General features: G+C 36.8%; 2 protein-coding genes across 2 annotated transcripts; one reads left to right on the top strand and one right to left on the bottom strand.

Annotated features, from left to right (window-relative positions):
* Positions 1 to 1,431: 1,431 nt before the first annotated feature.
* Positions 1,432 to 197,209, bottom strand: LOC140152429 (1-phosphatidylinositol 4,5-bisphosphate phosphodiesterase beta-1-like). The gene is given in 43 exon segments (XM_072174737.1): positions 1,432 to 8,697; positions 9,437 to 9,523; positions 9,994 to 10,051; positions 10,446 to 10,541; positions 11,619 to 11,794; positions 13,790 to 13,864; positions 15,422 to 15,491; positions 16,980 to 17,176; positions 18,078 to 18,121; positions 26,005 to 26,133; positions 28,107 to 28,395; positions 39,157 to 39,362; positions 42,198 to 42,297; positions 48,283 to 48,450; positions 49,064 to 49,218; positions 49,833 to 49,884; positions 51,008 to 51,080; positions 52,044 to 52,128; positions 52,860 to 52,956; positions 59,059 to 59,145; positions 60,905 to 61,086; positions 62,665 to 62,739; positions 69,460 to 69,609; positions 76,369 to 76,404; positions 79,574 to 79,801; positions 80,414 to 80,599; positions 89,100 to 89,153; positions 92,006 to 92,105; positions 92,596 to 92,680; positions 93,185 to 93,264; positions 96,794 to 96,951; positions 102,592 to 102,738; positions 104,778 to 104,944; positions 108,904 to 109,004; positions 122,008 to 122,092; positions 140,673 to 140,726; positions 141,562 to 141,641; positions 145,135 to 145,178; positions 145,181 to 145,274; positions 154,195 to 154,209; positions 164,732 to 164,800; positions 171,789 to 171,866; positions 196,345 to 197,209. Coding segments are annotated over 43 exon segments (4,878 nt in total). The 5' UTR covers positions 196,444 to 197,209; the 3' UTR covers positions 1,432 to 8,430.
* Positions 128,323 to 130,274, top strand: LOC140152420 (zinc finger CCHC domain-containing protein 12-like). The gene has a single exon (XM_072174726.1). It carries the CDS (start codon positions 128,440 to 128,442, stop codon positions 129,832 to 129,834), a length of 1,395 nt encoding a protein of 464 aa, XP_072030827.1. The 5' UTR covers positions 128,323 to 128,439; the 3' UTR covers positions 129,835 to 130,274.
* Positions 197,210 to 203,407: the final 6,198 nt, after the last annotated feature.

The raw sequence follows: 203,407 nt of genomic DNA, 5'->3' as shown, positions 1-203,407 counted from the left end.
ATGTTGAGAGTAGGAATTACCTTGTAAAATGTCTCAAAAAATACAAGATGCCAGTTATATTCCGGTCTGAAACTATCAGACAATATTTTAAACATTAATAACACCACAAATTCGCAACAAACCCAAATTGTGAAAAAATCACACACGGGCAGATATTTGGCTATTTCTCCATTTACGATCCTGCCCAAAAGTGTCTCTTTTTGACATGACACGTCACATATATTTTCAAGTCAACAGTGAACTTCCCTGCACCAGTTGGAAATAGGATATTATACATCAGTCGTCCAGAGTATTGAACGCAACAAAACTTTACAACCAAAATCAAGAAGATTCATGTTTATATGAAGAACATTGTCCAATAATACTATACTTTTCATTGACAATTCACATTAAGTTAACTTTTATTTATTTGGTGTTCTTGGCCTTTGGTCGATCCACAACAATAACCATATTTATTAAAAAAGATCATACATTGTAGCTCTATGTTGGTTGCTTGACAAAGTAGGCATGTTGTGTATAATTTATGGCCAAGGATTAGAACATGAGCAGATACCTCAAAGCAGTTATTGCTTTTGTAGCTATTTTGGTAGTTTTATGTTAAATTTCATTTGAATTGTGCACAATTTGGCCTAAATTAATTATTCAATTTTGATTGGAATTCCAAAATCCTGCACATTTTTCTTATTTGTATGGATGATAATGGTTGGTCTGCAATAATATGTTGTTGAATTGATTGCAAATCTTCCTAAAAGAGGGGGACAAATGGAATAACCAACAAAGCAGACACACACACACACACCCCCACACACAGATACTTTATTCAATGAAGGGGTTTTATTGTGAACAATATAGATTATGTGATACATCAAGTCATACACACAGTAATAGCATTATAATACAACTTAACAATGGAGTACTAATGGCTCTAATATACCAAACAAGTACTTTTGTATTAAACATCATGGTTATAGGCACATATTGTATTACATTTATTATTAATAAGAAAATAAGAATTTCATACGCAATTTGTATCAAAATTGGTATTCCTGGGTATTTTGTTAGTATTATTTCTGATGCAGAACATAAATATATTTTGAATGAACTTAGTAATGAGAAAGCATAATGGCACTAAACCTATAAGTAGTGTATTTAAGCTTTAAATTGTTAAGGTTTAACGAACAGCGTTCGAAATAGGGCCGGTCAGCCGGCCATTGGCCTGTAACTTTTCGGCCTGGCCGGTAACTTTTCTGACTGGCATCTAGTTGCCGACCCGGCTGGCCGGTAACTTTTTAAGGTCAAGCCCGGATGGCCTGTAACTTTTTGAGGCATATTTCGAACACTGTTAACGAAGGGGGCAAAAGAAATATCCCAAGGTTAGGTAGGGTCTGCCGGTCAGTCAGTCATTCACACTTGTTTCAAACTTGTTTTAGAAGTTGGAAAAAGTCAACTTTTCTGGAATTTGAGAACATTTTGAAACTTTTCCCCTGGTTTTTAAAATTGGATTGGTCAGTTGATAACAACCAAACACTTGTTACCCCAATCTGATGAAAGGCCTGGGTATATTGAAGGAACAGGGTAACATACATTGCTAGGTGACACTGATAACCTATTGTCAAAGGTTGCTCTAAGACTATATATTTGTCTATGTTGCACCTTTATTGAAACAAAAGACCTTAACAACAATGATTCCTCTAAAATATCACTAACTACTATTGCATTCAGCAGGTCTATAATAGGGGCACCCCCTCCTGATTGGAGGGGATGTAGCAGGTCTCTTTGATAAGGGCCTGGTAAAGAGCTGTTAACTAGCTTCCTGCCTAAATACACTACTACCAAAAGGCAAATTACCACATCCCTAATAAAGTTGCATCAAAGAATAATAATGTTCAAACACAAGGCCTAATGTACAAAGAGTCCAGATGCAAAGTGATAAAAGTCAATTGGGATATTAGTGGTTATTGTGTTCTGCATGCAATTGATACTCCTGTATTCACTGTGCATGGGATATACAACAGGATAAGTTTGTACTCAGTCAGTGCTGTCAAGTTTGTACAGCAGGTAGCTAGTCACAGGATAATGGCATTATATCATTTTGCATCGCAACTCTTTCATTCTTTAAGGCAATTGGTTAAACAGAGAATGTATAAGCATCAAATTTGTATTTAAGAGTAATCTAGTATTACTTGACTAAAAAAACATCCAACAATGACATGTAACATATTGATTGAACAAGCACCCTCACACATATCCACACTCTAGTCTCATACCTACCTACACCCACCCATTGCTTTAATATAGTAATTATACATGATAATCATTGTAAAACTATGACATACAAAAATAGGAGTATATAATATTCTGGAGTGATGCTACAGTTTTCATGTGTAGAAGACAAGGAAGATACTATGGGATATGAAATCCACACTCCCCTTGTGGACAATTTAGCTAAGTCTTCTCCTGTGGGAGATTTAGCTAAATTGTCCACAGAGGAAGTATGGGTTTCAAATAGAAAACACATTAGGTAACTTCCATTTGAAAAACTCACTCAAGTTGTGGAAGATATAGGTAAATCCAATTACAGGGGAGTATGGGTTTCAAATTAATTAACCCTAGCCAATTCCATTAGAAAAACATACTCCCTCTGTGGAAGATATTTCCAAAATATTCTACCGGGGTAGTGTGAATTTTAAATGGAATGACCCAATGTTTTAAAAGACAAAAACAAGTCCGTTTACAACTAGTTGCTTCCAAAAACAACCATCCAGTTCCTTTAAAAAACAATTTTCATAAAATCCTTTTTAAAATAATTATCATAAAATTTGATTTGTCTTTTTATGTATACATACATTTACAAAACATTAACAAAATAAACTCTTACCACCGTTTTCCACTTCAATTATATACATTTTATCTCATCAAATCTCAGCAAGTTTAAGGTTCAGTTTCTTTATTTGATATTAAATACAAATATATTAACAATATGGCTCTTCAAGGAACCGTTATCAACATGGTAACCTTGAGGTTACTGTAATTTAACGTGTATAATACATTGCAATGCGATATGTGACATTACAGTGCGATGTTGTAGATGAAAACAGACCTCAAGATTTCTTGATGTCCATTTTCAGGTCTACAACCTCATAATCCAATTCATAAGGTTTGTTTCACTAATAAAAAAAAGTAAATTTGACAATAAGCAAGCGAAAACTGTTTGTGCCTAGTTACATCAGTGATCCACTGCTGGAAACTGCAACTAATTCTGACATCACAACCAGAAGTGACATCACTTCTTGCCATTACTGTGTTGTCATAACTTTGAAAAAGTCTGGTACACTGATGAAACAAAACTGTCAGCAGAAAGTTTTTCGCTTGGTTTTGTCACATTAATCTCTTTATAACCTGTCATATTAGAATATGCGACATATAATTGACTACCAAACCTATTATCATGTGACACGATCCAACCAATACAAAGGAGGCTGTTATGGAAATTGAGTTTATTATAATGAACAATTTGCATAGTAATCAAGCGTGCTATTGCTGACATCCTAACATATATAGCATAATTAGTAGTCAAGTATCAGCTTTTATAACATTCCATTTTCTTATGTATTTCATTGTTTTTTGCTCCTATTTTTGTCTGTATTTCAATTTCATAATTGCCACCTTTGATCCGACAGGATCAGTTTAATTTACAGAGATGGAAGTGCAAAGTGGTGTCAAATTTGGTTTTATGCATCATTTGTAAAAGTACTGCATTTTCTCAACTTGTGAAGCAAGCTTCCATTTCTAAAAACCATGAATGTTCTCTAAAAGATTAAAATCACCAAAATCAGCCCCTTGCTGAGGGAGATGTCAAGAAAGAACAAACAAAGATTAAATTAAAATTGAATTGAATTGAACTGAATTTAAAAAGATTAAAATTACAAAGAAACCCTTTAATGTATTGTACAAAGGATAATCAATTAATTTTTCGCCAAGGCCAGGGTTATAGTCTGTGATGTTAATAATTGGGTCATGGTTGTGGTTAGGGAATTGGTATGAAAAGGATAAGGTTAGGACTGAGTTTTACAGTTAGGGGGGTTAAGATGACTAGAATAGTCTGAATTAAGATATGCTATGTACCAAATACAGGTATTTTGCTGATGGTTGTCTTTGAAAATGTTTCTGTCATTTGATAAACCTCACTGTCAACAGCCTTTGAAACTGTCCTCTCTTGAAAATAATCAGATGCATAGCAACTAAGCATCATCATAAAATTTACTGAAAAACAAATATACATTAGTAATATGTACAATAATAGTTGCATTGAAACAATAAAATAAGCTTTTCAAAATCCATTTTAAGTACCATAAAACAGAAACCTAACTACCCAAAGACCCCACACTTCTATATTTGTATCTGAATGAAGCTAGTGTCAGAAAACCAAATTCAAAGACATGTTAATCTATACATCAATGACAAAAATGTACCATGTGTGGAGCTGCAGCATGTTATCATAACATATATAATGTGATAAGCCATGTGACTGAAGTAGGAATTTCCCTTTCAATTCAACACATACTTTATTTTAAACATTGAAATATGCTATGCTCAATCAAGGTAAGACATTTGAAACTAATGCACACAATATGTTTTGATATGTATCACCAAGTACGCAGATTGAACATTATTTGTAGCAAATACCCTATTCAAAACATATCAACAAGATAAAATCTATTAGAAATGTTCTAAATTTAACACTGTCACTTTCGGGTCACTATATTAATATAAAATATCTTCTGTAAAATATCTTGTGTGCTTGGAGCTGTGCGTATCGCGTACACGAGCGTAAACACACAGGTTGGCTGATCAACAGTCTTGACAACAAGAAAGTATTGGTAGTCGATACGTATAAGGGGAGGAGGCCTCACCACTTCTACTCGATCGCCGATCACCAGTGCGTACCTCAACCACGGATGTAATAAAAAATTAACTTTAATTGAAAAGGATCCTAATAATCCATGTCATATAATGTTATTTGATCTCAACAAAAACTTAATGGCACTTATTTGAAGGGTTAATTTACAAATATGTTGGTACCATTTTTTTGTTCATACAAATATCATAAGGCACAAAAGGATCTTGATAAACCCTTCAGTCCGCTACACTACAATGGACTATTCCAGTTGAAATCCATATACCCCTATGGAAGACATAACCATAATCTCTCCCACACTTTGTGTGGAAGATTCAGGTCATGTCTTCCATAGGGGGTATATGGACTTCATCTGGAATAGCCTAATTTAACCAAGGAATTAATCAAACAATTCAAATCTAAAGTGCTCTGCTAAATCTTTTCAAAAAGTTGAAAAACAAATTAATAAAAAATATGATGATATCATATACAAGAGTTCCCAACATCAATTTATTTCTGACAAATTCATATAATTCCCACATTTCAAAAGTATGCAAGGTGTATTTGTAATGTGATATGGGCACATATATATCACACACTCATAGTGCCTTCATCTAGTACATTAGAACACAATATTATAGGATCAGAATAATTACTGAATTGTTGAAACACAAAGAGTAGTTCTGTCATGGAAAAAATTTTGCATTTTGCAGATTACAAATTTTGCCCAAAAGGTAAGAAATAGAGTGCAGGTAGTTAGACAGAGTTGGCATTTCTCTATGGATTAACTGTTAGGGCTAGCGTTGGTTTATTCTAGTTGAAATCTATACACTCCCTATGGAAGACACGACCTTAATCTCCCACACAAGGGTGTAGATTTCAAATGGGGTCATCCATTCAGTAGTCACATTTGAAATATACACAATTTAGGTCATGTCTTCCATAGGGGGTGTATGGATTTCAACTGGAATATTCCATTGTAGCTAAGTGAAGTGGCAGGTGCCTACTCATCTCTTGTTTGCTACCAAAGAGTACAATCAATAGAACATGCATCCTCCTGACTGAGTGTGTCATTAATACACCAATTAATGGCAAAATCTAACAGTTTCTCACATACGCATCGGCAAATAAATATTTTCTAGCAAGCCAAGCAGCTAGAGTGGTAACTTGGTAACACAAAATTTCTGGTAACAAAAGATGTTTTTCAAGTCCCAAGGCCAAGCATATATACATTATAATGACCCGATAACACATATTCCTGTTAACACCAACTAAGGCCTTGGTAATAAAGTTTGAACAAGGTATCACTGTATAATAAACCCTGACAGAGATATCAATCCATGTGGTCAAAAGTCCTAGAATGCTTGAGAAAAAAACAAACCTGATTTTTGTACGGGATAAACCAAGTGGAATTGCCTGAAATTTAGAAATATCTTGCAAACTGGCATTCAGGACTGGAAAAATATAAGCAAAATTTCACTCCCAGAAGCAAAATTTTGCATAAGCTACTGGGTTTATGGCAGGTATTTTAGCATTAAGACTTCAAATATGTAACATAGTTATTGACATCCCTTTCGTAAATAAAACACCAAAGACCAATTACTTTGAGCTTCTATCTCTTCACCACACATACAAGGTATTATCAACTATTATTTCTGATGAACCAGTCAACTCCCCATACTTAATGTTAACACATTCTTCTTTCAGTATATAATATACACAAACAACTCTTAGTTTCTTAAAAAGTTGGCGAAAGATTATGTTAAAAATGAGTCCAATCAGTACTACTAAAATTATAAAGAAAGATTCAAATATCAAGTTATCTAAAAATCAATATGAAATGTGGAATGTATATTTAAAACATTTATGGAAATTTTGTAAAACATATTTTTAGTAATCCCACAAGCAGTACAAAAATGTGTTTTCATAATAATCTAGTACTGTTCTGTTCTTAGTCACACATGGAATTGTGAATGCTTGGTGTATCCTTCATGGCTTTAGCCATACTACATTGTGCACACAAAGGTATTTTTACTAAAGAGTCCAACAGATGGAAAAATTAGCGACACCCCCATTTCTTCGAAACAGGCTTATTTCAGCTGAAACTTTCAGATACTTTATTTTGTATTCAGTACTGTGTTTGAAGAAAAGGTCAATAGACATTTTGTAGTTTTGGAATTCAAGTTGTAATAAAAATAAACTAAAGAATTAATTCTGTCACTGTATCAAGTATGTCACCTGATATGTCCATCTCTACAACTTGTTCATATACTTATAACTGCTTCCCATTTTGCAGTAAGCAGTGACATGAAGGATATACCATTAGCTGATTACATAATGATCACAGTGATTGGAGCCACAGGATATTAAAAGCTATTCCAGTTGAAATCAATATACCCCCTATGGAAGCCATGGGCTCCCACACAGGGGGTGTAGATCTGAAAAGGAGTCACCCATTAAGGTAACCCCATTTGAAATTCACACACCTGTTTGGAAGATTCAGATCATGTCTTCCATAGGGGGTGTATGGGTTTAATTTAAAATAGCCTATTTTACAATCCACACCTGTTAAACGTATTCTAAAGTCGTCATAAAATCTATTACCATTTCATTCAGAGGAATGTGTCTTTAAAAAAATTAAAATATAAACTCACACACTTCTTAGGCAACATGATCTCCCCCAACAGCTCCTGTTGGAACATATCCAACCTCCAGAGAATGAACACTAGACTATTCCAGTTGAAATCCATACACCCTCTATAGAAGACATGATCTTAATCTTACACACAGGGAGTGTGAATTTTAAATGGGGTTACCTGAACAGGCAACTCCATTTGAAATCTACACCCCCTGTGTGGGAGAGTAACATCATGTCTTCCATTGGGGATGAATGGATTTCAACTGAAATAGCCCATTTGGCGATTTTGAAGTGTTAGGAATTCTGATTTAGGATTTGTTAAAACCTATGTATGAACATTAATAAAAAATTCAATGACACATATCTCATTAATATACAAATACTGATTAAGGCAGTGCGTGATACATGTCAAACTATCTATATACAATGATATAAAGTCATACATAAGTGCCCTTTGTTAAAAAACTATTTCTGACATCAAACATTTTTTTTCTCTAATTATATAGGCCTAAATAGATAATATTTGTCCCTTTCTTGAAAAACATAACAATTTCAATGCTGTGGACTATATTTGTATGTTTTCATCATTTCAATCTTGTATATACCTCATGCACCTGCTACACTGAGACCACAGTGCATCACTGTCTTGTCTCCATTAGCTGCCCTGGGTAATATTATTCATGAGCATTTATACACAACATTACCCAAGGGAAGTCCTGGAGATGAGGCAGTGTGGCACTGAGCCCTCTGAGATGCAAGTTTGCAGAGCCCCAAAGCTGTCAAATCCTACAGTCACCATACATTGAAAGCCAGCTTCTTGTAACCATCCTCATTATTTACAAGTTCAGTATCTTACAATAGAATGTCAAATAAGCATGGTTGCCATGGTTTCTGCTTATTCATTAACTTCAACCTCTACATGTTTACCGTTACCATTCTGTTTAGAGATCCCATTTTTGCCATTTTTAGAATGGCCACTTTTTCCATTTTTAGCAGGACTGCCTCCATCTTCTTCCGCTAGTGTTTCAAGTTGCCTTCGTTCTGTTGCAGGTTCACGAGTTGGTCCATTCTTGGATAATTGACCGTTGGTTTTGCTAAATTTTCTCTCCTTCATGAGTTGGTCACATTTTTCACCATATTCATCATCAAGTTTTCCAATTTCCTTAAAACAAAACAAAAATTAACAATTAGCTGATTTGTTTCTAGCAAAATCAACACAAACCAACTGTAGTCTGTGTCATCTCGATTTTACAGCGGCAGATATGAATCGCATACGCTAACCTAATCCTGCAGGGCATATACACACATGTAAAAGGGCAATATGTCTGTACGCTGGCAACACAACCGCATGAATGCACTGATTCAAAACTGCCACAGCGAAATCCAACATGGAGTTACTCTCAACTTGAGACGAGACAAACTATAATACACAAAATGGAGTTATTTCTTAGATCCATTTAAAGGGCATTTCATGATCACAGCCCCATCCCCCACTTTTTTCAAAAAAGTTGAGATTTTTATACCACCGGAAGCCTCTAGCTACATAATGTTCATGTGTAAGAAATTTATTTCCGATTCATTAGTTTGGCAAAAAAGCATTAAATTTGTATTTATTGTTCTGTTAACAGAACAAAATTACAATACAGTGGACTATGGAGCAGTGTAATACACATAATCATACATAATTCGCAAACCTCAAAATCAGAATCAACTGAAATTTTGACAATTAGCTTTTTGTGTGGATATCTACTGAGACGTGTCATAAAAGGAGATGCTAGAATCACAAAATATTACTCCTTTAATCCTTAATATTAAGGTTATTACAAAAACGGATATTTGATGATTTTTTTGATTTCCTGATTTTGAAAATGGCTGATATTGCCTTTAACCAAGAGACTTACATCTTCTTCTTCATTTGTTACCACTTCCTGTAATTCCCGCATCTTTGTTTCCAACTCCTCCCTCTTCTTCTGTTGAACCTCTTCAAGCTGCAAAACAACATCAAATATAGTTAATTCCAATACTTGTGTAACAACATATGTAATGATGGCACTGTAGCTATACTTTGTTTCAACTCCTGTTTATGATGTAGGTTCATATTTCACTGGCTTGATTCTAATTGACCCATTCACACTCCCTGGGTGCAAAAAAGGTCATGTCTTTCATAGGGGTATAAGGATTTCAACTGCAATAGGCTATGTAAACCATTTGTCACTCGGCTGAGGCAGTGACATCAACATGCTGAGGCACTGGTTTCACACACACACCCATGTGGCATCTTTAAGCGTGTGTGTGTATGCCAGCGATTTGAAGCTTTGTCCAAAGAAATATGCACTGACATCACTGCCACATCAGTGTGGAAAATGGTATAGGATTGTTTTTGAAGTTTCCACTAAATATGAAGGATTTTGATAAAACAAATTGAAGTGTTTAGTTAATTGGTAGCAAATTCACTTACCCCTTTGCGTGCTTCAACAGATCTTTCAATGTGTTTCTTTTGTGCTTCTCTCTTTAATCTGCAATAAATCACACATTTCTTTACTTAGTACCTTACACAACCAGATTCTTATTACTGCTGCCCTCAAGGTACACGGATGCACAGCTACTTCACTGATACTCAAGAGTACCTCTGTGGGTACTCTAGAGTACCTATGTACCTCCAGGTTGGCAAGAGTAGAAATCTGGTAGTGTACATTCATAGACAACAAATATGCAAATATTTATGAAAGTTCATCTGTCTTGGTAATTTATGATTTAAATTTAACTTGCGATACGAAACACAAGAAATAAATTACTACCTCAGAATTTTTAAATGGTTCATTATTGCTGATGAAAAATGGGGTGCCATCTGAGAATTCAGAGGTAGAAATACATCTTTGTTTACACATGGATCATCCCACTGGAGCTTACCTGGCTATTTCATTCTTATCTGCTTTCCTCTTGTTTAGATTCTTGAGTTCATCTAAGTTCTGCTGGTCGAGGTCCTTCTTCATCTGCATCTCTTGCCTAGTAAATGAACAGGCATTATTATTTTAGACTTAGCAAAGTTTATATACAGTGTGTGTTTATAATCCATACACTTAGGCTAAAAAAGGTTTGTTTCCTGCATGATGCACACATTTTATCTTGGAGCAATTTTTATTACATTTTGCTCTGTTTTTATTTGCGAAATCCAGAAAATTAATCTGTTGCCTGCAATTTGTAATTTTGCCAGAATAGTGGAACTTTCAGTGATTTATGGCTCTGACTGGAGGTAACAAAGGGGCATCTACACTTTTTGGGGGGGTGCCTCACACTCCCCCACCCTCCTACTGGCATCACCTCAATAATGTTCTTGATGATGCAAACAGCAATCAAATTTGTTGGAACACACATGTTGTTTTTCTTCCATTATTTCCACTACATGCCTTATTCAAAATAACCATATTAATTTGCTGTGGGAAACTTGATCAAAATTAATTGGGATGCAAAGATGAATTGTGTTTGCTAGAATTAATTTGTTGATTTTGATTCATTAGAGTGGTCTTATATCTTGCATCATGGTAAGCGACAGGTGTGTGCTCTTTTGCCGCATGTAAACATGGCAGCATTGGTCTACTACATTATTCATAGGAAAACAGGGCAAATCTTTGTATATATATGTTGTTTTTCAACCGTATCGTTACCCTGTGGAATCAACTTCCTCTCACAATTAGATCTACTGTCAACATGTCCTCTTTTAAGAGCCAGCTCTCTGAGTGGTACAACAACAAACTAGAGGAGAGTTTTGATCCTTACAACACATGCTCTTGGGTTACATGTTGCCAGTGTTCTGGTTGTAGGCTTGTGTAGGGGTTTTTTTTCCACATTTTTTGGGAGGGGGAGGGGTGTCCTCATTGTTTTGATCTTTGGTGGGACTGTCCTAGAGGTGCTGTTAGTCCTTGTCATTCACTGGTGCAAAATTGTATCTATACTTCCTTTTTTTTGTATGAACTTTTGAATATTCATGTTGCACATGTTATATTATAATTATTGTATATACCAGTGATAAAGTGTAATAAATAAACAAATAAAATATTTAAATATCACAGATATGCTTCTTACTTCTTGTGTTGAACATCAAGTTTCTTAAGTTGTTTATCATGAACGGCCTCCATTAATTCCATAAGTTGTGCATACAGTAGTTCCATGTGTTCCTTCTTCATTTCTTTCTCCTCTTCATAGTGTCGTTTATACATCTCAATTAATGCATCTTCTTGCGACTTCTGTTTTTCTTCAATCTACAAAAGATTACAAATAACATCACATGAAATGCACCATCACATAAATTTAAGCTTACCTTCTGCAATATTCAGCAATCTGTGATATATAAGGAAGCTTTGAGGCTCAGAGCCACATGCTGTACCCAATGAATCCTCATGTATTATTATTATTGTCATCATTACTATTTTTCTGCAGTTATATGTATTTGCATAACTGAAAAGTTAATTTTGATTTGTTATTTTTCATGCTGAATATTAATCAAATTAATATTCATGCATTACAATGATCAAGTAATGGTCTTGCATATAGGTATTTAGTTCATGATAAATTCAGTTTAATAATGCTAATAATTGATTTGTTATGTACTGGTTGTTTTTATAATAGCATATTTTAAGCTTTTGCACTGCAAGCACTTCTAGAGTAGGTTGGGCAATTCCAGTTGAAATCCATACACCCCTATGGAAGACATGCCCTTAATCTCTCACACTACGGGTGTAGATTTCAAACAGAGACACCCATTCAGGTAACCCCATTTGAAATTCCTGTATGTTAGATTAAGGTCATGTCTTCCATACGAGGTGTATGGATTTCAACTGAATTAGCCCATTTCCACATGCATTCTACTTGTGAGGGTCACAAGACATAAGTTGGCATATCAAGTAAATTCCAAGTTTTTAATCAAAACAATTGACAGAGGAAAATTCTGATACTGCTTGTATACAACTTGATCAGATGATATCTCGACCAAATATTTGTAACATATCCTTCACTGTTATCACCTATTCTTAAACACTTGAGAACGTTCCTGCAATCTTATTGGTTCTTACCCAGCTTTACCTGTGTGATATGACACGATATCACACGGGTCAGCGCGTGCGAGTCGACGCGATACGTGTACTCGCTATTTGGACCAATTGGAGGCGCACAGCAACAACGGGACTGATTGATTTTAAGCCCTAGGTAATTCCTTGAAAAATGTAGGATTTAATTTGATTAAAATTTGTATGATATTTTTATTTGAATTGAAGTGTTTAAGAATGAGAATAAAGGTATTGTTTTTAGTCAGCTGTCGTGCATCTATCGTCTCATATAACACGGGCGACATCATTATTTTTGGCGTAAAACATTTCGGCTTCGCCTCGTTGTTTTACTTAAAATAATGATGTCGCCTGTGTTATATGAGACGATAGATGCACTCCAGCAGCTAAAAACAATACCTTTATTCTCTAATAAGACTACATGTATATTACACAAGTCTTAATTTTGAAACTATACTGCATTTTCAAACATGGTTTTCCTTGCAGGCAAATAGGTGTTGTGATCAAGCAAGATCAGTCGCAAGTTGGATATATTGATATTCAGATATAGCCAAACAAAGACAATTATGCGCCACAAGCATTTGTTGCGGATCTGCACGCTTTACAAGTGTACATATTATTATAATTTCTTTTGTTGCATATTGGATTGGAAACACTTCAACTGTTCATTATCACTGTGGTATTAACCTCCAGATCATGTGATCTGACTCCGGCAAAAAAGTCAAGTGCCCGCAACCTGTGAGTGCTGAAGAAATGAAAATTCCACAATAAGTGAAATTACTTTGCTTTTATGAAACAGTTAAATTAACACAAATGTTATGTTAAAATTAAGATATACACCACAAGAGGTTAAGAGACTGTTGGTACAAATACCCATAAAAATGTAAGTACCACAAAGAATTTTTAAATATTCACTTCTGGGGAACATGCTCCCTGCAACACTATACCACAATAGAAGTGATTGAAGAATACATTCCTTTTTAACAAGTCAAAAACAACATTTTAAAATGAATACTTTGCTGAAACTTAATTTATTTCATAATTATGTGAACACAAATATGTTTAATCAACTATATTGTAACAATAGTCTCTTCTGCAAGTCAGTTTCAACAAGCAAACCCAAGTAAGTAAGTAAGTAAGTAATAGGCATGTGCAAGCATGCAACAGAGGTTAGCAAGAATAAGCATGCATTACCTGCTCTGGTGTCAGATTAGCAAGGTCAGCTTCATCCCCACAATCTTTGGTGTCTTCACTACTAGACGATGACGTCTTTATACATCAACACATGCAGACATACAGGTGGGCAAAACAAAGGTGCATAATGTACAATAACATGCATGCAAAAAAGAACAACAGAATGTAAAAGAAAAATAGCTTCCCCTTGCATGGAGAAATATTACGACTGAAAACACATTCAGTGCAACATATTTAGATACCTGAGAGCATGAACATTAAGAATATAGCAGAAACAAAGAAGTGATGTGGAAGGACCTGTGCGGCATTTTATATTAATGAAGTTTGTGTCAATTGTAGAATATATATATATATATATATATATTCCTATTTGCCATGGGTTTAAAGCTCAATTATATGCCATACCTGAGAAAAGGAACCTGGAGAGTGAAATTTCTAGTGTATAAAGAGAAAAGATACATCCCAAGAAATATATGACAATGGCTGCAAGATGGATAAGGCAACCTGCTATGTTGCTGGATACATACACTATTCATAAAATGATAAATAAAAAAGAAAATAGAAATAGCAGAAACAGGTTGATTTTGAGAGAATTTCAAAAAAACAATATAGTTAAGTTTTCAGGGTTAATTCAACACTTTTTTTTTTTTTTTAGGCCTCATAAACCCAAACCATTTACTGTGTTAAAACCGATGTAAGTCGTTCACTATACTACAATCACAAGATTTAGTGTGCAAGGTAAGGAAAGTGGGGGTATTTATTATTAAAACTATTTCATAGATATCATATACAATATGTCACTAGTTAGAGCCATATGAAGGTCTCATTTATTGCACCTTTGCATATGATTTCTATTATAAACAGCAAGGTACAAAATGTACATATTATATGATTGAGGGATCACTACTATCTAAACACTAATGCACAAAAACAGTCATTATTCACAAAGGCTTATTCAGTCATGGACTCAAATGGGGATTAGTATGTTTTTCTTTCAATCAACTTCATGATAATATAGAGATTCAATAGTTACAAGGAAACAAATGGTTTTGTCCCGTATTTTGGTCCACAACTAAGATTATACCTCTTTACATGATTACTGCTCAAAATAACCCACTGTAGTAATTACAAATACCATATGCATCCATGCTTTATAAACCGCTTAAACTGAGCTATTCCCATTCAGGTAGCCACACTCCCTGTGTGGAAGATTAAGGTCATGTCTTCCATAGAGGGTGTATGGATTTTAACTGGAATGGCATAATGGTAGAATACACTTTGCAACTGTACTTTCCCATACAACTAACTTGGGAATTTCTCCTGTTTTGGTGTAGTCAACTTATCCTGAAAAGTATTTGGTCAGTTATGATGTTTTTCCTCCCACAGGTAAAACATCTAACAGAATTGAGTATTCAAATTACATGGCTCAGATTAGAAAGTATGCAAGAAATCATCTTTTGTTTGTCGTGCCTTTTTCTTCACACTGAATGTAATTTCAACCAAATATATATGAACATTATTCCTGACTTCCCATCAAGTAAAGTTACATACCATGTATTCTACATTACCCACATGGAAATAACTCATAACATGAACACTAAATGCTGAAATCTTTTGTAGTGATATACATACCTCACTTTCATGCTCTTTGCTCAGTGATTCTAATTCTTCGGCATTAAGTCTTTTCAATTCTTCAGCATTCCTGTCAGATATAAAAAACATAAAACATTAGTTGTTGCCATAGTTTGGAAGTCAGAACCCAATAAGATATCTAATTTATCAGACCAATAATTTGGTATTTTTGTATCTTGCTGCCCTTGTTTTATAATTTTTACCATTGACTTGTTAGCAAATTCAATCTTTAAATTGGTCGTAACTTGATTTTTGTATTTGGTTTAGCAGTGCGCAAGAAATTTTAATTACTCAATTCGTCGGACGCATCACATACTGGTCTATCTCAAAAAACACGCATTTCGAGAAAATCGCAATTGAAAATCTTCATATTAAGTTTACTTTTCTATTATTTAATAAGACTATGGATTTTCATGATAGTGGTCTTAAATTAAATCATATACTTAAAAGATTTATTTAAGTGGAATCTTGAATTATATTTACGTATGCAATATTGGTTAAAACTACACTAAAGTTGTAGTTCTGTATGTGAAATAGTTAATTTCCCTATATCGTATTAAAGTGCATCACATACTGGTCTATCTTGTGGGCTATCTCGAGTTCGCGAACGGTGACGTGACTTTAGACGCATCACATACTGGTCTATGTATGTAATGCACTTTAAATACGATATCGGGAAATTAACTATTTCACATACAGAACTACAACTTACGTGTAGTTTTAAGCAATATTGCATACGTAAATATAATTAAAGATTCCACTTAAATAAATCTGTTAAGTATATGCTTTAATTTAAAACCACATTCATGAAAATCCATAATCTAATTAAATTATAGAAAGGTAAACTTAATACGCAGATTTTCAATTGAGATTTTCTATAAATGCGTGTTTTTTCAAGATAGATCAGTATGTGAAAACCGTATTTTGTAAAAATCATACATAGTTCAAATTTAATATTTTATAACTAATTATTTAGGAAAAATTGAGGTCTGTAATTTGTTGAATTAGAAGAGCTTCGTAAAAAAGAACTATATACCAATTTTCTCAGAAAAGTCAAAAATTCAAGATAGACCAGTATGTGATGCACCCGACGAATTACTCAATTACTGATAAAGAAAAAAGTTGAGTATGGTATCAAATGTTGTTGGTGTTAATGTTCCTTGATTCATGTAGAATAAGATGATAATAAAATCTTTGCTAACATCAGCCTGATTTACTTGTGTTGGGTCACCATCATGTTGCCGCTGTCAAGTGAGGGCGTGTAAAAGACATATGCTAGTTGAAATCCATACACCCCTTGTGGCATTAATCCTCCACAGAGGGAGTGTGAATTTCAAATGGCATCACTCATTCAGATAACCCCATTTCAAATTCACACTCCCTGTGAATGGAAGTTTAAGGGTATCTCTTCCATGATGGTGTATGGATTTCAACTGGAATTTCCCAATTCCTATGCCTGTACTCACATGTTCTTTGATTTGCCTGCTTTCTTCTCTAGTTTGACATGTTTCTTGGTGACCTCTTTCTTAGCTTTATTCTACCCTATCCCTGTACTCACATGTTCTTTGATTTGCCTGCTTTCTTCTCTAGTTTGACATGTTTCTTGGTGACCTCTTTCTTGGCCTTATTCTGCTGGGATTGGTATTTACTGCATTCCTTTTCATGGGTCTTCTTTAATTTACTTTGTTTCTTCTCTTGTTTCTTGATTAGCTTCTCCAGCTCCCCATCTAATCGTTTCTTCAGCTTGATATATTTCTGTGATATAAAATTGATTCATTACGTTTTAATGGTTGCATCATGTACTCTATGGCTCTTATTACTTTATCTTGATTTGAAGCATTATTTTCCATTTGACTATCATGAAATAAAAAGTGTTACTCAGTAGACGATATTATGTATTGAGCCAATTAGACATATGGGAAGAATAGTCAGTAGGGCTGAAGGTGATTAAGTTGAAAGGTCTACACATTCTCTTTAGTTGTATTCAAGGAAGTACGCTTGATCTAGAATCAGGTTGCATTAAGCATACTCTCACATGTTCAAAGACAAAGGCAAAAAATCCTTTAACCCTAACACTACCAGGTACTACTTGCTCTATGCACTGGGCGTGTGTGCATCCCACATGATGTGATAACACAATCACCCTAAGTGATATATAGACACACTTTCATTGGCCATGCCAGCGGAATACCAGTGGCTAAGTATCACCGACCTACTGCTTGGCATGCGAGGGGTCTCCGGTTCAAATCCCACCCAGAGCAAATAACTTCTTTATTTTCTCTCTTTATTCCTTCCTTCCTTTCCCTTCCAGTCGCCAAAAAGCACTTGGGGCGTTAGGGTTAATTGACCACTATTGAAACTCATTATAGGCTTAATTAACCGTAACATTACCAGGTTCTTCAAAATAATATTTGATATATGCACTGGGCGTACGTGCATCCCATGTGATGTGATAACACAATCATGCTTAGTGATATATAGGCACACTTTTATTGGCCACGCCAGTGGAATACCAGTAGCTAAATATCGCCGACCTAGTGCTTGGCATGCGAGGGGTCTCCGGTTCGAATCCCACCCAGAGCAAACAACCTTGGGGCAATTAGGGTTAAGACATTTACCACATCTAAGCAGGCAAAAAAGCAAAAGACAGCAATACCTTTTGTTGTTTGACTTCTTCCAACTCTGCTGGCTCAATGTCCTCTGTAATAAGACACACATTTACAAAAAATAATGAAAACAAATGAGAAAATTTGCAGGTAAAATATATCTGTGTATCAGTGGTATCTGACATGCTAAGAGTGATGTGCATAATTAAGGTAGTAGTCTATATAGATAACTGTGTGGAATTAAGTATTTAATACTTTTCCCCCTATAGAAAAATGTTGTGCAGTATGCAAGTAAGATGCTATTTTATACATTCCTATCAACATCACATAATATGCCATGCATGTGTGCAAAAAGTACACTCAAGAATTATGAGTTACACATAATTACAAGAGACTGCATGGTGCAATTGAGTAAAACGATTATTTTGCGGGGCCACAAAATTAATGTGTACATTTCAATTTATTATTCTAGTACATTTACTAGGGGACAATTTTGTAAATAAAATCTAGTCAAAATTGGAGCCTACATTCCTAAGATAGTATCTTATATTACTGAAAACAATGAAATAACAACAACAACAAATGAGTAAAATATGATAACTTTTAGTTTAACTAAAACTCAATTTGTTTAAATACTACTCATTTTACTTGATTGCATTACAGAAGGAATTGTATTCACTCTTCTGACATGATTATTGTCCAGTATATGTATACCTGACTTGAAATGTGTCGCTGTGATTCCTGAAGTGATGAGCATACACCAGATAATCATCCCTTTGTATTATAACTAGCCTAGAGGGCAACATTATCTAAGCCATTTTTTGCCATCATAGCTACTTGGGTATCAATTCTTGAGCAGTAGCCAGCAAATTAGATCCTTCAAGAAGTATCCAATTTGCTGGCCACTGCTGAAGAAATGAAGAGTTGGTATCCAAGCTACTTCACTGAAAAAAGAAGCTGAGGAGACCTGTCCTGACCTATCTTAATGTTCTCAAAGTTAAGACATTAATGCAGGACAGAAAGAGGTGGGACTCTATCATAGTTTAGAGGACATGCCTTGTTTTAAGTAAGCAATCTACTTGCCCTCGTCGAATTTACACAGCCCTTCACAGCTTATTGGGATGCTTTATAGTTATCTGATATTCATCACATTCTCATTCCAAAGGGCAAAGGTCTATAACCTCCAATTAACAAGCCCAATTAACAAGCAAAGCTCAAAATTTCACCTCATGTTGCAGAGTATGAGTTTTGTACCCAACCAAAGGTCATTTTATGAGTGTAGAAGTATATTGGCGTGAAGGAACTTTGTCTTTGAGATTGTCATGTTTGAGATCCTGGTGCAATATGCAAGTTCCAAGCTTCTTAATGTATTCTATCGAGGGTTCAGGGTGAGAATGACCCATTTGTAGTAGCTGCCAGGTGTTAAATTAGGCATGCTATGCACTTGATAAGCATGATAAGAACCCAAGTAACAAAGGGCAGCTATTTCAATATGATAGCTGCCACAATGTTAAATTAGGCATATTGAGCACTTGATAAGAACCCAAGTAACAAAGGGCAGCTATTTCAATATGATAGCTGCCACAATGTTAAATTAGGCATATTGAGCACTTGATAAGAACCCAAGTAACAAAGGGCAGCTATTTCAATATGATAGCTGCCACAATGTTAAATTAGGCATATTGAGCACTTGATAAGAAAACAAGTAACAAAGGGCAGCTATTTCAATATGATAGCTGCCACAATGTTAAATTAGGCATGTTGAGCACTTGATAAGAACCCAAGTAACAAAGGGCAGCTATTTCAATATGATAGCTGCCACAATGTTAAATTAGGCATATTGAGCACTTGATAAGAACCCAAGTAACAAAGGGCAGCTATTTCAATATGATAGCTGCCACAATGTTAAATTAGGCATATTGAGCACTTGATAAGAACCCAAGTAACAAAGGGCAGCTATTTCAATATGATAGCTGCCACAATGTTAAATTAGGCATATTGAGCACTTGATAAGAACCCAAGTAACAAAGGGCAGCTATTTCAATATGATAGCTGCCACAATGTTAAATTAGGCATATTGAGCACTTGATAAGAACAAAGGGCAGCTATTTCAATAATAGCTGCCAAGGGCAGCTATTGAGCACTTGATAATAACAAAGGGCAGCTATTTCAATATGATAGCTGCCACAATGTTAAATTAGGCATATTGAGCACTTGATAAGAGTAACAAAAAGGCAGCTATTTCAATATGATAGCTGCCACAATGTTAAATTAGGCATATTGAGCACTTGATAAGAACCCAAGTAACAAAGGGCAGCTATTTCAATATGATAGCTGCCACAATGTTAAATTAGGCATATTGAGCACTTGATAAGAACCCAAGTAACAAAGGGCAGCTATTTCAATATGATAGCTGCCACAATGTTAAATTAGGCATATTGAGCACTTGATAAGAACCCAAGTAACAAAGGGCAGCTATTTCAATATGATAGCTGCCACAATGTTAAATTAGGCATATTGAGCACTTGATAAGAACCCAAGTAACAAAGGGCAGCTATTTCAATATGATAGCTGCCACAATGTTAAATTAGGCATATTGAGCACTTGATAAGAACCCAAGTAACAAAGGGCAGCTATTTCAATATGATAGCTGCCACAATGTTAAATTAGGCATATTGAGCACTTGATAAGAACCCAAGTAACAAAGGGCAGCTATTTCAATATGATAGCTGCCACAATGTTAAATTAGGCATATTGAGCACTTGATAAGAACCCAAGTAACAAAGGGCAGCTATTTCAATATGATAGCTGCCACAATGTTAAATTAGGCATATTGAGCACTTGATAAGAACCCAAGTAACAAAGGGCAGCTATTTCAATATGATAGCTGCCACAATGTTAAATTAGGCATATTGAGCACTTGATAAGAACCCAAGTAACAAAGGGCAGCTATTTCAATATGATAGCTGCCACAATGTTAAATTAGGCATATTGAGCACTTGATAAGAACCCAAGTAACAAAGGGCAGCTATTTCAATATGATAGCTGCCACAATGTTAAATTAGGCATATTGAGCACTTGATAAGAACCCAAGTAACAAAGGGCAGCTATTTCAATATGATAGCTGCCACAATGTTAAATTAGGCATGTTGAGCACTTGATAAGAACCCAAGTAACAAAGGGCAGCTATTTCAATATGATAGCTGCCACAATGTTAAATTAGGCATATTGAACACTTGATAAGAACCCAAGTAACAAAGGGCAGCTATTTCAATATGATAGCTGCCACAATGTTAAATTAGGCATATTGAGCACTTGATAAGAACACAAGTAACAAAGGGCAGCTATTTCAATATGATAGCTGCCACAATGTTAAATTAGGCATATTGAGCACTTGATAAGAACCCAAGTAACAAAGGGCAGCTATTTCAATATGATAGCTGCCACAATGTTAAATTAGGCATATTGAACACTTGATAAGAACCCAAGTAACAAAGGGCAGCTATTTCAATATGATAGCTGCCACAATGTTAAATTAGGCATATTGAGCACTTGATAAGAACACAAGTAACAAAGGGCAGCTATTTCAATATGATAGCTGCCACAATGTTAAATTACGCATATTGAGCACTTGATAAGACACCTGGCAGCTATTACAGATGGAGCTTTCTTGTCATGAACCCCGATATGAACATTTCAATCTGATATCTAACAAACATAACGTATATAGCTGTAAATATAACTGATGCATGTGAATATAATGAGTGAAAAACAAAAACTTCTGTATAAAATTCAAATCAAGCATTAATGGAAAACAGTACATTATGTGTCTAGGTCATGACATAAAACAGTAATAAGTTGAACAATTGAAGGATAACACACACAGTAATTACAGGCACATGAGAGCTTTTGAAAATGTAACAGGTTTCTGTATCTGCCACAACATAATCAGAGGGTGTATGACAGAGTGGCAGACCAGATTCAAAAGATGCGCCGATTTACACTGTAACAAACATGAGTAGATATGACAATGCCTTATTTCAATATGAACATCATAGTGAGAAAAATGTTTGCATGCAATTTTCATAATTGATTCCGTGCATGGAAAATTGTTGACCAATGAGGTAGACCCAAAGAGTACCAACTACACCATGTCTGCAGGTCACTTGGAGGGCAAAATAGTGTATCACCAGTGTTGCCAAAACTTTTCAGCGTCAAGGCGTGGCGCATTGACTCGCCAGGCCGCGGTAAAGGATTCTCAAGTAGCCCAATTTTGTAAGCTTCCAAAAAGGCCCAATATATTTGGGCGGATTTACCCGAATTTAGAACGCAAAACACCCAATTGGGCGGAAAAACACTTGACTTTAAAACTTCTAGTACTTACTGGGAAGTTACTGACCGATCAATAAATGGTCACAAAATCCATTGTAATTTCAATTTGGAGCTTCAAAGACTCAAAACCTTTAGAAATCGGCTAAATTGAAAGGAAAATACATCAAATTACTGCCGCGGCCTGAGACTGGCAAAAGTAGCCCAATTTTAGACAAGTAGCGGCATGCTTTGTTGAGTAGCGGCAAGTGATCGCCAAGTAGCCCAATTGTGCGCCTAAGGCATCACTGTGTATCACCGGATTATTGCACTATACACATGGCAAAACTGGATTAAAAGTGTGTGGTCGTTTGTCTATTCTGTGTAAAGTGTTTGCCAAAAATGAGCGCTAAGCACTGCAAGAGCAAACAAAGACACAAATTGTTGTTGCTTCCTGATGAGTAACAAACCAATATGGAGGATTTAACATAGCATTACAATCTTAAGTTGGTACTCTTTGATTCTAATCTCCTTGGTTGTGACACATCAAATCACTCAGGATATTCTTAAAATATCACCATGCACAAACACATTTATTATTTAAAGGAATCACTGTGAGTTGCTTTTACAAAGCGCCTCGTTTTTGGCCTTTGCTTCCCCCTTTCATTCCTTCACATGTTTATGTTTGCAATATTTAGTCTTAATAAATTAGTACATCACAGCAAATTCTACAATACCAATCTCTGTTACACTCTGGTATCATCATTTTGCGATGAAATAAGCTGGGATAGCTAGGATAGGGAAGGGGAAAACTAATTTTTATTTCTAAAAGACGGTGACATGCCATGGCTGGATGACTCAAAATATTGGACCTGCCTGTCGTCTATCACATGGTAGAGGATAATAAAAACAAAAACAAAAAATTAGTATCATTTTTTATTGTTTTCTGGCAATTTTTTTAAACCTTTTGCAAATGTTTTTGAAAATGTTTTGTGTTTGCTGGGATGATCGGGTGTAGGCAATTCGGTCATACTTGCTGCTACTGCCCAATACTTAGGATGGGCGGAGATGGGTTGAGCGCTTTGATCCCGGGAACGCTTTCTCTCCATTCTGCCTTACACCTTTGCCTTACTACTTACACCTTCTCCAGTAGAAAATACTCAATCTTTTCCCAACTAGAAACTGTTTGAAATTCACTAGTTGAGATAAAATCAATACGATCTGAACTCTCCTTAAAAGCTTGGTTGTTCTTACAGGCATCTAATATATGATATTCCAGTTAAAATCCATACATCCCCTATGCAATACATGACCTTAATCTCCTGTACAGGGGGTGTAGATTTCAAATGGAGTCACTTATTCAGGCAACCCCATATGAAATTCACACTCCCTGTGTGGAAGATTAAGTTCATGTCTTCTATAGGGGGAATATGGATTTCAACTGGAATAGCCCAATATTAACACTTGGAATCAATCACCTCACCAATGCACTTTTTGTGTGAAGCTAAATATAACTCACAGTGACCTAGGAATATGTATGAAATAGCTGATGTGAGGATCTCAACCAGGGTCTAATCATTAACCAATCTCACAAGATTCTGTGAAATTTGAACTTATAGTTTAATTTTCTTATGGAATGCAATTTGATTTATCAAGTAATTCACATTTTTGGGCCAAATATTATAGCTTTCTAACTTGGTTTCTGCTCTACTGAAGAAAAAAAAAACGATATTTGATCAGTCACCCTAGTAAATATATCACTGTCTATAAGCCTTTTTATATGATTTGGTATAATTGTTCCGAAAACTGCACAATTAATTCCATGCAAATTTATACCATTTATAACTAATCACTGCCAAACTTCAGATCATGACCAGTTATGATACTGCATTGAATCTCTAGCCTGCAAACCTGTATGGCACACTGGTAGTTATTGTCCCTATTGGTTGTCAGCTCTCTTTTTCTTGTTCTAAATTACATGTAAAACAAATTGACAGAGCTGGGGTAGATTCTAATAACATTTACAATGCATTATAAGTCATTCAATGCATCTTATGGTTGGTCTTAACCCTGGAATTATGCAAACTTTTTGGCCTCATAACTGCTAAATTGTTGATCTAAAGTGTATAAAATTATACATATTTTGAATTGTAAACACTTGACGAATCCACCTGAAGTCGCTAGCAGGCCCCTGCATCAAATCGCAATAGGTTGACTTAAAGTAACCTTTCTAGCAACAGTCACTAGCTACGATTGATGACTAGCAATTACTCTGTCCCTTGCACCCACTGCTAGTATGGGTCGACGAGCTTATTATTGAGGATGCTAGTTCTAAAAGAGGTAAAGTCATGAAAATCAACTTTCTTGGCCATTTATCTTTTATCTTCTTTGCCATTTATCAATTATTTATCATTTATCTCAAAATGTACTCAATGTGACTTAACACCCTTCTAGAGCTAGCATCCTCAATTTGAAAAACAAACATGATACACAAAGTCACATACATGTGAAAGCATGCATTTTATTTGCTTGGGAAGTAACAGCTGGTGTTGGAGAACTTGTGCGTGCTACTTGATGTAAAGATGTCCAATATATTTTCTCCTTTTTATAAATTTGCATCTTTTAAGTGCAGCTACAAGTAAATTGGACTATTCCATTTGAAATCCATACTTTTAACGGGGTGTATGGAATTCAACTGGAATAGCCCACTGTGACATATGTGACATAATTCAAGCATTCAAAGAAATACAGTAGTCAATAGCAGGCATGTTAACATAACAAATCATCTACAAATGTGACCGTCCACCACAAATAGGATGTAATGTTGGCATTGTCACTTTTCCTTAGAATAAACCTTACATTAATATATTACATGTATCTGTTGTTTGTTTGCAAGGTAGTAAAAATCAGTTGGGAAATCCTTTGTTTTCTGTTGTTTTTTGAGAGGTTCAAAATTTCAAAACATGCTCTGCTGACATTACAGCCAATTTTGTGGTGGATGGTTATAAATGAGAAATGATTACATCACAGATTTTCATTTGATGAGATCACTAATTTGTTTGTTGTTTTATTTTTTCTTCTTTAATGGATTTATATTTCCATCTGTAATTAGTCTTTAAAATAAGTTTTGCATAACATAAGTTAGACTTGGCACCAGGTGATCTGTGGAAGAAGCTGAAGTTGCTACCAAGGACTGAAATGTGGACGTTTTTCCTACGTCAAGCAGCAGGTGCAGAAATGCACAATGCTGACTGGTAGGCAGGTAGATATAACATAGTTATGGGCACTTATAGGGGCATGGGCGGGTAATGGAACAAATATGGAATCCTCCGTTCTTCCATGAGCCTTGTTTCCATCCTCTTACTCATAAGGAGGGGGATTGGAGGTATTTGAATAAAAAAGTATAGTAAAATCAATTGAGCAATTTATATTAGTGTGAAATTTATCACTGCTTTGAAAAGGTTAATTGTGACTTGAAATGCAGTCAGGATACTAATTTGGTTGGATACTGTAATAGGATACAAACAGTATGATATCTCTTTGGTTAAATCAGTGATATTAATTGACAATACAGACACGATATAGCACATTCATTTATGTCATGCAGTATTCTACTAACAAATTCCACACATCGAACACAGTAATTGACTCATTCAACCACAAATCTACCTGACTGGCCCAGATTGGGGGCGCTCGCACTACGGTTGTTCTGATTCAGCTGGTTGTTGGCGAGCGCATCCGACTGAAACTGGGACGCCCCCAGTGACATTGAGCGAGGCAATGTGGTATTATCCTTGCCTATATGTATAACACACAGCCCAGTGAAGAGTTTCATTTGGAAAAAGATGGGTTAAGATAGAGGTTAACATATAAGAAGAAGTTGTTAAAAGCACCAATAGTCAAGATACTATATAAATATATATATATACAAGTATATAATAGTATTAGTTTTCACATGACAAATAAACATTTGCATCTTTTCTGTTCTGTTCTGTTCAATTAAACGCTGACTACATTTACACATACTGACTACTGCATATAAAATGTATTCCAGTTAGTGAAATACAATAATATGCACATCTGATCCATAGTTTCTAACTTTTCAATTGGTGTGATTATACCACATGACATCACATCATCTATTTTGATGGTAAACACTGGTTGGATTCAAATCTTTCATATTGATATATTCCAGGTGAATTCCATACACCTCCTATTGAAGACACAACCTTAACCTCCCACACAGGCAAATGTGACTCCATTTAAAATATACACCCCCTATGTGGGAGAGTAGGATGTCTTTCATATGGGGTGTATGGATTTCAACTGGAATAGTCCAATACATAACAACATGTTTTGTATTTCCCTATTGTAAAGGTTGCAGGCTTGCTATACCCCCACCCTGCTATCTAAACCGAGCCCATTAAAGTGTTTGGACATGTGAAACATCTCAACTGTGAAAAACAGGATACATTATGCCTAAGCTTAACATATTTTGTTTTTGTAAATATTTTGTTAAATTTCCAAATTTGATTGACAACCCTCTAATGAGGAATCGGATTTGCTCGATTTTGCAAAAAACAAGAATAAATTATAGAAAGATGATGTAAATTACCAAAGACTGGAATCGAGCCACTGTCATTTCATCTTGTTAATAAACACTTCATGAGCAGGATTTATTTCATCATATGCATCTGATGGAAGGTTTTATTTTAAAGACACATTTGTCATTCACATACACTAAAAATAAATCATTTACAACAAATAACCAGTAGGTGTATATATAGATGAGTAAATAATGTACCAATCCCTAATTGAAAGAGGCAGTATTCCATTTTATTCACCCTGGAATGATCCAGCTTTCAATTAGGGAATACTATTTTTATCACCATACTCAGATGTGGTTAATATTACTACATAATATAGACTAACATAATGGGACTATCTTAACAATCATATTGCTTTTGGATGAACCTGAATATCAGTTGTGAAATTATGATCACTATAGCAGACTTGCCAACCTGAATGGATGCAATGATGACATACATCCATATGGAATAACATAACAGTTGTGATCACTATAGCAGATCTGCCAACCTGAATGGATGCAATGGTAATATATGTCCAAATGGAATAACAGTTGTGATCACTGTAACACACCTGCCAGCTTTTCGCATCTTAGACCATACTCCTATACCTCATGATTTGTGTTTGACACAGATTTGCACTGCTACAATTTTCGGTAGCTTCATACCAAATATATTTTTCATAAAAACTAATTGCATAACTTAAATCTAAGTTAAACTTGGATACAGGTTTGACTTATATTTGTCGATGACTTGGAAAAACTTGTCATCCATTATTTTGAGGTTAAACAATTTGTCAACACACCTAAAACCATCTATCTTATGTTAGTTATATAAGAAAGAAGAGAAATCACTATTTTTATAGTTGCTGCTTTCTAACTTCATTCCTCACTAAAGCAACATTGCTAATATCAAGAGCACAACAAAGTTGATAAGTCCATTCAATTCAAATATAATACCTACATGTACATAAACAGTTCCCGATAAAAATAGCAACATACTAAATATATGCATACACCCACACACCCCACCAGACCCCCATACGTAACAACCCCTCACACACATACGCATGCACCTCCCATCTATTGCTTACCAGCTGGCGAGATTGCTTACACACCCCAACAGACCCCCACACATAACAACCCCCACCCCTGTCGCACACATACGCATACATCCATTGCTTACCTGCTTGCGAGATTGCCATTGTTGAGATACTGTTTTGTTTCTCAATAGGTGGTTTCTGTACTACAGGAGTAGCAGTACTAGAGGTACTTGATACAGGTGTCAATGGAGTCTTTGTGGCGCCATTAGTGGTCTCCCCTGCCACTTGCCCTGACCCTGAGGCAGGGATATTTTTCTTTTGATATCCTGGTGTGCCTATAGTAGATGAGCTAGCAGACGATGGAGTCGCTTCAACTTCTTTCTTCATGATTTGTTCTATTGCTTGTACACCATCAATTGCTGTCACAGTAGCCTGTGTTGAATTAGGGAGCAAAGGTCCTTTCCATATTAAGTATGTTATAAATGATACATACATAAGGACCACAGCTATCAAGGGCAAGGATACCTGACAGTGGGGGCTAACCGTAATGTGTATAAGGGGTAAAGATACCTGTGGGAAGTAATCCTGAATGTGGAGATAGAATGAAACGTATACTAACCAATTTCTACTGCTTGCACCTTTTTAGGAGGAGGAGGTACAACTAGTGGTTCAGTCAAACGACGTGGACGTTGCTGTGGTGGCTGTAGCTGCTGCTGTTGCTGCTGCTGAACCTGCTGTTGCTGTTGTTTCAGTTGCTGTTTCTCCTGAAGACGTTTCTGCAATAGTTTTTGACTCTCTTCCAACTTTGACTGCTCTTGGCTAAGACGTTTCATTTCTTGTGGGCTACATCCCTTTGATTGTAAACTGATGAATTCTACCATAACCTGATTTTTTAACGTTTCAGCCTCCAACTGTTATCAGAAACACAGAACTTAAAAGTCGGGTGCCAAAATAGGCTATTCCTGTTGAAATCCATACACCCAAATGGAAGACATGACCTTAATATCCCACACAGGGGTATAGATTTCAAATGAAGTGATCCATTTATGTAACCCCATTTCAAATTCACACTCTCTGTGTGGAAGATTAAGGTTGTGTCTTCCATAGGATTTCAACTGATGAATTCTACCATAACTTTTCAAATGTTTCAGCCTCCAATTGATATCAGAAACACAAAACTGAACTTAACATTTACCATTATAACAGTTGACTTTACCAATTCTTTTATTACAGCCCTATCATTCTATACTTCTTATCAATCCACTGTGTTATGAGTCCTGCCTATTATAAGTTGAATAAGTACATTTAATTGATGATAATTTTAATAAAATAGAAGTTCCTGATGTACAAAAGTTAAAATTAGCATCCCGTATGTTATTTGCACCACATTGTCCATGTTATGCTGCTTTTTAAAGGGCTACCTCTGAACACCAACTACACTGCTTATCACCTTGATATTCATAGTGACGTTACTGCACATTTGTGTAGCCTTGAAGCATCCCCCCCCTTTTCGGCATCACAGCATAATACACTTTTGAGTAAAGCTGGCTAATTATAACGCATACAGATTTGCATTTTGACAACACTACCAATCTGGAGGTGACAAGCAGGAAAGGGATTAATATTATATTACATTAAACTCAATAAATGAATACAACCCAGAAACTCTGGGGTGCGCAGTGGCAAGAATAGCCTCACAATAGACTAGTACTGCATGGCTTAGGCGTGTGCATGTGCCGTATGTGGATCCCTGACCAGCATCCCACAGGGGGTAAGAGAGATGAGTGTGCCAGGGGGTAGCTGACCCTCTTGGCTGTGCCACCGTTCCCACGCAATCACAGCATTCCACAGGGGGTAAGAGAGATGAGTGTGCCAGGGGGTAGCTAACCCTCTTGGCTGTGCCACGGTTCCCACTCAATCATGACTGTCTATGAGAATATTTTTCAGCATATGAATTATATCCTGTGAGCTGCAATGGCATTGATTTTCCTCTCTTTAATTGCTGTGTGACCTTGCCAATCACAGAGTCTCCTTGTGATCATGTCACATTGGGCTATTCCTGTTGAAATCTATACACCCTTATGGAAGACATTACCTTAATCACCCACACAGGGGTGTAGACTTTTGAGGACAATTTTGTGTTATTTTGTAATGTGAAAGGATCAAAGTGATGGTTATGAATGAGGTTAATATAAACTTTGCATTGGTAATGTTGGGCATTGTAAAAAATCTAAAAATTTTGCTTAGGACCTCGGAATATTCCTCGGCTCCAAAGGCAAAATGTGCAGTTGTTAACCTCGAATTACAACTTTCAAATTGCACCCATTTTCACAATGTCATTACTATCTGGATGATTTGAAATTCGTTTTACACAATCAAGTTATTAAACAGCCGGGGGTATGATTTGATAGAAATCTGGTCCCGCTACTTAAACTAGTCCTGGTAGGGGTAGTAGTCCTGGTAGGGGTAACCTCCAGGAACCCCGGATCTAGCATGGGTAACCAGAAAATCCTTGAGATACCCCTAAACTGTAGTGTGAATTTCATTTGGGGTTACCTGAACGTGTAAAGCCATTTAAAATCTACACCCCCTGCATAGGAGATTAAGTTCATGTCTTCCATAGGGGTGCATGAATACACTCGAATAGCCATATCCAAACAATGTATCAACTACCTATCACAAAGCTCCCATGACCAAGTGGTTAAGGCACTTGTAAACCTGAGGTCCGGCGTTCGATTCCCAGGTGGGATCACTTTTTCTGCTTGTCTCCTTTATTATTTTCTGATGGTGAACCTGGTAAATAATTACGTTATTATACCTATTGCTTTGTTGAAAATATGAGACTTTCATCATTGCTATTATATTGGAGAATACTCTCAATATGAGAGTACGTGTATGACCTGTAATAAACTCTTATACCTTCAAATTATTTTTCAAAGGTTATTTTGACTAGGGGGAATGTTCAGTTGATCTTTCCTTGACTTTTGCAAGTGGTTATTACCTTAAGAAACCAACTGTAATATAACAAAGACAAGATGAGGCAGGCATAAGGTCAAACTCCTTGCATGTGAAAATGTTATTGGGCTCTTCCAGTTCAAATCCATATACCCCTATGGAAGACATGACCTTAATCAACCTCACAGGGGGTGTAGACTGCAAATAGGTCATATTTTCGATATAGTTTGGCTGCCAAACTCAATTTTGCCACAGAAGCTTGTTTTGGTGTCCATAGTTTTGTTTTGATGGATATTGCTTCTCAAAACCACCAACTTCAAAAATAAGTTAACTGGACCTCTGTCAGCATTGAGCATTGTGATATATGGTGGGTCAAAGATCACACAGAGGTCAAAATTCAAAGTGCTCAAATGCTGTTTTGAAAAGGTCCCCAAATTATTCCTCTTGTCATGGCAATCCAGAAAAAGTATACTTTTACTTATCGGTCACATACCCTACTGGAGTTATAAACAAAAAGGTCAAAGGTCACGATCTGACCTCCACAGGGGTCAAAACCTTACGGGTCAAAACGTCAAAACATCATTGAGGAGCAACAAGCGTGCATTGCCGTTGCGTGGCGCTAGCCTGACTAATATCACTATCAACTATTGTGAGATATTATACACCAGAAAACCAACCAAATTACGTGAATTCTTTACAAGACGCACCCATTGAATAAGAATGTATTATCACTTTTGATTGTTTATCTATGCTTATCTATTATAACAGAACACGCAATAACAACATGTAAACTCTCTTATTACAATACCTTATGTTTCATAGCAACATGTAAAGAAGTAAAATGCATCTTGCTTCCACAAATTGGTGGATATATATCACTGCATATCCTACAATTTTGTTCAGTACTAAACAGGCAAAAATTATTTCAATTTTTGTAAGCAAGTTCATCAATTAAGTCCTAACTTGAGTTTGCGTAAATGCACAAAAACATGTGTGAGTTACGAAATACCCACTTTTTGTGCTTCCCCCAACTGCGTATACACCGTTCTATATCAATCCACAATGTTATAAGTCTTGCCTAAGTAGTAGTGAACAAAGTTTAGGTACATCTATTTTAAGACTTGTTTTACTCAACAAAGGGGAAGCAATAAATGGATTGTAAGCCCAGGGCTGCCTGCCGCCACTATATATAGAAACTAATAAGAAATAGAAAACAAAAAGCTCACAGCTTAATTTGTCTTTTGCCTACTAACTTCAAAGCCATAATGTATGATTGCCATCAAATGTTAATTTTGTTATTCTTTTATCAAACTGCTGAAACAATATTAGAAAGAACTATCAGGAAAGGTTTCTGTCCATTTCAAACCAAAATAACAAAGTAAAGTGAAAGAAACCCTACTAGCTATTTTGGCCGTTTAAGGGCAGAGTAATGGGAGAGAACATGGACCTTTTCGAGCTTCATTATTTCTGAATTGTATGTCCAAAGTATATAAAACTATACATTTTAGAAAGGAAATGAGTCAAGGAATCCCATGGTGACGTCAGATTTGTTCAAAAATCTCAAGTTTTTGAAAAAATCACAAAAATTCACTTTTTTACCCCAATTTGTTTGTGACAACTTAGAAAAAAATCCCTTCGGAGTAAAAAAAATTCAGTTAGCTTTTCATGAAGAAGAGACATGAACCTAGGGAAGCTTTTTTCATTTTTTCAAAATATTTGGTTTAAAAACAAAAATATACAAAAGCCATTTTATCACTCTATTAAGCTAAAAATTGCACATAATGGTGTATATTTTTGTTTAAAACAAATATTTTGAAAATATGAAAAAACCTTCCCTAGACTTTGATGTACTCTAAAGGATAGTGCAAAAGTTTACCCTTTGCTTGCATATTTTTCGAGTTATCTTGTCACAAAAATCGCAAGCAAATATTGTCAAAAGTGAACTCTGAGAAATCGACGCTTTAGTAAAAAATGTCCAAATTATGCACAAAACGCCCTTAAATTTTAAAACGGTAAGACTTTCACACTTGTAAAAGCTGTATCTGGTGCATGGTCTAAATATGCATCTTTTTGCACCAATGAATCTATAATGTCTGCTTTCAGTGCGCCAAAATTCAAAATAATTAAAAAATCTAAGTGGCATTTTGACTGCAAATTTTTGTTTTGTTTACACCACATTTGCTGGCGTTAACAACATACCGAATGCGCCTTGACTGCGTTGGACATACGCCAGAGAGTTGCGCCACGTCACGCGACGCGATTCGCTGCAGTAATCACAATATTTCTCGCATTCACGCATTTCTGACTCATTATTTCCGCCAATTTACTAAGCTGTCTTGAGCCATGTGACTTTTTAGAGTTGAAAAGAGTGAAATAAATCAAGCAACAATACTTGAATAAATATTAGCAAGTTGTATTTGATCAGTTTCAAGTGAAAGAATACATCTTAGTGTTGATAAATATCAAAAAATCTCAAATTCGGTCGTGGACGAATGTGTCTTCCATTACTCTGGCCTTAATGTAGAGATCTGGGGGGGGGGGGTGTGGGGGGGTTAATGTCTGAATATGACATTATGTCAAAACTGCTGTGTTGACTTGACCAGCACAACAAATTTGGCAGATATCATTTAGGTGTATGCTGAAACATGTGTAAATATTACATTTATGCTAAAAAAATCAGGTTTGATTTTTTTTCATTCTACTAGATAACACATTATGGCTTTAAGTCACAAGCAATTCCAGATAATTTCAGAAATGGGCTATTCCATGTAAAATCCACACTACTCATGTAGAAGATCTTCCACAGAGGGATTATGAATTTCAAATGGAATGAACACATGAAGTAGCTTCAGTTGAACTCTAACTCTAATAATAATTCAACCTGAATCTTAGAGAGGGAGGGAGAGCATCAAATGAGTTGTATAGTACACTAATTCCATACTCCCCGTGGAAGATATTTCCCAAAGCTCCAACAGGGGGAGTGTGGATATAAAATGGATTAACCCAATGTATTAGTGATCTACCTAGGAGAAACATTTTTTGTTCTCCTTAATTTGACAAATGTTAAATGAAAGAGAATCTCTAATCAGGGTTGCCAAAATTGGGCTATTCCAGTTGAACTCCATACACCCCCTATGGAAGACATGACCTTAGTCTTCCACACAGATGTGTACATTTCAAATGGAGGCACCCATTCAGGTAACCCCATTTGAAATTCACACTCCCTGTGTGGAAGATCTTCCATAGGGGGGTGTGTGGATATCAACTGGAACAGACCAATAGTGGGTCAAATCATCTTAAAGTTATCAACTTTTCCAACAATTGGTTTCTATTGAAGTAAAAAACTGCAAGTTGCACAGACCAATGTTGAAAAGTCACCCAATTTTTATTAACCATATAGGGCTAGAAACGTTCGAAAATTGCAGGCAGTCACCAATCATAGGTTTTGTAACTTGGTCTCTAATATTAAGTTATTACTTATTTATGAGACCATGGGGGTATCCAGGACTCAGTACCCTGGGGTAGCTATTAATGATACTATCTAAATGCACTAAAGAGATATATATATATACATGGAATTGTTAAAGCTCCCTTTTGTACCATGCTCATTACAATACACTTTGATATTACAGTGTATCATCTGTGATGAGATCAAGCAATGCATATTTTGACATTCACATAAGATAAAACAAAATAAAATTGACAAAATAAGAATCTATTTTCTTTGTAGTCCACTATTATTGCCTCTGGTATAAGATTTAAATCTAGGACCACCATCTTAATGATTTTAAATTTAAATTTTAATGTGCTACCCACCAGTGGTAGTGCCACAAGTTATGGGGTGGGGGGGGGCAAACTATGGGAGCAATTGTATTAACATAGGGGATACTCTTGAAAAATACAAATAACTAAAATAATTGTAGACCAAGAAGCACTTTTTTCCTGCATCTTTGGTGGTGGAAAGGGAAAGGCAGAAAGTAGGAGGGACAAAACTTAATTCTATGGATGCGGTAAATGTGCCTCTAATGCCTCTATTTACTACCTGCAGATATAATTCAATGGTAACTCTTTACCATCTTATTACACTAAACACTTGGAATTAGAAACAGGTCAACTTGAAAATTATTTATAAAGTTGTAAATTTATAAGAAATTAAAAATTTAAGAATCACAGGCTAATTATGAAGGTATTTTGGGTGAATGCAGTGGATATGCTAATTAGTCAGTGGTAATATCTTACTCTTGTTAAAACTGACAGTGAATTACATGCACTGGTACAGCTATATATTTGCCACTTGCACGGTTCCGCCATTATGCACTATGTGCGGGAGAGCCTCGAACTGGCAGCATACATGAATGGGAATTGAACCAGTCATATAACATTCTGTGTAAGGTTACGTAATTCTTCCTTTCATGTATGCTGCCAGTTCGAGGCTCTCCCCATATAGTGCATAATGGCGAACCGCAAGTGGCTAATTACTTACACAGCTTGATCACATCACAGACAGGGTTGCCAAACCCACCATTTGGTAGCCCAATTGGGCGACTTTTGAAGATTTTACCCACGACTTTTGACAATGTCCAGTCCCATAGAAACCAATGGGTAAGAAACAATTAGGTCACTTTCCAACATTGGCTCTTGTGACTTCCAGTAGTTGCCTGTCCCATAGAAACCAATGTTTAGAAGAAAAATTGGGAAAGCTTAACATTTTTGGCAACCTTGATCACAGAAAGTAGTTTTGTGGGCACTACTGCCTTTCTTACAGTGCCTTTGATTGGTAAATTACATTGTATAATGATCTGAGTAACCAATCAAATTAGAGCTTTTAGATCTCTCAGCAATTTTCAACTTAATCCTGTTCAGCTCTATTGCCTATTCTTATCATATCTCAACACATACAAACTTCTTATACATAGCTTACCAAGTATTTATTTACAGTCTATTTATTGTATAATTCTGAATTATTATACCATCACCCTACAATACCAGCAAGCTGATGTGTCATAAATAGCAGCAACAGCAGAATAGTCAGCAGAAGCAGCAGCAGCAACAGCAAGATGTAATCTAGTAGTTCAAGGATGTCAAACTTTGAAATGGACTTAATACACAATGGGATCAATATTTGTGGTTATCAAATACATTTTATTCACAGGGTATGATTTGGAAATATAATGGGCTATTCCAGTTAAATTCCATACACCCTATGAAAGACATGACTTGAATCTCCCACAGAGGGGGTGTGGATTTCAAATGGAGTCACCTATTATGGTAACCCCATTTAAAATTCACACTCCCTGTGTATGTACTTAACTAGAATATCCCATGAATTGAACTCCACAAGACTTGAAAATCCACTTGATGGATGATAGTTGCATGTTAATATTCCCAATATTTAGTAATTTATTTCAATACTAGTTGGATAGACAATACTTTATTATTGTTTTGTTATTGGCCTTATATTCACCATTTGTGAAAATAAATGCAGAAATGCGATGAAGAATTAAGGCGAGGATTTAAAAATAGCCAGCTACAATCATGGAAAAAATTGTTGGCACATCTTGCCTGTCTTTTGGTATAGTCTTCCCCTGCTCCCCCAATTCAATGTTGAACAAAGTCATGTTGTCTGCAGGTCTGTGAGACCCTCCAACATTGAGAGATGGTGGTAGAGAAGGGTGAGATACAAGGGGGGAGTCTGTGCTTCACATACATTAAATGAATGTTTCACTCACCTCTCCAATTTTGATAGAGCATGCTTTTCAACTGTTTAGTACATGTGTGCCAACTATTTTTTTCAGGATTGTAGTAACTTGTAACTAATTATATATATATATATAATTTACCATCTTCTTATAAGTTAAACACACTTATTCCAATTTGTGACCCGGCAGCACAAACGAGCCGTAAATTCCCTAAATTGTATTCTGAGTTATGGTGTAAAATGTGTACGAAGGTCGTATTCATCGGTCACTTAAGCTGGCGCGACATCTGTCTTATTTGGATAGTCACAACACCAATCAATAACCCTATTATTGAAGTGGATAATAAGCTTCTACCTTAGATGGCTATAGAACTTTTAATAGCTCTGGTCTTTGTTTGCTTTTGCTAAATCCTTTTCAAGTGGTGGGTTATTTGTATAGGTATGCATAACCAACAATTAACAATGAGAGAACCTTCTTAAACCTCGTTGACTTGGGGATGATTTGAAATGACCGCCAATTATGACTGTTTGATATTTATTGCCAGCAATGTGGAAAAAGAGACACACATAGAAACGAAAAAAGCCATAATTTTGTTGAAGGAGCAAAGTTTAACTGACCATAACTCCGCTTCTGGATATCGTTTGAAGTCAAATGATATACCATTTTAAGTTTATGATGTTTATTTTTAAACACGAAATAAAACAAAATTGACCGGGAAGGAATTTACGGCTCATTCGCCGTGGACGGTCACATTTAATAAAGGAAAATCACTTTTTCAGAAATTCTGTCAAGAATATGTTTGGTAAAATATCATCACATCAAGATAAAAGAAACAAATATCAAAGGTTGTTCTTTGGAATAGTGTGAAGTGATGTTCAATCACACATAAATGATGAGACTGTTATAGAATTAAATTATTCCACAATAGTTTGATGGGCAATAATAGACACTACTTGTCATTGTGAGTTGATTTTAGCATGATACAGTGTATAGGTGTAGTCTATGCGTGCATCCTATGATTTGGGCTATTGAAGTTGAATTAATAACATAGCCAAATCATCCTGATACAACATAGGTGTAGTCTATGCGTGCATCCTATGATTTGGGCTATTGAAGTTGAATTGATAACATAGCCAAATCATCCTGATAAAACATAGGTGTAGTCTATGCGTGCATCCTATGATTTGGGCTATTGAAGTTGAATTAATAACATAGCCAAATCATCCTGATAAAACATAGGTGTAGTCTATGCGTGCATCCTATGATTTGGGCTATTGAAGTTGAATTGATAACATAGCAAAATCATCCTGATACAGTGTATAGGTGTAGTCTATGTGTGCATCCTATGATTTGGGCTATTGAAGTTGAATTGATAACATAGCAAAATCATGATGATACAGTGTATAGGTGTAGTCTATGTGTGCATCCTATGATTAGGGCTATTTAAGTTGAATTGATAACATAGCCAAATCATCCTGATACAGTGTATAGGTGTAGTCTATGCATGCATCCTATGATTAGGGCTATTGAAGTTGAATTGATAACATAGCCAAATCATCCTGATACAGTGTATAGGTGTAGTCTATCCGTGCATCCTATGATTTGGGCTATTGAAGTTGAATTGATAACACAGCCAAATCATCCTGATACAGTGTATAGGTGTAGTCTATGCATTGATCCTATGATTTGGGCTATTGAAGTTGAATTGATAACATAGCCAAATCATCCTGATACAGTGTATAGGTGTAGTCTATGTGTGCATCCTATGATTTGGGCTATTGAAGTTGAATTGATAACATAGCCAAATCATCCTGATACAGTGTATAGGTGTAGTCTATGTGTGCATCCTATGATTTGGGCTATTGAAGTTGAATTGATAACATAGCAAAATCATCATGATACAGTGTATAGGTGTAGTCTATGCGTGCATCCTATGATTTGGGCTTTTGAAGTTGAATTGATAACATAGCCAAATCATCCTGATACAGTGTATAGGTGTAGTCTATGTGTGCATCCTATGATTAGGGCTATTTAAGTTGAATTAATAACATAGCCAAATCATCCTGATACAGTGTATAGGTGTAGTCTATGTGTGCATCCTATGATTAGGGCTATTGAAGTTGAATTAATAACATAGCCAAATTATCCTGATAAAACAAAAGTAGCAAATCGTGTGAAAATACTGAATTTTGGTAATGGCCTAGAAAACTGTGCTATGAATTCCTGCAATGCAGGTGAGTAGAATTTACAAATAATTAACAGATATTAACACAAATAAAAATTCTCCAGTCTTTGAATACTAATGACCTCATGAAGGTTATTTTTACTTGACCTAGTATTATATCTTACTTGTAAGATCAAAAGGACAAGCGGCTACTGTTAAATAGGGTGTAAAATGAAAAATTAATAAAATAATAAATTAAATGATAATGACCTGTTTATATGAGATATATCATTGATAATTATAATGAAAGAAAGCCCAACTAGCTAAAACCCTGACAGTTTTCCTCATTTAGCATAACAACCTGTGCCTAGTTACCTCATCAATTTCTGCATCATCTTCCAATGCTTTGAGTTGGTCCTCTCTCTTATCAATCTCTGACTGGTATGCTATTGGGTTAGCAAGTGCATCGGCAAAGTCTGAGAAGCCTTCTGGTACATAGTCCTTCACCTTCACATGTACGAATAATGATGGCAACATAAGAGGCTGATTGAACTCATTGCGAAGGCAGATGTGACGATAACCTGCACATAAACAAACATAAAATCAAACATGTGAAAGTGTGAAATTGTCATTTTTTCAACTCCCGTAAATAGAGTAAATCAAATTTTAACAAGTTTTGCTCTACTGTTATGCAAAAAAATATACTGCAAGACTTGAATTTTCACCAGGGTATAGTCAAACAAAGTATAGTCAAACCAACAGCTCCCTAACGTGTTAGATATTGGGGCTGACGACGTCCAAGAGTAAACTGGATGAAAGCTTCTCCTCTCAGTAAGCAATAAAATGTTGTGAGAAATAAGAATTGTAAAACATATAGTGAAACCAATATACCTTCTGTACTTCCATCGCCAACACATTGACATGTCCTGTTATGACTATGATGAGTACTTTTGTATATAGCTGAATCATAATCTTCTTCTAAGCTAGACTTATTCCCCATAATCAACTATCATCACCAATATGAGAGGAGCAAAGTTTACACCACAGATTGATGTACGCCACATAGGGCAGGCAGGTAGGTAAGTCATTCACACTACATAGGGAAGGAAACTCCTCATCATCCGTTCACCATACATATAGTTTGATATCAATGGTAGTAAAGAAACGTTGCACTACACAAAGCATGTGACTCATAGCAACAATCAGGGATTAGAATGGATGATTGATTGGCTCACACTTGCCTGGTGTTGGTTTTTTTACTGATTTTTCCCAGGAAAGCCAAGTTATTTTAAGATCTTCCTGAGGTCTCTAATGCAAGAGCTATATAAAATATAGTCAAGTGATGCGGAAGATGGTGATAACAATAAGATTTACTCCCTTGCTACAATAAAATATTGAAATGATGACAAATAATGGCATTTACAATCTGATAACATAGTACTTAGGAAGTTTACGTTTTGGGAAAATTACAAAAAATGTGGGTTTTTCACCCCTATAAAAAACCCACCAAATATTATAAACATGTAGTTTTGTGGTATTAATTTTGGACATTCTTATGAAAAAGCGGTTATTGGCTTATTGCACTGAAAACTGGTGGACCGAGCTAAGTGCACACTTCACTTTTAGGAGTTGGACCCCTGGTTTTCATTTAATTATATTCTTTTTAATTATTAATTTAAAATTGAACTAATAAGTATTAATTAATTAACAGAATTAATAATTAATATAAATGTTTTAGCCTTTTCCTAATATTATTCATCAGACCATAGACTGCAAAAAAGAAATGTTTAAACTAACAGTAACCATGGTAACAGCAACTCCTAGCATTGAATTATATTGCCAACCAGAGTTGGGTGTCAAATATCGCAGTATCCATAAGGATTGTGGCTGTGAGATTCAAAGACTGATCAACAACAAATACAGGCCAGTATACAATGTGTAAGCTTGTGTAGTTGGCACAAGTTCAAATACATATAGACCAGAAGGACTTAACTACCCCCAGAAATGAATCATTTACATCTTTTGGCATGGGAGGGGACAGAACTTTTAGTATTAGGAGTAGAACCCGGGTGTTTTAGTATTAGGAGTAGAACCCTAACCCTATATCAAGGAACCATGTTTTATATTTTTGAAATTTGACCAACTTGGAGAGAGCTGCACCAAAAATGGTCAAAAAATGCTCAATTAAAAAAAAATCACAAAAATGCCTGATTTTTGCCCAAATTTCAAATATTTTTGGGTAAGTTGGTCAAAATTAAAAAGAAAAGAAAAATGGTTCCTAGATAGTTTTAAGAAAAAAATTTTGGCCCAATATTTTTTTTGTTACATTGAAACGAAAAAAAAAACACCTTGTTTTTTTGGATTTTGCCATCCGTAATATGTATTTTTTTGCCCAAATTTCAAATATTTTTGGGTAAGTTGGTCAAAATTTAAAAAAAAAGAAAAATGGTTCCTAGATAGTTTTAAGAAAAAATTTTGGCCCAAATATTTTTGGGTAAGTTGGTCAAAATTAAAAAAAAAGAAAAATGGTTCCTAGATAGTTTTAAGAAAAAAATTTAGGCCCAATATTTTTTTTTGTTACATTGAACAAAAAAAAAACACCTTGTTTTTTTGGATTTTGCCATCCGTAATATGTATACTTTTATATACTTTAGACCAACAATTTAGCAGTTATGAGGTCCAAAAGTTTCCGTAATTCCAGGGTTAAGACCAACATTAAGCTGGGATTATGTGGTTGGAGCGCTCCAGCGTTTTGTAACATTTGTTACCACCAGAGCCTGCAACTTGGGGGACTGGATGATAAAAACAAAGGGATAGTGGAAACATGTAATGCCTTCAGAGATCCCCAGTGGTACGGGAATGTAATTAAACTAAAAGGGTTTAGTTCAACAAGGTAACATCCGCAATAAATAAATATCAGGTGTCATATGTGTACAGTATAGAATGCAGAAATTGCCAAATGTCTACAGGGCAGCTATTTATAACAGCCAAGAGGCACCTTAACCCTAACCCTACCCGTGGTTTTTTGCTATCGGAAGGGAAGAAGAAACAAAAAGGAGACTTGGCACCCCGGATTCGAGCCTGGGACCCCTCGCATGCCACGCAGAAGATCCCCAGCATGTAGCCACACAGGTGACGTTGGCCCGGTCAACGATTCCCTGGCTATATATGACTTGGGCTGATTGCGTCATCAAGTGACGTGGAATGCATGCACGCAGAGTGGTTTTAATAGTGAGCTTTAGAGAGACATAGTTGGGTTAGGGTTAATGTGTGTAACAGATAACAAGTGGACCACCCAATCTGGATAAAATGTGTAATCCAAGAAGCTCATTCTAGGAATGAATGAAGAATGAATTGAAAGGAAATTACTGGATTTGGGAAATGCACATTTTTTCAACTTTGGCTGTCATACTTACCTGGTCTAAGACCTTGGACAGGTATAATCTTGTGTCCGATTAGCTTGCCACTGTCCTCATACACGGCTACTCTCAACATAGCAAGCTGGGGCATGATGATCTGCAAAAACATAATAACAAAATAGTGCCATATTTCTTTCCCAAGACTGTGCTTTGGACTATCCATATGAAATCCATACACCCACTATGGAAGACATAATCTTAATCTCCCACGCAGGGAGTGTGAATTTCAAATAGAGTCACCTATTCAGTGCCATCTAATATAAAATGGGCTATTCCATATGAAATCCATACACCCCTATGGAAGACATGACATTAAGATCTCATTCAGGGAGTGTGAATTTCAAGTGAAATTACCCATTACAGTGGTGCAAACTTCTTTGAGGAATGGTAATTTGGGATACAATTGATTAAATATATAGTAAAATTGGTAGGACGTGTGAATAATCTACATATTGATACATCACTTGTGTCAAAAGAATTTTTTAATACAATTTTGTTCTGTAAACTTATGACCACATTTAAATTAAAAAAAAAACACAACCTAACTAGTTTTTTGAGAAAAAGTCCAAAAGACAAAAAGGTTATAGCAGGCTGCAAAATAGCTGTCTTCTTAATAATTTGTTCAACGACAAATACTCAAAGTTATGAACATAATAATATAACTCTTTCCACGCAGGTGTCTACTGTAGACAAATTTTGTTTTAAAACTCAAATATTTCAGAAATGTTAATTTTCATGATCTTATTTGCAATCAGCATGAAAAAATTCATGAAAATGAGTACAAACAAGCCTAGTACTGGTTCAGTGGTTCTTGAGATTGCTCTTGATATTTTGTATAATTTTGTAAAATTTACCTAACATTTTACAATTTGAATTAAAAGAAAGCAAATATGGGAGAAAAAGTAATTATTAACAGTTAAAAAGCTTCCAAATCTGTTGACATGACAACAAAGCATAGAATCCAATGACCCATGATTAAATTCTTAGGTTACCAAGGCAACCACAGACTTCAAAGAACAACTCTGTGTTGATCCTAAAATTGTTCTTTTTTTAGGAAATTCATCTGAAGGTGTGTGAAAAGAAGAAATAAATATTAAAAGGTTGAATTCAAATGCTATTGTGTTTATGTTCAATTAATGCAATATTCAACATTTCCAGCTTACTGGTGTATTGGGCCATTCCAGTTGAAATCCATACACCCCTTATATAAGACATGACCTTAAATCTCCCACACAGGGAGTATGAGTTACCTAAATAGGCAATTCCATTTGAAATCTACACTCCCTGTGTGGGAGATTAGTTCATGTCTTCAATAGGGGGTGTATGGATTTCAACTGGAACAGCCCATTTTATGGAGAAAATGTCTAGTCATAAGTACAAAAGTTAAGGTCTTTCTGAATACGAAGGAATCTAATTATAGCCTTGTTTAAATTAATGGTGCGGCATCAAAGTGAAGAATTTGACTTGATGACAATAAGAGGATTTGTAAATTTTTCATATTCTTTACAACTGAATCAATGGAAAATAGCTACAAAATTGCTACCATTAAAATGTGTTGACTAAGTCATTGTTCCAAAAGGCAAAATTCTATAGGTGACCCTGGAGTGACGTCACAAGCCGTTGACCTCCGTTGACAACAAATCCGATTCAGAAGTCAAATTTGTAGTTTTCTGTGGTTTGTCCCTTTTCAAATCGGCCAACATACTACCATTTCTATAACTTCTCGACATGGGGCCTCCAGCCAACAACAAAAATAAAGACTCTCCTCTACATGTTCATGTGTTCAGCTTCACATAAAATGCAATTTTCGCCAAGTATTTAACCTTTATTTTACCGAAATCGGCCGAGAAATTTGCTCGATTCGAGGTCAAAACAGAACGTAAACAACCGAATGAGCTCTGCTACAAGTCTTCAAGTAGTCGCTCAGCTGCACGATCTATTGTGGGTTGAAAAGCGTAAGTGTAGCCGACTGTAGCGTCATGTAAAATAAGTACCCGGATGACCGGGGTGACCTATAATTGACTTAACATTATAGATATCTCTTGAGACAAGAGGACAAAATTCCAAAATGTGACATGATCAAGAGGAATGAGTCGGATGTCACCAATAGTGTTTTTGAGATATTGGCAAAAACAGTGTTCAAATTCCTTTGTTTTATATTGTTTTCAGCCATTGATAAATTGCTCATAACTTGGTAACCAGATGTTTGATTTTGATGGGGTTTGTATCAAAATGTAGCATTCATAAACTGCCAGAAAATGATGTAAAAAACTTCTAATTGAAAATTGATGACATGCGACTCATCCCCCTTGATCATGTCACAAATATTCATGGTTTCTGGGATAATAATTTGCCCAGCAAATACAATTTTTATAAACACTATAAAAGTGTCAATAAACACGTTTTGGTTTTGCACAAAATGTAAAGAAAAAAAATCAGATTAAAAAAAATTTAAATAATTTTTAAAAATAAAATTATTTCAATTGAATTTTAAACATGTTTTCCTCCCCAAGCACACAACATCCAGTGAAGTCAACCAAAGTGGCTGGACATAATGCCAAAGAGTTAAAAAATAAAATAAAATAAATAAAAATAAAACTATTGTCATTCAAATGCACAATATAAATATGTACAATCTGATAACAAACCTACAAAGGTTTCTTGAAGTTATTTAAAATCATAAAGAACAAGTAAGTCCATGCACACAATGATTATTGAAAAATTAAAAAATTAAAAAAAAAAAAAAAAAAGATTAATATCAGTGATTTAAAAAAATCATGTGATTTAAATTGCGCAACCCTAGTTATTGATGCATAGATATAGGAGACTGATCCTTAGCTTGCTAAGCAACTAGGTACTTTTGGCATGCAAGCAACAAAAAATGTCCACCAGCTTTGGATGCGATAACTGTAAATTTAACTGTACACTAAAAATAGAGATGGATTTTGTCTGTTGTTAATACATTTAATTAACACGAAGATTTTTGCACAAAAGTTATGCACATTGTGCAATTGAAGGGTGAATAACAGTTATTGTTAAGACTGGTTTGAAATTTACTCATTGAAATCTTAGTTATATACATGTTTAGTCATTATTTAGTATGAACTGACATAAGTGTTTTTGCTATGATTTATGTATAGATAAGCCATTCATTATACCGCACATCACACGATGAGATAACTTTATCGCTGAATGTTAAAACCAGCATTACCAAATGTAACAAAATCATTGTGTCTAGCATTGTCTTATGCCCTGCCAGGGTGAAGCACATATGTCCTTTCTTCAAATGATAAATAGAATAATATCACCTTTCAATTACAGTACAGTCCATACCACAATTCACAAGTACCACATACACAAACAACTACACTACCATCACCAACAGTAACAACAAAAACATAGATATTCATTGCCAAACTTTCTCATTGCTTTTGATTTTGTGTCTAGTTGCAAAATATAACTATGAACAAGAAAATTATATCTTTCCATCAATCAAATGCAAATACATATATCATATTGGTGCAGTGGTACAGAGACCGTCTAATAATTGGAAGATTGCTGGTTCAAACCCCTGTGGTGCCTGTTGTGTTGTGCAGTTGGGCAAGGACCTTCACCTCACTTGGACTCTCTCCATCCAGGTATAATGGGAAGCTGCTAGGGAATAATTACAATCAAAATGCTGAGAGGTGGTCCACTTTTGTTACACCTTATAGAAGAGAAATAATTCTGATGTATCTCAGTGGTACAAGGGGATAATTACAATCAAAATATTGAGAGGTGGTGCGCTTTTGTTACACCTTATAGAAGAGAAATGATTCTGATGTATCTCAATGGTACAAGGGGATAATTACAATCAAAATACTGAGAGGTGGTGCGCTTTTGTTACACCTTATAGAAGAGAAATGATTCTGATGTATCTCAGTGGTACAAGGGGATAATTACAATCAAAATGCTAAGAGGTGGTGCACTTTTGTTACACCTTATAGAAGAGAAATGATTCTGATGTATCTCAGTGGTACAAGGGGATAATTACAATCAAAATACTAAGAGGTGGTGCGCTTTTGTTACACCTTATAGAAGAGAAATGATTCTGATGTATCTCAATGGTACAAGGGGATAATTACAATCAAAATACTGAGAGGTGGTGCGCTTTTGTTACACCTTATAGAAGAGAAATGATTCTGATGTATCTCAGTGGTACAAGGGGATAATTACAATCAAAATGCTAAGAGGTGGTGCGCTTTTGTTACACCTTATAGAAGAGAAATGATTCTGATGTATCTCAGTGGTACAAGGGGATAATTACAATCAAAATGCTAAGAGGTGGTGCGCTTTTGTTACACCTTATAGAAGAGAAATGATTCTGATGTATCTCAATGGTACAAGGGGATAATTCAATCAAAATGCTAAGAGGTGGTGCGCTTTTGTTACACCTTATAGAAGAGAAATGATTCTGATGTATCTCAATGGTACAAGGGGATAATTACAATCAAAATGCTAAGAGGTGGTGCGCTTTTGTTACACCTTATAGAAGAGAAATGATTCTGATGTATCTCAGTGGTACAAGCGGATAATTACAATCAAAATGCTAAGAGGTGGTGCGCTTTTGTTACACCTTATAGAAGAGAAATGATTCTGATGTATCTCAATGGTACAAGGGGATAATTACAATCAAAATACTGAGAGGTGGTGCGCTTTTGTTACACCTTATAGAAGAGAAATGATTCTGGTGTATAGACGAATCCAATTTCACGCATTCCTACACACCTCAATGCCAGCCAGAACTGGGTGCCCCCTTAGTCTATTCCACCTAAAATGTGAAATGATGCAGCCTTGGCGGGGATATTAAACTGCATTCAATCACATGTGTTACACGTAGACAAAAGAATGATGAAAGTTTACAACACAATACAATTCAACATCGATTTTTAAGCGGATTTAATTCACCCAATTGGGCAGAAACAACACCAGTTTGGTGCAGACAGAACCCAGTAAATTCGACCATCACTTGGCTCGATGGATTCATCTGTAGTATCTCAGTGGTACTAAGGGATAAATACAATCAAAATGCTGAGCAGAGCACATCCAGAGCCTGCAAATTATGACTATTTCTTGGCTATCAACTATTCTCAACATGAAACAAAGGTAACCTGTACAAAGAACTATGAGTGTCATTTGATGTAATGAGGTGATTATCATGTTGCAATGGATTCTGGGAAGGGTAAGATATTTTCTCTGGAAAGGTGCTATCATAATAAATGTAGGCATGTGCCGACATTTATTTTTACTTATACCAGCAACATTTACTTAATAATAATTATTACACTTGTTCTTGACACATATTATAATTGGAATTCTTTTTTACTTATTACGGAGACGCCATATAATAATGATTGAAACAGCAACTCAATTTTGTAGAATTTAAGAAGTACAATAATTCACAACAAGAGCTTTGATTAAATGATGCTGTTTTCTCATTAAAAGGTGAAGATCATGCAATAGTCAGGGTCACATATGTGACATGATCAAGGGGAATGAGTCACATGTCGACCATGGTCGAAAACGAGTTTTACATAGGTTTCTAAAGATGATATTTAGAGCTTTCAGAAACTGAAAACCTAATGTTGATACAACTTTTCTTCGCAAAGTTACATCAATTTATCAATTGCTCAAAACAGTAAAAAACAAAAGAATTTTAACACTTTCTTTGCCAATATCTCAAAATCAATATTAGCGACATCCGACTCATTTCCCTTGATCGTGTCACATATCATAATATCCATCTCATTTCCTTTGATAACTAGATTGAAAAGTAGAAACTTGATATTCTGTGGGAAGGGGTTGAAAGTCCTATATAAAGTATATTTATTACCTCCCTGGCAGCAGCATATCAACCAGATATGATTTTTTTATACCTGGCATATCTGGGTGAAGAGAGATATTGCAGGTGAAGGGTCTTGCCTATCTGCACTTCACAATGAACCTACCTGCTGGGGTTTTAACCCAAAGTCATGTGATCATAGTTTAAAATTATATGTCATAAAATATGTAGCTTGAAAGTATCAAAATGAAAGATAAATACCTTTTTGAATATGAATGGTTTTGAGTCATAGACCGGATTGATGGCACTTCCAGACACTGTTTATGCGTTTTGTGTTTTCTGCGTCACGGTATCAGCAGGTAAGCCAAACATGTCAACTTCAACATAGCTTCCAACTCGCTTGTCACTCAAGAAATGACCAGCAATGACCTGTCAGTAAACACATCAATTATTATTATTATTATATCATTCATGTAGAAATGCTAGACAGTTTAATCAGTCTTTATATTACCAGTCAATATTTTTACCATTAACCAACGGCATTTGATAATTATACCATCGGCTTAACCATGCAATTATGTCATAGCCCTTGGTGCCTTAGTCAGATGTACAGTCTGTCTACATAGAAATACAAAGTAAACAGACCTCCGAAACTGGAGGTATTAGAATAATTATTTCAGTGCAATGCGTGTGTAAATGCTTCTTTGGCACGTCAACTGCTGCGCGATATGTACTTGCCGAACGATCCACGCTTTTTACGTGTGACTTTTTTTAACACGCAGTGCGTGTGACGCAAAGCATCAACCCCCGATGCCACAGATTTGGTTTGTACTTCAATGTGCACAGACTGTAGTATGTGTAGCGTGACATGGAGGGAAGAGACTGCATCTTAGCATGACTTTGTACGCACTGCCTCATAGAATCAACATAGAATTTAGTTGTGCTATTCTTAGGGGGCAGCATACATCTATATCTATAATGCTTAAATATTTGGGTAAGAAATCTGTAAATCTGGTCTAATTAGTGCCATTTTGACACCTACTTTGAGTTCAACTGTTGCAGCAACTATGCCATCCATTGTAGATTCGGCAAATGGGTCAAAGTAGCGATCCTTCCTTCTCATGAAATCAGGCTTGAGGATATACCCACATCTGTGATTATGCTCAAACACTCCCATGTTGAGTTGCATAGGTAAATCTGAAACAATATTATAATTATATATCATGTTACCGTATTATATGTAATAAACATGCCTTTTTCCAGGGGGGGGCATTTATTAGAAGTGAAAAAAGCTTCAAAATTGGCGCTGAATTGTGTAAGAATCACTCACTTGTGGCTTCAAATATTAAGATGGCAGCGCCCATGGAACCGTATGGAACATGATATTTTCGCGGTAAGTAAAACAAAATTAAATCCGTAAGTGCATCATCAAACAAGAATACAATGACATTAGTAAAATTTAAGCAAAGTTTCAGTCGATGAACTCATAATGACCACCTCCAATGACCCCATTGTGTTACACAAATGTATAAAATTCAACATGAATTCCATTCCAAATATCTATCAAATTATCATAGGGATTAGAACATGAAAATCTGCATGATACAGTAATTGAACCTAAACAACCTTTGAAGTTTTCCACCATCAGGAATGCATGATGAATGTGTTCCATCACAAAATGGCCATTGTCCTTTTTGTCTTCTCTATTTGTAACTTTAATATGCCTTATATGAGGTTGGTATGGAAAGAGTGATGGTAGATTTTGATTTCGTCCCTTACTGAATCCCAACACATGCTAATAAAATACCTACCAAGTGACTGGTAGTTCAGTGCTACCATCTGACAACCAACATTCCAGAAAATCTGTCACGAAAACAATAATAATAGATTATTAATTGTAGGCTGGACTTGTGATGTGACCGGAGGGTATTCTCCACCAGTGTTGTCATTCTCAAGGCAATTACTTGACTCAGAGTCTGGCTCAAGTCACACTATCTGTGTGGGCAAATGACTTAACTTGTTACAAAGCCCAAAGTTTTGTAGTGTTCTGACTCGCGTTGTGCAAATCTGATGAAAATAAACAATATTCCACTTTTTATACTTCCCACCATGCTATTCATCCACTCAGTTTTATTAATGTTATTTTGATCTGACATGCTGCTTCATACCTATCAGAATATAAGGTCTTCCCAATGAGCCATACCATAAACAAACCTCATAACAAGACTAGTTCATACTACTTTTAGTCTCATGTGTAGCCAATTTTATATAGTCCAGGCCTACTTTGCACTAACTGAATGTGTGAGACTGGGATATTATTGCTATGAACATTGTCTCCCACAGGCTCAGAAATCCAATGTGAATCTGTGAATCAATTTGTGCAAAGATTCTCGTAAACCATCAACCGGGCAAATTCATATTGGCAGTTTACAGAAAGACAAAATATATACCAAGATTGACTCCGGTTTGATTATTCATGTATTTAAGCAAATGAAACCCCAAAATGGCAAATTATCGGTTGCGTGCAGAGCTTTTGCGTTTGCCAAAGTCGCTATCTTGAATGACTAAATCAGACTGTATGATGGCAGTATTTTTTTCAATCATTGTGCAGCACGAGCTAGATTTGTGAAAATCAAGGAATGATCCAAATGGATTCGTCTGCACTGCCACAGATTTCTAGGCCTGCCCCCAGTTTCCCTTGCATAAAGCACAGGTAACAAAATATTAAAGGTGTAAGAATGGTCCCTTTTCTGAAAGATGAAAATACAATGAAACTCATCATGTTTATTAACAGGCAATGTCTAACTCACTCCTTAAATTCATAGTTTATCCAAAGTTGTGACGGGTTTGTATTAGTCTTGATGACATTGACCTATAAACTACATTGTATATGTATACACCTATTTGTAATACACTTTTGTTTTCTGGTGGTTATCAGGTGGTTTGCAGGTTATGACGTCTTAATGAGCTATGAAAACTGCTGTACCTGTGGCATGTAGTTGCTAGAGTCTACACGAGTACCTCTGGGATAGATTCTTGACAGTTGGCGCTTGTTATAGCTGAAAGGTTAAAGGTTAAGGAATCAAATTTGCTAGGCTAGATGAAATAAAAACAAATCTGTAAAATCAGTTCAATTCCATACAATCAGTTCAAAAAGCCAGTCTGCATGGCCCTGTTGTGAACCTGGCTAGTCTTTTAATGCAATGATCAGGGCATGCAAGTCGGCAAGTGCAACAGCCCTCTGTCTAGGACTGTAGGAGTATCATTGATCCCTCTAACGTACATGCCAACTAAGGCTATTAGTACATGTAGAAACTGAACAGTAAATGTACTGACATCTTCTCACACCTAATACTAATTTGCTAACTTAGGGGACTTATGTAGCGGTATTATTAGGGATTCAATCATGTTTCACCATTGTTCATCACCGATTAACAACGATGCGTCCACGTCGTCTGAGTGGTTTACTTCAAGCTGCCCGAGCAAAGTAAACCATGCAGACGCACCGGACGCAAGTTGTTAATCGGTGATGAACAACGGTGAAACATGATTGAATCCTTTCAACAATGAAACAAGCTAAAGATGTCTAATTCACATGATTCTTTCATTCGGAATGTCTGTTTGTCATTGCCACTCAACCTAACAAAAAGATCGCGGCGTTTCTCTGTTGATATCGTCAATAAAACTAAAGAATAAAGTGGTAATATTCAGCTGCTACAGCCAACATAAGAGATTTCATGTTTACGCATACGTCCCAGGCATGACGAATTTTACGCGCTCATACGTAACCTTGCATTCGCGTATACGCTACTGGACTGTGGATTCATCACGGATTAACAATGGTTGGCTCCTGTACAAAGGTATAGGAAGAGCTGTTGAATGCAAGATCATTGCGTTTCACAAAAGGAAAACAAACAAGCAGACAAACTTTAATCAACTGGATACAAATACAAACAGAAAAGCACAAGATATGATTGTAGTGCACACTTTAAAAATCTCATACAAATTCAAGTAAAGGATACTTGACAAATTCTACTGGCTTTTCTTTGAGTCTGTTCATGGCAGATGTTTCAACCCATGATGAGATCTCGTAACTGTGGTTTCTCTCTGCAAGACAAAAAACAAAAAGAAGTATTAATAATATCAAAACTTTCAAATTTCTTCAGTTGATACACTTAAGATTGACACCATGAATAGAGAAGAAGGGGCATCTTTTCTTAGTCATGAATATCATTATCTTTTAGGAGCTAGTGGGCCCTCATCATCCAAGATAGCTGAAACTTTTGGGTTAGGAATTACACATTTTGTGTGGGCATTGTAAACCTCATAGAAACCTGACACCTCAGGATACAAACATAGATTGAAAATTGCACTGATAATCCTGGCTTGAAAACCAGAACCTAAGTTTTACTTGTCTGATAGTCTACAAACTATGCTAAGATAAAGTAGGGAAGAGCCTTCTTTTGGCAAGGCACAAGAATTATTTTAACAAAGTTGTCCAATGTGCAATTTGATTGTTTCTGTGCAATTGATTCCTTTTAATTCAAAATTGTGCACAAGTACTGTTACTTTGCATTAGCAGCCCTGGCCTTTGTACACGCTGTAGCAAACCCCACAAAATTTGCTATTTTTAATGCCAGTTACTTTTTACCTCAGTTGACATAATTTTCTACACAATTTCATATTTTCACCAGCAATGTGCTATTTCCACATCAACCTCAGTTCTTGAGCATATGAAATTTAAATAATTACATCATCTCTTTCATTGATAATATAATACACAATCCAAAAAATGCTTCTGACATATTCATTAGACTATGAGATGACATCATACTTACTTTCTGATGATTCAAATGTGTGGAAATGTACTGGTTGCACATAGTTGACGAGGGCTGACATCTCAGCTCCAGCCTCTGCTTCTTGTCCGGCAGTACCCTGGAGGGATCAACATATGGAATAATCATGTTAGTTGATATTATATAACCCATAAAAATATTCCTGTTATTTCATTGGTGGATACTACATCACATGACATAAAATATTCAAACTATTTCCCTGATGGCAGGGAAAAAACGTTGCTATAAAAAGTGATGATGTACCGCAGGAGAAGTCACTTTTTGTAGCAACCTTTTCCCTGCATCGGCACATTGTTGATATCATGCCCTTGGTCATGTCGGCGACACTCTTGCACTCATTTGCAAATATTGCCTGCTTGTAAATTGTTAGCCTGATTAGTATGGCACAGAATATAACACTGAACAAAACAAATATTGGCTACTCTTAATGCAGGAAATGGTGCATTCTATTCCCCTCATGGTAACTATAAAGAGTGTAAGGTAGGGCTACTACAAATACGCAATTGAGGGTCAAATCACATACTTTGGCTCCAAATTTTTGACATTTGAGGAAAAATCTACAAATTTGGAAAATCGTGGTGCATATTTTAACCTCCAAAATTGCATATTCCTAGCAGCCATAGTGTAAGGCCTACAATTTTCCTTAACCTTCAGTCTTGGGGTAAATAGTAATCTTTCTTATAATATTGAGGGTAAAACAGCTCGAGTAATAAGCACTGCAAAATAAAAGGCCTACACTCTCCAGATCAACTCATTGAAAGCAGCATTTCTCTCATGAGCAGTCAATATTAAATGAAGTTATATGGTTAGTAGTTCGCAAAAATGACTGTGATGATCATGGTAAATTCTTATACACTTGAGAATGTTCCTACAATCTTATTGGCTCTTAGCCATGTGATATGACACGAAATAACATGGTTCAGCATGCATGAGTCGAAGCAATACCCATATTCGTTATGTAAACCAATCAGAGGCGCATAGCAACAACAGGACTGATCGATTCTAAGCCGTAGGTAACTTCTTGTAAAATGTAGGATTTAATTTAATTAATTTTGGTATACTTGTGATAATTTTTATTTGAATTGAAGTGTTTAAGAATGAGAATAAAGGTATTGTTTTTAGATGCTGTCGTGCGTGCATCTATCATCTCATATAACACAGGGACATCATTATTTTTGGTGTAAAACAACGAGGCGAAAATGATGATGTTGCTCATGTCATATGAGATGATAGATGCACGACAGTGTCTAAAACAATACCTTTAAAATGACAAAAATATAATATTCAATCAAGAAACCGATACTTTGATTTAGAGGTAATGATTAAATTTAATTCTGTTGTAATTCATGACAAATATTGATACACATGCTGTAATATTGTTTTTACATGAACATTACACTTTGATGAAAAACAACAACCTGCAAGTGCATAGATATTTGCCATTTGGAAGTCAACAAAATCTAAATCCAGTCATTTAAAAAAATAACATTCCCCAGTTTAAATACATGTACATGAATAATGATTAAAATGTAAGCATTATTTGATGCATACAAATAGCTGATAAATGATGTGAGTGAGCGGTGACTAGGTTTACTGGCTGGTAGGTATAAACTGCAAAGTAAAATATTAGCAAGGTAAGTATTAGTTAAGGGGGTTTAAAGAAGGTCATCAAAATGGCACGTTTGGCTTCAGATCCAGGTAGAACTGCACATCTTCCTTCATGATCCACCTTAGCCTTTATTGTTGATAGATGGAAGCAACCACAGCATGTATGTCAAAAGTGTGTCACATGTATGTTACATGTTTTTACATGTATGCAGGGAAGAACAGATTGGGAAGTGTCACTCTATGATAAAAGTAATAAAACTATGGAAGCCGCCATTACCCTGTCATCGCGTAGGCCTGGAACACTACCGCGACTTCTACCGGCTGCATCGCGCCTATGCTTCGCGTTCAAGTAATAAATTTTGCCGTAAATATCACGGCTTGCTGCATCCAAGGTTAGACTTTTCCAAGCCTGCTACAGTGTATTTTTTATCAAATGTTGAACAGCTGTTTTTAATACTTTTAATAATATTTTTAGCGCATCCATGAACTTAATTTAATCAATACATCAAATCGACCAACAATCCCTCTATCCAGGCCAATATTTATACAAGAAAAATACTGTTTCAATCATGAAAATTATCCTTAATTTCGCGGCCTACACGTAAGACTTGCCGATAGTCTATTCAGATATCGTTGTCAAGCTTGAGGTGATTGACCCCGATGATTAACAGTCGGGAACGTGTGCTGTTACGCGTAGTCATGGTGCTGGGCGCGTTCGGGGGTGCTGGCGATGCCAGCACCCCTTTTTCCAAGATGGTGGCCTCCATGCGTGTACCGGGGGTGCTGGCGTGGAACCAGAACAACAGCGGGAATTGCTGGTTAGATTGACCTGGGATGGAAAAGAACGTGGGGATCAGCGAAATTTACTGTCAGGGGCCTGATGTATGTTACATGCATATCACATGTCACTCTTGGAGGGCAAAATAGTGCATCTTAAGATTATTTCACGATGCACACGGCAAACTTCAATTCAAAGTGTGCAGTTAGTTGCATTCGGCGTGTAAAGTGTTGTGCCAAAATGTGTGTTAAGCACTGCATGTACAAACCTTTGTAACACTTCAACATAGAGATGCACAATTATATTCCATTTCTGGCTTAAATGCCGGAAGTACACTTTGCCGTCCATGAGCGACAAACCATAATTGTGGATTTCCCATTGCATTACACACAGGGCAATTTTGAGTTGGTACACTTTGGTTTCATTTTCTAATCCAACAATAGATAGTCATTGAATATATTATAACTTTGTACACACACTTCATCACAGGAGGGGAAAGTTATGTACCATGAACCAATGATATATGAAATCCTATTCACCCACATAAATTGTTTCATTTTCTAATTATATTTCAATCCAACAATAGATAGTCATTGAATATATAACTTTGCACACACACTTCACCACATGAGGGGAAAGTTATGTACCATGAACCAATGCAATTCGTTATAATATATGAAATCCTATTCACCCACATAAATGCAATAGCGTCAGATTGATCTCATAATTACACTGTATCCTCCTTTTCAGAAAAAATTCCAAAAAATTAACAGAAATCTTATTCAGGCTTGCACAATGTTTAGCTGGTTCTTAGCAATCATATTGTTTTGTAAGTCATCAACATCAATTTGGTTTAACCCACAGTAGATATCCACAAAAAAAGCTTATTCCCAAAATTTCAGTTGATTCCGATTCTGCATTTGTGAGTTATGCATGATTATGTATATTACACTGCTTCATAGACAATGTGTTGTTATTTCATTCTGGTGTTCCAAAACGTAATTCAAATTTCACAATATTGTTGCTAAACGAATTAATCGGCAAGAAATGTTTTGTACAAAATATATAATATTATATAGCCAGGTTTCCAGTGGTATAAAAATCTCAATTTTTTTAGAAAACTGGGGGGATGATGCTATGGCTCACAAAATAGCCTTTGAATTTGCTTATATTCTTCCTGGACATGCAGCCTTTAATAAAAGGATCTAAACTTTATTTGGCAGAATGTGTGGAAATGCACAGCAAAAGAGTTAGTAATATTAAAAACAACAAATATATAACATTCAGTTATCAAATGGCATCAATACAATAAATATGCCTAGAACTTTAAAACTATTAATCGTATTTGGCATTTGAAAACACCAGGAGATGAAAATGTTTTTTAATTACGATAACACCTCATACAATTAACCAAGTACTGGAATCTCAGTGTAAGTTTGAAGGTGACAATTTTCATTTTTGCAGTGCACTGTATTGATTTGAATTCAGCGCAAAGATGATGGTTGGTTTTACATGCCACAATGCATGTGTTTGATTAAAAACCATTGATTGCTGTAAATGTTAACATTTTTTTCTTCTTTGAAAATACTGCTGTTTTGTTAATATTGAACAAAATTGGCTGAACAGGTTATCAAAATGCACAAAATTTTACGATCTTTTTTTTGTGTGTAAAATATTGTGAATACAATTAATAGTTCGGAAGCTATTGGCATATTTATAAAGGCCAAGTTACTTTTTGGGAGGGCTTAAAGTATTTAGCAGGTGCTAATAGTTTGGGCTGTTAAAGGCAATGGTCTAGTCCATTTTACATTCACACTCCCCCAGTAGAAGATTTTATAAATATCTTCCACATGGGGAGTATGAATTTCAAATGGAATAATCATGTTTACCATATTTGATACTTTCCCTCCCTATTAAAGATTCAGGTTGAGACATTTTCAGAGGGTGTATGAAATTCAAATGAAGCATCCCAATGCATTCATTCCATTTTAAATTCATACTTCCCCTGCATAGGGATATTATGAATTTTAAATGGAATAGCCAAATGCTTTGAGTTTGAAAGACACGCTAAGCATTTCCACTGCTTTGAAGTTAAAAACAAATTGGGGTTTTTCAGGTAAAATGGGCATCAAATTTGAAGCAGTATGTACCAGAGTTTGATTTTTTAAAATAAATTATTTCTTGTAAAGTCATTAAATGGGCTATTCCAGTTGAAATCAATATACCTCCTATGAAAGACATGACCTTAATCTTCTACACAGGGAGTGTGAATTTCAAATGGAATTACCTGAATGGGTAATAAAATAAAATATGTAAAATAAACACCCCCTGTGTGGGAGATTAAGGTCATGTCTTCCATAGGGGGTATATGGATTTCAAGTGGAATATATAGAGGTTAATAACTGTGCATCGGTTATTTGGAGGGCATTGTGAAAAATCTAAACATTTTGCCTTAGGAATCGAGGAATATCCTACGGGGCTACCCTCAGGATATTTCAAGGTCCTAAGCAAAATATTTAAGATTTTTCGCAATGCCCGACATATTACTGATGCAAAGTTATTAACCTCATTCATAACTGTCACTTTACAAAATAACACAAAATGTTCTTCAAAAGTTTGCAAAAATAAACAATTTTTACATCTTCCTTTCCAAAAATCGAACAGGGCGACCAATAACAAAAGTGTGTATCACAATGTGTGCAAATATGGTAGCGCTCAATCCAAATTTATTAGGAACATACAGTATTCTTATTCTGATCACAATGAAAAACCAGGATCATTAATTTGGTAGTAGTCTGTCATGTGTGACAAACTAACACGAATGCATGTTACTCCATTATTACTCCTACACTCCTCAAAAGAATTAAGGGGGTACTACACCCCTCGATAAATTGTGTCTATTTTTGCATTTTTCTCAAGAACTAATGACACACTGGTAACAAAAGTTATGTATATTATTGGGGCAAGGAATCCAATTACTACACTGGAATTTCAGTGACCTAAGACATGCGGTTCGTTTTTTATGATAAGAAATAAGGTACCGCAAGGATGTACCTCATTTTCTATCATATATACTGAACCGCTTGTCTTGAGTCGCTGAAATTTCAGTGTAGTAATTGGATTCCTTGCCCCAATAATATATATAACTTTTGTTACCAGTGTGTTATTAGTTTTTGAGAAAAATGCAAAAATAGTCACAAATTTACCACAGGGGTGTAGTACCCCCTAAAAGGATCAGTTGAATAGAATCAGCATTTGTACGGTTACATTAATGACTTTCCCCACCCCCGGGGATACATTAAGGGCATCTTATACCCACTAATGTGACGTATAGACCCAAACACACATCACATACACAAACCCATCTCAATATGTGACTTGCCCTTGACCTTGGTGATGTTTGAAAAATGGCTTCAAAATCGAAATTTTGGCCTCCATTTTCCTCCCTCCCCTCACGATGTGGGTGATGGCGGATATTTGTAATGAGTGAATTTTGTCTGCAGCTTAGTGAACAAGTGATGTAATGAAAGATCAAGCACAATTATCAATAATATTATCATCATATCCAATGTTTTCAAAAATGCTGATTCTATTCAACTGATCCTTTAATTCTTTTGAGGTGTGTATATGTAACAATTCTAATTTGAATTTGTAGTTTATTTTGGATAAATGGTTCATACTGTCAAGAATTTTACACCCATTTTATTCCTGCATGTGTTAGATCTGTTAGTCAACAAGCAAAACCAAATAAATATGAAGGTCAGGGGTCAGCTGATACAAAATAATGGAACAAACTTCAATGTCATCTCTTTTGCCATCAGAATCAGGAGCACGGAAACTTCTTGCGCTTCCGGAATCAGAATCCGATCCATTCTCATCCGCCTGCGGGCCACAAATAGATATAACACCACAGAAACATTCAATTTACAAATTTCAATTCTATATGAATGCCGTAAGAATGAATTTCTTTCTCAAATTCTTGGGAACTCCATTCGTATGCGAGTTCATATCCCAAGATATTTTTATAATGTAACTGTAAGTGTTTATTTGTTTGCCTAAGTTGGTCTGTAAAGGGCATACACAATGTCAATGGAAAATCCTTAGTCTAGACTTATGTAAAATGCACAGATCAGGGTAGCTTAGCCTATAAAAAGCATGCTGGCCCTTAATATAGTTAAAAGGAAACAAATATTAAGAAAGCCAAGAAGGCCACTCCCAACAATCAATATAACAATTTTGGTCTTAGCCCTTGGCTTGATAGATAACAAACTGGAAGTTGGGATCAAATAATGGGAAAGTCATGATATCTTCATTTTCCATGAAGCACACACACAAGAATGATACACCCATTCTGCACCTCATATTTTTTCAACGTACATTCTTGACACCTTTTACGTAAATGTACACATACCCTGATCAGCTTGTAATAGGCGGGACTCATAACATAGTGGATTGATATAAAATGGAGTACACACAGTTGGGCGCAGCACCTATGCCAACTGCGTTTTGCGTATTGCGTGAATGTTTGGAGTTTATTGACTCGCACAGTAACAAAAAACTAATAATTCCTGCCTATTACGGGTTGATCATCATAGTATTCGCACTATAGATCTGATAATAAATCCACTTCAATGACAGTCACAAACGGCATGTGTGTGATTTGTTAGACACAGGTCTTTGAACAGTCAGCCCTCAGCCCTGAGAATTCTCAGCATACAAAGTATGGGGACTTTGCCTCTTGGTGAATGGTCTGTATGTTTTTTGTCTATGGTATTATGTTTATTCATGAAGATGATAATCTAACAGCATGTATGTTGAGGAACTAGTTCCAGACGACCCTCTCTGCAATAGCTCCCAGGTGACATTTTTTTAGATGTGTACAGTATAAGATGCAGAAACTGTGTCAAATGTCTACAAGGCAGCCATTACAGAAAGGGTCTTCTTGCACTAACGCCTTGATATCGAGGGTTAATGGAAGAATGCCCAAACTGCAATAGCTGCCCTATAGACATTTGACAATTTCTGCATTTTACATGACACGTGGCAGCTATTGCAGAAAGGGCCTTCTTGTGCTAGCCCTTTAATGTTTGGCATGGATTCTATCATCAGGCATATCACACTACAGTGAAATGTTATAACACTGCAATCAATGGCACAATGATTACAAACATTTATGGCATGAGTGGCTAGATGATAAGTTACACAAAGCTTGGGGACTTGGTCTTATTACATCAGGGGACGATTGCACTAATTGATGCCACACGTCATAGCCTTGAACCAATCGCAATATATAAACTCTATGGATGAGTTACGATGAGATTGGACCTACAGATTTCCTTCCTTTGGTTATCGGCAACTGTTTCTTTAATTCTCAACCAATCAAGAGATATTTTGACATATTTGTCTTTGTTTAGGATATATATGGTATGCCGCAAGAGGGGTGCCTAGTATTGGTTCAGTGGTTCTTAAGATAGTTATTGATATTTTGAGAAATATCTCTTATTAATGGACTTTTTGTTGAAGCCTATGGCCAGCATGCAAAACATTAACAAATCAGAAAATGCTCCGAAATGCTCAGAAAATTGATAGTAATTTCCTGAGCAGATTCGCGGTCTTGGAATGTCTATTGTCAAGATCTCACCTTTTCTTTCCTCTCTTGCTGATGGCGTAATGCTTCCTCCCTACTCATTGTTTCCTCATCATCACTATCACTTTCTTCATCAACATCATCAAGTCCATCTGTAGGTTTAGTGCTGGTGCTGTCTGCGCTAAGTGCACTTTTCTCACTGTCGATAGATAGTGTCTTGGAGACTTGATTTGTGGCTGTGAAGTATAGCACAAAATTTCTCTATTGGTTAGTAGCAATTTTACACTCTACATGTAACATACAAATAACCTCGATCAGAGAATGAGATCTAGATTTTTGAAATAGGCAGGTTATACTTTGGCAGTAACTAGACATGGCTCAATTTGTGTCAACTCTGAACCTCTTACCATCATCAAAGTGTAAACACATTCTTTATGCCATGTACTTTGGATTTAAATACTCTCCACGACTGCAGACGACGAGTTCCAAATGTTCTTTAAAAATTCACAAATTGTACACTTGCAATTTTGCAAATTTGGAATCAGCTTGCCAAATGAATTAAAATGAAACCCTTTGAAAATGGATCTTTATCACAAGATGTGTGTTATATTAATAAATCTACAACCCAACAAAATGACATGATAGAGAAAAGGCAAGAAATAAAGAGATTCCTCATGTTAGCATGAAAGTTGTATGATATTCTTACCGGTTCCAACTATTTGTATGCGAAGGTTTATATGTAGCCAAAGATGGCTAGTTAATCCATACATGTAGGTTGGATAGCCGTATATGGCTAGTGAACCTGGGAGGGTTTATGTAGCCGGACAGTAAAACATAACCATATAGTTATTATGTATAATATTTCTGTAATGCTTATGTGTGATTGGATTTGCAGTCCCAGGATCAATTCCTACATGTAGTGCATTCTCTTTTTGAAAATTCTTCTAACTTTTAGGGTGGTGAAAATCTTTATTCTCAAGATATCAGTTTAAGGGGAATATATAAAGGTATACCTATCGACATAATAGTCACGCTTCACTATGTCCAGCTACATAAAAAGACCCATTTTTATGATGATTATCTACCACAACAGCTATACTTAATATGTATTATGTAGGCTATATTCAATTGCATTGCCACAATGATCATATGTGACTAACAACCAAAACATTGACATAAGATTAACAGAAGCCCTTTTACCATGGCACCCATGTTGATGTATCCCATGACAAATAATAACAATTAATTAAACATTTAAAACAAAAATAAAACAAATCAGTAAGAACATGGCGACAAAGACAAAACATAAGACAAGACACATGGTATTACACAGACAGACTATTCTAGGTGTCACACACAGGCAATGACAACTGCCTATAGGGCACCTATAAGCAACCACTGTGTATCACTTGAGAGTGCCTATGGTATCTCTGCAGAGCACTATTGTATATCATTGCCATACTTTGTACATGACATACATAGTTTAGTAACCAGTGGGTGACTTCCTAATTGGAGGAATCTGTCTGTGTAATTAGACTATTCCAGTTGAAATCCATACACCTCCTATGGAAGACATTACCTTAATCTCCCACACAGTGAGTGTATATTTCAAATAGAAACACACATTTTAGGTAATCCCATTTGAAATTCACATCCCCTGTGTGGGAGATAACGGTCATGTCTTCTATAGGGGGTGTATGGATTCCAACTGGAATAGCCCATTGGAGGAATATGAATGGATCTCATTATTTTTCCATTATGAGAGTGAGTTGATGATGGTCCCGCAGATGAATGCATGATGACTACTGAGTTACCTTCGCTATTAGTACTCTGCTCAGCTATTGGTATCTGAGCTGGACTGTTAATATCACCACTCACTTTCCTCTTGGCTACATAGAATTAATAATATAAAATATAAAACAGACATTAGACACACACAAACAGTAACAACATCTGTAAATCATTTCATCTGACAAAACTTCTAGGGTACATTTTCCCCAAAAATATAAGTGTTAGGTTGAATATCCGAGTTGTAGTGAGTCATGACTTGTGTTGAGGTAATATGGGGTGGCAGACTTAAGTATCTTGACTTGAGACAAAATGAGTCCAAATGACTTGACTCTACATTTGTACCTTAATGTTTGGTGACTTGTTTCCACATGCTAGCCCATCATTGTAAAACAGCCATGTTTTAGTTATTAGTTATGTAAACTGGTCCCAAAAGTAACTTACCAGGTAAGAATTGTCTGTCAAGTTCAAGCGACAAATCGTATTATACTGAATAGCATATGAGTGGAAGCGGTGTACATTTACTGCGAGTTTGACACCTCATTTGTCGCAAACAGATCAAAACTTTTGAAGTTATGCTCATTTGAACAAGCCTACTATCAAATTTGAAAGTTGCAGGTCCGCCCCAATGAATTCACACAATAAACAGACACATGAAAGTTAGTCATGCAAAGAAGAAGAGGAGAGCACTGATTACACCTGTATACTGCCAACCATCTCAAGTGGTATGAGTGCAACTTTCATTCCAGTGGATAGGTTCGGTTAAATAAGCATAACTTCAAAAATACTCATCCGTTTGCAACAAATGAGGTGTAAAAATTCGCGTCAATTAACACTGCTTCCACTCATATCCCATTTAGTGTAACACAATTTGTCGTTTGAATTTGACAGACAAATTTCTTACCTGGTAAGTTTCTTTTTTGGAGCAGTTTACATACAAGCAATTTAACAGTAAAGTGAACTTATATGTCATTGTCTTAGCTAGAAATGGTATATTCCATTTGAAATCTACACTCCACCTGTGGAACACATTGGATATATCTTCCACAGGGGGAGTATAAATTTCAAATGGAATGAAAACATTAGGCAGCTCCACTTCATACACCCTGAGAAAGATTAAACTGAATCTTCAAGAGGGAGGATGAGTTTCAAATAGAATTGGTTAATGTGCTAATTCCATTTGAAATCAATGCCCCTTTAGAATATATTCTGACATATTCCACAGCGGGTGTGTGGACTTTATGGATTAGTCCAATTGAAATTGCTTTAAAAAAAATCAAAGTGCACAGCAGTAGCCTACTATTGCAAGGGAATGACCAAGTTCAAATGTGTTGCTATGGATTGGATCCATTTCCAAGTTCAGAACGCAGACACAGCATTTGTCAAATCTCTGGAGCATACACCTAGCTAGTCAAGACTCTGACTTACATATCTGATATTTTACTTTACACAATGATTCATGGTTAGTTATAATGAAAGACAAAGATAAAGAGAATTTATTGTGTCTGACGTCATCTGTCACGGTTTGTTTACAAGTGTCGTGATGATGACTTGCTGAACGCGGATTTATAACCGGGCGCCTTATTGTTAATTTTGCACCTTTCGACATGCAAACCATCTCAAAAGTTAGGTCTTTATAGTAGTAGGGATGCCCACTCTCAATACAGTTTCCACTAGAACGATTTTTCATTTACTGTGTGCGTGCACTCACACACGTATTGTCAATGGAGAAATTGATCGATACAAGAAATCCCAGGCCTGTTAAATGGCGTACATACTTGTTTTGATCCAAATGTAGGCCTATATCAGGGTGTTTCAAGAAATTCCTGATTCCACCAGAAAACATTAACCAAACTTTTCCCTGTTTGGTCAGTAAATAGAGAGGACCTTTCTTCATAAAGAGATCAACTTTTTTAATGAAAAATTTAATGAGATGAGAACTACAACAGGTTGAAGTGACACCATTCCGTGCATCAGGTGTTCAAACGCAATTATCTCCGAATTTGGAGTGAATCAGACAAGCAAACTTACATACTCATAAAATTTAACTATTTTTGAAGACAAAATGTGCAGGATGTTAAGAAATTTAAGAATGTTTAAGCCTACATGGCCCATCTCAAATCATGCACTTCCCGTGTACTTCTCACTACCATGTCCATTTCATATGCTATCCATCATGGCTTCCATGTACACACAGTGTATTGCTCAATGTAGTAAAGATAACCTTTGAGTTGGAGCAAATTTCTCAAAATTGGTAGTGATTAATGTTATCAAACTTATGCCATGATGAAATATAATAATTTTTGAAGATAAAATGTGCTGACCTTAAAAGATTGAACAATGTTTAAGACTACCGCTATTCATTTGAAATAATGCACTTTTTGTTCATCTCCTCTATGGAGATATTTTCCATGGCGGCCATTTATGATCATGCTTGAGGTTTCACCAAACAAACCATGGGTTTTGAGGTCTTATATTTTTTGTTTTATGTCAACAAAATCGATTAAATTTTCAGGATGATCTTATTTTCATGTTGTTATAAGCAAATATAATGTTCCAGATAACGCTAGTTAATAAATAAATTAAGAAAAAGTACCTTAAAGTTGCACTTTCTGTTAGTATTCCTTTTTGGACTTTAACTTTTTAACATGTTCTAGCAGCCCTATATAAAACTGTGACACTCGAAAGGCCATATCTCTGGAATGAAACGTCCGATTAAGATTATTTAAACGCCAAAATGTTTCTTTCATCAATTCCCAGCCAATAAGTTAGGTCTGAATCAATTTAAAAGTACTTCAATTTATAGTGGACATGCCTAATAGTAGTAGGAAACTTTCATAACCGAAGGCACCATGTCCACAATGCCTAGAAAAGCTGCTTTTTGCCTTGTAAAAGTACATAATTTTTCGCCATTTGCTGTTATTCCTTTTCTCTGATCAGCACCAGATAGATCGGTCTTCCCTTTACGCGCTGATTAACCTGTGTAAACCAATCAAGGATCGTAATTGACAGTGACATCAGACGCGATAAATTCTTTTTATCTCTGTCTTTAATTATATGAACAGCTAGGATTAGAGATATATGGGATGATATGGGTTTAACAAAAGGTTAGGATTAGGGTTAGGATGAGGGTTATCTAGATTACTAGCTATCTTCTTTGGACCATGGTCCAATGTCATCACATAATATATATAGTTTTCACTTTGATATAACATTGATCCCCACTCCCTACAAGTGGAGTCTTTAAGTTAATTAATGATTTCTCTTTTGATACTAATATTTTGAGATAATCATTTGCATTAAGCTGGCGAAATGATGTAATGATCAGATTAACTACCATAGCAATAGGTGAAAAACAATTTTTGAATATACTGCGCTGCACTGGTACGTTCATGCATTACCTCTGCATTGAACCAGATCATGTTGATCACTTGCACCTGTATCTTTGAACAGACCAGTATTTTATTCAATCTATGCTTGCATACATACACAGGTGATGAGTGCAACCTGCTTGTAGTGCAGCGTGTTGTATTCAAAAAATTTTTTCACCTATTGCTATGGTAGTTAATCCGATATTACATCACTTCACCAGCATATAGAATGTACTGTGCAATATAGTAACAGCTCTGAGTTTATATTTTGTTCGGCTTATAATAGGCAAAGACTTAAAACATCAATTTGTATAGAATCATTAGAATAGTGTGTATGCAGTTGGGTTGAACACTGATACTAGTTGCACTTTACGTCATGCATGCCTGGTGCATGCTTACATGGATTCACACGATCATAAGTTTTGACCTTATAGATGCGCACAGTAAAAAAAACCTTGATAATTTGTGCCAATTATAAGCCAAACAAAACATAGTCCCACCACTTGAAAGTGCAATATGATTGGAATTCATGGTGGGATTATAACAATATCTCCAACCAATCCAATCCAAATGACAATGAATGTAAAAATGCATACCTGTCAACAATTGGGCTACTCCACACACTGTTATGAAAGACATGATCATAATTTCACACACACATACAAGGATGTATGGATTTCAACAGGAATAGTCCAATGAAACCATGTGCATGACTAAGTATTCTTTTTTTCAATTTCATCCATTGTTAAAAAATATGACAAAAAAACAACTTGGTCAACCTGGTTACAATGGGCAATTCCATTTAAAATCCACACTACCCCTGTGGAAGATTTTTGAAATATCTACCACAGAAGGAGTATGAATAAGGCCCGGCAAAAAACGAGATCTCGCTTTTCACGCCGCGAATCTCGCTATTAACCAATTATCTCGCTTTTTAAGAAAGTTCCCAAGCAGTATACTTACTATAAAAATGTTACTTTATGCCATAAAAGTTCACCGAATTCCACGAAATTAACTTCTCCATTGGGAAAAGTGTGCAGAATTCAACAGCATTGCAACCACATTGCAAGTGCAAAAGCCAATGCTTTACTTAATAAAAAATGACATTTCATTGCAAATGAGTTCAAGTTTAGGCCAAATATCATTATATTTATTGAATTACTGGAATATTTTGACTATAAAACATAATTGAAGGTCAAATTTTTGTCACTTTTTCTTCGACTCACGCCGGCATCGGCAGTTCTGTTTACATTGACCTAATCTGAACAATAGAGGGCAGGCAACATTTTTTTATTTATTTATTTTATTTTTTTGATTTTCGTATTTTCGTATTTTCTGGCGTTTTTAAAGCTTCTTGTGCCATTTTTCGGGGGAAAATCTCGCTTTTCTCGCTTTTTAAAATTTTGGATCTCGTTTTTTACTTCCAAAAATTGCGTTTTTTGCCGGGGCCTAAGTATGAATTTCAAATGGAATGAGCACATTTAGGCAGCTCCATTTGAATTCCATTAACACACTTGAGAAAGATTCAACCTGAATCTGCCACAGAGGGAGGATATGTTTCAAAAAGAGTTTGTTAATGTGCTAATTCCATTTGAAATCTGTACCCACTCTGTGGAAGATATTTCCAAAATCTTTGACAGGGGTAGTGTGAATTTTGAGTGGAATAGCTAAATTTACCAGTACAAATGCACACTGCAAGTTACACTATTTTTGCCCATAATCATTTGGTACAGAACACAAGACACTCAGCAGTTTTTGATTGAATTTGGCCTGTTAATTTGAACCATGGAAACTTGCCTCCCTTCCCCCAGATGACAAGTTGTTTGTAGGCTGAGATGGTACCCTGCACCATGTTGGAAACAAACCATGTTACCATGGTATATATCGTTGACAAATCCCACATGACTGTTGTTGAAGAGAAATTGTGCGATGAAGTTTTATTATAAAGTTCTACTGATTAACATCCTTTTACTCCAGCGACAAGGTTATTTCCAGCTAGAAAAAATAATAGTCGGATGACTAGTAGAGATGTTGCACAACTTAATACGCAAGATGGTTCCATGATGCTTCAATCAAACAGATGATGGAATATAAAATTGTAGATTGATGACATGTTTGATTTGTAATCATATCACTTGCAGAGCATATGGGTGGAGCTGATGTTATGAGCTGAGATGGAAGTAGAGAGAAATGTCTAACCCAAACTTCTGTTTCTTATTTACAACTATAAGCACCTATTATAAATGAACTCAACTTCAACTTCAAGTATTCCAAACCACTTGAATTAGCCAAAACCATCTCTACCACTCATTTTTACACTTCACTGACCAAGCCTTTGCATGATCACCAAGCCTTGTCTAATTTGAGGAAGAGACTGCACTAAATCTATATTGTCAAACAATAGTCCTTAATTTAACAATACATACTTGACTAAGCACCCTAAGAACAGTAAAAGAATGTATAACAATAAAAAGGACTTAAAAGCATCACTCTGACCAGTGATGCCAATGCCACACAACTGGGCTACTTGGTGATCACTTGCCGCTACTCAAAAATGTGCCGCTACTTGCCTGGAGTCAGGTCGCAGCAGTAATTTGACTTATTTTAATTTAAATTTAGCTAAATTCTAATGGTTTTAAGTCTCTGATGCTCCAAATTGCAATAACAATGGGTTTTGTGACCATATATTGATCGGTCAGTACTTCCATTAAGGACCGAAAGTTTTTTAAGTCGGGTGCTTTCCACCAGTTCTAGATTTGCATAAAACGGCTCAAATATCTGGTATTGGGCGCTTTTTTGAAGTGGGCTACTTGAGAGTCATGCACCGTGACCTGGTAAGCCAATTCGATGTGCCTTGCGACTGAAAAGTTTGCCTCTGACAAAATGAAAAAAAGGTTATGTATTTTTATCATTTGCTACAAAAGTACTGTATTACTATTAAAAAGCACACTGAAGTTTTTAATTTAAATGGCTGAATTTACTTGATAAAAATTGCAACTTTCTCAACTCTTAATAAATGCTTTATTGCCCACATGATAGGTCCTATACATATCTCGGATACATATGCTGACTTGTCAATGTACACTAAGTGACTTCAGGGGTGTGAGTGACCTCTATTGAAAAAAGAGGAATTTTGTTCAAAAAAGAGGAAAAGCACTGAAATATGCTCAAAATGGACTGAAAATGAAAGAAAAAGCTAACATTTTGCCTCAAAGAAATTTCCAAAAAAAGAGGAATTCAGCTTAAAAGGGGAAATTTCACACCTCTGTGACTTGTTGCCTCCACAATGAATACTGTAAATGAAAAAATGTATTAGTAATATTACTTTAATGAGCATAAGTAGTCTATTGCTGTGACACATGGTGATGAAACTGAACTGAAACTGAACTGATCATACCAATGTTAGACATCCCATTATGTTAGTGATCACTATGGTGATATCATAATTACCAGGTGATGTCTCTTCCACTACCGCTTGTAGTGGTTTAGATGCACTAGTTGGTTGTTGATCCTCTGATGCAGTTTTGGCATCAGATCCAATACGTGTGGCAGAGTTTGTTTCATGTATTTGTTGCAAGCGCTTACTGGATTTTCTGGAAGCTATATGGACACACAGACAGACAGACAGACAAACACAAGGGATACATGACAAACATGGGTTAGGCTCACTGCAAACTGACATAATGGGCTATTCTATTAGAAATCCATACACCCCTGAAAGACACAACCTTAATCTCCCATACAGGGGGTGTAGATTTCAAATGGAGTTCATTCATTCAGGTAACCCAATATGAAATTCACACTCCCTACGTGAAAGATTAAGTTCATGTCCCTGGGTTCATGTCTTCCACAGGGGGTGTATGAATTTTAACTGGAATAGCTCAACTGACAAACAGACAAACACACAACTTTGCTACATTGATTAAACACATTGCACACAATTGCTAAGCTGCAATATGGACATGACAAGCATCCATTTTGTTTACACATTTTACCCAATTTATTTTAACATTGGAAAAATGACTGCTGCTAGTGCATACCAATATATTGTGTTTAATGTGAAAAAATCTCAGCATTTCAGGAAAATCTACAAAATACTTCCACTGAAGTTACCAAATAAATATATTTTAATCCCAAAATGGAAAAAATGACTCTTGATATAGGCCTCAGCCAACACAAACATGGAGAGTAAAATCACCTCAAATGGCTCCAAGTAAGGGACACGGTTGAGTAACTCCACCACAATTTAGTGCGATTAGACTAAAATCAAACTTAAGAAGTGGATGCCTATGTTCATCAATGACATTGGACCAGTTATGAGTAAATTGAAGGAGATGAGTACACAAGGGCGTGCAGTCACCTGTCACACTCAACTGACCCATATTCTATAAGTTTGTAAAGTCTAACATTAAACATCTGAAACTGAGGTAAAAGCTAAAGAAGTAAATGGAATAAAATTAATACACTGTTAACTTCACACTTGTCTTTTGCAAAAGACTTCACTGAGCTCAGGGAGTTTACAACAAATTAAAGTATATTAGTATATTCTTATTATAATTACAGTGGAACATTATGATAATTAAAAACATGTGAAATAAAATATTGATCCCTGGTGTAAAATAATATATTTCTCCTGGAAGGTATTATGAATGAGATTTAACTGTGAGGAAGGTAAAATAAGTTTGTCATTCACACTTCTCACAAGACCATATGCATAGTTTATTTTTAATAATAATTTAAAAAAATTAAAAAAGTGGGTCATAAACACAATAAAAAAAAAGACATTGGTTTTACATCACATTTTACAAAAAATAATGTTTCCATTTCACACAATGTTATAATCAAGCCAGCAATGATTTACCTCAATCATGCAAATTGGGCTATTCCAGTTGAAATCCATACACACCCTATGGAAGACATCAGACTTGTAACCGAGACCACCTCATCCGAGTCAGAGCCAAGCCGGGTCCACTTGTATCCAAGTCTGAGCCATGTCCGAGTCCTTTTGTGTCATAGAGTCTGGACTTGATTCCAAGTCCAGGGTGCCAAGTCCGAGTCCGACAAAAAGTGGACTCAAGTCCAGTTATATCTTCCACAGCGGGGTACGGATTTCAACTGGAATAGCCCAACCACAGCCAATACTTAAGCTGTCAGTTGAAGCACTTAAAATGTGTAGGTTTACATTTTTCAGCAAAGTAACTTATTAGGGATCATGCTGCAGTTTATGGCTTGTAGCTTCATTTTCTTTTTGTCAATGAATTGAAAATGGGAGAAAATGGATTCCCTTGTTAAGATGAAACTATATTTTAACCATGTTATGCTGGTCCCATCCAAGAGACACAAGAATCAAGTACCTCTTGATTTGTTTCCCATGAAACCTGACAGACATAATTTTAATTGATTTCAGCCTTTGCCAAAACATGATGAGGTACACTGTTTTAATACCCATCCATGACAATTCAAAATGGTGGATTTCCCATGGTGCTATGCATGGGGCAAAATGGAGTCCATCCTCTCATCTTTTAATTCTTTGATTTTGGTTATGACACCATGATTACAGGGTTGCCACATGATGATTTACTGCCTTAGGCGAAGCGTCCATACAAATCCCTTTTGTGAAAAGGAAATCCCTTTTCGAATCCCTTTGGAGAAATCCCTTATATTTTTCGAGGAATCCTCAAAATTTGTGTTTGTTGATATGGGTATGGGTAGTGGCTGGAAGGCCTCGAATCCCTTAGCTTCACATCGAGTTCATGTTATACGACATAATAGCTACTTGAGATGGTCAGATACCCCAATTACAGCTATTGTTATGAAGTGGCTGTAAAACCAGCTCCCGGGGAGCAGTGCTATTGATCGTGACCACGAGGGCATATCTGTGTTTGCAATCGATAATGGGCTATTTTCAGTGCGTGTATGAAATAGTTAAACAAACTAACCAAAAATATGGAATTTTGCATGTTTTCATTATCATAATCGAAATCTACATGAAAAATAGCTACAAAAAGAGCCCAAACATGCTTATGTGTTGTAAATAATAGGCCTACATCAAATTAAATTTCCTGTTCTGTATTCTGATATGTTGTACCGAGCACACTGTGAAATGTAGTGCTACTTCTAATATTGATCGCTCAGTGGGAATTACGTTGCCAGTGGATATTTTCAAAAGTAACAAATTATATTTAAAATGTTTTTTTTTTATTTCCTCTATTTTATTCGCAATCTACGTTTAAAAGAGCCAAAAACAAGTCCAAACGTGTTTATTTGTAATAAATATTATTAACTAAAACAAACTAAAACAGTACCAACTGACCAGCAGCAGGATGGATCTTGAGATGGTCAGACACCCCAATTAGAGCTATTGTTATCAAGTGGATCCCGGGGAGCAGTGCTATTGATTGTGAATACGATGATGATTATTAACTAAAAACAAACTAAAACAGTACCAACTGACCAGCAGCGGGATGGATCTTGAGATTGTCAGACACCCCAATTAGAGCTATTGTTATCAAGTGGATCCCGGGGAGCAGTGCTATTGATTGTGACCACGATGATGATTGCGATCTATGTTCGCAGTCGACAATGGGTTATTTTCGGTGGGTGTATGAAATAGTTAAAACAAACTAACCAAAAATATGGAATTTTGTGCAAGATCATGCTATTTAATAGTCGAAAGGTTAAATGTTTACATTAATAAAAAAAAATTAATACGTACAGATTATTAATTTTTGGTCACTGGGTAAAAATTCGGAGTGAAACTTGTGGCAAAACAGTGATATCGATCTTCGTCATGCATTGTGATCTCTCAAGTGGCACTTGATGGTCGTAAATAATCATTTCCCGACATGAAAGAAAATCTCAAGTGGTCATAATTGGTTCGATAACGGATTTCTCGGTCGAATCCTCAAAGGTGGTGAGGATTCGTATCAAGTCGTACAGCAAAAACTTCTTCTCGAATCCGGTAGATTTTTTTTTATGTCTGTTACGCCAAAAGGATTTGACAAAGGGATTAGCCTTTCACAAAAGGGATTTGTTTGGCCGCTTCGCCTTAGTTATGCTATCAATGATGTAAATAAGAGAACACATATCCTACCATGTTTTAAAGACATTGTTTTGCCATGTACCTGGTTATCTTCTTTTTAATAATGCACTAACACAAGCTCTATGAAAATTATTATGTGCAAATCTTTTTAACAACATGCTTTCTAAGTTGGCAAATGCTGTTAAATTTTGATCTGTTTTGATTCCTTGAAATACAATCATTATTAATTTATAGTGCATCTATGGTTAATTTACATCTTTCAAAGTACACAATATTAAGCTGCTTAATACTTTTAGATATTGTATTATAATTTATATCAAATCAATACAAGAGCTGTTAATGACTAAGTACACTGATTTTATGGAATATCCTCAACCAAATTGGGCCATGCATTGTAGGTCTACATAAAGAACTCAAAATGTAGGTAGTGTATGGAGACTTTTTCTTTAATTCTCATCACTATTAAAAAATAACATCAGATATTCAAATGGTTTCTTGCTTTAGCATATCTCTCATGATACCTTCAGTCAATGGTCCAACTTGGCTGCTTGAGACCATGTCTCCCATACTCTGCATGCATTTGGAATGCCCTATCAGCACATGCAGCTTTAAACCAAGATTATCTGAGCTTCAAGCGCGATTGTATCAACATGTCAGCGTTATTAATGCCTAGATTAGCCTTGTGGCAACCCTGAGCAATGGGCTGTTCCAGTTGAAATCCATATACCCTCTATGGGAAACATGACTTAATCTCCCACACAGGGAGTGTAGATTTCAAATAGAACTACTCATTCAGGTAACCTCATTTGAAATTCACACTCCCTATGTGGGAGATGAAGGTTATGTCTTCCATAGGGGGTATATGGATTTCAAATGGAATAGCCCAACATGTGGAAGTGAATTGACTTGGTTGCTTTGAGGGAATGAAATGATGATGATAGTAATTCCTTGTTTTTTTACCTCCTCGTATGTGCTTAGGTGTGCCTTGCTCAGTGCCACCGGTGGACTCTGTACTTTCAACGGAAGACTGCGAGAGGCAACACTGCCAAGTCTTCGACCTGTGGGTTGTAGGTCAAAGGTCATAATAGATCATAGGTTAACACTGAGTCAATCCAACCTTGATAAAAATAATTATAATTGTATTTCTGAAGTTGCACAATTTAAATGGCATATAAGGGTTGTAATTAGTAAGCTTTCAGTGGGTTCGGAACTGTTTTGACAGTTCCAAACTTGTCCAACGACGAACCCACTAAAAATTTAATAAATGTGATGAACTCCCGTCATAAATGCCTATCCCTTGATTAACATTATTACACTCAAAGAACAATATGGAAGTTGATCCTATGCATTCATATCTGACATTAGAACTGGTGAAACAAAGACAAACTGCGCTATTCCAGTTGAAATCCACACACCCCATATGGAAGACATCATCTTAATCTCCCACACAGCGGGCATAGATTTCAAATGGAGTCACCAATTCAGGTAACTCTGTTTGAAATTCTAACTCCATTTGTGGAATATCAATGTCTTCTATAGGGGTGTATGGATTTCATCTGGAATAGCCCAATATTATTATTTTATCGTTCTTCCCCACAACATTAACAATTAGAAGTATTCTCCATCGATTGTCAAAATATATGTATTTATTCTTCCTCTTCCATAAGGAGCATATGTGATATGATCAAGCTACAGATCTTTTACTCTCATTATAATATTTATGTAAAATATGTAATATTGGCTATACATGGTACCATTACATCCAGATCGATCTGCATCCATATGATCTTGATCCATGTGACCCAGATCCATGTTACCCAAATCCATGTGACCCAGATCCATGTTATCCAGATTCATATGATCCAGATCTAGGTAATCCAGGTCCATATTTTCTGGAGCCATATGATCTAAATATATGTGAAGCTGCATGATAACAACATAGCCTAAGCCTTATGTAAATTGCTCATTTTTTTATACATGATAATGGAGCTATCTATATGGGACATCAATGTGGTATATCCTTCTACTTTCATCAAATTCCACCAACCCATAGAAATTTATATCAATTTGGATTTCAATAGATGTACATCATTGTACATCATATCCTATGTAGAAAGCCTTTATCAACAGATACCCTAGTCAAGACTCAACACCAAACATGACCAATGTAACAACATGATCGTGGCATATGATTTGAATCTGGACCAGGACATTGTCAACATCTTTATGCTCAAGAATTATACAGGGTAAAGAACGCTGACCCTTAATTGTTGCTCTAATGTTATGGTTCTATAGCAGTTGGTCCTTGTATGGTTCATGAGCTTGAAATATTGACAATATCACAAATAAGAAATCTCTATATAGAATGTACACACTGTGTGGTAAACATAGCTATGAAATATACTGCTGGACAGGCTTAATGAATACAAGTATTGGTCAGCTAATGCTGCATATTGCATGAAATCAACATTGAAATATCGAAGATAGCAATCACACATTTAAGCATTTGTTTAAATGATCCCTTATTAGCGTAAACTAAAACTGACTCTTTGAGCAACAGATGCATACATGTACCCACACAAACACCCCCATGTGTACACACTCATTCACTTGCAAATTGCTGTTGAAAAGTGACATTTTCAATGCTAGATACACATGAAATTTTTGAATACCATTTTCAATGCTAGACACACATGAAATTTTGGAACACCCTGTAATATACCACTACAATATTTGCCCCCTTCAAAAATTCAATGTCTGCACACTTATAGTCTATGAAGTTTGACACAAATTTGAGTTAGTGATTTTTTACATTATCTCTTCATACTTATGGAACAATTATTAGTATCCAGAAAACATGTAGCATCAATGGGCTATTCCAATTGAAATACATATACCCCCTGTGGAAAGCATGACCTTAATCTCCCGATACAGGGGTATAGATTTCAAATGGAGTCACCCATTTAGGTAGCCTCATTTGAGATTCACACTCCCTGTGTGGGAGATTAAGGTCATATCTTCCATATGGGTTTATGGATTTCAACTGGAATGGCCCAATGTTTGTTTCACACAAATAAAGACAACTTCTTAAAGTGATAGATCTGAATGAGTAATGAGACAAATATCTCGATGGGTTAATGATACCATTTTCACCTGAAATGTTATTAAGAACAAAACATTCACAATTCATATTAGTAAAAAGACACAATAAGATATGTTAATTTCAAAACAAGTGAAGAAAGTTATTTTTCCATGATATTCAAAGGAGTTGAAGAGGAAAATTGTTGAATTTGAGATTTGTGCAGAGGAATTATTACCTTCTGGTTTGTCAGGATTTGAATCCTTTTTTCCTCCTAAAAATACAAGCCATAATACAACATTTTGGTCAATATGATATTTCTACTTGAAGCAACCATTTAAATAGTGCGTCTTGTCTCAAATTGAGAGTAATGCCATGTTGGATTTTGCAGTAGCAATTTCATATTGTGCACACTAACCTAATCCCGCAGGGCCTATACACATGCGTAGAAGGGCAATTTAGCCCTAGTTGGCCACACAATCACATACACGCACTGATAGCATGCCTAGCACATCTCAACAGCTCTCAACTTGAGACAAGACACAGTTTAGACCCAAACACCTGCTGGAAGGATGGTTACTGAAAGCCCAACATGTATGATTACCAAAGATATTAGATAGACCCAAAGAGTCTGGATTCAGGATTGACAGATGTGGTAATCCACCATATTGGTTTGTCAAGCACGGATACCAAATTAGAGGACTTCTGGCATTTATCGGCAAAGCCTAAACTTGAACAATAATTTGCATCTTTAAAATTGACCATTGCAAATATTTGTGTGCATATTAGCACCACGCAATAGACATAAAACCCACACACTTCAAATCAAAGCTTACCAGGCAAATGGTGAAATAATCCAGAGGTACTCTATAATGCCCTCCATGAGCAACATAATGGAGTCAAGACTCTTCATCATGTCCAGTCACTTTGATCACTGCACACTTGGCTACTTCCATTGCGCCAAAACCAGAGTTGTAAAGAGTCATGACTTGTGACTTGAGGCAAAATGAAGTGACTGACTCAAGTGATATTCAGCTGATTCGACCCCATTGACTTTGTACAGTGATTCGACGTGACTTGACTTAAAAATCTGCCAAATGATGTGACTCTAGCCAATTTTTGGTGACTTCATACAACCCTAGCCGAAAGCCCCAAAGTTGTTGCAATGGCGACCCCTTGGCCTTTGAATGACAAAAATGCAGATTCCAAAGTTGCACTTACACCCATTCAGACCATTGACATTGTTGCTGTTTTTGTTACAGTACCTTGTCAAGCATAACCATTATCCACATTTTTTCAAGAATCTACATCTTCATAATTTAAAGGGTTAGTAGGGCAACAATTCTAATCATTGTATTCTCTCTAACTGATGCTCCTCTAATACATGCCCCCCCCCCCCCCCATTTTTTTAAATGAAAAAGTTACCAAAATGCAAAATGTCCTTACCATAGTATGTAAGCATGGTAAGTAAACTTAAAAATTGCATGGAACTAGTATTTCCAGATAATATTTGGGCACCGCCATGTTGTATTTTAAACTGGGAAGTCATATTTTGTAAGTTTTCAAATTGAAAATTCACTGCTAATAAACAACCCCACTCCCTTTCAAAATGTTATGCCCCCTTAGGCATTAATTAGAGAGAACACAGAATATATATTTTAAAATATTGATCATATACTTCATATATATTACTTTCCCATTGTTAATAATGCCTTTATTATCAACCAGTTTGATTAAATGTAGGTTCTGTGGGAAAATTACATAATGGGCTAGTCCAGTTGAAATCTATATACCCCTGTGGAAGACATGACCTTAATCTCCAACACATCTCAAATGGAGCCACCATTTATGTAACCCGATTTAAATTCACGCTCCCGTGTGGAAGATTAAGGTCATTTCTTCCAGGGTGTAATGTAATAGCCAAATGTAGGTTCTGTGGGGAAGAAGCAACAAGGAAGAATAATTGGTAATTGTAATTTGTATTACAACATGTGTAGTTGTGCAATGCGATAATACACATCATAGTTGTGCAGAAAAGTGTTAGTAGAATAAAAATATAATGATAAAATAATAATACAATTATCCTTTATATTTTCCCTGTAAACATAAAAAATTTGTTAGTTTGCAACCACCACTGTTTTCGCAATGATTTAAAGATAATTTTTAAAAGTCCGATGTCAAAAAATAATATTCTGATTACAATAAAGGGAAAAACAGCACACTTTAGGGCACTTAAGCCTGCAATAACATATTGCCAGATAGTAATTATTTGGGAAAGCAAGTACAGGATTGATAAATTACCAAGCTTATTTAACAGCTTTGTTTTACTGTGTTATAATACTCACAATTACCAAACAAAAAACACTAATAACTATCTGTAACTTAACTAATAATAACAAAGCAATTGCGGAACCACTGATCGAATTTTATGGAACTCATTGCAGAAATCTTTACTTCTGTGAAACATTTCTGAAATGTGCACAAAAACATGTTAAACTGCCGAGTATTATAGGTTTGTTTATTTCTTGTGTGGTAAATTTTTTTAAATTTAGGGGTACAGCTACCTCTGGCCCTATTGGCCTTTCGGCCATTTCCTCCATGATTTGTTTAAATTATGGAAATAAAAACTGCAATGGGAACCACATTGAAATTGTAGAGCAGTTAAGAGAAATTTCAATATATTGCCAAGTGTGCAAACTGTTTTTCCCTTTACTGTTGCTTATAGCAGCTGTTACTAAACATATTACACCTGTATATATATATATATATATATATATAAATGAAAACAATAAAACAAAAGCATATAGAAATATATACATCCCTGTTAAAGAAAATAAATTGTTGTTATAGAAAATATTAATAACAGCTTCCAATAATTAACCACCCAGTTTATAGCATTAATCCAGCAGCATCAGGGTGATAATTCAAAGAGAACCATCAATATACCCATGTTTATTGCAAAAAGCTCAATGTATTTTGTTTTGCTAACAGACCTTTTTCCAATTACATCACCATAAATATATGCCAATATTATAATATTTTGCAGTAAACCTTTGACGAGCCCGTACTACCATGATGTTGCAAAGTCGGCGCTAACAACGATTACTGAGCCAAAGTTCATTCATAAATTTCCCTCCACTCAGCAAAAGCAAATCGCCTCAGCAGCCAATCAGAGAAGTGCTTTGCAACGTAGTTGACAGCGATATACACTTAAAATACGCTCTCGTCAAAGGTTTACTGCAAAATATTATAATCACTATTTGGACGATGACATGCGTATGCACGTGTTAATCTAAATTAATTTGGTTGGTAATCCCTTGGAAATAGGTCTGTTAAGAACCAAGTGATTACCTTAAAGTCAGCGTCAGCCTACTTTGTAACTTTACAAAGCTGTCCCTATGTGAGTAAGCCAATAACCAACACCCTGCCCGACTCAAATTTACCCGATTTTCTTTTCTCCAGTGTATCCCCACCATCCTTAGACTTCCTTTTCATGTCAAAAGTGATCTCTCCATTCATATTAGCATCTGTTGACCGGCGCCTAGTGTTGCTAGCTTTAGCAGCAGCGGCTCTCAGCTCATTGGCAAAGCCTGCTCCTGAGTGAGTAGCACTAAGAAGCATACCCGGGGCAGCCTTTTTACCTTCCACTGTAAGTTCTGGAACTTTGTTTACTGGAAAGTAATATAATATGATTAGTACAAGAGTAATTTATTTGCAGTCCTGAAATAAAATTTGAAAGAGAACTTGTATGTACATGTATGAAATGCAAGCATTAATCAGGCCACTACATACTATTCTATAGCAAAGGAAACAATAGCCTATTCTATATCCACAATCCCCCTGTGGAATATTTTGGAAATATTTTCCACAGGGAGAATATGAATTTCAAATGAAATAAATACATCAGGCTGCTCCATTTCAATGCCATATACCTTCTGAGAGAGATTCAACCTGAATCTTCCACAGAGGGAGAGTGTCAAATAGATTTGGTTAATGTGCTAATTCCATTTCATATTCAAACATTCATACTCCCCCTGATATTTCCCCAAACCTTCCACAAAGGGGAGTATGGATTTTAAATCAAATAGCCCAGTTACATGTTGTGGTTATATATTTCAAGATGTGTAGAAAAACACCTACAAATAATGTAAATTATAAAGGAGAAATAATGCTTCAGTATGTACAATATTATGTAAACTATGATGCAGAGATCCTGTTTCTTGCTTTTCCTCTAATCATAAAATTGAAATTCTGTGCATTGCCAATTCCAAGTTATATCATACCTTTGTGATGTCCAGCTTTAAGGCTCCCTCTTGGGCTCGGCCTTGGACTGCCTCTGGGACTTGGTTTTGGACTGCCTCTGGGACTTGGTTTTGGACTGCTTTTTGGGCTCGGTTTTGGGCTGCTACTTGGACTTATGTCAGCAATGGCCAGTTTACCACCAACCAAGAAAAGGCCACCAGTCACACCTACCAAGGAAAGTATGATTGACCTTCTCCAAATTATTCACTAAAGATAATAGCACTATGTGTGCTACAGTTGTGAAACCTTTACCACAAAGTGCTCAAAAGACACCACCAAAATTGTCCTGTTTACACCAACCATGCAATCACCAAATAAAAGCAAAGCACAATTGACCCAATTCTCCAATATTAATCTCAAAATAGCACTATATGTGTGCTATATTTGATCAAGCTGCACCGACAGTATAAGTGTATGATGTCCATACCAATAAGATTGCTTTAGTACAACACAATTGGCCAGTTTACCACCAACCATGGAAAGGTTACCAGATGCACCTGCCAAGGAAAGCACAATTGACCTGATACCTAAACCCAAATATTAATATCATAATAGCACTACGTGTGCTAAATTTTTACACGCTAAACCAACAGTGTAAGTGTTCAATACCCATACCAATAAGATTGCTTTAGCACAACACAATTGGCCAGTTTACCACCAATCATGAAAAGGTACAGGATGCACTACCAAGCAAAGCACAATTGACCTGATTCTTCAAATTATTCACTTAAAACTAAATATTAATCTCATAAAAGCATTATATGTGTGCTATATTTGATCAAGCTATCCCAATAATGTAAGTGCCCATACCAATAAGATATACAGAAATGTACATACTGCTTTAGTACACCAAGAATAACATAATACAGATTTGCTGCAAGCAATATTTGTTGGCAAGTAATAATTCAATGTGTTTATCTGAAATCTTCTGCAATTTTGCAGATTTAATTGTTTAACCTAAAGGGAAATCACTGCACAGCAACAACTTAAACCGAATTGCCAAATGACAAAGTCTCAGTTCATTTAAATCAACAACAAAAATGGACGAGACATGCTCAAATGACCATTTAGCCAAGAAACCGCATTTAGTCAAGTTGGATCCATCACCCTTCCCTATGTTAGGGAGTCTTGAAAGGACTTCACAGAATTCTGTGCAAATGCGGTATCTTGGTACATTTGAAACCAAGAAATACTCTTTGGCAATTCCTGGTGTCACCAAAGGACAAAATCAACAAGAATGAGAAGTGCCATTCTGTGTATAACATCCACTGCCAGAACTGCAATGCCGCTAATATTGGCGAAACCAGACACCCCCTAGGAATCAGAGCTTCAGAACATAGGAGGCATAGGAGAGAGCCCTGACCAGGAGCAGAACAAGCTAAGAACACTGTACAATCTATCCCTACTGCAAATGCCAAAATCTTGGATATGGACCCTTCATGGGTTGGCAGAGTCATCTGGGAAGCAGGCAAGCAGCACACATCAGACAAAGCAGGAGTAGTCTGAACAGGGACAGCAGCCAGTACCACCTACCAGCAGTTTACAACTCGCTATTAATACGTCATGCACCATCTGACGGTGCTGCGTCTCAATAGCCCATCCAACAACCCCCATGTGTGTAGTAGGGGCTGAAGAAAGTCTAGCGAATTGCAGACAGAATGCTACCAAAAGGTGAGCTATTTTAGCTGTTTTAAGAAACAAGATTTGTTCAATATGGATATTCTTCTTGCATAGCAACATTGTAACTCATTATGATCTATTGTAGAACAAGCATCACAGCCATTGTACTAATGCTTAGATGATTGACTGTGATTTACTTTCCATTTCCCGAATTTCAAGCTAATTAAATAGTTTGATGAAAGTGAGCCCACTTTTGTAAGCTTGGAAAGACAGCAGGGACCCTAATTCATGAACAGATAAAGAAATAGATTGCTAAGATTACAATTTGCCGAAGTGGTTACATAGCACCCTGTTCAAGCCATAATATGCGATTTGCTTCACAGCAACACCCTCAATTTTTCTTGAATTTCTACTTTTTGCATGATTGTAATGCCCAATGGTGTACTAAAATACCATGTGAAAGACTACGCCTGAAGTGCTTAAATTACAGTAAAATAAGTTTTTATATTAAATATGGAATCTATTCTTCATGCAAATCGCATATTATTGCTTTAACTGGATGAGACCACCATTTGGAATGATAGTACATGTGGTAGACATTGTGAGGCGATCATTTTGATAGTGACTCGAAAGTGGAGGATCTAGTTGACAAATTTATAATCAGATTACAGGTGAATATTATTTGTAAGTAACAGGTGCGGTTGAGCCAAGGTGGCCGTCAAGCTGACGGTAGATTCCACATCAGTAAAGTCTGAAGCTTTGTCTGAAAATGAGGACCAAAGTGTGCAAGAAACCACTCAATGCATCTGTCATTGTATAACTTTTTAAGAACAGTTTTTGTATAAAGGAAGTTGCATATAACACCGCATAGTTTGTTAATCATGTGCAAAGGAAAATTGGCCTTTATAATTAATGAGCAAGAAAAACATTCAATTGGTTATTCTAGTTGAAATCCATACACCCCTTATAGTCCACCCAATATAAGCAAAACAGGATGTAATAATGAAATTGATTGAAAGCTGTATGAAAAACATGTGTCTATATGCTATATTAGGGTATATTATGTAGGGAGGCCCATATAAGAATATGGTGATATTGTGAAAATGTGCTTTTTCAGGTGGTTATAATTTTTTAACGACTTGGATATGATGTCCCAATTTTCAATAAAGTGAAGCTTCACAATACACACTTCAAGGAAAAATTCATTCGAATGAGTGAAATTTTGTATTTAAGCCAGAATATTGGGTCAAAATCACTGTTTTTTGTGAATATTGGCTATAAAACATCTGAAGGTCAAGACAGGTTTTTGAAAGAAAACATTTTTGAACTTAAATTTGTCTCAAAAGTGTGTCATACAATGCCATTTAACGATAAAAAAAGAAAAAAATCCAAAATTTTCATATTTGGTGAAATTATGCCAATTTTATGATTTTTGATAAAAACAGTGGATTTCTAAAACATCCAATTTCAGAGGCCAAGACTTTTTACTGTTTGTATTATTTTTCACACTTTTTCTTATAAATTGGTAGTATACCATGCATATAAGAAATTCCAATCCAGACAACATTGATTCAAGACTTAAAAATGATAAAATTGGCTTAATTAAAGGCCTTTTATGACTGTTTTAAGCATAAAATGCATTTTTTCCCAAAAATCCCATTTCTAAAATGCATTTATCTCAAAGATGAAAGCAACTATGACCCTTATTTTTCCTACAGGAGCAGTTTCTAATAGATTCAACAAGACAAAAGAAAAAGATTTATCACAAATACACACAGTTAGCCGAAATTTAATGTAAAAATAGCACTTTTAATTAAAAATAATGATATTTCAGTTTTTACAGAGAAACAATGTACAACATTTGAATTAATCTATTACAGCAAAGATATGTAAACAGATCCTGTAATTATACTTTTCAGAGTTTTCATATTACTATTAATCAATATATATCAATTACAGGGTTCATTTATTTGGCAAAATGGTACAAAATTGAGGCTAAACATGACATTTTCCTCATTTTGCCCTATATTTCTGATTTTTACCCAAAAATGTGTTTTTTAAAATGTCGAAAACCATTGTTCATATATTTTTTTTAACACTTGATGTGATCATATCTACTCTTTCTGATGTTGTAAACATTATCAGTAGGAAAAATTTAAGCAAGGTGACCCTCAAATGCTGAAAATTATGGGCTAAAATCACTAATTATTACAAAAATGGCATTTTTACCCAAACATTTTTTGCAATGGCTGTATATAATTGTTCCAATTTCATTTGAGCTTTAATTTTTACCATATGTATTCACTATAGTATATAACATATAATCATTAACAAATTAAAACCATATTTTCCCATTAAATGTGAGTATTTAATGGTCAAAAATGCACTTTTCCTTAAAATTGCATTTTTACCCAAAATGTGATTTTTTGCAATGGCTTTTATAATTGTTCCAATTTCATTTGAGCTTTAATTTTTACCATATGTATTCACTATAGTATATAACATATAATCATTAACAAATTAAAACCATAATTTCCCATTAAATGTGAGTATTTAATGGTCAAAATGCACTTTTCCTTAAAAATTGCATTTTTACCCAAAATGTGATTTTTGCAATGGCTTTTATAATTGTTCCAATTTCATTTGAGCTTTAATTTTTACCATATGTATTCACTATAGTATATAACATATAATCATTAACAAATTAAAACCATAATTTCCCATTAAATGTGAGTATTTAATGGTCAAAAATGCACTTTTCCTAAAAATTGCATTTTTACCCAAAAATGTGATTTTTTGCAATGGCTTTTATAATTGTTCCAATTTCATTTGAGCATTAATTTTTACCATATGTATTCACTATAGTATATAAAATATAATAATTAACAAATTAAAACCACAATTTCCCATTAAATGTGAATATTTAATGGTCAAAAATTTGCACTTTTCCTTAAAAAATTGTATTTTTACCCAAAAATGCAATTTTTTTTGCAACGGCTTTATGTAATTGTTCCAATTTCATTTAAGCTTAATTTAAGCAATTTTGCCCAAATGTTTAGGCGATGAAAAAAAAACCTGTTCTACGGGGGGACGGACCTTTCAAGTAGGGTCGCTTGGTCTGGCTGTTTTTTGTTACAAAATCTGGGTCGGCATTCATTTATACAGGAAAAATTTGTTTCCCAATTCTTGTAAAATCTGGGTCGGTCGGGCCTGTAGAACAGGGTTTTCTTTTTTTGTCTTTGTCACTGGAAGAAGAACATGCCGGGATCAATTCCATCATGAATATCTAATAACGGATTTGCAACAATCAATTCTTGAAGGAGCTCCAGCAAAAGAGATTTTAGTTTTCAAGTGCCTTGGCTTGGTTTGTGCCGTTCCGTTTAGCCCATGCGTTGTAATTTTTTACCAATCGACGATACCGAGTCATTGCAATGGAGATGATCAGGAGATCTTCAACTGTAGCTGTCGTAGGGTCCTCCCACTTGAGTTTGCCAATTGAAACAGTTGGAGCCACTGTATAACTCTGCACTGGTGGAATCATCGTGAGCTGACGTGTAGGTTTCTGATGACAAGTTCAATTCAAGGAAGTCACAACGAAGGAGAGGCACTGTTGTACATGTTTCAACGTTGTCAAGAGAAAATTTGCTGTTGATTAAAATGATAATAAAAAACAAAATAAGTAAAGTAAAACATCTACAAAATATGATAGCCATCTTTACCATTAGGCCTAAAAAAATTGTTTGATTGGCGTAACCTGACCGATCCTAAAAATAGGCCCGACCCTAGACTTTAAAAAAAAATTTTACAAAGAAATAATACAAAAAACGTTCCAAGGCCTTTATCATTCATGAATTTATAGCTTAAAACGCATGTGTAAAAAAATAATATAGAAAAAAATTGCCAACCTACCTACCCTGATTTTCTTTTATGTTACGCCAATCAAACAATTTTTTTAGGCCTTAATAAAAAGAAAATGAGAAGAAAAAAAAACAGAACCTGAGTGAGTGTACGATCTAAATAAAATCAGATGTACATGTAGGCCTTAAGGAAAATAGGACAACATTAAAATAAATATTAATTTTATTTAATCATCTTACCAACGATTTTTTCAAAGCATTTTATACAAAGTAAAAAAAAGAGCAGATTTGAAAATGTTTGAAAGAAGTACAGGATAAAGCCAAAAAAAAAGGTTTGTCTCAAAGCTCGCGCACGCGTTTGTAAAATCGCGTGATTTGGAAAAAAAGAAATGCGGAAATTTTTTTTATTAAAAAAATTTTTTATAGTTTTTTCCAGAAAAATTCGGCGAAAAATCAGATTTCTTTCCTCAAAATACCATAAAAATACCAAGTCGGCAACTAAAAAAAAAAATCGCATTTCGCATTTGTTTTCAAACAACTCGTGAGCTTTGAGACAAACCTTTTTTTTTTTTGGCCTAATAACTAGTCTTTATAAATAGGCCTACCTTAACAGCAGAAATTTAATTTTAACCTTAAGATTTTAATCCGACTTTGGTTTGATTAGAAAAAATTTTTGACTTGTTTAAAATCTAATCTCTGTTATTATCATATAAATTTAGGCGTATTTATCACATCAGTCTATTTTAAAAACATTTTCAAAACTTTCTTCTTTTTATTTTCTTTTTTTTTTTTTGACCAAAAAATATGACCAAACACATTTAAAAGGCAGTTTAAAATTAAAAAGTATCATAGTATGTGTTTCCATAACTTTATAAAGACATACAATGCACATTTAAATATTTGAATAATTATTCAGTAATAAAATGTTATGACCTGCAACCCCTGGCCCAACCACTTCCACACCCGTATTTACCACCCTCTGACCCAATCGTGTTATTGTACCATAATTTACTAAGCTAGGAGTCATTAATGATGTCACTGTATCTCCGTGACGTGTACCACGAATCAAAACAAACCCCCGTGCACTGTGGAAATTAACCATTGTTTACGGCGACTATACACAGGAAAATAAGGCTCTACTCAGCCGGTAAACCCCAGAATTTATGCTTTTTCTATGAATTATGTTTCATTTAAACGCTAAATATTATCATAATAAGTATCAGTATCAACTAAACTCAATATTTTGAATGGTAAATTTCACATTTAGAGTGTCGAAATCGGAAGAAATGAGATTGATCAGCTTACCCTGCCGTCTCGACGCAACCAAAGGCGACATGATGGATTCTTCGATTTCTCATGGAAAAATTTCTCTCCCATCCTGACTTCTAATGGCTGGCGCACAAACATTTCTACTGCTATCGTAGCGAAAATCCACAAGACATATCTAGAATATGTCAGCATTTGCATGGTATAACCTTCATATCGAAGGCACAATTGAAAACTGGAAAAATATTGAGATTTATTTTTCAATTTTTGATAACTTTTTTCCGGCGTGTTTCTCAGGCTGTAACTTCGGATCGGAGTGACCTACGACCTTCCAGGTTTTTGTGAATGAATTGGCGTCGCCATAATTTCTAGTACGCCAAATATGATTGGCCTAAATAATATAACTTTTTTGCGCCGACCAATAGAAAACGTGGTTATATTTGGGATTTTAACCAGGCATTAATTGACCGATACTTTGTGTGAGGAGCAACGGGGGAATTACGGGGAGATAATTGACCGCTCTAGTGGTCACACTGGTGCTGACAGAATTATTAGCAATGTTTATAATAATAATTAAAATACTTCCCGGCCATCAATGAAGCTAAAATTTGGCGAGTATACAGAAATAATATTTATTTACACAGAAAAAAAAAATTACAGCAATGTGATTTTTTGTTACGATTTTACGGCGATTCAAAACAGGCAAGTTTTTCAGTGAAAGATGCAGTGGTGAATGGGCCTCCCTATATTATGCTCCAAATATGGACAAAAGCGGCTATTTTGGATTTATGCAAATTAGCATGCTTTCCACCACTTCCTTTTTCCTACCTTTTTGATATGTTGTTCAGGAGGGTTTTTTGAGATAGTTACAGCAAAAATACCTTGTGTTGCAATTTTGTCTAGGTGAAGCCATTATTTTGCTTAGATTGGGTGGACTACTATGGAAGATATGACCTTAATCATCCACACAAGGAGTGTGAATTATAAATGGGGTTACCCCACCTGTGGGAAGTGTATGAATTGCCCATTTATCTCATGTCACACTGACATCAAGCAATAATTACCTCAACCTGATATTAAAAAAAAGCATTTTTCACAAATCAATTTTCTATGTGGCAGCTCAGTAATTTGCTGTGAAACTTCAATTCTGTGGTTTGTAGCTCACACTATCAGAAAGGCAATCAACTTCAGTAATCTCCAAACATGGATACAAAATGCCTCAAATGACAAAATAAAGGAAAATCTTTTACTGAAGCAAGCAAAAGGCTGACAAATCACATTGTTTAGAGGCTTGGCAAATTCAACAGCAAAAATGGTCATTAATGATTGCATTGTTATACAAACCGATGCTACAGATAAAATTAAGTAATTCTTGGCTAAGCTTGAACATGCGCAATGTGTTCATGTAGCGTATTAAGCGTGTACACAATGTAAGGTGCGTGTATGCTTTCTTATCTACCACGCCTATCTACGTGTATGTTTATCGCGGATCCACAAGCGTTCATAATGGTCGAGCTTGGTGAAGAATTACTTAATTTACCTGTAATCAGAGCAGTGTTTCAGTAAAGCTGTTTGATGACAGTACGTTTTAAAAACTCTTCTCTCAACTCAAAGAATAGATCCAATTTTAAAACATACTGCTCAAAAATGTGGCAACTATGATAATATGATTTATCCTTTATTTACTTGCTTCAATAAATAATCGTTCCAATCTAAAGATACACTACACAATATAAAGTGCTTAACATCAACAGTAAGCAGCTGAAACTACAGTAGCTTTGCCAGTAGAAGCTCTCATCTCTGTTCATCATGTAGGCAACCTAAAATATAGAGTAAGAATAGCTTTAGTGATGTCATGTTAGTAAGTGGCACCCATCACCGTGTGTGTGTAGTTGTGAGTTATCCACCACATAATGTGCCTTACCCTTGGAGGAGTCGGTTTGGTCATTATTTTTACTGTCACGCTTCTGTTTGGGGCCTGGAAGAGAAGTGATATGGTAATTTCACTAATTGATTCAATGTATGGTCCATCACATATAAAGTAAATATGACATGAAATAAATCAATGTGTGGCTCCTATTAGTACATGATTTGTTACTCAACTAAATCAATTTTGCATTGGTTATATTATGTTAACTAATAATATCTTATTCTTTTATTAGCACATGGGATTTAAAGCACATGAATTGCTGGACTATTCCATTATACATGGTTTTATAATTATCTAGTTCTAGCAAGAGAAAAATCATTTTCAAGATAAACAAAAGCCAAACAGATCACAATGGTTTCTATTCAATATATACCTTTCTCGAGTCAGTAATTTTATTGTATCTCTAATTCTATTACCTCCATGACCCATTATTCAAAATCGCGCACTGTGATTTGTTGAAACGCGTCACGTGAGAGCCCATTATTCTGCAATAATGGGTCGAGCGCCGTATCACATTCTACGCACAGCATCACGCTTGGTTACGCGTGCAATATTTCCGCGATACGCACTGTCACTTACGCGTACGCACTCCACCTTGAAGTAAACAACTTAAAATATTTGTGCCAAAAAATGATATTTTCTCTTTAAATCGCACTATTTTCTGGTAATAGAATAGAAATAAAGGGTGCAGCATTATCCTTTATACGCAAATAATGTGTCCTCGGCAGTGAAAACGTTTAAATAATGGGTTCGGCTGCGCCTCACCCATTATTTACGTTTTTACTGCCTCGGACACATTATTTGGGTGTAAAGGATAAAGCATTACCCTTTATTTCTTAAATATATTGCTGGGAAGTATATAAATGTTTACATTTTCAGAAAGAAAATGATGCAAGGAATTTAACTATTTAACTCATGATCATTTTGTTACATGCAAGAGAAATAAATGATGCAAACCCAAGAAATCAAATTAACTGGTTTTTACCAATTATACTTTTTGACTTTCGTAGCTTTCAGCTAAGTCAAGATAACATATTGTCCAAAAGACTGATTTATCGTCAAACATAAAATTAGACTTAACTGTGCCCTGCACATCATTATACGAATACTTCACTAATAGTCCACTAATAGGACCCCTTTCATAATCAAATCCATGAGCATCTCTCTTTCCTAATTCTAACATTTCATATACAATCTTGTGCAAAATTGGTTAGGACACTTTTTAAGGCCAGCTGCATATGAATAGTAGGCAAAATCTAAAATAATACTATGTTTCTATAGTTAAAAGAGCTTCAACCTCCCTTCCAAGCAATGTTGCACAGTCATCTGCCACTACATTCAACACACAACATTGTGGAAGGGGCACTGGGATGTCTGCATGAAGTGTCTCAATAGTTTCACACCTATTATATCCGCATTACTGCCACTTGAATATATACTTCAGCTTTAACACTTACGTTATAATAATAATGAATTTTGCCAATTTTAACTGAATATATATGATGTAATACATGAGAATGAGGTAATACAGGAAGGAATGGGCGAGGTCTAGTCCTGGTCTGAATGCCATAGTAATCTGTACAAATCTTTTAACAGACTGGCTACAATACAAGGTTCAGATAATGAGATTGGATAACCATAGCTAATCTTGCCCATTCCTAAACTATACATGAAACAATACTTTCACAGCTAGATTCCTCTATTATGTGGTGCACCATATGTTCAAGTTCTCTGAGATATACCTGTGGGATATACCTGCTCAACTGTGCAATATCTAGTAGAGTATCCAAACAGAAGGAATCTGGCTTTGTATGTATAATGGTATCAATAGCTTATCTAATTGGTCTCTGTTGTTTCTGAGAAAGCGCAGGTACACACTCAGTGTGTTTACATTACATGAATACATTTATGGTTATGATAACAATGATAATTCTATGCAGGATATGTATATGTAGCTACAATGCAATACAATGGGCCATTAACAGCAAGCTTGTATTAAAAATTATTTACATTAAAATATGTCAAATGTGTCAGAAGTTTACACATGACTTAACATTTTCAGTCATAAAACTAATTTCATTAGTTGAAAGCTTCAACTGCGTAATGACCCATGTAAGCTATACATCCTGAGTAGGCATGTCACATGACAGCATGGTTGGCATGGCAACAGCATGGTGGCAAGGTTGGTTCCAAGGATTATTTTATTCTCACTAGTTCTGCTTGTTGCTGGTGATGCAGTCTGTGCTGTGATTTCAATGTGTCCATCCTCTTCAAGTATTAATTTCTCTCCGCCTGAAAAACTGGGCGCTGTTTGCGCAGTGGTGCATGCTTTATAGGCAGCACACCCTCTACAGTAAAGCTGCGTTGCTTGACTAGATGACGTGATGAGGGCGCTGGTTTTGTTGGTGTCTCGTCTCCTGTTGCTGCCGCTTGTGTTACTAGAGCATCTGACGATACACGTCTACGTAATGCCATTTTCTTTAAAGATGAAGTAGCTGTTTACCACACAAAAGCTTTTATTGATATCTTACATTATTCAAAACTTGTAGTAACAAACAATTACATGAAATCTTTACACAAAAATAATGTGACACAAATCCCATTAACATATGATTTGGATACATTGTCATAAACAAAGATGTGAATAAAATATGCCAAATTTAATTAAATTTGTGAAAAACATTGACATTTACAGTTATTCTACATAACAAAACTTGCAATCAACCACAACAAATCTTACATACTCACAAGAATATCAATGCTCACAAATATATTACTACACTGGAGAAATAATAAAGTAATATTTAAAAATTAATCCTAAAATTGAACTTGATAAGCTGTAATCAATAACCATCAAATAATCCAACCATTTTTGATGATTATTATCCATAATACATTACCTGATCTTTTCTTTGCTTCGGATGCTTTTCTTTTCTTATTTTTCACCAATATTTTCCTCACAAGGTTTGCTGGGCTTGGTAATGGCTTCCCAGGTTCAATCTAGAGGTCAAAGGTCACAACAACCACCATTAACATAAAGACAATGGATTGAACCAGTAGCATTATAATAATCATGAACTGTTTGATTGGACAAATCAAACCCCTCATTTCACATGAAAAATGACAGGCTGTTCATTTATGCAAATAAATATATATATATTTGCAAACATGGTTTCAATTCAAGTTACTATGTTTTTTTTACACAAGATTCATCATTTGTGTATACTTCACTGCACATTTTTCATCACTCAAGAAAAATGGAAACATAATTCAATAATATTAGATTCAATCAGCATTGGGCTATTTCAGTTGAAATCAATACACCCTCTGTGGAAGACAGGATCTTAATATCAAACACTAAGTGAGTGTAGATTTCAAAGGAGGTCACACATTCAGGTAACCCCACTTGAAAATCACACTCCCTGTGTGGAAGATTAAGATCATGTTTTCCATAGAAGGTATATGGATTTCAACTGGAATAGTGCATTACCGGATGTTCTTCCAGAGGATCAATCAGGACCTTCTCCCCAAATATGTTCCTGCAATAGGCGGCCATCTTTGCCTGTTGTTTGGGACTGTAGTGGAGAAATCATTTTTAAATCAATAAATATTATTATTATTATTATTTGATATGTGTACATCGAATCTGTTTTTGTACTTTGTACGCTAATTTAGTAAACTTGGCAACATGCTAGAGTGACTCCCTGTAGAAACTCAATGGGATTTTAGAATAATGAACAGTTTGATCAGCTTGTAATCAGCTAAATTAGATCCACATTAATGAGTGATATAGTTGACTTATCTGGTCTATATTGTGTGTATTAAAGAAATTAGACAATGTATAGGTCTTCAATGAAAAATTTGTGATGCTTCTAACGATATGTCACACGACAATTCTCAAAATAAAATATATAGATATTAATCCGTGATTTGTTAAGGCCTGTTGATTACAAGCTGATCCGACTATAGCCATAGAAGAAATCTCAAAGCATAATAAACTGGCCAACTTTTATTTACAATATCTGAACAATTATGATACCAAATGGAGTTATGCATTACACGGCTTTTGTATCACTTACGAGCAATGGTTCTCAAAGGATAATATGACCGGGAAATCAGATGTCTTAAATGCACACTCATTTATTGCTTCAACCACATCCTGTCAAAAAAGAACAAAAAACAACAACATTACAGGTAAATTAAGTAATTCTTGGCCAAGCTGGAACATGTGTATTGCTTCCATGTAGTGTACTAAGCATGTGCGCAATGTAAGGCCCATGTATGCTTTCTTCTGTACCATGGTATCTGTGTGTGTGTTTATCGCGGAGCCACTAGCGTTCCTAATGTTCGAGCTTGAGGGTACCAAATTTAAGTGAAACATTTGTGTAGGACCTCAAGATTAAAAATCTGCTCAAAAAATGACAGGCTGTTGGAATAATATCAAGGCTGGAACTGTTGAGGCAGAGGCACAATTGTCGGTTGAAATTCTTGAGGGCGCTGTTAAGGTGCCTGTATCTCAAAATGTAGAAATCTAAAAAAAATAATCAAATTTTTTATTAAATTTCATAGTTTATACTTAAAGAAAATCCATTCAAAACTTTAACAACATTGTTACCAAGGGTTTGAAAAACACTTTCTTATACTTTCACATGTATTTCAAATTTCAATGTATAGGACATTTATTTAGTGATGTGCCCCTGAAAACCAAGCTGTAACATCACACCAACCAACAGAATAACATGAATTAATCAGGTATAAATCTATATTTGGTCCCATTTGACTTTTATATGTATTTATTGTGCTGAATCATTGTTAATGTATCCATTACTTATCACAAATTATTAAAATACTTTTTTATTTGACATTTAAAACAGTAAAGTGCTTCTTTACATACAAATCGTTTTTATATTTTTTCATCCTTTCTCATTTTCTTTGACTTTGAACCAATAAAAGTACACACCAGAGTAAGGACTGATGCTGTCAATAAATCTAAAATAGCCTTGCACATCCATTATGTTTAGTAGTAGAGACCAAGGTCCCTCATGTATGTTTTGTTAAATGTCACACACTTAATGTAGGTAAATACTGACTGAATTCTCACAGACTCAAGTAAAATAAATTTTGCGAGCATTTTAAATTTGTAAATTTTACAGCTTTTTGTGTAAATTTTGAGATTCTTCCAATTGTGAATTGCACAAACTACATTTTAGTAACAACACTATGACACTATATTCATTTGAATGAACACAGCTGCCAAAAGTGTGATGAATCTCTGTGCACACTATATGATGATTGCCTGCATGTGGGTATCACAGAAGTGAATCTAACCATGCCAACTCAATCATGATTGGTTAGTATCCAAAGTTGGGCAATTACATTCAAATGTCATTTTTACCAATAAGCTAAAATAAGCAATAAATCCTTGCCATTGAGCATTTTCAAATTTGTGCCAGACATCAGTTGTCATGGCAATGAAGCATTTCATCATGATATTGTAAGAATGCTATATTTCCAATGGCTGCTTTCTGTTAAACCCATTTGTCCAGGGTTCCCCATAGCTTTCAAGTATGATTTGGGTTGCCTACAATGAGGGCTGTATCATGCATTGAGCCAATCAGATTTATGGTAAGAACATTTAGGAGGGCTGAAGGAAGTTAAGCTTAAAATCGCTAAGAGATGTTAAAGCTCTATTTTGATTGGTTACTCATATGATTGTATCATGCAATTATCCAATAAGAGCACTGAAAGAAAGGTAATAGTGTTCAAATTGATTAGCCAATGACTGAAAAAAAGGGGAAAAAATGAAAAAAATGGTCACCTTGTCATCATCACCATGCTTTTAATTAGAGAGCAGATTGATTCAAAACCAATCAAATATTTAACATCTAAGTAAACACACAGTATGTTTTATGTTATTTACTTGTAATTATGCCTTTATAGTTTGGGAAACAGATAATGCTATGCAGTGCACAATTAATAAACAAGTTACCAAATATATATGTAGCAATTATTAAATTTTAACATAGTATGGCACTGTAGAAACATTCACATCTTTGTATCTCATGTGATGCATGGCTTTCGTCTGAAGCTTAATTTGATTTCTCAGTTAATTTAAGGTAGCAGCCATGACAATGTAAGGAGTATCGATTGAAGACTATTTCCAATTCTAGGGAACTATGGGTCTTTTGGGGATAACAAAACATTGCCAAATGAAACAGCTCAATGCTAATCCTTTAATTGGAACTAACTGGCATTTTTAATTCAAATTTTAATTTATCAATATTTGGAAATAAATTCCAAAAACATACATTTTTGGAGTATTTTAGTTTATATATGGAGTGACAATCAAGCCTAAAGACTTGTACAGTAATATCAGTCTATGCCCTCTAGAATATTTAGCAAACATATTTTCTATTATTTTATAACCAATTTTTAAAGATTACAGAGTAATACCTTTGTCTATACTTGGTTTGCTAGAATCAGTCTGCCCTACCCAAAATCTGAATGCTTAAGACTTGCATCAAATATTTTAATTTTGTGACTGCAATTGCAAGAAAACATGCAAAATTGTGTTTTTACACTTTATAATTAATTAGCTTGTCTATGACTTTTTATGAATGTTCAATTTTGCCACCCTGTATATTTTGCTTGTCATTCAATGACTATAATTAGACAATGTTAACACCCTGTACAATGCGGCTGTCCATGATTGACTATGATGGACTTTGTAATCAATTTGTCATTATGGTTACAAAAGCAGCTACTTTGAAATGGGCTATTATATTTGAAATACACACTTCCCATGTGGAAGATTTAGCTCAAGTATTCCACAGAGGGAGCAGGAGTTTCAAATAGAATAGTCAATTGGGTTAACATCCATTTTAAATACCAGTTGTGGAAGATACAGGTAAAGCCAATATTTACCAGAGGAGTATGGGTTTCAAAAATAATAAACACTAGCCAGTTCCATTTAAAAGACATACTCCCTCTGGGCATGGCAAATGGAATGGAACTGGAAAGTGACAATGCAAATATTTGGAAATTTCCTTGGTGTTGCAATAGAAAGAACATTCTATGAATCGATTTTGTATAAATTGGAAGACTTAAATGACAATATTATAGAGCAAGCACATATTATATGATGGTTTTATCTTTGTTGTACATAATTCCCTATTGATTACCCATACATTTATTGTTTGTTTCCCAATTTCCCCTGGAGAGTTAATAATTTTCACAAATATTTCATTAGAGCCATAATATATCATCTTTTTAAAATAAAATTAATTAATACATCTTTTAAAAATTTAATTAAAATGATTTTTTTTCAGAACCTAATTTTATACATATTTGGTTTTGTTTTCGATTATACTTCAATGTTGGGAATATTATTTTCACCATTGCAATTATGTACAAGCTGTATCAAAATGATTAGAAACCACCAGATTTTGGTGTTTATTAACAAGCCTGCTTCATATGCAACATTGGATCCTTTTTAAATGCCAAGGATTTATAGTTTTATGAATGTGTATAACATTTATCTATAAATAGGGCCCCTATGTTGCATTTTAATGTGGCAGTCTTGTCCATAATCACTGGAAGCTGATGATTACCAATCATTTTGATACAGGCTGTAAACCTGTATAAGAAAGTTATCAATACCATTGCAGCATAGAGTCAAAACCCCTTACCTTGAATAGTACTTCTGTACACATGGTGAATCCATGAGTAATGATAGGTTCTTCTTCTGCCGTCTTGCCATCCCAGCAATCCAACTCTACACATCGGCATCCTGCCAGCAACACTTGACGATAAATCTCTACAGATGATTTGCCTGTCAACTGATGACCTGCAAGATCAAGCAAAATTGATTGGGCTATTCCACTTGATACCCATACACCCCCTATGGAAGACATGATCTTAATCTCTCTCACAGGGGGTGTAGATTTCAAACAAGAATCACCCATCAGGTTAGCCCATTTGAAATTCACAGAATTAAGAACTTGGTCAAAATGTATTATTTTCCATCGCTATGACAAAATAAATGGCAAATTGGGCTAATCCATTTGCAATTACACCCCACCCCCAGTTACAAATGTATGTTCAATCCAGCTGGAAATGCTTGCAAGTTTTATGTTAAATTCCTGTTATAAACGTGAAAATAACATTTTTGCACAATTTTGCACAATTTTCCAAATAATTTGTGATCGATCTTTTTTATTAGGACACACTGTATATCATTTGTACCATACAAATTGTCTTTCATATATTCCTTTGTTGTTGCTATTATGTTTTCTTTCAAAATTCCCTTGAACAAAACATTCTTTGATGTATTTACAATCTATTTTTACACTTGCAACCTAGCAACAAAATAATGCATTATCTTTATACAAATCATTCTTCAAATTAATGCAATTTTTGTCACATAAATAAACCAGCGAAATGATCAATAATTTAAGAAATCAAAATGGTCATAAAATTTCAATCACATACTGAATATGTAGGTATGTGTTGAGGTTTCATAACCCAAAATTTGTACATGGTTATATATTTTCAGAATATATGCCTATAATTAGGGATGACCAATGAACCATCAACATGATTAGAACGCTCCCATAGACATGCAGGGAGCTCAACTGTGCACTGCTTGCACAGACATTTCTAAATTGATCTCATTCTTTTATTTTTCAATATTTTTCTGTACAAATTGGGGAAGTGAATACCAATTATATTTTGTAACTATCTTGCAAATTACAGCAACACAACTTATTTCATTTTCCTGTAAGTGCGAGTCAAAATTGTTCCATCGCCATACAGTGCGTTTAATTGCCAGTGGCTAAGTTCAGCACTGCTCAAGAATGGCACAAAATATTCATGTCAATAATTTCAGGTGAAAAACGTGGCCTACTGAGCTGTAATTTGGCAGAGTTGCCAGTAATACCTCTATCATACCCTCTGTAAAAAGGAAAAAAAAATGAACAAGTAGATCTCGAGTTACAAATTAAATCACCAGCTTCCTTTGGAATTTCCATACTCCTTTCGAATCATGCTAAGAAGACACCTTTTTGGGTGGGTGCGGCGTGCCGCACCCACCCTGTATTCTCTGACTATTGACCTACTTTTTCACATGCCGCAGTGTTGAGAAAATATTCGTGCGGTTATATCCCAAACACCCACAGAGGTGATAGTTTACTGGCGAGTTTTGTAATTATTACTTAATTTTGATATGTAAGTAATACGATAAAGTCGTCATAGGCAGTAATGTGTTTGTATTAAAAGAAATAACAAAAATAATTATTTAAGTAATAGAAATACTATTTGGAAATTGCAGCAAGATTTGCAAATGTTTTTATTTGAACAGTACCAGTTCACCAGTTTTGCTAGTTTTCCTAATCTTTGGGCTAAATTAATAGCATCGTGAAAACCAAACAGTCAATTAATTTATGTCAACATTTCCTTGTTTGACATCGCATGCAAACATTATCTTATTTACATAATGGTTTTGACCTCGAGTCATGAGTGGTGATTCATTGTTCAGGCCAAGTAAAATAAATAACGTGTATATCGTCCCCGCCCTCTCCGATTTTTGGAGATTTTCAAATATTTTAGTTATTTTTCCTATTTGCTTCCTTACTTTGTTTATAAAATTGTTGTGATGAAATGACATGTTTAGAAGTTCTTGGTTATCATTTATAAACACATTGCAAACACTGTCTTCAAGCTAGGGGTAGGGCTTTGGGGAAATAACAAAAATATTAGGGGCCTCCCCGATTTTATGATGTGTTGACAAACATTTGCCATTGCAATTTTACACAGAAATGAATGGTAAAACAATAACACGATAACAAATAATAAGGACCTCCCTCACCAATTTTTGAAAAAGTCCGGACATATACATTTTTTTTTACTTGGCCTTAATTGGCATACTCTTCTAAATATTTTACCGCAAAGTCCTATGGTGGAGGGCTATTTTGTTGTGTAGTCCTACAAAGGTGGGTGACTAAAAAGTAGCCTGTTGGTACATGTTTTACCGTACAGTCCTATGGTGTGGGTTTTTTTTAATTTTGTTGTCCTAATTGATTGCTCTTAGTTCGTTATTTATATAACTTCAAACACAAACCTTCTTAGGGATGCACCATTAGATTCTCAGGGTGGGGTAGGAAGTTTAAAAAAAAAAAAAAAATTCACCCACTTCATGAGCAAAAAAAAAACTTTCCCCACCAACTATAAAAAATAAAAAACTTTCCCCGACCCCAACTTCCTACCCCCCCTCTCAGTATCAAATGGTGCGTCCCTTAGTTTAATTCTTTCAATCCAAATTTCACTCCTCTGCTAATGATGACAAGTGATAATCGAAGTAATACTGCATTAGGCCAAATACAAAAATAAACATGTTTCACGTCCCCTCCCTCCTTTTTGGAAGTTTCTTCAATTATATTTTTATATTTTGCAATTCAGTTATAACTTTTTAAAAATTATGTCTAGGGAGTTGAGATGCTTTCTATAGCCTTCTCAATATACAAGAAACAATTTGGAAGGTTTCGAGATCATTAGAGGGGGCCTACCCCTCAGAACAACAAATAAAAAGAGGCCTCCTCCTTTTTGCAGGCATTATTGTGCACGCTAAAATAGCTCTAAATATGGGTATTTACATCGATTCTGCGATACAAAATAAAAAGGCCCCTCCTACTTCTTTTTTTCAAAAACCTGGACGTGAAACATGTTTTTTATTTTACTTGGACTTATCAATATGGAACTACACCTTTATCTTGACAATTCATTTGCTCGCCCTATTCCTTTTAAAGGAATTTTTATTTATTGTGAACTTGACTTACTCATTCTTTCATTTCTCTTGACAATTTTTCATTTGCCCACCCTATTCCTTTTAAAGGAATTTTTATTGAACATAAATGTGAAGTTTCGTGCTCATTCGATGTATTTTTCACCTGATTTCAACCCTAAACGTTTTCTTATATTTAGACCTATACCATCTACAACTTGCTGCTGGCTATACCTTGTTTAGAACTTTCAAAAGAAGTACCTGAATGTGCAACCATAACTGTTTCAAAATAGCCCGCGAAAGTCATGCAGGTGACTCGAGGTCATGCATTGAATTGGTTTGAATGAAGAATACTACGGGAACCAGCACCTTTTGTTAGAAGTCACACATGAGCATGATGAGAGAAGTGGATAACCTCTATTGTTATGAATGAGTCAATGACCTTCAATGACACTTAAAATTTTGTTTGCATACACCTACTAATTGGTCATATTAAACCCAATAACATTGACATTTTTGGTTGTGAAAAAAAAACCGTTCACCTGGACTTAGTGCAATTTTGATTTTGTGCCATATCGGCCATCTTGGATGATTTTTGGCAAATGTTCTCTAAATGCATGATTTCAATGCCTCGGTTTGAAAAAATAATTTATGCCATTGACTAGTAAAGTGCCATTTCATAAGAAACCCTTTGATACTTTCACAATATGCTTGTTTCATGTTTGCATATATGTTAAAATAAAGAAATATATAAAGGTAAATATATGCTTATGCCAATTTTGCTCCCAATTGCTATTTTTGGACCTTGTCATTTTATTTTGTTCCAATGACCGGTCAGAATGGGAAACTTTGAAAATTCATAATTCGAAAAGTTTTTGACCGATTTTGACCATTTAACCACCAAAATACTTCTGTTGATGAGTTCTATCCAGCAAACAATCTTTTGTAGCAATAGGGGCAACATGAAATTTTGATGGTTATCCCTACTATAATTCCTGGTCACCCTTACTTGATTTTTGAAGGAAAACAAAATACCTAGTTTTTTTTATAAATGCACAACAGAAAATTCCCACTCTTTGCTGATTGCATCAATAGCACAAGCCTATTGAGGCTATCTTGGATATGCGAGCACAGGAACACATATATTACAATTACTTCATAAACATTTCAAATGATTATTCCTCATTCTTCATAACCAGTTTTTCAGTTCACCTTTTACTGCATATTTAAGATGGCTGTTTAAGCCATTGTGGATACTTAGGGAAAAGAATAATGCCATTTGTGGGTTGTGTGCAAGAAGTGGTAAGGAAAGAATGTCTGTAAATGTTTGTAACTTCAGCATGTAATCATCAAATTGAAATATTATTCCTTCATTTTGCAACTTAGTAGCAGTAGCAATCTATTTAGGTTCTACCTACAGTTTTTGTCAGAGAAGAACTGCACTTGTTTACATTTTGAGAGTGTGCAGAGCGTAAACACGGAAGTGGGGTTCTGATTGGCTGAATCAATCATCTGACAATCATAGCAACAGACCGATAATCTGATTGGCCGATTATGCGTCAAATCATTGGTCGGCGCAGATCGACACCCTTGAAGTGAACACAAAGCTCCGCGTATGTCGCTCATTAACAGGGTGCTCACGTCAATCTGAGCAAGGGACTGCCGTTCTTCTCTGAAACCCAGTGTAGTAGATAATTATGTGATGAATTGACAAAGTAATGTGCTACAGGCTGTTCCATATCTCGAGTTAAGGCATACATCTCTGGACCAACTACTGTGTTTTCTTATGTCTTACTTAGTAGATAAGAATTATGTGATTAATTGATGTGTAATTAAAGTAATGTGTTACAGGCTGTTCCATATCCTGAGTTAGACATACATCTCTGGACCTACTACTGTGTTTTCTTATATCTTACCTAGTAGATATGTATTATGTGATGAATTGACAAAGTAATGTGCTACAGGCTGTTCCATATCCTGAGTTAGACATACATCTCTGGACCTACTACTGTGTTTTCTTATGTCTTACCTAGTAGATATGTATTATGTGATGAATTGACAAAGTAATGTGCTACAGGCTGTTCCATATCCTGAGTTAGACATACATCTCTGGACCTACTACTGTGTTTTCTTATGTCTTACCTAGTAGATATGTATTATGTGATGAATTGACAAAGTAATGTGCTACAGGCTGTTCCATATCCTGAGTTAGACATACATCTCTGGACCTACTACTGTGTTTTCTTATGTCTTACCTAGTAGATATGTATTATGTGATGAATTGACAAAGTAATGTGCTACAGGCTGTTCCATATCCTGAGTTAGACATACATCTCTGGACCTACTACTGTGTTTTCTTATGACTTACCTAGTAGATATGTATTATGTGATGAATTGACAAAGTAATGTGCTACAGGCTGTTCCATATCCTGAGTTAGACATACATCTCTGGACCTACTACTGTGTTTTCTTATGTCTTACCTAGTAGATAAGTATTATGTGATTAATTGATGGAAGTAATGTGCTACAGGCTGTTCCATATCCTGAGTTAAGGCATACATCTCTGGACCTACTACTGTGTTTTCTTATGTCTTACCTAGTAGATATGTATTATGTGATGAATTGACAAAGTAATGTGCTACAGGCTGTTCCATATCCTGAGTTAGACATACATCTCTGGACCTACTACTGTGTTTTCTTATGTCTTACCTAGTAGATATGTATTATGTGATGAATTGACAAAGTAATGTGCTACAGGCTGTTCCATATCCTGAGTTAAGGCATACATCTCTGGACCTACTACTGTGTTCTCTTCACTCAGGAGGTAGCGGACTAGTCCTTCCACAGATAATTGACCTACACATTGAGAACAAAAGATAAAATCAAAGCATGCTAGGTATCATATTTCCCTTGTGATCTGTAGACATTCAATAAATTGATAACTATACCTGTGATGTCGCCTACTTAAATCTAATTCTTAAGGACAATATCATATCTGTTAAAAGTGGAACAATGTTTGAAAATATATTGAATTATGTACTTTTGCATATATAAACAGTACGGAAAGTTCTAAAAACAAACATGATATGATATGATATGATATGATATGATATGAGTACTTGCATGTACAGGGTGAGTCAAAAAAAGTGCAATAGAGAGAAGAATCCATTTTTATTTAAGAACCGAGTTGAACCTTTTAGGTTTTTAAACATTTTACAAATAACATATCCATTAGTGATCTTGTGTGAAAAAATCAAGGACTTACCATTTACCGTTTTGTGTTTATGACACATTTTATATCGATACCCAAATTTAATGTTTGTCCAAAAGACACCTAAAATTTGAATGTCAGCCCACTCTGTGTAAGGTAGATTTGGAACAACTGCCAGTTTCTTAACCTCTCTGGCATTGAAATAAAATGGAACATCCAAAGTGTTATTGCCCTTGGTCTTGGAAGAAACATTATTTGTTGTTATTTTCATTTTCCTTTTATTTTAAAGATGTTTATTCTGTATTAAAACCATATAAATTTGTAGTCGGGTTTTTCAAAAGTCGAAATGAAATGCGCGCAAATGGGCGTGGAGTGAATTACAAAACATCCAGTAAGTTGGACATATTGGTATTAAATAAATTGGAGTACGAGTCGAGTGAGGTATGAAGGACTTAAAGTAATGTTAGAAAGTTTGTTTGAACAGAAAAAAAGAAATAAAATTCAACCTTATTTAAGTTAAAGTCAGTTTCAGAGCTGGTGCATTTATCGTGCATTGTGTGCTCCCATTCAAAATACATGGTACCTCGTGGACAAATAATGAAATTGGGTATCGCAGCAAAAGGACTTTTAAGTTTGTTGTGCGCATAGCAAAATTTGCCTAATTGGTTAATATTCACAGATTTTGAGTTGAAAGCATAATAATTATCATTATACTAATCTTGCTACTAGCAGAGCTAATTTTGTCCAGAAATTGTTTAATAGATAATTCCATTAAATCTTCCATATCAAACCGCAATCTACTTAAAAACATGGTCATAAATCATTTTATGTTATAGGCCATTACAGAATAACTAATCAATAATATACAATATAACAAACTGGAAAATATATTAAAACAAATACTGATGTATTTTTGGAATACACACACAACATCATTGCTTGCATGCTGGTAAGGTACCATTAGAGCTGCAATCATAATGAAGCCTAACTGGCAATTAATTGTGACACTAATTTATCAAAGTACTTTCATTGTTAATCACTGGTGTTTACCTAATGGGTTTTCCCTTGAAAGCCACTACAAATTACACAGCAAACTTTGCTGTATCCTGTCTACAGAAAATAATGCTTTTAAGATGTAGAATTGAAAATTGGCATGGTAAATTTGAAAATTGGATCAAAATTTCATGTTTATTTTGGCTAAAATAGTGTCAACTTGAAACTTTTGTGCGCAATTGTCGCAGTAACACAGGAGCAAAATGATGTCTTCTGAAATGTTTTGTTTTATATTAGTCCCCTGAGAACTAACCCTGATACACCACTGAGAGTGTTAAATATTTGAACCCTACCCCAAGCACTTTCATAAAGACCACACCGAGCAAGACCCTAAAATACAAGTGAAGTGTTCTACACTGTCTTAGGGTATACTTACCTGCAAATTAAGATCAGGGGCACTACTACTTTTCTCCCTACAGACTCCCTGATTGGTTAATTACATCATGTAATCAATCAAGTAACCAATCAAGATAGAGCTTTTAAAATTTCTTAGCAATTTAAAGCTTAATCCCCTTCAGCCCTATGGACTGATCTTGCCTTACCTCTGATTGGCTCAATATATGATATTACCCTCTTAGCAACCAATTAAAATGGCTGGTAGTGTCCATGCGGTGAAGACCGGTATACTTACCTTTCTTTGCAAATGCTTTGTTGGGCTCAAATTGATCCACTAGTTCCTTGGCTTTCTTGGGGTCAGCAAATGGATATAGAATCTCATTGAGTCTAGGATCCCTCTGTTCATCATTGAAGAAAGTAACTAATTGCTGTGTGTTTAAGTATGGCTTGTTTTTAGCTCCTCTGTAATTACAATTAAAAAATAAATTACATGCCAGTGTCATTCAATTTAAGCTTAGGATCCACTCATCCAAGTAACCCCATTTGAAATTCACACTCATAGGATGTTTATGGATTTTAACTGGAATAGCCCAATTTGCCAAAAGAATCACCAAATAGGCAAGAATTACTAGGATTCTGTTACTATGCCTGAGACGAAGACCTTTATTATCGGAAAAATTGTTCTATTCGTTTAAATTTGTGTGTATGGAACAAAGCAACAGAACACTAAAGGCCATGAACCCATTGTCCTCAATTTTACAGGTGTAATATCACCACACCGCAATACTTACTTTTAAGGAACATTGATATCATGCTACAATATGATATAACAACTACAGACTATTAACCAACAGCCAAAGTCCCTGTATGTTGTATGCTGTGAATTTTTGCATATTCATGAGGATCAAATTGTTCTATCATGCGCGATAGAGCATGTGTGTCTTTGAGTTTACGCGAGAGACACTAAAAATATGCGGTATTTGCATTCTCTCGGTCGGGGTTGTGCCATCCAGTGCACTTACCCATATTTCACGTCTGACAAAGGGGACACCCTCGAGAAATCCCTATTAGTTTGCACAGGGCCTTTCAATTCCAGTCAATTTTCTCCGCATAGAAAACACCAATTTCCTTTTGCAATTATTGGGAGTTTATTCCCCTAATAAAAAATCAAACTTTTTTGAATTGTTTCACCAAGAGGTATTTATTTTATGACATGTTTTGTGATTTCCCCATTGAGTACAATGGTAAGTGTCCCCTTTGTGTCCGAGGGCGCAAGATGGAACAGCTGAATCTCAGCAAAAAACAACCAATGAGATGAAGCGATCCATCGTGAGTGACGTCATGCCGACCGAAAGCATAGCAGTTTCGTCTGTCACACTTCATGGAACAATCAACCCTAATTAACTTTACCTGTTGGCAAATAGCTTGGGGCAAATAGTCTGTAGTAGTCTGTGTTTCTAATGCATTGTGGGGGGGGGGGGCAAATTTTATTACAGGTGATCCCTGACCTATCAGGAAAATTGCTTTTTAGGCTTTAAAATATAATGTTTGAAATGTTTTATTAAAATTTGAAAAAATAAATAAATGTTATCTCACAAATTTATACTTTTCCCAAGAAGTCAGGAGTTCAACTGTACATGTATCAAAACTATAATGCATTGCAAATTTAATGGTGATATTTCTTACTGGTACTGATCACAGTATATTATGGTAAGTCCTTGACAACATCATAAAATAAGGGAATAAGAAGATCAACCTGGTATTCACTGAAATCTTATTTAAAACCTGGACCTTGATTGCAACGGGCAATTCCCACTTGGTCCAATCCCATTTGGTCCAATCCCACTTAGTCCAATCCCATTTGGTCCAAATCCCACTTTGTCCAGACCCAGTTAGTCCAATCTCACTTAGTCCATGTCCCACTTGGGCCATGTCCCACTTAGTCCATGTCCCACTTAGCCATGTCCCACTTAGGTCATTCCCACTAGGGCCATGTCCCACTTGGTCCATGTCTCACTAGGGCCATGTCCCACTTAGGCCATGTCCCACTAGGTCCATGTCCCACTAGGTCCATGTCCCACTAGGTCCATGTCCCACTAGGGCCATGTCCCACTTGGGCCATGTCCCACTAGGGCCATGTCCCACTTGGGCCATGTCCCACTAGGGCCATGTCCCACTAGGTCCATGTCCCACTTGTCCCACTTGGGCCATGTCCCACTAGGGCCATGTCCCACTTGGTCCATATCCCACTAGGGCCATGTCCCACTATGGTTATAATATTTGTGTTTGGTCATTTTCAATACTTGTTTTAGTTTTCATAGTAGGGCCTATTGTTGTAACGGGGGGGGGGGGCTGATGCAAAAAGTGGGTCCTAAATATTTTAATCCGTCTGTAGAGGCTCATTAAAAAACACCAAAATATTTTCTCGCAGAACATGAGTTTACACTATATTTTCTATGGGGTTGACATACATTTTTCATGGCCAAAAGGGGCTCTGAAAATAATTTTAGGTCCCCTAACAAGTGTTTGTGAACGGAAAGATAGTCAATGTCTGTCTTAAGTTCTTCGGTATAGGATCACAGTCGTCTAAGTATATCCAGTAATTGAGAATGTTTAAGTTGGTATATAATGTAAAAATGTTATTAACCTGGAGTTTCCATATGCTTTGCATGCTATACCGTACCTATTGCATCAGATTAATGTTTCAGTATACAGCTGTGACAACTATTATTTCTAGTGAGATATTAGGGTGAGACTGGTTTGTTAGCCTCTAGTTTGTTTATAATGTCAGAAGCATCGTTCACATATAGATTGTTTTGAGGGTATAAGTTTTAAGAAATAGTCATAACATGTGGAGATTTTGGATGTAGGTCCATTATGACTAATAATTAGTATATAATAGGATGTGGGATCATGTGCATGGAAGAGTAAGTTATCTGGAGGTGGTTTATGGACTTCTGGTAAAAAGCATGTGTAGTTTGTTCTAATATCATGGGTCAAGAAAGGCCCCATCTTCGTTGATATATTTGTTGTACATATCTACGAGTGTGTTTATGTACATGTTGAGCTTTATCGTGCATTGGGGGGGTTGATGACTATATCGTGGATGTTATAGAGTTTATTGTAAAAGAGCATTTCTTTCTTTTGTTGCAAGATTTGGCTGTGGTCACGTGAATTTTAGATGACAAATTTCATTTTTGGTTTGTTTTCAGAGTCTAATGGTACCCATTTTGATTTGAGTCTGAAAGGAGCCATTTTGTTTTTGTTTTTAGGCAACAAAAAAAGAAAACCCTGTTCTACAGGCCCGACCGACCCAGAGTTTGAACAAATTGGGAAAATTTTTTATCTGTACTAATGAATGTCGACCCAAATTTCGGAAATTTCAGGAACAAAAGTTTTTATTTGTATTTTCTCAAATTGCAAATTATTTACAAATTTTGGTGATTTTTTGGGTCATTTAAAAAGAAAAGAAAAAAAGGCCGACCGACCATAGAACAGGGTATCTTTTTTTCGTCACCTTATCGTGCATGATAGAAGATACTCTCATTTTTCTTGCAAAATTGGTGTGTGACGATGTGCGTTCGCACAATTTGCAATAATGCGAGCTATGCAAATTACATAGGTCTATGATAAAATGCCACTTTCGTATGATTATACACATAATTATTATACAAGCCAAAGATCATCATTTATGTGTCATTTCTGTTCATAGTCTCCTGCATTATGTTGGCAAACAGTCCCTTCTTCTCCTTCAGTCTCCATCTCCTTCCTTTGTCCTACTGATTCCTTCTCTTTTCCTTCCTCTGTATATTCTTCTCCCTTTTCATCCACCTTATTCTTCTACATCATCTCATTTTTTTTCCTTTCTGTTCTTCTAAACCTTTTCATCTTTTTATGTACATCTAGGCCTATGTACGGGTCCAAATGGGATATGGCCTAAGTGGGACATGGCCTAAGTGGGACATGGCCCTAGTGGGACATGGCCTAAGTGGGACATGGACCTAGTGGGACATGGCCCTAGTGGGACATGGACCTAGTGGGACATGGCCCTAATGGGACATGGACCTAGTGGGACATGGCCCTAGTGGGACATGGACCTAGTGGGACATGGCCCTAGTGGGACATGGCCCTAGTGGGACATGGCCCTAGTGGGACATGGACCTAGTGGGACATGGACTAAGTGGGACATGGCCCTAGTGGGACATGGACCAAGTGGGACATGGCCCTAGTGGGACATGGACCAACTGGGACATGGCCCTAGTGGGAGTGGCCGAAGTGGGAGTGGACCAAATGGGATTGGACTAAGTGGGAACTGGACCAAGTGGGAATGGACCAAGTGGGATTGGACCAAATGGGATTGGACGAAGTGGGATTGGACCAAATGGGATTGGACCAAGTGGGAATAATCCATTGCAACTTACATGTTCTGAAAGACTTTGTCTATTTCTTTCTGGTTGATTAATCTCATGTAGAATGTAAAGAAATCTTCAAAGGTGAATTTATTAGGGTTGATGCCTTCATCCTGGAAGAAAATAAAAATAAAATAAATTTGATTACAATGTTAGTATTGTATCCTTCTCTTTGCCACATCAAAATGTACAAATTATAGCATTCTAAAAACAAGTTGTTTATATTAGTGTAGATCTGGCATAAAATGTGTTAGTTATATTTAGACAGTCCCTAATACAATCCTAATTATCACAAAACAGAAGATGATGGACATCAAAGAAATCAATCCATATTTATCAAATTTGAGATTTTTGCAAAACCATTATAAAACTGGACAAATACAAAGAAAATGATTTAAAAAAATGTGTACTACTTTTGACCATATTATCACAATTTTACCTTGGAATTTGTGTGACACGTTCGCAAATCCAAGGTTAGTTGAATTTATTGCGCTGAAAGTCAGTTTAAACTGTTGGAAATTGTTTGTTACTAGCATGTATCGCTCATTCTACAAGATCCGGTGCCAATAGCCTTTTTTCCATTCTTTGGTCCACAAACACTTTGTCGAGCATTTAGGGCATCAAATATGTTGTTTTTAATGGTAGGCGACCACCGAGATCTACACGAACATATATAGTTTTCCATACTTTAAATGCTTTCTTCAGCCTGATTAACCCTTGCAAAGGCTCAAAAATCGCTAAAAATGCGTTTCCACTGCTCAAGTGTCACATCTAACCCTGAATATTTTCTTTGAATAAATTACATATTTGTTGTTTTTTAATTAGATAACGCACCATCATATTGTTTATCAACATTATTTTTTAGTGATTAAAACGTCTTTGTGTAATTCTAAAATAAATTGCACTTTCCACCAAAACGCTGTGAGCTACGTTACCCCATTTTAACACACGTTATTGGAAAGAAGTAAAACAGAGGTATCAATGTAATTTGCTGTTTTTGAAAAGAAACACTCATAGGTTTTAAAAATCACAGTAAAATTGTGATGCTGTAGCATTTTGGCATAGAAATGTTGTAAACATTGTAATTTCGACCGACCATGTTAAGATTGGTGAGCTACGTTACCAGGATTCTATAGTATGCACTTGTATTACATGTACTTCCTAATAATATGTGAAAGCTACCAGTGGTCGAACCCCATTTATATTATTATTAACCGACATAACATTCTAACGTTCGCAAATCACAATAAAAACATTAAAAACCAGTGAACTACGTTACACACTCATTTACGCATCTTCAAAACTTCTATGAAATGGTGAAATCTGTTTAACATTTTACTCAAGTGATCTTTAGTTTGCTTTTTATGACCTTGGATTGAGTAAAACCAGCCCATTTTGTAGTCGGTAACATAGCTCACATTACATTGAGTTTTAGTGTTAAAAAACATCATGACTTCCTGAAAGAAAAATATGCAAGTGGTGTTGGCAATTTTTTATATCTGAAAGTAGTGATACATTTACTCTTTAAAAAACACAAAAAGCAGGTCTTTTTGAACAACTTTTATTTTTTCAATTTTTATAGTGGATTGGCACCGGATTTTGTAGAATGAGCAGTATGAACGTTCGTGAATGTATAAATGGTTATAACAAAATAAATTGCGAATTGTAAATTGTTTTTTGCTTTATTGCTCATGAATATAATATAATTACATCATATTTTCAATACTAACATTGCTTGATTTTTGTTTCACTTAAAAAAAAGCGCAGTGATTTATAGTGCGCTACGCACAGACACAACGCCTATATTCGTCCATACTTGCCATATTCTGCTGTACATACATGCACACACAGCACATACTATTATCAAAGGTTACTGCTATATGTCTGCAATCCAAGTCATCATAATAGATTTCAAACTTTAAATTCACTCAAAAGAGCTTTTACATAACAACAAAATACAATAATGGTAATGTCTTTGACATTCTCAGCAAGGAAAGGACAAGGGGGAAATTTATTTTTAACACATGGTAGTAGGCGTGGTATCTAACATTAGCATTATCAATTATAAACTATTGGTATTTAAAGGTTGAATATATGGTAAAAATATGAATCCAGGAAGCTCATTCCAGGGATATTTTGAGATTTAGAGGAATACCGTATTGTTTGTAATAAACGCCCCCTCTAATAACGCTTCTCCAATTTTTCTGTGAAAAATTGACAAAATGCAAACATTTCCATGCCATATCGTGTAGGTAAGCTTAAAACTTGCATCAGTCATGTCAGTCACGATCGCTATATTGAATGGACAAAACATATTATGACTCCCATCCATTTCATTGCCTAATTATGGTAGAATTTCACTAATTCCATGCACTTACAGGAGTAATTTTGTTGTATTTCCCACGAAAATATCATTTTCCGTGGGCGCCATCATGTATAGTCGTGAATCCTCCTTTTAATAGGAGCACCATCGGAAATTGAACCCGATTTTTAAGCTTTTTTCACTGACAATTCACTTCCAATAAACGCCCCCCTTTTGTCGGGTCGATTTATTACAAACAATACGGTATTTGGCTTCCAAAATTAAAACTACGTACAAAATCATTTAATGTATTGCTATATAGGGGGAAGTGCACTTCTATGCCCACAATGAACCCAATACTTTGATTAGATAGTGTAGCATGAGCAGCAGAAAGGTATGTGTATACATGTATTGTGCATTACACATTGCATACAAATAAACATGCTGTATGCCATGATATATGCTATGTTCACAAGTTATTTGGTTGGAATGTTTAAGGCAAACCAGAAAAGTAAAAATCAACAAAAAAGTGATATTTTTGTATTCTTGTGAGGTATAATACTAAGGGATTTTTTTCAGTTGAACCAAATACAATTACTAGTACACAACAAATACAATCAATAAATGACCTTTTACAAATAAATATGAAAACACTTACGACCTTCGCAAATAAAACAATGCCATGAAACTGAATTATTCAATACAATGAAACAATCACAATAAGATGACAAATACAATTTTGCTTCGTGAAAAAAAATCTGCCTTATTTTCAACATAAACTTCACAGCCATATTTTATGCCATAAACTACAAATACCATTTTTGTATTTTCAGGATTTGCCTGTTCTTGCAACCATTATTTACAGTGTTCACAAACATTTTCAGCTAAGTATTAAATCATCCACCACTAATTGCAACAGAATCCATTTCATAAAGGCCCTTATCTGAAAGTTCACACAAAAACATATCAAAAGTCCTGGAAAATCCAAGAAGAGGAACAGTGCCTAATTTGTGTATATCCCAAAATGGGTTCTTAAGCAGGGGTGAAATTTCAAAGTTGGTCAAATCTTTTAAAAACCATATCACTGAATTCCTCTTGTCATAAGGATTCAGAACAAGTATAGTTTGAGATCTATCTTCAATGTACAGTTCTTGATTTATGGGGCAAAATGTCAAATGTGAAAATTTGGGTTCCACAGTGGACAAAAATTGAAAAATTCTCTGATTTTGATAAAAAATGGTCTCAGATTGCTCGCTTGCAAAACCATTAAGAAAAAAAGAATACTTTGCCATATCTCAGGTGGTTTGTTACCTTCGTAACATGGCAACAAAAATCAAAATCGACCAAAACATTGGACATTTTCTCATTCTGATTTAAATTTGCCAATGAAACAATTTGAGATCAGTTAGATTAAAATTGGAGCATTTTTCAATTGTAGATGCATGTGGATCCTAAAATTTGACCATTGACCTTTTTGTCTATAACACAAGAACTGTATGTTGAAAACAGGTCAAACTCTACTTTTTCTGAATCCTTATGATGAGAGCAATACTTGGTATGTTTTTTTTCACCCCTTGCATAAGCAACCATTTTGGATTGATGCAAATTAGGTACTGTTCCACTTGCATTTTCAGGGAGTGGGGACTTCTATTTAACCTCTTGGGGGGGGGGGGGTGTCCCGGAATTTGTGATAGGGATTGGGCTGATCCAGAATGACTGACCAAAAGTCTGCCTTAGCAATCTCTTTGAAGGCCGAACTCATCATCATTCTCTTCATATGCGATCATATCACTAATTATAGAATAGTCACACCATACAATCATATTATTTAGGGAGTGGTCACACTAAATACTGGGCGACACAGGTTGAACAAATTTGATTTAATTCTCACTCAAACTTGACATAGCATAATAATTGGTTAATTATTTAGGTACTGCACATATGCCAATAGCTACCAGTCTACAATGTTGTCATGGCAACTGGTGATCATAAACATTTATGGAAGGTGAATAATAACATTCACACATGTAGCTATAACTGGTGTGAAATGTGTGACACTATAAATCAATAAACTATGCTGTAATTCAAATGGTTTCATGTCTTTTCTGTTTGACGGGATTGATGATATATAATACACAACGGTGTAACACATTTATTGTGATAGGAATTGGGCTGATCCATTTAAGGGATCTGGAATGAGCGTTTTGACAGTATTTTTTGTGGGACATGAGAACACATCAGACATATCGAATTGCATTCTGAATACGAAGAATGTCTTTCTGGTATCAAATAATTTTCATTTTTTGAAATTCACAATATAATACAAATTTTATGACAAATTATTAAAATTGATATTTTTCACATTTTTGATATATAACAGTCCTCAAGTAAATTTTATAAATCTTATGACATATTTTGAAAGTGTATGTAGGTGGGAGGAAAAGCCGACGATCAATTGACAATTTTGACCTTTCATATTGAAGATATGGATTTTTTTTCCCAAAAAGACCTAATTTTTTTGGGTGTTATGGGGAAAAAATCCATATCTTCAATACTGAAAGGTCAAAATTTTCAATTGATCGTCGGCTTTTCATCCCACCTACATACACTTTAAGTATAAATCATCAGTTTACTTCGAGTACTGTTAAATATCAAAAATATCAATTTTTAATCATTTGCCATAAAATGTGTATTACATTGCAAATTTTAAAAAATCAAAATTATTTGATATCAGAAGAACATTCTTCGTATTCAGAATGCAATTCGATATGTGTGATGTGCTCTAAATGTCCCACAATAAATACCGTCCAAACGTTCATGCCCCACTCCTTAAAGTCTGCACTCCCATGGAAGATATTGGAAATATCTTTGAAACACTATCTCCTTGAGAAAGATGTAACCTGAATCTTCCAAAGAGGAAAGGTGAGTTTCAAATAGAATTGGTTAATGTGCTAATTCCATTCCATTTGAAATCCACACTCCCCATGTGGAAGATATTTCCAAAATCCTCAGGGGAGGGGCACACTTTAAATTGATTAGCCCATAGTGTTAAAATTGAAATGTAACAAATAATTTAGAAACGTTGTTTGGACCAAAAACCAAAATAATGCCCAAGCACCTCACATCAAGATTAATTCATTCTTACATTATTGTTCTTCACGGAACTGTAGAAGAAAGGACACTTTTGCCCTCTTTGAAGCAATTTTGTAAAATTTGTACAACTGTAATGTACTTTTAATGAACTAAAATACCCTGCAAAAATGCCATATTTGTGACAAAATCAAGATTTTTAATAACATAACTGAATAAGTCATGTAATTTATACAATTGAAATATTAGTGTGATGAACTTTCATATGTTTGTAGGTAGTCCTATATGGTTTACAATGATATTGACTGACTGATAAACCCAATCATCCATTGGCAACAAACGCTGGAATTAAATAGTGAATTTCTTTGTTTGACCCAACTTGTTAAACTGCAACTTAAAATGGGGACATATGTTAAAGTGAAAACTACCATTTTGTAAAAAAAAATCTATTTTGCTTTAAAAGACCTATCCAATCATGTAAGGTGACATTTGCAAGGTGGTTTACATTTCTGCACTTTCAGTTTACATACTTAACTTTCTTGAAAACTGCTGGAGAATGTTGTGAACTGGTTGATGGTTTTAAAGCATTAGAGCACAAACTAATGCCGATGCAGGATGCCGAGTAAACACACACTGATAGCTACATGTAACAACTACACCTAAGGACATACTGTATGAAGTATTACATATGGACTGACACCAAACCTCACAATCCTGAGATTAAGGCTTTTTGTACAAAGGAGCCGGGCAAAGGAGTGTCCTGTGTCAGTGTTGGTTACAAAGGTTCATTTCAATCATCCTTCCAAGGCACAAAAATTAATTTTTCCCATCTGAAAGGCATACCTATATAATAATAATAACAAGGAAATCATCTAGGCTTGGAGCATATTCTAGAAATTCAAACTAATCCAGAGTAAATCAAGTGAGAAGTCGTCTTCTGTCAATGTTGGGTTGCAGGAGTTTAAACCAATCCCCACTGACAAACAGGTAATACAAACCGTGTGTAATTTAACTAAGTGCTGGCACTAACAATAAATCTATGGCACTCTACCTTCTGTTCTATCTTTGATTGCAGTGTTCCTTGTGATCTGCATGCATGATATCGAGGGTTAAGTGCAAGAAAGGCCTATCTGCAATAGCTGCCCTGTACACAATTTGACTATTTCTGCATTCTATATTGTACACATCTTACACCTGGCAGCTATTGCAGATAAGCCTTTTTTGCCTTACACCCCCATCTACCATTGTTGAACCTCACAAATCTTGCAACCGTACATGAGGTGTCAGTTTACAGCTCTGATTACACTGCTAAATCCTAGAATGGTGTGACAGTGTGAAGGCAGGGAAATAGCAGTCTTCACCTGTAAACCATAGTGCACTGATTATGGGTCTGTTATTTGCTTTTTTGGTGAATTTCTTTTTATTTGGTCAAATTTAATATTTTCTAACCTTTTCTTAATTGCTCTAATCATACTGCACTGATTATGAGTCTTGTCATTTTATTGTTTTGGTCAAATTTTTCATTTTCCAAGCTTTTTAAAATTGGCCTTTTCATGCTTAATACTGGAGCAAATGTAATTAAATTACTACTGTAATTTCCCTAGTTTCAGAATTGTTAATTGCCATGCAATATTTGGAATCAACATGAAAAATGCATTAACATGAATACAAACAAGCCTGAATACAGACATCACAACATCATCAATCAGATGCCTGACGAAGTCCGATGTTTTCGGATGCAACATAGCAAAGTGAGTTGCAAATTTTAGTTCAAGTATTAGATCTAATTTACAAAATAAAGTCTAGTATTGGTTCAGTGGTTCATAACGAAGCTCTTGAGAAAACATCTCAAAACTTTTGCCTTTTTTTAAGTTGAAGTCAGTAGTTGAAGGATCACAAATCACATAAATTGTATTGCCCTTAGAGCTCCAAAGTCAGGGTTGGTCGGTCGGTTTCATCTTTTTTTCTTTTTTTTTGGTGACATACAATTTCAAAATATGCAAGCTCACCATAAAAACCATGGTAAACAATCATTTATAGGGGTTCTTAGGCTTGTTTATTAATATATCAGAATTGTGCAGTACAATTTACAAACAGGCAAAACATTTTTGCAACATTTTTATGTATTTTATATCAAATATGAAAATTCAAATATGAAAAAAAAATTTAGGGTCAGTCAAAAAGGGCAATACCAATACCAATTTTTAGGCCTAAAAATAGGTGCCATATTATTATGTGTTGTGTTCTGGTGTGTTGTGTTGCTAATGTATTTCAAAGAATGTTATGCATCAACATTTTTGCAATAGTATAATGATTTTTACCCCTTCGGACACGAAGGAAGATGGCTCGATCAAAAAAATATTTTTTATGCTTATTATAACTATTTTGGATAGTAATTTGTGAAAAACTGAAAAAAAAAAAATTACCTCATCAATTATGCAAATTAGGGCATGTGTACAATTGTACACATTGTGACTAAGTGACGACGCTTTACAATGATTTTTGGATACAATTGTACACATTATGACTAAGTAAGGGCAGTAAAACTTGGTAACATATGTGAAGCAACAAACTTGAACCCTTTGTTTCTTTTTTCTGTTGCCTTCATACGTCCATATCTGTAGGCTCTTAACTCTCATTAATGTGGTATAAAATGCTAATAAACAGTTCTTGTCTTTGGAGAGACCGAAAAAGACATCACACTTAATAAACTTGAATTCTGAGACTAATTTTGTTACTCCACTCTACACAATCCATTTTCGGGCCCATCAACGACCAGTTACTCCTAACTATCTCTGTAATAATAGGCCTACATGGTGGTTTTTCCAAAAAATGCATCCAGAGCAAATTATAAACTGAATGGAAGTATTGACAAAAGAGTTAAAAATAACTTACAATGATGTACAAAGTATACTAAATAACTCCTATATATTGATAAGATTAGTCACACTGTGTACAACTGAACACAATATATTAGTCTTATATTTACAAGGTGAGACACACTGTGTACAATTGTACACACCATTTAAAAAAAATTCTACACCACATATGTTTAAAGCATTTGATCAAAAATAGTGTTCCATGTTTTCTACAGGTCTTACACTAACCCCCTGACTAGAATTGAGCTTGTCCACAATGATATTTCATATAAAATTAAAAGGGGAAAGTACATGTCTTCTGGCAACGTGCTGTAGTGGGTGATGCCCTCTTAGATTATGAGAAGTGACATTCAGTTAGGCGAGGGCGCTCTGCACTGGAGGATAGCATATGAATGCACAATTGTGCACATGGTGTTTCTTTGCAGTAATAAGCTTCCCCTGGTATACAGGGAGCAATAGAAGTCCATGTGTACAATTGTACACAGTATGTACGAAGGGGATAATTAATAGCAACTCCAATAGCAACATAAAGCATTGTATGGTGCAGATATGCTGCTATCTAAATTTTATTTTACCTCTAAAACATTTTATTCATCGAGCTTTAGTGCAAAAATGTAAATATCCATGATGCATTAATTACGGCATTTTAGAGCAGCTAGTACATGTTATTGATTTTCAATTATGTAGGTCTGGTGAAAAATATGGCACAAAAATGGATTTATTATTCATTTTCATGCACTAAAAAACGGATATGATATGAAACTAAATTCAATGTTTTCGTGACAACAACACATGTTTATGACCATTTCGTGTTGATAAGCTTTCTGCATACAACAATAGATTTGACACATGCATACAAAATACTGTAATCAACCTAATCAGTGCTCCTGGATGCTTTATGTAGTGACTTATTTGATGGGGTGTTCTTCTTATTTCCGGATAAGTAGCTTGAAATGGATTTTTAAATGGAAAACAGTGATGCACTTTCTTCCTTCCTTCCTTATAAGTACAAACTCACATAATAGAAATACCTTACAAAGCAAGCTTAAACAGCTCACATTGCACTGTAAGACCCAAGCTGGAATATTCATCCATTTAGGATCCTTACCAGTCTAACTTAAAACAAAATAGAATAGGTCCAAAGAAGAGCAGTTTGCTCCACTAAAATGATTACAACAGAAACTCCTGTGTTTTTTTTATGCTCAAAAACCTAATTTGGACTCCTTTAAAGACAGGATAACTGTCAACTGGCTCACAATCTTCTACAAAGCATGACAGTCTCCTGACCATTCTATAGTCCATTTGGCTTCCTCCAGGCATTGACATCAATGCTTTGTCACAGTTACTTCACACATGTACAGATGCAATGCCAAATGGACTATAGTGGAAATCCTACTCCAACAGATCCAGTGTTAATCATATCACAATCACCCCTGCATATCAAATAATTACCTATCAAAAGTCTGCTATAAGCTTTCTTATTTTCCAAAACTGTCATTGACTGGAACAATTTACCCTACTCAATAATAAAAGGACTAATTCTACAAGTTTTAAGTCCAGCAACAACAATCGGGAAAAAAATCAAGTGCACACCACTTTACCTGGGTCGCTTGGCTCCACCTGAGAGGGTTGTCCAGTATCTAAACCAGGCCCACGGCATTCTGTACTAACTGCCTATACTGATTTGCCGGACTTTGAATCACCAAATGGTCACTCGTTAGTCGTACACTGGTCAGGTTTGCAATGAGAAGGCTCCAATACCAATGGTACCAACTTTTTAACCATGCTTGAGTCACAAAATGGCCGATCAAGTTTAAATTTTTGTTTTTTTCCCGATTTTTTTGGAAAAGTGGTGCGATTTTGATCTCCAAAATTGTGCTTTTCTCCTGTGCTTACCTACAGCACAGTTTACCGTAACAATGAATGAAAGAGATATGTAATTAGATCATAGAGAAGATGAGAAAAGCTGTTTTTGTGTCGTCTGCTTTATTTACGTCATGTATGTTGTCAGCATCAGGCCTGGCAGACAGGCCCTTGTCAGAAATAGCCTCATATGGTTGATTGGGCAGTTGATATACCTTTACTTTATGCAAAGTATGATGATTATCAACACTGCTTAATTCAATGAGAGACCTGCTTGCTTGCCACTACTAAACTACACTTTGTTTGACCTCAAGTGACATCAGTGGTTTATGCCGATAAGTGTGCGAACCAACTGCTCCCGTATGTGCATGTAAATGCTCAGTGGGATAAGGTTTACATACGTAATTTGATACTGCGAACAGTGAAATACACAACTATTCTTTGGTTCACCTCAAGTTCAGTATTGACGTCAATGTCTTTTTGCGGCTGTGCTGCAAGCGTGCCAACAAACTGCCCTTGTAAACGTGCATGTATGCGCTGCGAGATTAACTTTACACTCCTCCCGAAATATGCACTTACGTCACTACCGAACTTGAAGCGAACCATTGTATACATCATTCCTAACTTTAAATACGAGACTCCTATCCACACATGTCCCTCTAGTTCATTAACCCCATTAGATGCTGCATTTTAATTGGTCACTCAGATGAATGTATATCACAATTAACCAATCAGAAATGCTGTAGGAATGACAATAGTTCTCATGGGAATCCATTTTGTTTCCTTGAAGCCGGGCCGGTTAATAACATATCATCCATTTCAATCTCGATTATACAGAGATTGACTGCTGCTATATATATACGTATCAACATTTTCTGTTTTGCATTAACATGCTAAACAAGATAACTGTGAGCACTGTGTATGCACTAATGGAAACAGTCACTTTTTGTGGAATGATTTTGATCTGCTGGTGTACTCCCACAAAAGATATCTTACCCTTCCCAGAATCCTCTGCAACATGATGCATCCGCATTAAATTAAATGACACTCCTATTACTTAGTACAGGTTCACTTTGTTTTCATGATGACTGTGGCTAAACAAAGGTCGATAGTTAAGAAATAAACATTTTGCAAGATCTGTATATATCCTCTGTTCATCGAGGTACTTTTTGTGTCTATCCCATGTTGCACTGGATAGCAAATCAGTACAGAAATTTGAAATGAAAGAAATGCATTGTGGGAAGAATGAGATATCTTCTCTGATGTACTCCTTGGAGTACCGTGAAAGTGGACATGATTATTTGTGCTACATTTATTTTCACACATCTCAATGTTCCAAGCAGCTACCATGAAAATAACAACCCACAAATATATTCCTTTTGTGTTTACTTCAATATGGAAGCTTAGAATCAAGAATTTATAAACAAGTGAACCAGCTGGAAATTGGCGAAGAGCAAAAAGTGACTTCTGTGGAAATTTGGACCTTGACAGTATTCCATGGAAAGAGAAATGTATATCATTGGAGCTGATATAACCTGGTTTCAATGACCCTAGATTTCCTTAGAAAATAAGTTTTCTGGCATCACTTTTGGTTACTTATCACAAGGTTTTTGAGTTTATCTGGAGTTTTTTTTTTAATTTGCAATTATCATTTTTGGGAACAGGTCTGATTTTTTTAATACTTGATTGTTGTATTATAGTATCACTGAAACACATTCAATTCCTTTTGGAAGGCTTGCAGTCATCCGGCAAAATGAATGTCTAACCACTATCTTGCAGAAACAACATTTAACGAGTTTGTAACAAATATTGCACTTAAATAAGAGAGAAAAAAAACCCTATCTATTCAACGTAAAGGAGGATTTTGTGATCCTAGCATCCTCTTTTTATGACATTTTTCAGTAGATATCCACGAAAAAAGCTTATTTCCAAAATTTCAATTGATTCCGATTTTGCGTTTGCGAGTTATGCATGATTATGTGTATTACACTGCTCCATAGACAATGTGTTGTAGGCGATATTTTTGCTAAACAAATTAATCTGCAAGAAATATTTGGTACATAAACATTATGTAGCCAGAGGTATCCAGTGGTGTAAAAATCTCAACTTTTTTTTGGGTAAAGTGGGGGATGAGGCTGTGGATCACGAAATGCCCTTTAATTTGACAAAATCTAATCCAGGAGTTGGACTTGAGGTGATTTTTTATAATATACAGTAAGCAAAATTATTAAGGTAGCAGTTGTGTTCACCCCTGTATTATCCTAAATAAAGACAAATGTGTCAAAATTAAAAAAGCAGTCGATGCCTGTACTCTTTAGCTCGGATTTAAGACCTTATTTGTTGAAATTGGTTGAGAATTTAAGTAACGGTGATCCAAAACCTAATAAAGATACAAAATAAAATGTTGCACTTTTGTGTTCTAATCAATGAAAGCATGACGCTAGTTTTTCGTGTTAATCAATGAAAGTACGGCGCTAGTTCTCTTGTTCACGAACGCTTTGCGTACAAGTCAATAGGATATGCAATGTGGTAAACTGCAACTTTTAAATTTGCATCTTCCTTGGGATTTTGGATCGTCGTGTCTTTATTTCTTGAACAATGTCAACGTATGAGGGGGTGAACGTGGGCTTACTGTATACTGCATGTCTTTATTAGAGCAGAGCCCACATGGGGAAATATATTACTTCCAAGTTCTGTATTTCACACTTGAAGTGCAATATCAACATCAGATGTTGAAACATAGAATGGTATAGAATTGGTGATTATATACAAGAAATCCTTGGTTGGACACTGTTCATATGCGTGATCAAAAACACAAGTGAACAGGGTGGTTTTGGGCAACCAGAGAAGTTATATGTGTGAAGTGTTTAAGGTGTACATCTTAAATCTAAAAACTTGATTAAGGCACTAATGTTTCCTTGTTTAAGGAGTCTTTTTGCTGGTAGAGTGAAACTGGTGGTATATGTAGTTTTGATGGTTTACCTTGGTTGCATTAATGCCTGCAGCAGCAAGGGCATTCTCTACTTTCTTCTTGTCTTCTCTTGATGATGCAAACATCTTCTTGATGCTAAAAGAGGAAAGCAACAGAGATAGAGATGAGTTATATCATAAATATGATCCCATAATGGCTGTTGAAACACAAGGGCAGTGTTTGTTCAGGCCATTTGATGAGTGAAATGTAAACAGAATACCTGCTGTAAAAGCATATCGAGTAATGTTTAAAGTTCTCTTCACACTGGGAACATAATTGTGACCCATTTCTTGCATTGGCAGAGCTAGGAGGCAGGAGGGGGCTAATTGACTCCCCTCACAGAAATTTTCAGGGGATAAAATGTGGACGGTAAAAATTAAGAAGTTTCATTAAATTGACTAAAAATGGGACGAAAGTTGAACAATTGGATGAAAATGTGACAAACGGGGATAGAAATTTGAACGATCAGGACGAAAAATGGACAAATGGGTTCAAAAATTTGGCTTAGCCCACACAAAAAGGCTGGCTACGCTGCTGATGTATTGTTATGTTACAAAAAATGCAGGTCAAAAAAGCTAAACAAATTGACCACATTGTGCTTTCATTTGCAATCTGCAAGTAAAAATGTTAATAGGCTATTCCAGTTGAAATCCATATACCCCTATGGAGGACATGATCTTAATCTTCTATACAGGGGGTACAGATTTCAAATGGAATCACCCATTCAGGTACCACACTTGAATTTCACACTTCCTATGTGGAAGATTAATAAAGCTTAAAAAAATAATGCTATGTCTCATTCAAAGCTCATGGCAGTTTCAAAAACAAATGCGGAATGATATATTTTTTTAAGATTTTTTTTTTAAAGATTTTTTTAAAACTTAATTTTGAATTAAGATGTCATTTTCGAGTGTTCAAAAGTACACTGCATAAAATTGTGGTTGATTTACGCAATTGAAGTACAAATATCAGTTGTTTTATACCTAAACAATGCGAGTATCAAATTAAGTAACTTTTCTTCCAAATTTGTCACAGAATTTCATGATTTTATGGCAAAAAACTGAAAAAAAAAAAACTGAGATAAAAATGAATTTGCTGTTTCAGCTAACATGGACGCGCTAAGAAAAATGAACGCGCGTGGCGGCTTTGAGACATAACAAATTTTGTTAGCCTAAGGTCATGTCTTCCATAGGGAGTGTAAGGATTTCAACTGGAACAGCTGAATACAAAGACCGGTACTTGTAAAATGGCAAATGTAATAACAATCAAAGCAATGGTCAATAAAATCAAATGTTATGATGCAATCTCACACAGATTAATTAAACCCTACTTACAAATTTCAAGGGCATATTAACAGACAAAATCAATATTTTATACCACATCAAAAAAATATGCAGAAGTGCCCTAATTAAAGCGAACCAACCTGACCTTTACACAAGAGCAACTGAATTTTTGTTGTTAGATTGACTAAATACAGCTACACACTATTAGCTATGAAGACAAAACGGAGTTGCATTATCATGATAATGAACTGTCCACTGACAATCAGTATTCAAGTGACATGCTATAACTACGGTCTGCTCTTGGATGATTTTCCCTTGCGTCATTCTCTGATTGGAAATCCTCCACTAACCCCCTCCAGGGGCCACTCAACATGTATACTGTACATATCTGACTGCTATTACATGCTGCAGGTTTAAATACACTGATTTCAAAGAAATGATGTTGGGGGGATTTTTTTATAATTTGTAAATGAAGTAAAGGGTGTCCATTTTGCTGGAAACTTGTTTTGAGAGCAATCTTTGTTTGTGAACATTTTTTATATTATTGGCCGACAGGGAAAACTTGTTATATGGTATCATATACAGGGTGTCCCCCAAAAAAGAGGCCCCTCATTGCACCCTCTTTTTCTCCTATTACTGAAAAGTTGATCAAATATATTTTGGTATGTAAAGAAACCTTGAGTCATTAGCTTTCATAAACCAAAACAATTATTTCAATCGGCTCACAACTTTTGAAGATATGCCCTTTTGCATAAAAGTACCCTTTTTTCACTCTGTCCACGGATAGCGAACAGAGTGGTTGGGATGGCTGATGCTGCGGACTTCACACCACTTGATTTGTTTCCTTTGTGGCAAAATCCAAGATCTTCGCAAACATATTACTGAATGCTATCGCAAGTATCCGGCGCACAAGGATGGTACGCAGCGCAATTGATGCAATGAGGACCAGGGGTGAAACCTGTATTCGCCAAGGAGGCAACCAAGTAGAGGGCAGAGCAGCACAGTAAACTCACTTCAGAAGAACCTAAGACAAACCAAACAGCCTTTTAGGGCTACCTTTTATCCTAAAAAGAGAAATGACTCATGTTGTAAATAAAAAAAGAAAGCAAGAAACAACAAAGTAAGAAAGTAAGAAACATAATAAAACTAAAAGGCATAAATAACCAAGAAAAAATAAGTAATTGCTTGCAATTGAAAGCAAAAGAAGTCCCATTCGGCATCAATTTTACTCACAAATTAGTGACACTATTAACAAAATCCATTGCCCATAAACCCACCGGTAAAGCCCATTCCATAAATAAAGTTATTTTATAAAGTTATCATTGAGGAATGTTTGATATTCGTGCATGGTATGAGTACTCCTTTAGCCAAACCTTCTCCGTGGACAGAGTGAAAAACGGGTACATTTCTTTAAAAGAGCATATCTTCAAAAGTTGTGAGCCGATTGATATAATTGTTTTGGTTTATGAAACTAACGACTCAAGGTGTATTTACGTACCAAAATATATTTGATCAACTTTTCAAAAATAGGAGAAAAAGAGGGCGCAATGAGTGGCCTCTTTTTTTTGGGACACCCTGTATGTGGTCATGCATGTGTACACTATCACACTTGAGTGACCCCTTACAATATAAGCTTGCTCTATGCAGTAATCTAACACAGTAGAGTTACCATTAAGTTTGATATTGTCATGATAATATTTTGATAAGGCAAAATAAAAAAATAAACATGTTTCACGTCCCCTCCCGCTTCCTTTTTTGAGGTTTCTTCAAATATATTTTTATTTTTTGAAATTCAGTTATAACTTTTCAAAAAATATGTCTAGGAAGTTGGAATGCTTTCTATAGCCTTGTTAAGATACAAGAAACATTTTAGGAAGGTTGTGTGATCATTGGAGGGGGTGTAACTCTCAGAACAAGAAATAAAAAAGGGCCTCCTTCTTTTTCCAGGCATTATTGTATACGCTAAAACAGCTCTAAGTATGGGTATTTACACCAATTTTGCGATAAAAAATAGAAAATAAAAAGCCCCCTCCTCCTCCTTTTTTTCGAAAACCCGGACGTGAAACATGTTTTATTTTTTACTTTGCCTAACTATAGTTTGTGATCAGCCATAATAGGAGGGAAATGTTAGGCTTTTCCCACTACGCCGAAAAGTAGATCCACGTTAAAAGAGTGCTATTAGTTGACTCGTCTTGTCTATATTTTGTGTGTTAAAGAAAGTAGACAAAGTATAGGACTTAAATTAATCATTTGTGATGCTTCTGGTGAGATGTCACAAGACAATTCTCAAAATAAAATACTTTGTTATTAATCCGCGATGTTAAAGGCCCGCCAATTACGATCTGATCAAAGTAAATAATATTCTTTCATATAAAATACAAATATGCCTTTGGTTTTGAGCTGCTGCATAAATAAGACCATGCAATGTTCTGACTAATCTTGAAATTTGATGAGTTTCATGCAATGGAAATCTGATAACAATGTTAATGTTTATTCAGGATATGCATGAAAATAACTGTAACCCATACCTCAGGGAGGTAGGCCTACAAGAACATACTGCCCTCTATAGGGATACCCCAAAATCCCATCTACCTCTCTACCACACCCTTCAGTCTGGATATACATCTCAACATGAACAGACTCATCCAACCATCATACCAGCAACTATAACTCATCCCCAGCTATAAAATCTCTAACTTGGACATGGATTCTGTTGATTACCACCAAGGATACCAATGATTTTGCATTTTCTAAGTTTTCTTCAACTAGCTGGACCATATTCTCATCCCAATTCTAATCTTCAATTAGGAGGACCATATTACCCTGCTCTTTAATTTCTACTGGCTCTTTCAGGTGAGTTTTGTTCAATGACATTACTATTTTCTAAATTAAGGTTAATCATGCAAATTGTTTTAAGTTATTAGCAAATAAATATCATTATTTCATAGAAAGAAGAACTAATTAGGCAGTTGTCAAATCAACAATCACATTGAAGAAATTATGGAATATAATTTATTACTTGATGAATATTCGGTCATGAACTTTTTCTTTAATAAACGCTATTTGTTTATCAAACTTTTACGATCAACAATGCAACCATTACATGTACTTTAGATGTTTACCATAATAATCCATGAGTAATTACATTCTCAAGTATCACATTTTTGCATATATATTTTATATACTATTTTGCATTGACTCCGATTTCTACGAATAAGTGTTAAGCAAGTGTAGTTTCCTCATTTAATATATTTTTTGCTTTTATAAATAAGGAAATCTAAGTATGTTCTTTCAAGCTCATTTATGATTCCAAAGATCCATTTTTCTAAATTCAGTATACACAAGTTAATTTGCACCATCCTTTAACTGTATTATTTTGATAACTTCCTAGAAGTTAGTTTCACATTTTAAAAGCATAAAATTGTGACTATGCATTGAGTTATACAGTGCCTAATATGCAAATCCTTTTTCTTAAGTTAAGAAAAGTCTTTTTAAACTATCTGGCCAATGTTTTGATAAAAAACAAAAAAATTGAAAAGGAGGTATTCCTGCTTTATGCCTCTAACAATGGAATGGCCTTGTGTGTATATGCTAAGAAGTTTGGGTGCGTGCAAGTAACTTTTGGGTGTACAAAAGCACCTTATCTCTCCACCTCAATAGTTTTCAATGATTAAAGTTCTAAAGGAAATCATTCAAATACACCTAGATTGGGTGCTAAAATACACCTTATTTATCAAGCACTGCTATGACTGATGATGTTATGGTATCAGCCACTCCCCAGTTTCTAAATTGGCACATTCCTTAAAACTTTATCGAAACTAATTTTGATCATGCTCACAAACCTTAAATATTATTGGACTTTTATACAAAAGAGGTGTAGGCCTATAGTTTAAATTTTTACTATCTTGATTGATTTTGAGCATTTGATTATATATTTTGAAGTGCCACAATTTAATTAATGAGTAATGCTATGCTACATAATTCAATGTGCAATGAGTTATGCTTAGGCATTCATGTTTGTTATTTTCAAACTATTTTTATTGTGAATCAAGATATTATTATTTTACTAAGTTATCTTGATTTCTATTTTTATATACTAACCATGTGTGACTGATGTTCAACTTTCATAGTATGTGAACTCCTTTTGTAACTCATACCAGATAATCCTGTTGATTTTATAGCTCGCTTTAAAGTTTCTTAAACTTTTCAAATTATGGTACTGCTCAAGACAAACTGACAATTTAGCTCAATTGCCAGAAGGTAGCAGTATCTTTAGAGCTGAGTTCACAACTTATCCTATGAATATTGTACAGATGTCACAATTGTCTACTAAACCTTTGATATGTAAATATTGGAAATAAACATGATTTCCAAGTGTTCACTTTAACATAATGTGAAGATGAACAGTATATTCCTTAGTCATGGGAATAATTATTTTTGACAAACACTAGCATTTCTGTCTATGTACTTGAACTCATAGACCTCAGCGTTAAGTGCTGTGTTATTATTTTGGATACATGGACTTGAACTGTGATCTGAAAGACAAATTTGTTGTATTTGGCTCTTTCAGACCCCCGCCGAACTCTTCCACTGTCTTACAGAAGTCAGGACCAGAGCGACGGATGTGGAGCTGATCTCCTGTGAAATTATATGAACTTTTGCTAAAAGAAACCGGTTACGCGTATTATTTTTTTTGGGCCCAGTTACTAACAATATTTTTGTAGATTAAGATTCTTATACGATATATATGAAATACCAATATATTAACTAATACCAACAATGGCTTCCACTTTTGTTTATTTATTTATTCACATTAATTTAGTGGTTATTACCTATAACCTGGGTTACAAATTGGGGGCTCGTCCGGGAATCTATTGTTGGTTGTTTTAAACAATTGAAAGCATCTAAATAATTTTGCAAAGTAAACGCCCAAAAGTAATTCACACTCTCTAATTAAAATCAATTTTAACCTGTTCAATTCCTAAAAATCAAATCCAATTTAATTAAGCTTATAATAAGAATTTCTCCCATTGAACATTTTATATTAAAATTTCATTAAATTAAACATTTAAAACAAATCATTTTTAATTGAACAAAGTTTTAACTTGAAGAGCCAGTACAGATTAAAGAGAATCACAACCCGTCAACAACAACAGCAACATGTCGTCTTCTGCAAAGCTAGTTGTTTACGGCCTGGATTGGTGTAAATCCCAGAAACTTCTTTCATCACATTGCATCCTACTCATCGGCAGGAAAACCACTATATCCACTGGGGATATATATAAGAAGCTCTGCTACTTTTTCCCAGTGGAAAACGTGAACAGATGCGAAGAGGAGGATTCCTACGGCTGGATGAAGACTCTTGTCCTTGTTGAGATGCCAGTCCCTACCAAAGAGGCTACTCTGCCAAAGACAGTACAGATGGAAGTGGAGGGAGTGAAAGCAGAATTTCAAATTGTAGAATTAAACCATCTACCTAGCCATGCATCTACACCTAAGTCCAGTGCATCCACAGCTAAGCCACACCCTCCCAGCCAGACAACACCCAATAAAGATCTGGCAACCACGCTGTCAAGCCTCTCGCTGGGGATCAACTATAGGAAGTTGAGGGTCTTCTCAGGGGACCCAGAGCGTGTGAAAGATGAAGACGTCTTCACCCTCTGGATGACGCAAGCCAGAGCTCTGGTGGAGGAAGGAGAATCTGCCGTCTCTGAGGCTGAGAAGAAAAGGCGCATAAGGGAAGCACTTCGGACACCAGCTCTGGATATCATAGAGGATCTGAGGCAGGAAAACCCAAAGGCTACAGCTAAGGACTACTTGACCGCCCTAGAAGTTGCTTTTGGGACCACCCTCTCAGGAGAAGAGCTCTACCACCAGTTCCTAAACCTCGACCAGAACTCCGGAGAAAAACCATCGGCGTATCTCTGTAGACTACAGGCATCTTTGAGACAAGTGATACAGAAGGATGGAGTCGACACCGACCAGTCAAACCGAGTTCTCCTGCGGCAGTTCATCAAAGGTACTCTCTTTGACCAGATGATGCTTGTGGACCTACATCTAAGAGATAAGATGGACAGCCCACCAACCTACCTGAATCTGCTCAGCCTTGTGCGTCGGCAGGAGGAGGAATATTTTGGGAGGTCGAAGAAGGTCAAGGCTACCAAGACCAGTAAAAGTGTTCTATTGGCTCGTCAAGAGGCCGACAAGTCCCCCTCCACCAGTCATGATGACGATTCATTGGCCAATAGAATTGCCAGACTTGAAGGCATGTTCAAGTCTTATGCTTCAGCTCAGCAGGCAAACATGTACCAACATCAAGCTGCTGATGAGTCAACTGGAAGCCACACTTTCCAGCCTGATTGGGAAGCAAGGAATGGAGGTCGTCCCAACTTCTGTTACCGGTGTGGTGAAGATGGCCATATGTCACGAAAGTGTGACCAAACAGCCGATCCAGAAAAGGTCAACAAACGCCTTATCAAATTCCTGCATCAAGGGCAGTCGGGAAACTACAGAAGGCATCAGACAAGGAGCGCTCCGATGCCCAAGAACCACTAAAAATACCAGCTCCAAATAATGACTGCGATGTTCCCCAGGGCTTGGTGGGAGAGAGCATAACAGATATATGTTTTGTAGATGGGACAGCCTTCCCATGTCTTCTGGACAGTGGGTCACAAGTTACTGTCATCAGCCTGTCCATCTTCAATTCCTTGGAAAAGGAAATGTTCCCTCTCTCCGACCTTGTCCTGTGGCATGGAGGTGGCGGTAAACTACCATACCTGGGCTGGACAACCATAAGACTAGGATTGAAACACAACTCCGTAGGAACCAAGCGGCAGTTCGACACCCTGGTTCTGATCGTTCCTGATAACCCACAGAATCATCACCAGATCATCATCGGCACAAACACAGGCCTCTTCGATCACCTCAGGATGGCGTGCAGAGAAGCTGCTGGTGCCAGGTACCTGCAAAAACTGCCCATTCATCAGTGGTGTGCTTCCGTCTATAGGAAAGCAGAGAAGAAGGGACGATTAGGAGCCGATGGCTTACTCGGAGTAGTGAGGTCAAAAGGTTCAGTAACAATACCTGCTGGAACGACTAAACACCTCCGTGGATCCTTCAGAAACCCACTCCGTAGTCAACACATAGTGATGGTGGATGCGCCAAGAAGGCAACAACATGGCCTTTTGCAGACATCCTATGTCACAGAGATTGGCAAGACTGCCATATGTAAAGTTTCAGTGGAAGTCACAAACATCACTGATTCTGACATATGCATTCCTGCTAATGTGGCATTGGCTGAAGTCACGGTTCCGGATAATGTCAATGGCATTGATACCAGACTGAATGCCACCTGTGCAACCACCAATGCTACTTCGAGTAAGACCATTGATCCTCCAGCCTCTACCGTGCATGACCTACCCTTTGTCTGGGGTCCAGACATTTCCCCTGAACAGAAGCAAGACATCCTGAGGAAGCTGAATGAGAGATCCGAAGTCTTTGCCAGACATGAGTGGGATCTTGGGTCTACTACACGAGCACAGCATGAGATCAACCTCGATGACGAAACCCCATTCAGGGAACGGACTCGGAGAGTGTCGCCATCAGATCTTCGTGATCTTCAGGCTCACATCCAAGAATTGTTGGATCACAACATCATCCGTGAATCAAAGAGTCGCTACGCTTCTCCCATCGTGTTGGTGCGGAAGAAAAATGGAACTCTGCGAATGTGCGTTGATTACCGAACTCTGAATTCTAGAAGCGTTCCGGATCAATACACAGTCCCTTTGATCAGAGATGCTGTGGACTGTTTAAGTGGATCCAGTTGGTTTTCCGTCATAGATCTCAAGTCTGGGTTTTATCAGATACCCATGAGGGAAGAAGATAAGGAAAAGACAGCATTCACTTGCCCCATAGGATTCTACGAGTTTCAGCGCATGCCTCAAGGTATAAATGGTGCTCCTGCCACGTTCCAACGACTGATGGAGTCCTGCATGTCAGGGCTGAACTTCTTGGAGGTCCTTGTGTATATGGACGATATCATTGTCTTCGCAAAATCACGAGAAGAGATGGAGGTTAGACTTTTAAAAGTCCTTGACAGACTGCAGGAGTGTGGACTGAAAGTATCACCTGAAAAGTGTCAATTCTTCTGTAAGTCTGTAAAATACCTTGGCCACATTGTGAGTGAATCTGGAATACAAACAGATCCAGAGAAGGTGTCTGCTGTTGCGAATTGGCCTCGACCTACTAATGCTAAGGAGTTACGGAGCTTCCTCGGTCTAACCGGCTACTACCGGCGTTTCATCGAAGGCTACTCTAAGATAGCTGGCCCTTTACATGCATTAACCAGTCAGTTTGGATACACTCCCAAGCGTGGCAAGCAATACAAGAAGATGCAAAACACCCTGAAGAAAGCCACCGAACCATTCCATAAGCTCTGGACAGATGAATGTGAGAACGCTTTTGTCACTCTTAAGCAAAAGATGACCACTGCCCCAGTCCTGGCGTATGCTGATGTAATCAAACCATTTGTACTGCATGTGGATGCATGCCGAGAAGGCTTAGGAGCTGTCCTCTGCCAAGAACACCAAGGAAAAATGCGCCCTGTAGCCTACGCTAGCAAGACCCTACAGCAGAGTGCTAAGAACTACCCTGCCCACAAGTTGGAGTTTCTTGCACTAAAGTGGGCCATCACAGAGCAGTTCAAGGATTACCTGTATCTCGCCAAAGGAACCAAAGTTCTCACCGACAACAACCCACTAACTTACGTCCTCACCACTGCTAAATTAGATGCAACTGGACATCGCTGGCTAGCAGCTCTGGCAAACTTTGACTTCACCATCCACTATAAACCAGGCACAACCAATCAAGATGCTGATGCATTATCTCGACGTCCCATTACTGGTATTAATGGAGATCTTCAAGACCAGAAGGCCTTGAAAAGCAAACTGAAGGCCAAGTTAGTAGATCATGATTCGCCACATGAGACTTGCACCCGAGAAGTCCTAGAAGCAATATTTGCAAAACATCACGTTTCTATGTTGCCACATGTGTCAAGCAACAGTGACGAAGATACCTCAGACAATGATGATTTTACTCCATACGCATACTCTGTCGGCATGGCACCGACTGGTATCCCTGAAGAATATGATGCTTCCTCCCTCGACCTATATGACAACTCTATAGATTGGGAAAAGGAACAACTGGAAGATGACGTCATCAGACAAGTAAGGGAAGCTGTTAAGTCCAAACAGAAACCAAAATTAACAGCGGAACACTCCCAGGAGTTCAAACGAGTACTACGAGAATTTCCGAAGTTTCGAATTCATGATGGTGTACTTTACAGATGTGTGAATCAATCTAATAGTGAACTCCATCGACAACTTGTCCTTCCATCTAAGTTCAGAGAGCATGCGATGACCTCACTGCACAATGATCTCGGTCATCTTGGCATCGAACGCACCGTGGCATTGGCAAGGGATCGCTTTTATTGGCCGCGGATGGCTTTTGACATAGAAGAGTGGGTCAAACACTGCAGAAGATGTCTAGCAAGAAAATCCCTTCCAAAGAGAGCAGCACCGTTACAGCATATTAAGACTAATGGTCCAATGGAATTAGTCTGTATGGACTTTTTATCACTTGAGCCTGACAAATCTAACACCAAGTCTATCTTAGTGGTCACGGATCACTTCACAAGGTACGCTCAAGCCTTCCCTACAAAAGACCAAACGGCCAGTACTGTCGCCAAAGTTCTGTGGGAGAAGTATTTCCAACACTATGGACTGCCAAAACGTCTTCACTCTGACCAAGGTCCAGAGTTTGAGAGTAAAGTCATTCGACAACTTACCACAATGCTTGGAATCAAGAAGTCACATACTACACCCTACCACCCACAAGGAGACCCGCAGCCAGAGAGATTCAACCGAACTCTTCTCAATATGTTGGGAACGCTGGAGAGTGATCAGAAGGCTACATGGAGCCGACAAGTTGGAGCACTTGTACATGCTTATAATTGTACTAAGCATGACAGCACAGGTTACTCGCCTACTTCTTGATGTTTGGCCGTGAAGCCAGATTGCCCATAGACTTGTGTTTCGGCATCAGCCCAGACAACTACTCTAGCAGTGACCATAGTAAATATGTCACTGGACTCCGACAAAACTTGAGAGAAGCATATGAAATAGCTACCAAAGAAGCACAGAAGCACGCAGCTGCAAACAAACGGAGATATGACCAACGTGTGAAGGACTCTGAGTTGCAACCAGGCGATAGAGTGTTAGTGAGGATGGTAGGCTTGAAGGGCAAACATAAGCTGGCAGACAGATGGGACCAACACCCTTACACGGTTCTGGAGAAGTACTCTGATCTTCCAGTTTATGTTGTCCAACAAGAAAATGGTGATGGCATTCGCAAAACCCTACACAGAAACCTGTTAATGCCGATTGGTTATCTGAATCCAACTGATCCAACACCTAAGCAAATACCAGCCAAACCCATCGCTCAGAGAACCCGATCCAAGATCTCCAGACCTAATCAGCCAGTGGACTCAGACGAATCGGAGGAGGAAGATGATACCATTACGATATCCCTGCTCCCAGCTCCATCTGTAACACTGCCAAATCCTCCAGCATCAGCATGTCTTCCAGACATACCAATTTTATCTGACTGTGTAATTTCTGATAACATTGATGACTCCACATCAACAGATAGTGGGAGTAATCTCCGTGCAGATGCAGACATCTTCAGGCCAAAGCAATTTACACCAAACATAATACCAGCTGATGTGCCAGACACCCCCAGGTCATTAATCCAAAAGTTGACGGGACAACAACCTCTGCTGGAGAATGAAGAACCTGCTTTGGTTAACGACCACATCCCAGAAGAAGAAGACATGGAAATGGGAAGCGATTCAGAGGAGTTGGCTGTAACCGCTGACACAGAACCACCGCTAGACCAGGCAGCAGCACCACATGAGTTACCTCTTGATAATTCTGTAGTCAGAGCACCAGCCTCTTTGGAAAGTGACACCCAAGATGATGTGATACCAGATAATCCCCATCAAAGCCCATCAAACCTGTCACCTGTTGGAATCCCTCTTTCAACTGAGGAAAATCTGATCGGTACACCTCAAGAACAAGAGATAGATCGAAACATTGAACAGCTTACTCCAACTCTTCCGCCGTCGGAATCTGACGACATTTCAACGCCAACAGCATCCTTGGAGAGCGACCCCCAACCAAGCGATTTGAGAGGGGAGATCTCAAGACCAATACGACAGCGTCAACCCCCAAGGAGGTTGAACTATGATACTCTTGGCATCCCATCTCTTTACTCAATACTGGCTGAGCTAGGAAAGAGTGTAGCTTCGTTGGGACAACTCAGCGTTAGAGAGGGGAGAGTGTAACCCATACCTCAGGGAGGTAGGCCTACAAGAACATACTGCCCTCTATAGGGATACCCCAAAATCCCATCTACCTCTCTACCACACCCTTCAGTCTGGATATACATCTCAACATGAACAGACTCATCCAACCATCATACCAGCAACTATAACTCATCCCCAGCTATAAAATCTCTAACTTGGACATGGATTCTGTTGATTACCACCAAGGATACCAATGATTTTGCATTTTCTAAGTTTTCTTCAACTAGCTGGACCATATTCTCATCCCAATTCTAATCTTCAATTAGGAGGACCATATTACCCTGCTCTTTAATTTCTACTGGCTCTTTCAGGTGAGTTTTGTTCAATGACATTACTATTTTCTAAATTAAGGTTAATCATGCAAATTGTTTTAAGTTATTAGCAAATAAATATCATTATTTCATAGAAAGAAGAACTAATTAGGCAGTTGTCAAATCAACAATCACATTGAAGAAATTATGGAATATAATTTATTACTTGATGAATATTCGGTCATGAACTTTTTCTTTAATAAACGCTATTTGTTTATCAAACTTTTACGATCAACAATGCAACCATTACATGTACTTTAGATGTTTACCATAATAATCCATGAGTAATTACATTCTCAAGTATCACATTTTTGCATATATATTTTATATACTATTTTGCATTGACTCCGATTTCTCTGAATAAGTGTTAAGCAAGTGTAGTTTCCTCATTTAATATATTTTTTGCTTTTATAAATAAGGAAATCTAAGTATGTTCTTTCAAGCTCATTTATGATTCCAAAGATCCATTTTTCTAAATTCAGTATACACAAGTTAATTTGCACCATCCTTTAACTGTATTATTTTGATAACTTCCTAGAAGTTAGTTTCACATTTTAAAAGCATAAAATTGTGACTATGCATTGAGTTATACAGTGCCTAATATGCAAATCCTTTTTCTTAAGTTAAGAAAAGTCTTTTTAAACTATCTGGCCAATGTTTTGATAAAAACCATCCAAATTGAAAGGGAGGTATTCCTGCTTTATGCCTCTAACAATGGAATGGCCTTGTGTGTATATGCTAAGAAGTTTGGGTGCGTGCAAGTAACTTTTGGGTGTACAAAAGCACCTTATCTCTCCACCTCAATAGTTTTCAATGATTAAAGTTCTAAAGGAAATCATTCAAATACACCTAGATTGGGTGCTAAAATACACCTTATTTATCAAGCACTGCTATGACTGATGATGTTATGGTATCAGCCACTCCCCAGTTTCTAAATTGGCACATTCCTTAAAACTTTATCGAAACTAATTTTGATCATGCTCACAAACCTTAAATATTATTGGACTTTTATACAAAAGAGGTGTAGGCCTATAGTTTAAATTTTTACTATCTTGATTGATTTTGAGCATTTGATTATATATTTTGAAGTGCCACAATTTAATTAATGAGTAATGCTATGCTACATAATTCAATGTGCAATGAGTTATGCTTAGGCATTCATGTTTGTTATTTTCAAACTATTTTTATTGTGAATCAAGATATTATTATTTTACTAAGTTATCTTGATTTCTATTTTTATATACTAACCATGTGTGACTGATGTTCAACTTTCATAGTATGTGAACTCCTTTTGTAACTCATACCAGATAATCCTGTTGATTTTATAGCTCGCTTTAAAGTTTCTTAAACTTTTCAAATTATGGTACTGCCCAAGACAAACTGACAATTTAGCTCAATTGCCAGAAGGTAGCAGTATCTTTAGAGCTGAGTTCACAACTTATCCTATGAATATTGTACAGATGTCACAATTGTCTACTAAACCTTTGATATGTAAATATTGGAAATAAACATGATTTCCAAGTGTTCACTTTAACATAATGTGAAGATGAACAGTATATTCCTTAGTCATGGGAATAATTATTTTTGACAAACACTAGCATTTCTGTCTATGTACTTGAACTCATAGACCTCAGCGTTAAGTGCTGTGTTATTATTTTGGATACATGGACTTGAACTGTGATCTGAAAGACAAATTTGTTGTATTTGGCTCTTTCAGACCCCCGCCGAACTCTTCCACTGTCTTACAGAAGTCAGGACCAGAGCGACGGATGTGGAGCTGATCTCCTGTGAAATTATATGAACTTTTGCTAAAAGAAACCGGTTACGCCAGCATTATTTTTTTTGGGCCCAGTTACTAACAATATTTTTGTAGATTAAGATTCTTATAATGATATATATGAAATACCAATATATTAACTAATACCAACAATGGCTTCCACTTTTGTTTATTTATTTATTCACATTAATTTAGTGGTTATTACCTATAACCTGGGTTACATAACCCTAGCAATCAACTGAGGCTGATACTAGCAAAAGACACACAATTTGATAGAGACAAGTCAAAATAAATTCAACTAAATGATGCTCCTTAGCAACACTGGTAGCAACTTTTGAAATCACAAATGAATAGTCACCACTTTTTTCAACCAAGCAGTGGCATAGCGATGGGGGGACCAGAGGGGGCACGCCACTGAATTCACCAATTCAGCATCGATTCTGCGCCCCCTCCTAGCGATGAAAGTCACTTGTTTCAAGAATTGGGGAGGGGGGACTTAGTTCTGGGTGCCACAACCCCTAGCTACGCCATTACAACCAAGTACCCTCAATGAGCACTCTTTCCATGTAACCCCTGATGTAAATACCCTTTTTACAAAATTACCCCCAAATTTAAAACAAGCATTTGTTTTTCATAAAAACTACACATTATGTGATTGATGTATGTCATGTCATGCAGTAGTTCACTCCTGCAACCTTGTCCTCGGCATCAACCATGGGTGTGATATAAGTGAAGAAGGGATTCACTCCTGTAACCTTGTCCCCCAGTCAACCATGGGTGTGACATAAGTGAAGGGATTCACTCCTGCAACCTTGTCCTCCCCATCAACCATGGGTGTGACATAGGTGAAGAAGGGATTCACTCCTGCAACCTTGTCCCCAGTCAACCATGAGTGTGACATAGCTCCTGCAACCTTGTCCCCCCCCCCCATCAACCATGGGTGTGACATAGGTGAAGGGATTCACTCCTGCAACCTTGTCCTCCCCATCAACCATGGATGTGACATATGTGAAGAAGGGATTCACTCCTGCAACCTTGTCCCCCAGTCAACCATGAGTGTGACATAGCTCCTGCAACCTTGTCCCCCCCATCAACCATGGGTGTGACATAGGTGAAGGGATTCACTCCTGTAACCTTGTCCTCCCCATCAACCATGGGTGTGACATAGGTGAAGAAGGGATTCACTCCTGCAACCTTGTCCCCCAGTCAACCATGAGTGTGACATAGCTCCTGCAACCTTGTCCCCCCATCAACCATGGGTGTGACATAGGTGAAGGGATTCACTCCTGCAACCTTGTCCTCCCCATCAACCATGGATGTGACATATGTGAAGAAGGGGTTCACTCCTGCAACCTTGTCCCCCCAGTCAACCATGGGTGTGACAGAGGTGAAGAAGGGATTCACCCCTGCAACCTTGTCCTTCCAGTCAACCATAGGTGAAGAAGGGACAACATCGTTCATGGTATGACAAACGTGACCTGAATAGATAAGTGACTATTCTACTCTCTGCTACTGGACTGGACAAGTGATATTTGGGATGGATAAAATAAGGGCTTTTCCATTTGAAATCCATACACCCTCTATGTCAGACATGACCTTAATCTCCCACACAGGGAGTGTAGATTTCAAATGGAATCACCCATTCAGGTAAACCCATTTGAAATTCACACTCCCTGTGTGGAAGATTAAGGTCATGTCTTCCATAGGGGGTGTATGGATTTCAACTGAATAGCCCTGATGATGCTGAGAGTGAGTTATACTCAGATCAGTATCAAATAGACACAATGACTCAAGATATATGCACACAAGTGACTATATTCTATAGCTTTAATCTTTTTCTGCAGTCTACATTTTGTGAATTCAACAACAAAACCTCCCTGCTATATGGGCATTATTTCCAAAATAACGGTTTTGGGAAATATATTTTCAAGTGAGTTTTATATTCAAAATATGTGTGTCTATTTTTTAATTTAAAATGTAGTGGTTTGTCAACATTTATTTCTCTGTGGTTTTATATTCACATTAAACATTTCAATTACACAAAGTGCAAAAGTATTTTTCATATTTCCTTTTATTTTTTATTTAGTTTTAAGTCTTACCTGACCATTAAATTATTTAAAAAAGAAGAAAACAAATCCGGACCCTTGCTGCATACACTAGCATACATAGTTTGAATGAACTGAACTTTTCTTGTTAGAATTACAATCAATTCTGAACATTCTGCTCCCATCAATTGACAATGCTACAGTTATGTGCTTGTTTAGTACCGATCCAACTATAGTCAAGTGATTTAAGTAGGGACAGCAAGGATGAATCTAGTCACTGTGATATGATCCTGTGTCTTATACTGGGATACCCAAAAAGGTGGCTTTGTTACATTTTGATGTGCAGTTTGGACTTCAAAACAGTGTCGCCTGAGTATTCCTTCACTTAGAAGATTCAATTAGGTCTTAAATCGAGGCTAATTTATTCTATATTACTCATGTTTTTATCCTTTTAAAAATAATGTTTAATTATTTTCTTATGACGTTGCCATGAAATGTGCCAAGGGTGGCTGAGGATTAGGGGAGGAGGATTAGGGGAGGGATTCAGATCGTAAATTTGATCTAAAACCCCATTAAAAATTTGAATCTAGTAAAAAAATGTCTAAATGAACTCCCAGACATCTAAACCAAGTAAATAAATACAGAAGGTCATGTAAAAGACTAATACTTGCTCAGAATGATTGTAAATGTGGAAAAAAGAGGTGGGGTTAAATCCCACCTACTTTGTGATTGTTTTTGCTCGCACTCTCTCATTTTTTAACCGATTTCCATAAAAAAAGTGTCAAAATGCTCAGGAGGATGAACCACTTCAAATGAGATGTGTAGGTAAAATGTTTGAAGCATTTTATTTTTTCACTATGTAACACAAAGGTACCCCAGGTTGTGACACACGACCATATACATTGAGGGTTTAGGGCAAGATGACCCAATCTGTAATAGCTGCCAGGTGTCATATTTTCAGATTGTATATACAATATAGAATATGTTCATTGTTAAATGCCTATAGGGCAGCTATTGCAGATAGGACCTTCTGGATATATGTAGTATGGACAGCAGTCAAGAGTGGCTATGCTCCATTAGATAGAGGTAGTATATTGGACAAAATCTACACTGTACATAATGTGGATTTGATTACACATAATGATGTGTGCCATCATGTTCAACTGACTCTGGTTGGTTCAGTCCTGATTTCACCATTTTGTGAATTGTAAACAGATCAAACTTGAAGTGTACATCTTAGGCTCTTGTAAGTTGATTGTGAGTTTCCCAATACATAATTAATGGCCAGTGATGAGGTGACTATTTCATTATTCTTTGAACATTAATCATTTAACACATATTAGTTTTTTTTAAATGGCAACCAACAAAACACGAAGGATATAAAATGACTGGTCAATACTGCAGCTTATTTAATTAAGTGCATTGAACTCTATGCACTGTTTGCTGGAGGTATTTGTTTACACAATAAACACAAATGTAGACAAAACACTGAAATATTTTAAGTTTAAATAGCATAATGATGATTTTTTTCCCTGCAAAATGACTTTCTGACATGGCATAAAAAAGGCTAAACAGGTTGGCAACAGGAAATTCAATGAACTTTCAAAATGCATAAGAAATAATGCAAACAGCAAGAATTATTGCAGGAATTGCAGTACAGTCAATGTGTGTTGTTGGCAAATAAAAAGTCTTGTTGAAGAAAGTTATTGAACACTCGATTAGAAGAACCTCCCAGATACATTCACAACAATAGAAATTGTGAAATATTACCTCCCTCAAAATATTCTACTTATGCTCCACTACTGCTATTTCAGAATTTGGTCATTCATGTTACTTACTTCTTCACTGGAATTTTATTTTCACGGTTAACCATAATTGTTAGCTTCATGTATCTGTGTAAAAAGGAATATTATAGAATCTATGTAAGTTGATTACAAAATAACAAAATGACATTAAAATGACTAAATGATCATATAATTCTTAGGCCCAAAAAACTTGCTGCATTGGCGTAACCGGGCAGACCCAAAAATATGCTCGGCCCTAAGCATTTTTTTCACATGTGGAAAACCCTGTGGAAAAATACTGGGAAAAAACCTAGTACTCCTGGCAAAAAAATTGGGATTTCTCACACATCGGATCACAATGGCTGCTGGTACCAGCGTGACATTTTCAGTGTCAATTTTCGGAAAATGCAGCGGTAAAATGTGGTGTATGGATTTCACCTGAAATAGTCCAAAATATTTAAAGATGAAAATGATTCCCACTCTTTGTTAACACTTTTCATTCACATTCATCATTACCATGGGTGTATTGCACTAATATGTTCACTGCATTGCAAGTTGTAAACCCATCGCTATAGAATTCAGCAAGGTCCTTCAGCGATGTCTGACTGCTCTTCATGATTATTGTTTAAAAAGAACTAGGTCATGTGTTGCTAGGCCGCTTGATCAGCGAATGAGGTACCGATGTGATAGGACATGATTCAATAATCCAATCAGAACCCCACTTCCGTGTTGAAGCTGTAAACAGAGCCAAATCGGCAGACCGCTGAAGAACCTTGCCCGAAATAGTCGCAAACCATCATAACTCTTCCATAGGCTTTACATGTTAGAATTACAATGAGATTGGACTTAGGATGTGTCGTAAATTTGTCATAAATGAAATGCACTGATATGTGCAGAACTTTGATGCTGTTGATGTGAATCTTAGATGTGACCATATACTTACGCTTTCTCTAAATTCTTGATAGGAGATGGATTCTGTGCAGCAGGTGCATATGCTAATTTCAACAACACATCTGCCCATTCCTATAGAGTTAACAGAGATAAGAGAACAATAGATACATGATAACATTGTCATGTCATGAGAAAATGAATTATTTGTCATGTAAAATCTATTTGTATAATTTCAATTTATATCTTTAGCCATGTAACAAGCTACATTATGTAGAATATTGTCTCAAACTGGAATTCACTCTGTGTTACAGAATGTTACAGAACTTAACAATATACCAGACTTGTAAGTATCCATAATCGTTTCCCAGTTTCCATACATGTACCAATAAAGAGCATGCAATATTTACAATATACAGTTTCATCCATTAATATTAATTTTGATCAGTTGTTTTGTCAGTTTGCATTTTGAAAGATAGATGAACATACAAACAAATAAACAAAAAATGCTGATGAATTTCGAAGTGAATAGAAAGAAACAGACATGTGTTTAATCCTACACAATATTTCTATTGTTTCCTTTTGATTGAAGTGGATTTGCAATCATTGTGTCTTCCTCATGTATTAGGTGAATTTCTTTTCATTGCTACAAATCATTGAGCTATTCCAGTTGAAATCCATACACCCTATGGAAGACATGACCTTAATTCCAAACAGGGAGCATGAATTTCAAAGGAGTCTCCCATCCAGGTAACCCCTGTGCAGAAGATAAAGTTAATGTCTTCCATAGAGGGTGTATGTATTTCAGCTGGAATAGCCCATTATGCCTGCCCTTGGAAACCATTGAAAATGTGTCTTTGACAGGAGCAATCTTTTAACAAAAATGCAACTACTTCCTTGTCTATTCACTGTCTTTATTTAGCATTATATAATGTAGTGCAATAGCGATTTGGACATTCTGCATCAAGCTATTGTTCTGTGTACTAAATCAAATTTTACTTGCAAACAATAAAGTAATGACTAAACATTGGCAAATTGTGATTGTCTCTTTCGCTTCTTTTCTCTCCTAATAATTCTCTTCTGCGCTCTCTCCATCTCCCTCTCTCTCATCATTTCTGCATCTCTCTCACTTCATCACCTGTACTGTCTCATCTCTCCCTCTCTACATTTCTCTTTAATAAACCTTTCAAGGCCAGTTTTCTGCTTACAAACACAATCACTATTAAGGTAGCACATAATAAACAACACAGTTTCATTTCCACTGACATTTACACCAGACAGCCAATATTCTAAAACACCTTGAAAAGGAACAAATGCCAACAATAGCTATTAGTAAGCTAATTACACCAAAAACAACTCCTGATGACATTATCAGGTTTACAAAATTGATAAATGGTATGATGAAGGATGGGCAAGTCTAAGCATATTTTGCTGTTTTAAATTGTTTCCATCATTTTATATGTACTTTAAAACATGGCAGAGATACATTGGACCATGGTAGACTGCTGCCCTCAGTCGTCAACCGTCTGGGTTGACGACTGAGAAAACTATGTGAAAAAAAAGTGACAGATTTTGCAACAGGATTCCTGCGGCATAGAGTATGCACAGTTGTGTCCAAATTGACCTTTTGTCCGAGTTTGTTGTTTTTAGAAGTTCAGAGCGCGATCTTGTCAAAGCGGCGCGTACAGCAACGCTGTACACGGAGCCGCTAGTCAGTCGCAAGACGGTGCACAACCAAAGTCGCATTGAACAATTTTCAGAAGTCTGTCATCAGTCATCACTACTAAGCATACACAGTACATGCGAAGTGTAGACGGCTGATTGGAATTAGTCTAGGACCATGGGCTATTCCAAATTAATTCTGCACCTACTAATTGATATCAGCTAGTTTCCTGTATGAAATATTTTGTCTAACTGCACCAACAATTTTATACAAGCCAATTTGATCATGTATATATCATGTCTATTGCATATGTAAATAACCTGCTCCAAAAGTGTAAATTGCTATCCTTGATGTCTACTGCCAGCGCCATATCATACTTTTATATCTAAAAAATTCCGAGTGTGTTTGGATCAGAAGTTTTGAATCATATTTCTATGTGTTATCTATTCTATCTTCATTTTGATGTCTGATTTTATCTTTAATCAATATCACAATACTTTCATGTTTGCCATTTAACTGCTTCATCAATGTTTGTTCCAAAAATCCCAATTTTTATGAATTTTAGGCTGTTCTGGTTCAGGAAATCATTGATAGGCCTTCAATTAATTGGTCACGGAGAAGATATCTTACCCTTTCCATAGTCCATTGCAACATGATACATCCCCTCATTTCAGCAAATGATACTCCTATTACTTTGTACAGGTTTTCCTTGTTTACATTTTGAGAATAAACTGGTTAAACATGGGTCGACGGTCGATAGTCAAGAAATAACATATTTGCAAGATCTGGATATGCTCTGTTCATTGAGGTACATTCTTTTTCACTATCGACCCATGTTGCACTACAGTTGAAATTTCAATTGAATGAACACAGCCAGACATAGCGTGATGATTTTACGCCGGGGTGTGTGACTGTGGGTGTGTAACGTGGAAGTGAATCCAACCATGCCAACTCACTTGTGATTGGTTGGTATTTTATCCAAGGTTGTGCGTTTGTGTTGTAGTTTGAAATTGCGCTTTGTATCCTCTGGCATTAGGCGCATTATAAATGCCATGTTACTTACTTACTTACTTGGATCGAGTACAGCTGTTGAAAGCTGTGTTCATTCAATTGAAATTCCTACTGCAGATAGCAAATCAGTACATGAAATTAGAATGAGAGAAATGCATTGTGGGAAGTGTAAGATATCTTCCCTGCTCACAAATAGCTGTGAGCAAATTGCAGCGCACAGTGGATTCCAAATTGGTGAGTCCTGTAATTGAAAAAAACATCTGACAAAATCTTAATATCTTATTCATTCATTTTGCTTAGTTCAATGGAGAGATCACAAAAAAGACTAACATTCCCTAGTGCTTCCAGGTCTCTACTACTGAACCCTGCCAGGGCTTCTGTGCCCCTTGATCCATCAAAGGTCCTGAAGGAAGGGTCTCCATGGATCTGCTTGCACCGCTGAACCCCTGCCAGGGCTTCTGTGCCCCTTGATCCATCAAAGGTCCTGAAGGAAGGGTCTCCATGGATCTGCTTGCACCGCTGAACCCTGCCAGGGCTTCTGTGCACCTTGATCCATCAAAGGTCCTGAAGGAAGGGTCCCCATGGATCTGCTTGCACCGCTGAACCCCTGCAAGGGCTTCTGTGCCCCTTGATCCATCAAAGATCCTGAAGGAAGGGTCTCCATGGATCTGCTTGCACCGCTGAACCCTGCCAGGGCTTCTGTGCACCTTGATCCATCAAAGGTCCTGAAGGAAGGGTCCCCATGGATCTACTTGCTTAGACTCCATCAAAGACCCTGAAGGGTCTCCATGGATCTGCTTGCTTTGCTTGGTACTCTTTCCCGGAGACTAGTGAAGCAATTGTGCATCAAAAATCTAATTGAGATGAACATTGTATTTCTCAAATGATACATCTCAAATAAACAATTAACAAATATCAATAAACTCTCATCTGAAATTTAAAAAAAAATCTCACCTGAACTATTGCGTCACTGTTGGAGCAGAAATTGATAAAAGACGGTTGATCATCTCTGTGGCATGGACCACTGTCAGGGTCTTCTCTTCCAAGCTGAGTTCTGGTGCACCCATATTGCATGTTGATTGCAGTTTGATATCCTATAAAACCATACACAAAAATAAAACAACAAAACATCCAGTCAGAACAGTTTCAGAGCAATATAATTATACAGAATATGCAAAAAAGGCAAATATAAGAGGAAAAGAAAGAGTGAGGAAAAAGTGAAAGCTTAAAAGAATGAATATATTACAATCAATACATTGGGTGATACTAAACAAACAGAGAAACTTTTTTCAAGGGAGAAATCTAATCATTTACCTAAAATGAATGGGTATTTTTGCCCAAAATAGTGAATTTTCAGTGATGTTTGTTCCAACTGGGAAGCAACTTGGGAAGAGTGTAGGCTAAGCCTAACTTTAGGACCAAATGCCCCCATGGAATTGCACCAGAAAGGAATTATAACATTAAGATAGCTATTTGGAGTCAAAATACAACATTTTTATTGAAACACCATAGCACTGGTGTAGTACATTGTTATGACACCTGTAATGCTGCAGTCAACCTGTAATAACACAACACCATATCACTTCAAAGAATTAACACAAGCTGATGATATGCAGGTGAATTTCATGTGCTATTTGATAGTCTTCATGTTGAAGTCTACAAACAAAAATCACATACTTGTTAATAATAATATGTATGAATAGCTCATGTAAATCTGTTGGGAAAAAAGTGAAATTAAGTAATATGATCCAGGAAGCTTGTGGCACTTAAGGGACTAAGATTCTTAACCATGTTAACCATACTTTACTTTAATATCATGAACAGTGGCATAGCCAGTGGGGCTGGTGCACCTTATGTACATCACAGTTATCAGCAAACATTAGTCCAGGGGGATCGGAACAACCATCTATTAAATAAAACAAGATTGGCCAAAATCTGAGATGCGCTTCTTCCCTTTCACCTGTTTCATACAACAATTACAAAAGTTTGGCACATTTAAGCATGATATTGTCAGTAGCGTAACTTTGGTTTTGGGTGCCCGCGGGCATTAATAGCTGGGTGCCCCACTGATTAGCTGGAACCAATGGGCACCCAAGCTGAGGGGGCACCCTTTGGGTGCCCCTAGCTCGGGTGCCCGCGGGTTTGCACACCCTGAGCCCATAGGAGTTACGCCACTGGATATTGCAAATTTGTCCCGGAAAAAAACATTCTTAAGTTGATGTGACAAGATTGATAAAAAGAGTATTTAGTCTGGGATATTATGTTTTTTGTTGGGACATTCAAAAGTTTGTGCCCCCCCCTGCTTCTGAAAACCTGGCTATGCACTGATAATCAATACCTTAAATCAACAGTTTTCTCAAATTAATTCACTAGAATGAAGTATTGCCGTTGTATGTATGTATGTATGTTTCTCCTACTATGATTGTCATTGGAGAATTTAGAATATATAATTAATGATCTTGGCCTAGTGTAAATTTATGTTTTGTTGCAATGCTGCAAGCTTCCTTCATAGGTTGGTAAGAATGCTCTTACAGAGTCCTAAAAGTATCAGACTCAGATCTCCTGATCAGCCAATGATGATTTTAGTATTCCTCATGGAACATCATAATTTGTAATCAAACATGAAATTAAAAGATTAAGAGAGACAGAGAAAAAAAACCACATATGTGATGTGATCAATCAAAATGAGTCAAATGATGTTGATTTTGATGTTTATATCATATATGGCTAATGAAATATTATAACATTTCCTGCAATAGCTGCCCCATAGTCATTTTCATAATTTCTGCATTCTATACTCAGTGTAAAATATGATACCTGGCAGCTATTGTGGATAGCGCTTCCTTGCCCTAAACCCTCAATTTATTGTGTAGAAACATGAATTTGATTTGAAGTAGGGAATTGTTTGATTAAATCATATATTGACAGGTGTGAAAGAGTAGCACTTGCAATGATACCAAATAAAATCATTTTCATAAGTCAGGTAACATGAAAAGGAAGCCTGGAAAATATTTTATTATTTTGAAGAAGGATAAAAGATTGAAAATGAATTCATATTTTCACTTTTTACTGTATAATTAAATATGTTTTCCCTGTAAGTTTCATTGATCATAGCAGTTAGATAATTTATTTAATCAAATAAAATAATACAAAATATAAAGAAATTGAATAACATAACCAAAGTTTGCATATTATTTTTGCAAAAAGAACAAAAAATAAAAAATTCTAAAGTAGTATTGATTACCATATGTTGTGTTATTCTGCAGGATGAAACTATGAATTCCAAAAATTCTACTTCAATACCATCTTGTAATGGGAACATTTGATTGTTTTTGTGGTGAGGGGTTGCAAGTAAGCACAAATATTATAACCAACAAACAAATATATATTTTTATCCAAATTGGATGAAAAATTAACACCTTTTAAGAACTGAGGAAATACAAATTAAATAAAAAGTCCGTCAACAAAAATATGCCACTGTACACGAGAAGTGATTGTGAGTAGGTTAAATTTTTGATATACCCGACTGGTTTAAATGTCATGCATAAAACTAGCCAGTTTACACACAATGATAGCCATTGTCAAATTGAAGCAAGAATAATGGTCATAAAATAAAATGAAACAGGACAAATATAATACAATTTTAACATCAAAGAAAACGTGTACAGTATTAGCATGATTACTGCTAGAGAAAGTTAAATACAACAATTAGGCCTATGTGGATCAGAATACAGAATTGTTGCATGACATTTAGGTATTAGTTTAACTATTTTGTAAACATTCCCACTACATTTCTCTTCAAACTTGCAAACATCCTGGTTTCACAAACAATTGAAATGGCAACACCTCTGGATAGTATACTAAAGCAACAGTGCGCAGATGTACAGAGCTGTGTAACTGAAAGTGATTGGGTATTTGGTTACATTGCAATTTTCATCAAATATTCTAACATTCTGAGTAAAAGATACAAATTGTTAAGACATGAAACATTTTGACCAACTGTTATTTTGACCTAGGCAGTTTGAGAATTGTTTTTCTGCAAGAGAACTTTGAAGCTACCCCACACACACACCCACACCAACTAGATTGGCTTATGTATCTGGCCTTGACAGATCTAGTGGTAAATAAATTGAAGGCAAAAACCTGAAGCATCAATAAGTGTTCTCACGAACACTTCATTAAAAATGCAAACTTCATTAGCGGAGTTGTCCCAAAATCAGCTCCCAGAAGACCATGTTGACATTAGGAGATGGATGCAGTCACACACAAATCTCCCAATGTACATGAGCAAATGGATTTTAAAATATTGAATGCAATGCATAAATTGTAATGTAAAGTTGCAAAGGAAAGAACTATACTTGCAATAATTATCCAATATGTAATTAAAGTACAGACAGCACTCATATCCTGTATCAGGTTTCTAATATATTGACAAAACCAAAAGGAAATCATTCTAAGCAGGTTTACTGGCCAATATCAAAAGGGCTACATGGCCGGCCTACATGTCATCATAAAGTAGAAGTTGGTTACTTAGAGAGTCATTCTGCAACATATCTATAGATGAGTTGATGTGTTTACATTTGATATGCCCTGTTGATTTGAGATCACAATTGCCAGTAGATGCCCTAGTTTACATGGAAGATGTTGATTTTTTTGCATTAACTTGGTGGTTTCAAAGCATATACCAAATACTTTATCACATCTTGCTTACTGGCGCTACAAGCTACATAGCACACAATTAAAACAACAAAGTTTTTACAATTTTTTTAAAGATTTAATATGTGTCGTACCATGATATTTGACTTTGAAACAAAAGAGGATGTTCTGAATGTAAACATGTGATATCATACATCAACTCATCTATTAATATGAATTAAAAAGACAGACAACAGAAGATAACACAATAATTGACACACTTGGAAGAAAATAATCATAATATCACCTTAACTTTAATAGTGACCCAAAGAAATGACTTCTCTGAAATCCACTTCCTTACATTATAGAATTAGATAAAATTGCATTACACCAGTATATACAAAGAGCTAAGGCAAATTACAGTCCACTGGAGAAAGGCCACATGAAAGAATTTCTACAACTTATTAACTATCTAACAACTGACATTTGAAATACATTAGTACACTTCTGGAAACATTTTGGTTGAATCATACTGCAACAAATAGCATGTTTTATTTACAAAAAGGGTTGAAAAACACTTGACATTCATGCTGAAAAGAGAATGCATAATACAAAAGAAGAATGACAAACTAAGTTTGCTGCCAAACATCAAGTAAGAAAGTAACTTCTTCAAATAGCACAATTTGGTTGAAGTATACTGCAACAAATAAGTTATTTGACAAAGGAGAGAATACTGCAGAGAGATAAACATTAAAGCATCTAAATAAACACAATTTACTACCCATCAATTCAACAAAAGAACATGGAAAGGAAAACGCAATTTATAAAGTACAACTTTTAACAGTAGAGGTTAATATTTAGAAGCGGTTCAGTTCAAAAGGTTTTCATGGTTTATTTGTCTGAGGAATTGTGATGGCATGTGTAGTATGGGATGGATGGATATGTGATACCATTAAAACATGCAATTAAGATATCAGACATCCATGCACCACATTTAACACAAGCTATCACAACCTGTAAGGTAGAATCCAATTGTATAAATTGGATCATATTTTTTTATACCAAATATTGAGCAAACTTTGGTTCTGAACAGGTTTCAGAGACAGGGATTATTACACATTAATATCATCAGGTTTAAGGCTGACATACTTTGTACAATACAGGACTGGAAATAAAGTTGAGTTCTCACACTGAATTTTTTTTCTACTGCTGAAACATTGCTTTATAGTTAGTAAAAGCAATGAATGACTTTTGACCAATGCGTACATTTGCTTATACCAATTACCACATAGATTAAACTTTATTTCTCCGAATTGAGAAGTCAATTTTAAAACTATTTTTGTCCATTAAAAGAAAATCTCAAATTGTAAAATGTTGTAGCAGTGGTTATTTTCATGCTTTTACATTCCTTCACTGATAGTAACCAATTATAAAATCAGCGTATTTTTTATGATGAACATCAATTTGTACCCAGTTGGTTACCATGGTAATCATACAATATCTTCAGTCCTGATAATGATACAATAGGTATGATAGGAGAGGGGTTATACAATGTACAGTGAGCATTTGGATTATCAATACCAGCATGTCTCATAATACATGTAAATATAACACACTGGCCATTTCCATACTTTTATAATGTGACCAAATTTTATTAAAAAAACCCAATGTCGATAAACAATGGTTTATTATAGATTCATCCCTATCATGCCTCTAGGTAATTCATAGTCCTATCTTCATTTATTATAAAATTTTGATGAAAATTTGCATCATTTTGTAATACTGAAATGAGATTCTGAATCAAGATAATACCTGATATTCTGCAGAATATATATTCTCAAAACTTTGACTTTTTAGGTTTACGCCTATGGCCAGCACACAGACCGTTAATTTCATTTTCAGCATCTTTTATTATTCTAAACCGATGAAAACATTTTATATCAAAAATATTTTACAAAATACAAGTTTGTAAAATAAGTTGCTACATCAACTATAACTAATCAGACTGAACTAATCAGACTGAAACAATGAAAACTAAGAGATTCTAACTCTAAATTAAACCCTTGATTTGTCTATAATGGCTGGTAATCTATGTGCATCTATAATCAATGACTTGGATTAGGTATTACAAATTAATGCCAATTTATTGGCAAGAACTGTGACAATTCATCCTAGTGAATAACTAATGACTATGAAGGAGAATATTTCCAAGCAGGGGAATATTCTCTGAAATAAATTGTGTATGATAAACTCTAATCTTAACTAAATTTGGTGTGAATGTCCTGTGTGTGTCCTGTCTAGCCAGCCAGCTAGGGATGTCACTTCTCTTGAAACCAAAAAGGCTACCCGGTGATGCAACCACTAATTTTGTAAAATAAATCAATAATAAATGTACACCCCATAGGCCTAGGCATAGTGTTCCGTATGGGATATGTATTCGCTGTAGGAATAGTGATGTAACAGGATTAAGTACCATAGCAATAGATGAAAACAATTTTAAATGTATTGCCCTGCACTACATAATGATGTAACTCTGCATTGCACCATTGATTATCAAAGAATTAAAGTGATTATCAAAGAATTAAAGGCATAAAGACCTGGGTCGTAATTCTATGGAAATTTCATGTACATTTCACTCGCACATGAACGATTGTGTCTTTGAAAAGATTGGTATTGTATTCAATCTATAATACGCGGATTTAGGGTTTCTCTACCGGAAGTCAATTTGTGCCGAAATTCCTTCCCACAATGCAATATGCGTTGCATAACAAAGAATATTGATTAACCTCCGAACTGTATCTATTGTTATGCAAAACGCTTATTGCATTGTGGGAAGGAATTTCGGCACAAATTGACTTCCGGTAGAGAAACCCTAAATCCGTGTATTGCACAAATACCAGACATGACAGGTAATGAGTGCAGCCTACTTATAGTGCAGGGCAATACATTCAAAATTGTTTTCACCTATCGCTATGATAATTAATCCCGTTACATCACTATTTCTACAGCAAATACATATTACATGCGAATAGGCATGCTATAGGTGAATAGGGCATAGAAAGAGAGGATTTGATAGTTTTTGTTAAAGACCCTCATGATACATGCCGAGGGGTGAGTGGGGGGGGGAGAGAAAACACACGCAACACATCATAAAGGCATTCAAATTTTCATATATACTCTACATATATGATTTATGCTAAGATGATTTAAAATCTGTGACATTTTGCAGCAAAAAGCTTGGGAAAAGTCAAAGCAAAATGAATAGTTTAATTAAGCTGATCATATATTATTGCTATACACTTCACACTGCATTTACTACATAGGCTGTAAATTTATGCCGGATGTATCAGCCATCATGCATGAAAATCAAAAGTTAAAATTGATTGTTATTACTAGCAAAAGGTGCAATCAAATAGCTTCAAAAAACAACAAAATGATGCCCCCTCCCACTCCCTGGTCACACCTACACATGTGTTGTTACCACTGAAGCTTAAATAGAGTTACACCTTGTGACATCCCTGCAATGGACCAATATGCTATTTTCTTTGATGAAAAGGGTGATTCAGAAAAACATGAAAGAGTGATTATTTGAAAATGAAAAAAATACAACCTAATTACCAAAATGGATCAAATCAAGCCATTCAAAAGCTAGCCAATGGTCCCAAGAAAAATGTTTAACACAAAATCATCAAAACATCAATGATAGTGGGCAGTGAAGATATGACAAATATCCCTCAACAAATTCATCATCCCATTTTTATCCTCTCTCCCGCCTCTCTCCTCGTCTATTTACCAACAGCTACTGGACATAATGTAACAATGGTTAGGTTAAACAGAAACAACCTGTTACTACACTATAAAGTCAGTCTAAGACTTTGATTTACACTTCACCTTTGGCATCAGTCTTTGCAAAGAACTGAAAAGGCAGTTACCTTTCTCGCTAGTAAAGATACAAAGCTTCACTCACCATATTCCACTTCCACTAATCACATAGATTGGGTTTACATAGAAAGGGTAAAATGGGGGAGGGGTAAATCTATATCTAACATACCAAGGTAGAATGGGGAGGGGGGCTGACAATGTTAAATTTCATGCTAGCTGTAGAACACAATTAACCAGGGGAGGGCACTGATTCCAGCAGCCATATAGCCAGCCAGCCAAGCTAGGATACAGCATCATAACCACCGCAATAAAGCGATGTCGGAGGAGGAAGACAACAAAATTTGGATTATTCCATTTGAAATTCACACTCCCCCTTGTGGATAATTTAGCTAACATCTCCCACAGACGGAGTATTGGTTTCAAATAGAATAGACAATTTGGTAACTCAATTTGAAATACTCACTCCAGTTGTGGAAGATATAGGTAAAGCTATAGCCTATAGACCATTTGACATCAATGTTTATCAACAAAGGCGAGGGATTGGTCTTTCGATATGCTCTAACGAACCGCTTCACTGTTCAATGGTTTTCTTGTACAATATGAAATGTGGTGGGAGATTTAAAATACACATGCCCTAAGCAAACTACGATGCGCACACACACTGCAGGGCAAAGAACAATGGAAAGTGCCATAATGCGTGCGCATACTGCCGGGCAATGACGTCACATGTCAAGTGGTCTATACAGTGGGAGTATGGGTTTCAAAATAATTAACCCTAGCTAAATTCATTTGACAAACATACTCCCGCTGTGGAAAATATGTCTTAAATCTTCCACAGGGCAAAGCAAATTTCAAATGGAATAACACAAAGCAAGAGAAAATGTCCTCACTGAAGACATAAACTGTTATGAAGCCAATGATGGTCTCCATGCATCAAAGCTAACCTACAAAATGAAATGCATTGACCAAATCCAATACCAAATGCATTAATTAATACTTTCATATGTTCTTGAAATTCTCTAGTTAGCAATGACATCACAGCATATTTTAAGAAGGCTAAAGCATACACACAATTTGACTACAAATTGCAAAATATGCACTAATGTCATTAATAACTGGAGAGAAAAAACAAAATTTTCAAAACTTCTAAAAAATTAAGGTCATTATACCAATAACGGTTAATGGATATGTGGTGCTTCAGAATTCAATTAGTATAGTGTGTGGTTCAAACATGGTCATAATAATTTGAAGCTGTAATTTGCAAGTGTTGACCTAATTGATGAAGGGTTTATGAACTGTATGCAAAGTATACAACATTTACAAGTTCAAAGATCAGGGGGAGAGATTTCTACAAGATCTACGTCTGAAAGAAAGTTTGAACACTAGCAGATACATGTAGAACATTCAAGATGATAGGAGGGAAAAAGCTAGCTGATGAATGTACCTAGACAAACATGGATGTACCTAGACAAAGTATTGTCATGGCAACACACTTACCTTTTCCATAGATTTCTGAGAGAAAATAGTAAAAACCCACAAAATAAAAATTTCAGTAAACATGGTATATTTCAAGCAATATAATGTACAAGTCTTATGGGCTTGTAGGTCAAGATAAATAAATCCTGTAAATATGAATCACATCTCGCATAATGTTATTGTTACACACTATAATTCATATAATTCAGTCTTGATACACACTACAACTACTGAGCCATATAAGCTCATATAAACCGAGTCATGATAATTACGACAGATCATTTTACATTAATAAAAGGTTGTAACATAACATTTGTCTTCTTGAAACTTAAAAAAAGGATGAATACAACATCTGCAGAGATTTCACAGAATATGGAATGCATACTTGCACCATACTTGTCTTAGTGTATCCCTTATTGGTTAATTACATGATATAATCCTCTGCATAACTAATCAAAAGAGAGCTTTTAGATCTCATAGAAACTTTAAGCTTACTCCCTTACTGACTATTCTTACCATATCTCTGATTGGCTCAATACATTATATAATATATATCCCTCTTTGTAACCAATCAAAATAGCTTATAGGCGATAATTCAGCCAGTACATGTAGTACCCCAGGCGTTAAGCAACTATGGGCTTCAACTCTTGGTTTCCACTGCTTTCTGTCCTGCACAGCCATCTTCAAGTCTGCTGCCTCCAGACCAGTGTCTTATCATTGATGATGTTGATGAATGTCCGTTTGTTATTTTTTCCCCAAATCCAGACACTAGTTACAGATGTTCTGCTTGCTTTAAGCTTATATTTGTCTTGTACATCAATGAAGTCCTGGCTGTTAAAACCTGTGCAGAATCTCTTCATGTCATAACCACATCATAATTCTGAAGGCGACAGGAAAAACCCATGTTCTATGGGCACAACTGACACAGATTTTGCAATTTAGGTATTTTTTAGCTGTATGAAATTAAAAACAGTTGTTTTTTGGCTGAAGCGGATTGATTTTGACCAAATTTTTTTGGGGAAAAAAAAGGTGATTTCCCCGATTTTCTAAGCTTTCTATTTAGAGGTGCCCATCTAACAAAATGCTATAATTTTTTTTAAATATTATTATTTTTTATAAATATTACTCTAATTGAAGACCCCAGTGGAAGAAGACTCCATATGTCAAAACATTTGCTCTCAGATGAAATGGTTCCGGTTTTTAAATACTTCAGTAGCTTGCACAGTATAAAGTAAAACATTTACACAATTTTTCAAACAAATTAAGTCCCAAAAGGACTAAATTTTTGCACTTGAGTACTTCTTCCACTACACTCTTTAATTACAGTAAAGCATAATTATTGGGTGAAGAAAATCTTCTCAGATAAAATGCTATTAAAGAATATTTCCTTTATCTATCACATCCTCTTCTTTGAGCATGTTTTTGTGAATATAATTGACTTGATTAAAAACAAAACAAGAAAAAATGGGGTTGTAATTTTATCAATTATTTTATCTTATTTGTGGCAATATTACACTTGGTGCAAAACTGATGCTGCAAATGAAGAATTACAAACCTTTTTATTTAATATTGCCACAAACAGGATTCAATGTTTCACAAAATCCTTGAACTTGAATATTGATTCATGCCTGTGTAGCTTGAATAGATAAGGTTCCCTTGACTTGACACAACACATTTGTTAAAGAATTGACAGGAAATGTACAAAATCAATGCCAAATAATATTTACAAAACAGAAATCATTGTATAAATGATTTTGTATATTGTGTAAGTGGTACTTTTTACGAAGGTTTATTTTTTTGCAAATTTTGTGAAGGGGTTTGGTTGCAAATTTAACAATAACATTGTTCAAGCATAAATTCCCATGTAAATGTTAGTTTTTACTGATAACATTGCCCCCTTTTAATTTGAGCCAAACAAACAAGGTTATACAAAGAAAACTATTTCATTCCAGCGCCTACCATGAGTGTATTAGCTCACCGATCGTACTTCATGTATTATTGCGTGGAGCATCACGCAACTGGGACATAATATATAAGACATACGGCGAATAGTGATATGCACACATTTTATACGTCAATGAGTCAACGATACATCAGAGATCTGTAATTAAAGCACTTCAGGCTTAGTCTTTCATGTGGTATTTTTAGTACACCACTGGGCATTACAATCATGCAAAAGGTAGAAATTCAAGAAAAATCAAGGGCATCGCTGTGGAGCAAATCACATTAAGGCTTTAATAATTCTGTATGTGAAAATAAACACTTCCAGAGTATTTAAATTTTGAATGTTTATATGTTCTCCATTATATTTGAGTAGTGGATGCTGACGCAGTCTATCCTGTAATAATCCATTATGACACAATATTGGGCAAATCCTATCTTTTTGTTCTTTGAGTAGTAGTGGATGCTGAGGCAGCCCATCCATTATGACATAATATTGGGCAAATCCTTTCTTTTTGATCTTTGAGTAGTAGTGGATGCTGAGGCAGCCCATCCATTATGACATAATATTGGGCAAATCCTTTCTTTTTGATCTTTGAGTAGTAGTGGATGCTGAGGCAGCCCATCCATTATGACATAATATTGGGCAAATCCTTTCTTTTTGATCTTTGAGTAGTAGTGGATGCTGAGGCAGCCCATCCATTATGACATAATATTGGGCAAATCCTATCTTTTTGTTCTTTGAGTAGTAGTGGATGCTGATGCAGTCCATCCATTATGACATAATATTGGGCAAATCCTATCTTTTTGTTCTTTGAGTAGTAGTGGATGCTGAGGCAGCCCATCCATTATGACATAATATCGGGCAAATCCTATCTTTTTGTTCTTTGAGTAGTAGTGGATGCTGAGGCAGCCCATCCATTATGACATAATATTGGGCAAATCCTTTCTTTTTGATCTTTGAGTAGTAGTGGATGCTGAGGCAGCCCATCCATTATGACATAATATTGGGCAAATCCTATCTTTTTGTTCTTTGAGTAGTAGTGGATGCTGAGGCAGCCCATCCATTATGACATAATATTGGGCAAATCCTTTCTTTTTGATCTTTGAGTAGTAGTGGATGCTGAGGCAGCCCATCCATTATGACATAATATTGGGCAAATCCTATCTTTTTGTTCTTTGAGTAGTAGTGGATGCTGAGGCAGCCCATCCATTATGACATAATATTGGGCAAATCCTTTCTTTTTGATCTTTGAGTAGTAGTGGATGCTGAGGCAGCCCATCCATTATGACATAATATTGGGCAAATCCTATCTTTTTGTTCTTTGAGTAGTAGTGGATGCTGATGCAGTCCATCCATTATGACATAATATTGGGCAAATCCTATCTTTTTGTTCTATGAGTAGTAGTGGATGCTGAGGCAGCCCATCCATTATGACATAATATTGGGCAAATCCTATCTTTTTGTTCTTTGAGTAGTAGTGGATGCTGATGCAGTCCATCCATTATGACATAATATTGGGCAAATCCTATCTTTTTGTTCTTTGAGTAGTAGTGGATGCTGAGGCAGCCCATCCATTATGACATAATATTGGGCAAATATTATTGGGATGCTGAGGCAGCCCATCCTATCTATTTTAAAATATTAAAATATTTTGATACCTTTTGTTTTCCAAAATGTTTCAATTTTTATAATGAAGAATCTTGTCCAAGATTTTGCAGTCTACTCTTACATATGTGCACACTGTAGCAAGTAATAATTTTGTATAAAATGCAATCTTTGAGAGAATTCAATTAATTCTAGATGTGATTGGTGGAAAGCAATATTAGATCATATGGTCACTGAGAAATCAATATATAAACACTCCATTACTTGCTCTGTCAGTTTGTACATGCATATTATTCTTGGGGCGATGCTGAACTGGTTGACCTATTGATGCATACAAATGCGTTTTTGCATTAAATTCCCCCTCTGTATTATTATTAGATAATATATGGGTTGGTCAGTATGTTTTTCAAGTTGATCTTTTACACCTTGTATAGATTATTTTGATTAAATTTGCATCACATGTATAAATTATGCTGGTCACTACTTGATTACATAACAGCATTAGCATAACATCAATACGCCCGTAGAAGTGACGTCATAATCGGATTAACTACCATAGCAATAGATGAATACAATTTTTGAATATACTACGCTGCACTGCAGTAGGTTGCACTCATCACCTGTCTTCAATCATATAATAGATTGAATACAATACCGCTCTTTTCAAAGAGACTAATCTTACAACTGCAAGTGATTAGCATTTCTTTGACATCTATGGTTCAATGCATCGGTACTGTATGAACGTTGAAGTGCGGGGCAATATAGCCAAAATTGTATTCATCTATTGCTATGGTATAGTTAATCCGATTAACTACGTCACTTCTACGGCGTATAGGCTACAGACATATTACAATCAAGTACATGATGTGGAGTCATTTATACATGTGCAGTTTGAATGACAAAGGTGTAGTCTTACTTTCTTACTTAGCATAGGTACATACTCTTCATGAGCAAATTTCCTGGGAAAATGATTTTTGGAATTGCAAAATTACAGGTATTAGAGTATGTTAATAATGCATTTTAAAACAACACAAGTAAAAAGATATTTGGATTGTTCAATGAAACAGCAATCAACAATAGTATTATTATTAAATAATAACTTGAAAATGTGGAATTTGAAATTGCGTCATGTATCATGATAGCCCAATTAATTTGCAGAAAGTAATTCTGTTCCACCCAACACGAGTAAATTCAATTCACGTACTGCCTCCCTGCTACAATTAATTTCATCTTATTGTAGTTAGCCGTCACACCCATTGCATACTTCATTGATACCAAAATCCTTGTTTGGTTGACATTTGTGTTATCAAATCTAGCATTCAGGAAAGAGGCAGATTTCTGAAAGTATAGGTATATTCAGAGTCTGTTTATTATGTATTTCTGATCAGTAATATTGTAATTGGATTTCATGACCTTGTAGTAACTCAATATTGCATTCTAAAAGATGCTTGCCCCACCCTATATCTCTCTATCTCTGAATTGAACTGATAAAGACAAATTAAATAGGTATGAATAACTTGAAAGTGCCAAAATGTGGGTTCAATTGATTTCTCCTGAACCCATAGTTTCAGACCCTGCCTAAATCTATGACCATCTTGTCACAAATTTCTGCTCCCTCCACTGATACAAAAGACACTTCATTTTTTGGTGCAACTTTAGAATCTGGTACACCACGCCCTCTGATTATGTTGAACAGTGCATACTCACAGAATAAAGCACAGCTCATGGGTAGCCTACCTTATTGTAAGACCTAGCCTTTTTTTTTCATTTGAGTCATTCAAACCTTGCTCCTCATGTAAAATGAAACAATGATTCAAAGGTATTTCTATCTAAAAATTCAACTCCGGTATTCAAATGCGCTTGTAGCATATTGTTACCTTGCTACGATTATTGCCTAAGTCATTTTTTGTAATTTTGAGAACAAAGTACAAATTATGGTTCAAACATGCATCAGTTACATAATCACCTTAATTATTTCTGGTTATTTCCTTTAATTTGTATCATTATAATTTGTTCTTGGGCAAAGTGGTGAATAAATATGTTTAAATGCATGCTTGAACCATATTTTGTACTTTGATCTCAAAATTACAAAACATGACTTGCTTATCGTAGCAGGCTGATGATTTGCGACAAAGCATCAGATGACGCACATCTCATGATGTCCTCCAATGTGAAGGACAAAATAGTCTAGTGAGTAAAAATTCACTTTTGTTAAGCATTTATAATAAAATACATGTTAGATGATTAATGTTAAAATGTGTGTCTTGCTCACTACTCATCCTTTTCATGTATGAACTCAACTCAATGCCATTGTATGCTTTATGTGCAACCATCTTTGATATTTAATTTGCATAACCTATTTCCAGGGACTGCCGTTTGAGAGGAGCTAGAGCAATCACTCCTCTACAGCTCTTCTTAAGGTAGAAACATCGGCTACGGTGTCATGCACAGATTTGGTTTAAAATGATACAGGATGTGTAGTTGGGTGAGAAAAACTTGCCTGCCAAGTTTTAATTTTTGCCAACAAAGTGTTTTTGAGTTATGCCATTTTTTATCATTAGAAAGCCCCATTGACTTTGCACATAAAGTGGTTTTGACACTAAGCCTCGTTCACTAAAATTGGTAAAAGTTTGAAAATGGATACTATGTTTAAATATTATTTTTCTCCTTTCTATCCCATTTATAGAACTGCTTTTTGGATCTTTTTATTACAAAAATGTTACCAAATAATATTAGTGACTTTTTTCCAATATATTGGTCAGTAATATAGGGGATATTTGAAGGTAATGTTAGTACTTGCTCAAATTTTCTTGATTGGATCTAGAAACACTGAATGACCCAATTTCATAATTATTGTCTGAGCTAACCATAGGGCCAATTCTAACAAACAAGGTGTCATATGAAAGGTTATTAAATTTAGAAACTTTTCTCGCCAGCTTTTTTTAATAAAGTGTTTCTATTTTAAGTTATGGGTGTTTCTAGATTTCCCTAATTTAAAATAAAAAAAAATGATTTTTCTCAAAAATAAACTTTTTATCCAAAAAATCTGGCGAGAGAATTTAGATATTAGGCTTATTAACCACCCCACAAACTATTGAGACCATATCACATTCCCTCTAGGCTAGCAATAATTATTAGTTGAAAAAATTAGGGAATTTTCAAAAAATAAACAAAAACATAAGAATTGTTTAAATTTTCATGAAACATTCAAAATCAGTGGAGTAAAGACTTATCTGCAATTGGTTATATATTTGAAATGGATACATAATTCTGATTTGAAATAGTGGCCATTTTCCTGCATGGGTCTATTATCCGATGCTCCTACCTTAAGTTGCATTTGCAAGAGCGATTTATAGCTCCTCTAGATGGCTCTTTAAATTCTTTATGCTTTAATGGCCACAGGTGCAAACAGCTCTTCTAAAGCTCTTCTTGAAGAGACCAGAAGAGCATTCTACAGCTCTTTTCTCATTTTCAAATGGCAGTCCCTGATTTCATTATCTTCATCTGTTGCCTATCATCAGTAGAAAGCAACCTTAAATATCAAGCTCCAAATTCTAGTGCACAAGCATAGATGATGAATATGATATTACAAAAAGGTCTGTCTTGCTCAAATCCTTTTTTATGTACTATAAAATGTTAAATCAACTCTTCAATGACATTGAGTTCTGACTGTGAATAAAAACCATCTTTTAATATTAAATTTGACATTTATTTTGCATAACCTATTGAATGGCCTTCACCTGATGCTATCTTCAGTAGAAAGCAAGATAAGCATCACTTATAAAACATTGGGGCATTAACAAAATACTGTGTGGATTTACACTTAAATGACTAGCACTCCCTGCAGTCAAATTGCTATGAAATAGGCTATTCTATTTGAAATCCATACACCCCCTGTGGAAGGCATGATCTTAATCTTCCAGAGGGAATTTAGATTTCAAATGGGGTTACCTGCATGGGTGACTCCATTTGAAATCTATACTCCATGTGTGGAGCTGGGGGGTGGAGAAGAACGTCACGTCTTCCATAGGGGGTGTATGATTTCAACTACCATAGCCAAATGTAGCAGCTATCAGGACACTTTAACATGACTCTGTTGCCATGGCAAGCTTGTTGAATCGCATATATTTGAAATGTCAAACCACATTTGAATTCTAACAAAATTTCCAATTGGTCAATTTGTTTTTAGTACATTATGTGTTATGTATTTTTTATCAATGTTAGGTGAAATATATACGTTTACAACCTTTTCATCTTTTGACGTATGTTAACAACATCTTCAAGAGTACGTACCTTGCCCTGTACATGACATGCTATTTGGATATTTGGATAATTAGCTTTTTTATTTTACTTATAATATTGCAAATAAATGGTTTTAGAAGTCAGGTCAAATTGGCAAGTTGTTGAATTTTCATCCTTTTTCAAACCATCAGTGCAGAGCCATAAGCAGTCTGTTGTCAGCTTAAACATAGTGGGTGTACTGGGTGATATCATTCGCTTGTATTCTGTGCAATGAGCCACTTACGGTTGCTAAACAAATTACCAGCTTGCTTGAATGCACCTCAAATGATGGTTTAATAATGTGAAATGCTTGATTTGATCAAGGTTTTTCTGCTTCCAAAAATGTGTGTGTCCTCTCTTGATGTTCTGTCAGTCAAAAGATAATCCTTTCCAAAATCAAGTTATTAATTGATATTAATTATAAAACCCTTGGCGAATCTAGATATGATACTCCAAGCCAATTAAAGCTCTTTAGTAAACAGAGACATCTTATATTAAACTACTAAGATTCTCAATTAATATTGGGCTATTCCAGTTGAAATCCATACACCCCCTATATGGAAGACAGGACCTTAATATCCAACACATGGGGTGTAGACTTAGGGATTCAATCATGTTTCACCGTTGTTCATCACCGATTAACAACGATGCGTCCGCGTCGTCTGAGTGGTTTACTTCGCGAGGGCAGCTTTAGCTGCCCGAGCCGGCAGTAAACTGCACGCAGACGCCGCTGACGCAGTTGTTAATCGGTGATGAACAACGATGAAACATGATTGAATCCCTTTCAACAACGAAAAGAAGCTAAAGATCGTATAATTCACGATTATTTTACGAGGAATGTCAGTCAATCATTGCCACTCAGCCTTACAAAAACTTTGATGATTTCTCTTTTGATATCAGCAATAAAACTACAGAATAAAACGGCAATGATTAGCCGCTACCTGAAAAATACTGAATTCAACTTGTAAGCTGGCATACGCACAAAGGTTCCAGGCATGACGAATTTTACGCGCTCTCGCGTAACGCGTAGTCTCGCTAGCGTTCGCGTATACGCTACAGTACTAAAGTGTGGGTTCATCACGGATTAACAACGGTTGGCTCCTGTACAAAGGTATAGGAAGAGTTGTTGAATTCAAATAGAATCACCCCTTCAGGTAACCCCATTTTAAAAGTCACACTCCGTTTGTGGAAGATTACGTTATGTCCTCAACAGAGGGTTTATGGATTTCAACTGGAATAGCCCATTTTGCTATGGCATCTTTAAATATTAAAATCTTTACAAATAGCTAAATTAAAATGTGTACAAATGGAGCTATAGATGACAGAGGTAATAATAATAATAATACAAGGAAGGAATTTATAAGAGATTTTTTAAATACATGTAAGAGCTTACAGCATACATGTAGATCTTGAAATATAAATGCCCAGAGGCCAGATATCTAATTTTAACAACAAAACATTCTTACAAGTGCCGGCTTTCTCCCGAGACACAATTTTCAAATTAGGTCTTACAATGCTATTTCATTTCACCCACCTATTAAAGGCTGCAAAAGCAATGTGCCACTATGTAAACAATTAATTGACAATTACAATAATGATAACAGTACTAATTAAACAATATAATCATAATTAACATAATCATCATAATAACACAGCAACAAAATTGATGTCTCAGAGGTTGCTAAGATTTAAAATCCAATGCGGAATGATTGTTTTCCTGCACTGATTTAAACTTCGCTCACAATACTGATTGAGATGCTCAAATATTTTTCACTAATTTAAGGTGTTCACACACAATTCTTTCAACAAATGTTTTTCAAACATATTTTTTACTAATATTTTTGTAAATAAAATAAAAATAAAATTTAAATTGGGCACCACAAAATGAATGTGTGGGGCAACTCTTGAGACACACTAATTTTTGCTGGCCTTATCATAATCATAACCTTACCTATCATCATAATAATAATACACCAGAATCATCGCAAGGGAAAACAAACTATTCATACAAATATGTTAATTAATAATTAATCAGCAGATCATTTTTTGATGTTTTCCAATGAGATGGACGAACATCAAATAATGAGTGAATAATTAAATTTACAAATTTATGAAAATATCCTCTTGCTAAAGATATTTAATATTATCCAAATTGTGTATAAATTTGCATACCGGTAATTAATTTACGTAACATATAATATTTACAGAATAATTTACAATATTAACCGTATTAATAGTAAAGAAATATGTTTCGGCAAAAAAGGATTTTTGCAATGGGCAAGGCAAAAAGAAAAAAAAACCACCCTGTTTTTGTGATAAAACAACCCAGAATTTACATTTTGAGGATTTTTTAGCTGCGTATAAGTAAAAAACTGCTGTTTTTTGCCGAAGTGGATTGATTTTGACTGAAAATGTTTGAAAAAATGTTTGCACATTTATTTCTTCAAATTTTTCAAGCTTTCTGTAATTTTCAGGGTCATTTATCTTAGAGCATCAAGAATTTGATTTTGTAAATCCCACCCAACTGACCCTACTTGGAAAGTACATCCACCCATAGAACAGGGCATTTTTTGTCAAAAAATTATATAAAAAACTAATTTTGCTGTAACATACATTCTAAGTTAATAATAATAATATAAGTAACCCTATGTACAAGTGTGTAACAACAACATTATAGAATTAATCAAAATTGTAAGTAAATAAATGTGTATAGATGTAGTTCCTTACCTTTGGAATTTGAGCATATTTGCCTGTTCTGGTGTCTCTTAGGCTGGTTAAATCAAGGCATTCAACATCCTGAAACAATCACACAAAATAAATCATTAATATGAATGGTAACCTCACAGACTAAACAAATTATACACCTACAGGTGTGAAACCACCCACAACAGGAATGTTGTTTAGGATTTGTGATTTTACCCTTTCGTTGTTAACTAAACATATCTCAAGATTAAAACAAGCAAATTGAACAGAACAAACGGCATTTGAGAGCTAAGACTGCGCCCTTGACGTTGATGTAGACATCATGTCACAACGGTATTTTCTAATTGCCATAGAGGGCGCTTTTCACTTGCACAATTTTTTTTGAGATGGGCTGTACATGTATGTGTTTATTTAATATTTACAACATGATACTTATAGACCATAATAATGGATTTTTTGTTGATGACTTTTATTTCTTCTTCTTTGTTACAAATTAGGACAGATAATGTGATTGACTTATATCCAGGCCTACATACTCATTACCGGTACTATACAGTACCACACAATTTAATGGCAATGGTAATAGTATGCACAAAATTAACTACCAGTACTCCAACCCTGGTTACTAATGGAGCAGAACCTAATTTGCTATATTTTAATCTATAAAATACTTCCTGCCTTTCATGATGGATGAATATATTATAGCCCAATTACTATGATCATTAATAAGAAATGTATATGGAAATGGTGAGTACCTTTAAAATAGGTAAGTTTATTTCAGCAGCAGCAGCAGCAATGTCAGCTGTGCATCACATGTGAGGAGATACAGGTAACAGGGCTGAGGGCCATTTTACTTTCTCATTGAGAAATACATAATTGTGGGAAATATTGTTATCTTTGGGGGTAATTTGTCTCATCTTCCTAAGAAATGAAAATTATTTTACAAACCTGGTTAGAATCAATTTTCATAAATAGCCTTTTATTTTTAAGGGGGGTACTACACCCCTGGCCAATTTTGTGCCTATTTTTGCATTTTTCTCAACTACTGCACTAATTTTTTTTATTTCAGCACAGACAACAGTTGTGGAGTTACAGTCAATAATGAGGGAAAACCAGTATTTGATCAACAAATCAATAACTACTTGCCTTGAGTTGCTGAATTTTCAGTGCAGTAGTTGTAGTCCTTGCCCCAATAATATACATATCTTAATTGTCACCAATGCGCTATAATTTTTGAGAAAAATTAAAAAATAGGCACAAAATTGGGCAGGGGTGTAGTACCCCCTTAACAATATTTGTTGCCCATTTTAGCATGTACAGCCTGGCCTGATATAGTGTAAACACAAAATGGGGTTCTGATTGGCTAATTCAATCACATCATGAAATATCAGCACAAATATCAGAACAAATGGCGTAGCATCACATGACCAATGTGTAAACTTTAAAAGCGATAATTGGGACAAGCATGTTGGTCAGTCAATGCCAGGACATTGCCAAAAACTATAAACAAATACCAACATGATATAGTATAGAAAACTAAATCAGAAGAGATACATAAATTTTTTTTTCTGATACAGCAAAAACAACCTTGCACCATCTATTGTTATTTTATCGAATGTTTATAAGGTAAAGCATTGTACACTTTATAGGTATTAACTGGCTATAGACTGAGACCAAAGCAAAGATTTGATTTTTACTTGGCAAAAATTACTACTGGGCTTATACACGAGTACACCCTTGTTTCCAGAATGTTTTGAAAAATAGGGGATGGGCTTATAGCAGAAGGTGAGCTTATACCTACCTGTGTAGGTGTAGTTACATGTACTTATGGTACATATGATTTCATAGGGCAAAAATTTTGATTTCCAATACAAGATGAAAACATAAATATTTGGTGAGGAGAGTCAAAGTGTACAATAACAAAGGGACCACCACAGAGCATTTAACACAATGGAATTATATGTCACCTGAATGTATCCTGCACAATGGGATATTCCATATCAAATCCCCCAATGTGACATTTGTCTCCCCTTAAAGGAGTATTTTCTTATTCTATCATCCACTTCTTATATTTGAGTACATCCAACAAAAATAGATTATTCCCTAAATTAACAGAACATACATAAACAGATTTGCTGATAGTTTTGCTAAGTGAAGGATTCGGCAAGAAATTGTTTGCAGAAGTTTCCGATGGTATAATAAAATTAAGGAGGGGATGAAGTTATGGATCACAAAATACCCCTTTTACTTGTTGGTTATTTTTGAGCCGTATTCTTCTTATATTAGAATTCCTGTTTTGAAACTTTAAATATCTTTTACCCCCTTCTCAAACCTCTCTATATAGACCATTGTATCAAGTGTGTAAACTGGCTGTGCCACTCCTCTCACATGTCCTCCAGCCAGATTAAAAAAATTGTGAAACTTCCACTTTCTTTAGGCCATAAAAAAACAAACTTAGGTGAACTTTTCAAGCAGGGTCGGTCTGGAATTTTTTTTCTGGAGGATAAATATGATGACTTTGAAAATGTTTTGAATTTTTCTCAAAAAAATTCAGTTAAAATCAATACATTTTGGCCCAAAAATGTTTGATTTTACATGATTTTAGCAAAAAGTAAACAAAAAATCCTCCCAAAATGCCACATCTGGGTTGGTAGGGCCCGTAAAACAGGGTGTTTTTTTTGTGGCCTTAATTTTAATATGGGCAAGAATTGCCAAGTGTAGGCAACTTTCCCCATATATTTACCCCTGCAATCTAATTCCCAATGCTACTGGGTGATGCAGTCAAGCACAGCACATCATTTGTCAAGCAACATCAATTTTCATCTTTGGCTACTGAGTATTTAGGCCTAATGAGTGGAGTATAGTTAGTTAGTAAATAAACAATATCATTAAAGCCATAATGTGTGATTTGCTCCACAGCAACACCCTCAATTTTTCTTGAATTTCTAATTTTTGCATGACTGTAATACCAGTGTTGCAATAAAATGCCAAATGAAAGACTAAACCTGAAGTGCTTTAATTACAGTAAAATGTAAGTTAAAAAAGAACCCCCGGATATCTCCCGTTATTATTCAGAGTTCACCGATCGAGTGCTTGCTAACACGTCTCGTGAATGTTTCGTAAAAATTTCCACTTTTAAATTTGTGAGAAAATTTGAGAAATTGAAAAATCAATGAAACTGAAAGTGTATGTTGTTTTCAAAAGAAATTTTTGATTTGACCATAAAAACTTATTTTACATCAATCCAAACAGAATATTAAAATAAACAAAAAAATTGGTGGTTGCTTGTTTGTATCTTTTGTTTGCTTTTCAATTTTACCTACAGCTGCAGATGAAGCTGCAGTGTAAAAAAATTTGATCCTATCCCCAGGATCCAATCACTGATCCAATTCACCATAGAAGTATTGATGTAACAGGGATTAATTATCATAGCGATAGGTGAAAACAATTTTGAATGGATTGCCCTGCACTATAAGTAGGCTGCCCTCATCATCTGTCATGTCTGTGCATGTGTGCAATCATACATGTAGATTGAATACAGAGTACCGCTCTTTTCAAAGACATTCATACAGGTGTGAATGAAACGTACATGGACTCTGCATTTAAAATGTGAACTTTATGCCTATCATTTGATAATCAATGGTGCAAAGCAGAGTTACAGCTATCTAGTGCAGGGCAATACATTCGAAAACAATTTTCATAATAATTATTTATTTATTTCTTCTCAAACAAGTCAGTAGGGCATAGAAAAGGGCTGAAATTATGTGAATGAAATCTTGAGAAGTGGCAGACAATGTAAATTGGGATGATAATTCTATTGCAAATAATTTGTTACAAAAATTATTAGTCTGTATTAGTTATTTTATTGTTTGAAGCAGAAATATAGTAACCCCAAAGGCTATATTATTTTAAGTAAGAAAACCTGTAACTTTCCAAAACATTTTCTGCTTAGATTTGTGTATTAGTTCCAAAAAGGCAAAATAATTTCTATCACATGCTACAGTCAAAATTTCATTTGAATGAACACAGCATGGTGAACGCTCGCAAGACTTGCATACTCTGCATGATACTGAATTCAACTCTTTCTTGATTGGCTGGTATTTCTGATTCTGATGTCTTTTCATTGGTCAGTATGTTTATCCCAACCACATTTTGTTTTTTGACATACAATTGCATACAGTACTGATGTTTTGATTCAAATGAAATTCTTACTGTAGCCAATGTCATCTTAACAAATTCAATCAAATGTGTTGAAATCCATTGTATGTGATTTGGTCATTGTTCATTTTGTTTGCTAGCCTGAAAGCTCTTCAATCCCACACACTCTAAAAGTCTGTTTACTTGCTACATAATAAATAATTGCTGAAAGAAAATGAATTTTAGTTGTGTTCAAGCAAATAATTGTCACTGTTTATTTTGTGTTTTAATAAAATCATAATTTTATATTCTTTTCAATATTGACTGGTTTCTTTATTATCTCTAATTAATTCTCTTGCATTTGTGACCTGATCAACACATGTGTTCAATGCCATCATTTTTCCCTTCTGTTTTCAAAATTTATATTAGGTTTACACGGTTACACCGATGTTATGTCACCTTTTCATCATAATAGTACATCCAAAACATATGTAGCTGGTAATTTCAATTCTCATTCTACCAATACAAATTCTCAAATTGTTCTTTTGTCAGAATTGCATGATCTTGACACATCTTCAAATGTTACCATGGTTACAGTACTGACCTATCATAACTTCTTGTTCTATCCCATCTCTTTTCTCGCTGCCAACCCTTACGCTTTTCTTTTTCATTCCTATTGATTGTAATCATGTTAAATTGCTTTATGACATCATTGCAACCACTCTGACATCACTGTCATTGTACATTTATGTTTGGGAAATAAAAATGGATGACAAAAACCTCGTGTATCTGGCCTTAATATGATTATGAGTAGAAAACAACATTATTATTTTGTCTGGTGTATCACATAGTGATGGACGTGATCATCGGAGTGTTGTGTATATTTAGTGACCGTATGAGATCATAAACTTATCAAGAAATGAACATCGGGAAAATGTTGAGTAGGTGAATTGTATTGGGTATAGATTATAAACTTGCTATTGAGAATAAAGGTATTGTTTCTTTCATAAGGGTTTTGCTCGCCACTCTTTTTCAAATGGCCTGCGACTCCCAAAAGGCATGCACGGATTTAGAGGGGGGCACAGCCGGCCCGTGCCCCCCCTTTTGGCGGATCCCAAAAATAAAAAAAAGAAGAAAAGAAAGAGAAGAGAAGGAGGGAAAGAAAAGAAGAAAAGAAAAGAAAGGGAAGAAAAGAAAGGGAAAAAAAAAAAAGAAAAGAAAAGAAAGAAAAAAAAAACGGCACAACGTAAAAGAAAGAAAAAAAAAAATCTTGGGCCTATAGCCTAATAAATCTGTAGTGAGTATCATACACCGGGGTGGCACTCTCTAGGCGCGGATTCAGGGGAGCAGCGCCCCCTTCCTCCCCCCTCCCCCCAAAAAAGAGGAAAAGAGAGAAGAGAAGAGAAAGAGGAAAAAAGGAGAAAAAGAGAAGAGAAAAGGAGAAGGGGAAAAGTTAAATTGCACGTATAATTAGTAGGCCCATGCCAAATAAACCGCACAGTAGCTCACAGTCTGGTATATCAAAAGTAGGCCCTATATAGGCCTAATATAGGCCGGATTCTTTTAGGCAGTACTTGTTGATTTCTGATGGCCCGTCGATGATGCAGGGCCCGTCACATTTTGTCACCAAAGTCAGTATTAATCCGGACTCCATGCTGACTTCGATCCATGCCGAATCTCCAAGTCTTATAGGCCTATTAAAGTGTCAGTGTAACATTTTACAAATTGAGTTCGGGCCCTGTTTTGTTTTAAAAAGCAATGATATACTCTCGTATAGTGTAAAACAGATGCACCAAATGGCTTCAATTGGACCTTCATTTCACAAAATTTCCAAATTTCGGAGGCGGAACATCAGACACCCCCTGCCTGTATAAACAACTGCCCGTTTTAAACTTCTGTATTTCACACCCAGCACTCTGAATTTATACAATAACAGTGAAAAAAGGTGGCTTCAATTGGCCTGTCATTTCGCAAAGGTTATATTTTCGGCTTTTTCAAACTCAAATTTTACACCATAATAGTGCCAAAATGGTCCACCAAATGGCTTCAATTAGGTTTTTATTTTGCAAATGTTTCTCATTTCTGAGGGGCATCCCCTCAGACACCCCCCATGTCGCTAAACGTTACATATAAAGCAAATTTTACAAAAGAGGTCAAAACTTGTCCACGAATGGCTTCAATTGGGCCGTCTTTTTGCAAATTTTAGGCTTTTTCAAACTAAAATTTTACACCATAATGTTGACAAAATGGTCCACCAAATGGCTTCACTTGGGTCTTCATTTTCCAAAAGTTTCTCACTTCTGAGGGGGGCACATCCCCCCTCAGACACCCCCCTGCGTCGCGCAAGCGCTCCGGGATGACCGCTTCACGGCCATTTATTACATTTTTTTATTTTCAGGAGTGTGCCCCCCCTTTCTCGAAATCCTGTATCCGCCCCTGCCAAAAGGGTTGCAACCTACAGTTTGGGAACTGCTAATGTAATAGATCCCAAAAGTTATTCATCACTATGTGATTTTTCAAGAAACCTCACCATCCCTCACTATGGATTTAGGTGATTGTTCATCCATCACTCTGTGCAGCACCCTTGCCTCATACTCTATGTGAGACATAAAATGTGCAAATAGGGAATCATATTTCATAATACTGATTACTGCTACATATCAGAATCCCGGATCTAAATGTTTTAACCTTTAATACCACAGCGATTGATCACGGGGATATATGTTCATCTAAATCGCTATTTGAGGATATTTGTTGTTTTCAGTTAACCCATTCACATAACATATATTTGTGTAAATGGTCACAAAATGAACCCTGTTTTTCTGATCGCATTTCCTGCTTTACCACACTTCCAGTCAGTCATGTGTGTCTTTTTGCTGAACCATGAAATGGTATCAGCCTATAATAATGAATGTTACTAGCATTCATTAGATTTATGACATACCTTATTTAGATCCTTCCAGTAGAGGAAATACCCACATGGGTCTACTTTTAGTGTCACTGGGGTTGCAGTTGGGTTCTCCTGTAAAACAAAAGAAATTAAAATATATGTGACATGAAATGTTACATGAAATATGGTACATAATAAAATTTATAATCTATTCACATATGAGCACTTAAAGAACAACACTCAATTTACAATTCTTCAAGAAATGCGAAGCAGTGCCCAAAAATCAATTATGATATGTTGTACTTCGGTGTCAATAGTCTGTTCATCAATTTACTAAGTAGAGGATCATTGGTGAGGATATGGTTTAATATCAAAATGAGGTTTCAGTTTAGCTTCAGTTTTATTTATGAGAAAAAACATGATCGATAAAGTAAGTAATACATCGGTACCGTAGGTTATAGGCAAGTTTTGTCCAGCCTAAAAGAAAAAAGCTTATACTATGTGCAAGACGACAGACTACAATGTGCAGAAACAAGACTGGACAAGACAAGTTGACAGACAGGTATGTTGGCAAGCTTTACACCAGGCATCAATCCTATTTGAAAATTGGGAGGGCAGAGAGAATTTTATAATTTAAATAATGGCAGTGAAATGGCAATCGTATTGAAATGTCACTAGCTTTTGGTCCGAGGACCCACCTTCAAGCATTGCCTAACATAATCACAGGCCTACTTAGGCTTACTATTGACATGGGCCTATTCCAATACGTGCAATTTAACCTCATCTCTTCTCTTTTTCTTCCTTTCTCTTCTTGTTTCTCTCCTTTTACCCTTTCTTGTTTTTTCTTTCTGGTCAGTCACTAAAACTGGGGAATCACTAAAAGCGGGGGGGGAGGAGTTAATATTGCATCCCCACCGTTCAGAAAGTAGGAGGTGTCCACCTGTCCCCCTCCCCATGATCGACACCCCTGTTCACAAGTAATGCACCCGTTGCCAGCACCAGCAACCCCCCCTCTGTGGCAGACTTTAGCTAAATCTTCCACAGAGGTAGTGTGGATTTTAAATGGAATAGCCCAATATACGGGTGAAGCCCTATGGTTCAGCTTCAGCTATGGGGGCAACCGCTTTAGTTACACTCACTTGAACATCATAAATAATAATAGCATTGTTATGATGTTATCTTTTCTACTATCATACTTCTGATGTTATACAAATCATCACGTGCACTGCCTGTGCTTAATGCATGATAATATGCTAAAAAGGCTTCATCATGCAAATTTTCATTTCACTTATATTATATCATTTCCACTGCACTATCATTGCTAATCAATTAGTGAGTTTAATTATTATCTAATGACTTTTTAACTTACTTCTATTTTTAGACAAAATTAAAAATTGGAATATAATCTATATTTTCTGCTCATTTTGTTTAAAAAATTTCAAATTTCAACAGCCTCCAAGAACTTGCCTAAGACTGGGGTAAATTTTGCTTTACAATTTGCCTGCAAGACATAAAGCAACCATGTTTTGTGAGGGCGCTGATCACGAACTGACGCATATTAAATCGTCTCTGCTAAATTCTTGTTCTTTCGACGTGAAATCGGTTTCTAAGCTATTTTTGAACTTTGTACATCTACTCGTAAGTACCTAAGGAACATTTTGATCATCTTTTGCAATTGAACATTTTCGCGATTTTCAAGATATTTGTTGGACTTTCAGATCGCTATTTTGGATGTCATCATGTACGACTATTTGCTGTGTTAACCGTGTATCATATACGATCGTTTCATCGCATTGATTATCGATGTTTTGACTGAACTTTGTTTATAAATGACTGTTGATCATGCGTCCCTTCCTATTCAAGTCCTGTTCGCCACGGCGAAAGGTGTGACAAACAATATTCATTCAACATGGTCAAACTGCAAAAGACCAAGAGGAGCTCGAGGAGGCAAACATAAGAAACGTGTTATCTCGACTTGTAACAGAATCCCATCATGCAGTTCCAATACTTCCTCAAGAGGTGTAAACACTGACAATTTGATCACCGTTTGTGAGAGCCCTAGTGTTATCACAACTTGTAACAGACTCCCATCATGCAGTTCCAATACCCCCGCAAGAGCTGTCAACTAGTCCCAAACAAAAATGTTTGGTAGACTCATAACCGGTGCGATCTTACCTTTCCGATGTTGATTAAGATACTTCTTGCATCGATCCCGAGATGCGGAAAAAACCAATAGTCATTTTGTCCCACATAAATGAATAAATAACAAAAACCCCGATCCCCGGTGGACTCACCCAAAAGGTGGCGTCACACCATATGATCGCCCTTATCCGACTTGGGATCCCCTACTCGGACCAAACTTGTAGGGGTGGCGGGGTCGGGATAATCAACATCGGAAAGGTAAGATCGCACCGGTTATGAGTCTACCAAACATTTTTGTTTGGGACTAGACTCAGTACACCGGTCGATCTTACCGCTTCCGATGTTGATTAAGATACTTCTTGCATGAACATCTGAAAGATCGATCTAGCAAGTAACCGGCGGATGGAGGTACAAGATTGGTCAGCATCTGATCAGGGATCGGGGCGGGTATGCGATGGTTTTCGCGAGGTCAGAAAATATTTTCCCCCAACGGTCGGGAAACAAAAAGACCACGCGATCACAGACATAAACCTCCTTACTTAATAAGTTTGGTGGTTAAGAATAGCGACACTGGTTCTTACCATGCTGAGTATTCTGTATAGTCTGAAAACCTGGTACCCGTACACCACCGTATTATGATCGCCAACAATGTCCCGGTAAACCTCCCGCCCGTCTCTGATTACTAACGTAAGCGGAAGTATCGTAGAGAAGGGCGAAGGTGGCTTCGGGACACCGCCTGCTAGATCTCCTCAAGGGACAACCGAGCGGTATACCCAAGATGATGAGATAGCTTCGTGTCGAGTGGGTCGTGGGACGCGAAACCTTCGCGATCCCCGGACCCCACCAACACCTGGACCAGCCATTGCGACAGCGGCTGGACCGAAAACTCTGTAAGGGTGATGAATGCGGTCGTGAGTCCTCGCAAGGCTTGTGTTCGGAAGAAATAGTGCTGCAGCGCCTTATCGGACCCCCCAGCCTATCTTTGGCTTCAGCCGAACCTTGCCCAACCCTGGGGATTGGAGGGGGACGAATGTCGGTATGCACCGCGCCCGTTCGGAGTCACGAGAACAGAGCGCGGAAACAGTGTCGCTCCAGTGTTTGTGAACACGGAAGCTAACCTCGAGACCGTGTGCAACTCAGCACCGCCGTCCGAAGCCAACGCCAAACCGGAAAGCCATCTTGAGAGTTACGTATTTAAGCGTCGCTTTTGACGGAAGGTCAAAAGGGTGACCCTTAAGGTAATCTAAGACTGTGTTGGGATCCCTTAGGAGGATCACTTTCCTTTTTAGTAGACACTCGTTGAACATACCGTCGAGCGTAGACTAATAAGGTAACCATCGGCTATGATAGTCGACCGTCTCAAGCCTCGGTGAATGGAGAGGACAGCTGACTTATAGCTGGCCCCAGTGGCCCGCTGAAGTCTTGCTTGGAACTTTTCTGTCAGAAACTCCGGAACTAGCAGCACAGAGGCTCTAGCGGGAGAGCTATTTGTCTCATTGCACCAAGCGTAGTATGGAGCCAGACTCTGGCTATACGTGCGGAGGGTAGACTTCCGTCTAGCCCGGCGATGAGAAAAACAGCTTCTGATGAAAAGTATCCCTCCGCTGCGTGTTCCTGGTAAGGGCCATGCAGCTAACTGCAGGTGCTCTAGTGATAGACTGGGTACCTCCGCTCCGGGCATCCGGAGTAGATCTGGTACCTCGGGGTGTGCCAGCGGCCTTGCCGCTAGCAGAATGACAATGCAGTCTTCCCACCCGATCTTGGCCACCACCCTCATGAGTAGTGAGATCGGAGGGACTGCATAAGCTGTCATCCTCCCCAGTCTATGGACAGAGCGTCCACGGTGAATGCTTGGGGTCCGCGACCCTTGAGCAGTACACCGGCAGTGGATGATTGCGATGAGATGCGAACAGATCTTTCGAGGGTGGTACATCCCCTTGAAGATCGTCTGAGCGACCTGCGAGCAAGGGACCATTCTGCTGGTCCCGACACCCTTCCTCGTGACAGATTGTGCGCGAGGATGCTGGTGACGCCAGCGATGTGTATCGCTCTCATCGTAATCTGCCTGAACTTGCACCACCCTATCAGGTGTCATGCATGCAGGCTCAATCGTGGTGGCCCGGAGTCCCCTTGTCTGTTGGGGTAGGCTACCACGGTTGTGCTATCCGTCAGGACAACGGTATGTGATTCCACGATCACCTCCTCGTAGCGAGGGAGGTTGATGTGAAACTCTGTCTCTATGGCCCCCATAGGCCCGAGACGGAGTCTCCGTGGATGTGGACCCCCAGCCCCGTTTTGGCGCTATGGTTGTCACTACGTGACATACCGGGGTGCAGGAAACCTGACACCCTGGGTCAAATTGGGCTGATGGGTCCACCACCAGAGTTCTCTCGCGCGATCTCCGACAACGGAACCGCGAGGGATATTGGTGACGACTGGGCCTGCAAGCAGGCTAGAAGGTGTAGTTGGGTAAGCCTAACGTAGAAACGGCAGTACAGTACGAGGTCTACCATACTGGCCATTAGGCCTACCACCTTCATCCATGCCACAGCGGGTTTTGCCCGAGACTCGGCCAAGAGTCAGGCACACCGCACCATGTTCGTCACCCGCTCGGGTGAGAGCACCGCGAACCCCTCCGTGAGGGTGATCCGGGCCCCTACAAATAGTGGTGTCTGCGTCGGGACCACGCTGGACTTTTTTGAGCTGATCAAAAAATCCAGGGTCCCGCACCCTACGGACTATCAACCCCATGAGACCCGTAGTCTTCAGTGGAGTGCGTCCGTATATGAGCCAAACGTCCAGGTAGCAACTGATGTTGACACCCTGTGCTTCAGGTGCGCTGCCACCGCTCTGACCAAGAGTGTTAAACACCCTGGGAGAGATGGACAGGCGGATGGCGGTATCAAAACTGGTAATTTTGATCCTGTACCTAGAAGCGCAGATGCCTCCGATCTTGAGAGGCGATTGGCATATGCAGATAGGCGTCCGAGAGATCTAGCGATGCTGTTCCCATGCCCCTGATGGGGCAGGCTAGCACCGGCGAGAGTCCCCATTCTGAACCTTTTGGGCCTGAAGCGTGTTCAACAGCCTGCGGTTCCGGATGGGGCTCCCGTCGCCGCCGTCTTCCTTGGAGCCAATGGCTCCAAGATCACCCGAGAACGGGGGTAGACCGGGACAATCGCCCGCTTCGTGAGAAGCTGTGTGATCCCTGTCAGTAGTGCCCGGCGCTGGGGCCGTCTGACGGTACTACTGTGGACCTCTGAAATGTGCAGGCGAATGTGGGGAGACTGGGTTGCCAGTCTGTAACCCCCACTCACCACTGACCATACCCAGGCGCTCAGAGAGATGGTTTCCCACCTCTGGGTGAAAGCCATAAGCGGTCGTCCACTGGGAGATCCCCTGTGGAAAAACCGCTGAGCCCCCAGGAATGCTCTGCCTAGCTTCCCTTGGAAGAGCGCTTGCTCTTCTTCGGGCTTGCCAGCTGATCCTGTGCTACCCTTGCGCCTCCCAGAAATGGGTGCTGCAGAGGTAGTGGGCTCGGGTACTGTTGGTGGTGCACGGCCTGCTGAAGTCGGAGCTCCTACCCATGGTAAGGGCAGTTTCCGACCTCTTCAGAGTGCTCCCGTTGGTAGCTTAATTGCACGGTCCTCCACCGTAGCGCAGAAGCATCCAAAGAGAAAAAGGACCCTGCCTTTCCATCGCGTTGAGCGATTGGAGTGGCAGGCCCCTCCCCCCCGGCGCTGAGTGGACACCCTATGGGCTAGGCCCATGGAGCTCTCGTTGAGGCTAGCTGTTAGCACCGCTAATAGGCTCACCTCATGGAAGAGCTCAGATGTTGTCTGGCGTGATACGCTTGACGACATCTGGGTCCCTCTCGGATCCCCTCAGGTAGGTCCCGTGGTCCTCCCGCGTTACACGCAGAGGAGGCGTGCAAGCACGCGGCGTCATAGCTCTACTGAGCTCGACAGCCCTCACGATATCTACCCGTGAGGTTTGCCGGGAATGAGAGTGCAGGCGTCCCCAGTGAGGAAGCAGCAGCTGAGCATCCTACTGAAAGGATCCCTGGTCCTCCTCCATGGACTCCCCCTTAGGGGGCGTCCGGAGGAAGATCAGTGCTGTTGCTCCCCTTGCGGGGCAGCGGGGGCAGGAGACTGTAGTGATGTCACTACCGGACTCAGCTTCCGACTCCTTTCCCTCGCCCACAGTCTCCGTATCATGCTCCGATGATGACGGTAACTGAGGACGGGCATCTGAAAGCGGGTAAGAAGGCATAACCACTGTGTGGCTCGCCGACTACCTGCCAGCAGAAGAGGGAGTACTCCCGCAAGACCCTGAGGTATCCGCCATGGCACCACTGGGTCCGCATGCTCGCAACCCGTCGTCCCTAGCGCTAGCAGCACGGGCCCTACCCTGATCAAGATCTGGGTTAGCTCCATGCCGGCTGGCCTGGTCAACAGCTGATGTTGGTACTGCGTGGCCATCGCTAGGCGACACTTGCCACGGTGCTAGGCCGTGGAAGAAACACCCTGCGGCGGGTACCACGGGGCATACCCAGCCGGCAGCTGACCCTGAAAGGATCCGCCACCAGGGTAACCCCATGGTACTGCAGTACCAGCACCGCCTCCCCCCCCTTGTTGCCACAGAGACTGTGGCGACTAAAGCGAGTGCTGCGGTACCGGTCGCGGTATCAGCGTGGGTACCGTGAGGGTTCCCAACTGTGGACCGCTGTACCCTCGCCACACTGCGTTCCCTGTTTGGGGATCAAGCTGTGTGCTGGCGTGGTACCGGCGCGGTACTAGCGTAGGTGCCCGTGAGGGCTCCGGCTGTGTACCACTGTACCCATGCCTCACTGCGTTCCCCGCAAGGATCAAGCCGTGTGTATGGGTACCCGCTTCTACCGGCTGTCCCTTGGCTAGAGGGAGCTTGCCTAGTACCACGGGTAGCTGAGCGTGCATACCCCGATCAATCACCTCGCCACCTGAATAGGCAGCGTCAATCAATGGAGCTATGCCCTGTTGATTTGACAGTGATCGATCAAGAGAGGGTAATTGACCCATTGACGGTAATGGATCACCCACGCTCCGCTGGCTCTCGAGGACATAAGTGGGTTGTTGATCAGCTAGGCTGTTCAAGCTACTTACTGTACCCTCTAGAGCTTCGCCCAAGGTCGCTGTGTGTGGCGGACCACTCACGGCAGCTATGGGCGGGTGCATAGCGGCTACCACTGAAGGCAAGCCGTAGCTCGTCTTTGTAGCTGCCACCGAATGCACCTGGGTCGCTGTCCCGTGAGAGACTGCGAGCCCAACCCCTGAATAATCGCCAGCCAGTCCCTGTGGACAGCCAGCAGCTATTCTAGGGCCCAGGGTATCACTTTCGGCGGTCCCGCCATGGAACGCTGCCGTGTGACAACCCCAGTTGGTTCTGCTAAGACTACACCCACAGCGTTAGCAGCGCGTATCGTCTCTGCTGAACCCATGCATGCTAGGGTTCAACCCAGGCAAGCCCGGGTACCCTTGCATGCTGCCCGTCGCTGGCTACTACTGTGGCTGTTTGAGCCTGTAGATATGCCTGCAACAGGCGGGTGTCCTCCTGCTAAAAACCCGTGAGGATTTTCGCTGAGGACTGGTATCCTCCTGCTACAAACCCGCTTAGGGTTTTCGCTGGTGGTTACCGCTCTGCTGCCTGCTACTTTGCTCCGACGTATAGTCAGTGCTTTCGCTGGCTGCTGAGCCTTTGGACGCCGCTTAGCAGTCCCGAAGGAACCGCCTGCTTGTCCGGGGACCGGAGCCCCTTAAGCAGACCTGCCATGACCCATAGGGGCTGTCACAGCAGAATCTACCGTGTCGACTGGTATCCTCCTGCTGCAAAACCCGCTAGGGTTTTCGCTGGTGATTACCGCTCTGCTGCCTGCTACTTTGCTCCGACGTATAGTCAGTGCTTTCGCTGGCTGCTGAGCCTTTGGGCGCTTCTTAGCAGTCCCGAAGGAACCGCCTGCTTGTCCGGGGACCGGAGCCCCTTAAGCAGACCTGCCATGACCCATAGGGGCTGTCACAGCAGAATCCACCGTGTCGACCTTACCAGTGCCCTTGGTAGATTTCTTCTTCGTCTTATGGCGATGGCGACCCTATCCAAATCGTCAAGCTGGAACTCGGAGAGTCCTAAGCAAAAGAAAGACATCTAGAAGATCGTGAGCACTCCCTGTGGGTGAAACAGAGCGGGTGTGGGTCCCGCTCCGTCACCAGGGAAGGGCAAGCCCGACAGGGCCGAGGCGAAGCGAGGAGAAAGGGAGGGGGCACTACCCCCCAACACGCGACTCAAGCCCAGTAAGCAAACCTGAGCACGGAGGCTGGTCGCTAACGTTAGTGGTAAAGTAAGGACTGGCTAACTTTATTACTAAAATGTCAGACGGGTCCCTACCAATCCCCACCGTATGAATATCTGATTAACTTCGTCTTTATTGGACGGTAATGAAGACATAACGATAGAGTAATCACCCTAACATAGCAACAATAACCTACCGTACATGAAATACAATGTGTATGTACAAACATCTATTGTAACTTACAGGCTGCAATGGTTGTTTACGTGGGAAACAAAATGAATGGCGTCAACGAGCGGCCATTTTGAATTGCTCGTGTGTCCCGTATACAAACGGAGGCACGATATGCAGCTAAGTTTTGGATCGTTTTTTGTCACTTTTTCGTCAGAAAATGCCGTCAAAACTATCCTCAGCCGAACAATACCGGTTTGGTTTTACCTAAGGTGTGAAACTACAACCGTATATCTCGCCTTGGTCGAGAAATTGATACACAGTGCTATGAACAATCGATAGGCACGTCTGTGTCAGTCGGAGACCAAGGAGGATAAGGCGATCATATGGTGTGGCGTCACCTTTTGGGTGAGTCCACCGGGGATCGGGGTTTTGTTATTTATTCATTTATGTGGGACAAAATGACTATTGGTTTTTCCGCATCTCGGGATCGATGCAAGAAGTATCTTAATCAACATCGGAAGCGGTAAGATCGACCGGTGTACTGAGTCTCAGACAATTTGATCACCGTTTGTGAAGAACCTAGTGTTATCTCAACTTGTCAAGGAATCCCATCATGCAGTTCCACTGCAACAGGTTCAAATTCGAACAATTTGATTTGTATTCCTAGAAACCCCCAGAATACACCTCGCGTATGCTTCGCGACATGGAATTCTCGCTCTGTTAAAGCAAAGAACAAAAGAGAAATAAGACTGCTTCTCTGTGTGATTTCGTTATAAACCACCATATAGATGTTATGACCGTGGCGGAGACGTGGTACCATGGGGATCATCGCGATGATCGCTCGATTGCCGACATCAAGAAAACGCTGCCTAATTATGATTTTTATCATGTTCCTCGCCCGAAAGGTGCAAGGCGGCGGTATCGCCATACTTGCTAGGCATGGACTGAACCTGAAGCGAAATAATATCACTGGAAGCTACAAATCGTTTGAACACATGGATGTACAGATCTCCTCTGAGTCGACCTCGTTACGTCTTATTGTGATATACAGACCACCGCCAAACAAGAAAAACAAACTCACTATCTCTGGTTTTCATGACGAATTTTCGTGTCTGTTAGATTCTGCAATGCCAAGCTCAACGCCTTTTGTAATCGCGGGTGACCTTAATATACATGTGGACGACCCAGAGGACACCATCGCGGCATCGTTCTGGACACGCTAAATGACTACGATCTTAAGCAACACGTTAACGTTGCCACTCATGTCGGTGGGCATACCCTCGATTTGTTGGTGACCAGAAAGACGGACAACCTCGTTTCTTCCATCAGTGTCCACGACGATTTGCCATCCGACCATGTTGCTGTCAAGTCACTCCTTGACATTGCCCGTCCTGCTGTTTCGCGAAAATCCGTTACCAGCAGAAAGCTTCGCGAAGTCAACATCGAGCTATTTCGGAAAGATGTTCAAACTTCGTCGCTGAACTCTTCGGAACCTACGGACACTGCGGATGGATTGTCTGGCAAGTTCTTCACTGTACTTCGCAAGATCATGGATAATCATGCCCCTGTGACTGCCCGAGCGTCGACTCTGCCCTCACGCACCTTGGTACTGTGATTCTTTACGCGATGCAAAAGCGTGAAAACGGCGCTACGAAAGGCAGTTCAAGGCAACAGATCTCACCGTGCATAAGGAAATATACAAAGAACAGTGCAAAAATACAATGAGCAGCTTGCTTCGCCAAATCCAAGTTCCATCAAAAGCAAATCGCCGACGCTGAAGACAGTAACCTTTTTTCAAGCGTGGTAGATAGCCTTACAAAACCAAAGTCGGAAAATACTCTTCCTTCGCATGAAGACCGAAAGAACTCGCTGACCGCTTCGCGGCTACTTTAGTGATAAAGTGAATGGTCTCCGTGCAAGCCTGGACGAACAAGCTACCACATCTGCTTATTCATCGACATATCAAGTAGACGCGTGCGCCAGTGTTCTTAATTGCTTCCGCACAGTTTCTGAGGACGAGGTCCTGAAAGAAATCAAGAAGTCTAACATTACGTCATGTGAGCTTGATCCGCTACCTGGTTCCATTTTTAAGGACTGCCTACCTGACATTCTACCTGCTTTGACGGAGATTGTTAACAAGTCACTGTCTTCTGGTTGCTTTCCTACCAACTTAAAGCATGCCATCGTCAGACCTTTGCTAAAGAAAGCAAACCTTGATGCCGACGCTCTTTCCAATTATCGTCCAATCTCAAATTTGAGCTACCTGAGTAAGCTGATTGAAAGAATTGCCAGCGGTCAAATTCAAGATTACCTCAGTAGAAATGGACTTGTGTCTCAAGTACAGTCTGCTTATCGACCTCAACATAGTGTTGAAACCGCGCTCCTCCGAATTCAAAATGATCTGCTCCAAGCTCTGGATCGCGGTAAGGAAGCCATTGTCGTGTTGTTGGACTTTTCGGCCGCATTTGATCTGATCGATCACGAGCTTCTTTCACGCCGCCTGGAGGACAGATATGGAATATCTGGTTCTGTTCTGAAATGGATCAACTCCTATCTAACTGGAAGAACACAATCCGACGCGGTAAAAGATGTGCTCTCTGATGGAACTCCCCTTACGTGTGGGGTTCCACAGGGTTACGAGTTGGGCCCACTCTTATTCACTCTGTATAGTGAGCCGTTGCAAGACCCGATTGCATCATATGGAATCCAGGTAATGGTCTCACGAGATGACACACAACTCTACCTATGCTTTGATCCTGCCGACCGAGCCAAGGTCATTGCCGTCATCGAGAAATGTATCGCAAATGTGAGAATGTGGGCTATAAATAACAAACTGGCTCTGAATGACAGTAAGACTGAAGTTATTCATCTGAGATCTAAGTTCCGTCAAGCTCCGGACCCAGTTACATTGGTTGTAGGAGATTCTGTTATTCATGCATCCGACAGTGCCCGAAACCTAGGCGTCATCATCGATTCCAATCTGACCATGAAACCGCACATAGACCGTGTTTGTAGATCTGCCACAATTGGAATACATCGCATCGGTCAGATTCGCGATCACCTTGACAAGGCTACAACTGAGAGACTTGTTCATGCATTTGTGACTTCGGTTCTGGACTCGTGCAACTTCGCTCCTATATGGCCTGCGGATTGTTACATAAAGCGACTGCAACGCATTCAGAACACTGCCGCTTTCGACTTGTCGCTAGAGTTCCTCGTATTAATCACATGACTCGGTTCTTCGCTCACTCCATTGGCTTCCTATGAAACAACGCTCCATCTACAAGATTCTGCTGCTTACATACAAGACTCAAAACAATCTCGCTCCTCAATATCTCATCGACACCATAACTTCTCCATTCAAGCTCCAACTCAATCTCCGCTCTCTTTCACAAGGACTCCTCTTCATACCGTATCGTCCGGCAACCAAGTATTATGGTGACAGATCTTTCGCCTACGCTGCTACAACTCTATGGAACCAACTCCCACTGAATGTTCGTCACGCCAAATCTGTTAGTGTTTTTAAAAGACGGCTGAAAACCGCTCTGTTTTAACTTTATGTACTTTATATCGCGATGTAGGTGCCGGTCACCTTTAGTATCCTCGCTTGTTATTTGACTGTATATGCTTTTATCACGGGCATTTTAATTTTTTTATCATGGTCTTTAATGTGTTTTCTCATGGACATGGATATTTGCTTGTCTTTATATAATTTTGCCTAGTATATCATGATGTATTTTGTTGTAGTGTTTAAGATGGTATAGTGTTTCTACCTTATATATTTTTGTCTCACTGAATTTTGGTGTAGTTTTTAAGATTGTATACAAAATGGTGTTTAAATGATTGTTTTTATTGTACAGCGCTTAGAGACGTATGTATTAGGCGCTTTAAAATCCCCTTTTATTATTATTATTATTATAAAAACATGGAACAAAGCATCTCAATTGCATAATTTTTTTTGCATTGTGGTAATAATGCAGACTGCAAGAGGTATTCCTATATATCTACTCCATATTGTGGCACAGGCTTTGGATGTCCTAATTATGCTCAAAATAGTAACAAAATATTTATCAACTCTACTAATCAGTCACCTAAAACCTAGAAAGTACAATTAGCGTTTATCATCATCACCTAAAAACAACAGATAGGCCTTCAAATCTGTGACAGTGAGCACACACATATTTTTCTTTCTGTAAACTTTTGAAGTTTACGCGAATCCATATGGATTCGCCATGTTGTGTTTTAATGTTTGCTCAAATGGATTTGTGGCTGGATTTCTAGGCCTGAAAAAGTGCGCACACTGGTCCATCAGCAAGATTCACCTTCATTTTGGGCTAAAATAGTCTGAAATAGTCATTTTTCACACGCAAATATCCAAATATCCCAGTAAAAACTATGCTAGTCTCCCTCCAAATTGTACATAATGCTCCCACCGCCACTGTCAATCTTATGCCTAGAAATTAAAACTTGGCCACTTGAGTGCACAAGCCTTCCTCACAGTCACAGTGATTTTGTGGCCTCCAAATTTAGCCTTAATTCTAGCCTTAATCCAGTGCGCAAAAATTTTGAGTTACCAGCCCTTAATCATTCTATAACCCCCCTATTTTGGGTGACATTAACAAATTATATAAAAATCTATGACCCCCAGTATATTCATGACCCCCCATTCCGAACAAAATGACAGCTCCCTTATTTCTAACAATGGATGCTTACATGCATAATGCATTTATAAGCTGAAAACAGGAAGTAGTCGGTACATGTACTAGAAAGCATGACCAACTTCAGTTCCACAGAACTATATACACTGATCAGCTATTATAGGCGGGACTCATAACATTGTGGATTGATATGGTGTACACACCCAGTTGGGTGCAGTAACTACAGGAACTGCGCTTTGCGTATTGTGTGACTGACACCTGCTTTTGTGCATTTATGTGGGCATAAGATGGGATTTTATTGAATCGGGCAGTAACAAAAAACCAAATAATTCTAGCCTATTACGAGCTAGTCATACGTATATATGTAGTATAATACTGCTGATAAATGAGCTACTTTCAGGGCGTAACCAGACCTGACCTTCCAGGGCAAGACCTTTAAAAATTTCCTAATTTCTGATCAAAAGTTAAAGCGTTAAACGGGTGGGGTCCAGGGGCAAAGCCCCTGCCGGGGTCCAGGGGCGGAGGCCCCTTGAATCTCCTGGTTTTTGGCATATTAGAAGCTAAAAAATCATTGTTTCAGAGTACAAATTTCACTATGAAAGTAGTATAGATTTGTTTGAAGATGTATTTGTTCAACAGTTATCCTTGATTTTAGATTTTCATTCTCATTATATTAACATCCTAAATAAATAATGTGCAAAAATTATAACTAAAATTTATACAATATGGTGAACACTATTAGGCATACAATGTAGGCATGTTAGGCCTTTTTTTCTTCCCTTTTTCTTCATCTTCCACTTGAAGGTAAATGGTCAGATTTTTTCGTATTGTATTTTGTACCTCACATTGAGGTCTGTGCCAAAATAATCCAATTCCCAAGTTCCCGTTTTGATATATTGGAAGTAACAACATGTTTTCTTATATACTACATGTACATATATGTCTCTCCCTTCCTCCACCTATGGGACTGGGACATTGCAATGCATACAATTATGTACAGGACAAAATCTTTAAAATTAGCTGTACATGTACATGCTTGCAGGACTGTACACATGGTATAAATCCCCAGGTCACAATAAACACTGAACATACTAAACATTGAACTTGATGAACTTGAGAGTTTCCACACACAGTGCATTCACCAAATTTTCTAGCTACCCTGGAAATCCTAGCATGTATAGGATTACAAGGTGTACAGATGCTACTGGCTGCTGTTACTACTGGTAGGCTGGGGACAATGTTTGCCAATGACCTTTCTTCAATGACCATTGGCAAAAGATGAAAACATTCCGCTTTTTTTTTTATAAAAGCGTGAAACCTCAACCCTGGACAATGAGAATAATAATTGTTTAATACCATCAGGTAGCATTTTTTGCTCCACAATATTGCTATGGGCTATTAAATTTCTGAAAACAGGTTTAGAAGGGATGCCTTTTCTCCACAACACTGGGAAATTTGCTTGTTTTAATATTGCTTTTAGCAAAATTTGCAAAGACTTTGCAGAATGTTGGCAACTTCTGTGCCCCAATAAAAAGGCTATGGTATGTAATATCTGCCACATGTATGGATCCTGGGGAATATATAGATAGCCTACATCCGGCAAATTTCTTATTCTGGAGGCCTACTTAGAATGATAAAACTATGAAGGTTTAAAACTCCTAATGGACTCACATCATACTGGAGAAAATATTTTTACAGAAAATTCTTTGCAGCAAAAACAATGTCCAACTTAATAGGCCTATATGGTGTCTATTCTAGGAAAAGATACGTTTGATTTATAATGATTTTTTTTGAACAATCAATTTTGTTTCAAATAAGCCGCTAGTAATTTTAAAAGCATGCATTGATAATCAGTTTGTCCATACATTAAAACAATATCCTTCAGATCTAATGAGAACTGTAATTTATGTTGCATTGTACTAATGTTATGGAATCTTCAGAAGAATTTTAAAAAATAAAATTTGTTTCCAAAAACCATACATATGTATGAAAGCAAAAATGCATTCTTCTTAAAGGCAATTATACATGTGTGCTTTATAATAGGGCACAAACATAAATAGCATATCCGTCCGTGCTTTTTTAAGTAACAATTTTGTTTGAATTGTATATTTTGCTTACAATTCAAACCAAATGACAGTGCAAGTCTGCTTCTATTAGTCAAAATATTGAGTACCCCAAAATTTCCATTAATTCAACGATGCGACACACGGGAGCAAAAAGGGGGGTCTAGGTCACTAGGTGAAATTTCAACAAGCCATATCTCCAAAACCGCTTGGAGTTGAGCGCTAATTTTTTCCAAGTGTTAATTATAAACACCTCAAAAGAAATAAGTCCCCCTCTCAACATGTCGTCATAACATCGTAAGGTTTCATTTTGTACCAACAAAACTAACTTTGAAATAATTATATGACTGTTTACTAAGTGCTGTGTGAAAATGAGAGATTTCCATGACTTCAGGGCTGAATGAGCCTAAATTGAAGGCAAAACTGCCCTTTTCAAAAGTCACAAAGTAAGCCTATGCTTGTCACAAAAGTTGATTCATGGCTTGTTACTAATGGAAAACCCCATGTGTTTGAGTGCAGTTTAAAATCCTCACCAAGTGAAAATTTACTGTAATGTGTATCGATTCCATTCCTTGTCCCAATACGCTTTGCAGTTAACAAGCATAGGCCTACTTTGTGACTTTTGGAAAGGGCACTTTTTGTCTTCAATTTAGGCTCATTCAGCCCTGAAGTCATGGAAATCTCTCATTTTCACACAGCACTTAGTAAACAGTCATATAATTATTTCAAAGTTAGTTTAGTTGGTACAAAACGAAACCTTACGATGTTATGACGACATGTTCAGAGGGGGACTTATTTCTTTTGAGGTGTTTATGATGGGGTTTGATCCAGAGCAAACAACTTGTTTGTTTGTTTCCTCTCTTTATTCCTCCCTTCTTTCCCTTCCAGTCACCAAAAAGCCCTTCGGGCGTTAGGGTTAATTATATAGGCTATTATGAACGACTAATATGCAATTAGTTCCAAGACTACTGTGATCCAATGAAGTAAATACACCTCTATTACTATTGGTGTCAACGACTGTGAAACAATCCGGGTCAGATTGCACACTACAACCAATTACCTGGTCAATGTGATCTGTAGTCAGTCTGTAGCTCAAATGAAATTAAGAGGTAAAAGATCCAAGTCATAAGCTATGTCTCATTTACATGGTTCTGATTAAATTTTCTTTAACTCAAATCTTTTACTTTCAAGCACAGAACCCGGGATAGGCAATTTACTGAGAAGTGAGATATATATGTTTATAGCTGTACATGCTGAATTGAATTCCCAGATTGAATTTCTATTTCTGAAAACTGACAATTAAACATTTATACTGTACACATATTAGAAGGGGTCCCACAACCACAGCAAAGGTTTGTAAATAAGAAAGGTTTGAAAATTATACAAATAATATGCAAATGAAATCATAATATTCATGTATATCAAGCCCTATAGTTGTGGGGACCGTCCAAAAGTGATGCATTGTACGGCAAAATGAAAGAGATACAGGCAAAATGGGGATCATAGGATAAACAAGGATGGTCACGCTTTGCAAAGTATTTATTTTACAACAGATATTTGTAATTCCAGTGACAGGTTGTCGAAAAAACTGGTCAGTCGTAATATTTTTTATTTTGCATTAACTATATTGATTTCCATTGGCAAAAGTATAAATATTTAAAAAATTTATGCTTGCAACTCCATCTTTACAATAATTATAGGATCTTTATAAAGATCACAAAAAAAACCCAAGTAAACATATACCGGTATATTCCATGTTATAAAATTCCAATCTGTGACATTTTTTTTAATGAACAAAAGAGTTACAGCACATTTTTGCATTCAAAATCAAAAGATGACAAAAGATCTTGATTAACGACAGGTATCATAATATTCTTGCATGCAAATATTTCGGTTAAATTTAATTTGTTTGATGGATTATTGTAAAGACAACAAAATAACAGTGTGATACACAATTATGTTAAAATACCTTTTTTTATTTCATAATAAAAAATACTGTATAAAAATAAAACACAATTTCAAGTAATATTTCAAGATCTCTTAAAAGAAAGAGTGTTTTATAATAATTTTATCTTTTACATTGTACGTAATATAACCACAAAATGGACCTGCGCAAATTAACATAATGAAACTAGATCCATCTAGAAAAGATGCAAATTTATCAAATTATCAAAACATCATATTTGATGTAGTTTCACAATAATTCATGGAAATATTTTCTCTGTTGTCGTTTATTATATTTAAAAGCGTTGCTCAGATAGAAGAAACCAGCTTGTGTGTACAGTGTGTGTGAAAGCAACGTTCAATTATCAGAGCGTTGCTAGGTAACAGGCCATACTGAATAGCGGCAAAAATCAGAGTCCCTGACTCCATATTATGATGTGTGTTTTTTGTATGGGTGGGTAGATACGTGTGTGCTATGTGAATTAGAGCAATGACATTACCAGGATGGCACATGACAGGATGGGTGTGTCTGTCATGGTCACTCCTACATCATAACCTCATGTACAGTTTTCTTCAACACTATTTTATCTGTATAAAAAAACCGGGACAATTAAATAACAAATAACACTTCATGTTTATGTGTGCTCCCAAAATCAGCCAGTGAATCATCAAATTCAGTATTTAATCGATTTTATACCCCTCAAAGTAGAGAGAGGTACAAATTTTAGCGCGCTTCGCCCGCATTTGAACGTGAATACCATTTCAAAACCGAAGCTCTACCACAATAAGTGTATTATGAAAATTTGTGAAAATTCAACCACTCGCCTAGTATCATGCTAGCGAGTGATTAACCACTCGCCTTTAAAATCTAGACGGCAAGGCATGCAGCTAAACAAAAAGATATTGTCATGGTTTTGGCCTCATTTGAAGCTACCACTAACAAAATAGCTTCTCAACTAATGAAGCTGTGGTTGATTGAATTGTCAAGGTTGGGGGAGGAGTGGAGGGAAGCGGTGCACATAAATTATACAATGTATGGGAACATTGTGTTTTAAACATGTGTAAATTAACTACCGGTACTTGCTTAGGTAGACTTGTCTAGTCAGAAAAAGAATTTCTGGGGGGGCAAAGGGGACAGAGTCACCGACTGGGGGGGCATTTTTACCTAATGTTGGCTAAAAGTGGCTTTTCACCCCTCTTTTGAATTTTTCTGGGGGGGCAGAGCTTTTGTCTGGGGTATTCCCCCCCTAGCGCCACCACTGGACTCCGCTGATGGCTGTCCACACGACTCTGTTCTGCATGAAGTTCCTAACGTCTTGTCTCTCTATCGCAGTATCCTCATTTAGTTGCTTGGTTTGAAATGTACATGTAGTCTGTGTCCTCTTGATCTTTTTACCATGTGTAGGCGGCCACAGTAAAACTCTGGAAGCTGCCTCTGTTTCACTTATGGCACAGTGTCCAGCGAATCTCAGCCTTTTTGTTTTCAGTCTTTCGCAAATTGGGGAGAGATTGCAGTACAGCTGCTTATTGATGGTATGTGACTGCCATTAGTAACATTAACTACATGTAAGTGCTTTTCTCAGTAGTCTTGTGTAGTAACCATCCAGCACCTTCCTAAACTTTGATGTAATTGTCCAGCTTTCTGCACCATACATCCGGACTTATTCAATTGTGGCGGTAAAAAGCTCAATCTTTTGATTTCTAGGCAGGCTGCTCTTCCATATCTTGCTCATGCTGGTGCAGGCTTTCCATGCTTTGGCTTTCCTGATAATAAAGTCCTTTTTACTGCTACCAATCCAAGTCCCATCATTCTTGTTAAATATAAGTTAATTTCATTCCTAATGCTTCTGCAACTTTTGGATGCAATTAAAATACCTCTTTGATGTCATTTTATCTAATTGCTAAAAATTCATCCGCAAGGTGCAGAATCCTCAAAAGTTTTTCCCATGATTTTACCAAATTTTTTCTTCAAAATTTTCACATGTAAAATCTTTGTAAATACCTGATAGGATTCTGCATAATCGGGTTTTGATTGAGCAAACTTCAATCAAAACCAAAAATTGTCATTGGCGTAATAAGCCCTGGGTTTTGTTGAAAAGGGTTTCATTGTCCTGTAGATCAATAAAAGGTGACATCAGGCCGACACCCGTTGTGCATCCATGCCCTCTGTCGAGTCGCGTGACAGTAGCCAATCACAGGTTCTGGGGGCGTGGCTGTTTTCTCAGAAATTATTGTGGGAAAATTCATAAGCTGTTTTGATACCATCCGAAGAGGTCAGGAAATTTTTAAAACCCACCCACCACTCCCTTTATGAAAAATATGATATTAAATGGCATTGTTTCTTTTGCTTTTTACCATTTTGTCCAATATATGAATCAAAATGGAGATAAATTGCTGCATTTGGGCAAGTCATTGGGAATGTTTTCTCATACTTAATATTTAATGTCCATTCCAAATTAGGCTGTTTGGAAATTGATTTGGGTCATCCCACTTCATGACAAAAGGTTAACTGGATAGTTAAATGCCCGCTTCAAATTAGGCTGTTTGGAAATTGAATTGGGTTGTCCTAATTCCGGAAAATGAGTAATTGTTTTATATTTAATGTCCGTTCCAAATTAAGCTGTTTGGATATTGAATTGGGTTGTCCCAATTCGGATATGAGTGATTGATGTAGCTGTATGATGCAATAATTAATGAATTGGATATCCATTGCTTAAAGTCCTAGCCAAATTATGCTGTTTGGAGAATGGGACAGGTATCAGATCAGATGTTGTAGCTGTCTGATACATCTGAAGTAATATACATTTAAGAACCTCAGATGATATAGCTGTCTGAGGTGATATGTGATATTGAATTAAATATGAAGAACACAGTTGACACTTGATCAACTGTGTAAATGAAAGGAAATAAAAGATTCGGATGGCAAAGATCCAGCTCCGGCAGTAGTTGTGTTTGGTCTACTTATTGCGTCCATAGGACAATATAATAATTATGTCCAGTATTCAACTGGTCTCTTTGACTTTATCATGGGGTGTAGCAGTTCAAGAATTGATTTTAAAAATTAAAACAAATCTGACATGAATTTTAAAAAATCAGATTTTAGACTTTTTTTAAGGAAAAAAAAAAAAAAAAGAAACGCTATGGGTTTTTGATGCAAGGCATCAATAGGGATGCCTTCACAATGGGCTGATTAAATTTCGGAAATATATTATATTATTGGGCCCCTGTCACCCCCCTAGTGCAGGGAAAGCTGTTTAAATGCTAAGTTGCACAAAAAGCGACTATACATGTAGGAGTAGTAAATCGACTAGTAAAAATAAAACAATAAAAGGGCCAACCCAAAAAGAAAATTTGAAAAATGTGATTGAGAAGGCTGTGTGCGACACGTTTCGTGTATTGAGTGCCCGAACTGAAAATTGTCAGTATCGACACAAAATAGGCCAATTTAGTCATACATGTATATACCATTAAGTTATTTGAACACAGGGCCGGATTTATCATTGGGCCAGATGGGCAAGGGCCCAGGGCCCCAAAAATTGCCTTATGTATGTTCCCTTTTAGCCCCAAAACACCATGTTTTGGACCAAAATATGGTCACATTTTGTGTGCTTCACGCGCACTCAGTGGCGTAACTAGGGCTGGTAGCACCCGGGGCAAGAAACAAAATTCCCCCCCCCCCCGAGAATATCTTAGACGTGGCCCCCCAAAAAAATTTTTGAAACAATTGCGCATGGAGCACTTGAAATTATGAACAAATAAGGCCTACCATTAATTAATTATGGTTTCTAGAAGTTGAATATCGATTTTAAAATGTTCTTTCAATTGATTTTGTGCTGAAATGCGCGCAAAGCTTGGAGGGGCGCAGAATCGATGCTGAATTGGTCAATTTGGCACCCCCCACTCAGAAAGTACACTTTTTTCGATGAGGGGGTGCGTCACACCACCCGCACATACCCCATTTTTGTTTGATGGATTTGGGCCCCAGCTCATACAGGCTCCCCCCCCCCCCCCGAAAAAATCCCAGCTACACCACTGTTATTTATGACCCCCCCTATCACGGGCCAAATATTTTTTTCTGAATATACTAGTCTCAGATTGATCACGCTGAAATTCTAAGCTCAAAATATTTATTTATTTTTTAGTCCAAATATTTCTCATGTTGTTGATATACATATGAATTGTAATATCACAATTTACTAAGCGGCTGATTTTATCCATAAAACCATTAAATTTGTAATACTTGATTCAGAGTTCTGTGTATTGAGAGTGTTTACAGTCCCTTCTCTCAAAGCAGGCACATCTCATTTCACGATGTCAACTTTTTTCAAGGTCAAATCTGTCTCGTTCGAAGGAACTCACCGCTTCAGTTGGTTTTTGCGGAATATCAATTTTAAACGTCTTATTTTCTCAAAAAGGAGTCATTTTCATTGTTTTCATAATATTAGCTTGCCAATGATATGATGTTGTCCAAGCAATATATACTGCGCCAATAAAGTATCCTTACACTTGGAAAAATAATCACAATTTCAAAACTGAACAATATTGGGGTAAATTTGTTTTTTTAATAGATGCACTATTTAATCCTGCACATTATGACACCACATTGAATCCAATGTGACCTCAAGAAGTAAAGTTACAAACAATTGAATAGACAAAGGTCCAGTTTTAAAAGTGACAAACTGGCCTATACAAGGCGCAAAAAGATTCCAACAGGCGCAACAAAGAGACAACACGGTTTCTTCAATGAAGCGTTAATTCATTCATTGTACTTTTCACAACTTTCATTTTATTTGTCAGTTCTTTTGTTCCTTTTGTTTAAATTAAAGCCAAATGCATAAATTAGCCATTCACCACTCTCAAACCAGATGTCTAGTCTGTGGAGTTTTGAAAAGGCCAGTTTGTCACTTTTAAAACTGGACCTTCGTCTAATCAAATGCTTGTAACTTTGCTTCTTGAAATCACATTGAATTCAACGTGGTGTCATAATGTGCAGGATTAGATACATGTAGTGCATATATTACAAAAACAAATTTACCCCAATATTGTTCAGGTTGGAAATTGTGATTATTTTTCCAAGTGTAAGGATACTTTATTGGCGCAGTATGACCTTTAAAACATATTTGATTGAAATGACTATGCAAGAGCTGGAGCTGGACTCCTAAATTTTATGTTGTACTTGTAGTTGAAATATGTGTAATGTGTTATTTATTATAAATGTGCAATATTTATGTTTTGACTACATTGGTCTCGGTGGGTTGGAGGGGTCACACCTCCTCCCCTGGGTGATAGTGTTTGCACTCCTGGCTCCTCCTGGCTAGCCTACCGGGACAATCTTTTATAATTTTTATTTAATGACATGTGTGTTTTTAATGCATTTTAGCCAGTTATGTTTTTAAAAGAAATAAAAACCAGGCATGTGATTAGGGAATTCCCAGAATGGAGGAAACTTGCGAAGCGGAACGAGCGTAGCAAGTGAAGCTCTCGCCCCTCATGGCCGGGGGTCCAGGGGCCCGCTTAAGGGCCCCTGGTGGGGTCCAGGGGTGAAGCCCCGGCGGGGTCGAGGGGCGAAGCCCCCAAAGCCAGAGGGCTTCTACACTGTAAAAACCCTATTGAGGCCCTCTCAGGAGAGCAATTTTACAGGAAAAAAAGACACATAAATGAAGACAAAATGTTTAATTTGAATGAAAAATACCACTTTTTAGTACAATGTGAGTGAAAATCAAATACTTAACCTCACTTATTACTTATTACAGAGGGTTTCTACAAATTACACTTTAGGAGACACTATTTCAGTCGTTACTTGTGCCGAGTACTTTTCTCGATGTTTTGTAGATTTGGTAATATGGTCCGTTAATTTAAAGCAATTCTTCCCTTGGATCCATAAGATATCATGTCCCCACACAATGAGCAATAAGCTTTACCGGCGACAGCAATTTTTTTGATACCATTTTCCTCCAACGTACAGCTCAATTCGCGACCATCTTTAACATGTATTACTTTCACTTCGTGATCCAGCCAGCTCCAGCGGAACTTGTTTTTTATCAACTACGCCGACGTTCGTGTCATTTTTCTGAAGCGTTTTCATTATGATTTTGGTTTGATATTGATAAACAAATCCTGTCGATCACGCATTATCAGTTGTCAAAATTAAAGATGGCCGACATATGTTGATAGAATGCAAGCTTATCAGTGATTGGTTTAAATATCGGCAAGTGACGTCAAAATGGACCAATCATAGAAATCGTTAGTAAAATTACAATAGCGTTTTTTTCGGTGTTGCCATACGAGCTATAAAACCATCTTTGGGCGACTTTTAAAATAGTAATTCATGAATAATCGGCAGTTTTTCCATTCATGTTCGTAGGAAAAACACATTGGGCAAATTTTTGCGTGTTTTTTTCAGCAGGTATTTGCCGACTTGGCAACCACGGCACACACGGCTGAAACAAGAAGTTTGTTAAAAAAGAGAGAGATGCTCTTTGCCAATGTTCAGGAGCTTAGAGGGGGCCCACTTCCCCCAATGTCTCAACGGATTTACATTGATCTCAGGGGGGTCGGATTTTGGTCTCAAATCCGCGGATTTCCGCGAATCCGCGGAAAAATCACATGCCTGAAAAACACATGAATTTCCATGGGCAAAATTTAGCCACCATTTTTTGGTTAAAAGATGATGTTTTATTGTTTACATTGAAAGTAGGTCCACAGTTCGCGTCCCATTACGTAATAGGATTAATTTTCTCTAAACGACATGATGCTACACTGATAGCAACCAGTAGACTGCATTATACACATACATGTAAGCGAAGCTCATTTCATAGTCCCCTGTTTAATAGTACAATTATTTAACTTTTTCTCTTATCTTTTTCTCTGTCTCTTCTCTTTTTCTCCTTTCTCCCCTTCTCTTCTATCCTCTCCTTCTTTACCCGGGGGCACACGCCCCTTTGCCCCACCCCTGGATAGACACCTGAAGAAAGTTCTCAAGTTCTCAGAGGATGCTAATTATGGTAGGGTGAGGGATTGTAACTGTTGAAATGCCAGTATTACATTTTTAATTTTTTGGTTTATAATTTCTAAATTTGTAACTGTTTTTTGGGATAACATTATTTTCCTTTTTTGCTAGTAAAGTCTGTTTGACAGTTCTAACTACACTAATGGATGGTTGTAGGCAAACATGTATTGTACGCATACAAAATATACAAAACATGTTGAAAAAACAAACAATTAAAATCTGAAACAAAAAAACCAAGCAAACACAAAAAAACTTTTCAACAATCTTTTAACAAATTATCATCATTATTTGACCGACTTACCTCGTCCCACTTTATAAACTTATTTCCATTTATGAGTGATTCTGGCACATCAAGTTCCTTCAACCGATGAACACGAATATGTGTGTTGGCATCAGCCATTGTGAAGTCAAGTCCTCTGCACAAGTCCTTGCTCTAAAAATTAAAAGCTTATCTCATACGTCTTGGTTTATAAAAATACAGACAAATTAAAAAATTAAAATCATGCTAGCATTTTTTTAAGCAATGCTCGCATGAAGTCACAGCAGAACATAACAGTTGTGTTGTAATTCCTATCACATTCCAATAATAATTATGTAGATCTTCACACAGTGCAGGTGCCGATGTTTACAACCAATGTTATGAATATCAATAGCGCATGGTGGTCGGTGAAGTTGTGACACAACCACCTGCTGAATATCACCACCAGTTCAATAATAACAACAATTTTAGCTACCGTTTCCGATTATTTTGTGGTCGTGTCAATCTCCAATTTATGCTCAAAATACTAGGTTAATATGTCCTCCATGCTTAGCGATGTGTAGATGTTTTTAATGATATTAAGGAAGTGGTTTTATATGCCAATATATTTGTATTAGGCGTGATCGAAGTTGTGCTGGTATGTACAGTCATCCAGTGTGAATGGTATAGCAATGTACCACGGTACAAATAATGCAGTAGGCTTATTAACCGCAGAAATGGTGAAATAATAATAACTTGATGACCATGATCCTTTACCTTGACGAAGGCACTAAACACCTGAGTTTCCTACCGATGTTTTGACAAATTTCTTTCCTGGAAGCAGGTTTGCGTCACTGGTTGAAGGCTTATTTATTTCATAATATTGACTGCTGTGACCGTGGTCCCACTTCAGCTGCTGGCTGCAATTTACTACACTGCGCCAGGGCTGCCAACAATTTTTCAGCTACAATCGCGGGTTAAATAGTCAAAAAGTCGCCCAATATTTTCTCTTAACATTGGTTGTTGGTTCTACGGATTAGGAAACTAATACAAGTTTCAAAAACCATTATTAAAAAGTTAAATCTTTTTTTTTTAACCATCTGTTTCTATGGAACTAAAAAATGATCAAAAGCTCAGGGAAACAATCTTTAAGAATCACCCAATTGGGCTACAAAATTGCGGGTTCAGCCACTGCTGGCTGTACAATTCCAGAGGGGGTATGACGTGAACAAAATATGGAGACAGGCCTGCATGGAGAAAAGAACTCGTGCAACATTGTTTAGGCCTACTTCGTTCTGTCCCTTGCTAAAGTGGTACCTAGGCCTACAGTTCATTATACTGAGCCTATGTTATTTTTCATTCGGAGGCTGGAAAATTATGTAGGGGGTCATAACTTCATTTTAGGAGTTTTGAATAGGGGGGGGGGTGGTAAAAGTTTTGGATGTATGAAGGGGGGGTTAAAAATTTTGGCACGTGGTGGTGTAGGCCTAGGCCTACATAGTGCAGTTATTCTGCACAGTAAACATGATTCGACCTTTGCAGGAAATTAGTCCAGCAAAATCAATCGATAAAGTCTAGCCCATCCTCCACATTGAATGGTGAACTGTACTTAAGTTCGGCGCAGAGCAACTAAATTGATTCCCGAGCTCAGACCCACATGAAACACGCCTTGAAAGGCTAAAAGGCTGCTAAAACTCCCTCCATTAGCATTCAGAAGACTCAGAGGAGACCTCATCCATCACATTATGAGTGGTTTGACAGACGTCCAACCCTATAATCTATTTGAAATGGGCAGGAGGAGGACTGAGGGGGCACAATCTAAAGATCAACAAAGTGAGAAGCAAAGACACGCTTAGAAGAAATTGTTTCACCCAAATGCTATAAGTATACCAACTGCTTTAAAAACGGCATTGACTCCTTTTTATAGAGAACCACATGACAAGTACGAATCAGGGCTAAGAGTAAAATTGTACAATTGTGTTTGGGAGTGGCCTTCTCTCCTTTCTCCTTTTCCTTGCTATTTTCTTCCTTTTCTTGCTTTGTTTATCCATGGAAGTACTAGTAGTAGGCCTACTTCCATGGTTTATCAAAGCTAGGGCTACAGGCTTGTGCTTTTTATAGTATGAGCTTGGAACGGTCCATGGATTTTAGCATGTGTCCCTCACGGACCAACCTGGGTAAACAAACAAACAAACAATATGACGGGGGAGGGAAGGAGAGCACCACCCTGGAGCAAATTACTTGCAGTACACATTAATTACTCTCTCTCTGTTGTAGACTTGTAGTCAAGTAATGATGAAATTGGATGGGCGTTATAAGGCTTTATACAAACGCTAGGTAAACTTAAACAGGTAAAACCTTTTCTCATATTTCTTTACATAGGCCTAGACACTTAATTGTCGAAAGCAATGAACTGAAAACGGGCACATTTTGACTGTACGTTTAGAAATTAAAGACGCAACAAGCTCAAATAAGATGTGGACTATTTTAACCGCATTTCACTGGTCGGGGCGTGGGGGTGGTGTTGTGATTCCCCGGATGAAAATTTGGCCATTGCAGTGTTGTAACGTGTCACAGAAAATCTAGGTCAAGTCAAGTCACAAGTCAACTCACTGTATTGGAAGGGGAGGGAGAGGGTGGTCCCGAGGGGTGGTAAGATATTAGTCAGGGATTTAAAAGGCATGGCCCGCAATCAATCCCGCAGTATCATTTTGGATGCAGAACACAAAAGTTCAAATCGTGAGCCACATGCACATGTTATTGTCAATTTGATGTCACTGTGGCGGCACCAGGAATTTTTTGGGAGGGCCATGGGGGGGGGGGAGGTTAATTTCAGGGGGGTTGCTGCTGCCGCATGGGCATACTATAGAAATTGTGAATTTTTTACTGGGGAATCTGAGGGACAAGATGGGGGTTTTTCCTCATGTCCCCCCCCCTCCCATCCCTTTGGCGCCCCACTCCCGGCCCCACTGGCCAAGACGAAAAATGGACGCCGGCCATGGCGCTGGCCGTGTCAGGGCCGAGTTCGTTTTGGGCCGAATTAGATTTGGGCCGAGTTCGTTTGAGCCGAGTGTGATTTTGTTTTTCTGACAACGTTGAACTTGCTTGTTTTTGGACTTGAACTATTTGATTGACCTCCCGTCTACTAAATATTATCCATGACATGCTGCCAAGGACTTGACAAGCTTTTTACATCTATAGGCCCTACGGGTAAGTGCACGGCATAAATATTGGACGATCAGTTTCAAGGGCCCGAGTAAGCTTACACCACATGATACGAAGTAAGTAAGGCCAAGTAAAATAAAAAACATGTTTCACGTCCGGGTTTTTGAAAAAAAAAAGAGGAAGAGGGGGCTTTTTATTTTTTTAATTCCAAAATCGGTGTAAATACCCAGGGTTTTTTATTCTTACATGTTGTAGCTGCTTGTGGAAGTACAGTGTTATAACCCTAACCCTAACCCTAACCCTCACCTTGAAGGCAGCTACGGTATTTATTGTCTCGCCTGATAAGGCAGGAGATGATATAATCACTTTTCCGTATGTGTGTGTGTGTGTGTGTATGTGACAAATTTGGTTAAAGTTTTGGTTAAAGTTTGCCTTCCGCCTATTTTCTCGCAGACTAGGGGTCGCACGTTCCTCAAACTTGGTTGGTGGGTGCATCTTGACCCGAGACAGAACCGGTTTGTATTGGTTAGTGGGTCAAGGTCACTGAGGTCATCTAGGGTTCATCTGAGGTCAAATTAGTAAAAACTGTCGTATGGGCATGAAACTTGGTGGGTGCAGTCAACATTTAAAGCCAAATTTGTGGAAGGTCATTTCAAGGTCACCAGGGGTCATCTGAGGTCAAATTAGTAAACACTGTCGTATGGGCATGAAACTTGGTGGGTGCAGTCAACATTTAAAGCCAAATTTTTGGAAGGTCATTTCGAGGTCACCAGGGGTCATCTGAGGTCAAATTAGTAAAAACTGTCGGATGGGCATTGAAACTGGGTGGGTACAGTCAACATTTAAAGCCAAATTTTTGGAAGGTCATTTCGGGGTCACCAGGGGTCATCTGAGGGCAAATTACTAAAAACTGTTGTATGGGCATGAAACTTGGTGGGTACAGTCAACATTTAGAGCCAAAATTTTGGAAGGTCATTTTGGGGTCATCCAGGGTCACCCAGGGGTCATCTGAGGTCAAATGACTAAAAACTGTCCTATGGGCACGAAACTTGGTAGGTACAGTCAACATTTAGAGTCAAATTTTTGGAAGGTCATTCTGGGGTCATCCAAGGCCACCCAGGGGTCATCTGAGGTAAAATTACTAAAAACTGTCATATGGGCACGAAACTTGGTCGGTACAGTCAACATTTTAGAGTCAAATTTTTGGAAGGTTATTCTGGGGTCATCCAAGGTCATCCAGGGGTCATCCGAGGTCAAGTTACTAAAAACTGTCGTATGAGCATGAAACTTGGTGGGTACAGTCACCATTTAGAGGCAAATTTTTGGAAGGTCATTCCAGGTTATCCGAGGTCACCTAGGGGTCATCTGAGATCAAATTACTAAAAACTGTTGTATGGGCACGAAACTTGGTAGGTAGGCCCTATAGTCAACATTTAGAGTCAAATTCTTGGAAGGTCATTCCTGGGTCATCCAAGATCACCCAGCGGTCAGCTGAGGTCAAGTTACTAAAAACTGTTGTATGGGCATGAAACTTGGTGGGTACAGTCACCATAAGCCCTGGAGGTAAACTTGCCCAGCCGAGAACCGCCAAATTCATTTACCTCTACGAGTCTACGTCTACCAAAAGTAGTGGCGTAGCCCGGATTTTGGAATGGGGGGGGGGCACAACTTGTAAATGTACCAATGGAAATATTTTTTATTGTTTGAATCCATATATAACCCTGTACAAAAAGCAAATAATGAAATGATGCCAAATGTGACCTCGTCCTCCTCTTCAAAATCTCCAAAAGGAAACTATGAAGTCATTGCCGATGGCCTAAACTAAAAGGCTTCCATTTCTACTATAAGGTTAAAGGTCACTCCCTTTTAGATCATTTCATTTTACAGAATTCTAGTAATAAAACCATTTGATTTAGTTGTGTATTTATAGATTGTTAACTTACAATAGGGATATGTAAACACACCCCTACTCCCCATTCCAGAAAAATACAGCACTAATTTTCAGGATTAAAAAAATATTAAGTTCTGCCATATGAAACATAGCTCAATCATAATGATTCAGTTAGTACTAACTGGAAATGAAAGAAAAATTTAACTATTTGACTAATATCTTGAAAAAAGAGCTACTCCATGCATTTTCGGCATAAAAATCAACTTGTCTAAGCATTCAAAATTTTCACATGCCAAAATTTTGCTCTGTTCCAATTTTCACCTTTTTGTGTTACTTTAATTAAATGATTGGTTATAAGAATGAAACATGTACGTCTTTTCCAAAAATTAGAATGCATAAATTGAAATTGGACTTGGTACAAGTCTTAAAACTTGATTGCCAACACAGCATTTGAAAAACACCCTAAAAAGGCATGTTTTTGGCCTTTAATTAATCAATTTGGCCAAATAATGAAATTTAACTTTACAAGGGCATTTTGTGATCCACAGCCTCATCGCCCCACTTTTTTCAAAAAAAGTTGAGATTTTTATACCACTGGCAACCTCTGGCTACATAATGTTTATGTACCAAAAATGTCTTGCAAATATTTGTATAGCAAAAATATTGTCAAATTTGAATTTCGTTCTGGTATACCAGAACAACATACAGGCCTATGGAGCAGTGTAATACACATAATCATGCATAACTCGCAGACACAAAATCAGAATCAACTGAGATTTTGCGAATAAGGTTTTTTCGTGGATATCTACTGAAAAATGTCACAAAAAGAGGATGCTAGGATCATGAAATCCCCCTTTAATTGCCAGTTAGAACAAAATGAATAATTCGGATTGAGCTGTGTTTCAGTTGGCAGAAGTTGATAATATTTTTTTTATTTCAAAAGATTAGTGCTGTATTTTTCTGAAATGGGGAGTATAATGCAATTTGCTGAAAGTGTGATTGAAATTACCATAAAGAATATGTGCCACCCTTACACTCCTTGTGATGGGTATATTAAAATGGTGATATAGACAAATCCAACAAGCCAAGTGATGGTCAGAATTCAGTCGGCCATTACTGGGTCCCGTCTGCACAAAACTGGTGTTGTTACTGCCCAACTGGGTGGATTAAATCTGCTTAAAAATCGATGTTTAATTGTATTGTGTTTGCCATATTTGCACATAGCGTGATTGCGCAGTGCTGTAATTGGTAAGTCCGTTTTAGCCTGTTCGACTTTTTGAAGGGCGAAATATCCATTTTAATAGAAATTATTGTTTATTTCAACAAATTTCAGAGAATAAAATCTTGAGATTTGGTTGAGTGATGAGTTAAAAATGACGGTTATGAATTTGGTCAATAACTTTGCATCAGTTATATGTCGGGCATTGTGAAAAATCTAAACATTTTGCTTTGGACCTCGGAAAATCCCTCGGTTCCAATGCCCTCCAAATAACTAATGCACAGTTGTTAACCTATAATTAAGCAACTGAATGGTAGGATCTTTCAGAGAAACTTTGAAAAACATGTATGTTTATCAGAAAAAAAAAAATGGAGTCATTGGATAGTGGATTACATTTTAACAAAAATCTAGGGTCTTTTGGTGACAAGTTGTTAAAAAATTGGGTATTTGGTGACAAAATCTAGTAGAGGTCATGGAGTCTTTAGGTATAAAAAAAAGGGCTCTGGATATAATAATACTAGGGAGCTGGTTCCAAATGGCCACTATATGCTGAAAAAAGTCCATCAGTTTTAGAAAGCTGATTTACCAGCGACAAAGGATCAGATGAAAATCTGGTGGCGAGATATAATACCATTAAAAACATACTATTCTATGCAAATGTCCCCTCCCTCTCTGGGGGATATTTGAAACTTGTTTGGTGTAAGGCAGAAAAGTATATCTCAGAGCTTGTGAAGAATTAAAATCCAATTTGAAATGTGTTTCCCCTTCCCAACTCAACCCCCGTCAAAATAAGCTTGATGTGTTCATGTTGCATTCTGTCTCACATCATAATGACATATTTAAAGTCACAA

Source organism: Amphiura filiformis, chromosome 5, assembly GCF_039555335.1.
Source record: "Amphiura filiformis chromosome 5, Afil_fr2py, whole genome shotgun sequence".
In the NCBI taxonomy this organism is placed as follows: domain Eukaryota; kingdom Metazoa; phylum Echinodermata; class Ophiuroidea; order Amphilepidida; family Amphiuridae; genus Amphiura; species Amphiura filiformis.
This window is presented reverse-complemented; position numbering and strand designations above follow the sequence as displayed.

Bases quoted from the DNA above. Each gene is read 5' to 3' on its own strand.
- LOC140152420 (XM_072174726.1), top strand. From the start codon at position 128,440: ATGTCGTCTTCTGCAAAGCTAGTTGTTTACGGCCTGGATTGGTGTAAA.